Source organism: Mustela nivalis (genome assembly GCF_964662115.1).
Source record: "Mustela nivalis genome assembly, chromosome: 17".
Classification (NCBI taxonomy): domain Eukaryota; kingdom Metazoa; phylum Chordata; class Mammalia; order Carnivora; family Mustelidae; genus Mustela; species Mustela nivalis.
In genome coordinates, this window is record NC_139036.1 from 3,535,137 (window position 1) to 3,794,701 (window position 259,565).

General features: G+C 58.3%; 26 protein-coding genes and 3 long non-coding RNA genes across 71 annotated transcripts in view; 15 read left to right on the forward strand and 14 right to left on the reverse strand.

Annotated features, from left to right (window-relative positions):
- Nucleotides 1-1,554: 1,554 nt before the first annotated feature.
- On the reverse strand, nt 1,555-33,140 carry LOC309852212 (uncharacterized protein). Its single transcript, XM_082708514.1, has 21 exons — nt 32,886-33,140; nt 32,421-32,672; nt 28,274-28,390; nt 27,975-28,070; nt 27,335-27,406; nt 27,111-27,197; nt 26,879-27,024; nt 23,388-23,494; nt 23,061-23,172; nt 21,033-21,115; nt 20,341-20,500; nt 5,218-5,605; nt 4,461-4,610; nt 3,737-3,853; nt 3,334-3,429; nt 3,171-3,242; nt 3,015-3,086; nt 2,732-2,818; nt 2,474-2,628; nt 2,105-2,208; nt 1,555-1,954 (listed from the first exon to the last, which is right to left on the reverse strand). Exons 2-21 carry the CDS (start codon nt 32,527-32,529, stop codon nt 1,795-1,797), a joined length of 2,490 nt encoding a protein of 829 aa, XP_082564640.1. The 5' UTR covers nt 32,530-32,672; nt 32,886-33,140; the 3' UTR covers nt 1,555-1,794.
- A 25,093-nt stretch (nt 33,141-58,233) lies between these two features.
- Nucleotides 58,234-61,991, reverse strand: LOC309851958 (asialoglycoprotein receptor 1-like). 3 transcript variants are annotated; one of them, XM_082707923.1, is made up of 9 exons: nt 61,744-61,991; nt 61,100-61,183; nt 59,723-59,839; nt 59,514-59,609; nt 59,362-59,433; nt 59,171-59,257; nt 58,930-59,081; nt 58,743-58,849; nt 58,234-58,633 (listed from the first exon to the last, which is right to left on the reverse strand). In XM_082707923.1, exons 2-9 carry the CDS (start codon nt 61,164-61,166, stop codon nt 58,477-58,479), a joined length of 855 nt encoding a protein of 284 aa, XP_082564049.1. In that variant the 5' UTR covers nt 61,167-61,183; nt 61,744-61,991; the 3' UTR covers nt 58,234-58,476. The 3 variants fall into 3 exon arrangements, with proteins under 3 accessions (XP_082564049.1, XP_082564048.1, XP_082564047.1); XM_082707922.1 differs by having other exon boundaries at nt 61,396-61,749; XM_082707921.1 differs by lacking the exon at nt 61,744-61,991 and adding an exon at nt 60,669-60,748.
- Nucleotides 61,992-69,009: 7,018 nt separating this feature from the next.
- Nucleotides 69,010-90,433, reverse strand: DLG4 (discs large MAGUK scaffold protein 4). Of its 4 annotated transcripts, none has more exons than XM_082707930.1 (20): nt 89,763-90,433; nt 81,911-81,976; nt 78,421-78,474; nt 78,225-78,275; nt 77,890-78,014; nt 77,622-77,791; nt 77,373-77,509; nt 77,082-77,226; nt 74,484-74,779; nt 74,292-74,394; nt 74,052-74,166; nt 73,008-73,184; nt 72,759-72,795; nt 72,639-72,666; nt 72,466-72,513; nt 72,260-72,361; nt 71,740-71,912; nt 70,694-70,803; nt 70,083-70,174; nt 69,010-69,974 (listed from the first exon to the last, which is right to left on the reverse strand). In XM_082707930.1, the coding sequence occupies exons 1-20, from the start codon at nt 89,790-89,792 to the stop codon at nt 69,868-69,870; spliced, it is 2,166 nt and encodes a 721-aa protein (XP_082564056.1). In that variant the 5' UTR covers nt 89,793-90,433; the 3' UTR covers nt 69,010-69,867. The 4 variants fall into 4 exon arrangements, with proteins under 4 accessions (XP_082564056.1, XP_082564055.1, XP_082564054.1 ...); XM_082707929.1 differs by having other exon boundaries at nt 78,225-78,283; nt 78,420-78,474; nt 89,763-89,920; XM_082707928.1 differs by having other exon boundaries at nt 81,812-81,976; nt 89,763-89,920.
- Nucleotides 90,434-92,352: 1,919 nt separating this feature from the next.
- On the forward strand, nt 92,353-97,777 carry ACADVL (acyl-CoA dehydrogenase very long chain). The gene is made up of 20 exons (XM_082707931.1): nt 92,353-92,649; nt 92,736-92,811; nt 93,080-93,145; nt 93,233-93,305; nt 93,393-93,457; nt 93,567-93,701; nt 94,127-94,271; nt 94,525-94,654; nt 94,772-94,897; nt 95,243-95,441; nt 95,580-95,684; nt 96,111-96,197; nt 96,281-96,343; nt 96,440-96,541; nt 96,635-96,732; nt 96,809-96,881; nt 96,972-97,044; nt 97,143-97,215; nt 97,310-97,385; nt 97,483-97,777. Exons 1-20 carry the CDS (start codon nt 92,588-92,590, stop codon nt 97,621-97,623), a joined length of 1,968 nt encoding a protein of 655 aa, XP_082564057.1. The 5' UTR covers nt 92,353-92,587; the 3' UTR covers nt 97,624-97,777.
- A 72-nt stretch (nt 97,778-97,849) lies between these two features.
- DVL2 (dishevelled segment polarity protein 2) lies at nt 97,850-105,317 on the reverse strand. 3 transcript variants are annotated; one of them, XM_082707925.1, is made up of 15 exons: nt 104,818-105,317; nt 102,621-102,690; nt 102,187-102,332; nt 101,956-102,065; nt 101,696-101,831; nt 101,497-101,587; nt 101,286-101,355; nt 101,069-101,208; nt 100,904-100,980; nt 100,370-100,437; nt 100,098-100,226; nt 99,844-99,975; nt 99,551-99,730; nt 98,972-99,190; nt 97,850-98,830 (listed from the first exon to the last, which is right to left on the reverse strand). In XM_082707925.1, the coding sequence occupies exons 1-15, from the start codon at nt 105,303-105,305 to the stop codon at nt 98,385-98,387; spliced, it is 2,502 nt and encodes an 833-aa protein (XP_082564051.1). In that variant the 5' UTR covers nt 105,306-105,317; the 3' UTR covers nt 97,850-98,384. The 3 variants fall into 3 exon arrangements, with proteins under 3 accessions (XP_082564051.1, XP_082564052.1, XP_082564050.1); XM_082707926.1 differs by having other exon boundaries at nt 101,968-102,065; nt 104,818-105,307; XM_082707924.1 differs by having other exon boundaries at nt 101,696-101,849; nt 101,968-102,065; nt 104,818-105,307.
- A 468-nt stretch (nt 105,318-105,785) lies between these two features.
- On the reverse strand, nt 105,786-110,166 carry PHF23 (PHD finger protein 23). Of its 5 annotated transcripts, none has more exons than XM_082707938.1 (5): nt 109,880-110,166; nt 108,306-108,337; nt 108,047-108,139; nt 106,689-107,526; nt 105,786-106,588 (listed from the first exon to the last, which is right to left on the reverse strand). In XM_082707938.1, the coding sequence occupies exons 1-5, from the start codon at nt 109,911-109,913 to the stop codon at nt 106,374-106,376; spliced, it is 1,212 nt and encodes a 403-aa protein (XP_082564064.1). In that variant the 5' UTR covers nt 109,914-110,166; the 3' UTR covers nt 105,786-106,373. The 5 variants fall into 5 exon arrangements, with proteins under 5 accessions (XP_082564064.1, XP_082564065.1, XP_082564067.1 ...); XM_082707939.1 differs by having other exon boundaries at nt 109,968-110,095; XM_082707941.1 differs by lacking the exon at nt 109,880-110,166 and adding an exon at nt 109,092-109,208.
- Nucleotides 110,167-110,995: 829 nt separating this feature from the next.
- On the reverse strand, nt 110,996-113,634 carry GABARAP (GABA type A receptor-associated protein). Its single transcript, XM_082707943.1, has 4 exons — nt 112,858-113,634; nt 112,204-112,282; nt 111,945-112,063; nt 110,996-111,486 (listed from the first exon to the last, which is right to left on the reverse strand). The coding sequence occupies exons 1-4, from the start codon at nt 112,945-112,947 to the stop codon at nt 111,406-111,408; spliced, it is 369 nt and encodes a 122-aa protein (XP_082564069.1). The 5' UTR covers nt 112,948-113,634; the 3' UTR covers nt 110,996-111,405.
- A 565-nt stretch (nt 113,635-114,199) lies between these two features.
- CTDNEP1 (CTD nuclear envelope phosphatase 1) lies at nt 114,200-119,885 on the reverse strand. Its single transcript, XM_082707942.1, has 8 exons — nt 119,570-119,885; nt 116,919-116,985; nt 116,713-116,831; nt 116,429-116,500; nt 115,933-116,049; nt 115,646-115,757; nt 115,148-115,232; nt 114,200-114,846 (listed from the first exon to the last, which is right to left on the reverse strand). The coding sequence occupies exons 1-8, from the start codon at nt 119,669-119,671 to the stop codon at nt 114,786-114,788; spliced, it is 735 nt and encodes a 244-aa protein (XP_082564068.1). The 5' UTR covers nt 119,672-119,885; the 3' UTR covers nt 114,200-114,785.
- A 961-nt stretch (nt 119,886-120,846) lies between these two features.
- ELP5 (elongator acetyltransferase complex subunit 5) lies at nt 120,847-126,935 on the forward strand. Its single transcript, XM_082707944.1, is given in 9 exon segments — nt 120,847-120,886; nt 120,889-120,948; nt 121,104-121,164; nt 121,261-121,341; nt 123,287-123,507; nt 124,813-124,994; nt 125,678-125,773; nt 125,867-125,967; nt 126,572-126,935. Coding segments are annotated over 9 exon segments (948 nt in total). The 5' UTR covers nt 120,847-120,858; the 3' UTR covers nt 126,690-126,935.
- Nucleotides 126,936-127,209: 274 nt separating this feature from the next.
- On the reverse strand, nt 127,210-129,553 carry CLDN7 (claudin 7). The gene is made up of 4 exons (XM_082707945.1): nt 128,801-129,553; nt 127,878-128,042; nt 127,706-127,790; nt 127,210-127,609 (listed from the first exon to the last, which is right to left on the reverse strand). The coding sequence occupies exons 1-4, from the start codon at nt 129,021-129,023 to the stop codon at nt 127,447-127,449; spliced, it is 636 nt and encodes a 211-aa protein (XP_082564071.1). The 5' UTR covers nt 129,024-129,553; the 3' UTR covers nt 127,210-127,446.
- An 8,074-nt stretch (nt 129,554-137,627) lies between these two features.
- On the forward strand, nt 137,628-143,736 carry SLC2A4 (solute carrier family 2 member 4). The gene is made up of 11 exons (XM_082707690.1): nt 137,628-138,329; nt 139,657-139,773; nt 139,897-140,069; nt 140,159-140,283; nt 140,396-140,511; nt 140,614-140,776; nt 140,877-141,064; nt 141,244-141,348; nt 141,489-141,590; nt 142,070-142,273; nt 142,742-143,736. The coding sequence occupies exons 1-11, from the start codon at nt 138,297-138,299 to the stop codon at nt 142,943-142,945; spliced, it is 1,530 nt and encodes a 509-aa protein (XP_082563816.1). The 5' UTR covers nt 137,628-138,296; the 3' UTR covers nt 142,946-143,736.
- A 555-nt stretch (nt 143,737-144,291) lies between these two features.
- Nucleotides 144,292-152,658, reverse strand: YBX2 (Y-box binding protein 2). Of its 2 annotated transcripts, XM_082707947.1 has the most exons (10): nt 152,603-152,658; nt 152,379-152,461; nt 148,961-149,024; nt 147,485-147,518; nt 146,558-146,647; nt 145,832-146,116; nt 145,586-145,686; nt 145,146-145,323; nt 144,767-144,851; nt 144,292-144,669 (listed from the first exon to the last, which is right to left on the reverse strand). In XM_082707947.1, exons 2-9 carry the CDS (start codon nt 152,386-152,388, stop codon nt 144,801-144,803), a joined length of 813 nt encoding a protein of 270 aa, XP_082564073.1. In that variant the 5' UTR covers nt 152,389-152,461; nt 152,603-152,658; the 3' UTR covers nt 144,292-144,669; nt 144,767-144,800. The 2 variants fall into 2 exon arrangements, with proteins under 2 accessions (XP_082564073.1, XP_082564072.1); XM_082707946.1 differs by lacking the exons at nt 152,379-152,461; nt 152,603-152,658 and adding an exon at nt 149,618-149,978.
- LOC309851969 lies at nt 151,286-162,280 on the forward strand. Its single transcript, XR_014305017.1, has 3 exons — nt 151,286-151,478; nt 153,369-153,671; nt 162,034-162,280. It is a non-coding gene; the product is annotated as an uncharacterized lncRNA (long non-coding RNA).
- A 2,896-nt stretch (nt 162,281-165,176) lies between these two features.
- EIF5A (eukaryotic translation initiation factor 5A) lies at nt 165,177-170,541 on the forward strand. Of its 6 annotated transcripts, none has more exons than XM_082707969.1 (7): nt 165,350-165,444; nt 165,687-165,850; nt 167,724-167,909; nt 169,134-169,238; nt 169,427-169,558; nt 169,642-169,715; nt 169,874-170,541. In XM_082707969.1, exons 3-6 carry the CDS (start codon nt 167,745-167,747, stop codon nt 169,702-169,704), a joined length of 465 nt encoding a protein of 154 aa, XP_082564095.1. In that variant the 5' UTR covers nt 165,350-165,444; nt 165,687-165,850; nt 167,724-167,744; the 3' UTR covers nt 169,705-169,715; nt 169,874-170,541. The 6 variants fall into 6 exon arrangements, with proteins under 6 accessions (XP_082564100.1, XP_082564095.1, XP_082564096.1 ...); XM_082707970.1 differs by having other exon boundaries at nt 165,382-165,434; XM_082707971.1 differs by having other exon boundaries at nt 165,431-165,542.
- Nucleotides 170,542-170,740: 199 nt separating this feature from the next.
- Nucleotides 170,741-173,434, reverse strand: GPS2 (G protein pathway suppressor 2). Its single transcript, XM_082707959.1, has 11 exons — nt 173,335-173,434; nt 172,973-173,135; nt 172,518-172,627; nt 172,326-172,438; nt 172,112-172,191; nt 171,939-172,021; nt 171,585-171,738; nt 171,414-171,503; nt 171,237-171,316; nt 171,053-171,148; nt 170,741-170,910 (listed from the first exon to the last, which is right to left on the reverse strand). Exons 2-11 carry the CDS (start codon nt 173,064-173,066, stop codon nt 170,827-170,829), a joined length of 984 nt encoding a protein of 327 aa, XP_082564085.1. The 5' UTR covers nt 173,067-173,135; nt 173,335-173,434; the 3' UTR covers nt 170,741-170,826.
- A 150-nt stretch (nt 173,435-173,584) lies between these two features.
- On the reverse strand, nt 173,585-184,599 carry NEURL4 (neuralized E3 ubiquitin protein ligase 4). Of its 4 annotated transcripts, none has more exons than XM_082707949.1 (29): nt 184,252-184,599; nt 183,053-183,497; nt 182,748-182,813; nt 182,300-182,598; nt 182,024-182,135; nt 181,852-181,940; nt 181,276-181,348; nt 180,899-181,163; nt 180,448-180,629; nt 180,050-180,135; nt 179,764-179,926; nt 179,476-179,674; nt 179,306-179,382; nt 179,137-179,215; nt 178,674-178,843; nt 178,449-178,580; nt 177,935-178,080; nt 177,622-177,846; nt 177,431-177,529; nt 177,182-177,343; nt 176,843-177,007; nt 176,193-176,351; nt 175,700-175,879; nt 175,534-175,621; nt 175,344-175,451; nt 175,054-175,198; nt 174,809-174,921; nt 174,567-174,732; nt 173,585-174,230 (listed from the first exon to the last, which is right to left on the reverse strand). In XM_082707949.1, the coding sequence occupies exons 1-29, from the start codon at nt 184,531-184,533 to the stop codon at nt 174,026-174,028; spliced, it is 4,680 nt and encodes a 1,559-aa protein (XP_082564075.1). In that variant the 5' UTR covers nt 184,534-184,599; the 3' UTR covers nt 173,585-174,025. The 4 variants fall into 4 exon arrangements, with proteins under 4 accessions (XP_082564075.1, XP_082564074.1, XP_082564077.1 ...); XM_082707948.1 differs by having other exon boundaries at nt 178,668-178,843; XM_082707951.1 differs by lacking the exon at nt 182,748-182,813.
- A 304-nt stretch (nt 184,600-184,903) lies between these two features.
- On the forward strand, nt 184,904-189,095 carry LOC309851972 (uncharacterized protein). Of its 5 annotated transcripts, none has more exons than XM_082707956.1 (10): nt 184,904-185,095; nt 185,996-186,172; nt 186,536-186,643; nt 186,780-186,851; nt 187,077-187,165; nt 187,262-187,501; nt 187,936-188,181; nt 188,273-188,401; nt 188,670-188,813; nt 188,963-189,095. In XM_082707956.1, the coding sequence occupies exons 1-10, from the start codon at nt 185,028-185,030 to the stop codon at nt 189,010-189,012; spliced, it is 1,323 nt and encodes a 440-aa protein (XP_082564082.1). In that variant the 5' UTR covers nt 184,904-185,027; the 3' UTR covers nt 189,013-189,095. The 5 variants fall into 5 exon arrangements, with proteins under 5 accessions (XP_082564082.1, XP_082564083.1, XP_082564084.1 ...); XM_082707957.1 differs by lacking the exon at nt 184,904-185,095 and adding an exon at nt 185,233-185,468; XM_082707958.1 differs by lacking the exon at nt 184,904-185,095 and adding an exon at nt 185,476-185,594.
- Nucleotides 189,096-189,193: 98 nt separating this feature from the next.
- Nucleotides 189,194-200,914, forward strand: ACAP1 (ArfGAP with coiled-coil, ankyrin repeat and PH domains 1). Of its 2 annotated transcripts, XM_082707953.1 has the most exons (22): nt 189,194-189,841; nt 190,393-190,450; nt 194,088-194,207; nt 194,391-194,444; nt 194,541-194,599; nt 194,838-195,021; nt 195,161-195,205; nt 195,327-195,422; nt 195,571-195,645; nt 195,727-195,836; nt 196,782-196,833; nt 196,929-197,029; nt 197,318-197,441; nt 197,544-197,755; nt 198,212-198,281; nt 198,406-198,500; nt 198,600-198,769; nt 199,295-199,467; nt 199,869-199,978; nt 200,065-200,175; nt 200,490-200,539; nt 200,731-200,914. In XM_082707953.1, the coding sequence occupies exons 1-22, from the start codon at nt 189,789-189,791 to the stop codon at nt 200,829-200,831; spliced, it is 2,223 nt and encodes a 740-aa protein (XP_082564079.1). In that variant the 5' UTR covers nt 189,194-189,788; the 3' UTR covers nt 200,832-200,914. The 2 variants fall into 2 exon arrangements, with proteins under 2 accessions (XP_082564079.1, XP_082564078.1); XM_082707952.1 differs by having other exon boundaries at nt 189,237-189,841; nt 197,318-197,755.
- On the reverse strand, nt 196,506-199,978 carry LOC309851977. 2 transcript variants are annotated; one of them, XR_014305020.1, is made up of 5 exons: nt 199,839-199,978; nt 199,543-199,685; nt 198,089-198,294; nt 197,556-197,793; nt 196,506-197,131 (listed from the first exon to the last, which is right to left on the reverse strand). It is a non-coding gene; the product is annotated as an uncharacterized lncRNA (long non-coding RNA). The 2 variants fall into 2 exon arrangements; XR_014305019.1 differs by lacking the exon at nt 197,556-197,793.
- A 629-nt stretch (nt 200,915-201,543) lies between the features above and the next one.
- KCTD11 (potassium channel tetramerization domain containing 11) lies at nt 201,544-204,701 on the forward strand. 2 transcript variants are annotated; one of them, XR_014305018.1, is made up of 2 exons: nt 201,556-203,428; nt 204,612-204,701. XR_014305018.1 is itself a non-coding variant. In XM_082707968.1 (1 exon), exon 1 carries the CDS (start codon nt 202,345-202,347, stop codon nt 203,041-203,043), a length of 699 nt encoding a protein of 232 aa, XP_082564094.1. In that variant the 5' UTR covers nt 201,544-202,344; the 3' UTR covers nt 203,044-204,312. The 2 variants fall into 2 exon arrangements, 1 of the variants encoding a protein (XP_082564094.1); XM_082707968.1 differs by lacking the exon at nt 204,612-204,701 and having other exon boundaries at nt 201,544-204,312.
- On the forward strand, nt 204,529-206,534 carry TMEM95 (transmembrane protein 95). 8 transcript variants are annotated; one of them, XM_082707967.1, is made up of 7 exons: nt 204,529-204,761; nt 204,926-204,982; nt 205,168-205,248; nt 205,350-205,370; nt 205,528-205,608; nt 205,744-205,847; nt 205,966-206,042. In XM_082707967.1, the coding sequence occupies exons 1-6, from the start codon at nt 204,593-204,595 to the stop codon at nt 205,833-205,835; spliced, it is 501 nt and encodes a 166-aa protein (XP_082564093.1). In that variant the 5' UTR covers nt 204,529-204,592; the 3' UTR covers nt 205,836-205,847; nt 205,966-206,042. The 8 variants fall into 8 exon arrangements, with proteins under 8 accessions (XP_082564093.1, XP_082564086.1, XP_082564092.1 ...); XM_082707960.1 differs by having other exon boundaries at nt 204,578-204,761; nt 205,528-205,642; nt 205,966-206,534; XM_082707966.1 differs by having other exon boundaries at nt 204,578-204,761; nt 205,528-205,642; nt 205,744-205,831; nt 205,966-206,534.
- Nucleotides 206,535-214,944: 8,410 nt separating this feature from the next.
- On the forward strand, nt 214,945-222,040 carry TNK1 (tyrosine kinase non receptor 1). 3 transcript variants are annotated; one of them, XM_082707977.1, is made up of 13 exons: nt 214,945-215,006; nt 216,245-216,445; nt 216,584-216,654; nt 216,783-216,974; nt 217,259-217,414; nt 217,540-217,823; nt 218,010-218,283; nt 219,435-219,529; nt 219,834-219,998; nt 220,264-220,349; nt 220,671-220,969; nt 221,052-221,147; nt 221,283-222,040. In XM_082707977.1, the coding sequence occupies exons 2-13, from the start codon at nt 216,268-216,270 to the stop codon at nt 221,394-221,396; spliced, it is 2,010 nt and encodes a 669-aa protein (XP_082564103.1). In that variant the 5' UTR covers nt 214,945-215,006; nt 216,245-216,267; the 3' UTR covers nt 221,397-222,040. The 3 variants fall into 3 exon arrangements, with proteins under 3 accessions (XP_082564103.1, XP_082564104.1, XP_082564102.1); XM_082707978.1 differs by lacking the exon at nt 216,783-216,974 and having other exon boundaries at nt 214,949-215,006; XM_082707976.1 differs by having other exon boundaries at nt 214,949-215,006; nt 221,052-221,531.
- PLSCR3 (phospholipid scramblase 3) lies at nt 222,000-226,656 on the reverse strand. Of its 6 annotated transcripts, none has more exons than XM_082707984.1 (9): nt 226,272-226,638; nt 225,888-226,065; nt 225,390-225,625; nt 225,252-225,294; nt 224,921-225,141; nt 224,495-224,656; nt 222,792-222,953; nt 222,639-222,708; nt 222,000-222,350 (listed from the first exon to the last, which is right to left on the reverse strand). In XM_082707984.1, exons 2-8 carry the CDS (start codon nt 225,892-225,894, stop codon nt 222,652-222,654), a joined length of 888 nt encoding a protein of 295 aa, XP_082564110.1. In that variant the 5' UTR covers nt 225,895-226,065; nt 226,272-226,638; the 3' UTR covers nt 222,000-222,350; nt 222,639-222,651. The 6 variants fall into 6 exon arrangements, with proteins under 6 accessions (XP_082564110.1, XP_082564111.1, XP_082564113.1 ...); XM_082707985.1 differs by having other exon boundaries at nt 225,888-226,069; nt 226,272-226,625; XM_082707987.1 differs by lacking the exon at nt 225,888-226,065 and having other exon boundaries at nt 226,272-226,656.
- LOC309851985 lies at nt 226,418-229,498 on the forward strand. Its single transcript, XR_014305021.1, has 2 exons — nt 226,418-226,554; nt 228,929-229,498. It is a non-coding gene; the product is annotated as an uncharacterized lncRNA (long non-coding RNA).
- A 3,136-nt stretch (nt 229,499-232,634) lies between these two features.
- Nucleotides 232,635-235,222, reverse strand: TMEM256 (transmembrane protein 256). Its single transcript, XM_082707988.1, has 5 exons — nt 234,885-235,222; nt 233,606-233,945; nt 233,279-233,310; nt 232,954-233,034; nt 232,635-232,855 (listed from the first exon to the last, which is right to left on the reverse strand). The coding sequence occupies exons 2-5, from the start codon at nt 233,688-233,690 to the stop codon at nt 232,712-232,714; spliced, it is 342 nt and encodes a 113-aa protein (XP_082564114.1). The 5' UTR covers nt 233,691-233,945; nt 234,885-235,222; the 3' UTR covers nt 232,635-232,711.
- A 2,398-nt stretch (nt 235,223-237,620) lies between these two features.
- On the forward strand, nt 237,621-248,268 carry NLGN2 (neuroligin 2). The gene is made up of 7 exons (XM_082707975.1): nt 237,621-238,320; nt 241,762-241,812; nt 243,926-244,075; nt 244,248-244,433; nt 244,560-244,752; nt 245,087-245,683; nt 246,395-248,268. Exons 1-7 carry the CDS (start codon nt 237,864-237,866, stop codon nt 247,266-247,268), a joined length of 2,508 nt encoding a protein of 835 aa, XP_082564101.1. The 5' UTR covers nt 237,621-237,863; the 3' UTR covers nt 247,269-248,268.
- Nucleotides 248,269-249,657: 1,389 nt separating this feature from the next.
- On the forward strand, nt 249,658-251,211 carry SPEM1 (spermatid maturation 1). Of its 2 annotated transcripts, none has more exons than XM_082707981.1 (3): nt 249,658-250,071; nt 250,181-250,238; nt 250,444-251,211. In XM_082707981.1, the coding sequence occupies exons 1-3, from the start codon at nt 249,937-249,939 to the stop codon at nt 251,181-251,183; spliced, it is 933 nt and encodes a 310-aa protein (XP_082564107.1). In that variant the 5' UTR covers nt 249,658-249,936; the 3' UTR covers nt 251,184-251,211. The 2 variants fall into 2 exon arrangements, with proteins under 2 accessions (XP_082564107.1, XP_082564106.1); XM_082707980.1 differs by having other exon boundaries at nt 249,659-250,080.
- A 1,085-nt stretch (nt 251,212-252,296) lies between these two features.
- On the forward strand, nt 252,297-255,483 carry SPEM2 (SPEM family member 2). The gene is made up of 3 exons (XM_082707979.1): nt 252,297-253,270; nt 253,427-253,484; nt 253,605-255,483. Exons 1-3 carry the CDS (start codon nt 253,133-253,135, stop codon nt 254,951-254,953), a joined length of 1,545 nt encoding a protein of 514 aa, XP_082564105.1. The 5' UTR covers nt 252,297-253,132; the 3' UTR covers nt 254,954-255,483.
- Nucleotides 255,484-255,594: 111 nt separating this feature from the next.
- SPEM3 (SPEM family member 3) overlaps nt 255,595-259,565 on the forward strand; it is a 4,512-nt gene continuing 541 nt past the window's right edge. Inside the window, exons 1-3 of the mRNA XM_082707575.1 lie at nt 255,595-255,799; nt 255,942-255,999; nt 256,098-259,565. The exon at nt 256,098-259,565 is cut by the window's right edge and continues 541 nt beyond it. Of these exons, the coding sequence (XP_082563701.1) occupies nt 255,662-255,799; nt 255,942-255,999; nt 256,098-259,565 (3,664 nt within the window). The 5' untranslated portion in view covers nt 255,595-255,661. The remainder of the gene's footprint in view (nt 255,800-255,941; nt 256,000-256,097) is intronic.

Consider the following 259,565-nt stretch of genomic DNA (forward strand, 5'->3'; position numbering starts at 1 on the left):
CACCTGGGTGCCCTTGAAGTTAGACTTCTTTCAAATGTAACTTCTGCCTCTAGTTTTCCATCAGTTCCACGGTGGTTTTTGCCTCAAGCCCCTGCTAGTCAGAGTGGTTGGTTATGCAGTAATCGCTAACCAACACACCTTACCAGCTTTTCACGGCAGCTCTGGGCTCTGCCTTTCCTTATCACCCTAAGTGTACACAGCTCTTAACTGACAGAAAAGAATTGAACTCAAATGCTTGTAAAAAGGAAATGCTCCTTTCACAGTCACAGAGGACTGTCCAAGGCCTCACCCAGCCTTCTCCATTCTGCTGTGTTAAGATTGCTGAAAATCAGGCCATCTGAGCTACATAAGGTTTTGCAAAAGAGCATATAGTGTGAAAACCTAGAACAGGCAAAACCAATCAATAGCGAAAGAAAGCAGGTCATTCACTGGCTGCCTGGGGACAGGAAGCAGTAGACAACCAAGGTCGTAAGGCAACTTTGGGCAGATGGAAACGTTCTGTATCTAGATTGGGCGGGAGTTATTCACATTTGTCAAAAGTCATCTCTACTCTTTAAATGGGTATATTTGGGGCGCCTGGTGGCTCGGTTGGTTAAGCGGCTGCCTTTGGCTCGGGTCATGATCTTGGGGTCCTGGAATAGAGCCCCGCATCGGACTCTCTGCTCAGCATGAGCCTGCTTCTCCCTCTCCCTCTTCCTGCCTCTCTGCCTACTTGTACTCTCTATCTCAGTGTCAAATTAAAAAAAAAAAAAAACATTTTTTAAAAAATGGGTATATTTATATTTATATTACATATTAATTTCTGTAGGAATTACATTGCAATAAAATTGTTTTTAAGATTTAAAAAAAAAAAAAACTTACAATCCTCATGCACTGTTGGTGGGAACGCAAACTGGTGTAGCCACTCTGGAAAATAGTAAGAATGTTCCACAAAAAATGAAACAGAACTACCACGTGATCTGGCCACGCCATTTTCAGGGCATGCAGGCAAAGGAAATGAAAACAGAGTATCAAAGAGTATTTGCCCTTCCATATCCATTGTAAGCACTAATTCACAGCAACCAAGATGTGGAAACAGTTGATATGTCCCGCAGTGGACACCTGGATAAGGGTGTGTGCTGTGTACACAAAACAGCCGTGTCCAGCCACGAGAAGGAGGGGAATTCTACGCTTTGCAACAATAGGGAGGGACCTTGAGGGCATCGTGCCGAGCGGATGAGCCAGAGAAAGACAAATACTGCACTGTAGGATTTATATGTGAATCGGAAAAAAGAAATAAGTCAAATTCATAGAAAGAGAGAGTAGGTTGGTAGGGCCGGGGAGTGAGGAGATCGGGAGAGGCGGGTGAAGGGATGCCAGCTTGCGGCTGGTGGTTGAATAAGGTCTGATGATGTTACGGTGACGACAGGTGACATATCGTATAACTGGAATTTACCAAGGGAGCAGAACTTACATGTTCACATGCACACAAGAGACAAACATGTGAGGTTATTAACTGGATGGGGGACCCCTTCCCAGGGTGTATGTTTACCAAATCACAATGATGGACACCTCAAATGTCTTACAGTTTTATATGTCATGACACCTCGATGCACCAGGTTAAAAAGGCAAACCCTTGAAGAACTCTAGAGAGTCTTTTGAACGCCAAGGAGAAGAACATTGTGGTGGCAGCAGCCCAACCTCCACGGGCTTGGTCCTCTCCCCACCGCCTGGTAAGGGTCTCAGGGAAGGCCCCTCCCCCTCCCTGAGTCTGGACCCTGGACCGGGAGGTCTTCAGGAGGCACCCCCGTGGCGCTAGCTGGCCCTGCCCAGGCTGGTCTCGCACACCCAGCGGAAGACCCTCTGGCAGGTGTTGTCGTTCCACTTGCCGTCGTCGACTTCGAAGTGCGCGCAGTCCTCGCCCCCGCCCAGCCCGTGCCCATCCCAGTTGTCTGGCTGGTCTGGCTTCCAGTTCCTGCGGGGAGAGGACCGCAACCTGCTGGGACGGTCCGAGGGCACCCCGGGGAGGTGGGGGGGAACCCGGGAATGAGGGGCTGAGAGCCAGACCCTGCAGGAGCAAGAGCTCCAGGCGGGAGAAGGGCACGGGCAGCCAGGGCGTGCTTACTTGAAGTTGGTCTCGTAGTCCGTCCCGTCCACCCATTTCCAGGCTCCGTCAGCGTCAGTGAGGCCCATCCACGTTTGTGAGCTGATGTGCTCCTGCACAAAAGTCTGGGGCGACAGAAGGCCAAGGGTGAGGTCTCCCCAGCCCAGCCAGCTCCTTGCGCTTGACATGTCCCCTCCATCTGCTGAGGCTGGGGCTGTTTCCTCCAATAACCCGCGATGAATCCTCCGAGGGTGGCTCAGCCAACTGTGTGGGGGGGGGGGGCGGGGACGCGGATGTCAAGCCCCCCAGGTGATTCCGCCCTGCATCGAGGTTGAGAACCGCTTCCTTAAATGGGACACGTCCTGGGACCCTCGCCCCTGCGGCACTCACCTGCTCGGCTCTGGAGTTGACAACCACCAGGTGTGCGCTCTCCTGCCGGCAGTACAGGTTCGCATCTGCCCACGTCTTCTCGGAGGAGCCGGAGAACCAGTAGCAGCTGCCCTCGTGCTCCAGCCAGTTAGGGGGGCAGCAGGTATTTTGAGACCCTGCAGGGCCAGGGCAAGGGAGGGTCTGAGACACAGCGCCCGCGCCGGGAGGGAGGAGCAGGAGATGGGGCCCAGCCCACGCGCACCCCCTCACACCCCTCACCGTTGCTCTTGAGAGCGACGATCTGGCAAGTCAGGGATCTCAGGTCTCTGGCCAGCCGCTGCACCAGAAGGAGTGTATCGGAATGACCTGGGACACACACAGGTGCACGGTGGGGGCGGTGCCTGGGGCTCAGCTAGTCCCTGGTAGCCCGATGGCCCTGCCCCGGTCTGCCCCAGAATCCCCCCACCCCCCCCACCCCATGCCCTCCCAGCACAACACACCCCGCCCTGGTGGAGGGGAGCTGCCCCCCCCCCCAGAGGGGAGCGGTGTTGGGGTTGCTGACCTGCTTTGAGCTCCTGCTGATCCTTCTCGAGCTTGCTCTCCAGGGAAAACACCTTGTCATTCAAGCTACGGGCTGGAGGGGCAGGCACTCAGGACCCTGCAGCTGCCCCCACCCCAGTCTCCACCCCCGGAGCCCCAGGGTCCTGAAGGAGCTCACCTGCCTGCACCTCCTGCTTCTGATTTTCCACCTCGGCTTTCAGAGATGTTATCACTTCTTGCACTTTGCCTCCTGCAGGACAGGGGGACTTGGTGGGCCTCCAGATTCAGCGCCGCCTCCCCTACAGCCCCCCTGTCCCAAGCCACTTCTGTGCGGGGCTCACCCTGGGATCTTAGCGCCTGGACCTCGGCCTCAGTGTTTGCAGTGAAGTTGCTGAAAGTTGCTCTCAGGGTCGCCAGGTCCCTCCGAAACCTGGAATCTGAGCAGGGAGGGGACAAGCAGGGCTGAGATTTACGGCCCCTCTGAGAACTGGCGCTGAGCCCCCCACGTGACATGGCTTGACTCCCTGCGTCCTCACATGACCCAACTGGAGGGGACAGGTGGTATCCTTATCCAGAATCCCAGAGCAGGAAACAAAGTTCAGAGAGGCCAGGTCATTTGGCTAGGTTATCCAGCCCATAAGTGCAGAGCCAGCAGCCACCCGACAGGCCACTGTCCCTCCCTGCCACCCACCCGCCCCAGCGCCCCGTGCGTCCTCTCTTCCCTCCCCACCCTGCGACCCTCACTCTGGGATCCCAGCACACAGATGCCGACGAGCAGGAGGAGGCTGAGGCCCAGGGAGCACAGCAGAAGCCGAGGGCCAGGGCACAGCTGCTTCAGGAAGGGCCGAGGCAGAGGCAGCCCTGTGAGAGGAGAGGGCATCAGGGCAGGAGACTGGGGGGAGGAGAGAGCCCCAGGGACCTGTCAGAGAGGGGGGGTGGTACAGGCAAAGCTGGTGGGAGGCTGTCCCAGGGTGCTGTGGGGCAGAGGACACCCAGGCCTCTGGCCCTTCCTGGACCAGCACAAGTCCTCAGTCACACGGGCCCCTCATGCCCGCAGGGACACTCGTACACAAGGACCCACAGATGGGGGATGATGGTGACACTCAAGGTCCCATCACAGTTGGGGGAGGGGACAGAAGGACCCAGACCGAGCTGGGGCAGCCAGGCCTTCAAAGGCTTAACTCACCTGCACGGTCAGGGTCACAGGTGAGGTTTCCTTCCAAACCTGGATGCTCTTCCCCAGAGTATAAGAACCCAGGCCCCCTGTGGCTCTCCCTGTCCCTGTCCCTGTCTTTCTCAGGACCTTGAATCCTCTTCACCCTGGGGCTCCCTAGGCTGGGGCCGGGGCCCCCTCCAATAGGAGACCCTCCAACTGCGCACAGTAGGGGCACAGATGAGACATCACAGCAGGAATCCTCTGCACGATGGGGGGCAGTTTAAGGCGGGAACATTTTCCCCTTCCACTTACCATTTCCAGGCCCCTGGCTCTGCTTCTCGCACTCCGAGTGCTGAAATTTTTCATACTGCGTCGACATGCTGGGATTGAGACTGCGGCCTGCGGAGCCGAAAGGCAGGGCCAGGGACCAGGCAGAGGCAGAGGCCGGACCTGCGGGGGAGGCTGGGATTCGGAGTTGAGGTTCGGACGGAGCCAAAGAGGAGCCCAGGGTGGAGAGAGGCTTGGAGGTGGTTCTGGGTGTACCGGTGAGGTTGGGAGTGGGGTCAGAGCCAGGCACGGGGCAGGGGGGCGGGTCGAGCAGGGGATTGAAGGTGCAGGTAAAACCTCCGGTCCTGGCCTGGGGTGTGCCGGGGGCTCCTGTGGGAGCCGTGGGTGTGCTGGGCAAGGCCTAGCACCGAAACCAGAACCAGAGTCTAGGGTCAACTTCAGGTTTGGGCTGCTGCCAAGATTCAAGCTGACTCCGGGCTCATAGCTGTGGTTGGGCTTAAGGGGGAACTGCGTGAGTATCAGGGTCAGGGCTCCAGCCGAGGTGGGGCTGGAACGAGTCTGAGTCCACGTCCCGGCTTGTGAGCAAGGCTAGGCCACCCTGTTCCAAGCCCAGTGCAGGGAAAGGAGGGGAGGTTGACATCCGCACTTGGCCATTCAGTCCCCGAGCTGCCCCTTACCTCTCCTCTGATTCGGTCCCACCTGAGACCCACAGTCCCCGCTCTCGGCTCTCCCGACACCCTCCCTGTCCCCTGGGGGTCCCCTAAGCTCCCAGCCCCGTTACCTGTGGAATGTCTGAAGCCTGCGATTTGGGGGTTCCTCTTGCAGCAGTGACCCAAGTTGGAAAAACACAAAATCCTGGAGAGTGGAGGTGGTGGTGGAATGAGGGAGGAGTCCTCTAAGGGACCTGAGCCCAGCAGGCTGTAAGCCGTGTTCTGGAGTGTCCCAGTCTTCAGGCAGTGAGTGGAGGAGGGATTGGAGGGGAACTCAGGGAGATTGCGTGCGGTGAGAGGTAGATATGGGGCAGCTTTGGCTCTCCTCCTCCGGGGTGTATCTACTCCCTTTCCGCTCCTCTGGAGCCCCCTGACTTCCTCATTTTTACCATTCGGAAGAAGGGAGCCAGGCGAGAGAGACCAGAGGTGCAGTCGGCCTATCTCCCCTGCCCACACCCCCTTTCACTTCCTGCCCTCCAAGTTCCCAGAACTGTGTCCCCAGCACCACACAGCTGGGTCCGGAGGAGCCCATTTCTCAGCTCTGGCCCAGTCCCACTGAGTCCTGGCTCAGGATCTTCCCCGGGGGCCTCGGCTGCTGTGCTCTGAGCAGGAGGGAAGAGGAGAGGCCAGAGTGGGGTTTCCTGGCTGGGAAAGGGAAGGGGCACCCAGGAAAGGAAAAAGGTACTGATCAAAAACTGACTAACAGAGATGGGGCCAGACCGTGCTAGACATTCAGCATTCGGTTCCCAAAAGAATCTTGTGAGGCACAGCGGCCCGGGGTGAGGCTTGGACCCGGGGTGTGGGCTGCTCAAGGTCTTGCTGAGCACAAGGGCTGGAATTCAACCCCGGCACCTGACACCCTGACACCTGGGCTGCCGCTCTGTACAGGAACCATCTTCAAGAAAGGGGCTCAGTCCATTACCATGACCTGCAAATCTCATGAAGGGGGCTGCCCCGACTTCACACTCACAATCTTCTCCATAGGAAGGAGCTTTAGTGTCTTAAAAGGTAGAGAAGGGGGGTGCCTTGGTGGCTCGGTGGGTTGAGCCCCTGCCTTCGGCTCAGGTCATGATCTCAGGGTCCTGGGATGGAGCCCCGCATCGGGCTCTCTGCTCAGCGGGGAGCCTGCTTCCCCCTCTCTCTGCCTGCCTCTCTGCCTACTTGTGATCTCTCTCTCTCTCTCTCTCTGTCAAATAAATAAATAAAATCTTTTTAAAAAGAGAAAGGTAGAGAAGGGAAGCAAATGCACCTTACACTACATTTTCTATATAAGTGGGATTGTGCTCTACTTGCTTTTTTTTTTAAGATATTATTTATTTATTTGAGAAAGAGCAGGAGCAGGGGGAGGGGCAGGAGGAGAAGCAGACTCCCCGCCGAGCAGGGAGCCCAACCTAGGACTCCATCTGGGGGAGGCCCCAGGATCGTGAGCTGATGGCAGACGCTCCACCGACTGAGCTGCCCGGGTGCCCCTACTTGCTTTTTATTATCTGGTATTCAGGTCGGTATTTGTCACAGGCTGGGTTTTTGGAAGCTAAGGCTGAGACTGAATTTGGAGGACGAGCCATGTTTTTAGGGACCGACACCTGAGAGAGGAAGGGGGAAGAAGGAGGAGGGACAAAGGGAGAAGGTGCACAGCTCTGCAGCCAACACAGCAGGCACTCTGGGCAATCAATCTGGCCATCTGTCCCAGCTGTCGGCACCAGGCTGAGCCGGGACCTTCACACCCCACCTGGCTCAGGCACCAGGGGCCCAGGTCACCCCAGCAGGGGCCTGACCTCGGGGGAGGCGGTTGTCTGCACAGGTCGCACTCCCTGCAACTGGGCCCCCAGTCCTTCCTGGAAGGAAGCGGAGGCTGGTGGGCAGGAGGATGTAGGGAGCTCATATCTGTGTCTCCAACAGCGGTGCATTGTACCCGTGCACTCATCGGGACAGACTTCACATCCGCACATTGTTGGATCTGTCCCTCAGAGAACATTCGCTCCGGTCTTCACACGTGCGTTTACTCATCCATTCCAAAAGCACTTCCTGAGCGTCTCCAATATGCCAGGCGCCCTCCTTCCAAGATGCATACTTCAGAAGGGAACAGACTGACAGAAAAGGCCAGGCCCTCCCAGAATTTACATCCTGGCAGGTGACAGATAAAATAAATGAGTGCAATCTGTATAATGTCACACAGTAGACATTGGAAGTGTCACATGGTGACATATGGAAGAAAATACAGCTGGGAAGTGAGGTGGGATCTGTTTTTAACAAGGCCATCAAGAGTGAGGTATCAGGGTCAGCCTTACTGGGAAGGTGATGTCCGAGCAAAAGTCACAAGGAGGTGAGGGAGCGAGTCGTGAGGAGCTCCGGGAGGAAGATGATTCGAGACAGAAGGCACAGCCAGTGCAAAGGGCCTGGGGTGGTAGAATGTCTAGCGTGTATAAGGATCATCCCTTTGCCAGAGATGCCAGAGATTTTATTGGAGAAGTGAGCTAGAATGGCAAGGAGAGATGATCACGGGGAAAACACGGAGCAGCAGTTCTCCAGGGCCCTCAGACTATTGTTTAGGATCTGTTTTTACTCCGAGTTAGAGGGGCAGACTGTGGAGGGGATCGGGGCAGAGGAGGGAATGAACGAGATGAGGGTGGAAACTGAGAGTTCCAGTAAGGAGCTATTATATCCGGGTGACAGATATGCCCGGGGACGGACGGACACACACACACACACACACACACACAGAGTTCCCCTTCCAGTCCCCCCCAAAAAAGTAAACTTGGAGCATTTTCCATAAATTGCTGACTCCTGAGGAAATAAAACAGCTTTATCCCTGACTTTTGCAATGCCAACGCCTAAAGATAAGTCACAGCCTTTTGCGCACATGATCACTGTGAGGACAGTGCTGTTTTGCCATCAGCTGCTGGCGGATAAAACACTTGATCACCGCGCAGAGTTTTCCTCACAACACCTCCTGCGCCCCCCACCCCCACCCCGCTAAGTCTGTCCTCCCAAAGGCTGATTGCCTTACGGCTACCTTGCCAATAACCTTCTTTGCTCTCCTAAGTGCTTTTGCCTCTGAGACTTCTTTCTTGGTGGACGAGTACGGCTTCCCTGTGGAGCCTTAGCCCTCTCCCAGCCCCTCAGCTGGGCAGGATCCTTTTACCTGGTGCAGGGACTGCGATTTGCCACCCACCATTTCATGATCACGCCGGGGAGCTCTGCAGCTCCCCAGACAGCCTCCCGGGCTGCAGGCTCCGTCCTCTCCCCTCCCCATTGCCAAGCAGCACAACCATGTCCCTCCTTAGCCAGCATCCATCAGTCCCCTCCAAGGCTCACTTACCTCCACCCCCTACCTACTGGTGGTTTTGAGGAGCCCAAATCAGGCAGGCATCTTCAAATTGCCACAGGACCAAGGCTGCTTTCCCTGGTTGGGGGGGGGGGGTCCTTTCCTTGGGCACTAGGACTCCTAAAGTCCAATGATCCCATGGCACAGATGGAGGGCAAACACTCCCACAGTGGACTGTCGGGCATCGTGAGAGGAGATGCCACCCTCCCCAGTCCCTTGGCTGGGAGGTGGGGAAGACGGAGCCACACTGGCCACAGACTGAAGGGGTCTCGCCGCCGCCCCCACCCCCCGCGGCCCAGGCAGGAGAGGTCAGGGAAAGGTAAGTAAACCAATACACTTACCCCATTTCCAGCCCCCAGACCCAGAGATGTGATGAGTGGTCTTTTCAGACCAATTTCTCTGCGTATTTGTACACCTGTCGGGCTATGCCCACGGATGGGGCAGGTCGCCGTTTTCCTTTTACTGAAATTTTCCTCCACGGCGTGCGTCTGCCTAAAAACAGGTCTCGAGGGTTTTCCCACGCCACGGCTCATGGCCATCTGTCTAATGGGGCTCCGGAGCGTACAGGTGCCAGACCACCATGCATTTTGGGAACGTGGCGTCCCTGGCTTTTGTAAGTAATGTTGAAGCGGACAGGCTCCTATTTGCCTGTTTGCACTAAGAACACATAATTGCTCTTGGTTAGATATCCAGAAGCAAAATGAGCAGAAACATCGACCTTAAAATTTAAAAGTGGACAGACACTGCCAAGGCACACTCAAAAGACATTACCAATTCACCTTCTCTCCACCCGATTTCACTTATCCACACCTTTGCCGACCAACCTGTGCATTTTCGCCGACGTGATGTTCAAGAAGTTCCGTCTGTTTTATCTCAGTTAGTACCAACACAACGGCTGGTTTGAAAGGAAACAAAGTTTTGAATTGTATTTTAAGTTTAGAAACTGTCTGAGGCACTTTTATTTAATTAAAGTTCATTATGAGCACCCACACCTGGGAGACAAATGTGTTATAGCTCTTCTAAAGCAGGACCTGCGGGGCGCCTGGGGGCCTCAGTATATTGAGTGTCTGCCTTCGACTCAGGTCATGATCCCAGTGTCCTGGGATCGAGCCCCTCGTTGGGGTCCCCGCTCAGCAGACAGTCTGCTTCTCCCTCTCCCTCTGCCCTTTCTCCTGCTTGTGCATGCTTTCTCTCTCTCAAATAAAATCTCAAAAAAAAAAAAAAACCCCAAACAAACCAATAAGTACACGTCAAGAAAATGACGGTTTCCTACATTGTCAACGCACTATGACTTCCCTCCATTACTGAAATATTTCTCACAAACCTTGATGTTCACACAAACAGAAAGATGGACACCTTCTATAGGAGAAGGCGGCCTCTGACCACAATGATTTGACCAGAGGATCCTTATCTTCTCATCCCTTTATGTTAAATGACTAAAAAGCCACAGAAAAGAAGCCCATCACAATAAAATGCAAAGCAGGGCTGATTTTAATCTCACATGGAGACACTTGCTGTGACCTGCATGTCCCCAGATAATTGTTTCTTTAGCGCCATGCGTTGTAAGTACCCAGATTCTCAGAGCACAGCACTGATGACCCAGCACCACTGTTTTGGGTCTGAAGGGATGGGCTTTCTACCCGTCTCTCCCATCTTTGCTTCAAGTGGATTCCCTTTATAAAGGAAGGCTTCTCCTTTTCTCAAAGATGGGAGCTTGGCTTATTCTGTTTCCATAGAAGAGGTGAATTTCTCTTCAATGAATGGTGCTTTGTCAGTTTCCTTCCGTTTCCATAAGCTTTCCAGCCCCGCAGTTTGGATGTACTCCTTTAGCTACACAATCACCTATCACTTATTTCCCTGCATTTCACTATTTCTCCTAGGTGATACCCACTCCACATCCTTCGTGCTTTTTATCTGAAGGTCTCTTCTGTCATGTTTCACTTGCTCTATTTCTATTAGCATTTGTCCAGACTGTATTTCCCTGTCTTGGTTCAGCACGTTTGTGTTGCTTTGTTTTAAACACAGGATCATAAAAAAAAAATAATAATAAAAAAATAAAAATAAACACAGGATCATGAAAAAAAAATTATATATATATATATATACATATATATATATATATATAGTCGTGGCTTATAAACAGCATGTCACTGGATTTCTCTAACCCAATTTAAGAGTTTCCATCATTTGTTGGAATTAAACCCGTTCGTATTTATTGTGATGATTGATATGTTTGAATTCTATCCTGCCATTTGATATCACATTTTTCAGTCTACCATATTTTCTTTTTTTTTTTTAAGATTTTATTTATTTATTTGAGATACTGTGTGTGTGTGTGTGTGAGAGAACAAGCAGGGGGAGGAGCAGAGAGAGAGACGCATGCTTCCCACTGAGTAGGGAGCCCAGTATAGGACTCAATTCCAGGACTCCGGGATCATGACCTATGCTGAAGGCAGACGCCTAACCCACTAAGCAATCCAGGCGCCCCTACATTCGTTTTTGTTTTTTTTTTTTTAAGATTTTTATTTATTTATTTGACAGACAGAGATCACAAGTAGGCAGAGAGACAGGCAGAGAGAGAGGGGGAAGCAAGCTCCCTGCTGAGCAGAGAGCCCGACGTGGGGCTCGATCCCAGGACCCTGGGATCATGACCTGAGCCAAAGGCAGAGGCTTTAACCCACTGAGCCACCCAGGTGCCCCCCTACGTTCATTTTTAATAGACATGTTTAATCTCAAGCCTATCTTTTATTTTTTCCTGTCAATTTCTTTTTTTCTCACATTTGCTGTGTGAGATTTCAATTTTTTACATTCTCTTCAATTTTGTTCCAGTATTCTTTTTAAGATTTTATTTTTAAGTAATCTCTTCACCCAACATGGAGCACTAATTCACGAGGGTGAGATTAAGGGTCGTGTGCTCCCGAGACGGAGCCAGCAGGGCGCCTCTGTTCCAATATTTTTTAATGATTAATGTTTACACTTAAATAATTAATCCATCTGGAGTCTATCATTTCTGGGTAGTGTGAGATGGAACTCTGGCTTGGTTTCATGCCAAACGAAAAACTTATTTATAAACTATATTCTGTTTTGTGTTTTCTCCCAACAGATTGAAATAAGACTTCTGTTAAGTTCCTAACTCTATTCATATGTATTTCTGGGCTGGGAGTCTGTGCCACCAATGCAGTTTCTCTTCTTATGCTCATACCACACAGATTTGATTTCAGCAGATTTAGAATAAGTTATCTGAAAGGGATCTATCTGCAACCCCCACCCCAAACCACATTTTCACACAAAGCTCACAGGTGTCTGCTCTTGGCCCTAACTTAGTTTTTCCAGGTGCCAGCGCCCTACATTCTCGGAAAGGAGACCTCAGCTGCAAGAAATACCCTTCTCTAGCCTGACCATGGCCCACATCCTGGCCAAGCATAGACCCCTTTCCCACATCCCCCACCATGGGCACAGCTGCAACTCTCTCGATTCTTTAGAAACCCCTTAAAACGCCCAGCCAGACCAGATCTCAGAGCTGACATTTCTCTCGACATCTGGCCCCTCTCCTCCCTCGGAAACGGAGTCAACTCGTACTACTCCTTGGTCTAATCTTGATGCAATTCCTTGCTGTCCACATCATGGGCCAACCCAACATTATCTCTCACAATTTTTTTTAAAGATTTTATTTATTTATCAGAGAGAGAGGGGGGCAGAGAGAGCGAGCACAGGCAGACAGAATGGCAGGCAGAGGCAGAGGGAGAAGCAGGCTCCCCGCTGAGCAAGGAACCCGATGCGGGACTCGATCCCAGGACGCTGGGATCATGACCTGAGCCGAAGGCAGCTGCTTAACCAACTGAGCCACCCAGGCGTCCCTCTCTCACAATTTTTTAACCATAAAATTTTATACACAGTTAGGCTTGTATTCCTCTATGTGAATATTAATGTTATTTTCTTCTGCCCCCTCCATCGTTGGCATTCAGGTCAAAATTGTATTATGTTTATCTATCACTTCTCTAATAGACATTTCTAGACCACCCCACCCAGCCACAATGGGTTGGACAGAACACACGGTGTTTTCAATTGCATATGCAACTCCCACCAGATAGACCTGATCATGTAGCACAAAACAAACCTGACAGACTTAAGCAAGTTGAAATTTTACCACAAATGTCCTCAGATCGTAATGGAGTTAAGCCAGAAAACAATCAGATAGAAAACCAAAAGATCATTTAAAAATCTCCAACACCGGGGTGCCTGGGTGGCTCAGTGGGTTAAAGCCTCTGCCTTCGGCTCATGTCATGATCCCAGGGTCCTGGGATCGAGCCCCACGTCGGGCTCTCTGCTCCGCAGGGAGCCTGCTTCCTCCCCCCTCTCTCTCTCTGCCTGCCTCTCTGCCTACTTGTGATTTCTCTCTCTTTGTCAAATAAATAAAAATTTAAAAAAAAATCTCCATCACCGAAAAAAATGACACAATGCTTTCCTAAAGAATCCAAGGGTCAAAGACAAAGTCACCAGAGACATTAGAAACTATTTTAAACTGAATTATGACTAAAATACAACAAATCAGAATTTGTGGGACGCAGCTGAAGAAATGCTTGGAGAGAATTTTGTAACATAAAATGCTTATGTATGAAAAGAAAAACGGTCCTGGGGTGCCCAGCTGGCTCAGGAAATACAACTCGTGACTCCTGATCTCGGGTTTGTGAGTTCGAGCTCTGCATCGGATACAGAGATTACTTAAAAGTCGAATCTTTTTTTTGGGAGGGGGGCGCCTGGGTGGCTCAGTGGGTTAAGCCGCTGCCTTCGGCTCAGGTCATGATCTCAGGGTCCTGGGATCGAGTCCCGCATCGGTCTCTCTGCTCAGCCTGCTTCCCTATTTCTCTCTCTCTCTGGCTGCCTCTCCGTCTACTTGTGATTTCTCTCTGTCAAATTAATAAATAAAATCATTTATTTTTTTTTTAAGATTTTATTTATTTATTTGACAGAGAGAAATCACAAGTAGGTAGAGAGGCAGGCAGAGAGAGAGAGGAGGAAGCAGGCTCCCTGCTGAGCAGAGAGCCCGATGCGGGACTCGATCCCAGGACCCTGAGATCATGACCTGAGCCGAAGGCAGCGGCTTAACCACTGAGCCACCCAGGCGCCCAATAAATAAAATCATTTAAAAAAAAGTCAAATCTTTTTTAAAAAAGAAGAAAGGTTTCAAGTCAACAACTTAACATCCCACTTTAAGAAATTAGGAAAAGGAGAAAACAAACCGAAAGCAAGAAGAAAAGAAACACAGAGAAGAGCAAAAATCAATCAAAATTTTGTTCTGAAAACAGAAAAATAGAGAAAATCAATGAAACCAAAAGTCGGTTCTTTGAAAGGATCAGTATAATTGATAAGCCTCCAGCAGGCCTGACAAAGAAAAAAAAGAAAAAAAAAAAAAAAAAAACAGGGAAAAACCAGAAATTACTAACACCAGGAATGAAAGAGGGAAAGTCCCTTAGACTCTGAAGAGATTAAAACGATAATAAAGGAAACTTCTGGAAAAGTCTATGCACAAAATTTTAGCGACTTCAGTGAAATGGGCGATTCTCCTAAGACCACAAACTACCCAAACTTACCTAAGATAAAATAAATCAACTGAGAAGTTCTATAACCCTTAATAAAGACACCAGATTCATAGTTCAAAGTCTTCCCAAGAAGAAACCTCTGGCCTAGACAGCTTACCTAGAGGATCCTACCAAACGCTGCAAGAAGAAACAACCACCAATTCTACGAATCCCATCCAGAAAGTAGAAGTGGGGGAAACACTCCCTAATTCATTTTATCAGGCCCGCACATTTTCCCGGCTGCCGAAACCAAAGATAAGAAAAGCGAACCACAGGTCTGCATCTCTCGGGACCTCAGAGACTCAAAAGATCAGGACTCAGAAGAGTCATGAGTTGGGGCGCCTGGGTGGCTCAGTGGGTTAAGCCGCTGCCTTCAGCTCAGGTCATGATCTCAGGGTCCTGGGATCGAGCCCCGCATCGGGCTCTCTGCTCAGCGGGGAGCCTGCTTCCCCCCTCTCTCTCTCTGCCTGCCTCTCTGCCTACCTGTGATCTCCCTCTGTCAAATAAATAAAAAATCCTTAAAACAAACAACAACAACAAAAAAGTATCATGAGTTACAACCAAGGGAAGCTCTCCCCGGGATTCGAGGCTCAGAATTCAGAACTCGCTTGACGCCATCTGCCCTAGCAGTGATCTCAGAAGAAAGTCCACGGCACCGGCCCATCATCCAGAATAGGCACGAGACAAAAAGGAGACCCTTTCCCATTTTTTTGTTGTTGTTTTTAACTCTCTGCAAACAAGGAATAGAAGGGAATTTCCTCGCCCTGGTTAAGGATGACTGATGCGTCTTTCCACTGTTATAGGACAAGCTCTCCTGGATGTTTCTGCCCCATACATTTAGCTCTAAGATGGGGCTTAACTCTGGGTCTCCAAGTCCAGGCTGGACTCGAGCGAAGCTTTATGTACGGGCCTCGGGGTCTGCAAGATGGGGAGGGGGCAGACACCGCCTGGCCTGGGCTTGGATCCCGTCCAGGTCTGTACGCTTGTCCTTCTTGGCTGGCACCTGTGTCCCATGGGAGCCACAGGGACATGCTGCAACAGGACACACAGACAGCAGGAGCTCCTTGGGACTGCCTCACTCGCCCCCCAACGGCCGCCGGGTACAAGACTAGCCATACTCCAGATCCCTTGTTCCTGGCACGTTGTAGGGACTGGGCTCGTGACCCGACCACCCCCATGGGCGCAGGACCCTGCCCGACGTTACGTGGACACACTTCCTAATGGGTCCCTCTCACGACAGCCTCCCCTCGGGGCCAGCTTTGGCCGCACCCTTGGTGACTTCCTCCTCTTCCTCCTCCCGCTTCCCCATTCCCCAATCCTATGTTTTCCTAGGAACACTGTCTCAACACACCACATGTGGTCTCGGGGCCACCGCAGACGATCTAGGACAGGAGTCATAGGCGGCCCTGGTCCCCCTTCCTCTTTCTTTCCTCTTCTCCTCTCAGAGCTCAAGAGCTGGGGCAAAGGACAGAGGAGTTCAAGGACAGGGCAGTGATCTGGTGTCGAGGTAGCCGGTGGCCAAGACGCTCTTCACAGCAGCGTCTAACACGGCCTTCCGTGGGGTCTGAGGGTGGTGTCCCTGAGATTCTGCACCAGAGCTGTCCCTCACGAGGAAGACGGGTTATGTGGCTCCAACGGCTGCCATCGGCTCCTGCCCCAGGGAGCAGCTGCCTCCCCAGGGTCTCCTTCGGCCTCCCTCTGCCCCAGCTTCTCCCGGGCGGGGTCCTCCCTGCATGGCTGCTGGAGTCCACCAGGCTCTCAACCTTGTCCCCGCCAATAACCAAGGGCAGCCTGACCCAATCCCGCCCGGGGCAGCTCCAGCTGGTTCTTTGCCTGCAGAGAGCTCCTGGCAGGGGTGAGTCTCTTTCTCCATGGATCTCCCTCGAGACTCCTGAAGACACATCCACAGCCTCCCCGAGAGCTCCTCCCCTCGCAGACACCCCAGCTCTCCTGTGGTTCCCTTGGGACTCCGGCGTCTGGCTAATGGCATGTGCAGAAGCATTTCCCTGCTCCAGATGCAGGCAGAAAAGACCCCTGGTGCAAGCCCTGCCCAGAGGCATTGGGCTCGTCTCCGCTGGAAAGGCCTGACATGATCAACAATCCCTCTCAGCTTTGGGAATGCCGCCAAATTTCTATAAAAACAGGAAAAGTGTCGCTTAATCTCTCATGTGGCCGTGTCACTTTTCTCACTTCCTTAATCGGGCTTTGCCAAGATTTTATTCTTTTCACATGAATGTTTGGGTAAACAGATTTTTTTTTTTTTTTTTTTTTTTTTTGCTAAGAGGGTAGAAAAGACAAGCTACAGACTTGGAGAAAATATTTACAGGCCACACACCCAACAAAAGACCAGAATACGTAAAGAATTCTCCGAACCCCACTCAGTGAGGAGATGATGCGTGGAGGCTCTAACGTCCTGTCCCGTCGCATTCACTCACTGATTTGCTCCCAGAAGACGCTCAGATATAGGTATTGAAAGAAATTATTCAAATGGCCCAAAAATACTTTCTAAGCCTTTCAAATAAATTCATGCAACTACAATTATACAATGAGATATATTTTTAAAAAAAGAATTCTCAAAATCCGACAGTAGAAAACCCCAAGAATCCAATTAGAAAAATGGGCCAAAAAACCCACAAAGAGACATTTCCCCTAAAGAGGATATGCAGATGGGAAATGAGCAAGTGACAGGGCACCCTGTGCCATCAGCCATCCAGGAAACACAAGAAACCACAGCGATGAACCACCACACACTTACCAGAATTTTAAAAATGAATGGTAGCAGCCAAACGCAGGGGAGGCTCTGGACAAAGGGATCGTTCACGTGGTGGTGGTCGAGCGGGACAGAAAATGGGGTGACCACTCGGGAAAGCAGTTGGGCACTTTCTTCTGGAACTCAACATGCAACCCACCTTGTGACCTTGCATATTCATCCCAGAAAAATGAAAATTTGTGTAGACATAAAAATCTGTGCATGAGGGGCACCGCGAGGTGGGGAGGCTCAGTCGTTAGGCGTCTACCTTCAACTCAGGTCATGGTCCCAGGGTCCTGAGATCGAGCCCTGCATCGGGCTCCAGCTCAATGGGGAGCCTGCTGCCCTCTCTCCCTCTGCCTTCTGCTCTCTGTCTCTCTCTCTCTCTCTCTGCCAAATAGATAGATAAAATCTTTTTTAAAGAAGCTTAATTTTTAAAGTATTTATTTATTTTAGAGAGCAAGCTGGGGGAGGGGCAGAGAGATGGGAGAGAAGCAGACTCCCCACTGAGCAGGGAGCCCCACTTCCCAAGGCTCAATCCCAAGACCTCAAGATCATGACCAGAGGCAAAATCAAGAGCCAGACGCTTAACCAACTGAGCCACCCAGGCGCCCCAAAAGCTTAATTCTTAAAATGGGTTTTAGCTTTACCCATTCTGCCAGTCTGGGGAATCTTCTAATATTTTATATTAATTCCCTCCCCTTACTATATTTTGGGTTATATTGTAATTGACTTTTTCCGATTTTTTAAGTTGAATATTTGGTTTATTTTCAGTGTTTAGTTTTCAGCTATGAAAACATGAGGTTGGGCGCACCTGGGTGGCTCAGTCAGGAAAGCATCTGTCTTCAGCTCTGGTCATGATCCCAGGGTTCTAGGACCCTCGTTGGGTTCCCTGCTGAGCAGGGTGTCTGCTTCTCCCTCTCCCTCTGTCACTGCCCCTGACTCGCGCTCACTCACTAGCTCTCTCTCAAATAAATGAATAAGATATTTTTTAAAAATGAGGTTGTACATGTTCCTCTGGGCCAGGCTTTTGCTGTGTCCTATAGGTTTTGACATGTTTCTTTCTTTTCTAGAAAATTTTCACTTTGAATCATGGTGATAATAGGATAGCAGCTCTTCATTTACAAACAGCTAAGCTGTCGTGGTTCTCTTTTTGTTATTTATATGCAATTTTAATTTTAATAAGAGAATGCAAACTTAGAAAAAACATCTCTCCTGGGGTACCTGGGTGGCTCAGTGAGTTGGGCCTCTGCCTTCGGCTGAGGTCATGATCCAGGGTCCCGGAATCGAGCCTCATATCAGGCTCTCTGCTCGGCAGGGAGCCTGCTTCCCCCTCTCTGCCTGCCTCTGCCTACTTGTGATCTCTGTCGAATAAATAAATAAAATCTTTTTTTTTAATCTCTCCTTTTGGGGGGGTGCCTGGGGGCTCAGTCAGTGAAGCGTGTGACTCTTGATCTTGGAGTTGTGAGTCTGAGCACACTCTGTTGGGCACAGAGATTACTTTTTAAAAATTGACTTTAAAATAATTAACTTTAGGGGCGCCTGGGTGGCTCAGAGGGTTAAAGCCTCTGCCTTCGGCTCAGGTCATGATCCCAGGGTCCTGGGATCAAGCCCTACATCAGGCTCTCTCCTTGGCGGGGAGCCTGCATCCTCCTCTCTCTCTCTGCCTGCCTCTCTACCTACTTGTGATCTCTCTCTGTCGAATAAATAAATAAAATCTTAAAAAAAAATTAAATTTAAATTTAAAAAAATACTTTAAAAATTTAAAAAAATTGTATCTCTCCTTTTGGCATGTGTTCAGGTCTTTCTCTGATAGATTGCTGTGGCAAAATTGCCTCTAAAAGCACAGTATAAGCAAGTTTTGTTTTTGCTTATTATTATTCTAGGAAGCTGTTGGCGCCGCTACACTTTCATTCCCCACATCTCTCAGACACAGTTCTACTTATGAGAGTTCTGCTCACAACTGAAACACGCTCGGGTTTACTCTCTCCCCAATGAGTCATCCTAATAACTCAAAAGAACAGAAGATTCTGTGTGTGGCCATTTCTGTTTTATTTTTGTCTTTCTTTACTTTCCCGTCTTGCCTTTAATATAAAGGTGACTTTGATAACCCTGGTGAGCCAATATTGACTCTTTGTTTTTTATTTTTTGTTTTTTAGATTTTATTTATTTATTTGACAGACGGACATCACAGGCAGGCAGAGAGGCAGAGAGAGAGAGAGAGAGGAGGAAGCAGGCTCCCCACTGAGCAGAGAACCCGATGTGGGACTCGATCCCAGGACCCTGAGATCATGATCTGAGCCGAAGGCAGAGGCCTAACCCATTGAGCCACCCAGGCGCCCCTCTTTTTTTTGTTTTAAAGAAATCTTCACCGTCTCGAACTCAAGACCCCGAGATCAAGAGTCACATGCTCTACCGCGTGAGCCAGGGGCAGGCCCCTTGATAACTTGTTATTAACTAAAGTCTGTAGTTTGCTTTATGGGTCACTGTGAGAGAGAGCACAAGCAGGGGGAGCCGCAGAGGGAGAAGCAGGCTCCTGGCTGAGTGGGGAGCCCCATGTGAGACTCGACCCCAGGACCCCAAGATCATGACCTGAGCTGAAGGCAGATGCTTTACCAACTTAGCCCCCCTGGCACCCCAATCCTGTGGGTTTTGACTCATGTGTAATGACATGTATCCATTAGTAGAGTATCCTATAGGACAGTTTCACTCCCTAAAAATCCTCCGAGTGCCACATACTCATCCCTCCCTTTCTCGCTCGGAATGCCCTGGACCCACTCCTCTGTTTCCCGAGTTTCAACTTTTCCAGAATGTCATAGTGTCGTAATCCTAGAGAACGTAGTAGACTTTTCACATTGGCTTTCCTCACTCAGCAAGACTTAGCACTTACTTCTAATGTGATCATTTAAAAGTTATATTTTCAGGGCACCTGGGTGGCTCAGTTGGTGAAGGGTCTGGTCTGCCCTCTCCTCGGGTCATGATCCTGGGGTCCTGGGATCGAGCCCCGTATCGGGCTCCCGCTCAGTGGAAAGCCTGCTTTCTCCCTCTCTCCCCACTCCCCCTGCTTGTGTTCCCTCTCTCTCTCTCTCTCTGTCTCTGTCAAATAAATACATAAAATCTTTAAATAAATAAATAAATAAATGTTACATTTTCAATTCATAATATGAGGTAGGGCTTAACAAGATTTCAGTTTGAGCATAAAAGCCTAAAATCCAAGATCGGAGGGAAATACAAAACAGCAATGTGAGGTCCGCGGTGTGACTCAGTCACAGAGTTTTCGAAGGGGAAATTTTCCGGGGGGCGCGGGGGATCGGAGCGGCAGGGAAGGTGGCCCAGCCGGCGCATTTCCAGCAAGCGGGAGCACAACCCTCCCGGCAGCCCAAGGGACCAACCACGTGCCTCTCAGCCACAGTCCTGAACTTCGGTGAATTATGAAAACAAAAGTGATTTTGACTACACTCAGCTCTGGTGACCGGCGTCCCCTCTTCCACACCGCCCCCTCGGTCCGGTGGGCTGTTTGGGTCAGGCTAGCAAGTTAGGCGGGAAATCCGTTTGGTGTGAGTGCGAGGGACATGGGCTGTGGTCTGCAATCGTGCCGCGTCCTCTGGGCCCGTCCACCAGCAACGGCTTTCAAGGGACCTTCTCTCACCGGCCGTGCAGACTCCCTGGGCGGCGGGGGGACCCCAAGTGCTCTGAAACACCTGACAGCAGCAAGAAAGGGGAAGCCGCAATGACCCTTCTCTTTTCTCTCTAGAAGGTCCCCCGACATCTCCACCACATGCAGAAGCGAACAGAAAAAAGTGTAGGGAAAACGCATCTTTGAGGTATGTTGGATGATTGTTACAAACGTCCCATCATTTTTCAGGACTGTGATGTTCGTGGTAGCGTTTCTGAAGTTGGGGAGGTCTGACTTAAGTAAATATTAGCTGTGATGCTTTTGTATTCACAGTGGGTTTTTTTTTTTAAGATTTATTCATGTATTTGGGAGAGGGAGAGAAGGCAAGGGGGAGGGGCAGAAGGAGAGAGAATGTTAAAGCAGACTCCCCCACTGAGCACAGAGCCGACCCGGGGCTCGTTCCCACGACCTTGAGAGCATGACCTGAGCCAAAACCACATGTCACACACTTATCCGACTGCGTCACCCAGACATCTCCATAATGCTATTTTTCTAAGGCAGGCTCCTCAAAACTATGTATGCTTTGGGCCCCATAAACCTCCTGTTCATTCGCTCACAGGTTTTCTCCAGGAAAGAGGAGCAGCTCAGATCCTGGGTAGAGGACAGGGTCAAGCCAGCCAGAACAGATACAGATCCTAAACTAGGATTTAAATGAAAATTGTTGCAGACTGAATTAGAAGATCATGCTCATCAACAGGAAAGAAAGTTACTAAGTAATACAATGGCTCCATAAGAGATACCCATTGGCAGGCATTATTTAGAAATTCTGATGTCTACGCAGGGAGACACAACAAAATGACCAGAGCGGGCTTCTCTGAGCAGCAGGGGCGCAGCATCCAGCCCCCTGAGACTTCCAGCTCTACCTGTGCTCACCCGGACAAGTGTCTGAAGATGTCCTGGAGAACTTTGCAAGTAAATGCCAGGAAGTGTCCTCGCGAGGACAGAAGCAGCAATCGCTGGAAACAGGACGTGTGAAAACAAGCAAGTGGCAGCTCACCGTGGGCCCCGGCGGGTGTCTGAATTAAGTGTGGCCATGTCAGGTCCATACTTGGGAAGTCTCTAGCACTGGGACAAAACTTGCTGGGGACAGCGGAGGTTGGATGGATGCCCGCAGACCCAGGGGGAGTAGGAGGAAAACCCTTCCCAGGGAAATATGTTATGTTGCCTCCACACCAGGAACCCAGGAAATGTCCTGATGGGACACCTGGGAGGGGTGATTTTAATGGATCAACGGACCGGGACCACAGGGCACGTCGGTAGTTGGTCAGACAGGATTCTGGGGTGGGGGGTGTTCGGGGAGGAGATGAGCGTTGGAACTAGCAGAGCAGATTGGCCGGGCCAGCTCTGTTGGCTAAAGCCCAGACAGGAGCAAGAAGACTGACCCTCCCAGGAGTAAGAGAGAGTCCTTCCCACCTGACACCTTCACGCTGGGACATGGGCTGTCTTCCTGGCTTGGGCTGCCGCGGAAACACCGCTCTTCCTGGGTCTGGCTTGCTGCCTTCACAGGAGCTACACCTGTACTCTCCTGGGTCTCAGGCCTTGGACTCAGACTGGAACTGGGGTCACCAGCTCTCGGAGGTGTCCCGCTTGCCCGCGCCCCTTCAGAACCTGGGACTTGCCACCCTCCATAACCGCGGAGCCCACTCCTTGTTAAAGATCTCTTTAATAATCGCACATACACAGACAGATCGTGCTGGTTCTTTGGAGGGCCCTGACTAAGCCAATGGCCATGAAATAGTTAAGTCTGGGAGAAGCGGGAGGGTGAGGAGCATCCTGTGTGAGAGAGAAGCATTTTTTAACTAATAAGATCTATTACTTTTGCAGCAAAAATAAAACAACACTAATTGTTTAAAGAACCTCTTAGTATCGGCTTCAGAATGATTTTGGGAAGTGACGTTTAGAGGTGGAAGCGGCATGACAACCTGTGCTGGAGAAAGGTCTGGATCTCTTAGGGGTCCAGAAGAGGTGATCCCACCAGACAGGATACAGCATCTCACCAAACCCCGTTCCCTTAGTGAGCATCTTCTGCAGCCTCCTGTCAGCCAGGCCACAGCCCCTGGGGTTAGGGGGAGCCTCACTGTTCCCCAAGACTTCTGTGGGAGACCCCATGGGGCTGGGGGTAGCGGCTTCCCATGGCAGCCCCCACCTGCTGGCCCAGACGAGCATCTCTGCTCCAAACTCCCCTCCCCTCCCTGACCCATGTCCCTTGGCATGGGGTCTCGAGGAGCAGCTGTCTAGGACAGAATCTGTCCCCCCTCTTCTGTGCTCCCCACATCTCCCAGTTGCAAACGCCCAGTCCACAAAACCTTAAGTCTGAGCGCCTTCTTTCCCTACTCCATGGAGCTGAGGATTATAATGATGACGGTGACTTGGCCGAAGGAGGCAGGACCTCAGTGTCTCCAGGGGTCTGGGATGCTTACAGCCCCCCCTCCCATCCGTCTCGACCCCTCCCCTCTATTTTTCCTTTCTTCAAAATCCCCACTCTGGCTGCAGAGAGCTGGGGGCGGGGCAGGGGGCGGGGAAGGGGGTGGGGCGGACCCCTAGGCCGTAATGTTTCGCCTCATCTCGCACACCCAGCGCTGCACCTGCTTGCAGAAGTTGTCGTTCCAGCGGCCGTTGGCCCGGAGTTCTGCGCAGTCTTCGCCTCCACCCACCTCGTGCCCCTGCCAATCATCGGGCTGAGTGGCCGCCCAGTTCCTAGGAAGGCAGGACGGAGCTCAAGCTCCCAGCCCTACCCCTGCCACCCCCACCTCAGAAAAGCACAGAGGAGGAGGAGGGGTTCAGGGAGCAGACGCAGCAGCCTAGGAGGGAGAGGGTTGGGGAGCCTCATGGGGGGGGGGGCAGTGTCTTGGGGTGAAAGACCAGGGGGCTGGCCCCAGGCCAAACCAACAAGACAGAAGGAGGCCACTCACTTGTAGCTCTGCTCATAGTCGGTGCCGTCCACCCATTTCCAGGAGCCGTCGCTGTCCGTGAGACCTATCCAGGCATCGAAGGGGTTTGTGTGTTGCATGATGAACTTCTGCAAAACAGGCGGGGAGGAAGGTTCTGGAACACTGAATGTCCATGCAGGCAGCAGCTACGGCTGCCTCCGCCTTGTCGAGCTCCCTCTGCCCCTAGCCGAAGAGTCCGCTCCGGACACAACTATTCTTGCTTTTTCTCCTGGAACTGGAGCGACTGCTGAGTGGAACTGGGCGGGGCCACGCCTCGTGCTAAGTGCTTTCGGAAGGTTATCTTTTTCAATCCTTGGAGAGCTCTCTACATTGGGTGGTCTGGCGATTGGCACTTCACCGAAGCAGTTGGTCAAGCCCAGGAATCCCAGTACCGGGGTTCATGACCGCTGTCCCCTGACCTGGCACCCCACCTCATTCCCAGCGCAGAGCTGCTACACCGGACTCCCATCTTCTGGCATCTTCTGCCCATGACCTCAAACTCTTGGAGTCCTGACTCTGGCCCCTGCTGCTCCCACGGACTCCAGAACCCATTGTGGATCTCAGCTTCGCTCGCCTCTCAAGGGCAGGTGCCCCTGGTCTGGCTTCTCTGGGTAGCTGTGCTCTCTGGAGTTTTGCCGGGCGGGGGCTTCCAAGCTTGGACCCGCTGCCCAGAGCCCCATTATGACTTGGCTACATTGGGGTCCACAGTCTGCTGGCAATGTGCGAGGACAGTGTGGTGGTGGCGGAGGAGATCTCTGAGACAGCCCCCCAGGACTCATGCACACACCCCCAAGGACAACACACCCCCATGTGGCTTTCTCTTACAGAAGGGACTGAAGTCCCAGGGTGTGGGAGGGTATAGAGGAAACCATGCTTGGCTTGACTAACATACACGCCAAGCCCTTCCCTTGGACGGCGTGTACAGGGTCTGCAGTCCCATTTGGGGGGAAATTTCCCAATTCCATTCACTTCCTAGAGATCCGATCATGATCCCGGACAACCTCACCGGAGCACAGGTGTGGCAGCACCCTCGAATTCTAGAATCCTGCCAACAGGACAGTGTTCTGTGCCCAAAGAGTGACCCTCAGAGTCTGGCAGGCCTGGCTCACAAATTCAGAGGACTCAACAGAGCCGGAGGGAGAATGCCAGAGACCAGATATTCTATTTGCTGCCACCTGCTGCCCCCACCCCCTCTTCCCATCACCCCTGCAGCTGAAGAGCTGAACAGAGTACAAATCACCAAACTTCCGGGGGCTATCCAGCTCTCTGTGGTGAAGACAGAGGTGGGGGGAACAAATAGTGCCAGGTATTGGAGAAGATGGCCCTGGAGAATTCATCTTCCCCATTCCTGGGTAAGTAACAGGCAAGAAAGAATTGTGCCCATTTATAAAATGGTGGCATGGCGGGGGCAGGGATGATCAGGAAACTTACACAAAATCAAAGAGGAGACGGATGATAGAAAATATCAAAGAAGACATCCAAGAAGAAAGAGAACACAATGATAAGGGAAGGGAAGCAAAACCCAAGAGAAAGATTTGAGCCACACGAAAAAGCCCAGGGACTCAGCAGAAAGCAGAGTCTGGGGCGTGCACGACAGGCTGGAGGACAGGACTACAGCACAGAGGGACAGAGAAAGAAGCGCAGGCTGGTGGCTGTGGACAGGACATGGCAGAGCAACGTCTGGATGACCCATTCATCCAAGAGACCGCACAAGAGAAAAATGTTCAAGTATTTAAAATTATATTTGAGGGGCACCTGGGTGGCTCAGTGGGTTAAAGCCTCTGCCTTCGGCTCAGGTCATGATCCCAGGGTCCTGGGATCGAGCCCCGCATCGGGCTCTCTGCTCAGCGGGGAGCCTGCTTCCCTTCCTCTCTCTCTACCTGCCTCTCTGCCTGCTTGTGATCTCTCTCTCTCTGTCAAATAAATAAATAAATTCTTTAAAAAATAAAATAAATAAAATTATATTTGAGAATTTAGAAAACCTACATTTACGAATTTAGAGGATACTTCTGGCCCTGGAGGGAAACCGCAGAGAGAAGGTGCAACACGGAGATATATATCTGGGCGAGGCTAATGAGATTCAGAGACAGAAAAGACTCCAACTACTCGGGCAAAATGCTTGCGGAATCTCAGAGAAGAGAAGGAGGCATGATAAACTTCAAAGTTGCTAAGAGACTAGATCTTCATTGCTTTCTGCACTAAAAAAGTAAGAATTCTGAGATGGGCTAAGGGTGTTAGCGGATGGTGCTGGAGTGATTATGTTGCAACACGAGTATCAAACCAACACACTGTTCCCTTGAACTTCTGTGTTCTATGTCAGTCACATCTACATTTTTAAAAAAAGAACAAGGCTGGCGCCTGGCTGGCTCAGTCACTAAAGCGAGCCACTCTTGATCTCAGGGTCATGAGTTCCAGCCCAGACTGGGCCAGGAGCCACCTTACCAACAAACAAAAAGCAGGAGACCCGTGAAGAACACACGAGGACTGGTTTCCTCATCTTTCGTACGGAAATTTGTATGAACTGTTCAATTTTCGGAAGCCGATACATTTCAGCCCATCCTTTAAAATGATCGAAGTAATCGCTAGTATGGCCCAAAACAAGCTACATCTAGTTCAACATACCGTAGGGGAGAAAACAAAAAGAACACATCTCACACAGCAAAGGCGAGAAAAGAAAAGAATATCGACAGGGGAAAAAAAGAAGAAGAAAAAGACAGGCTGGAGATGAAACATGCCTGTTAAAAATGAATGCAAATGAGAGACACATCTATTAAAAGAGAAGAGGCTTCGGTTTTTAAAAAATCAGAAACCAAACGTATTCACAACCCGTAGGAGAAATCACACGCGCGTGCACACACATACACACACACAGTTTCCTTGGCCCCCTCATGTCTCCCTCCCTCGAAGGGGTAAGAGTGGCCGCCCCCGTGGGGCCATGAGGGTTACGGGTTATTTTACAAAAGTGCCTGGCACAGAGCAAAGCCTCAGCCACTGTTACCATCACATCCTCCTTTTCTGAAAAAATGCCCCCTGTTATCCTAACAGCTAGGCTGTCCCCTGTGAACTCTGCTGTTCAGGCTTGTGGCCGGTGGTGGCCGTGGGCAGGGGAGACCTGGAACGCTTTGGAGGGACCCAGTAATCCGAGGCAGGCGTGTCCCTGGGAATCCAGCCCACTGCGTCCCTTGCTTCCAGGGGCCACTCGCCCACATCCAGCACGAAGGGACTGAGCTCTCCACCCAAGCCCACGGCCCTGCAGCAAGTTGCTTCTGGAATTCTGACCCCCCCACCCCACCCCCACCTGCCTCAGGTCACCTGCTCACCTGGCTCCTGCCCCTTTGCCCTGAGCTCTTGGCCTTAACAATATCCCACATGCTAGAGTCAGCCGAGGCTTCACCATGAACTCCCCGGGGCTCTGCCTCCCGACTATCCCTTTGGTTAGAGACCGGGAAGAAAGCAGCTTGAGCCCGGCCCACCTGCTCCTCCCGGGAGTTGATGACCACCAGGTGCGCGCTCTCCAGCCGGCAGTACCGGTCCGCATCGGCCCACGTCTTCCCGGAGTGGGAGAACCAGTAGCAGCTGCCCTCGTACTCCAGCCAGTTGACGGGGCAGCACTGTGTGCCTGGCGGACAGGGGGCGGGGACAGGGAGGTGAGACGCAGTGGTGGCGGTGCAGGCGCGCAGCGGCGTGGGTCCCCTCCGTCCCTACCGTTGCTGCGCACGAAGGCCATCTGACAGGTGAGGATGCGGAGGTCCACCGGGAAGTGCTTCACGTGCAGCAGCAGGGCAGCGTGATCTAGGGCACAGCACGGTGGGGGGGCGGGATGCGGGTGCTGCGGATCCCACCTGCCGGGACCCCACCCCACAGGGCGAGCCGGCCTGGGACTGGGACACGCGGGGTGCACACACCGGTGGGGGGGGGGTGTCTCTGACCTGCTTTCAGATCCTTCTGCTGCTTCTCCAGCTTGGCCTCCAGAGAGGTCAGCTGCTGACCGGCACTGCCCCCTGAGGAGGAGGAGGAAGGCTCAGCCATTCTCCCGCCTCTGCCTCCTTCACTCCCCTGCATCCTGCCCACCCCAGCACCTGGTGAGGCCGCCCCTCCCTCCGCCCCCGGCCTCCCCACTCGCCCCTACCCCTTGGTGGCCTCTGCAGCAGGTCCCCGTGTTCTCGGTACAGAGCCTCGCTTCGTTGCTTAGCACAGTGCCCGCCTGGGAAACCTGCCCTCACCCGCCTCTCTGCCCAGCCCTCACCCCTTTGCCCCTGCCATGCCACAAGGGGTCACACTCCTGAAATGGAGGGTGGGCTTTCTCACCTCCTGGCTTTGCGGATTCTGTTCCCTTTACCTGGCACCAACCCCCATGGTTTTCACCCGCCTAGTCATCCTTCCAAATCTGTCCACCCAGGGGTCAGCATCCCTGGAAACCTTGCCCCGCTTCTCAGGCTGGGTTCCCAACGGCCCAGGCAGCCCGCACACACCCCTCCTGCAGACCCCACGCAGGCGCCCAGCATGCAGCGCTGCAAAACCACGCACGCGGATAAGCCGCAGCCGCTGCGGCACGGAAGCCCCACGCACCGTGGAAGAGAAGGGTGCTGATCTCCGACAGGACCCCGTTGGAGAAGTGGGTGAAGTTTTCTTTTAGGACCCGCAGCTCCTCTTGCAGCTGTGCTCCTGGCCAGGAGGCAGGGAACAGGACAAAGAGAGGAGGGCTAGTCCCACTGGACAGCTCCAGCCTGTCCATGGCCACCCCTCCCAGCGCCATCACCCCCAAGGTGTCCCAGCGCTGCCCCTTTCCGCTCCTCTCTGAGCTCTGCGAGCTGTTGGATTCCCCCCCACTCCGCTCCCCCCGCCCCGCTGGCCCCTGCGACCCTCACTTTGGGACCCAATCACACAGATGGCCACCAGCAGCAGGATGTTGAACCCGAGGACGAGCAGACTGAGTCGGAACGTGGAGCAGACGCGCTGCAGAAGGGCAGGGCTCCGAGGCCTCCCTGCAAGGCAAGGGGTGTCAGAAGAGGGCCCTGGGGAACTGGGAATCCCAAGAGGGGACATATGGGAGCACCCAGGGGCCAGAAGTCTGAGGAAGTACAGCCCGCATGGATAGCAGGAAAGTAGACTGGGGAGAGGTGCGACTTGTGGCAGAGTCCCAGGGCTTTGACCCCAAGGGTCAGGCATCGCACACACATGCATTTGCACACACATAGACATGCACACACACCAACACACCAACACAAAGTTCATGGCCCACAATACTCACATCATCTGTGTGCAAAGCCCGCGCCACACCTGGAGGCCCCAGAGGCCGGCACCATGTTCTTCTTGCGGTCCATGCCAGGGCCCCTCAGACACTCCCAAAGCACAACACACCCCTCATCCTTTCCGTGCGGTTCACTCCGCCGCAGCTGCACACCGCTCCCCAGGATCCGCCTTCCCACCCCTGCACTGTCTCCCCTCACTTCCCTCTGCCCTGGGGCCTCCAGAACCCCCAGCTCTGTGGCCAGCTCTTGCCTCTAGCCTCAGCCTCCTCACAGAAGCCTCTCCCTGCCCTCGGCCACTGGAACCTCGACCCCTACACACACGTGCACATGCTTCTCTCATCTCGCTGTCACACTCAGTGCTGTGCACACAGTCACTGAGTGGCCACACTCGTGGCCCCCCAAACGGCCTCTGCCACCTTCGCTTTGGGACCTGATCACACAGCCGGGCCCCGCGTTGACGCAGAGAGACCATGTCTCTGACACATGCACTGCCTGCTCCCCTCTCTGCGCAAAGCCTCCCCTGTGCACACCCTTCCCTTCACACCCTCTCCTCCCCGCGCATCTCTCCATGCAGAAGCCCTCCCTGACCACAGTCTTCCCCACCCAGCCAGGGCCCCGTGGCTGAGTCCGACCGTTCTCTCAGCCGTGTCCCGCTGCCGCTGCCCTGCTTCCCAACCTGACCTATGATCTATAAACCCCAATTCCAGGCCGCCCGCACCTCCACTCTGAAGCCAGACCTCCTTTGGTTGAGCCCAGCCGTGCCACCAACTGGCTCTGAGATCATGGGCAAGTCACTCGACCGTTTGGTGCCTCAAATCTTCTCATGTCCACTTCTAGTATCTAAAATAGCCAGACTCGGGACACCTGGCTGGCTCAGTGGGTTAAAGCCTGTGCTTTTGGCTCAGGTCATGATCCCAGGATCGGGCTCTCTGCTCAGCAGGGAGCCTGCTTCCTCCTCTCTCTCTGCCTGCCACTCTGCCTCCTTGTGATCGCTGTCTGTCAAATAAATAAATAAAATCTTTTAAAAAAATAAAAATTAAATAAAAGTTAAAAATAATAAAATAGCCAGACTCACAGACAGAGTCTGGGAAAACAGAAGTCGCTGTTCTATGGGTATGAAGTTTTGGTTATGCAAAATGAGGAAGGTCCAGACATCCACCGTTCCATCCTTAACACCCGCATTGTCTCTAACCAGGTTCTATGGCACACAGAGACGCTGGTGAAGGCGGCAGGACTCATGCTGGGTATTCTTACCACAGCTTTTCAAAATGGGGGTAAAAGAGTAGCGACCTGATTGGACTGTCCAGAGAACAAAATGAGGTCACACATAAAAAGCACTGGCCAGACAAGTTGGAAGGTGAAAGGTTCTGCCAGACATGGAAACATGGAGGCTAGATCACCCTCTCCACCAGAAACAACTGAGACCAAAACAAAAACAAAAACAAAACAAAACAAAAAAACAAGAACAACAAGAAACCCAGACAACTACGAGAAGCCATCTTTTTCAAGACACCTGAACTGCAGGCAACAAAGGGCACGGATCCCTGAGAGATGGGGGACAACCCAATAAGCCTGATGGTCCCCTGGCCACTGCTAGGGGAAAGTTTCCAGCTGGGCAGCGGGGAGGGAAATCCAAGCAGAGCCCCGCAGACTCCCCGAGCTGAGGAAATGGAGCTGAGAGTCTGGGGAGACCACAGTGGCAGAGGTCATGGGACAGTGTGTCAGAGAGGAGAGAGCTGCCCATAGAATTGTGGAGGTCTGCAGAGGGCTCCCCCCATCCCAAGGAACTGCTGAGTACTGACCAACACAAGCATGTCAGGAAAACTATCCCAAGCCAGGACAAAACCAACCCAGAAGGGCTGGGGAACAGAGCCTCGCACTCATACAGGTCAGGGAACGGTGCTATGGGGGAGCTTCGGACCACCTAACAAATCATAAAAACAGGGGCACCTGGTTCGCTCAGTCGGAAGAGCATGCAGCTCTTGATCTTGGGGTTATGAGTTCAAGCCCCAATTTGGGTGTATAGATTACTTAAAAAGTTAAATAAACTTTAAAAAAAAGTAACAGCTTTTCTTTAAAAAAAAAAAAAAAAGTCATAAAAGCAAAACAAAAAGGATCAACCTGATTCCATGTTGCTTGACGGCACCCCCAAACAAAGCTGGAGAGTATCTAGAGGGATACAAACATATCTAGCACACAGAGCGGTAAAATTCACAATGTCTAACCCACAGTCGAAGATTACCAGGCATGCAAAGAAACAGGAAAACCCAACTGGTACTGGGAAGGTTAATAAATGTATCAAAACACCCAGAATGGACACAGGTGTGAGAATTAGCAGACATGGGACTTTACAACAGACATTGTAACTGTATGTTGTTCAAAAACACATGTACAAGTCAAGGAAGATACTCAAAAGTCCCAGGTTGAACTTCTAGGCTTAAAAACTACAATGTCTAAAATGGAAAATACATGGAGTAGCATTAGTGGACGGTTAGACGTCAGCATAGACACAGCAATAGCAACTATCTAAAAAGAAACAATGAAAGAGAAAAGATTTTTAAAAACAACAGAGGGAGCATCTGTGAACTCTGGGGCCATGAATCCCAGCATAATTACATTTCTGGAAGGAGAAGGAGCGGGGGGGGGGGGGCAAAAAAAGGGGTTTTGAGGAAACAGTGGCTGAAACATTTCCACACTGGTGGAAAGCCCAGGCTTCTCAAGTGCTGGGAAAAGCAGAAGCCTGTCTTGGAAAATCAGGTGCCCTGGTCTCCTGCCTCGCGGCCCATCGGGTCTTTTGGGGTGAGCTCCTCCGCTCTGTGAAATCCAAAACCTCTTGACTCTGTCCAAGCCTCCTGCTTAAACTGTGAATCCTCTCGCCCTCAGAAGATCCGAGGCATATCCGACAGCATCCGACATCATTCCGAGAGCTAACCACATACCAGGCATCACGCGGGCACTGAGGACACATAGGGAGTGACTCATGTGGCCCCTGGCCACCCCAAGCTCACTCCCTGGGAAAGGAGAAGCTGTGGGTGAGAATGCCTGGCCCCTCTGCTTCCCTCACCCTAATAAGCACCCACCCGCCCCTACAGCAGTACCAACCCTCATGCTGTGTGCCAGCCTCGGGCATGAGGGCCCCCTTCCCAACCCAGGGTAACCAACCCCCCGCCCTGAGCTCGGAGCCCCAACCCCCTGGTCTCCATGGAGCCTCACTCCATCACCAGACGCCCTCCCAGGCTCCTGGCTCCTGCCCCTCAGCCCAGATCTCTCTTGCCGGAAAACATTTCCTAGATACTTGGAGCCTTCCTTCGGGACTTGGCTAGGGAAGGATCTAGGCAGGGTGCTTAGAGGAGTGGGGGTCTCCTGGGAACTCTCTGTGCCCCTCCCCCATCCACCAACCTTCCCACATACACACTGTCCTGCCTGCACGTGCTTTCCTTGCACACACAGACATGCACACACACGTGCACATATACGTGCGCACACACGGCACACACGTGCACACACGCTGCTCAGGCTGGGAGGAAGGAGGACAGAGTCATCATCATCTCCAGCCTCCAGTGTGCCCTGACCCTCAGGGCAAACACCTTTCCCTTGGATCTCCAAGGGAGAGGAAGGTGAGGTCAGGGGACCAGCAGAGAAGACAGGCCTCCTCTACCTAGAGAAGCCCTGTGCCTTGTCTCACCTGAATGTGACCTCAGAGGGACAGAGAGCGATCCACAGCCAGACGGAGGGGAGCAAAGTCCCAGAAACGGACACTTACCTACGTAGAACTGGTCTCCTCTCCTGGGGTTGTGCGCACGCGGGCCCGGGCCCTCCCCTCCAGGCAGCTGCTGGTCATTGTCCTCGGTGTCCGGCTGCCGGATGGCCATGCCGGGCCCAGGGCTGGAGCTGGTTCGGACTGAGGCTCTTGTTGCAGGGGCTGAGCTCGGGGCTGAGGCCTGTGCTAAAAGGCTGCTTCAGGGAGAGGCCGATGATGGGGCTGGAGGTGAGCAGGCCGAGGCCACCACCTGGGCTGGGTCAAAAGGGGGAGGTCAGTTTGGGGCGGAAATACAGCTGGGCCTGATCCTTCTCAGGAGACTGCTCAGCTTGACGTGGCCAGGAGCCTCCCTTCCATACTCTCACGGACCGAACCACCCCCTCCTCCATCCAGCCCCCGCCGTCCCCGAACTAGGGTCTCCTCATTACCTGATATCCCCAGCCCCGCCGGCCGCCCAACCCAGGTTACCTGTAAGAGGTGCGGAGGACTGACTCCTGAGGTCCCTCGTGTGGCCTGGGCCCCAGGGCGAGGAGGGGCTAGGGCGAGAAGTGGAGCAGGTGGCACCAGGAGGGGCCGTCCCGTGAGGTCCCTGAGCCCGTGTGTCCTGGCGTCCGAGTGGTTCTAACCTGGCGTTTCCTGCCCCCAGGACTTTGGACAGTAAACAGAAGTGGAAACAGGGTTGGAACTCGGGCAAAGCATGGCGGGGGCGGGGGACACGACAGTCTCTGTTCTTCCCAGAGAAAGGGGTCTCCTGGCCTGCCCCGCCCACACCCACGGCCACCTCGCTCCTCACCGCACAGTTCGGAGGGGTCCAGGCCAGAAGGGGCTGGGGTGCAGGTCACCTGTCCCCCCGACCCTCCCCCGCTCTCCCTCTCTGTGCCCGGATTTCCCATTATTGCTGGTGTCTCCAGATGTCCCCAGCAAGGATCCAAGGGGCCGGTTCTCTGCTCTTGCCCAACGTGAGGGATCTGCAGCCAGGCTCCCCAACTCTGGGCGGGGTCACTTTGCTCTCCCGGGAATAAAGCCCCTCGAGTGCCCGGAGCTTGCGGGGAAGAGGCAGGAGGCAGCCCTCCCTGGGCCTAGGGATCCGACCTCACCAAGCCCCTTCCGTGGCCCTGGCAACATAAACCTTTTGACCCTCGCCCAACGGCTGCTGGCCAAGGGCAGAGTTTCTCCTGTTCAACAAAGCCTTCATGCTGAAAAAGGAATGAGGGGCCTGTGTGTTCTGGTGGTAACTTTCTGACACACACAGTAACCCTCCGTGAGGGACACAGGCACACGCACTTGTGTGTTTCACTTTCTTCTGAATCCCGGGCTCCTAGTTCATGGTGGACACTCAACGAGTACTTACGGCAGGAATGAGGGAGAGAAGGGAGTCTCATGTTATTGACAGGAGGGTTTCCGTCCAGCAATGTTACCTTTGCTCCTTGCGTCCTAGTTCATGACCAGCTGAAGGGAGTTTCCCAGGCCACTACTCGAAGTCTGGAAAACACTGCTGGGAGTCCCCGGTCTTGGCAGGTTGTGGTTTTCGTTCCAAGATTTATTTTATTTTCTTTTAAGATTTTATTTATTTACTTGATCAGAGTATCAAGATCACAAGTAGGCAGAGAGGGAGACAGAGAGAGAGGAGGAAGCAGGCTCCCCACTGAGCAGGGAGCCCGATGTGAGACTCGATCCCAGGACTCCGGGATCAAGACCTGAGCCGAAGGCAGAGGCTTAATCCACCGAGCCACCCATGCGTCCCATGTTCCAAGATTTAGGTAAGAGCACACCAAGTGGATTTTCTGCTGTAGGCCAAGGTTGACTGACGGCCATGTGGACATGGAGGGTTCCTCACTGGCCACACACTTCAATGGAACTGATTCCGAGTTGCAGGGTTCGATCCCCATACCCCCTCCTGGGGAGAGAGAGCAAGGACCATGAGAGACATCCTCTGCCTCCTTCTCTTTCTCCCTGTTTGAAAGTCAGCATCTTAATTTACCAAAAGTCGACATAAACGTTCTGAAGGTTTCATATGGTCTTGTCCTTTTTTGGGTTGGTTTTTTCTAATTTGGGTTATGGAATCCTGTTTTATTACTCCTGAGTTCATGATACGCCATCTTCTCCCATCTCTTGTCCTACTTTCCTTCCTCCATCCAGTTTCCCAAACCAATTCTACTCTCCACAGGCAGCCAAAATGGCGCGCTTGCTTATGTGACAATGTCCAAAAAGGGTGGCCGTCAGCTTCCTCCCCTGCCGTACATGCAAGTCCCACCACCCATCCATAGCTAGAGTCTGCTTTCCCTCCCCTTGCATCTGAGCTAATGGCATGACTTGCCGTGACCAGTAGAAAGTGCTAGAAGGGACACTCTTGCCAGTTCTGGGCCAAGCCTTCAGACAACCAGAAGGCTCAGCTTTCAGTCTTGGACACCAGCCACAGGCTTTAAGAAAGTCCCGCTCTCCTGCTAGACAGAGACAGAGAGACAGAGAGAGACCACACAGAGGAGCCCTGAGGCCCAGGGACTTCTGGGAGCTCCCAGCCCAGCCCCGCCAACCGCTGAGTGCCCCCAAGCTTGTAACCCCAGGACAATACAATGTGGGCCACCAGGCCTTGCCCTGCCCAAATTTCTGGCCTCCGAGAATCTTAAGAAATGATGCATAATCTTTTATTTTAAGCCACTGACATTGGGGCTGGTGTGTTATGTATCCATAGGTAACACAAAGCGTTTCTATGTCTCAGTAAGAATCATTCTAAAACACGGAGTGGCTTTTGTGTGTCTCTGCTCTAGACGTAATCAGATCTCCCATAAACCTTTTGTTCCTAACCTTCTTCACCCAGCAACAAATGTCTAAGATCTGTCCATGTTGCTATTTGTACATCTGGCTTGTTGCCAGGAACCCATGCGTGGTAGGCGCTGGCACGGATCCGTCACGGTTTATTTCCGCGATGCCCCGGTCGTGAACCCTAAAATGTCTCCTACCCCTGGCCACCACTGCGGTCAAGGTTCTCATGATGCTCCCGTGAAGACCTACACGAGAAGTTCTCCTGGAACCATATCCAAGAATGAAATCACTGGGTCCCAGACAATTCCTCCGCCTCGTTCCAAGCACAGGCACTTTTTTGTATTTATGAGATTGTATCCACAGTATTATTTTTTTGTAGTAGTAGTCTTTGCTCCCTTTCTTTCTTTGCTTGCCTGGTCCTCTGCCTCCCTTACACACCCCCTCAGAGCACCGTCCATCCCTGCTCCTTCTATGAGAATATTAATAAGCCAGAAATTATCTTTCTGTCTTCTCTCTGCTATAAAGGCTTCATCATGTTCCTGGGTGGCTCTGGAGGAGACCTTCCCTGCAAAGTCCACCCAGGGTCAATTTAACGAATCACAACTTCCCAGCTGCTGCCAGTATTCTGCTGTCCTCCTGCTTTCTTCTTCCACATTTCTAGAGAAGAGGGGACTTGGACACTTCCTCCTCTCTGCGCTAATCACTTGGGTTTCCCCTTGTGTGTGTCACTTTCTCATATCTATTTTCCTCTTGGGTTCCTCTTGAACCCACATCATGGATTAACCAGAATTTCCGGTACCTTCTATTCCAGATACTTGTTCAGAGAGCAAGAAAGATCTTTCAAAAATAAAAAAAAAAAAAAAAATGATAATAATATTGCTACTAACTAAAAAGTTGTTAGTAGGAGCTTTGGGAGATACATTTTCAGAAAGTTCCAGAAAAAGAGAGAGAGAGAGAGGGAGCTAGAATGACCGAAAAGACAAAGTCAAAAAGAAAAAAATGAGGAAACAGCTAAACTGGGAGACTTTTCCCTGGCCTCATGTTTCTGTGGTTATTTCTCAGCAGGGAAAGTCTCTGCACCTCCCCCAGCCCCTCACTCCCACGCCAGGGAGAAAGCCTGCCTTGGGGAGCTGCTTTCCACCCACCGTGTAATCTGCCCTCTGCCCGGGGCAGCGGGGGTGGGGGCACCTGGCCACAGGGCCGACAGGGCTGCGTAGTTTTTGGATGAAATCTTAAATAGTCCTTTTGATTTAAGGTTTGCTTTGTTTTGTTTTGTTTTGTTGGTTCCTTGGTTTTGATGTTAGGTTTTAAGCCAAATCTACCTTTCACTGCTGAATAGCAATAAAGCGAACATTCTCCCCTGGTTTGAATCTTTGCAGGAGAACAGGGTCTTCTGTAATTAGCCCCATAGGACCTCCACAGGTAACATAAAGGACCAGCGTGGGGAGCCAACCTCCCCCTCATGGGAGTTCTAGTAGGAAAAGCAGGAAATCGAAGCAGGAAAGTTACCAAAGAAATAATGCAAGAAAGTTTGTTAGAATTAAAATGTTAAATTAAATGTTTTTTAATTTTTTAATTAACATTAAAAATGTCAAAATTAAAATGCTCCAAATTCAGATAAGCTATGAATGGCTCAACTTTCCACTGAAGAATGACCCAACACGTACCGTCGTGAAATTTCAGAATCCCGGGGACGGAGAGAAAGTTCCGGAAGCTTCTGGAGAGGGAGAAAAGTCACCTACAAAGAAACAAGGATGAGCAAGGATCGCACTCATCAGCTGTTACATTCAACCCTGAGGGACGCCACTCCAGTGGTGCACGCGCTCCAGCTTCCTGAAGAAATTGCCTTCATCCAAGAACAGCAGAGTCAAATGACCATTGGAGTAAGAGAGTAAAATCATCCACTTCCAGACTTGTCTTTGCCAGAGCATTTACCTCCTACCACCCCCATGTTGGGAAATGCCATGGAAAGTGAGGGAAGAACCCAAAAACAAGACATGCAGAGCATGTCCATTTCAGACTTTTCCATTATTCTCAGATAAAGTCTTCCACAACTCTTTCTGACTGTCTGCCTACAGGTGAACACAGACCAGTGAAATTCAAGGGTCTGTCCTTGAACATGCAAGTCGTCCTGAGGAACATGGGGTCAGCAGTGGCCGAGTCTATCAAGCACTGAGCGGGTTCCTGGCAGGGCTGGGTCTGAAATGAATGAATGGAAGGTAAAGGAATCCATCTTCAGCCCAGCAATCAAGCCCGAGAAGGTCTTCTCAACCCTTCCATTGCGCAGAATTCCATCTACTCAAATCTGACCGCATAAAATGTGCACTGGGTGACATGAGATTCAGGGCATGGGAGCTGGAACTCGAATCCTATTTTAGCAGCTAGAGCAGGGGCTCAGAACTTCTCCCTGCAGCTCCAGGCCCCTTCTCCCAGCCTCAGAGCTCCGACCAGTAAGATGCCTCCGCCCTGGGTGACACGGCATGGTGAGGCTCTCCTCCAGGGAAATACATCGGAAGCCCAGGAAGATTTGAAACTCAGGCATAAATGACAGAGTAAACCAAACACATGCTATTAACGGTTCTGTGTTAAATGTGAGAGCGGTCCGCGTTTGGTGTTATAGTGTGTGAGGAAATTTTGTACACCAAAGAATTTGAAGTGAGCCTTGGGATATCAAGATAAAATCTAGGGCGCCTGGGTGGCTCAGTGGGTTAAGCCGCTGCCTTCGGCTCAGGTCATGATCTCAGGATCCTGGGATAGAGTCCCGCATCGGGATCTCTGCTCAGCAGGGAGCCTGCTTCCCTCTCTCTCTCTCTCTCTGCCTGCCTATCTGTCTACTATGAACTCTCTCTGTCAAATAAATAAATAAAATCTTAAAAAAAAAAGATAAAATCTAAAACCAAATACTTGAGTTTAGATTTGTGGCTTCAGTCGGAAGGTGTAAAATAATCTGACGGCATCTGTCACAGTCTTGGAATTGTTTAAGAGACCTGGAGACTCATTATGAATATTTAATAATTTAACGTATTGGCTTAGGTCATGTTTGCTGGGTCAGGCACTTTTAAATACAATACATGAAGTTTGAAATATTTAAATTATTATTTAAATTATTTAATGTATTTAAATAAAATACATCGAGTGTTTAAAATGTTTCTGAGGGGGCACCTGGGTGGCTCAGTGGGTTAGATGTCTGCCTTTGGCTCATTTGGCTGAGGTCATGATCCCAGGGTCCTGAGATCAAGTCCCGCACTGGACTCTGCTCCGCACAGTCTGCTTCTCCCTCTGCCTGCTGCACTCTTATGCACACTCGAGCTCTCTCTCTCTCTCTCTTTCTGGCACATTAATAAATAAAATCTTAAAAAAAAATTCACCTTGATAAACACCCGGGTGGCTCCGTCGGCTGAGCATCCAGCTCTTGGTTTCAGCTCTAGTCGTGATCTCACGGTCATGAGATCGAGCCCTGTGTCAAGCTCCTTGCTAATCGCAGTCTGCTGCAGATTCTCTCCCTACCCCTGCTTGCACTCGCTCGCTCTCTCCCCACTCTCTGTCAAATTAATTAATTAAATATTTTTAAACCGATTCACGTCGACATTAGGGTGCACAAGCAATGTGATGGGGAAGAACTAGGAGGAGGCAGTGACAGTGGGGAGAAGTGGACCACAGGTAGGTCTCAGAGGAAGACCTTGACTGAGGGCAGAACAAGGGGACCTTGGGCGTGGCTGGAAAAGTGGGTAGGTTGAGTGAGGCAGGAAGACAGAAGAGGCATGGATTCATCAGCAAGGTGGAAGAAGGAACAGGAAAAAGCCCGAACTGGGACATGGTGTGAGGTGCCTTTTGGGCCCTGAGGTGTAGATGGGGTTCAGGGTGACTCACACTCATCCTGGTCCCCGAGAGCTCCTGCCAAGCCAGCCCCTCCCTGGACACTGGCCCTACCAGCCCAGGCTGGGTCTCCTTCCCAGGCCCCTGCATTTCAGGGGGTGGGGGCACTGTGACAGGGAGTTCAGATAGGAGTCCGCCCCTACAACCTCCAACAGAGCCCCTCCAATGCCAGAAACCCCCAGCGGTTTGGACCATCCCCCGGGATCAGGACACCCCTGTCTGACTCACCACCTTCACCTGAGGACAAGGAGGGGGGTAAGTGTTGCTAAGGGGACACAGGCGCTCCCGCGGGGTCACACGGACGCCAGGAGCCGCAATGGCTGGAATTGCCCACGCCCTTGGGGGTATTAAAGACGTAAGATGTCAAAGAAGCTGGGAGCATGACCATCCCTGGGAACCTTCCTGGAGTCTTCAAACCATGGTGCTTTCTGTCTTCTCAATGTGGCCACAAGATCCTGTGGGCCGAATGCACCGACAGGGTCCCGGTGATGACGCCGGATGCCCGAGGCGCGCAGCTCAGCGCCCGTGCAGGGAGTACAGGAACGAATGGGGACCGGCCTGTCAGAGACACACACGCTCCCTCGCAATGAAGGAGGACGTTCAGGGCGGGTTTTCTGGAGAAGCCAGTGGCTCAGCAGCTCGGCTGCCCTTGGGGACCCCAGTCTGAAACCTCAGCCTCCCGGCTTTCTGTGGACATCAGAGCCGAGCAGACTCTGGATCTCTTGCCACACCGTCTAGTGTCCATTGTCATGCATTTGCGTTTGTTTTAATATAAAAGTCACCGTAAATATTACTGAGTCAGATGGAATCTCCAGGAGGAAAAGAATGCACCTGACGCATTACTACGTAATAGCACAGTCGTAATAGCTCAACGTCTGTTGGGAGCTCGTCATGCGCCAGGCCTCGGAGGACATTCCCTGCGCCCATGACTTCAGTAGAGCCTAATAATGGCCTAGGGAGAAGAGCAGACTGAGGTTTAGAGAAGTCGAACGACTTCCCTATAGTCACTCACAAGCCGGTGGTAGAGTCAGGGTGCAGTAGGCGATGCCCTCGGCTTATGCACCCCTGGGGTGTGGGGCTGGGGCGTGGGATGCAGGGGTGCATCCATCCACCAGCGTCCCCATCCTTTGTTAGCTCGCTCTACCCCGCCCTGCAGGGACTTGGGCAGAAATCATGGGTGGAGAAGGGGAGGCTGAATTCCAGCCTGAGAGGCCCTGGGGAGACCACGCGAGCCACATCTCCCCGTCCCGGGCTCCCTTTGTCCCGGGCATCCGCCCTACATGCTGTGTGGACGGGACCCCACAGGACCCTTGAGATCCCAAACCACAGAGACGTAGGACCTTTGGCGGTCTTGCACTGTGCTGGGTTGCCACCACTTGGAGCAGCACCGGGTACACAGGAGGCTTTCAAGAAATGTTAGTTGAGGGCGCCTGGGTAGCTCAGTGTGTTAAGCCGCTGCCTTCGGCTCAGGTCATGATCTCAGGGTCCTGGGATCGAGTCCCGCATCGGGCTCTCTGCTCAGCAGGGAGCCTGCTTCCCTCTTTTTCTCTCTCTCTGCCTGCCTCTCTGTCTACTTGTAATCTCTCTGTGTCAAATAAATAAATAAAATCATTTAAAAAAAATAGAAATGTTAGTTGATCTGAGGACTTCGGTTAGAGGAGGCATTCTTGTGTGATCGTGGTAGGAAGAGCCCCTGAGCTCCCCCACCTGGCCGGGGGCACTGGAACTCAGCCGTCTGTTCGGCACCTTCTGCTGAATCTGGACACATGAGCCAGGAATGCCAGGCCAAGGGGTAAACCCAACAGAAATGCACCCCTGTTCTCACCAATCACATGTTCAGTGTCCGTGGCAGCACTCTTCCCGGCAGCCAAAAGCAAGAAACCCCCCACATGCCCTCGGGCAGCCCAAGGATAACTATCTGGGGTGTCTTCACATGGTGGGACACTGTGGGCAACACATTTGGGGGACTGTCTCCCTGGGCAAAGAACGGGAGAAGCCAGAGTCAAGGAGCACGAACAGGGGGTTCCGTTTACTCAGGGACAAAAAGGGGCAACACTAACCTATCCTGCTCGAAGTCCCAGATGGCAGCCCTGATTAAATGGGCCTCCCGGGGCTGGTAATAATCTTCCCAGATCGGGTTTCTTGTTGCACATGTGTTCAGTTTGTGCAATTGGATATGCATGTGTGAGATCATATATATATACACATATATATGTATATGTATGTGTGTGTATATATATATATATATATTCCCCCCTGTTCCCGTTTCCTGACACAGGGCTCCTGAAACCCTTGTAAACCCCTGAGTGGCCAGAACACAGGAAGCCTCGTTCGTCCTGTCAAGGTGACTCTGGGTGGACTCCTGGCCGGCTCCCGGCTGGGGCAGACCCACAGAAGGACGGACAGGACCGGAAGCTTGGAGTTTTCAGCCTTGACCCCCCTGTTCCCCAGGGAGGGGAGAGGAGCTGGAAACAGTTAAAATCGATCCTGCCCATGTGGGAACGCCTCCAAAAAACCATAATAGTCAGGGACTGGGGGCTTCCGGACCGGGGAACACATCCACCGGGGTGGGGGGCGGGTGACGCACCCCAGCTCCATGGGGACAGAAGCTCCCGTGCTCAGGACCCTGCCAGACCTCGCCCTGTGCACCTCCTCCTCCAGCTGCTCACCCGTGGCCTTCATTGCGTCCTTTAATAAGCCGGGAACTGTGAGCAAGTGTTTCCCTGAGTCCCGTGAGCCATAGTCACTCACCAGCCGAACCCAGGCAGGGGGTGGTGGGAACCTCAGATCTCAAGCCCGGGGTCAGAGGCATGGGTGGTCCTGGGCTTGGGCTGGATCTGGAGGAAGGAAGGGGCAGCCTCGAGGGACTGAGCCCCTGACCTGTAGGGTCTGATGCCACCTCCATGTAGACATCCAGCAGGTGTCACAGATTTGCTTGCTGTGGGGGGTGGGGGGAACAAGACACCTCCACCCACCTGGGGACCAGGAGTATCAGAAGAACTGGGGTTTCCCCTGCATTTCTGTAAAACTTCTTTCCAACCCCCTTAGAGGCATCTCAGTTCCTTTGCGGGGGAGGGCAAGACTCTCACCCGTGAAGAAACTGGGTCTGTCTTCCCGGTGTCTCTCAGCTCCCAAGACGTGGGATGACAGCGCCACCTCATGGTCACAGCCGCGGGAGGCTGTGGGAGGCTTCTGCGGGAACCCAGACTCTCCTGTCACACACCTACTCTTTTTTTTAAAAGATTTTATTTATTTGAGAGAGAGACAGTGAGAGAGAACATGAGCGAGGAGAAGGTCAGAGAGAGAAGCAGACTCCCCATGGAGCTGGGAGCCCGATGCGGGACTCGATCCCAGGACTCCGGGATCATGACCTGAGCCGAAGGCAGTCGTCCAACCAACTGAGCCACCCAGGCGTCCCCCACTCACCTACTCTTTAAGAGCATGTCTCCCTCCCAAGAAGAGAAGCCAGACTTCATAAACAGTCCGTGGTCATTCTTAGAGCTACAAGGTTTCAATCATTGGCAACTTTTTCCCTCTGATCATTTCTTCATTTGCGTTCACTTGCTCTAGCTGGAATCCTGCACTTTCCGGTTCCTCTGGGACAGATGGATCACCAATGTGTGAAAAGTTTGCAAAGACCCGAAGATGTCAGGCCACGTGATATCAAAAGGGTTAGGGTTAGGGTGATAGTTTCTCTCCCCCGTTCAATCCCGGGATCTGTGGGCCTTGGGGTCAGAAACCAGGACAGTGGGGTTTCTAAATTCTGAGCTTGTAAAACTTGGTAGAAAGAGGTCCCTTGGGCTTTCCTTCCCACGAAAGGACCCCAATGCACCCTGCAACTCCTGCCAGACTTTTGCTTCCTTTCTCTTAGGAAAAGTACTTTTTTTGTATTTGCCTTTCTCCATCTGGCTTCTTCCACTAAGCGTAATGCCTTCAAGGTCCAGCTGTGTTTTTACAAATGGCAAGACCAAAAGTCTTCATTGTGTGGAGGCTGAGAAAATTAAGGCCATCCCACCTCGAGTTTCGCATTAGCACGAGTAGAGCCTTCTCAGCTTTGGCAGCCATCTCAGGCCCAAGGGCTGAACTTTCCCCTACTTTACTTTAGCTCCAGGAACCCCCACCCTGCTTTAGTTCCAAGAAAGTACCCCACCCTGCAGCACCCCAGCAACAGCGAATCAGCTTACTGCAGAAAAGTCTGAAACTTCTCCTCTTCCCCCCCCAGGCCTCTTGTAATGACCCACAAAAACCCCTGCCTGAACTAGCCTCAGGGTCCAAGTCCCTACTCCGCTGTGTGGTTTATACTTGGGCCCAAGCTTAAGCTTGTCAAATAAACCCTCGTGTGACAGCATCGGTGTTGGCTCCTTGGTGGTCTCCCCGACATGAAAACTTGGCCATTACAATTGATTTGAGGAAATGACTTTCTTTTAAACACGCAGCTGCATAACTTACGAAAAATACAAATGTCTGGGACGCCTGGGTGGCTCAGTCGGTTAAGCGTCTGCCTTCAGCTCAGGTCATGGTCCCAGGGTTCTGGGATCGAGCCCCGCCTCGGGCTCTCTACTTGGCAGGAAGCCTGCTTCTCCCTCTGCTGATGCCCCTGCTTGTGCTCTCTCTCTCTCTCAAATAAATAAAATCTTAAAAAAAAAAAAAAAGAAAAGAAAAGAAAGAAAGAAAAAGAAAAATGCAAACATCCCCATTGGAAACGACAGTAGGTTTGTTATTCTGATGTGGAATTTGTTTTAAGTGATTCTAACGTGTTGTAATAAGCTAATTTAGGTTTAAACGTGTTCCTCGCGGCCCCTCCCCCAAACCAGAAAGTGCTGATAAGGAAGAGTTCGCCTGTTCTTAAAACAAACCTAAGGTTTTATTCTACCAGTGGGAACATGATCCTCCATTTTTTTGAGGTCCTTCGATGTTTGCAATCAAAATACAATTAATCAGGCGAACCAAATGGCCTGTTTGTTTAAGAATTTAGCACCTCCCTTGAACAACAGACCATATTGTTTCATCACAACTGTCCTCTTGTGAAGGACATTAGAATGTCTTCATTTCATTCCTGAACAGGATCCAAGACAAAGAATGCCAGTTGCAAGATCCAAAAAAAAAAAAAAAAAATCATTGTCAATTGGATTGAATTTGAAAGAACTCATTTGGCGTTTCATGTTTGTGAATTGTTCTCTCCCCCCACCCACCCCGCACAAAAGCAGAAATGGAGGTCCCTGCTGAGGACGCCAGTGGGAGCACCCAGCGGTCATGGTCACCCGTGGCAGGGAAGCCTTCGGCCCCAGCGGGCAGAAAAAGGCGTGGAAAAGAAGAAAGAGGTGACAAAATCCAAGCAAAAGTTAAAAGCCACTTCTGCTCCTTTCACCCAGGCCTTTCTGGGACAGAGAAACAAACCGCTAAAAATACAACAAAAGCTCTCGTTTGATGGGAAAGGCCCTCCTCCGCCTTCTGGCTGGGGCAGAGTGGTCCTTATGGGATGGGGTCTTCAGCAGCAAGAAAGAAGGAATTTCTCCACCCAGAAGCTGCAGGGGTGGTCCAGAGGGGTCCCGAGAGGGGCAAGTTCACGGCCATCACTCAATGCATGTCACAGTTCAAAACAGTGATCCCGTCACTCCCTGGCCTTGTCTGCCCAAACCGGAATTCGTTACTATGGCTCTTGCAGGAAGCGGTCCTCCCTTGTGGAGTTTTGCGAATTCGTCCTAATTTGGACACACAGGAATGTTTGTTGGTGGGTTTGGTTATTTCACAGTGTTGCGGTTTTTCCGGGTTGACGGCGTGTTTTATGGGCATCCACGTCCGAGGAGAACAATCTCTGTTTGCTAGGGCTGCCCTGAGCGAGTAGCACAGGCTGGGGGGCTTGAACAGCAGAAGCATAATTCCTGGGCATCTGGGGGCTCAGTCTGTGCAGCATCAGCCTTCGGCTCAGGTCATGATCTCGGGGTCCTGGGATCGAGCCCCGCATGGGGCTCCCTGCTCAGCAGCTCTCTCTGCTGCTTCCCCTGCTCGTGCATGCTCTCTCTCTAACTCAAATAAATAAATAAAATCTTTAAAAAAAAAAAAAAAAAGAAAGAAAGAAAGAAAGAAATGTAACTCTTCATAGTCCTAGAAGCTGGAAGTCCAAGGTCAAGGTGTCATGTCATCTGTGGGCCCGAGAAGGCGGTGAGGAAGGCTCTGTCCCAGGCCTGTCTCCCTGGCTCACAGGCGGTCGTCTCCCCTCGTGTCTTCACATCGTCTTTACTCCTGTGCGTCTGTGTCCAAACGTTCCCCCACCCAGCTACAGTTCAGCCAGGTGGGCAACAGACAGGCAATATTTGTGTGATTTTTATCAAGCATTGGAATTGTACTGACTTAATTAAAATAATTTAGAGATTTCTCTTCTTTTTCCATGCCCTGGACCACTATCCCAAAATCTCCTCTGTTAGAATTTTTTGTGAAATTGTCAGAATATGGATCCTTCAGGGGAAGTTAGTGACTTGTTGAAAACTTCTGTGTTTCTTTTATAAAAGCCCCTGTTTCTATTTTTCTCTCTTCTGGGATCTTTCTGACAAGTTTTCCCAGAAAATGATCCACCTTCTCAAAAAAAATTTTTTGATGAAGATGAATGAATTAGCTTATATCTTCACCTTCCCTCCTTCTGTCTCCTGACCCTACCACCAAACTTTCGTGTTAGTTGTGTGATAAATATATTCGCCACTACCTTCCTTATACTAAAATGCACTCAGTCATTCCATGGTTGACCCGAGTTCATCCTCTAGTGATTTCTTCAAGGAGAGCTCATGAGACTGTTCTCAAATTATGCATGTCCAAAAGTGTCTATGGCTTAGAGAATTAAAAGACAAGCTTCAGACTAGGGGAGAAAAATTGTAAAATATATATCTAATAAATGATTTCTATTCAAAATATACAGAGTTCGGGCACACAGCTGGATCAGTCAGTGGAGCTTGTGACTCTTGATCTTGGGGTTGTAAGTTTGAGCCCCACATTGGGTGTAGAGATTACTTAAAAATAAAATCTTCTAGGGGCGCCTGGGTGGCTCAGTGGGTTAAGCCGCTGCCTTCGGCTCGGGTCATGATCTCGGGGTCCTGGGATCGAGTCCCACGTCGGGCTCTCTGCTCAGCGGGGAGCCTGCTTCCTCCTCTCTCTCTCTGCCTGCCTCTCTGCCTACTTGTAATCTCTCTGTCAAATAAATTAAAAAAAAATAAAATCTTTTTAAAAAATTTCACAAAGAGCTCTTAAAATTCAACTTAAGAAAACAAACAACCGGGCGCCTGGGTGGCTCAGTGGTTAAGCCGCTGCCTTCGGCTCAGGTCATGATCTCAGGGTCCTGGGATCGAGTCCCACATCGGGCTCTCTGCTCAGCAGGGAGCCTGCTTCCTCCTCTCTCTCTCTCTGCCTGCCTCTCTGCCTACTTGTGATTTCTCTCTGTCAAATAAATAAATAAAATCTTTAAAAAAAAAAAAAAAGAAAACAAACAACCCATGGGGCGCCTGGGTAGCTCAGTGGGTTAAAGCCTCTGCCTTCAGCTCGGGCCATGATCTCAGAGTCCTGGGATCGAGCCCCACATCGGGCTCTCTGCTTAGTGGGGAGTCTGCTTCCTCCTCTCTCTCTGCCTGCCTCTCTGCCTGCTTGTGATCTCTGTCTGTCAAATAAATCAATAAAATCTAAAAAAAAAGAAAAAGAAAGAAAGAAAGAAAGGAAACAAACAACCCAATTGGGAAATGGGCGAAACATCTGAACAGTCACTTCCTGAAAGACAAGCAGATGGCAGGTAAGTGTATGAAAAGATGCTCACATCCTTTATCACTAGTGCACTTAAAATTAAAACTCCAGGGGCGCCTGGGTGGCTCAGTGAGTTAAAGCCTCTGCCTTCAGCCTAGGTCATGATCCCAGGGTCCTGGGATCGAGCCCCGCGTCAGGCTCTCTGCTCCACGGGGAGCCTGCTTCCTCCTCTCTCTCACTCTCTGCCTGCCTCTCTGCCTACTTGTGATCTCTGTCTGTCAAATAAATAAATAAAATATTTTTAAAAAAATTAAAACACCAGTGGGACACTGTGGCACACCTATTAGAATGCCTAAAATCCAGAACACTGACAACAGAAGTTCTCGTTCACTGTTGCTGGAAATGCAACATGGCTCCTCCACTTTGGAAGATAATTTGGCCATTTCTTACAAAACTAAACATAGATTTACCATACAATTCCGCAATCACACTCCTATGTATTTATCCAAATGAGCAGAGAACTGATGTCCACAAAAAAGCCTGCCCATGACTATCTATAGCAGCTTTATTCATAATTTCCCCAAATAGGAAGCAAGCAAAATATCCCTCAAGAGGTGAATGGATAAGCAAAGTGGGGAGTTTTCACACAATGGAATTTTAAAAAAAAGATATTAAGCAACCGAAGGCCATGGAGGAAATTTAAATACATATTGCTAAGAAAAAGAAGGCTCTCTGGAAAACCTACACATCTAGGGCTCCAACTATATGATATTTTGGAAAAAGCAGAACTATTCTAAGATGGTACAAACATCAGCATTTGCCAGAAGCAGGTGGGGTGAGGAGGACAGAAAACAGTGGCCTTTTTGTAAAATCCTGACTCCCCTTGCTTCCTTAAGAAACTTGTGACAGCTCTGCTAGCGTTGGCTGTGGGTCTGTGGATGGGCAGGTCTGGCGTGATCTTTATTCTCTGGTGAGGGGCTTGACCCTCTTTTCTTTCCTCTGGATGCTCAAACAGTTCTTTATTTTTGAAATTCAACAGTTTCGAATTTCAAAAAACAGTGATCAGTTTTCCCCAGCATATGGTTTTCTCTTTCGATATATAGCATCACCTGAGGAAGACTTTCTTGAATAATTTATTGAACTGTATATACGTTCTATCAGTCAGTTGGGGTTTCTTTCTCAGAGAGCCCAACTCTGTGTTTATGAGACCTCTTTACATGTCATGTATGGAGTATAGGACATGTGTGTATCATATAGAGATATAGTACACATATTCCATATCTGTGTAATTACATATATATAATTTCTCTCTCTTTCCTTTTAGCTCTACCATCATTTTCACCTCATTTGCTTACTTTTATCCTCTCTGTTTGTTACGTCCTGTGGTATATTCTGCAATGTCTGTCCCCCCTCATGCTTCCTCCACCTGCATTTTTATTCCTTTGCTGTTTGTGACGTTTGTCTCCCATATCTTTCAGCGACTCGGTAGCTCCCAAGGTCCCATAATCTCTGAGACCTTGCATTTCGGCCCAGTGACCTCCCCTCGTCAGCCGGCTTGCTTAACTCCTGTTCCTAAATCAGAGCAAAATATCTAGTCGTCGTCTTCAATGGCTCCAAGCCCGCATTTTCTCCGGAAAGCAGTCTCCATCTATTCGAGAGTCTTACGGTCGTTTTCCGCATCTGCCTATCCGGGCATCTCTTGGCAAGGCCATGCCAGCTACTTGCTTGTACCGAAAGGGTTGGATGGTCCTGGGCCAGCTCATGGCACAGTGGCCTCCAGTGTCACAGCCCAGGGGCGCTCACTCTCCTTGGCTATTTCCTTCGGATAAGACTCAACAGTGCGATTTTTTAAAATATTTTATTAATTTTGAGAGAGAGAGAAAGTGTGTGTGTGTATGTGTGTGTGTGTGTGTACAGGGAGAGGGGCAGAGGGAGAGGAAGAGAAGCCAACTCTGCTGGGTAGGGAGCCTAACCTAGGGCTTGAACTCACGACCCTGAGATCATGACCTGAGCCGGATTCTTAACCGACTGAGTCACCCAGGCACCCCTCAACTGTGGGATTTTTTCTGGGGCCCCAAATCCCTCCCCTTAGTGAGCTTGCTTCTGCAGCTCTGGCTTCTTGCTTTACCCCAGGGAGATGCCAGAATGACCTGCCACCCCCAACCCCCCGGAGGGGTTTCAGAAGTCCTTTTGTTTTTTGGGGTTTTTTTAAAGATTTTTATTTATTTACTTGACAGACAGAGATCACAAGTAGGCAGAGAGGCAGGCAGAGAGAGAGGAAAGGACCAGGACGGGTTTCAGACACCCCGAAAGCCACAGGCCCCACGCCCTCTTGCCATGCCCCCCTTTCTCTTCCTCCTGACCCCAGCTTCTGTCTTCTCCAATTTTGGAGTCTGTGCATATATCTAGTTTCCAGTTTCACTGAAAATGGAATCTCTTTTCTTTTCTTTTTTTTTTTCCCATGCTCTTTACTCCTTTTATATGCTTTTTGGGCATCAAGTTTAAAGCTGTCTTGTGCAGACGTGTTCCCGCTGGAGACATGCAGAGGTTCACAGGGCGCAGTGGCAACGGGCTCGTGGCCAGGCAGGCCTGGGGGACCGATGCCACCATGTGGAGGACAGGGAGGGTCCCAGCTGCCTGCCGTTCCTCCCAGGAGTGGCGAGGATCAGCTCCCACCCTGCCCTGCTGGGCTTTGGTTTTATAAGTCATTAAATTCTTGTTGCTTCTGTCACTCTCCTGCCTCCAGCTAGGAGTTCTGACGAACACAGGAAATAGCCACACTCTCTGATAACCTTGTCCTTGTGTGCCTGGCGTCTCCGGGTCCCACTGCCCCAGCCCAGCACCTCACACAAAGTGGCTCTTGTCCCACAACAGGGGCGGGAAAAGGCCTCTGCAAGGGGCTGGCAGCTCATAGGCAGGACATGAGGGCCGGCCGTCCGGCCAGCCGGTGAGCCTGTCTTCCCCACGGCGTCCCCTCTGCCCTGTGCTCCCTCCCTGTCCGCGACATCATTTCCAGGCCCATTTCCAAGCCGTGCCCAAGGCAGCCTCCATGCTCTCAGAGGGACACTGGGCCTGCAGAAAGGCATTCCAGGGAGGGAAGGGGATGGGGTGAGGCCCGACTCAAGGTTGCCTCCGGAGTGACCCACTGCAAAGAAGCATCCACTTCAAAGAGGGCTTTCCCGAATAAACACGTGGCTAGCCCCACCACGAGATAAAGAGCGGGCCACCTCCCCCCACGGAGGCTCCAGTTTTAGAGATCTTGGTCGATTTCCCGAAGCGACCATTGGGTCACTTGCGTTTTGTCCTCCCTGGGCTTTTAATTTCCACGCCGATGTTTCAAGTTCACCAGTAGGGGGCGCCTGGGGTTGCTTAGTCGGTGAAGCATCTGCCTTTGGCTCAGGTCATGACTCCAGGGTGTCAGAATCGAGTCGCATCCAGCTCCCTGCTCCATGGAAAATCTGCTTCTCTCTCTGACCTTCTCCCCTTTCGTGCTCCCTCTGGCTGTCTCCCTCAAATAAATAAATAAAATCTTTAAAAAAAAGAAAAAAAGCAAGAAATGTCTCATTTGATCCAGACTTTTTGAGAAGTATCATTCCAGCCATGCAGAATGGAGAAAAATAACATAAAAATAAATGCTGTCCATCATCCAATATTTTTTTAACTTGACGAGGTCAGCGGATGGGGTAATTCTTGTCCCACCAGCATTTGCGGCATCTTTTCTTCTCGGGTTTGAAACTCCTCCTTCATTATTAAAGGGAAACTCTCATTTCCTCTCCTCGCAGCACGTCTGACGCCAAATGTTGGGGAGCGGGAGGGGGGATCGCACGCCAACCGATTCTCCAACTCCGTAGACATCCTACGGTTCCATTATGACTGTAACCACCAGAGTCGGTGCAGACCCACAGGTGAGCACTGCATCCCTCCAGCTTAGAGGCCTCCTGCCCTTCCAAATTGTCACCTGCACGTGGGATTCGGTCAGCTGTAAATCAGGGGTGCCCATGCGCCCTCCCCAGATTTGACATTCGCTCTAATAGCTCACGACCCTCAGGGAAGCCCTTACACACACTGCTTTGTTATAACGGATATGGCTGAGGACACAGATGAGCAGCGAGAGGAAGAGGTACAGAAGGAAAAGTCCTGGAAGGTTCCAAGCACACGTGCATGCAGTGGTACCATTGTCCTGGCAGGTGAAGGCGTCCATGGGCCCAGAAGCTCTCCGAACCCCGTGGTGGAGGCTTCAGCACGTAGGCGTGGTCAGTTATGAACTTGGTCCCTGGCCCCTGGCCCCTCCACGGAGGATGGCAGTGAGTTGGAAGCCCCGAGCTTCCAAGGTCTTGGGGGTGACCAGCCCCCACCCTGAAACTCTCTGGGAGACCACCCAGGTCACCTCTCTGAGAACAAAAGATGCTCCTGTCACCCAGGAAATGCCAGAGGATTTAGCAGCCTGGCATCCGGAACTGGGGACGGAGACCAAAAACGTATTTTTGATTATGTCCCAACGAGCTATGACACTGAATCTGTATTTTGATGTAATAGCTATCTGTTGTATGGTTGGCCCAAGCCCACCTCCACCCACATTCTCCCGAGTCACCATTTCTCTGTGATCTCTCCCTCTCCTTTCCATGCGGTCCCTGTGGCAGCCACCAGGATGTGACCTGGTCCTTGGATCTCCCGTTTATTGGCCTAGCATTAGCTGAGCCAGAACGAGCCAATCGGTGTGGTGTCTTCCATCCATGAGTGTTTGGAGAAGGGGAGAGAGGGGGAAAGAGAGACAGGGAGAGAAGCTATGAGACCCAGGCAAGGGTTGTAGGACTGGGAACTGAAATACAGAGAAACCGTCTTCAAAGAGAGGGCAGTGAGGCTGGAGCCCCGGACGGAGTAAAGCTGATGCACACAGAGGCCCTCCAACTGGCCTGCAGCGCACCAGCCCCGCATGCGGACTCATGAGGCCCAGCTGATCTCTGCACCGTGCCCAAAGTGCCTGTGAGCTACTCCACCAGCCCGAGATGCTCCTCTCTTTGTTTGTGCTGGTTCCTCCTGGATTTCTGTGGCAAACAAAGCAGCCCCCAGATAACTGCATCCAGTTTCAGTCTGTTCCGTGTCTCTGATCCGTCCGCTCACTCCTGGGCCAGGAATGCTCTCATTACCTGCTTTATATATATTTTTAAGATTTTATTTATTTATTTGACAGAGAGAGACACCGTGAGAGAGGGAGCACAAGCAGGGGGAGTGGGAGAGGGAGAAGCAGGCCTGTCGCTGAGCAGGGACTGGATCCCAGGACCCCAGGATCATGACCTGAGCCCAAGGAAGTCGCTTAAGGATGAGCCCCCCCCAGGCACCCCTACTTTATATTTTAATCTGTGATAGGACAAGCACCTCTCCCCATCCCATTAATGTTCTCCTTAAAATTTTCGCTGGCTATTCCCACACATTCTGTCCTTCCAGATAAATTTGGAATCCAAGTGTCCAATTCCAGAAGAGAAAAGAAAAATTGCATAGGAATTTTGATTCCAATAACCTTGCATTTGTAGATTAACCTGGGGAGAAGGGCCATGACCACACGATTAGGACTCAGTCGCCAGGAATAAGTCGGCCCCATTCAAGTCCCTGCACAACCTTGAGAAGGTTTTCAGCTGTCTTCATCCACAGTCTCGAGCCTCTCCCAAGGTCGTTTCTCGGTGTCCGGTGTATCGGCCGCTACCGCGTGTTCCCAGCCTCCTTTCTGGAGGTCCGCGCGGGGCCTCCGGGTGGACCCCTCCGGTTGCTCCCCAACCCGTGCCCCTTCCTGCTCCTCGGGTGGGCGGTGTCCGGCCCCAGCCACCCGCTAGCCTTCTGCGCCTTCTGCCCGGACTCGTCCCCAGGGCCCGCGGGGGCCGGGGACCAGCACAGACCAGCCCGGAGCCGCTGCGGGGAAAGCGCGCCCCGTTCCCCTGCTCGCTCGCATCACTGCTTTCCCGCGCCAGGCGCCAGGAGAACCGTTTCCCTCCAGCCTTCTTCCCAGGCTCTGCTTTAGGGACCCTCAAGACAGGTCCCAGGGGGATTCTGACTCATTGCGACCAGTCGACGTTTAGGGGAGCGTCCCTGGGGCCGGCAGTCGCTTTCCCTGCTGCAGGGAGCCGCGCCTCCCGTCCTGCACGCGGCGCGGACCGCAGAGCTGGGCCCGGGGCGGGGGTGCACAGGGGTGCCCCGGCAGGCAGGCGGGAGTGAGCACCGCCCTGGGCCAAGGATGGCGAATGGCCCGAGAGCCTCGCTGGGGAGGTCAAAACTCCGGGAGGCCGTGGGCGCCGGTGTGCGCGCGCTGCAGCCCAGCCGCCCGGTTCTCCAGCCTCTGGCGCCTCGCCCCCTCGGAAATACGCTGATAAGCGCGTAACTCCCCCCTCCAGCACCGCAGCCCTCCCCCGCCCGCCTCCGGCCCCGCGATCCAGCCCCAGCTCCCCCACTTCCCGAAAACTGTTAGCTTGAGGCAGTAGCGAGCCTCGAGCAGAGGCTGGAGAAGGGCCAGGGGATCAAGCGGGGGTTTTCTGGATGGGAAAGTCTTCGAACACGGAGAAGCTGCAAGGAGGGGAGAGGAGAGGCAGAACACACTGGAGAAAGCAACCATCTCTGCGTGCGAGTTAAGGAAATATATAGCACTCGTGGGCGGTTTTGGGGGGGAAGCGCCATAGATGGGATTACATTGTATATATTATGTTGCGGTGAATGTTTTCAGCTTCGTTCCTTGAAGACCTTAAAAGCATGATGCTCGCCTCGGCGCTCCAGCTGTCATCCCCCACCCCTCTGCAGCCTCCACTCTGCTGTAAGGCTCAGGCCACACCCACCGCCAGCTACAAGGAGGGCGGTGGGGAGGGAGGATGCGGCCCCTCTTGCTACCTGCACCCCAAGTTTGCACGCGATGGACTCCCTAAAACAGAGAGGACAAATGTTTACTATAATATTCTCTTTCACTGTTGCATTGTTGGGTTTTTTTTCTTGTTATTTTGTGGAGTTCTTTATATTCTGGACCTTAATTACTTGTTATAAATGTTGCAAATATTGCATCCAAGTCTTCTGCTTGTTTCTAACTTTAATGAAGTCAAGCTCTTTCTTTTCTTAAGATTTATTTATTTGTTTTAGAGAGAGAGCAAGCGCCAGTGGGTGCAGCGGCAGAGGGAGAGAATCTCTAGCAGGAACCCCTCCCCCCCAAGCCCGGAGGCCAAAGGAGGCTCTGCCCAGCACCCTGAGATCACCACCTGAGCGGACCAACAGTCCCATTGTTCAACCGACTGAGCCACCCAGGGACCCCTGCCCTCTTTATTTTTTTTAATACTTAAATTTTTTTTAAGATTTTTATTTATTTACTTATTTCACAGAGAGATCACAAGTAGGCAGAGAGGCCAGCAGAGGGGGCGGGGGAAGCAGGCTCCCCATTGAGCAGAGAGCCTGATGCAGGGCTCTGATTCCAGGACCCTGAGATCCTGAGGTCATGACCTGAGAAGAAGGCAGAGGCTTAATCCACTGAGTCACCCAGGCACCCTCAAGACTTTACTTTAGGTCCTCTCTACACCCAACATGGGGCTTGAACTCCCAACCCCCAGATCAAGAGTCACATGCTCCACCCACTGAATGGAGCACCCCAAACCTGTCCCTCTTTTCTGTAGAAGCAAAACCTGATGCCCCCCATACGGCCTTTGTAACAAATCTATTATGTCCTCTTTTCCAGGTAAGTCCTATCTTTAGGCCCTGCCATTTTTGATCCCGCTGTAGTGAACAAAGTAGGTCCAAAAGTGGAGAGACTCGTATGACGAACACCCACGTAGGCACCGCTGGCCTCAGCAATCACCAGCGTGTAGCCAGACGTGTCTGCGGTCCTCTCCCCACCTCCCTGCCCGGAACTTGCTCATGTAGCTCAGAGCAAATCCCAGATGCACCATTTTACCTGGAAGGCTTTCGACATAGGGATTTCTAAAATAGAGCCTCCTGTTCTTAATTAACCCTGATATTATTATCAGATATTATTATCAGATATTATTTTCAGACCAGAAATCATTGACAATAATGCCTTATCTATTATTAGTAGTGCAAGTTCACCAGACTGTCCCAGAAAGTCTTTACAATTGGCTTGTTCAAATCAGGATTCAAAGTCCCCGCTTTGCATGTACAAAGTATGTCTCTTAAGGTCCTTTTAATCTAGAAAAGTTCTCCCCCATCCCACCTCGTTTGTCTGTTTTCCTGCTCATTTATTTGTTGAAGAAACCAGACATGCGTGTGATAAAATCTTCCACTTTCTGGATTTGAAGGAATGTACACCTGTGTGTGTGCGTTCCCTGCCCCGCTGAATGTCCCCTAAACCCATAGATGGTGCTAGAAGTTCAATACGCTTCAGGTTCAAGTTTCCCTGAGAAGAGCACTTCACAGATGATGCTGGGTGGCCCCCACAGCCTCACAATGGGAGATGCCTTGTATCTGCAAAATTTTTTTAAAAGCTGACCTTCTCCTTTCTAATACTTTTATTGTCATTACTCACTCTGGATCCACCTCCATAAGTAGCCCAAATGGTCTAGGTCCTAGCTCCAGGGGATTGTTCTCATCTGTCTGCGTTAAGGATCCTGGTGGCCTGGAGGGTGCGAGGGACTTACACACCTTTCCTTCTGGACCAGAGGCAAGGTTGCAGCTTCCGGCCCTCACCTAAGCGCCGCGCTCAGCTCCAATCTGTACACTGTCCCCACTGTCCCCTGTACACTTTCCTTCGCCCTGGTTGCACCTCCTTTTCTCCTCCCTTCCTCAAGCAAACACTCGAATGGGTTTCATATGTCCTTGAAAACGTAAGGATCCTTGAAAATCGTGTAGCCCTGTTGGGACAGTGGGCTGTTGCTTTTTATCCATGTGATTGTGTTCTAGACTGCATTCTGGCTTTTTGCTTTTTCCCATTCAGTGCTGATGTGAGGGCTCTCCACACTGCTGTGCATATGTGTAGTCACTGTTGGCTTTTTCCATGGAATACACTTTTGTGATTTTTTCCCAGCTTTATTGAGGTATGATCGACAAACAGAAATTACTTATGTTTTGGTGGTACAGTGTGCTTTTTAAGCACGCAGTGGGGTGATTTCATACACATATACATTGAGAAATGATTCCCACTTTCTCTGTGTCAAATTTTTAAAAACTTAATTTACAAAAACAGGTGAGGGCAAGGATTTGCAGACTTCTGCTCCACATCGATAAAATCTCCTTGCTTTTTTTAAAAGATTTTATTTATTGATTTGACAGAGATCACAAGTAGGCAGAGAAGCAGGCAAATAGAGAGGGGGAAGCAAGGCTCCCTGCTGAGCAGAAAGCCCCATGTGGGGTTTGATCACAAGACCCTAGGATCATGACCTGAGCTGAAGGCAGAGACCTAACCCACTGAGCCACCCAGGCGCCCCAATCCCCTTGCTTTTACCTGAAAGCAGACACCCTAGAAAGCAGAGCCCATTTGGGGCTGCTGCCCTGGGACCAGTCCCCGTCAAAGAGATATAAGTGGAAGTGCACACAGCTTCCAGAAGTGTCCTCACAGAGAGGTCTTTTTCTCTTTTCTCCCTTCTCTTGCCTAAAAGGCGTCATGGCTGGAGCGAGGCAGATATCTTGGAAGACTGATGGAAACTATATAGCGAGATTGTAGATCAACAGAAAGTCCTAAAAAAGATTGCCCAATGCTTTTTCCACATTATGCGACTTTCCCTTTTGTAATCCCTGGGTCTTCTGAACTCCCTAAGTCTATTTTATTAATAGGTTTTTCTGATGTTAAACCATCTTTGAATTCTTTTTTTGCCCCCGCAAGTTTTTATTTAAATTCCAACTGGTTAATATACAGTGCAGTATTGGTCTCAGGGGCAGAATTCCGTGATTTATCGCCTCCACACATCACAAGTGCCCTCCTTAATACCCATCACCTGTTTCACCCACCCCCGTCACCCCCCGTGGGCCTCCGTTTCTTCTCGGACATTCAGAGTCTGGTTCTCGGTTTGTCTCTCTCTCTTTTTCCCCCTTTGCTCATTTGTCCCATTTCTAAATTCTACATGGGAGTGAAATCATTTGGTATTTGTCTTTCTTTGAGAAACATGTTATCTTTTGTTTTAAGATTTATTTTTTTGAGATTTTATTTATTTATCTGACTAAGAGAGAGAGAGAGAGCAGAAGCAGGGAGAGCAGCAGTCAGAGAGAGAGGGAGAAGCAGGCTCTCTGCTGAGCAGGCAGCCTGATGTTGGGCTCGATCCCAGAACCCCGGGATGGAGACCTGAGCGGAAGGCACACACTTAACCAACGGATCCATGCAGGCGCTCCTAATTATTTATTTGAGAGGGGCAAGAGGGAAGGAGAGAGAATATCGAGCGGACTCCCCACTGAGCAAAGACCCTGATTCTGGGCTTGATCTCATGACCCCAAGTTCATGATCTGAGCTGAAATCCAGATCAGGATGCTTAACTGACTGAGCCACCCAGGCACCCCAGCATGTTATCTTTTTACCATATCATTTGTTAGGTTTGCTAGTGATATAGATAGGAATTTTACCTTTCTGGTCATTATAGTAGAAATTCTCTATGTGAAATGTGTAAAAGCTCCTTGATGGGCCAATATGGGCTCAATTTTTTTTTTTTTTTGAAATGTCCCAAGCTCTTGAGTAGAATACATACCCTATGGTTGATGATTTGTTAGTAAATCCCTGCCTTCCATTCTGAGGGGCTTTTCTTTTTCGAGTCCCTCTAGTGGAAACTGAGCTTATTTCCATTCAACCTTGTTTTTTTCAATAAACGTGCTTCTATCTGTACAGCTTTCCTCCTAAGAACAGCCTTACACCGTCCCATGTATGCAGTGCTCTCCTTGTTCATTTCTCAAGTGCCTGATGGTTTCATTTTTATCTTCTCTTATACACAATATGATCTGGAAAGATAGTGAACTGTCTATACACTGATAGATCTTCTTGTCCCTACTTTTGCATCTGTTTCATGTTTGCTGATCACCCGGCCTCTGCCCTTGTGGGTTTTCCAGGAACTCCCATCCTGGGCCGTGGATTCTGTTTATTTGGGGGACCTTTCAGCCACCCTCCTGGTTTTCTGGCTTTCTTCGAAGTTTTGGCGGTTCTTGGTGCTGGACTCATCTTTGCCTGCACTGTATTTGTCGCCTGTATGTGGAGCATGCCTCTGTCCACTGAAATGCATGCAGCAGACAACAATGAGTTTCATTCAAAGCCCTTGAAGCCACGGACACATGGGGTGGGGGGGGAGCATAGGATTCTGGTCCTGGGGACTGCTGCAAATGCAGCGGTCCCCAGCAATGGGTCACCTTTACAGGGGAGACTCCGAACAGGACCCTACCTCCCACACCCTTAAGCACCAAAGCCCAAGGGGTTCCCACCAGACCCCGCGGCCTGCCCCAGGCTTCCAACCCACCAGCCCACTCCCGATTCCCAACACCCAATAACCAAACAACGCAGGGCGCGTTTAGAATATTTCTGTTCTTTTTACTCTAAAAAAGGTTTGGCCATACCCAGCAGGCTGCCTCTGGTGACAGGGTTTCCATCTCCCCGCCCCTCCAAAGGTGACTGCACGCTCCTTGGACGTCTTTCCCCTTCCCTTGCAACCCTAGATCGCCTCCCCACCAGGCGGTGGAGGAGGCCCCCAGCACGGGAGGGTCACGCGGCCGGCGGAGGCATTGAGGAAATAAATTAGGGGAGGGGAGGCTCCTAGCTGGCCGGCTCCAGAGGCGTCTCGCACACCCAGCGGTAGGGCCTCTGGCACACGTCGTCGTTCCAGCGGCCGTCGTCGGTGAAGTGTGCGCAGTCCTCGCCTCCCCCGAGCCCGTGCCCGTACCAGTCGTCCGGCTGCTCCGGCCTCCAGTTCCTGCCGAGACGAGCTGCTGTGCGCCCCACCCCCTCGCTCCGCCCCCCAGCCCCGGCCCCCTCCAGCGAAGCCCCGGGGACGCGCGGCGCCCGGGGACGCGCACACTCACTTGAAGCCGGTCTCGTAGTCCGTCCCGTCCACCCACTTCCAGAGCCCGCTCTGGTCCGTGAGGCCCATCCAGGTGTTCACCGGCCCCATGTGGTGCTGGACAAACTTCTGCGGAGGGGGAGGGGCGGTGAGCGCTCCCCGGAGCCCCCCCCCCCCGCTCCCCCGCGCGCGAGCCCCGGGCCGCTCACCTGCTCCTCCCGGGAGTTGACGACCACCAGGTGCGCGCTTTCCAGCTGGCAGTACCGGTCCGCGTCCGGCCAGGGCTTCCCGGAGCGGGAGAACCAGTAGCAGCTGCCCTCGTACTCCAGCCAGTTGACTGGGCAGCAGGTCCTCGCCGAGCCTGAGGGGCAGGGGAGGGAGGAGGCGCTGAGGCGCGGCCCTCAGGGAGCCGGACGGCCGAGCGCGCCGGCGCCCCCGCGCGCTCCTCACCATTGCCCTGCAGGACGGCCATCTGACAGCTCAGGCTGCGCAGGTCCGACACGAACTGCTTCACGTGGAACAGGAGGCCCGAGTGATCTGGGGGGGGAGCGAGGGCGGGGGTCGCGACGTCGCTCACGCGCGCGCCACGAGACCCCAGCGTGGGCCCGAGGGACCCGGAGTCCCACATGCTCGTGTCTGACCTTCGCTCAGATCCTGCTGCTGCTTCTCCAGCTGGGACTCGAGCGATTTCATCTTCCTGCCCACATTTCCTCCTGGGGAGACACCTGCTCAGCGCCCCCCGCGTCCCTAGCGCCCAGCGCCCGCCCCCCAGCCCCAGCCCCCGACCCCTCACCCTGGCTGCTCAAGGCCTTGACCTCGACCTCGGTGGTCGCCGTGAAGTTGCTGAACGTCTCTCTCAGGGCCTGCAGCTCCCCCCGCAACTTGGAGTCTGGGCGGGAGAGGGTGTGCAGAGGCCCAAATGAGGGGCCCGCGCCCCCCAGCACAGAAGCCCGCCCTCTCCCACCCCTGCCCCCCCCCCCCGTCCCCTGCCCGGGTACCCACTCTGGGATCCGATGACACAGACGACCACCAGCAGCAGGAGGCCGAGGCCCAGGGAGAGCAGGAGGAGGCAGGGTCCCGAGCAGAACCTCCGGAACAGCGGCTGCGGGGGCCGTGGCACTAGCAAGAGAGGACAGCAGGGTCTCGGGGACACAGGGGCACCTGGGCCGCTCAGGGGTCCCGGGAGGAGAGCGGGCTAAGGCTCCTCTCCAGGGCTTGGAGGAAACATATGGATTAAGAAACCTGGGTCGGGGGTCCTGGGGGGCTCAGTGGGTTAAAGCCTCTGCCTTCAGCTCAGGTCATGATCTCGGGGTTCTGGAATCGAGCCCCACATCGGGCTCTCTGCTCAGCGGGGAGCCTGCTTCCCCCTCTCTCTCTGCCTGCCTCCCTGCCTACTTGTGATCTCTCTCTGTGTGTCAAATAAATAAAATCTTGAAAGAAAGAGAGAGAGAGAGAAAGAAAAGAAAAAGAAAGAAAGAAAGGAAAGGAAAAAAAGAAAAGAAAAGAACTAAATCTGGGTGGTCCGGACCCGAGGGGCCAGAGGCAGCGGGATGCGGGGGCACCCAGCCTGAGCCCTCCCCAGCCCGCCGGGGCCCTGAGCCTTTGCTGACACCTAGTGGCCGGACTGTGTCACTGACGCGAATGAACCCCGTCCCCGCCAACAGGTTCCAGCTGGAGTCGCAGGAGGAGCGCGTGACTGGCTGGGGTCCCTGGGCGCACCCCTGGCCCGAGAAGGCTGGGGATAGGGAGGAGGTTTATTCCTCTCCCCCACGAACCCAACTCCTCTAGCTGCGCGCAGAGAGAGAAGACCGGGTAACCAGAGCCCCCCAAGCGGAGGACCCCGGCAGCCTTTCCCCACACCCATCCCCAAGGACCCTCCTGCTCAGCCCAAAGGGCATCCCTGCTGGCAGGAGCAGGAAGGGGGTGTCTTTGTGGGCCGGGGCCTCACCATCCTTGGGTACTTGGTCTCGCAGCCTCCTCACAGAAGTCTGACCACTGGACCCAATGGTCCCAGGGACCCCGGCACTCCTGCTCACACACACTCTCCAGGTGTTAGAAGGAATAAGGGGGGACCTCAGGTCCCCCCCGTTACTCCTGGACCTCCGGATCTGCACACCCCGCCCCCACGCCCCTGGGCTGTGGGTGACACCGCGAGGCTCAGGAGGCCCCTGGAGGCCTGGGAGTCCCATCACTGAGAAAGGGATTCCAGCCCCACAGCTGACACCCCCACCCCAAGAGGGGCGGCTCAGACCAGCTTCTGGTAAGTGGGGCAGACCCAGAGACAGGGTCTGGGGTCCCTGAAGGAAGCAGGAGCCAAGGCAAAGGGGCCAAGGCCACCTGATGCTCACCTTTCAGAACTGGAAGGAGGTGTCCCCTTACCTTGTCGGAGCTGGTGGTCATTGTCCTCGCTGTCCAGATGCTGAAGATCTTGATAGTCATTTGTCATGGTAGGGCTGGCTGGACCTGGGCCCAGGACAAGGGGGTGGTTAGGGCTAGGGCAGGAGCCGAATGGAGCCGGCCTGGGGCATCCAGTCTGCTTCTAAATGATTGGTGGCTCTAGGAAAACTATCTCCCATCCCCTCCCAGGCCTGACATCCAAACTTGATCCTCTGAAGTCTTCCCACCCGGCACCCCCCGCCCCACTCTGAGGTCCCCTGGCTTTCTTCCCCTTTTACTTGCTGACAGTCTTGAGGTTGGCTCCTGGTCGTGCAGGTCCTAGGCTAAGAAGGGAGCTAGAGCCTGGAGCCTTGGGGTGCACGGACAGCCCTGGACGATGGGAGGGGACGGAGCAGGGTCCATACGAGGGCCCCAAGCACTGCGTGTCTGCGTGTCTGTGTGTCCCAACACTCAGAACCTGGCATCCCCAGTGCCCGGGACTTTGGACAGTAAACAGAGAGGGAAAGGGATTTGGAACTCTGGAGCTGTGTGGAGTGGGAGTGGGGGATGGGTCACCCCTGCCTTCCTCCCCAGGGAGGGGGACTCTCCTGATCTGTCCCCCTCCCCCTCACGCCCTTGCCAGTCACCTCACTAATTTCTGCAGGGTTTGGGATGGGGAGCCTGGCCAGGGGTGCACTCGGTCATTTCCTTCTGCCCCTCCCTCCTTTCATTTCCTGCTGCTACATTTCCCAGAATTGTCGGTGTTTCCAAATATCCCTGGCCAGGATCAGGGAGCCCCACTCTCTGCTTTTGCCCAATCCAGGCTCTGACCCTGGTATCTGAGCCTGGGCCCCAGCCTCCCGTGGAGGCCCAGCGGCCAGGCTCTCTGGTTTGGAACTCACTGGCTTCACTCTCCCAGGGAGCAAAGTCCTCCAGACAGTATGGGGGCTGTGGGGGGAGAGGCAGGAGAGCAGGTTTTCCCGCCCCAGCTGGGACTTGTGCCAACACGCTCCCATTGGCTCCCACTGTATGCCCAGGCTTCTCACCCGTGAACTCCTCCATGAACCCCAGAACGCAGTCCCGTTTGCTGATGAGGGAACAGGCCTAGCAGGTCAGAGCTTACCCAGGGTTATAAAGTGCCAGGAAGGATCAGAGGGAGGTCTGGAAGGTAAGCCTCCCGACTCCGGACCTGTGCTCTAGCCCCAAAGAACCCAGACCCCGTCCATCACCGCGGCTGGGCTCTGGGGTCCCCAGAAAGCTGAAGTACAGACCCTCACGGCCCCACGGGGCATTCAGGGATGAGCGTGCGGGTTCAAATTACGTTAGATTCGAAACTGGGCAATACTAAAGATGTTCATTAGTCTTGCTTTAGGCTAGCAAGGAAGAGGTGTGCAAACCCGATATTATAGTCACTTCGAGGACAGAACTAGACTTTATCACGAGAGTCTTACGTTACATGAGACCCTTGGGAACACGGTCCTTGCATGAAATATGAAAGGCCTGGGTGCACCCTCATCTATGTCCTGAAAAGCCCCCTGTGGTTTGCATGCCTGGGGCTGTCGCCAGTCCCCCTGGGGACTATGGGGCATTTGACATTCTCTGATATCATCACTCACAATCTGGCTTATTCAGGCCAACAGACCTCCGATGTTTCAGGCGCTATAGTGGCTTCTCTTGTGGAAGCAGTGACTGGGAGGCTGCTGGAGGGGACTTCTGCGTAACGGATATGTTCTGCTTCTCGGTCTGGACCCTGGTTGCACGGGTGGGTTCCATTGGTGAAACTGAGGAAAGCTATGCACTTAGGACTTGTGCATCCCTCTGCTTGCAAGTTACCCTGGAATACAATGTTTCCGAAATCTGGTTTTTACCTATATAACTACAATCCCCAAATCGACGGATCAGGGAGCCAGACGCACAGATCAGTGCTGGTAAATGCGTTCCAGAGAAATAGTGTTAGAACAGGAGTGCGAGGTGATAACACAGTGTGAAGAAAGCCAGACGAACCAAACCATGCGCTGACTGACCGGGCCCCTGATTTCCAAGCCAGCCTCCTGCAAGACATCAGAGATGTAGTCTGCACAAACTACAAAGCAACCAGAAAGGAAAACTCTGCCACGGTGGTGTTGTGTTTATGCCGAGACTTCACCACCCCTTACATTTATTCCTTTAATAATATCTATTTTGGGGGTTCCTGGCTGGCTCAGTCCGTAGAGCATGCGACTCTTGATCTCAGGGTTCAAGCCCCACGTTGGGTGCAGAGCCTGCTTTGAAAAAAAGAGAGTGGAACTTAAATTACGCAAGGTCTTCAGGGACATAGGGCCTCGCGTGTTAATTCTCTACTGCTCAGTAACTAAGGAGCACAGACTTGGGGGCTTAAAACAGCACTCGTCTATTAGCTCACAGTCCCTCTGTGTCCTCTGCTCCCGTCTCACACAGCTGAGATCAAGGTGCTGGCAGGACTGGTTTCGTTAATGGAGGCAAAGGAGAACATGCCTCTAGCGTGTTCAGGTGGCTGACGGAACCCGGTTCCTTGCAGCTGTAGGACTGAGGTCCCCCTTCCTTGCTGGCTGTGAGCCAGGGGCTGGCCTCCTCCCCTGCGGGCCACCCACGCTCCTTGTCACGTGGCCCCTCCATCTTCAAAGTCGCAAACAGCATGTGGAATTGTTCTCTTGCTTCAGGTCTGACTTCCTCTGTGCTTTTATTTATTTATTTATTTATTTTTGGTAAAGATTTTATTTATGTATTTCAGAAAGAGAGAGAGTGAGCACAGGCATGAGCGGGGAAGGGGCAGAAGGAGAAACAGACTCCAGGCTGAGCAGAGAACTCAACATGGGGCTCCATCCCAGGACCCTGGGTCATGACCTGAGCCGAAGGCGGTTGCTTAACCGACTGCGCCTCCAAACGCCCTCCTCTACGCCTAGGAAGCGGGTCAGATTTCATCAGCGGTTATGAGCAAGCGACCATGGGGAGAGGGTGACAGCAGCATGTAGGGGAGCAGGGGCCGCCCAGAGAGCCTTGGAGGTCGGGCTGCAGATCTGGGAACACCATTCGGGAGCACCGTGGTCTCCCCATGGGAAAGGTGAAGCCCAGGGAAGTCCCAAGATCCTCCGCTGGGAGTGTGGCAAGCAAACATTAGCACGACATTTATATGCCTTCGTACCCCTAGTCTTCAGACTTCCACTTGGCGATGACACACATCCCTGACTTGTCGCAGCAGGGGGATTTCTTCGCAGGCTAGCAACCGAAGCATCTGGCCCAGAGTCTGGATAGAGCGGAGCCACTGGCTTGACTCTGGGGCGGGTGACACAGGAGGCTGGAGGCCAGAGGTCATCCTTGCCGCGGGGCCCCTCTCCTTCTACAACTTCGACCAGGGCTGCGGAATCTGCTGCCAGATGACTCAGTGGCCACTTGGTGGAGGCTGTGGGCCAGGGCGGCTGAGCTTGCCATGCGGGCCTCCCCCCACGGGGCCTGGGCCTCCCGACAATGTGGCAGCTGCCCCCCACCCCCAGAGCAAGGGATTTGGGAGCCCACGTTGGAAGCCACAGTTCCTTGCCCTTGGAGTTGATGGTCCCTCTGTCATTCTGCTGTATCCCCATCCCAACCCAGGCCAGTGCGGGGTGGGAAAGCACTGCCCTAGGGCAGGAGTGATGAGAGCTGACAATACTTGGAGGCCATCCTGAAGGCTGGTGACGTGTCTGGAATTGGAAAGCGGGTGAATGTATCTTGGGGGACACGTGCTTGACATTTTACAAAGGGGCCCCTGAACAATCACGTTCCAGATGCTGGCTCTGGGCTCCGAGCCCCATGAAGTTGCAGGCATGGCAGATCCGTAAGTTCAATGGTGGCCTGGCCTTGGGGTTGGTGGCGGGTCTGAGGTGGGCTGCAGGGAGCTGGCCCCGGGAATCTGGGAGGCCGGAGGCCAGAGAGGGCAGATCCCAGGGGCAGGACTGAAGCAGAGGACGGGATTGGATCGCATGATTGCTACCATGTGTGAGGAAGGGAACTGGCATGGGGGGGCATCGGTGCAGGTAAGGGGGGTCCAGAAGCTTGCTGGAGACAGGTCTGGTGTCCACAGAGGTGTCTAGGCTGGAGACACCAACAGGAGAGCCTTGAAAGTGGCCCAGGTGTGGCCCAGTGATGAGGCGTGCCTGTGAGACGCGGTAGGAAGGAAGCAGCCGGGACAGTCCCTGCCATTGGACGAGGTGGAAGGAAGATCCCAGCACCGCTGGACAGACAGGCTGATGAGTAGGGCTGAGCCCAAGTGCCAAGCTCAGACCTCCAGGGAGATGGGGGGAACGGCCTCTGGGTGGCTGGGCTGAGTCAGGAGAAGCAAGTGCTTCTGGCAGGGGTGAGGCCCCAGAGAAGAGAAGGAAGGGCCCTGGAGGCTGGGGGAGCCCCAGGAATCAGGGCAGGGAAGCCGAGCAGCAGAATGCGGGCCGCTCTCCGATCTGAGCTCCATCGCCCTTATCTGGAGAGCGGGTTCAATGCCCGGCTCAGAGGGTTATTGCCAAGGTTAAGTGAGAGGCTGGGTGAAAAGCACTTAGCACGGGGCCTGGGACGCACTAGGTGCTTGGCACCTGCTAGCACAGCTAACAATCTGGATCCTTCTTCTCATCACTAGAGCACAGCCTACAGAGTTGGGTCAGCCCCCCACCCCCACCCCATCCCGGGGCCTGTGAATGCCAGGAAGGGGTCAGGACAGCAGAGCACGCCTCTCCCTATCTCCCGGAGGGTGGTCAGCATCTCCCCTGGGATAGAACTGGGGGCCTGGCGTGTTGGCTGTGTGAAGGCGGCCCCTCCACTTCTGTGTAGAAGACCTGAGGGGTGAGACCCGTCACCCTTCGCCCACCCTGGCTCAGAACACTTGCAAATTTGGGATCAGCCTGCCTGGCTCTTGCCCCAGGTCCCCTGGGGTCTGGACTGCCACTCACAGCGTCGGAATCCTGGGGGTAGGGCCCGGAGTAGGGGGTCAGCAAAGTCAGGCACCTGGAAAGCATCTTCAGGAGGTGACTGAGCTGGGGCGCCTGGGTGGCTCAGTGGGTTGAGCCTCTGTCTTTGACTCAGGTCGTGATCTCGGGGTCCTGGGATTGAGCCCTGCAAGGGGCTCTCTGCTTGGCAGGGAACCTGCTTCCTCCTCTCTCTGCCTGCCTCTCTGCCTACTTGTGATCGCTCTCTCTCTCTCTCTGTGAAATAAAATAAAATCTTAAAAAAAAAAAAAAAAAAGGCGATTGGGCTGATGAACAGAAGGTAGGGTGCGGACTTCTGAAGAGGGCGCCCTGTGGCTCCCCAAATCTAGAAGCTGAGCAGGGCCGGAGGGGAGGTGAAGCAGGAGAGGCTAAGGGAGTGCCTTGGGGTTGGGGGGCTCAGTGCTGGGAGCTCCCACAAGGGTGCCCCTCAGAGTCCCTGCTGCTGGGCTAGAGAGAACTTTCTCCGTCCTGGCTTCTCAGCATTGGACCAGGCAGGATTTGGGGACCCGGACCTGCACTCCTCTTTCCCACTTTTATCTAGAGGCGTCTGTTTAGAAAAAATTAAAACGCCCCGTTCCCCGGTTTTACTGAGCTGAGGAACAGACCAAGAGGCCAAGGGCAATCATGGGTAGCGCTTCATGGCAGGGGCGGGCTGTGCGCCGAGGACCTCACTGCGCCAGGGACCGGGATGCCTCGAGGCAGTTACTGCTCCCAATTGTGAGCTGAGAAGCAGAGCTCCCACAAGGTGCACTCTGACCTCCAGCCACGGGACCTACCACCACGCCGCCGGCCTGGCTCTCTAGCGCCTCCTGCCACGCCCTCGCCCGGGCGCCCACTTGCCCCACTCCCACGACTTTGCAAGGCTCTGTCCAACCACGAAGGGCTCACGTCTCTGACCCCCTCCTCTCTGCCTCCTTCCCCCCCCTGCCTGCTCCAGTCCATGACCTCCTTCTGTCCTCCGGCATCCCCTGCTTCCTCCCACCTCGCCCTTCCTCTCTCTCCAGCTGGCACACCAGTCGCCCTGGGCTTCCTCACCCTGCAGGCTGCAACTCAAGTGGTGTTCCAAGGAGACGCCTCTTTGAGCACCCCGTCTACACCCACAAAGAGGCGCACCGTGCTGCCACTGTCTTTGCTTGCTGCAACCATCGTCATCCTCGTGATCTGCATTCCTTCCCTTCCTGTGGTCCACGGTCCCCACTGCAAGGACCCCAGTGTCCCCGAGGGCCAGGACATCACACTCGCAGCCTTTCCAACGCTGCTTGGCACCCAGGGAGAGCCAGGTAAGTATTTGTTGGAAGAAATCGAGGGGGAGTGAAGAAGGAGTCGGGATTTGAACCTCGGTCCGCTCAGGAATCTAGTGCGCCTATCCACGCAAACATACGGCCTCCTTAGCTGGCCGGGGAAGAGCTCTTTATAGATTTGGAAGAACACAAAACTGCCAAAGTGCTCCCCTCTGAGGAGTATATGGAATGAGATGGGGAGGGAACTTCTTTTTTTTCACCATATGCATTTCTATATTTATTTGAATTTTTATAAGGTACATGTACTCCTTTCATAATCTAAAAAGTGATGCATGCAGAATTAGGAGATTCTACCCCTTCTCAGTGAACTCTCCTTAACCCCTTCGATCCAGATGCGTTACCTGGCACACACCTTCCTCAGCTGATTTCTCCCTCCGGCCAATGGCTGAGAACATCAGCACAGCCTCAAACCATCTGCTCCTACGCAGAACCAAGCTAAAAGAAGGGTTATTTGAGAAACATTCTTGGAAGCAGTGCTTCTGGGCCCAGCAAGACATCAGAGTCACCTGGGAGGTTTCCTGAAGTGCAGCCCCCACCCCTCCAAGGGCCTGCCCCTGGGACTCAGTGGGCTGGGTTCTTTCGTTTAGAGCCCTTCCCAGAAGTTCCTGTGGGGCGATCCCCCGAGAGAACCACCAGATTAAGTGACACCCCGCTAGAGATCTCTACCACACTCCTCGGATCAGCCCAGGCCCCGGGGTGGAATTTCGCATCCAACTCTTAACAGCTTCTGCACTGTTCCGGGCTTAACCATCTTGACTCTAGTACCTGCCACCTCCCCCTTCTCCTCACCCTTCCCCGTTGGGGGCCCTGAGTCAGAGGGAGCCAGCAATGGCTCATCAATACTGCAACTGAGGTCCTTCTGGCCAGCGGCCTCTTGAACATGTGAACATCGGCAGAAGCAAAGCCAAGAACAGATGCCCCACGCAGCTGCCTCTGAGAAGCATCAGTGAGGCTCAGGGTCAGGAAAATCTGACTTCCCCAAAGAACCAGAGCTTTTTGCTCCTTTATAAGAAAGAACTAGGTAGTGGACCATTTCCCCTTTTGCCCTGTCTACCAGGAAGTTCAGAGATGGTATGTATGTTCCCTCATACCTACTCCATCTGCTCTGGCTTTTTTTTTTTTTTTTTTTTTTTTAAATCTTTGGTCTCTTTCCATTCTCCTACCTGATTATTGGCAAAGCTGTTTTGAATCTTTCTACAGAGATGGGACATAAAGAAATCCAATAAATATTTACACTGCATTTCTCATCAACAAATCCGTTAACATCACTGCCAGAACCGAGCTCTGTCCACAACTCTATGAACCTGAACCAAGAAAGTTCCCTCCACATTTTCCTTTCAAGAACCTCACGCTGCCCCAGACGGCCCAGGGGAGTGATCAGGACTGGGCCAAGTTGCTTCAGGGACCCTGTGCCGGTCTTTCCAGGTCTGTCGGGGACTTTGGGCAGTGCCTGCAGCCCTTCCTAGGCCCATACTTCACTACTGACTCGGAGTCCCTGGTTTCGGGGTCCCTCCAAGGCCCCTTTCAGGGCGCTCTCCCCTCTCTGGGCTGACGTGAAGAATGGTCTGACTCCCAGACCTGTCCCTACACTCCCACCCTGACTCCCTCCTCACCCGCGTCCCAAATAACCAGGCCACACACCAGGTTTCAAGTATCTGTCTCTTCCTTTCACTCTCTCAAAAGAAAAAAATAAATAAATTGCAGAAGGCGGCAGCATCTCCAGTCTTCCCCTGGCTCCCAGGCGCCCGACCCCCAACCCTTGCCCCCCACCCTCCCTCCCACGCTCCCACTCCCTAGAACCATCCCTCCCCGTTCCCAAAAAAAAATAAAATAGAATAAAATAAAACAAAGTAAAATAAAAAGTAAATCCCAGGGAAAAAAAAAAGCCACAGTTAGACCTTCCACTCATGCAAACCGGCAAAGAAAAAAGGTGGGGGGCACGTGGAAGGCAGGGGGCCCACAGGAGCGTCCCCCCACTTATCCCCCCAAAAGACCACCTTTGAGAAGAAAAAAAATGGGAAAAAATAAATGCTAAACCAAGGGACCTGGGGAGTTCTGATGGGGGCAGGGGGGCCCCAGGCCTTGCCTCAGGAGGGAGAGGAGGCCTGTGGCCCTGCATCCCTGCGTCGGGCTGCTCCTCGAGGGGGCCCTGACTTCTGGAATGTGTGTGGGAGAAGGTGGGGAGGGCAGGCGGCCCCCGCTGGGCTGTGTGTGCGTTGGGGGAGGGCAGGGGCTCCGGTCCTCAGGAGCACAGGCTCGGGACCAGGAGCCTGGCTCCCCCCCCTCAGACCCCAGGTTCCCGGGGTTCCGGAGCCCAGTTCTGGGGTGCAGGGATACATGCAGGGGAGTGTCCCCCCTCCAGGGCTGGATCCAGTTAGAAAGGAAATAAATAAGAAGGGACGGGAGGGAGGCTAGGGGGCGTGAAGGGCTTGGGCAATTCAGTCCAGACCAAAGGGCCCGCGGGAGGGAGGCGGGGCGAGTCCAGGCCATGCCAGGGCCGGAGTCAGAGTCTCTCTCGGGCCGGGACCCAGATGTAGGGGCCTGAGAGGTCCTCGATGACACGCTTCACCTTGTGGTAGATCTCCTCAAAGCTGTCGCCCTCCACGATGGCTGGGGGCAGGGGAGGGGAGCAGGCAGTGAGGCTGGACACCGAGCAAGGGAGCAAGGGTCCCCGCCCACAGGGGTCCCCTTCCCAGTGCCGGGTGGCCACGGCCTAACCTGAGAAGCACTCTGTGAACTCCTGCTCCAGCTTGGTGGCTCTGTCGAAGGCTTTGCGGGCTTGCTCCTCCGTGATGCGCTTATTGATCTCCCTGCGGACAGCCAGAGGCGGTGCCTGAGCGGCCGCCACCGCCTCTTGCCACCGTCCAGGGCCCCACACGCACGGCTCTCTTCTCATCCGGAGCCCACTGCCAGAGATGCAGCTCCCGACGACCCCTGGGGCCACAACGGCCACCCCCGGGGCCCCCCACGACCCATCCCCGCCTGGTGGGGCCGCTCCCGGGACCTCTCAGAGCCTCTTCCCTCCTGCCTTCGGCCCCGGGGAAGGCTCTCAGACCCCTGCTCCCCGAAGACCCAAAGGCTGGCTCGGCCCACCAGGGGTCTGCCCTGGGGGATGCTGGGAGCTGTAGTCCTGGCCAGGCCCAGGTGGGAGAGGAAAGGAAAGGCCTGGGACTCCCTGCGTGCTCTGGGCTCCAGCTCCCGGGGCAGTCCCCCTGCAGGGCTGCCAGAGCTGCTGTCCCGGGTGCAGAGGGAAGAGCTCAGCAGAGGCCCTCTGAGGCCCAGGGCCTCGGGTTGGGGGCTGAGGGGAGGCCCCCTGGGACCATACTCACAGCACATTCTCCAGGGAGCGGGGGCGGATGAAGATGGCGATAGGGTGCAGGTGGGCCGCCTGCAGCCGCCGCACGGCATTGGCCGAGACGTCGAGGATGCAGTGCTTCCCCTGGGGGCGGGCAGGGTGGGCAGAGGGGGGCCGGCAGGGGGCGGGCAAGGACAGACAGAGGTGCCGGGACAGGACACAGGACACGGGACGTGGAAAGGTGGGGGATGGGAGGTTGGCCAAAGGGGCAGTGATGTGGATGTGAAAAGATAGGTGAGCAGGGAGTCAAGGTGGGAAGGGGTTACGGACAGACAGAGTGAAAGACAGAGAGAAAAAGGAAGGGACAGAGAGAGAGTGAGGGGAGAAGCCAGCACAGGAGGAGGGGGTTGGAGGGAACGAGAGAGGAGTGAGGGACAAGGCACAAATGGGGGGGGGGGCAGAAGATGGGGCAGAGCAAGGCCAGAGGGGTGGCCGGGAGCAGGGTGGCGTGTGGAGGGCAGGGACAGGAGAAAGCAAGGGGAAAGGAGAGAGGAAGTAGGATGGATGGGCAGACAGGACAGACAGATGGAAGAAACAAGGAGAGACAGGTGGGAGGGAGGAGAGGCAGATGGAGAAAGGAGCCATGGAGGGACAGAGGGCAGGGTGAGGGGCAGTGCGGGGGGAAAGGAGGAGGCAGAGGAGCAGGAGAAGGGGGTGCAGACCCCAGGAACAGGCCAGGGCAAAGGGCCACAGGGAAGCAGGACAGAAGGAGGGACCAAGTTGGGGAGGCCAAGCCACCAAGGGCAAGGCCGGAGGGAGAGAGGCAAAATGGGGCAAGGAGGAGGGAAGGGGAGGAGAGGGGACAGATGGTGGCAAGGAGTTTGGGGTCAGGAAGCAAGCGAGGGAGGGAGGCAGGGGGAGCAGGCAGTCAGACAGAGTTGCCCAAGAGGAGAAGGAGGTGGAGGAGGGAGTGGAGACCCAGTGGGGAAAGAGACAGAGAAAGAGAGTTAGAGAGAGCTGGGGGAGGCCATGGGGTAGGGAGAGGGGAGAAGGAAGAGGCTGGGTGCCCGCGGGTCCTACCTGCTCGGCCACCTCCCGCACGGACTGGACGCTCGTCCCGTAGAGATGGCTGTTGTACTGGCCGGCCTCGATGAATTTGTGCGCCTGGATGTCCTTCTCCATTTTCTCCCGGGAGGACACGAAGTGGTAGTCCCGGCCATCTATCTCATACTCCCGCTTGGGCCGCGTGGTATCTGCCAGGAAGTCACGCCACCCCCCAAAGATCTAACCATCCCTCCAGCCTCAAGCCTGCCAGCATCCACCACCACAGCGCCAGCTTGGGGGCTGCTGGGGAGACCATGACTGCGGGGTCAGGGAGGGTAGCACCACCGCCCCCAGCCCCCGCCGGCCCCCTGCCCGGGTCCCCGACCTGGAACGCGGCTGAGAAGCACCCCTGCTCTGAGAACCCTGCGTCCTCCTGCAGCCCAACCTGTCCTCCTGCACCCCAACCTCCGCTGACCGCTCTGTCAGAGGCCCCACCCCACAGCCCCTGGGCCCCGCCCTCACCACCCTGCCCCGCCCCAGGGCCCACCGCACTCACGGGGTACACAGGATCCAAACTTGTCGGGGAACTCCGAGAGCAGGTCATCATTGGCTCGGTCCTTGGTGGGCCCAAGGATGATGATGGGGCGAGCGTAGTGCACTGAGGACAGAGAGCCAGCTGAGGCGGACTGCGGGGCAGGGAGCAGCGGGGGGCCAGGGCCGGAGACCGGGGACCAGGGACCGGGGCCAGGGCTGGGGCCTTACCTTCCATCTGCGTCACCGTCTCGTAGCTCAGAACGGAGTCTTCTCGACCTAGTGGGAGGCAGGGCATCTGGGAGGGGCTCTCAGACAGCATACTCGGGGCCCTGTATCACCTTCCCGAGGATATGGAGAGCTCAGGGCTCCCTCACCCGGCCGGCCCAGCTGACCCTACCTACCCTGTGATCCAGAGCTGGAGCCCCAATCCTGTGAAGAGAGAGCAGGCCACGTGGTTGGTGGAATGCCCCCGGCCATGAGGCTCCCCCTCTCCTCCCTCCAAGCTTATTGCCCCCACCTACCTTGGCCTTTAACCTTGACCACTCCCGCCGTTCAACCCTGTGGGGGACATGGAGGATGGGAGGGTAGGGAGATGGCCAGCATGGGGCCCTGCTCCAAAGGCTCGCAGGAGGGACAGTGCCCAGCAGACGGACCTCCAAGGAGTCAGAGGGCAGGCCCAGGCCCTCCCCGCTGCCCCCCAAGCCCCACCCCAGGGGCCGCTGGGACCTGAGCTCCTGCAGCAGGAAGCCTACAGGCCCCAGGAGCCTCACCGCCGTTTGCTGGGGATGAAGCCGATGTCATCGGTCTCGCTGTCGGAGTGGACCCGCCGCGCCTGCCACCACTCCTCGTCGCTGGCGTCAATCACATGCAGCACGTCCCCGAAACGGAAGCTCAGGGCCTGGCTCAGGAAGCCACAGTCCTTGGTTTTGTCATAGTCAAACAGGGCCCTGGAGGGTGGGCAGCCAGTGGTCAGAGATGGGCGGAGGCCCCGGCGCCCCGAGACCCTGCCAGGGCCCCCAGACCAGGGCTCTGCATCAGAGCCCAGTGGCCAACAGCCCTCCCACCAGGGTCGCGGACTGCGGGGAACCCACGGTGTGTGGACCGCGGTCTGCAGCGCCCATGCAGAGTACAGCCACAGGGGTGAGAAAGAAAAAGACCAAATTCCGGCCAGAACAAGGAAAGGAAGGACCACCAAGGCAGCTGCGGGACTGAAGAGGAGACAGTCTGGCACCCCCGGGAGCCAGTGCGGACCGAGCCAGGGAGCCCCTGAAGTCCAGCAGGGAGAGAATGGCCAAGCCAGACCCGCCTGGAGGCAGGAGCCGAGTGCACAGTTAGCGGCACCCGTCAGCGAACGAGGAACACGGATTCAACAAGACCACGGGGAGTCCAGTTCGGGACGTGCTAAATGTGAAGTGCCCGTGGGACATCCCAGGGGACATGTCCAGAAAGCAGATGGCCAGAAATGCAGGTCTGAACCTGCGGGAGAAGGTCAGGCCAGAGTGGACCGTGCTGAGGACAGCTATAGCCTCGGCAGGGAGCGGGGAGGCCATGGGAGCCGTAGGACAGGAGCCGAGGGCAGGGAGGGCCGGGGGCGAGGAGCCACAGTGCCCATGGTAGTCCACACAGCCTCAAGGCCCCTCTCCGCCAGCCAGTGACCTCTGCATTGCTGGACTGCGGAGGTTCCAGGCAAAGGGCCAGGGTGACCGGGCCAGAAGGCATGAGGGGTACTCAGTATGGAGGGAGCCAGAGGCAAGCAGGGGTTGAGGGGGAAGAGCAGAGAACCAGGAGGGGCAGAGTCCAGGGAAACGTCCGACCTGATGTAGAAACCCCGTTTGGGGTTGCTCCGCAAGGAGGCGGTCCCCGAGCCCAGGCTGCTGTTCATGAGCTGCTCCCGAAGATCGTGGATCTTGGCCTCGAATCGACTGTACTCTGGGGAAGGACAAGAAGGTTCCTGAGCTCTGGCCCCGCCCCACTGCCACCGAAGCGGCCGGCTGAGGGGATGCTGTTCCCAGGACCATCCTTGCCCACACGGTGGGGAGCTGCATGCCTGGTACCTTCTGGTTTATACTGAGCGATGATGGTGACCGTCTGCCCCGCGTTCTTCAAGGCGATGGCCGCCTGCTCGTGGCTGGCACTGCGGAGGTCGACGCCGTTCACCTAGGGAGAGGGGAGCGGCTGAGCGGCCACAGCTGGGGGCTCGGCTCCGGCCCTAGGCGGGGAAGGGCACAGGGCCGGCCTTCCCTCACCGAGAGGATCTGGTCCCCCTTCCGCAGTTCCCCGCTGAGGTCTGCGGGACCGCCTGCCAGGATGAAGGAGATGAAGATGCCCTCGCCGTCCTCGCCGCCCACGATGTTGAAACCCAGGCCCGTGGAGCCCCGGTGGATGACGATCCGTCTCGGGTCCCGGGGCACGTCCTCCTCCCCAAGCAGGTCCTTGGCCACTGGGGAGTAGCGCCGAGGGGAAGTTGGGGTCATGGCCGTGGGGTAGTCGGTACCCAGGTAACTGCTGTGACTGATCTCGTTGTCCAGGTGCTGGGAATAGGCTAGAAGAAGACGTGGGAGGAGGCGTGGGACCGAGCTTCGGGATGGGCGGCGCCCACCAGCCCACCTTCTCCCTCAGGAACCAGGGGAGCAGACTCAGAGGGAGGAGATAGGATTTCGCCAGGGCCCAGGCGGGGGGAAGGGGGCGTCCCATCCCAGCAATGCTGGAGGACAGGAATTCACGGGGGCTGGTTCTCCCAGGGGGTCGTCTGTTTGAGGGTTACATGTCCTGGGTGTGCCCAGGGTGGTCAGGTCAAGGGGACCATGAATACCAGGCCTTGGGGGCTTTCTTTCAGGTTCTGTTTCTCAAATCTCTTAATCTATAAAATCCCTCTCTCTCTCTCTCTCTCTCTCCCTTTTTTTCCTTCTCTTGGCCATCATTGGTTGGGAAAACTAGGTCATTTGTCTAATAGAATTTCCCACTTTGTATTAGGCAGATTCTAATGGGGAAATCACGGCTGGCATCTTTGATGGTGTTAACATATGCCTGTTTCTCCTGTAAGCTGGTGATTTGTTCTAGAGACTTCGACAGACTCTAGTTCCATTTTTCCTGGCACAAACACTTCGTAGGCGACACGGTAGGAAAAAAACAGCTATGCGGCGGGAGGCAAAACTATCTGGTCGTCTTAGGTGAGACTAACTGGCAAGTTCAAGGTGTGGCCAGCTGACCCCCTCATTATTATCTCCCCGGCAGCCTTTCACCCAGGAGCTTGAGTGGCCACTGAGGGCCACTGCCTGGTTCTGTTTTTTTGCTGGGGACAGCAAAATAGGATATTCTATTTTTTTTTTTTTCGGAGGAAGGAGCACTTATCAGGAGGAATTATGCTACTAAAAAGAACCTTCCCTGGGCTGCCTGGCTGGCTCAGTCGGCAGAGCGTGCAACTCCTGATCTAGGGGTTGTCAGTTTGAGCCCCACATTGTGTGTAGAGCCTAGTAAAAAATAAATAAATAAAAATTTTAAAAATGGGACGTCTGGTGGCTCAGATGGTGAAGCATCTGCCTTCGGCTCATGTCACGATCTCCATGGTCCTGGGATGGAGCCCCACACTGGGCTCCCTGCTCAGCAGGGAGCCTGCTTTTCTCTCTCTCCAATAAATAAAAATCTAAAAAATGATAGTAATAAAAATAAAAAGCATTTTGCCATTATCAACTGTTTAGTAATTCTGAGATGTGGTTTGTCCAAGAAAGCGAGTAGACACGCTTCCCTCTCTCCCTGCATTTGCCAGGTGTCCTAATGGAGGGGCCCCCAGCACGCTCCAAGGGTGCCCAATTACTCTCAAGCAACATTATAATCTCACAGACTTTCATATAGTGAATGAGTTCTGACTGACTCACCAGAAGGAGCCCCTCCTGGGTCTTTAACCCAGCAATCTTGGCTCTCTCCATTGCTTTCTAGGCCAAGACTGAGAACTGGCCCCTTCTCCAAGGAGCCTGGGTCCCTCTTGGTAGGATAACTACCATTCATTGCGTTAAGGAAAACATCTGTGTTCCTAGTTTACTACACTTTCACGTGAAAACAGAAGCTGAATTTGCTCCGTCTTTTCCCAGCGTCTAGCTGAAACAATTTTATGATGTTAGTCCTTCGATTATTGAATACAACGAATCGTATTAAAAAGTTTCCCAATACATGGGGTGCCTAGGTGGCTCAGTGGGTTAAAACCTCTGCCTCCGGCTCGGGTCATGATCCCAGGGTCCTGGGATTGAGCCCTGCAGCATCAAGCTCTCTGCTCCGGGGGGAGCCTGCTTCCCTTCCTCTCTCTCTGCCTGCCTCTCTGCCTACTTGTGATCTCTGTCTGTCAAATAAATAAATAAAATCTTTTAAAAAAAAAGTTTCCCAATACAAAACCACCTTAAGTTTTTCTGGAACAAATCCCACTTTGAGACAATGTTATTCCCCCAACCTGCTGCTGTTTGGTCTATGACTGTGTCCCTAAAACTTCCACGTCTCTCTTCAGAAGGAACATGGGGCCTATGTTTTCCTTCTCTGATGTTACCTTTGTGACCATCTGAAATGCCCTCATATGATGAAACGTGAACTTTATCTTTTTTCTTGCTCAGAAGGAACATAAGAATTATCTATTTCCTGAAAATTTGAAAAAAATGAGCCACAAAACTGTCTGGGCCTTGTGCCTCCTGGGCAAGAGACCACGGACGATCTTTTCTAGGTCCTCTGAGGTGACTGGTCTTTCCATCTATGCTCCAACCACAGAACAAGAGAGAGAGTTTCTATCTGGTGGTCACCGGGATGTCCCGGGGGTCACTGGGATGGGCCATGGGGAGCTGTGAGGGGTGGAGGGTGCTCACAGGTCGTGATGTCTGGGGGAGCATAGCTGTCACTCAGGTAGGCGTTGCTGGGCTTGGCCACCTTCAGGTAGACCACATCATATGTGTTCTTCAGGGCTGCCACGGCATCCTCGTGCATGACATCCTCCAGCCCCACGCTGTTGACCTGGGGCCAAGGACAGAGAGCTCAGACAGAGCCGGAAACAGCCCCGAGATAGCCGCACCGTGGGAATGGTGGTACGGAAGGCGGGGCCTGCCCAGTCAGGGAGGCGAGCCCCAGGTGCCGGCTGGCAGAGGGATGGAGGTCCTCACCGCTAGAATCTTGTCCCCGATCTGCAACCTCCCGTCCTTGTGGGCGGCACCCCCTTCGATGATCTTCGTCACGTAGATGCTGTTATCTCCGGGGATATGCTGGTTCCCTACACCCCCTGCGATGCTGAAGCCAAGACCTGGGTGGCGGGCAGGGCAGAGGTGGGCGCTCTGGGCCGGGGGCCGGGGAGCAGGCCTGGGGGCGGGGGTTCCAGCTGGGGTGGGGGCGGGGAGATGAGCCTGGATTACTACCTTTAGGGCCTTTGATGAGCTTGATCTCCACGAGCTTCTCCGCCGGGGGCTTCCGGCGCATGACATAGAGGCGGACAATGGAGCCTGCCTCCTTGAGGGCCTCCACCGCAGCCGAGTGGGTCACCTCCCGCACATCCACTTCATTTACGAACAAGATGCTGTCGTTGACCCTGAGGGCGGCAAAGTGGGCCTGAGCCAGGGGCTTTGTGCTGCCCCAGCCCTCCCTTTCCAGGGAACCAGCACCCTAACCCCTGTATCCCCTCCCCACCTGAGGCGGCCATCCTGGGCCGCAGCCCCGCCAGGAATGATCTTGGTGATGAAGATGGATGGGTCGTCTCCAATGTGCGGGTTGTCAGTGCCACCTGCGATGCTGAAGCCCAGACCTGAGTTGCCCTGGGCAGGATGAGGGGAAGAGCGTCAGCCCTCCGCCCTGCCCGCTCCAGGCAGGGTGACTGGGGGCAGGGGCGCACACAGGGGTTGGGGAGCTGTGACCAGAGCAGGAAGGGACAAGGCTAAGACATGGCACCCACTACACACAGGCACAGAGTCAAGCACCGACAGGGAAGCGGGGGGAGGGGACCTCGGAGCGGGGAGCCTGCTCACCCTTTCCAATGTGATCTCCTCGTATTCCATCTCCCCCTCTGTCCCGTTCACCTGCAACTCCAGCACGGACCAGAAACACAACAACAGTGAGACAGACATCCCTGCCTGAGAGCCCGCCCCCACCCTGCGCTGGGACCCAGGCCTTCCCTCTCTCCCTCCTTCCTTCTGCAAGGGCCCCAAAATCTAAACAACTCACATATCCCGGGGCTTCTAGGGTGTCTGTGTTGACAATCACAGGAGGAGAATTGGCCTGTGAGGGGGAAGGAGATGACAAGCTGCCTGAGCCTTGGCTCAAGAGGAAGCCCTTCGTCCTCGGGGTGGGGGTGGGGGTGGGGGGTCCCCACCAGCCTGGCTACCCCTTCAGCCTCTTAACCAAGCCTGCTCTCAAACCCCTCAAGGACCCAGCTCAGTCTCTACCACAGACACACACGCACCTGGGCCAGGCGCTCGCTATGCCCAGCCCAGGCCCCCTGCACGTGGAAGGAGGTGTCTGAGAAAGCGGGAAGGGAGGGAGAGACAGCCAGATGGGGGAGCAGCAGATGGTAAAGAGTGGGGGGGGGGGGCAGGCAAAGGGGGGAGCTTCTCACCGGATGTAACACCTCAGGCTGCCACTGCCTTATGTGCTACACACACCCCAGTGCTTCCATGTCCACCGGGTCCTGCCCCCCCCACCCCCGCTCCAGCCCCCCACCCAGTCCCTGTCGGCCTAGATACACCCAGAAACCTTGAGAACCCTCCCTCGGATCTGCCCCTCACCTTCACACACATCTGCCCTAAATCCTGGGTGCCCAAAATCCGGGGTTCCCCTAGCTGCAGGCCCCTCCCTCCTTCTCCCCCATCCGCCAGCCAATCCGCCCCTTCCTCTGAGGACTCTGTTGCCTAGCAACGGTATCTAAGCCCAGCCAAGGCCTGGGGAGACCCACCTCCAGAAGGCCCTGTCACCAGGACAACGGGAGGGGGGAGATGGGCGTGGCCTAGGGGCAACCAGAGTCCCCAGGGCAGAAGGGATCCACTAGCCCCGCCTCTCCTGCCCTGGGCCCCGCCCCCCAGGAGCCCGGCCAGAGCAGTCCGGGCTGAGGAGGTTTGTGGGCGCAGCGCATCCTGAACAGCCCCTTCGGCCCTCCGGTACGCCCCTCACCCTACGCAGAGTGCACAGCACGTCAGGAAGGGGGAGTGGTGAGAGACATCCGGGTCCTATCTCTCAGCTACTCCCCTCCCTTCATTCAGGAAAGGGTTAAAGTGGGGCGTGCCCCAGTCCTGACGTCAGTCGCCTCCACAACGCAGCAGGGTCTCTAGGCTCTGGGGCGGGGCCAGCTTCGGCTGGTCCTAGGGGCTTCCCCAATTGCCAGGGCAACCGCAGCCCCGTCTCCATGGCAATGGGGGAGGCGGCCAAGCGCTTCCTTCCGGGGTCCCCAACCTGTCTCCTCCTTAAACCAATATTTATTTGGAGCCTACCAAGCCAAGGCGCTCGTCCCGGATTCCCCAGACTCTTCCATCCTCCCCTCCTCTCTCCCACCGCGATCACCACACACTGCTTCTCAAGCTCCGTCACAGATCTCAATTCGCACCCCTCCATCTACTAACGCCACCAACCTCCGACCCTTCCAATCTCAGCAAACACTGTTATCCAACCAATGGCCACTGACTGCCAAATCTCATTCCACACGGTCGTTCTCCATCCCACCGCCCATCCTCAATCCCCCGCCCATCACTAGCCTAGAGCCTCCTTCCCCAGAAGCCTCCTCCTCAGCTACCTTCATCTGCCTCCCACCCCTCTCTCTACAGCATCCCACACCCTCTCTCTGTATCCCTGTCCCACCCTGCAGTTTCCACCTTCCAAAGCAGCCCTTGTCCTCTGCCCACTTTCAGTCCCTATCTCTGCTCCAGCCCCATTCCCCCTCAGTGTCCATCCTAAGTTCTGACTCCCTGGAGAGATAAGCACCACTCTCCCTCATCCCAGCTTCAAACCCTCCAGATTGTCCCCAAATCACAGTCCTTCATTCTCAACTCCCTCTGCAAACCAAGGCTTCTCCTGTCCCCCAGCTCGGGCCTGGATCCCAAAAGATACCCAGCTGGCTCAGGGCCTCCAGTCGCTTCCCTTGCTTCCTGAGTCCTGATCCCAACACCCACTAGCCTGAGCCCACTACCACCTGGCACACCTCCCTCTCCTACGCCCCTCCCCAGGGACGTCATGGTCCCATCCCACAAAGAGCATGTCCGGTTGGCCTTCCTTGACTCCCTGGCTCACAGCACATTCCACGCTGTCTTCTCTCCTCCAGGGCCTTCCTTCTGGCCCCTTCCATCAGCTCTTTCTGGGCCCTGACTTCATAGCCTTGCCCTGTCCAACCCCTGCCCCCAAGGCCTCTGACCCTTTCATGGTCTCCCCATTCTGCTCCAGGCCACAGAATGGTTTCTCTTCCCTCAGAACTCCTCCTCACCCCAGAACCTTCAGCCGCCCCCTCCCTGCCTCCTCATTCCCAGGCTCAGAAAACCTCCTCTGGGTCTCCTCTGGTGAAATGTCAGCAGCCTCCCCCTCCCCCGGGCATCCCACAGGATTCTGGAATCCCACCTCTGCCCCCATAGCCCGCCTGATGTCTCCCTTCCTCCCCATCCTGTGCCCCCACGGGAGGAGACTGAAGGGGAAGCAGCAGCAGAGTGGGCTGGAGAAGGGAAGGTCCCAGAAACAGGGTCTCCCCAGGGACCAGAGAGGGAAAACATAATGTGAGTATAGGGGAGGAGGAGATGGGGAAGGAAACAGGTGGTGGCGAGCAATAACGGGGGACAGGAGGGACCCGAAAAGGGAAAGCGCGGTGGGGTAAGGATGAGAGAGAGGGGTGGCTGGGACAGGAAGAAGGACCAGGGAAGGGCAACTGGGAGAGGGAGAACTAGCAGCCTGAGCAGGAGGACTGAGCAGCGCGGAGGGCCTGAGCTGGGGCTCGGGGAGGGAGCAGGAGAGTGCGTGGGAGGAAGAGAGAGAAAGCATCCAGAGAAGCAGCAGCCAGCCAGCCAGTCAGCCAGCGGGAGGGAAAGGCAGGGAGGAGGGGAGCAGAGGCTGGGGCCAGACCAAAGCAGAAAGGCCCCACGACTGGGGGCCTCCGACCAGACAGATGGAAAGGGCTGTAGACTCGGGGACACGGAGAGCTAGGCCCAGAAGCCGGAAGTGGGGGGAGGAGGCGGACGAGGGACTAGAGCAAATGAGGGCAGCAGAAGCTGGGAACAGAGCTCAGGCCGCAGAAAACGGAAATGGAGATGAGAGTGTGAAGGAATGCAGAGGGCCTGGGGTGGGGGGCATCCTGGGGGTGCACCCATCTCGGCACACGCATGCGTGCACACACTCAGGCACACGTACCCTGGCTGTAAGCTCTACGCCCACTCCCACTGGTCTGGCCTGTTTTTCCTGGGTGGGAACAAGGTGTCTCCGGGGGGACCCCCCAAGGGCCCCCTCCCCAGGCCCCAGGAGCCCAAGCCTCAGGCGCCCCATCCCAGCCTCCTCCCAGCTACAGCTCTCGCCCTACCGGCCCTTGGGGGTGCTGGCGCTCCGAGGCTCCGAGGGCCGCACTGGGGAGGATGCCGCCTGAGTCTCCTACCTTGAGGGGAGTGAGGTGGGCGTGGCCCACGACCCCTTGGACGGCCTCGAGGTGGGACAAGTTCCTCTCCGCCACGTGCATCAGCTCGGGGGCGTTTACCTGGTTGGGGAGGTGGGCCGGGCTGTGCTCCAGAGGGGGCGTGTCTTCATCTTGGTAGCGGTATTTCTGGGGATGGGGATGGAGGCGTCACGGGGACGGCCCAGGACCTCCAGCTCCAGGCTGCCCGCCAGGCCGCCTCCTCTGCCCCCACCCCCGCCAGTGCAGTGTGGAAGGCCCCAGGGCCTGACCAGTTCCTCCCCCTCCCTCTCCTCCAGCCCCATTGGCTCCCCACTCGCCACCCTCCCCCAGCCCCTCTCCTGCTAGGACGCCACCGCTCTCCTCCGTGGGCCCCAAATCCCAGTCCCTCTCCCCAACGCCCCCCTGCACATCCCCCATGTCCCAGGCGCACCCCCACTGCCCGCCCCGCCTTCCACCTGGCACACCCCACTTCCGGCCTCCTTTTCTCCAGCCCCACCCAGGCCTTCAGGTTCAGCAGGGCCTCTGACACTCTGTACCCCCAATTACAACGCCCATCCCCAACTTCTCAGCTTCCCGAGACATCTTCACCCCACTCTTCCCATCTGTAAGCTCCCTCCTCCATACTCAAGCTCCAGCACCCTCCCCCCTACCCCATCTCACTCCCACCCCACCCTCCGGAGCCTCAGTCTCCCCACTGCAGCCTCTACCCCAGGAGTGACTGGCTCTCCAGCACTGGCAGGCCAGAGGCAGGGACTGCAGTCAGGCCCTTGGACTAGCAGGTACTTGGCATCAGCCCCTCAGGCAGGACAAAGCTAAACTCATCCAGCTCATCTTCCACTGGCCCCACTGGTTCCCAAGTAGTCCGCAAAGGGGCCCCCAGGCGTCTGGCCCCATCCCTACAAAGGCCCACAGTCCAGCCAGCTAATCGGATATACTAGAAGGGGATGGAGAAGGCAGGGGGAGGAACAGAGGTAGTAGGGCTCAGGAGGGGGGCAGGGATGGGTGTCGTTCCAGGTTGGCTGACTGGGGAATGGGGTAGAGCACTGAGTCTCAGAATCCATTCCTAGTCTCCCTGGCTTTTAGGGGTGCGAGACTCAACATGACCCCTGACTCCCTTCCCAACTAACCACCAGTCATCTCATCTGACTCCCACGCTAGCTTAACAAGGATGCCAGTAAATGAGATTAACTGGGGCCCAGAGAGAGAGGAAAAGGACAGCCAGATACAGCAGCTACAGCAGCGAAGGGCGGCAACCCTGCCTGGGTCTTCCCATACCGGCCTTGGTCCTCACACTATCCCCCTCCTCAAGAGCCAGCCCCCACAGAAGCAGACCCTCCCGAAACTCCAAGCTCAGGGAAGGAGGGGGAGGGTACCACAGGCAGGGTTCCCCCAGAGGCAGGAGAAGACAGAAGACACCCCCCATACACACACACACACACACCCCCCCCACCTGATACACAAGTAAAAGAAGGCAGAAATCCCCTCTCAAGAAAAACATCCGAAAAGCTGAGCACCCCAGCCCTGAGAGGACAACAGTTACAAGATCCAACTAGAGGAAGCTTATCAAGATCAATGCCTGATGCTCAAGCAAGATTCTGAAAATGAAAATTCGGAGGATGTAACCCAAGTTCAACCATAGCTTGGGTGGGGGGCGCAGCAGAACAGGTTTGGGACTTGCAGCCAGCCACAAGAAGGCTCTCCCACCCAGGACAGAGAGGTGAGAGACGAGAAGTTCCCCTAAGAAGGAAAACAGGGGCTCATCAGGATACACTCCGTTTTCTGGGCCACAGACTTGGAAAGAGAATCCTGAGCTCCAGATTTCAAGACCAGCCTTTGGGCGCAAAAAGTAGAGAAGGAGGAAAAGTGAAGGGTCAGGGAGAGTAAACTGAAAAGCGCTCCCCACCCACCCAGAGGCTGGGCCATCTTGGATAACAGAACCCCACGACCTGAAGGAGGGTGTTCACTGCACACCCTTAAATGGTGGTCTGCAGCCTGAATAGTGCCCCAGAACTGAGGGTCCAGGGGAAAGGGGAGGAAGCAGCTCCCCTCTGTACTTCCCAGGAGTCCCATAACCTTCCTGGTGGGGGTGTGGGGTGTGGGGGGGGGGGAGAGCGCAGCTTCTAGTTTCTCCAAGTCTGGGGAGGGTTCAAACCCCCTGCCCTTCCACTTTCAGCCCACCTCACAGAGAAAAATCCCTGAATCTGATGAAGAAATGTCAGGGTGCACATATAGCATATGGGATGGCAAAAATTCATTGTTTATTCTAGAGAAGAAAATGAAGGTAAAATTTTATCCCCATGAGACTGCAAACACCTCTCCCTGCCCCCAACCCAATGGGGGTGGGGGACTGTCTAGGACTGGGGAGGAGACTCCCCTGCATTAGAAGACAATGTGAGGGAAATGGGATACAGGTTCCAGAATGTGGCTGAAGGAGGTTAGGGCCCAAGTTCAGTCCTGGGAAATTTTCAGATAACTGTACATGTAGTAAGGGTTGGGAGGGCGGGGAGGAAACGTCTGGAGGGGTGGGGGGAGGGTAATTCCCAAACTGGGAACTGGGAGTGGGGGATCCGGGTCAGCACCCCTCCGTCCCAGATTACAGGACCACTGAAGCAGGACAGGCAGGAAAGGAGGGTCCCCTCTTTTACCCTACTGGGACTCAGCCGGAAGGGCTATAGCTCAGATGCCATTGGGACCAAGTCTGAACCCCCAATACGTTAGGGCATAGGCAAGTAAAAGGCCTGGGGATCGCTGTTGTTCCTTCCCCCTTGGTCCTCTTATCACTGGAGCCCCAGCTGTACAGAATGACCTGGAACCGGAGCTTGCGCCCCAAAATAGAGGGGTGTCAGTGAAAGCGGGGATGTGGATAAGAGGGGCAACCCGCTGCGCCTGTCCGCGAGACACTGCAACCCAGAGACCCCGCGCCAAGCAGAAGGAAGAGCGACAGCACTTGAAGCTTGCACCCTGAGATTTGGGGGGTCCGGGAAGAGGGGAGCAGGGCCGGAGCCCATACCGCGGCACGTACCACGCAGAGACACATGGAGGCGAATCTGTTCCGAGCCGACATGGAGAAGGGGAGGGGGACTTAGGGGAGGGGGCGGGTGGGAGAGCGAGGGTCCCAGGGCTGGGGGAGGGGGAGGGGCAGAGGGGCGGGGGCTGCAGCGGACGCGGCGACTGGAGGCTGCGGCCGGAGGGGGGGGGGGGACGGCGCCTGCGCAGTGCGGGAGAGCGTCACGATGGGAGCGAGGGGGTGAGGGGAGACCCTCTTAGCCATCAACTTCCCAGGTTCCAGCTGTTTCTCTGTGGACTTCGCCTTACACAGGACACGCCTATTCCGACCCCTCTACGGACTGACCAGTTTACAGATAACAGTTCTCACCTAATTCCTGCCCCGGAAATCACCAGGCCCCTAACGACTCCCAAACCTCCCCGGTCACTCCGTCTCCAGCCGACTCCGATGTGCGGGAAAGCAGCAGCACTTCTGCCTCACTGCAGAGGGACCCCCGGATGATCGAAAATGCCTCCCACAAGCCCCTCCCCGCTACTTCCCCAAACAGGGTTATTAATGTGGACAGCATCCCCCCGGATGCCGAGACATCTATTCTAACCTGCAGCCCAGCCCCACCTGCTAGCCAGGCGATGCTCTTCAAACGTTTACGGACCACCGGTGCTGGTCATCCTCTCGAATGTAACTGCCCTTTAAATCCTCCCTTTCAAAATCATATCCCCTAATCCGCCCACAGAGACCTTGAAATTAGTGCAAACATTACTCCTGCTCTAATGCAAACATCCAAATAAACAGTCTTCAGACGCGTTTGGGGTTCCTGTCCAAATAAATTCCTGCACATAATGAGATACTCCTGATTTTCCAGTATGCCCGCCCAGGGTACCACCAGAGGGGCCCCTGGCTGGCTCAGTGGAAAGAGCTTGTAACTTTTGATCTCACAGAGTCGTGAGTTCGAGCCCCATGATGGGAGTAGAGAGTACATAAATAAGTAAATAAACTTAAAATTATCTATATCTATATGTATCTCACCCACCATCAACTTCTGGGAGTCCTTAATGTATCTTAAAGCTTGACCCTCCACATTCAATTGCACTCTCTTCAATTTATTCCCAAACCTTTAAATTAGGAAATACTTCCCTATCCCTTTCCTTCACTTCCCAAGTTCATACAGTACTCCTCTTCCTTTCTGGCTGCCCTTCCCACATCTCAACATCACCTTTATGATTCTGAATTCCAACTTTGTTAGGAGATTGCTCCCAAATATATCTATCTCCCCCACCTCCAAGCCTCAAAAAACATTCACCCAAAGATTTGGCCTGCAATTGGCAGTGACCCACAAATCTTCCGGAAGACCTCAAACGACTGCCTCTGAGGTTTGCTTTTTCCCGCAAACGACTAACCCTGAAAGCAACTCTTCCAAATATTCTTCCATTAAACGCCCACCTTCCCGGCTTTTAGAGCCCAGCGAGCAGTCTCCTCAAATTTGTCCCTCGGGCTTCTTTATAATGCCCACACAGGACAGAGAGGATGGACTCAGAGGCCCCAGAACCTCGCCTATGTCCCTCCCTTCCCGTTGATCGGAATCTGCTGGGTGCGCCCCCCAAGATGACCCCCAGCGCCCTAGTTTCAGGTCTGGCTGGAATGCTCGCATCCCTCGGACGTTGCCCAAGCAGAAAGGAGCCAACTTGAAATTCCTTCTAGAATAGAAAATGCACAGGCCCCGGTTCTCCACCAGCGGGCGCTGTGGCCCCTGAGACCCTCCCCCTCCCCCCATTTCCTTTTTCCCTCCATTTTCCGTTTCCCTGTTGCCTGGCAACGCAGCAATCAAGGACTTTGCTGTCGCCTAGCAACCGTCTCCCTGGAACAGAGAGCTGAGGTAGGAGGTTGTGTTCTGATGAAATCTGAACAGGCCTCCATCTTAAGAAGACTGAGACGTCAGACGGCCCAGCCCTCGGATTCTCCTTCCCAAAGACCCCCCGCACCCCACAGTTCCTTAGACAACAGGCCCTCAAACCACGTCTCCAGTCGGCACATGGGACCACGCCACGCCCCTGCCGGGTCAGCCCCGCCCTCACTTCGGTCAGGTTACCCCGCACTCAGGCCCCGCCCCTTCCCAAGGGTTGCTGCCCGCCTCCCTCGACAGAGTAAGCCAGGCCCCGCCCACCTCCCCCCTTCCAGTCGACCACGCCTCCGTCCACTTCCCGCCCATTCGCTCCCCCGGCCTCGCCCACACTGCCCCTCCGCCACGCCCCTGTCCGCCAATGAATGAGGCCGTTGGCCACCCTGCCCCGCCCTCGGCATCCCGGCCGGGCCCAATGAGGACCACCCGGAGGGTTTAACCGCTTCGCCTCGGGGCTCGGGCCCAAAGCCCCCGGTCTTTCCCCGCTCTCCCCCCTCCCCCCCCTTTCTGCTCCGCCCTCCGACACCCGCGCCCGGCCCTCAAGTCCGCCACGCAACTTCAGTCGTCGCCGGTTGCCATGGCAACGGCGGCAGCAGCGCGGGGAGAAGGGGGAGGGACGGGGGCGGAGTGGGAGCGAGAGGTTCTCCGAGACCAACGCCTGCAAAGACCCCGGCGCGGAGTAAGACGAGGCGATCGCTAGGCAGGCGGGAGCACGACGCGCGGGACCTGGCGCGGGCCCTCCATAAATGTTCCCTAAATTACTGCGGCAGGAATCTAAATATAGGCGATGAAAGATGGAGGACTCCCAGACGGGGCTGGGAAGCCTGAGACCGCAAAGCCTGGGCACCCCCGACCCCACCCAGCACGTTGGGCGCGGGGGGCGCTGCGGGGCGGGGGCGATGGGGAAGCAAGTGCCTCGTGCCCCCTGCTGGCTCCTCCCGGGCTACCCTCCGCTGCCCTGGATACAGGGGGACCACAACTCCCAACAGCCCCACGGACAGCGGGCCCCTTACACCGAGGGCTCTTGTGCCTCAAGGCCTTATGGGAGTTGAAGTCCCCGTCATCCCGAGACTGACAAGTTTTCCGGCCAAGGAATGTGGCAAGCCTGGGTCTCCTCCACGCCTCTGTAAAACCCCAAAGGCATGATTGATCCTCTCTGTGCAAGGCTCCTTCCCTCGGGGATGCTCGCTGTGGGCTCCATCGAAGAAGTAGGAGTCTGGATGGGAGGCGAATAAGCTCCCCCTCCCAGAAGAGCCTGCCAGCCAAGCAAGCCCCTCACCCTCGCTCGCGATCGCGTGTGCGTTCACATGTTGGAAGCAGAGCCCACACATTCCAACTGGTTTTCTGGGTACACCTGAGCAGAGGGGGCCACAACCAGGGAACCTAAGGCTGAGGGGCAGGCTAAGGGCAGGAGACCGGAGAAGCAGAGGACCAGACAGACATTAAGGAAACCAGGCCCGAGTAAGGGAGGCACGAAAAATCCACTGACACTCCAGGGAACAGGGGAAGCAGGAGCCTGGGGAGAAAGCCTGGAGCCACAGAACTGGGGGGGTTGGGGACAAGCAAGTAGCCCGAGAGGGCATGGGGACTCGGGACCCAAAGGTCCTAGGGCTCCAGTCTCTTGCATCCATTGCTCACACGTGCACGATGCATGTGTACACACATGTGTGAGTTTGTGGCAGGGAACATGTGTGTCCTCAGCTCCCTCCCCTGAGAAGCTGCAGTTCCCACTAAATATAACCCCCTCCCCAGCCTGTGACTCACCCAGACCCCGCCTCCCCGGCCCCCACTTCCTGTCCCACCCCCCAACCCCCAGCTGCCTGCCACCCGCCCAGGCCTCCCTCCACACACCAGGCATCCAGCTTGCCAGTCCCAGAGTCTCACAGCCAAGACCTAGGTATTCTGCACCCCACCAGGAGCTCGCCTGTGCTCCCCATCCAAGATCTGCCCTTTCCAGGCTCCAGCCACAGGGACACCCTCGTCCAGTCCTCTGCTGCTTGCTGCCAGCTCTGCCCTCCTCCAACTTCTTTTCACCCTGGTAACCTGAAATCCAGGTGTCCTCCCCCACCTTGATCCCCTGTGTCAGGGGTAAGAGGAACATTCCCCTCCATCTTTTCCCTCTTCTCCTCTTCCCCTTCTCCTCTTCTCCTATTCCCCCTCTTCTCCCTCTTCCTCAACAAGGGGTAGATACAGTGTGGGAGGAGACGGGGACAGTGAGCACCTGCCTGGGCCACCCCCAAATTCTGCACCACCCACCTGCTCCCCCTCCTCAAATCCCCTGTCTCCCAAAAGCTCTCCTCCTCCTCAGAGTCTGGCAACAAGGGCTGCTTCAAGCTTCTCCCTCCCATGGGAGTATCCCAGACCCTTGCCTCACCTGGTCCATTCCCTCCCGAGGATCCTGTTTCAGGAGCTAGCCCTCTGACAACTCCCAACTAAACCCATTCTGTAAGATCAAACCCTAAATGACCAGTTCCCTATAATTGAGCGTACCCCAAAATGTATCTACCACAAGATGCTTGCTCTGTAGGTTGAAGGCCCACCCCTTCTCTGCCTGCCGACACCCCCAGACCATTCAGGCACAACCAATAACCGTCTACCCCCATGCCAAGAGCCCCCTGAAACTGGACGAGACACCTGGAAGCCAGTTTGTCGCCCAGGAGGGAAGAGGACCCCCTTCACACAGTCCACCTTCTAACGTACAAGAGCAGGGCTCCCTTGTGAGCCAGGCTTCTCCTTAGATAAGTCCCCTCCAACATCGTTGGTGAACCCCAAAACCCATTAGCCCCCCCAAACCACAAACAGCCCAAATTTTCCATTTCTCTACAGGTACAAAGGGATCACTCCAGGGGGCACCTGTGGCCAAACCCAGCATTATCTCAGATATGAACCCCAAAACTAAACCATGACCCCAAAATGCATCTTTTGATGCTGTCGCTCCAGGGCCCCCAGCCTGAAATGAGGCCTGCCTAACCCTTCCCCACAAACTCATACCCTCCTCCCAGGGCAAAGCCCCCCCCCATCATGCTTACCTTGGTTGTCACTATACAGAGACAGTCCATGTTGGGGGGGCTGGCCGCGGCGGCGGGTAAGGGGCTCTGACTTCATCGGAGTTTCGTGCCTCCCCTCCGTGGGTTCTCACCCCTCCCCCCTCCGCACCCCACTTTTGCAGGGGGGGCCAGGATGGGGGGAGGGGTGAGAGGGGAAAGAGGGGTTGGAGAAGGGGAGGGGAGGGGAGCGTGGGAGGGAGGGGAAGGGGGCCCTAAAAGGGGGTCCCCAATGGAGGGGAGGGGGCTTGGGGAGCACACCCCGATTCTCAGGAGGGGCGGGGGCACCGGGGGCTGGCAGCCCCGGAGTTCGGGGGCTGGGGCATGAGCTGGGGTGGGGGTGGGGAACTGGATTTCGGGGAGCCCCGGGGGAGGGGGGGGTCTTGCCTAACGGCCAGGGGCTAGGGGCCGTGGCGGGGGAGTGGGGTGGGGGGGCTGGAGGCGGCAGCGGCCGAGGGAGCCGTGGAGCCGAGGAGGGAAGGGGAGAGAGGAGGAGAGAGGAAGCAGGGGGAGGGAGGGAGGGAGCGAGGAGCGAGGATGGGGGGGTGCCTTGGCAGAGTTAACTGCTTCAGTGCCGGCAGGAACCCGGATAATGGGAGAGGAGAGGAGAGCAGCAGCAGAGAGGCCCTGAGGCAAAGATGGAGGCCTGGCCAGGCACCAGCGCAGACGACAGAGATCAGGAGGATGACTCCCGTTTCTCAGAGGCGGAAGCACCCCGCAGTGGGGCTGGGAGCACCCATGCTCCCTTCAGTCCTGGGGCCCGGCCCTGGCAGGGGGCAGGGCCTGAGGGACTGGCTGGCAGGAGGGACTCCCTGGGGGGTGGCGAGCCATCCCTCAGGAGGCCCGAGAAGTGACTGTCCTGGACTCTTCAGTGTCCTCAACTGGGGCCCAGGAAAGGGGGGAAGCAGAAGGCTAGGGAGGTGGGGAGTGGAAAGGGCATTCTCTACACCGCAGACTCAGGAGTTTGTCCTCAGGGCCCCCAAGTCGCCCAAGTGAGCTCAGCCATCCCCTGCTGCCCGCTCCCTGAGGACAGGGCCCCACCTCACCCCCTTACCTGGCTCTCCGAGATGCAGGCCTCATAATAGTCCAGGATGTCTGTCACCAGAACAGAGCTGAGTTACCCTCCCCCAGCCCTGCCTCTCAGGCCACCCCTGCCACCATCTCGCCTCCTGGTGTCTGTCCAGGGAGGAGCACCACCAGCCAGGACAGCTGGATCCCGAGGGAGGACAGTCTAGATGCCTGACCCCTGCATAGACCCCCGCTTGCCCCATACCACCTACTCGCTCCCAACCAGCCCCCAAGTTCAGTCACTGCCCTGGGAGGCCCAGGCCACCCTTTCCACCACTGCCCTTCAGAGAATTGGGGCTACTCACCCAGCAAGGCCTGGAAGAGGTCACTGTGCAGCACGGCGAGGAGAGGGGGTGCCCATCGCAACAGTGGGGGCGCCAGGAGCCAGAGGGCTGAGCGGGGGGCTGGCGAGATGCAAGCAAGGGACGAAGGAGTGGGACAAGGAAGAGACAGAGGGACCAGGACACTCACTCACCTTCCCCAGCCTGTGCTCTTTCGACCCACATTCTATGGGAAGGTTCAGGAGAAGGGTCCCCGAATCCCAGCCCCCACCCCACCCCACCCCACCCTGCTCAGCCCCCAGGCCTTTCCTCCACAGGACTCTGGAGTTTCACCTCTGGGTGTCTCGGACATCTCTCCCCTCTGACTTAATCTCCCTAATCCGCTGGGTTGGAGCTGAGCTGCCTCCCCACCCAGTTCTAGCTGTTAGCTCAAGTGGGCAGTCCCATCCTTCCCCTGGCGCCTCACAAGCCAGCCCCTCTCCCCAAAGCCCGGGGGGTGGGTGGGTGGGTGGGGGGTGAGTTTGCTACACTTCCCAGAGGGGCTGGTGGACCAGGTTCACCTCCAAGGAGTCTCCTGCAGCCCAAAAGGAAAGGCAGGTGAGCCCAGATCTCTCCTCCTGGGTGTGTCCCCAGTGGGTGGCAGAACTGAGGTATAAATCACCTGGGATGCCTTGGCCTAGGGCTAGAGAAGTAGGTGTGTATGTGAGGAGTGGAGGGGATGAGACCACCTACAGGTCCTCTAGGGCTGGGAAAAATCCAGTGTCAGAGATCTAGCCTGAACACAGGGTCTCGGGAAGGAACCATGGAAGAGAAAGACGCTGGGGAAGATCTCAGAGGCTCTCAAGGCGAGGCACTGAGTTTGCGGGGTGTGTGTGTGGGGGGGTCCTATTGTGAAAACTCAGCTGTTTCCAAAGTCAGTGACACCTCCCATGTCTCAGGACAATATACTTGGTTCCCCCCGTCCCACCATGTCCTCCTTTTCGTGTTGATGGTGATGGATTCCACAAGGGACCCCAAAGGATCGCCTTTCCCTCCTCCGCCTCTGGTATCTATCTTAATTTCTTCCTTCCCATCTCTTCCTGCCGACTCCACCTGGAAGTCCTCCTTCTGGTCTAGCCTCCATCCCTCAGGCTGCAGTCGCCCAAGCTCCTCCCTCTTCCGCCCCAGCCTATCCCATCACCCTCTCCGAGGGCTACACTTTGGTTCGGACCTGCGGGATGTAGGCGTTTGGGGGAGAGGGGACGTTTGGAGATCGCCCTAGGTCAACAAGAATGCAGGGGCTGGGGGGCGCTCCGGAACTACGCCTCCCAGCATGCCCCGGCGACCGGAAGCCCCGCCCACCCGCCTCCCGGTGCATTGTGGACGATGAGTCAAGACTGGAGGGAGACAGCCAGACTTTGGCAGACGGGACAACGGCGGTAGGTCAGCGGTTGTGTCAGCGGCGGCGGGAGCGGTTCGGAGATGCAGGCGACTCGGATGGCCCCAAGTGTGGGGCGGCTGCTGCGGAGGTTGGGGGCCGCAAGGTGCGTGTCGGACGGGAGGCACGGGGCAGGGGGTGGTGGCAGCGGGGCGGGGGACCGGGCCAGGACTGAGCCCCCTGTCCCCACAGCTCGCGGCCCAGTGTGCTCCTGGGGCAGCCCCCGCTCGGGCCGGCCCGCCGACCCTACGCCAGTGGGGCCGCTCAGGTGAGTGACGGCGGGCTGGGGCGCGCGGCGTGGAGTGGAGGCTCCGCCTCGGCTGCCCCTTCCCCACCGCCGGCAGGGGTCTCCCTCCGCGTCCCGGGCACCTGCCGCCCGGCCTGGCGCCGAAAGTAGGGGAAAGGGCAGGCCAGGGTGCCCTGATGATGGGACTAGGGGAAAGGTCGCCGCACCCTCTCTCCGCCGGCACCCAGCCTTTCCCCCTAGCTCTCCGGAAGCCCTTTCCCCGGCCTCACTAACTGCAACCTCTCCCCAGGCGGTTCTGGAGAAGTCAGATTCCCTCTCCCCGGAGGCCTCGACCAGGGAAAACCAGGCCAAGGCGGTACGTGGCCTCCAGGCCGGGAGGAGCTAGATCAGGGGCTCACCCGCCTCGAGGGCAGCTGCCTGAAACCCGCTTCTCCCTGCGCAGGAATCGAAGTCCTTCGCTGTGGGGATGTTCAAGGGACAGCTCACCACCGACCAGGTGTTCCCTTACCCCTCTGGTAAGGGCTCCGCAGAGCTGGGTGGGGCAGGGCAGCGTCCCTCCGTGACCTGGGTGACCTGACCAGCCTGTTCCCCATCCCCCACAGTGCTCAACGAGGAACAGACACAGTTTCTCAAAGAGCTGGTGGGGCCTGTGTCCCGTTTCTTTGAGGTGAGGAATGACTGCGGTGGGGGAAACAGGGCTTTGGTCCCTGATGGCATGGGAGAGGTGTGGAGCAGCTTAAAAAGAGTCTGGATGTAGCCTCCGGGGCCTTCTCCAGGAGGTGAACGATGCGGCCAAGAATGACATGATGGAGAAGGTGGAGGAGACCACCTTGCAGGGCCTCAAGGAGCTGGGGGCCTTTGGTCTGCAAGTGCCCAGTGAGCTGGGTGGTGTGGGCCTTTGCAACACCCAGGTGAGAAAGCTCCCCGCCCTCCGCCAGCACCTCCATCTCCAACTTCACGGATTAAAGCTCCTTTCTCACGTAACCCAGGGTTTAGGTTTGTGCGGTAACTGCCCCTGGTTATGGTGACTGTGCCAGTCCATACACACTGTTGCAAACAAAAAACAAATTTTCCAGCACGTACGCTTCCAAAGAAAACTGAACTATATGTAGTCCCTTGGGCTCACAGACCTCATCTAAGTTCACAAGTCCCAGCGCAGAGGGATAGTGGGCTAGAAAGCTTCCCAACTCGTGTCCCTCTCTGCCGTGGGGATATTTCCTCTCTGCAGTCACTGTAGGGGGATGTCCAGGTCAGGCCCTGTCCTGTTGTCCACGCTTTCCTGCTAAGGCCCCCACACAGCCAGCAGCAGCCCTGGATGCCTGCTTTACCTCTGCAGTACGCCCGCTTGGTGGAGATCGTTGGCACGCATGACCTTGGCGTGGGCATCACCCTGGGGGCCCATCAGAGCATTGGCTTCAAAGGCATCCTGCTCTTTGGCACAAAGGCCCAGAAAGAAAAGTACCTCCCCAAACTGGCATCTGGTAAGGCAGCCCCAGGAGACCAGGGACTGGGGGTGTCCTGAGCTTGGTACAAATTAGGCTGGTGGCATGGAGGTCACCACATAGCCTGCGTGTCACCTGGAGGGGATTCTGGGAAGACATCAGTGTGCTGGTTGGGAACAAGAAGGGGACCTTGGCCAGAAACACTGAGGAAGCTGCCTGTGGGCACAGTGGAGGCAGTGTGGGGCCTCCACTGCCTACAGGACCCAGGTTAAAGGCACGCTCTCTCCGACAGGAGAGACCATAGCGGCTTTCTGTCTAACCGAACCCTCCAGTGGGTCTGACGCAGCTTCCATCCGAACTTCCGCTGTGCCCAGCCCCTGTGGAAAATATTATACCCTCAATGGAAGCAAGATTTGGATCAGGCAATCTCCCCCTTCTCCGCCCACCCCCCCATTTGTCTCCTCCTCTCCACCTCTTCCCAGTCCCGGGCCCCACTGCTCCGTCCCCCCGCACCCTAACTGCCCCTCATCTTTCCACAGTAATGGGGGACTGGCAGATGTGTTCACGGTCTTTGCCAAGACCCCAGTCACAGATGCAGCCACGGGGGCCGTGAAGGAGAAGATCACAGCGTTTGTGGTGGAGCGGGGCTTTGGCGGCGTCACCCAGTGAGTGGGTGTGGGGTGGAGACAGAAGCAAAGCCCGGGGGCACAGCATTGCAGTCCAGGGTTACAGGTCACCCCAGGGACCCTGGGGACATGCGCGAGCCCCAAAGTGGCTGGGCTGGACAGCACGTTCCCTTTGGGATTAAGCTGCACACAACTAATGTAAGGCTTTGGCTCCTGCAACCAGTGAGCTTAACATCTGGGAGGCTAGAGAACCATGTGTCCTCCCCGTCGGGCCTGCAGGCACTACTGCCTACACCCGCTCCCCAACACCAAAGCCCCACCCCCTGCCCGTCCCCTAGCAACCTCTTGAGCCCATGTCTGCTTCTATACCCTGCCCTATCACAGTGGGCCCCCCGAGAAGAAGATGGGCATCAAGGCCTCAAACACGACAGAGGTGTACTTTGACGGCGTGCGGGTGCCAGCAGAGAACGTGCTGGGTGAGGTGGGGGGCGGCTTCAAGGTCGCCATGCACATCCTCAACAATGGAAGGTTCGGCATGGCAGCAGCCCTTGCGGGCACCATGAGGGGCATCATTGCTAAGGCGGTGAGTGCCCTCCCCGAGTCAGCCAGCCTGATGCAGAGTCACCCCATCCCCCAGGTCCTCCCTCCCCGCCCCACTGCGCCCCTCTCCCAGCAGAGGGACACTCCAGAGCCACACGGCCACACACGTGCCCTCTTCCAGGTGGACCATGCTACTAATCGTACCCAGTTTGGGGACAAGATTCACAACTTTGGGCTGATCCAGGAGAAGCTGGCCCGGATGGCTATGCTGCAGTATGTGACTGAGGTGAGGGCCTGTCCCCCTACAACCCCCCGAGCCCCTCAGCCTTCCTCCCAGTCGGGTCGGACTACAACCCCCAGCAGCACCTGGGGCAGTGGGTCTCCAACTTTACACCAATGCCCTAGGGGATGCGGGGAGGCATAGTCAGCTCAGCCGCTGCAGGAGGGGGAAAGCCGGGCCCTTCTGCCAGAGGTCCCTCAAGTGGACTCCCCCTGCACCCCACCCGTAACTCTGCACCCCTTCCAAAGAAGTCCAGTGCCTAGAGGCTTCGGTGGAGCCGGCTCGGGGGAACAAGTGCTTCCCTATGCCTCCCGGGGGGAGCTAGGAGGTGAAGGCAGGGGCCGCCGTGAGCTAGGGCAGACCTGGTCTGGGGGCCTTTGGTGAGCATGACGCTGCCCTTTTCCTTCCCACGTCCCAACCGTGCCACCTCAGTCCATGGCTTACATGGTGAGTGCCAACATGGATCAGGGAGCCACGGATTTCCAGATCGAGGCTGCCATCAGTAAAATCTTCGGCTCGGTGAGGTCCCCGGCCTACAGGGTGGGAGAGCCCAGGTGGGGAGCTCGGCTCCAAGACGATCTCAAGTGGCTCTCGGTCCCCAGGAGGCAGCCTGGAAGGTGACTGACGAGTGCATCCAGATCATGGGCGGTATGGGTTTCATGAAGGTACAGACGCGCGTTCTGCCTGGGGTGGCCATGGGGGACAGGAGGGGTGGATGGGGCCACTCAGTGAGGCTGCGGCTCTGGCTTCCCCTGCGGCAGGAACCTGGGGTGGAGCGCGTTCTCCGTGATCTGCGCGTTTTCCGGATCTTCGAGGGGACTAACGATATTCTCCGGCTGTTTGTGGCTCTGCAGGGCTGTATGGTAAAAGGAACTGAGCAGGGGGGTGGGGCGGGGTGGGAGGGTGGAGGTTGGAGGAGGGCATGTCTTGACTGTTGGGAGCCTCTTCCCACACAGGACAAAGGGAAGGAACTTTCTGGACTTGGCAACGCTCTAAAGAACCCCTTTGGGAACGCGGGCCTCCTGCTAGGAGAGGCGGGCAAACAGCTGAGGAGGTAAGCTTGGGCCAGTTGGGGCAGGGGCCAGGATTGGGCGTGGCGACTAACCTGTCACTCTCCCCATTCCTCGAAGGCGGGCGGGGCTGGGCAGTGGCCTGAGTCTCAGTGGCCTTGTCCACCCGGAGCTGAATCGGAGCGGAGAGCTGGTAAGCAGCTGGTGGTGGGATGGCAATTGGTGGGGGGAGGGCTGATGCAGCTGGGCCCCTTGAGCGCTGGCGCCATCCCTCTCTGTGCAGACAGTGCAGGCCCTGGAGCAGTTCGCCAGCGTGGTAGAGGCCAAGCTGATAAAACACAAGAAGGGGATCGTCAGTGAGTGAGCCCCACTCCCCCACCACCCCACCCCACCCCATGGTCCCTGCCCCCCACCCCAGCTTTCACCCGCCGACCCTGAGCCCCCTACCTGACAGATGAACAGCTGGTCCTGCAGCGCCTGGCAGACAGCGCAATCGACCTCTATGCCATGGTGGTAGTCCTGTCCAGGTGAGGCAGCGGCCCAGGCCGCGGGGGAGGTGCGGGGAGGCACCTGGGGTGGGCTCACAGCCCAGCGTCGTTTTCCCTTCCTGCTTTGCTCCAGGGCCTCAAGATCCCTGAGCGAGGGCCACTCTACAGCCCAGCACGAGAAGATGCTCTGTGACAGCTGGTGCATCGAGGTGAAATTCGGGTTACCAAGGGCTAGCGGCCAGGTAGGGGGGACGGGGGGGGCGGCGTGCAAGGCCTGGGCCTGAACCCCTCGTCACCTGTCCGCAGGCGGCAGCCCGCGTCCGGGAGAGCATGAGCGCCCTGCAATCTGACCCACAGCAGCAAGAGCTCTTCCGAAACTTCAAGAGCATCTCCAAGGCCTTGGTGGAGCGAGGTGGCATGGTCACCAGCAACCCCCTTGGCTTCTGACCGCTCCCCGCTGGGGCCTGGCCTGGCACGTGCCTTCTCTCACGCCCAGCTCCCCGCCCGGAGCACTGGGTCTGCCTTAAAGAGGGCCTGGCCCTGGGGCCCTGCGGCTCAGAGGCCCACACACAGCCTTTCAAGTAAAGCTTCTGACAAGCCACTCTCTGCTGCCGTGTCTCGTCTCTCCCTCGCTACCTGCCTCCCTCCCAAAGAAAGGAGCCAGAGGCAGCGAGAGTTTGCCCCTATTGCTTTATTTGGTTTTATACAAGTGATGACTAAATAAATAGAGTAACAAAAGCAGCTACGTGGGCCCCAGCACCAGCACCCCAGCTTCATCTGACTGCCAGCTGGGGTGCCCGCCCCGTCCTCCCAGGGTACCGCTGCCCAGCCCCCGCCCTGCACAGGACATAGCTGACGGGGTGGGCAGAGTAGGAGGTCACATTCTGGGGTTAGTAGGGGCCCGAGAGACAGGGGTTCTTCATATAAAAAGGGAAACGTCTACTAAAAAAATAGTCCAAAAATATGAAAGTCTATCTCAACCCCCCCCCCCAGGCTTATAAAAACAATAAAGCTAAAAATAACCAAAGGTCCCTTGTACACCCCCCAGAGCAGGGGAGGGACCAGGCACTGCCGGTGAAAGTCACAGTGGCAAACCCCGTGATGGGTAGGACACAGGAGTGATGGGCAGGGCACAGGACGGACAAAAGCACCAAATACAGACCAGATGGGCGGAGGGAGGAGACCTGACATGGCCCCCACTGTGCACTCTACATGACGTCCACAAAGAACTCACTGGGGTTGCCCATGGCCATGTGGAAGCTTTGGCGGCTCGCTGTCAGTTCAGGGGGCACAGAACCCAGGTCTCTAACCGGAGGGGCCCCCGGGGGCTGCACAGTTGGAGGGATGGGGGGTGGAAGTGGGGGCATCACGACCACCATCATGGGGTTGTAGGGGAGGGCTGTCCCTGGGGGCGGTGCATAAGGATGGAGCCCAGGCTGGGCTCGGAGATTAGGTGCACCCACGGATGAGCCTCTGGAAGGCGGAGGGCCCCCATCAGCCCCGCTAGGATCCCCGCCCCGCCGGAGGCTGCCCCCGCGGCTGGAGGGCTCGGACTCACTGCCACTGCCAGACTTGGACTCAGGGGCCCGCTCCTCTGGCCTTCCTGTACGTCCTGCCCCCCCGTCACTTCGCGTTGACCCACTGCTCCGGCTCCCTGTAGGGGTAGAGGGATGAGGCCACCTGAGCCTGGGCCTAGCATCCCTTGGCCATCCCAGCCCCTACCCCAGCCTCTCCTCCCTGGTCCCCCAGGGCTGTCTCCGGGCTCCAGCGGTGCTGGCATGGGACAGTGACTTACCCTCACTGTGTTGACTGCTGGCACTGCCGCCCCCATAGGTGTAGGAGGAGAGCTCGTGGTAGGGTGGTGGCTGGGGGCTGTATGGGTGCGGGGCCGGGTACTGGTAGGAGAAAGTAGGCAGCAGGGGCCAGGGGGTGGCCCCGGGCAGAGGAGCCAAAGTGTCCTGGTCCGATGCCCCACTGGAGCCATCGTTGTCATTCAGGGACAGGTTGACGAGATCTGAGAAGCAACGACAGAAGCTTGGGAGTCACTGCTTTGAGAGAAATGGTTTCCCCAGAACCATCCAATCCACGAGGGGAACAAAGACGAGGGCCACCGCGGTCAGGGCAGAGCTCGCCCAGGGCCACCAGTCCCACACGCTCTTGTGAGACTCAGGAAGACACGGCCTGCCCCCAGCCCCAGGCCCAGCGCAAGCTTATCCACAGAACACGGCTTGGTGTCATCAGCCAGGGCAGAGCCTCATGCAGGACACATGCTGCACAACTGTCCACGGCAGCCCTGGCTGGCTTCTTGGCTAGGGGTGCAGCCAGAGGAGCGGGACGAGGCAGGAGGAGCCCCACTCTGGGGGCCGGGACTCACAGCTCTCGCAGCCGCCGCTGAGGTCCCCAAAAACGTAATAGCACTGCTCAGAGAAGGTGATCTTGTTCACGGTGTGTCGGATAAGGCCAGCCTTGAGCAGCCCACTGGCGTACTTGCGGGCCTCCCGCCGCTCGGGGAAGCCTTCCACATGGTGGTAGAGCCAGTCGACCACGTCTGAGCCTGGGGGCACCCAGAGCAGAGAAGGTCAGGTTCTCCTCCCCGCCTCCCACCTCACCCCTGCCAGGCCCGTCCCCAGAGGGGCCCGCCCCAACCTGCCCAGGACCTAGCCATACCAAGAAAGGCATTAGGGATGGTGATCTTGAGCCACATGCGGTCCCGAACTTCCAGCCCAGATTCTGGGGCTGCCATGGCCTTGGTCACAGATGCCATGTCCGTGTGGACGGAGAGACCCCGGCCCTCGCAGCCTGTCCGAAAGAAGAAACGAGGGCTAAGAAGTAGGGCCCATGGCCGAGGCGTGGCAGGCCACAGCACCCGCAGGAAGCCTTTCAGGGCAGGGGGCGGGGGTTGAAGTGAGCTGGGGGCTCACCCTCAGGCAGGGAGGAGCCCGATGTCATGGTGCTCATGGACGAGGAGCCCGGATAGGCTGGGAAGGTGCCCGTCAGCGCAGCGGAGTGGGACACCCAAGCAGCGGGGTCGATGGGCTGGATGGGCTCATCTGCGACAGAGAAGCCCCTGTGATGACGGTTTCCCCGCTTCTCCCATGCCACCCCTGCCCCATCCCTCCCCACTCCTCCACCCCTTCCTGTTGCCTGGAGGCCCGAACCCAGCTCCCCCGTCTCCTACCCCTGCAGCACTCACTTCGAGGAAGAGTAAAGTAGGCCTGGGGAGAGGGATCCCAGCACTTGGCCACCGTCAGCACGATGGGGCTGTGGGGAAGGGAACAGCAGTCATGCAGGAGTGGTGCAGGGTGGCGGCCACAGAGGGGGCTGGGCTGCAGGGCTGAGGTGAGGAGGCCCCGGTGCAGGGGACCCACTGCCACGGACACCTCTGGAAACACTGCTGACCCACACGAGAAAGCACATACGGCCCAGGGCCCTCGGGAGCCTGTCCAGCAGGCAGCAGGCTGAACCCTGCCCCTTAAAGACGGGGACAGACACACACATACACGTGCAGGTGCACACAGAGGTGACACCACGCATGCACAGACCCAGAGCGGACAGACCAAGGCAGGGCAGCATACCCCGCAACAGGGAGAACCAGCGAGGGGCCCTTGGAGGGCTTTGCGGCCCCCGAGCTTCCAATCCGGGTGGGGGTCGCGTAGGCACCCCTTTGCCCCATGGGTGTTCCTCACGGTTCGCGGTGCTGCCCCCGCTCTGCGGGCCGGCGGCTCACCCTGGCTTGTGCACGATGTCCCGCAGCACCCGCACCGCGTCGTCATTGCTCATATTCTCGAAGTTCATGTCGTTCACCTGGAAGCCGGGCCGGCGGGCTCAGAAGTGCCCCCGGCAGCCACCCCACCGCCCACAGCTGACACCCTGCAGCTGCCGTGCGCCCCACCTGCAGCAGCATGTCGCCTGGCTCGATGCGCCCGTCAGCCGCCACGGCACCGCCCTTCATGATGGAGCCGATGTAGATGCCGCCGTCGCCCCGCTCGTTGCTCTGGCCCACGATAGAAATGCCCAAGAAGTTGTACTTCTCTGCAGAGGGGGCGGGTGTGATGAGGAGAAGCCCGCCCAGCACGCGCCCCAACCCCCGGCCCCGCGTCCCCGCGTACCCATGTTCAAGGTGACCGTGATGATGTTGAGAGACATGGTGGAGTCGGTGACGCTGCTGAAGGAGGAGGCCTGCGGGGGCCATGGGGAAGGAGTGGGACTGCGTTCAGTGGCCCACAGACCACTCCAGAGTCTCACTTCCTGTGCCCCGTGCCCCCTAAGCCAGGGCCCCAACTTCTCCAAGCTCCAGTGACCCCGGGAGCACCCCCTCACCCTCTCCAGGCGAGGTGGCCGCTGTTTCCTCCGCCGCCGGTGGCGCTTGAGGAGGCGGGAGGCACTGCTCTGCTCCGTGGAGCTGCTGAACCTGTCAGGAGGTCGGCAACGGGGGCTCATGGGCAGAGGTCGTCGTGGGGCAAGGCAGAGAGATGGGAGGTGCGGCGGGGACGCGGGAAGAGAGGGGGCGGGGGCATACCTGCTCATGGTGTCCTCCTCGTCCGAGTCCCCCAGGCTGGTGCTCTCCAGCTCGCTGGTCATCAGGGTCGAGGAGCTCTCGTACCCAGCCAGGTGGCGCTCCAGCCGTGAGGGGCCACTGGGCCTGTGGCCCCCCGCTGCGTGCGACCAGGAACCTCAGGAACACAGGTCTCATGCCACTTACCTTCATCACAGCTCTGGCCCAACCCCAGGCCTACCCAGCTCCCTGTGGATCCAACACTTGGGGCCAGCCCCCCTCACCGCCATGCTCACTGCTGTCTCTCCTGCGAGGCCGTTCCCGCCGCAGAGACACAACCGACTCTGTTTCCGTCTCAGGCTCCAGGTTTTCCCTGCTGCTGGACACATTGGGGCTGGGTGGGCAGAGATGCATCAGGGGGAGAGGCATTCACGTCTTCAACTTCTCCCCAGCGAGGGGCGCTTGAGGCACCCCCTCACCTCCTTCCCCCGGACTCAAGAATCCCAAAGACTCACTGGAAGGACGGAGGCCTGGAGTCCCCAATGCCACTGGTCCTCTCTGGGGGCACAGGGGGTAACGGTGCGGGGGGTGGTGCCAGTTCTATCCGGGGCTCGTGGGCCGGGGGAACCATCTCAGGTTGGGGGTTATCTGACGACACTAGCTGGAGAGATGCCGTGACAAAAACGGGCTCAACCAGGAAGGCAGGCAACCAAGACGAGAGAAAGGGAAGAGACTGGGGAATAGGACCAGGTCTGAGTGAGCACAGGGCCAGTGAAAGGCCCAGAAAAGGCAGGAGCAAGCAGTAGCTCCAAAAGGAGGTGAGGAGCTCCAGCTGGCTCGCCAAGCGGGTGAGGCAGCAAGGAGCCAGGGCCTCCAGCTCCGGGGCAGAGGGCAGGGGGCAGGCGAGGCTCAGAGGAGCCTGGCGATGTGGGAGGGACAGGATGCTCACCCAGGACACCACCCTTCCATTGAAGCAGGGAAGGCGGGCATTGTCATCCGAAATCTCCTCCTTCACCACTCTGCCAAGAGACAGCATAGAGGCCAGTGAGAACTGCCTAGGGCCCCCCACATGCACCCCCATTCAAGGCTCCTCCCGATACCTCATCCAGATCAAGGACATTGACTTTCCCGCAGCCTGACCAAGTCCTCATCCCTGACGCCAAAATGCTTCTTTGCTCTCACACCTAGGGAGTCTCTAGATTCACCCCCATCCTCCTCCCCCTCTCCCCAACCCAACTTCCAGTTTGACGCTGCTCCAAAGATTTCCTTGGGTCTAATTCAAACCTCTCACTTCAATGTCAAAGGCTGGCCCATCCCCTCCGGTGACCGCAGCTGCCCCAAATGTATGTTTAACCTCAGGAGCCGCATAGGCATGTCCCCCAGCCGCCAGCCTGCTCCTCACACACCGTCCGTGAAGCCTTGCGTCTGAGATCTGTAGTCTCCTACTTTCCTTAGTTTCCCCCACCTCACTCCCAGAAGGCCACCCAAACGTGCCTCTACCTTCCCCCACATAAAAATACTCGTTACAGGGAAGACTGGTACTTCCTCACCAGGCTGAGCCCTCCCAAAGACAGGGGAAGCCCGGCTTCTCATTCCCCTGCGACTCATCTGGCACAGAATTCTACACTAAGAAGCCCAGCCTTGGGGTCATCTCTCCCACAGGTTCCCTGGGATGGACAGCACTTGTCCCTTCTTCTCAGCCACCATGGGCAATGCTGGACGCCTGTTCTGTTCAGCACCATATCCCGGTCACACGGCAAGGAACCTGATGCTTGGTGAGCATGGCCAGCTATCTGTTGAGTCAACCTAAGAAAAACGCAACTCCCCACCCTAAACAGACTCACTCTCTCATACACCCGCATCCTTGCCTCCAAATTAGGACAGCCCGTCTGATTAACCCTTTAGCCTAATATGGATCCAGAAGCCTGAGCATGTGATGACTTAAACCCATTTGTTATCAATGGGGCAACTCAGCCCCATTCACCACCACCGCTCTGTGTCACTACAACCCAGTACTCTTTGCTACATAAACCAATCTTGGCATAACCTAGTCTGGCAAATTATTCCACTCTGGGTGACCTCATTTACAGACTGGTCAGCTCAATACTAGTCACAATTATAACTCACCAAAAAATCACTGCGCATCGCTTACCTGGACTGACCTTTATCTGCTACCTGTGTCCATTTCCCGGATTATGCCGCTAACAAACAGAAAAACCTCGATCTAACTCCCACGTAATTCCTAAGACCGTCTCACTTTCCCAATGTCCGGCAATCTTTTCAGTAGACGCCACTCTGTTCTGCTACCCTAGAACCCAGACTGTTCCGGTCTAACTCAGCCTGCCTTCAAGGGCTGAGGCAGGCTACCTGGAGGGGCTCAGCTCAAAAACTCTAAGTGCATTTATTACTTAAAGTCCTAATCTACCCCAAAATGACCCAAATTACCCTAGAACAGAGCAATATGTTTTAGCAACACCCTAGAGTGTCCCCTCATGCAGCTGTCTGCACCAATGCAGACCAGATTATCCCAATAGGGCTGTCTGCTTCTCTACAGACTGTCTCCATAGAAATTAGGCCCCAGCAGAAACTCAGATCAACCAATCCAACCCGGTAGAGATCAGAACGGCTGAAGTTTTTCCAGGAGAGCCCAGTCTACTCCAAAGCAGGCTAGACCATCCCATACACCATCCTCTGCGCTAGTAGGGACCAGAGCGTCCCCAGACAATCCCGCCTGCTGTAATAGATCCCAGAACATCCCAAGTTATCCCGACACGGTTCAATCTACATCAGCGGACTCAGTAACCCTCCCAGAGCCCGTGTGCTACAGCACTGCTCCGAAGACACGGAGCCATCCAGAATATCCCCAAATCAACCAGGGTGCCCCCACCCTATTCCGGTAACGTCTAACCTTCCCCAGTCTGGTTTGGCATAGCCCGGTGCGTAGTCCTACGGCTCCGTGCGCCCCAATCTGTCCACGCATAACCTTGCCCGTCCTGGGATACTCAATCTACCGCCAGCCTAATGTCCTCTGCTGCACTGGCGCCCCGCAAAACCCAGCAAGGCCCGGAGCAGACCTGGTCCCCACCACGGAGCCCCATCCACCCCAGCACAGCCCCCGTCGGTGCCAGCCTAGGCCTCGCGCTCACCCGAAATCCTGATCCATAGACTTGAAAAAGTACTTAGCGCCCGCGGGCCGCTGCAGGACGCTCTTGAAATCGCCGAGGGTGATGCGCTCGGCGGGCACGGGTATCTTCACCAGGTAAGGAGTCTCCTCCTCGTCCAGGTGGTAAATCACCTTCGTCTCCCCACCACCGCCCCCCGCGCCGCTGCCCGCCATGGTCTCGCCCGCGCGCTCCCGGGCTCCGCCGCCCACCCAGCGGGGCGAAGCGCCCCCGCCGCGCCTGCGCACACCCGCACCACGCCGCGCGAGCGCCCACAGCACCGGCCGGGCGCAGGAGAGCTGCAAAGGGGAAGGGGGCGGGGGCCCAGCGGGGTGGCGGCCGACGGAATGTGGGGGCGAGCCGTGAGGTTCGACCTGAAGCCGCGGACCGGGCCGCGCCGCCGCCGCCGCCAGCGCGCGCCACCGCCACCGACGTCGCGGGCGCCCTTCAGTACCCCGCCCACCTCTCCTCATGTCACGTGGCCCGAGTCGGCCCGCCCCAGTCACGTGACTCCCTCCCGGGTCACGTGATCAGCCAGGCTCCTCCCCGTACCCCCCGCCACGTGACCGTTGCTTTCAGCAACGGTCTCCTAACCCTCAACGGCCCCGCCCCCAAATGTGTCCCCACCCGCGTCCTCCCGCGAAGCTGGCCTGGTTCCTAAAGGGCTGGCCACCGGCTCCCACCCCAGCTCTGTCCCGCTCAGGCGGGGAGCTCCAAGCAACACGGATTCCCCTGGAGCGTGCGTGTTTGGGGGGTACAGGCTGGGGGAGACGGGGTTCCTGGGCCGGGGGGCGCGGTGGGAGCAAGGCAGCTGCAGCCGCGAGGCTGGGGGCGCTCCACGGGCAGCGCAGCCGGCCGTTTTCCGCTCGGACTCGAGGTGGGCTTTGCTCTTCCTGCCAGCCTGTCCACCGCCTCCCTCCTAAGCAGGACAGTCAGTGAGGGCTAGAAACACAAAGAGCCCACTCCGCTTTATTTACAACACGCAGGCTGTCTGTACAAACAGCTGGCCGCTATTATTAAAAACATGAGGTGAGCGAGTGGATCGTCACCTTTCTGTTTTCCTTCCTCCCTCGGCTAGACCCTGGTTGGTACTCCACCTCTGAGCTGCCCTGCCCGAAAGGGGAAGTCCAAAATTAAAAATACAACCGGTGTAGAATAAATGGGGAGATAAAAGAAAAGAGGAGGAAGGGGAGTGCTCTATTTACACTAGAGTTTTATAGACAACTGTCCCATTCCACCCCAGCTCCAACCCTGGCCCAGAAAGTGAGGGGCAGCAGGTCTAAGGGACAGAAATTAAGTGTCTAGGGACCCAGACAGCCTCCCACCCCCAGCTGTATATAATGGGTCCATGTTCAAGTCCACAAGGTGGGAAGGAAAGGTTAAGGTTGGAACGTGAGACACTCATTTCCAAACGAGCCTCCCTTGGGAATTCCTGCCTTGAAGTGGGACTACAGCCAAGCTCCAGGGGATAGGCCCAGGACTCTGAGGCTTAGTTCCCAAGTCATGTTGTCATTTGAAGTCCCAGCCTGGAGATGGCAATGTCAGGGCTCTCCGGATTTGGGAGGCCCCCCTACCCGCCGGGCCTCTGGCCGCAGTTCCTTGCATTTCTGGCAGTAAAAGAAGTCGGGGACATTGGTCTTCTTGATCTTAGCACAAGAGAGGTGGATCCAGGTCCCACACAGGCTGCACTCAATCATGGGCCGCCCTGCAAAGGGCTTTCGGCAGTAACATGTGATCAGGTCCCATGAGTCATCACCTGGGGAAAGAAGGTCTGGTTGGTGTTCTGCCCGAGCTCTTGGGTCCACAAGCCCAAGCCCATCCTCCCAGCCTACCCTGGGCCTCCGCAGACCTCTCACCTGATTCTACCATGATGTCCTCATCCATGACCCGCATCTCGCCCTCACTGGAGCTGGCATCTCCATCCTGGCTCGTCTCAGTGCTGCCCACTTCCTTGCTCTCACTGTCAGTGGGAGGGGCTCCTTCAGGGTGCACTATGGCGGGGGGCCTAGGAGCCTCGGGGGGTGTTGGCAGCACTGGGGCTGGGGCTTCACCCCCTACCACTGCTGCCATGTCTTCCTCCTCCTCCTCTTCCTCTTCCTCCTCCTCCTCTTCAGAGTCTGTATCACTGGGGGGGTTCCGGGGAGGCCCAGGAGGTGGGAGTCTGTCCCCCCGATCTGCCTTTTTCAACTTCCGTTTCTTGCTTTTCTTAATTCGAGACCTCTTTTCCCCATCCCCAGGAGCGGGCCGGGGCCTCCGAAGCACCCCAAAGCCAGCCCCGCCTCCCGGCCCCAGCTTTCGGTTCTTTCGGTCCTTCTTTCGAGGAGGTTGGGAGAGGTCCCCCTGAGAAAGGGGTACTGGGGTGAGAGCAGCAGGGGGCCGGGAGGCATGTGTCAGGGATGTGGGGGACAGTGGAGATGCCATTTTGGGCCCATCTAGATCAAAGAGAGAGTCCTTGAGCTTCATCTTCTCAAGCAGGGTTGCGCTGTCAGGGGACTGCAGGCGAGAGAAAGTGGACCTCGGGGGTCCTGGTTGAGTGGGACCTGATTGAGCCGCCCTTCTCTTGGATGATTTTGCTTTCTTAACAAAGGTCTGGATGGTTCGGAGGTCTGAGGGGGCCGAGTCCCAGCCGTCACTGTCTGCTGCACTCTCACCACGCAATGGAGAGCTGGAGCCAGAGGCTGGCCAGTCACTTTCCTTGAAAAAGGGGAGAGACCAGGGTCAGTAGTCGGCCCGGTGGCATCTCAGCCCCTCTATGAGCTCAGCTTAGAAGCCAGGGACAAGATCCACCCCAAAGTATCCTGCCCAGACCACCCAAAGTCACTACACTCAAAACTGCCCCTCTGCAATTCCCCTGATAATCTCCTCTTGAAAACCTCCCTGTTGTCTCTGCCCTCACCTTCTGGCCGTCTCCCCAGTCTCACCTGCCTTACAGCACCATCCCCCACCCCAGACCAGAACCCGATTTATCTGTTTCCTCAAATGCACTGAGAAGAATCTTCCACGAACACCCCCAGGCCATTCACTGCTGCTCAAGCCACCCCAAGAGCTCCCCCACGGTTTCCAATCTCCAGGCTCTTAGCCGTCCCATCTGATAGGCTTCTCCAGTAAAGTAGCGCAGTCCCCTCTGCCCCCCACCCCCCCCCCGCCCCGCGCCCTTCTAAGGTCTAGAACCGCCTCCCCCAAGCTAGTCGGCTGTCCTCCACTCACTCCCTACCTCTTTGCTAGGGGGGATATAACCAGCATAGGCCAAGACGAAACTGCAGAATTTGTTGAAATCCTCAATGGTTCTCCGGCGCTTCTCTGGTGGCTGAAAAGAAGGAAACCTGTATCGCAAGGAATTTAGGAGGGGCATTCCCGAAGGCACAGTCCCCACAATGAAGGATCTAGAAAAGGCAGGGAAGCAGGCCAAGGGAGAGGGCAGAGGGAGGGCATCGGGTAGTAACCCCAGGCTGCAAAGGGAAGGGAAGGCTCACCTGAGTTTCTGGCTTCAGGGTCGGAGGTGGATCTGTGGAAGCAGTAAAAGCTGAGTCAAGGCCCCACCTCTCAATCTCGGAGGTCCCAAGCGACCCCCCCCTTTCCTCAGGTCCCCCAGCCAGGCCAGCAGGTCCCCAGCTGTGCGGGACCCGCCCCTGCACCCCTTTCCGCCCTGCGAGGGGCGGAGCCAGGGCGCGGCGCCCTCTCAGGCCTCGCTATAGCGCTCCCCTTCCCCCCACCGGAGGCCTGGCGCCCCGCCCCCCCAACTCACGGTTTCTCTAGACTCCAGTCTACTCGATCTCTTGGCGCCCCACCCCGCCATACCGCTCCCCGGACCGAGCTCGGGCGGCCGCCTGCCCCTGTCCTTCACACGCGCCGAGTGCCCCGAGTTTCTCCCCAGTGGCGATTTACCGCCCGGGGCCCTCCGAGACCGCGCTCGCAGCCCGCCGGCCCCCGGGGTCCAGGATGACCACGCCGAACCGCTCCCCGCCCTCCGGCCCCTTCTACTCGAGCACGAGGCCCGGCGCGCCCCTCACCCCCACCCTGAACATACACGGGCACACACAGCCAACGCCACTCCGCGGCCGGGACGGACCAGAGAGCGCTAACCCGGACGCGGCCCCACCTGCCCCCCCCCCCATACCGCGCTCCCCACAATTTCGCCGTCCCTCCGCCCCCATCCGGGGCCTTGGCCCCTCCCCGTCTCGAGCTCTTCGGGCTCCCCGCCGGGGCCCCGGGCCCAGTTCCGAGCCCTCCGGCCGCCGCCCCCCCACCCCCGTACTCACCACCAAGTGACTAGGCTGCGGACCCCTAAACTCTAGCCCCCCCCCACCGGCTACTCTCTCCCTCTACGGCAGCCCACGCTGCTGCCGCCGCTATCCCCCTCACCCTCCACAACTCCCAGGTTCTAGCCCTCGCCGACCAACACCCCCCCCCCCGCAACTCGCCGGTCTCAACCCCCCCACACCCCGCCCCACCGCCCCTACAACTACCCGGCTCGCCTCGCTTCCCTGCGCTTTCTCCCCACAACTGCCCGCCTTGTACAGGTCTCTCCACCACAGACAATACCCAGACCCCCTCTTCTCCCCACAACTATCTGCCCACCCCTCCAACAATCACCGGGCCATCTCCGGCGGCAACTACCCGGAGCTCCGCCGCCACAAACTCCCCCACCCCGGCGAACTACCGGGCTCCTCACTCAGTCCTCTCCTACATCCTCCCTCCTCAACAACTCTCGGGCTTCCAGACTCCCCCAGCCTCCCAGCCTCAGGGCCCCAACGTGCTGGAGGCCCTTTCGGCCCCTAACCCCCCGAGCTCCGGGGCTCCAGCTCCCATTCCCCACCCCCCCCCCCAACACATTCACGACGTCTGATCTCCAACTACCCCCAGTCCAGTCTTCCACTCCTCTTTCACCAAGGTCCATCAACTCGTCGCTCTCCCACCTCCGGGGGCAGGCCCCCGACCCCCTCCCCGCGCTCCCCCGCTGGGCTGCGGGGCTCGACCTCCAAGTTTGCCAATTGATTGCTCGCCCGCCCCCCACCGGCTCAGCGCTCAGTGCCGGTCGAGAGCTCACCTTCGGGACTGGGCTCCGCCATGGCTTCCAGCATCGCCCCCTCCCCTCCTCCCGGTCCGGCGCCCCCCTCCCCTGAGCCGGGGGATACCGGTGCCGCCTCCGGTGCTCGGTGCTCCTACTGCCTCGCTCCACAGAGGTGTCTGCCTCGGCCCGGTTATGACTCCAGTCCGCTAGCCGCTGCCGCCACCTCCCTCTACCCCTGCCTCCCGCACTCCCGGACCGGGCCCCCTCCCCCCGCGCCGCCGGCCGCCTGCTCCCTCCTCCTCCTCTCCTCCCTCCTCTCTCCCTCCTCCTCTCTCCCCCCTCCCTTCGCGGGCGCTGGCGCGCAATGCATCAAGGGGCTTGTAGTCCGTCCGGCGACCGCGGAAAGAGGACCTTATAGGCCTCCGGAACTTCAGTTCCCAGCAAGCCGAGGAAAGGCGCAGGCGCACTAAACCGCTCCCCTCCCCCGGGGAGTGGCGGGGAGATTGGGAGCAGAGGGGAGAGCGGAAGAGCGCGCGCAGGCTCCTGGGAAATGTAGGCTGGGCGGGACTAAAACAGAGGAAAAGAAGGGATTAGAACTCTCGGCCACCATACTGCCTCATTCTGCGGCTTTTCTCCCCCCCCCCCCGGGGGACCGCCCCACTTCCGGCCAGATGAAGAAGTGGTTGCTGGGGGATGAAGTTCTCCGGATGATAATGGCTCCCTCCCCGTCTTCTCCCTCCCTCGAGTTCCACCCATCCGCGCGAAGTCTGGTCAAGTGAGATGCAACCGAGGACAGAGTCCTCTGACCAGTTCCCACGCATGATAACCTCTTCCTTAATCCAAGGGCTGTAACAAACTTGTATGCATTTCTCTGAAGCAGGTACTTTCAAACTTTCTCCCCAGGAACCCAAGGTAAAAAAACCAAACCATGTATTTTTTCACATGGGGACCCATCAGACACGTCTATAAAAATTTAACGTTGACGAAACGACACTCGGAGTATTCCATCGCAACAAAAACGCCCCCCCCCCAAGGAAAAACTCAACATCAACAGAGTAAACCAAATTATTCTCCCTCCAACCTCTACTTTCCACACCAAAGGACAACTAAAAAAGGAAAAGGGGGCGGGAAGCAACACAAAGCAAAATCCAGTTCAGCTTGGTGGTTTCCTCTTTATTGATGTGCCTCCTACCTTCCCCCCACAATTTCAGTCCCTTCCATCTACCCCCAAAAAAGAAGGTAGTGAAAGGAAGGGAATGTTGGGGTTCTGAGCCCCTTGGGCAGTTAGAAAGGGAACAGAAACCAAAACAATCACTGGGTGGGGGTGACAGAGATTGACAACTGAGAAGTCTAAAGCAGAGTGGGAAAGCTGGTAAGAGAAAGGGGAGAGAGGAGATGTCCGAGAGGCCACCTCCCCCGGAGCCCTCCGGCTAAGAAGGGCTGGAGGAGAGCCTCAAACATTAGGAAGTGCAGGTCCTGAAGAAGGGAGGTGGTGGTTGAGCCCAGGGGAGGAGGAGGTCAGGGAAGGGGGGCCACCTCTTTGTAGAACGAGACCCCCCACCTCAGGGGCAGCAGCTTGGCAGACCGTAGACACTTTCATCACTGTAGGCGATGTACAGAAAGAAGTCTTCTTCGTGGTGCTCCTGGGGCAGAGGAAGAAAAGGCTGGTACTGGGCTGTAGCTACTTGAACCACACACTGCCCAGACCCATTCTTCGCAAGCCCCTTCCTCTGAAAAGCCCCCAAACCCTCGGGCTCTGGCCCACTCCCTCACTTGCTCCAGGACTGAGCAGCCAAGCCTATTAGCCCTAGCAGCAGTCCTGGGCAAAAAGATCTCAACTGTTCTCTGATGCCCTGAGGGAGGGGGGCTGGAGAAGAGGGAGGGTCAGAACCACAGCTAGGGCTCACTGTTTCCTCCCTCCTCTCTACTCCTACTGCACTTGTCCAAACCTTCAACCCAGAACTACCCCCAAAATCTTGAAGTAAAAGATAAAACTGAGAGCTAAACAAGGTGCTCCTCTAAGAACTGCTGACCTGAAACTCTTTTCCCCTCAAGCTCTTCCCGTGCCTCTCCAAAGTCTCGACCCCTCCCGCCAACATACCTGGTATAGCTGACCCATTGTGGCACTGGTGGGTGGAATGACATTGTTGACAAAAAAAAACAAGGCATCCTCAGCTCGGAGATGAATTCGCTTCCGGATCAAGAAGTAGAACTGACCAACTGCCAAAGAAAGAAGGTATGACAAAGTCCCAGAGGTCCCAAATGGCCTCAAACAACAGTCACCGTGTGGAGCCTCTTCCCGCAGAGACTGCACTCCCACCCGCAGGAAAGCAAACCCAGACCTCGGGGCAGGACCGCACCTGTGAGATCAGAAGGCACCAGGTATTTCTTTTTGTCCAGGTCTCCTATCCGAGCTTTGGGAGCCTTTTCTACTATCACCTGATAGAGAGAAGATGAAAATTAGGAAACACTGGGAAGACACCCGCACAGTTACACCTGTCAGGAACTCAAGTTACAAAATTCCGAGCACCCAAGCCCACCCGACTCGTCTCTCTTTGTCTCGGAACACGCGGAGCAGCCTCGAGTCGAGATCGTGACCCCACTGCGTCGGATTCACCTAAACATCCAGGATCGCCCAGCAGGGCGTCCTAATAAACAACTCTCTTAACCAGGCAGGGAGGACTCGTCTGGGCGGACTACAGCGTCCACCCCAAGAACCCAGCTAGCTGGGGGGGGTGGGGGGGGTGGCCATGTGCAGCTCAGGCTGTCAACCTCCCTGCAGCCTACCACACCGCTCCCCGCGTCTCTCCCAGCTAGCCACGTCCCCTCACGCTCAGCTCGTCCGCTGCCCCGCTCCGTTCAACCTCGGGTCACAGCCACAGGAGCTTCGGGCCCGCTCCCAACCCAGCTACCGCCCGGCAGCCCGATGCCCGCGCTGTGCGGCCGGACCCCAACCCCGGGCTGTGGCGTCAGAGCCAGCGCCCCGCGCCCTCGGCCCTGGCTACAGTCCTCACCGGAACCCGGTCCGGGTATTTCTTTCGGATCTTCTCGCCCTCAGAGCGGCGTTTCTCGAACGGATGCTCCTCTTTATACACGAACTTCATCCTCCCGGGAACCGGGCTGGACCGGGCTGGGCTGCGGGAACCCGGGGGGGGGGGGCCGGGACAGGGGGCGGCGGCGACGGCGGCGACGCGCGGACGGACTCAGCGGAGCGATCCCGGGACTTGCGCCACTTCCCTATTCACCAACCCCGCCCCCGACCGTGAGGGGCCGCCCCGCCTGCTAGGTTACGCCACTAGCGCAGCAGCCCGGACGCCGCCGGCGTAGCACCGCCTACGGACGGCCCCCTTCACGCCGCCTGCGTAGTCGCTTTGGAACCAACTTGTGGGCTACGCAAGCGACGTAGCGAAGGTGGTTGGCTTGTGCTATGCTCGAAAATAACTGAAAACCCACACTCCGACCTTCCCCCACTGAGCTAGAGACCCAAAGGGTTAGGAGCTGCTAATTATAACCGGAGGCTTGGTTCTCCTGAAGTTCTTTTAGGAAACGAGATGAGGGGAGGAGGCATGGGGGAGACAGAGGTAATTATGAGGCTAGCTATTCACGAAACGCGCTGGTACGCCGAAGGCGGCCGCTGACACCAAAACAAAGTAGTGCCCAAAGCGGGGAGCTAGGTCTCCGGAAGGAAAGGAGGACAGAAACAAAACACCAGTCTGGGGAAGCGCACACAAAGCTTAGGTCCCAAGGAGAAGTTGCAGTAGGGGCCGAGAGGAGGTCCGAAAGGCAAGGACTACGTCGGCGCGGAGGAACACCGTCAAGGCCAGGCCGGCGAAAAATCATGTGATCTCGGAGAAGGGCGGAGCGTCACGTGGCGGCCGCGGGAAGTAGAGCCGGCCGCGGGAGGGAGGGGCGCCGAGACAGGGGAGGTGGAGGGGGCGGAGCCGGCGAGAAGCTGGCGCGGGCGGAGGGCTGGGGCACCCGCCGCCTGTGGGCAGCAGCCGCCAGCCGCTGGCCCTGTCCACGTCGGTTCCCCGGCGTCCCGCCTCTCCGGTTTCTGATCCAATTTTCTCCTCCCTTCGTACCGCTGTGTCCTCCTGCCCCGCCCCTCAAGTTCCCTCGGAACGGAGAGCTGTCCTTTCACTCCCCAGCAGGACACCCATCCTGTGGCCAAGTCCCTTCCCGCCAGACGGCCCGAGGTCAAGGTTCCCTACTCCTTCCCCCAAAGCCAACAGCACTTCTTCCCGAACCTCGTCCCTGCTGCAGTCTTTCTTCCCCCCCACCCCCAGGGGACAGGGTGGATGTGAACAAAGGCTCCTCCCCTCATTTCCCAACCCGGAGAGAAGGACCTAGGGCAGCTTCGGTTTCCAAAGTTATAATGCATGGTTTAAAAGAGAGGAAAGAAAAAAAGAGAGAGAGAGAAAGCGGGTTACAGGTCTGAGGGAATCTAGGAAGAAGGGAAAATAGAGGGAAAAGGTGGGGGGACACGTTGGGGGAAAATCCAGTGGCCCAAAAATCCCAGTTTCCCACCCACAGCCCAGCCCTTGGAGTGAAGAATTAGATCAGTTTTGTACAAGAGTTTTTAAAAAATCAAATCACAACAAAGCTGGCTTGGCTTTTCTTTGAGCCTCGAGGTTACCAAATGTCTGTCATTCAGGCCAGTCCTGTCTCTCCACCAGACATCGGCTCTCCTAGGCCTCCGCTTATGTCCCAGTCTGGGGTTTCCAGGGAGTGCGAACACGAAGTTAGAGTGAGGCTGCTTCAGAGTCTGGCCCACGTGTCCATCCAGACTCCATGCGGAGTGCAGGGCTCCCGGGGCAGGGAGGGGCGGGAATGGCAGACCCTGCCCACACAGTCCTCACCACTGGACAGGGCGGCAGACGGCATCCCGAGGGCTCACCCTCCCTTCCCCCCCACCCCGACTCAGGTGGAGGGGGAGCAGCTGTCACCAGAGCCTGTGTTGGTGAAGGTTTCGGCTTAGCACAGAACGAACATCCGCGGTGAACCTGGGACGACAATAACTTGAGTTGGCAGCGCCCTCAGAGTGGATACCCTCACAACACTGGTGTCAGGCGGCCTCATGGGAGATGGGGGCCAGAAATGATCACCATTTTCACATGAAACTGAGGTCCAGTTTGCCCAAAAACCCACTGGCTAAACCCGATGAGCTTTACTGTAAGGCCTGGGTTCAAATGCTAAGTTCTTAAGGGAAAAGAGGTAAATGAGTCAAACAGGACACATTTTTATTCCCTCTTGGGATTCCCCCACCTCCTTTCTTCAGAGATCTAAGTGTCTGACTTCCCTTACCTGAGCGCATCCAGCATTGGAAGCAAGTTGAGAAGGGCGGTGTCGCTGGGGTCACTGAACCACGATTTGATGGGGATGGCATTGTCTAGGGCGGGTCAGATGGATGCACGTGAGAATAAACAAAAGTTCAAGAGACAGGCTGATTTTTCCAGCTGGGGTGGGGATCGTTCCCTTAAAACATGTTCCTCTCCTGACCCACCCAAACCCAGCAACCTAAGTAAAACCCTACTCATTCAGCCTCCAAAAGAAAAATCAACTTTTAATCACCGTATCTCATGGGAGCATAAGGCTTCTAGACCACTGTGTTAGGGAAGCAAATGTGGGGGGGAACGGCCCGATCTATGAAATGGACGTGTGGGGGACAGGCACCCTCTCAGGAGCAAGGGAAACACCTTGCATCCTGACCCACAGTAAACCAGGAATCCTAGTTCCAGGCTTTCCGAATCCCTCCTCAGAGCCACTTCCCAGTCCTGCCAGCCCCGACGCCCTGTCCCTTACCTGGGTGGCTCCTGTAAGCCCCTGGGGAGTTATCCAGGATCACGATGCTGGAGAGGTCGCTGTGGACCACAGAGAGGTCCTTGATGTAGCTGCCCAGTTCCAAAGTGCAGTGCTGTAAGGTAGGGCGAGCTGGGCATCAAGGGGAGACTCCATCTCCCCCGTGACCGTGGCCTGGTCCCCACGACACCTGGGGTGGCCAACTCCCTCCAAGGGAGTTGGTGGTCTCCCCTGGCCCCCCAGAGGGTCCCACTCCAGGACAGAGCCCTGCGTGCGGGGCCACGCCTTACCTGTCTGTAGTATCTGCGCTTGAGAATGCTCCTGCTGTTGTCTAGTTTGTCGGCCACTGCAGAGCCATAGATCTCCATGCTGGCCGTGAACACCACCAGCTCATACCACTGACTCACCTGAAATTGAGTGGGGGAGAGGGAGGTGTCGGTTCTAGACACTTAGTTTTCTTTCACTAGGACTCCAGCCCAGTACCGCGAGCCTTTCTGAATTCTGAAGGCCCCCACGCTCTGAGTCTCGGGCACCACACGCCATTAAGACACCAAGTTGCATGAACAGACGATCAGGCAGCCACGGAAGGACAGAATGACATCCGCATAGCACGCGAACCCAAACTCCCAGAAGCCATCCAAGCTCTCACTGTCCCACAACCTCCCCTCTCCAAAACCGCCTACACCTCTTTCTCCTCGGCCCCTACTTCCTGTGAGCCATCTGAATCCCCAGAGCCCTAAAACCATTCCTTCCTCACAGAGCTCCCCTTAGTTTCTGCAAACTCACCACTTCTAAGAAAAAGTCCACATGGGGCCTCTTATGTACAAAAAACCGGACGGGATGTTTGTCTATGACCACCTGTGGAGCAACAGGGAAGGGCGGGGGTATCCTGAGCACCAGAGCACAGGCTGAAAGGACACTCACACCCTCTCACTGCCCACTCCCCTCCTTCAGGGTGCCACTGGTGCCGGAGGACGGCTGCAGGGACCAGACACTCTGGGACTGGGAAAGGAAGTCTGGGTCGGAGCGGAGCAACAGGACCATCCCATTGCTTCCCATCCCGCACACACCTTGAGGATGAAGTCAGGAGGTGTTCCAGGCCGGACAGTGGGCCTCAGCACCCCATCATGATGGGAGTGGATAAGCGTCTCATCCAGATCCAACACCAGGATCTTCCTCTTGACCTGACCTGAACCACAACGCAAGGGGTCAACCTCCAGCCCATACCTTGAACCCTACCGCACCTTACAGGGGTCTTCCCAGCCAGCGTACTCACCTAGCCGATTCCGGGACACAGGAGATAAGGGGAGGATATCATATCGAACAGTCTGATACTGAATAACCTAAAAATAGTGAAGGAGGGGATGGAACCCTTGTCAAGGAGATTATGCCAAGGAACACTTGCTGTGTGCTAGGCATCGTGGAAGTCAATGAGGGCTATTTCACTGAACCCTCCAAACCCTCGTAGGAGTAACACAAGACCAACAACATCATCATCTCTATTTAAACACGGAAGAGCCCAAGGCTTAGTCGGGACCACGTATCTTATTTGGTCGTCTGTCCCCCCCGCCCCCATTAGTGGAAACTCGGCCAGAGCAGGCATATCCTTTCCATCACGCCTGTCCTCCAAGAACTCCGTCACAGGACGGCCGGTTGGTATCAGGGTCAATATGGTGGTGGTATGAGGATGGCACCCATGCCACCGGACCCCAGCCCCCACTCTCTTGGCCAGGACACTGTCGTGCTGTGCCACAACAGAGCAATGCATGGCCCTTCGCATATCCACCCCAAGGCTCCTTTGTCACAACTCCCATCACGTCCCTTTGGGACCCGAGAGCGGCAGATTCCTTCGTGGGCTGAGAGGAAGAGTCAGGGGGGGAGGTCCTTGGGTACCTAAGGGGAAGGCAGGATGAGGGAATCCAGGGGTTGTCAGGTCAGCTAAGTTCCCCTGGCTGGCAGCCACCAGGCCTATTTTAACCAGCCACCTGTCCGCTTCTGTCTCTACCAGCCAAGTCACAAGTGGCACAGAACCTCAGGCCTCTGACCTGCCTCCTTATTCCGGTACCCAGGGCAGGGCGCACAGCACTGCAAAGCCCCATCTGCCAGCAGGACGGATGGGGTGTTGGGAAGGCCAGGGTTAAATAAGGGCTGTGAGGGAGGTGAGGAAGGGACAAGGACGTCACCACCTCAACCTTCCAGCTTCCCCAGGCCTCCTCTAGAGGCTCCTATTTCCAGCACCCAGATCTCCCTCACGCAAGCCTGGCCATCCCCTCCTCTGCTCTCCTCTGCTCAGCACAGACAGATGCTCTGCTGTCCATCCCCAGGCCCCAGCCTCAACTGAACGAGGCAACCCCCTTGCAAACCACAGGGCCCTCTCCCCCTAATGCCAAGGCATCTGCCCTTCTTTTCTCCCTGGGCCAGGATGAGGGCCGGGATGGGGGCCGCGACAGCTCGGGTGTCTTGCCCTGCTATCTCGGGTTGCACATGCTGGGCATGAAGGGAATGCTCTGAGCATCTGCCAGAAAGGGGGTAGGGTGGGGGGAGACACCAGATTGGAAGGGAAGACAAAAGGCTGCGGGGTGGGCTCTGCCCAGAGAAGAGCAATTTTGCAACTAACTAGCATCTGGATGAGAACCCAGAACAGAAATTTGGAGGGAAGGGGGTGGGCTCAGAGCAAGGCCAGGAAGAGAGCACAGCAGTGCTCAGAGAGGCAAGGCCAGCACAGAGAACACAGCCGAAGCTAGCCCCATACACATCGTAGCATTTCCGACCCCAAGTTCTTCTTGGCTGCTAAGGGGTTTCAGGGAAACAGCCCTGCCTACAACTATGACCACCCAGAAACAATCCTCACCCTCAATCAGGAAGTGGTAGAGGAGACACTGAATTCGAGGCCAGGCCCACTCCCCCAAGTCAGTAAGTCAACCACCACTGCCACCGCCACCACCCAGGGCTCTCTGGAAATTGTCTGGCCGAAGCAGGCGCTAGCTGCTTTTATTCTGCCAAGTTTTATCGAGGGACGCCAAAGAGGACAGAGCAGAGAACTTCTGCCCCTGCTGTACTGAACCCTCCCCAGACTCCTTTCAGAGAACTCTCCCCAGTGGCGAGGAGAACACAGCAGCACATTCACTACATGATAGTGGGCTCTGGCTGGAGCTTTGACCTTGGGGAAAAGCTCAGGGGGAGGAGACCTAGAGATACTGGGGTACTTCACTGCCCACAGTGTCCCTCACCATGCTGGGGTCTCCCGGGGAGGCAAGCGTGCCCTCGGGGGCACGTCCACCACTGACAGGCACCCGTCTTCCCAGAGAGACACCCGAACTTTCACGGGCTCCCTTCCCTCAAGCCCGAGGTGAAAGCATCTCTCTTGGTCCCAGGGTCTTGACAAATCCACACACCCACACGAGTTTCCAGGGCCTTTCTGAAGGAGTCCCCTTAATGCAACCCGCAGCGGTTTCTCCTCACACCCCAGGTTTCCCGAGTTCCCCGCCTTGTTGGTCACACACGCTCTCCCACCCACCCCTACCCTTGACACATAACCCGGGCTCTTCCCTGGCAGGAGACCTAACGCACGGAGGGTCTTCCAGAAGCCCACGTCGGCAGGGCTAGTGCCATCAAACAGGTGTTCCCTCCTTTCGGTTTCTCTAACAACAACTCCGGTTTCCTAAACGGCGCCCCACCCACCACCCTGGCCCCCAAGAGTTGCCAAATCCTGCCCCGACGAGCACCCCCATCTCCGTTCTACTACAAGGGTCTCCCCCCTTCCCATTCCGCCCCAGGCCCAGCGAAGGGTGCCTCAGGTCTCTAACGGGAAGATCCGCCCCCGGGACTCCGTTCCGAAGCCCAAACAGAGGCCCGACACTTTGCGAAAACCCGTTGAGCACCGCTGACAGGAGCTTCCCACCACCACCAGCGCCCACCGCAGCTCACCGTGCGGATCTGCCTCCGCAAAAGGTAAATGAAGAAGCTCCAGAGCTTGGCGGCGAAGGCCACGAACGTGCGCAGCCCCAGCAGACACTGCGTCCGCATCATTCCGATGACCCCGGCACCGCCGGCCCCGGGGCCCCCGCGGCCCAGCTCCGCCAGCCCCCCGGGGGCAGCCCCCCGCCGCCGGGAGGGGGAACGGGGGCCCCGAGTGACAGGAAAGGCTGCAGAGAGGGGCGCGGAGCGGGCGGCTCAGAAAGCCACCCCCGGCGAGGGGAAAGCCCAGCGGAACCGGGAGCTGGGGGACAGGCGTGGGCAGCCCGCGGGGGCCCACATGGGCGGGGAGTGGCACCGACGGCTTCGCGGAGGTTGCGGGCCCAGACGGGTCAGGCTAGGACGGGGTCCTCCGAGACCGGGAGGGAAGGGGATGGAGAATTGGGGGAGGGGGTAGTGGGGGAGGGGGCCGGGGAGATGGGAGGGAGGGAGAAGGGGGGGAGGGGAAGGGGGAAGCGGAGGGTGGCCCGCTGCGCAGGCGCGCTAGGGGGCTGCCCGCGGGAAAGGGCGGGCGGGGGCCGCGGCGCGCGGAGGGCCGCGGCGGCGGAGGACGGGCCGCTGAGCGAAGGAGCGGGGAAGGAGGGGGAGGGGGAGCCGAAGGGCGCGGACGGCTAGGCCGGAGCGGCCTCCCCCTCCCCGATGTCGGGGGTGCCTTAGCCGCTGGGGAGCGGGGCTGCAGCCTCTGCAGCTGGATTTCCCACTCTGACAGGCGCCATTTTACCGCCCTACGGGCTCCCTCCTCCTTTCTTCCCCCCTCCTCTTCCCCTCTGACACTGCTTCCGGTGGTGACGTGTATTCGCTTCACCGGGACTAAAGTTCCCCCTCCTCGGTCTAAGGGGGCGGGTGAGGAAAGCGGAGTGAGCGCCCCGCGAGGCCGCAGTACCGCGCAAGCGCGGAAGGCGGCGGCGGGGCGGGGCGGGGCCTGGGAGCGAACAGGCCCCGCCTGGAGCGGCGTGGGCGGGGCAGAGTGACGTCCCTCACGGCCGAGGTTGGGCGGTCAGACCGGCTCGTGCTGCCTTTTTCCCCCGCCCACGGACAACTGCCCCAACGGCTCTTCCGGCCCTAGTCGTGCAAAAAAATGTGAAATGTCTGCGCTCCGGGTCTCGGGAGGGGCCTTTCCGCGTGAGGGGACCCGCCGGGATGTTGAACATAATCGCCTCATTCCAGACGAGGCCGGGTGTCGGCGGTGGGAGCATTCATGGTGTCCCGCCCCTTTGCCCTGAGGGGCGGGTCAGCGGGCAATGACGCCATCAGAGGGCGCCGGAGGAGGGACCGACGCGGATTGGAGATGGAGTCGGTCGTGGCTCAGTGCGGGCTGGTGCTGCTGCGGGGTGAGGGCCAGAGGCGCAGGGGCTTCCGAGCCTGGCTCCCGGGGCGGAAACGGAGAGGAAGAGCCATGTGTCCCAGGCGAGGGGTGGCCTTCAGGGGCTCGTGAGGACGGAAACCTCCTCTTCTCACGCTGTTTATCGTCCCCCGCTCTCCCCAGACTCCGTGGAGTGGGAGGGGCGCAGTCTCTTGAAGGCGCTGATCAAGAAGTCTGCACTGTGGTGAGTGTCGCCCAGCTTGTCCCCGGGGTCCCCGGGGCGGGGAGCGGAGGGGGAGGCCCGGGCCCGACTCGGTGACACGCTCCATTTCTGCCTCAGTGGGGAGCGGGTCCACATCCTGGGCTGCGAAGTGAGCGAGGACGAGTTCCGTGAAGGTTTTGACGCCAGTGTCAACAGCCGGTACGTTTGGAGCGGGCGCATTCCGTGTTGGGGTCTCCTGGGGAGTCCGCGGGCAGCAGCAAGCGCAGAACCCGGTGTGTTTTGGCGGCCGCTCAGATGCGCATTGAGTGAACGGATGTGGGTCTTTCTGGAGGCACAGATTTGTAAGGGACGAGCAGTGTGAGTATCTAAAGAATCCAGAGCATAGACCGGAGAAGTGGAGAGGAATAGAGCGCGATAAGAGGATGATAAGGCACCCCTGACTTTGCGTCAGGGGATAAGAGTAAATAAATTCTGGGGCACCTGGCTGGCTTAGTGGGCAGAGCCTGCTACTGTGGACCTCAGGGTTGTGAGTTCCCGTGCCACGTTGGGTGTAGACGCTGCTTACAAATAAAATGTTTAAAAAAAAAAAAAAGGGTAAACATTCTGCTTTTTTGTCACTCACAATCTCATGGTGCTTTATCCAGATGTGGATTCCAGAGTTGTGCCAACCCTAGCTGCAAGCTACTGAGCAATTTGTCCTGGAGGCAGAGGGACGAGCCTGTGCACACTTGGTCACGTGGGTGAAAGCGTGCTGTTTGTGGGAGGTGGGAGAGCTGCTTGTGTGGAGACAGATAAAAAGGCACCTCATAGGGGCGCCTGGGTGGCTCAGTGGGTTAAGCTGCTGCCTTCGGCTCAGGTCATGATCTCAGTGTCCTGGGATCGAACCCCACATCGGGCTCTCTGCTCAGCGGGGAGTCAGCTTCCCTTCCTCTCTCTATGCCTGCCTCTCTGCCTACTTGTGATCTCTGTCTGTCAAATAAATAAATAAAATCTTTAAAAAAAAAAAAAAAAGGCACCTCATAGCACAAGGTCTTACAGAGCGGGAAGAGGGGTTTAGACGTTATCCTAAAAGTGGCAAGAGTCATTTCAGAATTTGGGAGAAGCGTCCGGAGTGGAGAAGGAGGTTAGAAAGGGGCAGCCTGGAGACGGACCCAGGAGGGCGAGCTGCTGGCAGTTTTCCAGGTGCGCTCAGGCACATATGTGCTCAGCTCCGGTTATGAAAGGGGTGCAGCAGTAGGCTTAGGGAATGAGACAGGAGTGGTGCCTGCCCTAATGAATCCCAGGGAGTGGTGTTAGGAGGTGACAGGGATCTGCTGCTTAAGATGGTAGCAATAAGGATAGAGAGTTTAGGACAAACGTGAAAGGACTCTAGCAGGTAGAATTCCCAGGACTTACAAACTGCCATGGGGGAAGAAGTCAGGAGGCTCCTGAACCCACCTGGGTTCCTGGTTAAAAAGACTCCTCTCTGGTCTGGATAGCTCAGTGGGATCACGCCTGTCTGTTTGGCGCTAAGTCTGTATCAGAGATTGTGACGGGTTATGTTAAGGCATTGATAAGAGAAGCAAAACATAGAAAGGAGGGGTCCAAAACAAGTTTGGCCACCATGAATCCTGCCCCAGGACTTCTAAGCCATGCCACGCTCCCTTGCCTGCACTTGCCGTTACTGTTTTATTGGCAGGTGGTGCCATGTCACTTACTTCTCGAGCTTTTCGAAGCTGTTCTGCTAGCAGGAACCACAGGTCCTGTCTTCTTTTCTCTGTTCTTCCAGGGAATGACACTTAAGAAATATTTGATAATGACGATATCTGACATTTACCGAGTATTTGCTGTGTGTCAAGCGTTATTCTAAAAATCAAGCAGTTGGTATCCCTGTTCCCCAGTTGAAGAAACTGGGCCTTAGCTTAAGTAATTTATGAGTCGGGTGACCTTGGGTCCATAGTAAAGCCAAGCTTGGAGCTCAGGGCTTTCTGACACCAAAGTCTGTGCTTTCAAACGCTATGTTGTATTTCTTGGTATCCTTTTCACTGATATTTAGAATATTAAGTCAGAATAGTAAAGCCCCAAAGATCACAGGGTGAAGTTCAAGATTGAGGGGAAGGGGCAGTGTTAAGTGTTAACGTTGTGTCCTGGTTTCCCTTTGCAGGCTGATTTACCATGATGTCTTCAGAGACCCTCTCAACTGGTCTCAGTCTGGGGAGGCCCTTCCGGGGGGACCCCTGGGAGCCTTGCAAGCCATGTGCAAGAGGACAGATCGTGGTCCCGTCACCATCGCTCTCGATTCCCTGAGCTGGCTGCTGCTACACCTTCCCTGTCCCGCACTCTGCCAGGCCCTCTGTGCCCTCAGCCAGCAGCACTCCCGCCCTGGTGAGACTCCTTCATTCTTCTCATATACCTCCCCCTGCCAAGGAGCATCCAGCCTAAGAAAAAACGAGAGATATCTGGTTGGGCCTTATAACATCAGTTTGTTGTCTGTCTGCCTTCCCGACTTTACCATGCCACTTACCAGTCACTTTATTATTTCTTTTCCAAGTTCTGTCTTACCTATTTCATTCATTTGCACAACAGATAAGAATTACGCAATGTGGTGGGTACAGTTCTAGATGATGGAAAGGTAAGGACTAGCTATAGTCAGATATTTGTTCAAAGTCCCATAGTGGATACAGACAGGTAAATAAGCAATTATGATAGTCTGATAACAGCCGTGATGATAAAGGAACAGGCACAGAGTGCCTTTGGGAAAGAGCTGCCTGGAAGAGCAGGCGAACTGGGGCAGACCAGGGGCCCTGGGAGTAGCCCTGAAGTATACTGTGGGTTCTCCAGTGGGCTCTCTGGAGTCAGAAGCCCAGCCTTGTGTTAAGGTGTCTAATCTCCCAGGTTTTCAGTTCACTCTAGAAGCGGGCAGGGGGTGGGGTGCGTGCTCAGTGGGCTAAAGCCTCTGCCTTCAACTTGGGTCATGATCTCAGGGTCCTGGGGTCGAGCCCCGCATTGGGCTCTCTGCTCAGCAGGGAGCCTGCTTCCCCCTGTCTGTCTCTGCCTGCCTCTCTGCTCACTTGTGGTTTCTGTCTGTCAAATAACTAAAATCTTAAAAATATTTAAAAAAAAAAAAAAAAAAAGGCAGGAGGGAGGGTGAACAGGTGGTATTAGGGTGAACCATTAGGAGTCGGTGTGGGTAGGTCAGATATGCACCGATGTCAAGTAATAGCAGTTTCATGTGGTTCAGCCTAAAAATGCTGGCCTCCGTAGGGACTGAAATGTGACAATATATGGCGTAGTGCCTAACACTTTGTCAGTGTGCCCAGAAAGGGAAGTTGACTCGGATCACAGCGTAAAGTTCCCAGACCTGCAAGGAGTTCAGTGTGTAAGAGACTGAAGCTGGGCGGTAGGCAGGGAACAGGTAAGGAAGGGGCTGACTCCATCCCAAGGAGCTCCCAAGCAAGGAGCTCCCGAGGACTGAAGTCCAAGGACTTCAGATTCGCAGTAACAAGGTGAGGGCAGGAGTCTCCAGGGCCGATAGGGAGGGAGCCAGCCTCCCACGGCCTCCAGCCAAGAGAGGTCAGCCCTGGCAGAGCCGTGCGGGATGGGGCCTCACCTCCCATGAGTTTCCATCCTATGCCTCCATCCCGAATGTTCCCTCCTGCCCTTCATGCCCCTCCCTCCTTGTCCTTCCAGGTGGCAGCTCCCCAGCAGAGCCCATGCGAGTGCTCGGCCTGCTGCATGAAGAGCTACATGGCCCAGGCCCGCTGGGAGCCCTGAGCAGCCTGGCCCAGGCTGAAGTGATCCTGAGTGGGACCATGGGCCAGGCTTCGGCCCACATCCTCTCTCGGAGGCCCCGACAGCACCCAGCCCGTCAGGTCAGGAGAACCCCAGGGAAACACGGGAGGTCAGGGTCACACAGAAGGGGAGAGAGCTGATGTGAGGGGCACTTCCCAGTGTGTCGTCGTTTCCTTCATTGAATCTTCACGGCTGCCCCGTGAGGTGGTTTTATTCTCCCCATTGAGTGGCTTGGGGAAGGTTCCCCACAGTTCCAGAGAGGACATGGTAGAGCCAGGATTTGAACTCAAGATGGCCTAACTCTAATCCCATGAGCTTAACCAGGGGAAACGGTCACCTTCTAAGAAAAGGCAAAGGACAGGGGGGCGGCTGGGTGGTTCAGTGGATTAAAGCCTCTGCCTTCGGCTCACCTTTGGCTCAGGTCATGATCCCAGGTTTCTGGGATTAAGCCCCACATCAGCAGGGAGCCTGCTTCCTCCTCTCTGCCTACCTCTGTCTACTTGTGATCTCCGTTTGTCAAATAAATTAAAAAATCTAAAAAAAAAAAAAAGAAAAAGAAATGGCAAAGGACAAAACCCTGGGAGTGGTCCCTGGGGGAGAAGGCACGAGTCCCGATGGGAGAGGTCTGAAGGAGGGCTAAGGAGGCACAAGCAGGAGCTGCGGGCCCCTCGTTACACAGATGCTGTTCCGTCTGAGTTCCTTTCCCTGCTTTGCTCCGTAAGATGGAAAACACCTTTCTTTGCCTACTCTTTCTTTTCCGCAGACCCAGTGGTTCTCCATCCTGCCTGACTTCAGCCTGGACCTCCAGGGGGGACCCCCACTAGAGTCCCAGCCCCACCCAGAGCCTCACACACCCCCGGTATCTAAGGCTGCTGGGGCCAGAATGAGGGAATGCGGGGTTGGGGTCAGGGATTCCAGCCATGAGCAGCGGAAGCATCCTCTGTACCTCCAGGTGGACCCCACAGCTCACGTGACCTTCAACCTGCACCTGTCCGAGAGCGAGCGAGCAGCCAAAGACAGCCTGACGTTGCCCTTCCAGTTCAGCTCTGAAAAGTAAGGCTAGGAGCTGGGCACCCTGTTCTTGGGTAGAGCCTGGCCAGGGATGGGATGGGAGGGCCAGCAGGTTATCGGTTAACCTCCCAGACTTTATAGGGGCTGAAGTCCACCTCCTCAGACGAGTCTGGGGAGTGGTTCTCTATCCACTCTTCCTCCCAACCAGGGAAGAAAGCCTTTGTGTGTCTCTTCTCTCCAGGAGAGCCTTGGGTCACTGACCAGCCCAGACCAGACCCTGGGGAAGTTTCCAGGCAACGGTGTTGCGAGGACAGGAAGCTGGATGGGTGTGGCGGGCAGGTTAATAACGGCCTCACTCTGCGCCTGTTCTCTGCCTGCTGTGTGGGTGGGTGAAGCAAGCCGGCCAGGATCCTTGCCCTCAAGCTCTGAGAACGGGAGGCGTCATTAGGAGAGCAGTCCAAGAATGTCTGTCCCAGTCCAGGTGGCGCTCCGGCACCAACCAAACAGGGAGGTCAGAGAAGGAGACTTGGACCAGGGAGCTATGGAGGGACAAAGAAGAGGGGGTTTGTCACCAGAAAGGGAGTGTGCAGACGTGAACTCCATCCCCTCCCTCACCAGCCCCCATTCTCCCCTTCTCCTTCCTCAGACAGCAGGCTCTGCTGCGCCCTGGGCCCAAGCAGTCCACCGGCCGCATCTTCTATGAGCCAGATGCATACGACGACGACCTGGACCAGGAAGACCCAGATGATGATCTGGATGTCTGACTGGCCTGGAACTGGAAGAAGGAGAAAGATCTTGGACCCGTAACCTTCCTCGCATTGTTTGCATTGGCCTTGCCCTGTCCCTGTCCCCACCTTTGTTCCCCCAGTCGGCAGAGGCCCTGCCCTGTGACCTGTGAGTCAGAGAGTAGCTTCCCCTCAAGACAAAAGGTGGGAAAGGGGCAGTTGGGGAAGGTGAAGAGAATGGGAACCCCTACCCTCCCTGCCTAATAAAATATTTTTCTATTGAAAGGAACTTGGGTAGTTATTTAAGCAAGAGTTGGGAGGAGACGGGACTGAGGAACAGAAGAGCAGAGGGAAAGCAAGCACCTGAGTCTTTCAGGGTTAACAGTGTTGGGGCCCAAATGACAAGGAATGGTGGCACAGGGAGAGCCGTGCACACCACTGGTGCTCAATATGGGGTCTATTTCAAGCCAAAGCAGGTACATTTAAAGGTTCTGGGTTCCATGCAAGGGTTTGGGCTGGAAGAAAGCAGAGGCCCTGAAGCGGAAAAAAAGAAGTCTACTTTCCAAAACATACTTTTTTATTACTGTACAAAAAGCACACCCAACACCCCCCCCCTTTATCTCCTCCCCCCTCCCCTTGCCCCCACCCTGAGGGGAACTGTATGTACACAGTGTGCTGGGCTGGGGTAACAAGGCTTCAGCTCTGCACCCTGCCCATGAGCTGAGATCTGCCCCAGGTTATTTCTGGTACCTGGGCATACCAGAGGCTGCCCAGTTGGGGCAGGGGTGGTCCCAGCTCACACGTACTCCTTGGCAGAGTTAGGCTTAGGGTAGGAGCGGGGTGCACGGTACCCAGTTTTGCCCTCACTCCCAGGACAGGAGCAGGAGAGGAGGGCACCTCCCAGGATGATCAGAGCAGACCCTGCCCAACCAATGAAGATGGCAGGACCAAACTCGTACCTAAGGAGAGAAGGGGCTGGGGTCAGAAAGCCCGCCTTTCCTGACCGGGGAGCCCAGGCCTGGTGTCCCCTTAGGAGGCAGGGCTCCCATACTTACTTAAGATTCATGGGAACCAGTGGGTTATAAAAGTCGGTGACAATCTGGTGGCCGTACCAGGAACACGCTACCAGGGCAGCAAGACCTGGAGAGAGGATGGTTCATATGTTTTAGCAGACCCCAAACCAGCGCCTTGCACGCCCTCGATCCCGGATGCAGGGGCCGAGCTCACCTGCCACGATGAAAATGATCCCTCCGGTCATGGCTATCCGGGCCTTCTTCACTTTGTCGTCTCCCCCGCAGTTGGTGCACTTCATGCCCATGGTGGCCACGAACATGGCCAGGAAGCCCAGCACCAAAGATACCACCATCAGGGCTCGGGTGGCCTGCAGGGCCGCTGCGGGGAAGGGGAAAGGACGCCCTCATTGCTGCACGTGCGGGCGGCTGCGGCCTTCGAGTCCCCGCGGGCCCCGCGGGCCGCGGCCCCTTAGGCGCCCGAGCCCTGGACGGAGCAGGTGGGTCCCGCCCCTCGCGGCTCCGCGGCCTTCCCGCCCCGCCCCGCCCTCTCCCGGCCCTGGGACGCGCCCGGGGCGCAAGGGTTTCGATGAAACTGCCCGGGGTTGGGGGGAGGGGGGACGAGGCCAGCGGAGGCCCGCGGAGGCAGCGAGCGGAGCACCCTCGCGGCGGAACGGTCCGGCCCGCGGCCCGGCCCGCGGCCCAGCGCTGACCCCGCTATCGTGGCCACGGGGTTTGTGGCTTCGGCTAATCGGCCGATTAGATTACAGGCCACAGGCAGCGGCCCACGTCTGTCCGACCCCGCGCCCTCCGCCGCGCGCCGCCTTTTGTCCGGGAGAAAAGGGCGGGAGACGGAGGCCGCCACCTGCGCCGGCCGGCGCGGGAGGAGAGAGCTGGAGGGGGGTTGGGCAGCCAGCCGCCGTGGGGGGGTCCGCTGGGGACGGAGGGGGCCCGGCCGGCGGGGGCGCAGGCGGACTTGCAGCCGCTGGAACCCGTGCCCGCGACCGCTTCCGCTTCTTCCTTCCAGCCCGCTCCCCGGCAACCCCGGGCGTCGGGCGGTGGGGCCTGGCGCCCCTTCCCTCTCCCAGCCCCGCGCCCACGGCCCCGGGCGCGTCCGCCCCGTCCGCCCCGCGGCCTTACCGGACAAGGCGAGCACCGAGTCGTACGATTTGCAGCTCATGAGGCCGGTGCTCTGCGTGATGCACTCCATCCACAGCCCCTTGTACATGGCCTGGGCCGTGATGATATTGTCGCCCGCGTACGAGCTCATCTGCCACTGAGGGATGGCGGTGCACGCCACCAGGGCCACCCAGCCCAGCAGGGCCATGGCGAAGCCCAGCAGCTGCAGGCCCGAATTGGCCATCTCTGCCCTCAGAAATACGGGGCGGGCGACCTGCGGTAGAACAGACAAAGCCTGGGGGTCGGCCCCCAAAAAGACCACTTGCGGTGGAGTCTCGAGTCACCCAAAGAGAAGGGTTTGGGTCCGGTGATTCCAAATCTTTTTGTCACCCGAAGAAAACACAAACCGATCCTTCTTCCGGCAGGCGAGGGTCTTCGAGCTCAAGGAACAGGTTCCGCCCGAGGACTGGTGGTCGAAAAAGCGATCGGCGAGGGCCAGGCGGTCCCCCCCTCCCCGGCGCTCTCGTAGACCCTACCCAAACAAATGGCGGAGGGCCAGTATGAGCGTGTCCCAGGGGCCGGCGGTCCCCAAAGTACCCTGCGCTGTTGGCCCAAGGCTGCCGTGCGAGGGAGAAGTCGCTCAGCCGAGAGCGGGCAGGTGCGGGCTCAGGTGCACCTGAGTATTTGTAGGGCGTCAGGGGCGCGCCCCCGCAGGTACCGGGAGCGCGGGGCGGGCCGGACCACAGGGGCAGCCGAGAGTGACCTGACGTCACCGAAGGGACACTCACCTGAGCCGGAAGTCCTGGCCCCCACCTCTCCTGGCCCAGGTGAAGAGGAAGAAACCTGAGCGCCAGGGTCACGCCCCTTCTCTTGCCGGGCTGGGACTGCCGGTCGTGGGGAGGTGGAGGCTTCTCCGGAGTTCCGAGCTCGGAGTCAGCCCCTCGGGGCTGGACTTCCCTCGGGCACCAGGACGCCTACTCACCTCTCCCCAGCAGTTGCGCCTGGGATACTGCAGAGCTGGGGGGATGCCCCGGGGCCCTGGTCTCCGCCTCCCCACCCCACCCCCCCACCGGCAGGGACTCTTGGTTTCTACTCCCCGCGCTCTCTGTCCCGCCCTACTTTCTCCCCCACCCTCTGCTCTTTTTTTTTTTTTTTTTTTTTTCCTTTCCCTCTCTCTAGGTCGCTACCCTAACCGTCCCCAGCTTTCGGAACCCTGGTCCGAACCCTCAGAACTCCCGAGCATCGAGATTCGGCTGCCTCCCTGAAGTCCCTATTCCCAGAGCCACCACCCTGCCGCCCCCTTCCCTTCCCCTCCAACTGACACCTGGCTTCCAGGCACCGTGCCCCAGCACCCCATCTTGGCTCTCCATTCCAATCCCTATCCCTGACATAATGCAATGCTCGGGCCCCTTGGGCTCCATCTCCCGCCATCACTATATCTGCACCCCCAGCCTCCTTCCTAGCAAAGCGACAAAAACACTGAGGCCAGAAGTCAGCAGAGGGTGGGGAGGGGGGTAAGGCCTCTGTCAGATGCTTGGCCACACCCGCCATTCCCCTCCCTTGGAATCTTTCCAGATATGTCCTCCACTTTTTCGCTTCCCTGTTCTTCTAGCCACACGTTTCCCTTTCCGTCCTTCTGAGCCCGGACCTGACTCTGCACACTGGCCTCCCTAAAGTCCAGCTCCCCGGTGGCCTTGGCCTCAGCCTTCAAACTCCCACATGGCCTTCGGGCTTCTGTTCACGCTCCCCAGACTTGTCCTGGCCTCCCTGCGGGCATCTCTTCCAAGTGTCTCCATTCACTCACCCTTCCTCTGAGTCTGCCTTTCAGTCCCTTCTCTGCCCGGGAGCCCAGCCACGCCACATCCCTGTCCCCTCACCCAGAGCCCTCCTGAGCCACTGCTCCTTCACTCTCTGACTCAGGTCTCCCATCTTCTTCCTTTCTCTCTCCTTTTGCCCTCAGCTCTCTCCCATTTCCCGTTTTTCTTACCCCTCTCAACCATTTCTCAATAAGGCTCTCCTTTTCTGCAGTAAAAATATTAAAAGGGACACGGCACTATGCGAATTACCCTGCTCTTCTAATGAGAACTTTAATGAATTATCTGTCATTTGCTTTTAGTTTTCTATTTTTTTGATTAATGGTGAGTTGTGTTTTTGGGGGGTTTTTTAATTTTTTTTTATTTAAAGTTTTTTTTTAAAGATTTTTATTTATTTATTTGACAGAGATCACAAGTAGGCAGAGAGGCAGGCAGAGAGAGAGGAAGGGAAGAAGGCTCCCTGCCGAGTAGAGAGCCCGATGTGGGGCTCAATTCCAGGACTCTGGGATCATGACCTGAGCTGAAGGCAGAGGCTTTAACCCACTGAGCCACCCAGGCGCCCCTGTTGTTGTTGTTTTAAGGTGCTGTCTGGCTCCAGAATTTCATGCTTCTCGTCCCCGCACTATACCCAGCTCGCGGCTGCCCCCCAGGCCGGCTCACCGTCTCCGCCCGTGCCTGCACACCGTAGCTGCCTCCACAACCACATTCCTGCTTGCTTCCCTGCTTGTCCTTCTAACACCCATTCTCCAGAAGCGAACATTTGTTTGTTTGTTTCAAACTTAGGTCTTGTCATTTTCCGTTTAAAATCCTTAAAATCTGGGGCGCCTGGGTGGCTCAGTGGGTTAAGCCTCTGTGTTCGGCTCGGGTCGTGGTCCCAGGGTCCTGGGATCAAGCCCCGCATTGGCTCTCTGCCAGCGGGGGGCCTGCTTCCCCCCCCCCCCCCCCGCCTGTCGCTCCCCCTGCTTGTGCTCTCTTACTCTCTCTGGGTCTCAAATAAATAAAATCTCTGTGCCTCTGCCACCCTGGCCTTCTCTCTGCTCCTGACGTGTACGACTTCCCTTCCCACCAAGTACACTTCACACACTCTGTTCCCTGTGTCTGGATGCTGTCCTGCGTGCACCTCCACGAGCCTCCCTCTACCTGGCCAACTGACCAGTCGCCTGGTGGCAGTGGCAGTGGTGATCAGCTCAAATATCACCTCTGCAGGGAAGCCTGGCCTGACCACCCCGCCCCACACTGAGTCACAGCACCCGCTGAATGCTCTCCCTCGCTGCTATTTAAGCTTTAACTTGCAAAATTCTTATCACAGTTCCAAACTATTTACTCTGCGTGATTATTTATTCAATGTCAGGCTCCCACTGTAGATGCGTCTGGGTTTATCGCCAATAAATATTTGATGAGTGCATGAAAAAACTACATATGAACAGTATTTTCAACCACTCGTTCAACAGATATTTCCTGCGTGCCTGTGCAATGACCCAGGCCCCACGCTCAGCTCTGGACACAGCTCTGGACACAGTGGTAACAGGACCAACGAGGGCACTGCACTTAGATTCTAGAGGGAGGGGGTGCCTGGGGGGCTCAGTGAGTCAAGCCTCTGCCTTCGACTCTGGTCATGATCCCGGGGTCCTGGGATCGAGTCCTACATCAGGCTCTGCTCAGCAGGGAGTCTGCTTCCCCCTCTCTCTCGGCCTGCCTCTCTGCCTACTTGTGATCTCTCTCTGTGTGTGTCAAATAAATAAATAAAATCTTAAAAATTAAAAAAAAAAAAAAAGGTAGGTTCTAGAGAGAGGAAGCAGACCAAAATGGTGCATGTTGAAAAGGCAATAAAATGGGGTGATGGGATGAACCACCTCTGATGGTTGGGGCCAGATAATCCCTTTTGTAGGTGATTGTCACGGGCATCATAGGACATTTAGGAATATCGATGAGATGCCAGTAGAACCCTCTTCTGAGTGCCGACTGACCATTCAAAATGTCTCCAGACGCCGCCAAATGTCTGGTGAGGGGAGGGGCAAAATGGGTCCTAGTTAAGAGCTACTGATTTCAAGTGTAACCAGTCAACATCACTGTGACGTTTTGCTCTAGTAGCTTGCAAGTCAACGGTTCGGTACAAGGAGCAAGAGGACGGCTGCTTGGACTTAACCAGGGTTGGTTAAAATCTCTTGTACTCCATTCCAGATTTCGCCTTATTTCTTCATTTTATTAATTTCATTTTGAGAGAAAGAGAGCACGTGATGGTGGTGCTGAGTGTGGAGCCCGACACAGGGTTTGATCTCATGACCCTGAGATTATGACCTGAGCCAAAATCAAGAGTCAGACACCTAACTGACAGAATCATCCAGGTGCCCCCATTCCAGAGTTTAAAGGGTCGACCATCTGGGGCACCTGGGTAGCTCTGGGTTAAAGCCTCTGCCTTCAGCTCAGGTCATGATCTCAGGGTCATGATCTCAGGGTCCTAGGATCGAGCCCCACATCAGGCTCTCTGCTCAGCGGGGAGCCTGCTTCCTCCTCTCTCTCTGCCTGCCTCTCTGCCCACTTGTGATCTTTGTCTGTCAAATAAATAAAATCTTCTTTAAAAATTTTTTTGAAAAGGGTCGACCATCCTCAGTGTTAGGAGGGTATGGAGAAACTAAGCTCTCATACATTGCTGATGAGATGTCAAATGCTACAACCACCTGGGAAAACAGCTGCGAGCCAAGTTACAGACCCAGCTGTAATATAGTCCAGCTGTTCCACTCCTAGGTATTTTCCAAGAGAAGTGAAAGCACAGCGTCCAATCAAAGATTTGTGTGTGAGTGCCCCCAGCAGTGTTATTCATAATAGCCCAGGACTGGAAGTAATCCAAGGGCTCATCAGAAGGTGAAGGGATAATCAAACTGATCGCCATTGATAATCAATTCAATAATTTTCAACAGTAAAAAGGAATGAACTCTTGATACACACAATGTAGATGATTGCTGTAAAGTGAAAGAAGACAGACAAAAAGAGCCCACGTGGGGGCTCCTGGGTGGCTCAGTGGGTTGAGCGTCCGACTCTTGGTTCCGACTTGGGTCATGATCTCAGTGTTGCGGGATTGAGTCCCACATTGGGCTCTACCCTTGGCAGGGAATTGGCTTGGGTTTCTCTCTTTTCCTCTGCCCTGCCCCCACTTAGACTCACAGGTGCTCTCTCTCTCTCTAAAATAAATCAAGAAATCTTAAAAAAAAAAAAAAAAAGAGTACATTCTGTATGTTTCCTTTTGCATAAAATTCCAGAAAATGGAAAGTGCTCTAGGATAACAGATGGCACTGGTTGCCTAGGGCGTGGGTGGAAGGGCAGTAGGAGGGTTATAAAGAGGTAGAAGGAAACTTTTAGGGATGGTGGATGTGTCCATTCTCCTGATGACAGGGACGGTTTCGTGGATGTATACTTCCCAAATAGGACCTTTGAAATATGCCCAGTTTATTGTTTCTCAATTACACCTCAGGAAAGCTGTTGAAAAAAGCAAAAAATTAAAAATTCAGTTCAATCTCCTCTGAGCCCTGTGTCAGTGTTAATATCATTCACCTTCTCCTTTTACCAAAGAGGCAAAGAAGACGCAGAGGATTTGGGTAACTCTCCCAAGGGCATGGCGTTGGTAAGCGTCAGAGCTGGGCTCAGACTTGCGGTGTGAGCCCAGAGTCCGTACCCTTCACCATTGCTGGGAGTCCCGAATGGCAGGACACAGTGTCACACTGCTGCTGGACGTGGAGACAGGGACAGTCATTCTTCAGAGCAAGCTGGGAGTAGGGACTCAAATTGGGTTTTAACATGCCCCGGGACTCAGAAATCTCACTGTGGGCATAGTTAGAAATAAGTAATAGACGTTCACAGAGGCAGAGACTATCTCCCGAACGAGTCCTCCGAGGGGCCCATAACACAGCTCGTTGGAAATGTGCACCAGTGCATTCTGCATCGCCGCGGGGACTGTGGGTGACGGGGGTCCTCACCCAGCGGGACTGTGAGCAAGTAAAATGTGGTGTGAGTGACACTGTGGGGTACTGTGCAATGAACCTGATCATGACAAAGCATGAATGAGGTTAAAACACAGTGCTTACTGACAATAAGTAGGACCAGCATGAAATGTGACACTATTGGGGCGCCTGGGGGCTCAGTGGGTGGAGCATCTGCCTTCTGCTCGGGTCATGATCTCGGGACCTGGGATCCAGTCCTGCGTTAGGCTCCCAAGCTTCTCCCTCTCCCTCTGCCCCTCCCTCTGCTAGTGTTTTCTCTCTGTCACATAAATAAATAAAATCTTACTAAAAAAATAAAAATAAGATATAGATTAACAAACACATGCACAACAGACGGTGTCATTGACTCAATCCTCTGCACCCAAGTCCCTGATCTATAGATAAGATGCGGAGAAGGCACAGAGAGGGGTCCCGGCATTGCCAGAGCTCAGGAAGCAAGGCTGCCTTCCAGAAACTGGAGGTGGAGTGGGCCTGTGGAATAGGAGCTGGAGGCAGTGTATCTGCGGGGGTCCCCGGGCTTTCTCAGGCCCCCCCCAAGCCAATCTCTTACCTATCACGGGTTGAACACAGCCAGAAGGCAATGATCACAGGAGCTTGGAAAACAAGCCTGCAGGGATTAACGACCCGTGCTAGAAGGCAGAGCAGAGGAAGGGCTACAACCAGTTCTATCGAATGGGTCATGATCACTCAGCAAGGTATACATACACCCTTAGATCTCCCACGCAAGGTCCCTTCCTCCCCTCATCCCCTCATGTCATGTGCCTCTCCTTCCTTTTCCATCTTCTTCTTATTATTTTTTTTAAGGTTTTATTTATTTATTTGACACAGAGGGACAGGCATGGAGAGAGGGAATCCAAGCAGGGGGAAGTGGGAGAGGGAGAAGCAGGCTCCCTGCTGAGCAGGGACCCCCCCCCAACACTCCCTCGCCCCGACTCGGGGCTCAATCCCAGGACCCTAGGATCTTGACCTTAACGGAAGGCAGATGCTTAACCCGCTGAGCCACCCAGGTGCCGCCCTTTTCCATCTTCTATCAGCAACCTTGTTCCCACTTCCAGGCGGGTTATCCTATTCTCTTCCAGCTCTCCTGATTTCTCTTGTCTCCTCTCCCACTTCCCCATCCCTCTCTCCAGGCTCTTCTCTACCTAGTTCTGACTTGGTTTCTTTGAGTGAGCTTTCCCCAGGGGCTTAAAGCCATAGAAGCATCACTGAGAAGCCCATCAGAAACAAAACATCTGAATGAGCGCAAGCACGCCCGTGGAGAGAACCCAACAGTGAACTTCACCAGCTACACTGACTTTTCATCTGCCCCCCTCCCCTCACCCCTTCACTCCTGCCTGTGCCTCCTGTACCCCCTCCTTGCTCTGAGGCACGCCCGTGGAGAGAACCCAACAGTGAACTTCACCAGCTACACTGACTTTTCATCTGCCCCCCTCCCCTCACCCCTTCACTCCTGCCTGTGCCTCCTGTACCCCCTCCTTGCTCTGAGGCACCTTGCTTGGCTTTTCCCTTCTCCCTGCCCTTCCCCCACCCCTTGTAGGAGTCCAGCAGTTGGTTCTTCCTTTATCTTTAGATTGGTCTTTCCCTGCCTCAGTCCATGGCTTCTGCTCCTTTGGGACTCCACTATGCTCAGCTCTTAGCTCTTCATAACACCCTCTTAGTGAGACAGATATAGCCATTCAGCCAATAGTTTCCTCCTTGGTGACTGTTCCCCAAGCTGTGTTCTTGGCCGGAAGGACCAGACCGTCATGCATTCATACTCAACAAGTGATGAGTGCCCGCCACCAGGCTGGGCGCTAGGCACAAAGAGCTGGGGACACAAGGTGACGTTCTCTCAAGGTTGAAGTACAGCGAAGAAATGATGCCAGTCGGCTACATCAGGGACACAAGGCTTTCTTTGTTTCCAGCAGAAGCCAGCAAAGGTTTTGGAGAGAGGGTGAGCACTTTTTCTGAAGGTCACCCAGGGGAGAAACGGCAAGGCGTGCCCTGGTACAAGGAGTTAGGGATTGACTAGCACGTGAGGATAGAGTCTAGAAGGTGGGGCAGAAATGGGGCAAGAAAGGCAGGAGGTCTTTTCCGCTCTCAAAAGGGGTTTGAACTTGAGAGTGGGGACAATAAAGAACCACTGGCTTTTGTGGAGGGAGTGATGAACTTGAGCTTTTTTTATATTGAGCTCTGTCCTCTGCATAAAGGAAAGTAAGGAGCGAGAGGTAACGGTGGCGGGACGATGCCTCAGCAGTCCAGGTGGAGAAGAGCAGACGAATGTCTGCTAGTTACCAGCTAGTTACCTGGACAGGGCATGGGGGTGGGGGAGGGGTTGTGGCAGGGAGGAAGGGAACATGACCTCCAGGATGCTCACCCACTGGGAAGAGGAGGTCAGGAGGCAGGGCAGGTGGGGACATGCGGATCATGGGAGCTGCTCCGTGCTGGCCGCAGCTGAATCCCCACATCCTGAGGTGCAGAACGGGGCCTGCGCTGCACGTAAGGAAGCCTTGGAGAGGTGGCCCGGCGACGGCCAGGGGCCCCCCAGACGGCTCCGCCCGGACGCGCTGCGGATCCTCGCTCTTCCTCCAGGTGGCACCACAGTCCCGCGCGTCCGAGGCCGGTGCGCCGCGCCGGCCACGCGCCAGCTCTCAGGTCGCGCCCTCCTCGCGGGGGGTTCACACCCTGAGCGGCCTCCGGAGAGCGTGTCCAAGTAGTCCACGCGGCGGGCACATTCGCGGCAGCTCAGGGACCTCAGGCCGGTGTCGTGGTTGGTGTGACCAGCTGTCCCTCGGGCCGCCTCCGGGAGCTAGTGCGGGGAACCGGGGTAGGGGAAGGACCGGACAGGCAGTGGCCAGAGCGCGGATGCGCGGAACGAGGACCGCCAAGCCCCAACACCCGACGCGCTGGGGACGGAACTTCCTGTGCCCCAGGGCCATCCCCACGTGGGAAGCACGTCTCGGACCCTTTAAGCCTCCGTCTCCCTGCCCTCCCCCGCCGGGGACCGGCCGGGACACCGGGGACCTGACATTTGGCGTCTCCCAACGCGGGAGCTAAAAATAGCCGCGGTGGGTTACTCCAGGCCATTGCTCCCCAGCCACCCCGCGCGCCCGCTCGCGCGCGGTCCCGGGCCGCCCGAGCTCTCTCCGGGGCCAAGCGTGCCTGCCGCATCCCCTCCTCCCCGACCCCGCGGTCCCCACCCGCCGCGTCCACTTTCCGGCGCTACCCCAGCCCCATGCCCGGCTGCTGGGCCGAGTCCCCACGCGAGGTGGGGAGTGACCTCCTCTGTCCCGGGACCCTTTCCCCTCCAAACTTCACCGCGGGAGGCCGGCAGGCACCCACCCCGCGCGTGTTGCCGGGCACGCTGGGGAGGCGGGGCCTCGTCGGCCAACCCGCGCCGCCGGGCCAGACTCTGAGCTGCGGGCCTAGGGAGGGGCGTGGGCTTCTGGGCGGGCTCCTGGCCAATGGGTGATGCGAAGGGCGTGGCCCGTGGAGGGTTGCGGGGGCTCTTCGGGCCTCTCCCCCCAGCCCCGCTCCGCCAGATCCCCGGGAGCCCTGCCGCTCTCTGGGTCCGTGGCTCGCGGCGGTGGGTCCTGCCGGTCTCGCCCTCCGCACGCCGCTCCGTGACGCCCGTCGCCCCCGCGCCCTCTGCCCGCCGGGCCGGGGCCGCCGACCCCCAGTCGCCTCCCTGTTAACTGAAGCTGCTGCGCCCCGGGTTCCTGAGACAAGATGCCGTCGGGCTTCCAACAGATCGGCTCGGAAGTAGGGTTCAGCATGCGGCATGGGCGGGACGGGGGCGCAGAGCCCGCTTTTCTCGGGCTGGGGTCGCGGTTGGGGTCAGCTAGGGGGCGGTCCCTGCGCAGGCGCAGGGGGTGGGGGAAGTGGGGGCCTGGCTATTTATACCCGAGCGGGACAACCCGTGACTGTGGGATTCCAGTCCTTCCAAGAGGCTGAGTGGGTCTGGGGGGACTGTCCGGGGGCATGGGCCACCCCGCGGTTTCCCAAGCCCAGGGTTCTCCCCCTTCTCCTGGGCGCGGCGGGGCGCGCGGGGATTGGGGGACACCCTACCATAGATCCAGCCCGAGAAAGCAGATCCGGGCTGGTCTTGCCCTCCTGGAGCTGTCCGTGTGTCCCGGCTCGCGGGAAGTTTTTCGAGGAGCAGAGGTTCTCGTGGGCCCCCACCCCCACTCCTGGCCGTCCTCCAGGACGCTGAACTTTCCCTTGGCCCCATGGCTGGTGGAGGGGCTGAGGGGAGTGTCAGCCCCCCCTCCCCCAGCTCAGGTTTCCGCTTGGAGACAGTGTGTGCCGCCAGCGAGCGGCCACCGCCGCCACCGCCCCTCGCACCACCTTCCCGCCCCCATCCCCTGGGCGCGGCTCTCCCAGGCAGAAGCCGGGCACAGCCCCCCGCCCCCTGCGGCGGAGCCTAGAGGGGGAGGGGAGCCTGGGGCGGAGACAGAGACGGCCACCCCCAAGGGCCATATGAGGGAAGGAATGACCGCGATGTCCTTTTTGGAATTGTCCTTCTTGGGCGTGTTGGGGGCCTCCAGGAGCCCTGTGAGAGCACCCCCAGAGGGGACAGAAGAGGACAGAGGCCGGTGATAAGGCCCTTGTGGGTTTATAAATCCTGCGCCATCAGGAATCCCCTTAGCATTTGATTTTGATTTTCTCGTTTTCAGGGACAGGTAGGCAGAGCAGGCAACATCACTCCTAGGGCCCCTGACCCAGAGGAGACCTTAGCTTCAGAGTGGGAAAGTGACTTGCACAAGGTCACACAAATCTGAACTCCAGTCTTAAGGCCCAAAGCCTGCCCCAAGGTCACCGAGAAACAGTGAGGCCAAGATCTTCAAACATTTCTCAGCTCGCTGGACTCAGACATCCCGTTTCTCCTTCATGCACCGTGACATGCCCGGTGACTGCTGCTGTTTACACTGAGTTCCTCTTCCGATTCCTAATATGGCCCAGTTTCCCTCAGCCAACATGTTGGATGGAGCCCAGCATCCTCAGGCTCCAACAGGACCCAGGCCCCTGGGCGAAGGGAAGAAATCATGATTCTGTGTGACCCGCCTCCTCTCTGCTTCTGCCCACCCAGGACGGGGAACCCCCCCAGCAGCGAGTCACTGGGACCCTGGTCCTTGCTGTCTTCTCTGCTGTGCTCGGTTCCCTGCAGTTCGGCTACAATATTGGGGTCATCAATGCCCCACAGAAGGTGAGGGGCCTGTGGCAGGCAGAGTGGGCTGTCCGAACATGGGGGCGGGGGACAGCATGGGAAGCCGAGGGGGAGGTCTCCGCAGGCCATCACTTCTCCGTTGTCTCCCCCCACACACACCAGGTGATTGAGCAGAGCTACAATGAGACGTGGCTGGGGAGGCAGGGGCCTGAGGGACCCGGCTCCATCCCGCCGGGCACCCTCACTACCCTCTGGGCTCTCTCTGTGGCCATTTTCTCCGTGGGCGGCATGATCTCCTCCTTCCTTATTGGCATCATCTCTCAGTGGCTGGGAAGGTATGGGGCTGGTGGGCGAGGGTTGGGGCAGGCAGGAAGGGGGCCTCCGCCTGGCACCCCAACTCTCGGCCCCACTCCTTGCCTGTCAGGAAGAGGGCGATGCTGGTCAACAACATCCTGGCGGTGCTGGGGGGCGCCCTCATGGGTCTGGCTAAAGCCGCAGCCTCATACGAGATGCTCATTCTGGGACGTTTCCTCATTGGCGCCTACTCAGGTACCCGCCGCGCCCCGCACCGCACCCAGAGTCCTGCTCTCCTCCGCTGGCTCTGAGCTTGGGGGTGGGAGCAGCCAGGTGCCCTCACCCCTGTCTTCTTCCCTGTGCCCAGGGCTCACATCCGGGCTGGTGCCCATGTACGTGGGAGAGATCGCACCCACTCACCTGCGCGGTGCCTTGGGGACGCTCAACCAGCTGGCTATCGTCATTGGCATTCTGATCGCCCAGGTGACTGGGCCTGGCCTTACTGGGTAGCTGGGGGACTGGGGTTGAGTGGGGGCTCTGGGCTGAACAGCCTGCCCCCTTTCCTTCCCATGCGCGGTCCCCCAGGTGCTGGGCTTGGAGTCCATGCTGGGCACCGCCGCCCTCTGGCCCCTGCTCCTGGGCATCACGGTGCTGCCTGCCCTCCTGCAGCTGGTCCTCCTGCCCTTCTGCCCGGAAAGCCCACGCTACCTTTACATCATCCGGAACCTGGAGGGGCCCGCCAGGAAGAGTGAGCTTCCCTCCACTACCCCCACCTTTCTAGCACCTGTCCTGCGGGGGGCAGAGCTCCCCCACCCCATCCACTCATGCCCAACCCTCATCACCTGTAGGTCTGAAGCGCCTGACAGGCTGGGCCGACGTGTCGGGCGCGCTGGCTGAGCTGAAGGAGGAGAAGCGGAAGCTGGAGCGGGAGCGCCCGCTGTCCCTGCTCCAGCTGCTAGCCAGCCGCACCCACCGGCAGCCTCTGGTCATCGCGGTGGTTTTGCAGCTGAGCCAGCAGCTGTCGGGCATCAATGCCGTAGGTGGTGGGCAGCCTCGGGTGGGGCGGGGGTGGAGGCGCAGCCTGGGAGAAGGGGAGCCCGCAGCCCTCCCCCACCCTGGAGATCCAGTGATCCAGCGCAGGGCCATCCCAGCATGGCATGGCTAAGAGGGATGGAGGGACGCACTGCCAGCCCTCTTCCTTCTCCTCCCTCGCAGGTCTTCTATTATTCAACCAGCATCTTTGAGTCGGCGGGGGTGGGGCAGCCGGCCTACGCCACCATAGGGGCCGGGGTGGTCAACACGGTCTTCACCTTGGTCTCGGTAATGGACAGTGCCGCCTCCCTGTTGGCTTCGCGTCCCCCAGATGCCCCAGCCTTCCTTCCCCCGGGTCCTGCCCACACTTCTTGTGCTCCAGAGACCCCCCACCGAGGCCCCCCACCGAGCCCTGATGCTCTCGGCAGGTATTCCTGGTGGAGCGGGCTGGTCGCCGGACCCTGCACCTCCTGGGCCTGGCAGGAATGTGCGGCTGTGCCATCCTGATGACTTTGGCGCTGCTTCTGCTGGTGAGGCCGGGGGCAACTGGGGCAGGGGTGGGGTGGAGGTGGGGAGCCTCGGTCCAGCCCCTGGGAATGGCCCTGAGAGGCTCTGCGCTCAGCCAGGGCCAGTCCTCAACACCTCCCTGTGATCCCTGGGGCAATTGGGTGCTCCTGAGGCACGCAGGCTGCCCTGCCGCCTGCTCTGGGAGGAAGAGGAAGCTCCAGTGCAAGGCTGGAGACCGGGTCGGAGAGCCCCTGTCCAGTCCCAGGAACTGTCACTCCCCAGGGGCTGCTGCAGAACGAGAAGAGGACGGACCACCTTGACCGAGAGGGCGTCCGCATCCCCTGCGTTGGGCAGCAGTGCGACTCCCGGCTGGGTGTGGACGCTCGGCAGGGCTCAGAGGCCTGCGCCCACCTGGGGTGGCGGGCTCGTCCATCAGCGGCCTGGAGGGCGGACCTCAGGTCTCCGCGCAGCCTGAATTCCTTTTCCTCCCCGCCTGCCCCAGGAGCGTGTTCCTGCCATGAGCTATGTCTCCATAGTGGCCATCTTTGGCTTTGTGGCATTCTTTGAGATCGGCCCTGGCCCCATCCCCTGGTTCATCGTGGCCGAACTGTTCAGCCAGGGCCCCCGGCCAGCGGCCATGGCCGTGGCCGGCTTCTCCAACTGGACGTGCAACTTCATCATTGGCATGGGTTTCCAGTACGTGGCGGTAGGTGCCCTAAACCTCGTCTCTATGTCCAGCTCCTTAGGTCAGGGGGGGCACATCACAACCAGCCCGCTTGCTTTCCCCCCTCCTGGCTGGGAATTACTCGTGTGGACCACGTGGTCCCTGAGAAGCACCCACAGTCCCAGGAAAGATGGGAACTGAGGGGCATGGGCTAACAGCGAAGGGTCTTCAAAACCAAGTACGGCCCAACTTAGAGTAAAGCCAATGGCTTCGGGCTCCTACTGCCGGCAATCGGGAATCCGCTCCCCGAAGCGCTTCTGTGCTCCGGGCGGGAAACGGGGACAGGTGTTAGGAGGCAGGAGATCCTTTCCTTCACTCATTCCCGGGTTTCCCTGGGCCCGCAAGGGAGCCACCTGCGTGTCCATCACGCCCCCACCAGCCGGGGCCCTGGGCGCTGCCGAGAGCGCGCCCACCCTCCCCTCCACCAACCCTTTTCTCCACCCATCCCAGGAGGCTATGGGGCCCTACGTCTTCCTTCTTTTCGCCGTCCTCCTGCTTGGCTTCTTCATCTTCACCTTCTTAAAAGTGCCTGAAACCCGAGGCCGGACGTTTGACCAGATCTCCGCCACCTTCCGCCGGACGCCGTCCCTCTTAGAGCAGGAGGTGAAACCCAGCACAGAGCTCGAGTACTTGGGGCCCGACGAGAACGACTGAGGGGCCATGCTCTCGCCCCTCCGGGACCCCTCCTCTCCTGTGCAGCCCTGCGGCCCGCTCTCCCTCTTTGCTCCCAGGGCGACACCCCTGCAGCCTGGTAGAAGTGGGAAACTGGCAGGGACCGCGGTCTGAGCACCCCCTCGTTCCCCTCGCGTGACTCTTGGATTATTTATGTCGTGGTTAGGCTGTGGCCATTAGGGTGGGCCATTCTCTGGGCTCCCCCGCCTCCTCCGTAGCCCACCCCACCCCCACCTGGCCACCCTTCCAGAATATTCTTGTCCTTTGCTAGAGAAGGGGGTTGTGGGGAGGAGAGCCCCCGGGTTGGACGGAAGCAGGAGCAGGACTGGAGCAGATAAGGTAGCTTTCTGCTACCTCGGACTCCTCCTCCTCATGGGCACCTTCTCTGAATTCCTGCCTCATAGACTCTGGGTGAAGGGGGTCCCGCCTTGACCCCTCCCAGACGAGGAAGCGCCCTCCCAAGCTCATCTCTCCTGGCAGGCTCGGCTCTCTCGCTCAACCTTCCAGGGCAAGAGGGCCGTGTGCCCATGTGTGGTGAGAGGGACTGCCCCCCACTCCCTTCTCCTTGGCCTTCAAGGATGTTCTCCCCGCAAGCTTCTGACCAACTAAGGGCAAGAGAAGTTTGAAAGGCTGCCTGTAAACACGGGGGGGGGGGAGGAGCCCTCAGATATTTTTGTATATGTTTGCAGAAGGGGTAGAAAGAAGAAACCAAAGGTCTGTTGTACTAAATGTATATATATACATATATATATATATATAGATCTGTACATAAAGTCACTGTTTGCGACGTGCGTCCTGTCGTGGAGGCACCCGGGACGGGCTGGACAGGGACTGCAGCTCCCTGGTCCCCCTCTGCATCCTGCTGTCCCTCTCCACCCTGCCTTAGCTCGAGGCCCAAGAATCCTGTGGCTGTGCTCACTCTGCCCCTACTTCTGCTTCTAGTCATTGCCTTTTTTTTCCCCCCTTAAAGTAAGCTCTACACCCAACATGGGGCATGAATGCACGACCCCAAGATCAAGAGTGGCCCGTGCTACTGATTGAGCCAGCCGGGCGCCCCTGGTCATTGCTTTTACGAACAGTAAATGCTCAGTAAGTTGCAGTCCCGGGTGGCAGCCGCTGCCTTTGGCACTTTCCAGAACATTCCTGCAGGGGAGAGGTCAGCCCCAGGGTAGGGACAGGACAAGTGAATCTCCCGGGATGGGGGGAGGCACCCTCAGACCTGCACCAGGGAGGAGGGCTCACGCCCGCCTGGCCAACCCCCCACCCTCTGCCGCCCCCATTGGCAGGGAGGTACCGGCGAGTCCACAGAAAAGAGGCAGACACCAAGACCACGGGGAAAGCCTGGTTTTGTTTTTACTGGAGGCTCGGGTGGCACATGACAGTTCATTAAATGGCTTCAGAGGTAGGGGCTAGAGGAGAGACCAAAAATAAACTGGGGTGGGAGAGAAAAGCAACCAGGAGGAGGTAGAAGCTGGCTGGTTCCTTCACAGCCTGATTTAGGGGAGGGACGTGGTGCCTCTTAACAGTAGGATGGCTCCCTTCCTTCAGCCCTTGGTAGGGACAGAGAAAAAGCAAAAGGCTGTTGCTTCAGCCCTCCTGAGTCTCAAGGAAAAGGGGAAAGCTGGTGTTTTGATGTCATGGATTCTGGGAAGGGGGCAGGGGGTGCTGGGTGGGGTACAGGACGGTTGGAAAAACTGGCAGATAACCTGCATGAGAGAGAGACAGCGACAAGTTGTGACCGGGGACTCCTCCTCAGGCCCAGCGTCCCATCTCCGGGCCTGCCCCCCAGGTGCAGCCGCTCACCAGATGGTAGCTCTGGGGGTCCTTCGTGTTGGAGTCACTCCAGTATGGTAGGTGGGGGGTCCCCACTGTTGATGGGGGCTGAGGTCTGGAGAGAACAGGCTGGTCATTTGAGACCCTCTTACTCTTGAGAGCCCCCAACTTGAACCTTCTTCCACGTTTGTTCTTCCCATTCCTCCCACAAGCAGGGGGGCTGGGGCTCCAAGCAGAGTGAGAGGGGGGTCTGGGGGGACACCTGCCTGAAGGTAGAGGACCCAGCACCAGCAGTCTGGGCTCCCTGGTGTGTGTGGGGGTTTTTGCCGGGGCAGAGAAGGGAAGGGAAAAGGGCTGGGGCTGTTTCTCTTACCCCCTTTGCCCCCCACCAAGCAGCCCAGGTCCTCACCTCCGGGGCTGTAGGCTGCCTGGATCCGGGGGGCTGCTGCCGCCGCCGCTGGAAATAGGGGCGGTTTCGTGGGCGCTGGGGCTCAGGCCGGGAACCATCAGTGGGGCCTTGGTTGGGCTTGGTCTCTCCATCCCCACCTTCTGTGGTAGGCTGCTGGGGTGGCCTGGGGCGGAAAGGCCTGGGGAGACAAGTAGGAGACCCTGGAGCAGGCAGAGAGAGCCAGTGGGTTCCGTCTCCCTCCCTCCCAGGGCTCCCCCAGAAGAGGGGAACCAGCCGGCTTCCCCCTCCCCCTCCCCCACCCCGGGCACCTAAGCAGCCATCTCTCAGCTGCCCTGGCCCCTTGCTGCCAGCCTCAGGCTCCTCTTAGCCTCGCTCGCCACCCCCCACACCCACCAATGCCCGACGGCAAGGGGAAGACAGCCTGGGAAAGGGAGTCTTACCTGCGGTACCGAGGCCGGAATCTGGGAGGGGGCACACGATCATCTCCTTGCTGGTCCCCCTCCAATGGGGCTGTCTCTTTGGACTCTACCCCGTCGGTGCCCTAGGAGCACGCAAAGGCCCGGGGGAGTGGGGGAGGGGCGACAGCATCCAGGGCCCCAAGCATCGGGACCGGTCCCTGGAGACCCAGAGGTCTGTGTCCACCCCTCCCCCGGGGTGGACAGCCTCCACATGCCCGGGACCCCCACCTCTATAGGCTGCTGCTGGCTGGGGGGCCGAGGGCCTCGCACAAAGCGCCGTCGGTAGAAGAAGGGAGGTGGGCGCCGCCGCCTGGGCCTCTGCCCTGAGTCCTCAACTCGTTCGCCTTCACTGCCCGGTTCCGCCCCACCAGACGGAGCCTCTGCCACCATGGGTGGGGGGGCGGCCGGGCGAGGCCGGGGGATGAACCTGCGGAACCTGCGCCGATTGGGGGCGTAGCGGCTGCCCTTCACGGGCACGCCCCCGGGCCCAGTCACATTGGCAGCTTCGGCACCCTGGGGGAGAGGCGGGGAGCACCGCAAAGCTCACCCCAGCTGCACACCCAATGCCCCCAAACCCACTTCCCCTCCTCCCAGGTAAACCCCCCCATCTGCCCTGCAGCACCCCCAGGCTGCGGTTTCCTGCCCTCCTCCAATGGCCTGGGTCTGCCTGTGGACGCTTCAAGGAAGGGCCCCTCTCTAACTCGCCCTTCCCAGGTAGCTGCTATTGGACCCTGCAGTCTGGGGTTGGGGAGGAAGAGGGCAGGCTCCAGACTCCTGTAGAAGCCACTAGAAGTGCTTGGTGTGTGACAAAGAAGCCTGGAAGTCATGAAGGGCTCTAGGACGTCTGGCGAAGGCCCCAGCCATCCTGGGGACAGCACTGTCCCACTCCACTCCACAGCCTGGGCTAACTGGCCCGAGGAAGGGGGCCCTTGGGAGGGTCGCCCCAGCCCGAACCTTCTCTCCCTCCACGACATCGAACTCCACGGTCTCCCCGTCTCCAACGCTGCGTAGGAACTTCCTGGGGTTGTTCCTTTTAATGGCCGTCTGGCAGAGGAAAGGCCATGAGAAAGGTGAGGGCAGCAGGCCCGGAGTCTCCCTCACCCCTGCTGGGTCCGCCACCCCATTTCCTTCTGTTCACCATCCATCACGGGTGCAGCTGGGCCGGAGGGCGGAGCGCGGAGGCAGGCCAAGTTCAGTGGGGGAGAAGCCGCAAACCAGAGGCAAACCAGACGCCTCCCAGCGCCCGCTCCCTCAGCACTGTCCCTGGGACACGCTCCCCCCTCCCTTCAGCCTTCAGGGATTTCCCAAAGGGAGGCCAGAAGCAGGAACTCAAAGCATAACCAGAGGCAGACACCGTCCTAAGTTGCAGAGCAGGCAAAGTGCCCTGTGCTTCTTACCCGAGAGCTCCTGCCCCCAGAGAGGTGGTTCTCAAGCTGTGGCCGCACCAGCATCACCTGGAGACCCCTTCAGACGGGTGGTGGCCCCTCCCCCAAGCTTGACCGCTGCAGCAGCCCTGGGTTGGGCGAGGGTTCCCAGGGCCCATGATGCTGCTGCCTTGGGGACCACACTTTGAGAACCACCGCAAGTAGCTCCAGCCTGTGTCCTTTCCCTCAGAACACGGCCTAGGGTTCATTCTTGAGTAACAGGTCCCAACGTGGGGAGTGAGCATGCCACAGCCAGAGGGCAACAAGCACATTTCTCACGCAGACCGCGTGACACACGTGGGGCCAATGGCGGTTAATACAGGCACCTGAGGTGAGGGGGAGGAGGGGACCACTTCCTGGCGGGCATGCTGTTTCGAGGGGAAAGCAGGCAGATGATGGCAAAGGCCTTCCGGGAGGGGGTGCGTTCTTCCCCACTCCCCGCCCCCCCAGCTCTTACCTGGTGAACAAAGACATCCTCCTTGGTGTCATTCCTGCAGAACGGGAGGGGTTGTTGGAAGGGGCCTCAGGGAGGCCTCCCCAGGTGGCCAGACCCCAAAGGAGCAGGCCCACCCTCGCCCACCACCCTGGGCTCCCTGAGAGGGGGGAGGGTAGACGGGCCCAGGGAGTGATAAGAGCCAGGAGTTGGTATGAAGGGAAGGATAGCAAAAACCTCAGTGAAAACCCTGAACTTCCTAAGGGTGGAGGGGGAGGCAAAGTCACCTTGAAGACGCTGGGCCAGCTCTTTACCTGTGGAGGACTCACTTCTCTGCCCCAGGGGCACCTTAGAACCTGGCAGTGCCGAGCAACTACCTCAGGCCAACACCCCCGCCCCAGCCCCTATCACAGCTGGAAAATTCCTCTCCAGGTCTTCCCTTCCACAGTCTAGAAGGAGGGAGAAAGTGTGGATGGGGGTGGGGGGTCGAGGTGCAGAACGAGTCTGAAAAAAGGACAGTGTTCCCAGGGACTGCTCTAAACATCCCCGATACTTTATTCTCGCCCTCAGCCCAGGGGTGAACCCCAGATTAGCCACCGCCACCCCAAAATACCGAGGACCAAGGGTGGGAAAGAAGAGTGTTTTTGACCATTCTCGATCACGACTTGCCTAATACCCCAGCTTATCCTAGCACCCCATGGTGGGGCAGAGGGGAATGGAGAGATTTTTCTCCAGAACTTCCCAGGAGCCCTCGGTTTCCAGAATTAGAGAGGAATCCTTCCCTAGATCAAATGTGCTGGCTTTAAGGCACTTGGATCTGCACAAAGGTCAGCCTGCTAAGAGGGAACTAGGGCCTCCTGGGAGGGCTGGGCTGGGCAGGGTGCCCAGGCTAGGGAAGGGCCCACTGGGGGAGACCTGGCTCAGCTCAGAATCTGCCACTGTAGCCCCTCCCCCAGACGGGAGGGTTAGAGATGCCCAAATGAAGGAAAGCAGCAGCCTGTACCGAGGCTGGCTTCCTTCCCCAGCCAGCCGCCTGCAAGGCCCTCCCCAGCCTCAGCCCGGTCAGGGTCAGGTGGGGGGATGCAGATGAGCCAGCAGCCCTCTATGGGACATGAGTCAGGGGAGGGCTCCTCCAGCGCCCGAAACAGGAAATGAGTGAGAATTCCAGCCTGGAGCCCCGAGGCGAAGACAGCAGGTATATTCTGCCCCAAAGGTGAAGCAAACTAAACCGCAAGGTGAGCCAGACGCGAGCCAGCCGGCAGCGCAGAGCCAGGTTTGCTAGGTTCCTAAGTCATTAACTCTCCACTGCCCTTGGAGGTGCGCAGGCGCCTTCATCTCACCCACGTCTGCACCGTGGCTTAAAGACTTTCAATCAGCGTCAGCTGGACTCGGCAACCATGTGCCTCAGCAGCCGGGAGAGAGGAGTCGGGAGGGTGTCCAGTCCCACCGGCCGGTTCAGAAAAACGCCCCTTTCTCCCCCTTCCCGCGTTTCTCAGATACCTGTTGATGAATCCGTAGCCATTCCGGACGTTGAACCATTTCACAGTGCCCAGGACTTGGATTGCTGGCAGGCAGAGATGCAGCGGGACAGGAAGGAAGAGACGAGCTGGGCTCAGTTTGGAGATTCCGCAAATCCTGCCTCCCCTTTACCGATTACGGGTAACTTCAAGCCACCGGTTTCTCTCAGGAGCTCCAAGGCTTGCTTTCTGATCCCACATCCACGAAATGGACGTGCCCACACAGCGGGGCCCGGGCTCCCAAGACCCTTCCAACTGGAAGTCAGGCTCCTCGTGGGCTACAAATCCACGCCCCGCACCCAGAACCAGGTACCTGCAGGGCCCACCAAGTCGGGCCCTCCCAGTGAAAGGGCTCCCAGAACACCTGCTTCCCTGGCTGAAATTCGGCTAGGACTAGGCCCAGGGTCCGGCCAAGGGGCCCCAGCGGGACCCGCCCACCACGCCCCCACCAGCGGGGAAGGCACAGCGGGATTTGGCGCCAGCGGGACTCACTCAGCTCAGCTGCCCTCAGCCCAGCGAGTCCTTGGAGCCGCCGGGCCAGGCCGGCCTTGGGCTCTGGGGACCGCGCGTGGGCTCCGCAATGCCCCTCCCCCAGCCCGTCGACCCCGCAGAGCGGCTCTGGCACGCGCCCGCCCCTCACCCAGCACCGGCTTGTCCGCCTGACTCCGGGCCGGGGGCGCGGGGGTCCCCGACGCTGCCGTCGTCGGGTTGCCAGGGGTGCGGGGACCCGGCGCCGAGGGGGTCCCGGTGGCGGGGCCCGAGGCGGCTCCGACTCCGCCGCCGCCCGCCCCGCCGCCTGCTTTCTGTGGCTCCCCCGCGGGCACCGGTACCACCACCGCTACCACCCCTGCCGCCGTCGCGGGCACCGTCGCCGCGGGGGCCGCTGTCGCCACCGCTGCCGCCTCCGCCTCACTCATCCCGCCGGGTCCGGTACCGGCCCCCGCCGCCGCCACCTCCTCCGCCGCCGCCACCGCCCCGGCCCCTCCCCCCGGCTCGCGAACCCGCCGCCCCGCTCGGTCCTCGCGCCCCGAGCCTCGCCCGCACGCCGGCAGCGGGCCCCGGGCCGAGGCCAATCGCAGCCCGCAGCCGCGGCGCGCGCAGGCCCCGCCTCCCGGCCACAGGCCAATCGGAGAGGAGCAGCGCTCCCCCGGCCCGCACCCCGGCCACGCCTCCCGGACTTCGCGCGGCGGCCGAGGCCCGGGCTCGCAGCCCCGTAAGTACACCTGGGTCCCACCCCGCACCCGTCACATGACCGCCGCCAGCCCAGCCGATTGGCCGTCGGCCCCTTTCCCCTCCCCCTCCGCCCCTCTCCACCGGCCGCGGGAAATCAAACGGGCTCGTCGCGCCCCAACGGCCACCTGGCCTCTGCGCGCAGGGCGGGGCGGGGGGCGCTGCTCCGGGGTTGCCCCTGACGACCCGGGTGGGGGGCTGGGCCCGGCGCCGGCAGCCTCCGCACGGGCTGGGGGCGGCACCGCTCCCCTCCGCCCTCGAGACAGCGGGTGTCTGCACTCCGCCCGTCCCCGGGGGACGCCCCGCACGCCCGGGGCCGGTGCCTGCCCGCGCCATAGAGCGACGACTTTCCGCTCGCAGTCGCGCTCAGTCTCGCTGTCGTGGTAGAAGCCGCAGAGCAGACCGCGGCGCTCCGTTTCCGTGCGGCTCTCACCCTGGCCACTGCTGTGCGACCTCGCCCGAGGGAGCCGGTTCCCGCAAGCCGCCCCTGGGCACCCGCAAATTCCCCGCCGATTTGGGGTCCCGCGCGCCGCGGCCGCCCAACCAGCTCCCGGGCCGCTCCGTCCGCCTTCTTCCTTTCCCTGCGGCCTCGAGGCCTTCGCGCGGGCTCCTCCACCTGCGCGCGTCGGGGACCTTCGGCGCGACCTCACGGGCACACCCTCATGCTTCCCCGGGCGCGCCTGTCTCGGCCCCGGTCCGGCCAGCTGGCCGTGAACCGCACGGCGCAAGAACTCGGAGTGCTGGAGCCGGCAGCGCCGCTCGCTGCTTCTTGAAAGCTGCGCGGTCCCCGCCCCGCATGTGAAAAGACGGGGGTCCCCGCGCGACGCCCGCCCGGGTTTCAAGGGGGCCCTGGCGCTCGCCGCCAGCTGCAGTGTCGCTCCCGGCCTGGTCCGGCTCCAGAAGTCGCTCCCTCCGGGGCCGCCCCACCTCGCGACCTGGGCGCAGCGTATTTTTAGCCGGGACGTTGCTCCCGGGCGGGCCTCGTGCCGGCAGGCGCGGCGGGCCCCACGTGCACGTCCCCTGTCCCCGGGTCCGCGCTCCAGCCGCGGCCAATCCCGGTGCCGGCGCGCCCTCTGCCGGCCGCTCCCGGAGGCGCCGGCTTCCTCGCAGTCCCGGGCACCTGCTCCCCGGTCCGCCCCACCCTGCGGCCCTTCCCGAGGCGACGGTTCTGTCTCAACGCAGACAGAAAAGGGGGGGAAAGTGAGAATCACGAGGCAAGGCCGGGAAGGATGCAGAAATGACCGCCCTCCCACGGGCTGTTTAGGACCGAGGTACCTGTGTTCAGCCCCTGCCTGGAAGAATGCAGAAGCAGGAGGGCCAGGGCTGGGGCAAGGGAAGCAAGAGACCGCACAGGGTGGCCCCGGGAGCAGAGGGAGCGCAGGGAAGGTGCCTAGGGAGTTCTGGTGTGGGCTGGTTCGCTGCACTATGAGAGGAGGGGAAGCTCGGAGGAAGGGGGAGCCCTGCCTGCGGTAAGGTTAAGAAAGTGTTAGGGGTTCCCCGAGTGAGGGCAGTTAAGAACTCTTGTTCATAAACACTGACACTTTTTATCTCTGCAGACAGGAATTAGCAGATGCAACAGAGATAAGCAGTTAATTTCCCTGTTCTGTTGAAGGGTTTCCCCGTGCGATTTCTTCCGGTGATTTAAGTATGTTTACCAACCAGAGCTAGGAAGGACTCCAGACATTATAGCCCAAAGCCTTCCTCCTCTGCCACTCTCTCTCCATTCACTTCTGTCTACCTCAAGTTCAACATCTTGCCTTGTCTTGTTCACTGTGTTATCAAAATGAAAGCAACTCCCCCCACCCCCACACCCATCTCCTTAGCTGTGCTCACCCTTCGCAGCCCCATCAAAGAAACACCAGGCGAAGCAGTCTTCATGGCCTCTGCTTCCTTGTATTTCCTTCCCTCCCTACCAAATCTGGTTTCTCCCTGCCCTCCCCGAGATGTCTTCAGCAACGGTCCCCAAGCCCTTCCTAATCGGTTTTGGCGACCACCTGTCACCTCTGCAGCCTGCGTGTCCATCCCTGAGCCCCTCCCGCCTCCCAGCAGACCCAGCCGGCTCTCTCCAGCCAGTTGCCCCCAGGAACCCGAAACCCGAAGAACCTGCATATAAGCCCCCTTTTTCCTCCCCCTCCACCCGCTGCTCCTTGCTGACATGACCACGTACCCACAAACAGTCATTCTGCGGTGTCCACCTCTCACCTGGAGAAGTTTCCTTCAGCCGCCCCGGTGTAGCACGGTGGAGGTGAAGATGCTGGTATCAAACCAAGACACTGAATGAATGAGGAGAAGATGCTGGTATCAAACCAAGACACTGAATGAATGATCGAGAAGCTGGTGCTGGCTGTGCCCCTCGTCCCAGATGCTCCCAGCGACTCCCTGCCCCAACACACACAACTTCTCGGGGCCCGCACCTCCTCTCACTTTTCTCAGCTGCTCCAGACCTACAACCTCAAGTGCCTCTGCTCCCAGTCCCCTCTTCCACGCTCAGCAAGCACTGCCAGATCCTTGACCTTTCCTCTGCCCCTGACTTTGCTTACCTCCTCCTTCTGGAAACCTCCTCCTTGTCTTGTTCTGTTCGTAATATGAGTTAGTATTGATTCAGTATTTCCTGTGCACCACACCCCGAGCTAAGGATTTTAGATACCCTCAATTGTTAATTCTTTATGACAATCTTGGGAAGGGAGTGCCATCCATATCCCCATTCTCCAGATAAGGAAACAGGCTTAGTGGGGTTAAGCAACCAGCCCAAGACCACACAGCCGCAGAACAAGCCAGTGGGGCTTCAAAGGCAGGGCATAACTTCTGAGTCGCCAGCTTCCTTCTGCTGTGCTATGACCATACTTTTCCATCCTTTCTAGTTCTTTCCATATGTCACACTTTTCCTTCCAAACCAAATTTCTTGAAAACCTGTCTGCATTACCCGGGCTCTGCTTCTTCCCTTGACCTGGCATCCGGGAAAGACATTGACACCTGCCATCCCACCTAGTTCAACAGACACCTTTTTGCCCTTGTTTCTCTACCTCGGTCTATGGGGCAGGTGCACCTGGAGACCATTTCATTCTCAGATTTCTCAACGGGCTCACCAGCCTTCCTAAAGGTCAGAGCCCCCAGTTCTTCTCTTGCTCTGATGCTATGACCTTTCTTTTGTGTCCCCTTAGGAACCTACGTTGCAGTCTTAATCCCCACACCTGTGAATTGCGACCGTGTTTGGAAATAGGGTCGGCAGGCGTGATCAAGTTCAGGGGGTGTCACTAGGGTGGCCCCTCACCCAGCGTGACTGGAAACTTCCATGTAGAGGCAGCCGCGGAGGGAGGGTGCACCATGAGGACGAGCCGACGCCCCGGTGCCACAAGCTGCAAGGAGCACCTGGGGCCATCAGCAGCTGGAAGACGGAAGTGGCTTCTTCGGAGAGAGGACAGCCTTGCCGACATCTGGATTTCAGACTTCCCTCCTATAGAACCGTAAGCACAAATTTCTGTCTCTTAAATTTAAAAAATTTAAGATTTTATTTACTTGACACACACACACACAGAGAGAGAGAGAGAGAGAGAGAGAGAGCAAGCACAAGCAGGGGAGAGTGGCAGGCAGAGGGAGAAGCAGGCTTCCCACAGAGCAGGGAGCCTGACGCAGGGCTCGATCCCAGAACCCTGGCATCATGACCTGAGCGGAAGGCAGTCACTTAACCAACTGAGCCACCCAGGTGCCCAGAAATTTCTCTTTTTATTTTTTATTTTTTTTTAAAGATTTTATTTATTTACCAGAGAGAGAGAGGGGGAGAGAGCGAACACAGGCAGACAGAATGGCAGGCAGAGGCAGAGGGAGAAGCAGGCTCCCCGCCGAGCAAGGAGCCCGATGCGGGACTCGATCCCAGGACTCCGGGATCATGACCCGAGCCGAAGGCAGCTGCTTAACCAACTGAGCCACCCAGGCGTCCCAAATTTCTCTTTTTAAACACCAAGCTTGTGGTTCTTCAATACGGCAGCCCCAGAACCCAGAGCCAGCTCAAACCCAGATGACTGCCCAGTCTGTGCCTCCATCCTGGGCCACCTGAGCTCCAGACCTGGGATGGCCAGCTGCCAGCCGCAAATCCCCAGGGTCCCCTGTCCTGATAAAGGGCTCCACTATATCCAGACCCAGAGATATGGGTCCCACCGTCCCCACTCAGTCCACACCTTCAGCAGCTCCTGCCGACTTGCCCTCCCCTCTTGGGACTGCCCCCTTCCAGTCCATTTTGCAAGAGGTACCCCAGGATTTCACCCACCAAGTAGCCTACCAGACACCCTGTCCTACCGTCCTGCTTGATTTCTTCTGTAGTAATCACCCGTACCTGCTATTTCCCTATTCATATTTTCTTGGTTTTTTTTGTTGTTGCTTTTTAGAAAAGATTTTGTTTTATTTATTTGACAAAAAAAGAGACAGCTAGAGAGGGAACACAAGTAGGGGAAGTGGGAGAGGGAGAAGCAGGCTTCCCACAGAGCAGGGAGCCTGACGCAGGGCTCGATCCCAGAACCCTGGCATCATGACCTGAGCTGAAGGGAGACACCTAATGACTGAGCCCCCGGGCTCCCTTATTTTCTTGTTTATGATGTACGAGCTTGAAATCTTATCTGTCTCAGTGCTGAAAACTGTACCCAAGCTCTAGCAGGGGACCAGTGAAGGTTTGTAAATGAAGTAATGAAGACAGACAGAAACATTTTCTGAAATGCAGTTTTTTTCCCTCCCAATACTTAGGCACCTTCAAGGATTAATCTATTTATTTGAGAGAGAGAGCGAGCAAGTGAGCACGGATGGGAGAGGCAGACGCAGAGGGAGAGGGAATCTCAAGTAGACTCTGCACCCAGCGCAGAGCCCGGCACAGGGCTCGATCTCATGACCCTGAGGACAGGATCTGGCTGAAACCCAGAGTCAGACACCTCACGGACTGTGCCACCAGGCGCCACGCCCAGCTCATTCCCTATGGCCTGTGGTCCATCCACTGGGCACATGACCCAGAGAGGCTCTTTTATAAAAGGCTTGCAAGGAGCCGGTCATGGGAATGGGGAGGTGGGCAGTTAGAGGCAGTGTCCTGCCTGGGGGTGTGCTGAGGACAGTGGAAGGTGTCCATGTGGCTGGCTCAGCCCATGAACCATCTGGCTTCAGCTCAGGTCACAATCTCAGCATCTCAGGATGGAGCCCCGCATCGGGCTCCCTGCTCAGTGGGTGCCTGCTCCCCCCTCTGCCTCGTCCCCTCCCTGCTGGCTCATCCTCTGTCTCTCTCAAAGAAATAACTGACAGGTTCGATGCTCTATGGCCACACAGCACTTAGAGAAAAAGAATAGGAAACCGAAAGAGATGTACCACAGTCTCGCTCACTTAGGAGACCCCGTCCCACAGACAACAAATCACTGCCTGCCCTGAGTGTTCGTCCTGAGTCCCTCCTGCCTCCCAGCACACCCAGCACACCCAGCATTCCAAGCTCGTCAGAATCCATAAAGATGGAAAGATATACAATAGCACAATTGCCTGTACGAGGGAAGGGATAGAAATGGGGTGAGAGATCAACAAACAAGATGAACCAATTAAGCAAATTTAGGATTGAATGAATGAAAAACTCTGTTCTGCTTGAAATGTTTCTGTGACTTCCCAGGAAACACTGGTAGGTAAAAGTCAAAGACTCAAGACTGAATTAGCTCTAAAGACCTGAGATCCGGCCGGCCCTGTCTCTTGTCCTGGCTGCCAAGGCCCTGCCCATCCAGCCCCCAAGCACTCCCTCTCGACGGGTCTTCGGACCCTGGTCCAAATTGCCTGGTAGAGCAGCCACTAGCTACTGAAGTTCAATTAAAATGAAATACAAAACCCAGCCGTGGATTGTGGTTGAGGTTCGAACACAGACATGGGACATTTTTGTCCTCATGGAGAGTTCTAGAAGACGCTGTTGCTGCACAACCATCTCTTGAAAGCTCAGCCTCCATCATGCCCCACCTGCCCTCCAGGTGCAGGGAATCCCCCTTTGAAGTAGTTTCCCTGACATTTGCTGGAACCTTCCTCTGGCCATGGAGGGACAAAGACGAGGGCACCTGGAGCTGTGATGACGACCACAGTCCCTGTTGGCACCTCTGCAAGTCTTATAAGAATATTCCAGGGGCACCTGGGGGGCTCAATCAGTGAAGCGTCTGCCTTCAGTTCAGGTCGTGATCTCAGGGTCCCGGGGTCAAGCCCCAAATCGGGCTCCCTGCTCAGCGGGGAGTCTGCTGACCCCTCTGCTGCTTGCCTTGCTTGTGTGCTCTCTCTCTTTCTCAAATAAATAAATCTTAAAAAAGAATAAGAATATTTCAGGTTGGGGTGCCTGGATGGCAGAATTGGTTTAGCATCGGACTCCCAGTTTTCAGCTCAGATCCTAATCTCAGGGTCTTGAGATCAAGCTCCTAGTCAGGCTCTGTGTTCAGCACAGAGTCGGTTGGGGAATCCCTCTCCCTCTCCTTCTCCCTCTGCCTCTGCCCCTGCCTCTCCCTCTGCCCCTCCCACTAGTACTCAGGAAGACAGGGCTCGGAGGGATGTCACAGTTTATGCTTTGACCTGAAGGAGGAAAAGAGGCACTTGAAGTAGCTGCTTGAAGTAGCTGGTGCAAAGGGCCTGAGGCAGAAAAGCCTTGAGCCTATGGGAGAAAAAAAGTTCAATGAACCTGGAGGACGGTGGGGAAGGCAAAGCCCAAGGAACCAATGCCGTGGAGTCTGGATTTTGTTCCGGTAGCGACAGGGATGCTCTGAGAGTTTTAAAAGGAGGCGTGAATCCGATGACCTGTTCCATTTATTCATTTTTTTAAGGTTTTATTTATTTATGTGATAGATCACAAGTGGGCAGAGAGGCAGGCAGAGTGGAGGAAGCAGGCTCCGCACTGAGCAGAGAGCCTGATATGGGACTCGACCCCAGGACCCTGAGATCACGACCTGAGCCAAAGGCCAGAGGCTTAACCCAATGAGCCACCCAGGCGCCCCGACCATTTATTCATTTTAAAGAAGCTTCATTTTTTAAGGATTAGATTTCTGCATAATCTTGACATCCAATGTGGGGCCCAAACTCCTGGGCCCGAGATCACCCATCACATGCTCCACTGACCAGGTGAACTGGGCGCCCAGTCATACAAACTTGACTTATCAAAGCACTTGGGTTCACAGCAACACTGAGTGGAGAATGTAGAGATTCTCCTACACCCCTCCCTCCCCCCCACACAACTTCCCCAGCTCCATCTGCTAGTAACACCTCCCTGGGCGGTCCTGCGGGAGAGAAACCCAAGGCAGGCAGCACGGATTCGGGTGGGGGCAGTGGGGATGGAGAAAACGGACTGCTTTGGAATATGCTTCGGAAATCACATCTGCGGGGCTTGGTGGTGGGCTGGACGGGGCCGAGGGGTCTGGGGCTGGGCGGGTGGTAATGCCCCTTCTTTTTCTGACAAACCCTAGATGAGGGATCTCGTCGGGTGCTTGGCGTGGGTCTTGCTTGAAACATGGGCGAGGAGAGCTCACGCTGGGGGCTGGAGATGTGTCTGCCTCTGGGGACAAAGCCAGCGCCCGTGCCCCAGAGGGTGGGGTGAGGGCTCTAGGAAGCAGGGAGTAACTCTCTCTATTCTCCCAGTTCGGGAAGCAGAACCAGAGAGGCTGAGTGATGGGGCCAAAGTCAGGCAGTGAGGGACTCAGGCCTGGGAAAGGCCTGACAGGGTTTTGCAAGTGCTGGAGGCCCGCAGGGGCTCTGGAGACCAACAGGGGGTGGGGAGGCCACGAATCCAGGGGGAAACTTGTCCTGAGCTGAGTTGGCCCCTGAGTGATTGTCCAAATCCCTTTCCTGGGTTCCTCGGTGGCATCGGATGGCCCCACAGCCCTGACACCAGGGGTGGAACAAGGCTTCCCAGGCAGGCTCCAGGAGGCAGTGAGGGTGGAGAGATGTTTTTCTGGGCGGACTGGCCTTTGGGGCCTTCAGGTCAAACTCTGAGATCACAGCTCAGTCAGAGCCACCAAGGTAGCCCCTGAGACGGCCGGGCCGGCTCACCTGTGCAGAAGGGCGACCTGGGGGATGTCCTCTTCCTCCGGAGAAGGGGGTAGGAGGGACCTCCCCTCCCCTCCAAACGGGTAGGAGGCTTGGGCCCAAACAGGGCAACCTTCTTTCTTGTCAAAGTCCCACCTTTGCGGCTGTTTTCCCCTTTGGAAAGTTTAGGATTTGGGGGATCCCGCTCATCTCTGAGCTGCTTACCACCCCCTTCCTTCTGGATTCCCTCCGGGCTTCGGGACGTTTCTCCTACTTGGCACCCTCTCCCCACCCACCCCATCTGCTCCTTCTGCGAACATCCAGAGCCGGGCACATGCCCCAGCCCCGTGGTGGGCGCTGGGGGGGTGGAGACCCAGGTAGAGGTAGAGGGCCACGTGGTCTAGAGCTGGGGAGGGAGGGGTGAGTCTGGAGGGGACGAAGCACAGACGATGCCATCTAAGGCGGCCTGGGCAAGACCAGGAGGCCAAGCCAGACCCCTGCCCTGGCCATGGCAGGGTCTACTGGAATGGGGTTAGGATTGGGATCGAGCACCGGTGAGTGGCCCGGGGACTGGAGATGCCGGACCAGAGGCCCTGTCTGCCCTTTACAGACGCCGTCTTCTCCTTACTTCCTCTCTTCCATCTGAGATGCTCTTTTCCTGGGTCTGGACCAGCTCCAAAGGGTTGGCACTGGCTGACATTTCTTCATGCCCCGTACACAGTATTCCTGGACCCTCCCTCGTCCTATGGAGGGTCCGAGCTTCTGCAGGGCCCTCTGCTCTGAGGTCTCCCGCGGCCAGAGAACTGCCAGGCTGCCCGGCTGTGTTGGGCCCTGTCCTGGCACTCACTGAGCCACCGCTGTCCCTGCACGGGGCCGTATCTCTCTGCTCTGCTGTCACCTGGCCCCTTTGAATTCCCTGGCCTGTCCACAGGGCCCAGCACGGAGCAAGACTTCCGCTGCCACCCAGAGAAAGAATGAATGAGAACTGGGAAAACTCTGCAGTCATTTGCCTCTGGTTCCTTGAGCTTCCTTTCTCTGCAGCCAGGGTCTATGTTCTGTCCCCAGCCCCAGACCCTACATTCTTGGTCTGGTTTCTACAAACCTTGCTGACTCCGTTCTTGAGCACCAGACTCAGCAAGGCCAGGACTTTTATGTAGGGCTTTTGCTCTAGGCCCAGAACCAAACCTACCTCATTCTCCGGCCCTCCCTCCACCTTCTTTTTCTTAGCCTCCAAGGAGTCCAGGTGTTGTCACAAAGATCCCCCAGGCATCTTCCCAGAGCTCCTCCTACTCTCACACCAGCTCCCATTCACTAACCCATCACTCACCAGGGCTGGACACTAGGTACTCAGCACCCAGGGCCAGGCTGTATGTTTGTTGATTATCTGATAGTGTCCCCCTCCCTGCTGTGCGGAAAGGGCCCATGCCGGGAAGTATGGATGCCACCGTGTCTCAAGTAGCTGATATCCCTAGCAGACTCAGTAGATGTTCATCGCAAGAAGGGGTGAGTAAGTCTGTTCAGAGTTTCGGCTGGGACCGCAGCAGCTGGCTGTGACTGCAGCAGCTGGCTGTGACTGCAGCAGCTGGAGGCTGTGAGAGTCCCTGGCCCAAAGGGTTTCCCATTCACCCATTCTCAAGGTTCATTTGGAGTGTTTGACTTTTATGCAAGCCCTTGAGGGTAGACAGAAGAATTCAATAGTCCTTGCCCAGATCTGCTGACAGGAATAAATTCTCATTGTGATATATTTATACCCCCAGGGGACCCCACCCCTACCCTCTCCTGTTTTCTTTCTGTCCGGGGATTACTTCTGTTCATTGACTTAATTTACCCTCTCCTGCAACAGGGAATCTGCTCACGGTGATCTCAGATGTATCTTTTAAAAGGCACAGCAAAAAGTTTGTAGGAAAATGTGGTAAAACGTTAATAGCAGTCGCCTCCGGGCATTGGGTTTATGGCTTATCTGTTTCTTATTTCCAAAATGTTTTAACAAAAGAGTTCTGTTTTCCATAATAAAATTTGACATAATCCTTTGCATCATTCTCCTGACACACCTGGAGCTCCTTCCCTTTCTGTGAGGGACAAGTCCCACTGAAAACAGAGGGTTTGTCCTCATCCCCAGCCCTGCCCACTTTCCCAAGCTCAACTTGGCTTGAGACTAACATGCACATCCCATCAGAGCTGGCTTCCGAGAACCTCGGGATCCCAGAATCTTTTTTTCTTAAGATTTTATTTATTTGAGAGGGAGAGAGCGTGCATATGAGCAGGGGGAGCAGTGGAGAGAGAGAGAGAGAGAGAGAGAGAGAGAAAAGCAGACTCCCTGCTAAGCAGGAAGCCTGAGGCAGGACTCAATCCCAGGACCCCGTGATCATGACTGAAAGCAGACACTTAACGACTGAGCCCCCCCCCCACCCCTGCCGCCAGGCACTCTAGGATCCCAGAATTGTAACAGTATTTCCCAATCCCTGCATTTCCCTGCAGGAATGACTGTGTCGATATGGTCTGTCCCCAGACACATCGACTGAAGGCACCGTTGACCTACATCTTGATCTCACCTTCTTCATTCAGTTAACCACTAAATTCTATCAATTAGCTCTCCAAGACGTCTCTGGCGCTCCACTCCTCCTCCCGACCTCACCTCCAGGGTCTTGATTTAGGTCTTCATTCTTGCTTACCTGGTTGAGGATTTCCACTGGTCTCTTGCCCCCAGCCCAGCTCCATTCTCCCCCTCCCCTATAGAAGAAGTTGATTTTTCAGAACAGTTTTGGATGCGCAGCCGAATGGAGCAGGGACCTCGATGTTTCCCGTACACCTCCTGTCCCCACTCACGCACAGCTCCAGCCTCTATCAACATCCTCCACCAGAGTGGGACATTTGTTGCAGCTGATGGATCTACCTTGACATTGACATGTCGTGATCACCCAGAGCCCACGGTTTACCTTATGGCTCCTCTGACCTGAGCTGAAGGCAGATGAGATGCTTAACCACCTGAGCCACCCAGGCACCCCAGGAATCCTCTTGACTCTTATTTCTGCCTCCCCCCTCCCCCAGATTTCACCCATGCTTTAAGGTCCAGTTACTAAAACGCTGCTTTCTGAGGGAACTCCTAGACCAAACCCTGAACCACATGACAGCTTCGTGAGCTCCTTATCTCTCGTCCCTCACTCCTTCAACCCATCTCTCTATATCCTGGTCTATCTTGACCTAACACTACTCTGTGTACATCAGAACCACCTTCCCTATCCGTCACTGCTGTGCTGTGGAGTCGTTAACAACCAGCTCTGGACAGAGGGACCCCTGGGTCAGCACACAGCACCTGCCAGTTTCTGTGGTTGGAAATACTTGCAACATGGCCAATTTCAAACTACCAGCAAGACAGTATTGAACATGTAGTTAGGAAGAGATATTAGTCAGGAAGAGCTATGCACGGGGCACTTAGGTGGCTCAGCTGGTTCAGCGTCTGTCTTCCGGGGTCCTGGGATTGAGCCCCAAGTTGGGCTCTCTACTCAGCAGGGTGCTGCTTCTCCCTCTCCCTCCGCCTCCTGCCCTGCCTGCTTGTGCACGTGCTCTCTTTCTCTCTGTAAAATAAATATATTAAATCTTTTTTTTTTTTAAAAGGGAGAGATGCATACAATTGGTTCTTAAACCTATACAAGCAGCCTCCCCCACACCATGGGCTCCCATTCAAGACTTCCCCAGTGTTCCTTAAAGTGTTCCTCATACAACTGTTGTGACCCTCCTGTAGATTTAAAATTACTTGGAAATAGAAGGTTTACAAAGTCTCCCAGAGTAGATATAAACTCATCTGGCAAACTTCTTTCTCAGCAGAACATTGGTGCCCTCCGAATGATGACCCTCTGAGAAAGAAATGAGAAAACAATGAGCTGAATCACAGGACAGCCTCCAAAGCCATGGAAAGTCTACAGCAGGGTTTCTGGAGAGTTCTACCCGAATGTCTGAATTTTAATCTTGGGGAGTGGGTGTAATCCCAGAAGGTGGGAAAGAAATGTGACTTGCCATTAAGGTACGATCTGATCAATTGTATTCAAATCAGTTCTCGAGAGACACTTTTTTTTTAAAAGATGTTATTTATTTATTCGACAGAGAGACACACAGCGAGAGAGAGATCGCCAGCATGGGGGGGGGGGGGACACAGACTCCCCTCTGAGCAAGGATCCCGAGGTGGGACACTATCCCAGGACTCTGGGATCAAGACGGGAGCCAAACGCAGTCGCTTAACCAACTGAGCCATCCAGGTACCCCTGCCAGGTACAATTTTAGGAGCTGCGAACACAGTAATGAACAGAACAGACAGATTCCCAGCCTTATTATACAGGCTCTATTCTAATGGGGACGGCCATCACACAAATAAATGGATGTGAACAGTGTGTGGAAGAGGCTGTCATGTTTGTTATGAGAACACAGAATGTGATAAGCTGACCAAGTCTTGTAGGTCAGGAAAGGTTTCCCTCTAGAAAGGACTCAGACTGGCCGCAGAAAATGTGAGGGCTCACAGAGCAGAGGACCGTGCCCTGGATGGTGGGGACTCCACACATGGAAGGCAAGGAAGGTCTTCCAGGTACGAATCGTCTCATCTCTCTATAATACTGTACGGTATTTTGCCTTTTTCTTTCTCTGAATGTGTAGAACTCAGTCTTCTATTAAGATGATTTGTGCCTTTTTAATTTGAATGGAAATTTTTAAAAAATTTATTTATTTGACAGATAGAAATCACAAGTAGGCAGAGAGGCAGGCAGAGACAGAGAGAGGAGGAAGCAGGCTCCCCGATGAGCAGAGAGCCTGATGCAGGGATCGATCCCAGGACCTCAGGATCATGACCTGAGCTGAAGGCAAAGGCTTTAACCCACTGAGCTACCCAGGCGCCCCTTGAATGGAAATTCTTAAGGGTTGTCGTCACCCGGTGTCCACGAAATATTGTAGAACTTGTGCCTTGGGTCAGCTAGGACGCTTCGCCAATGCCTCCCGGAAACGAACCGATGAAGACGGTGCCATTAAGCACACGAGATGTTCCTGTACGAACCTGACAGTACTTTAAGTAAGAGCTTTATTGAGATATAATTAACATCCCATACAATTCCACTATTTAAGGCATATAATTCACTGTTTTAACATCTGAAGAATGCAGCCATCACTGCAATCGACATTGGAACATTTTCATCAACCTTAGTCACCCTTTGCCTGTAGCCATCAGCAGCCACTCGGTCTCCCCATTTCCCTCCAACCTCTCAACACTAGGCAACTGCTGATCTATGTTGTCTCCACAGATTTGCCTATCCTGGACTTTTCTTTTTCTTTTTTTTTTTTTTTAAGATTTTATTTATTTATTTGATAGGTAGAGATCTCAAGTAGACAGAGAGAGAGAGGAGGAAGCAGGCTCCCCACCAAGCAGAGAGCCCGATGCTGGGCTCGATCCCAGGACCCTGAGATCATGACCTGAGCCGAAGGCAGAGGCTTTAACCCACTGAGCCACTCACAGGTGCCCCCTGGACTTTTCATATAAATGGAATTATATACTGTGGTCTTTTGTGACTTTCACTGAGCATAGTGTTTCGAAGTTTATCCTTTATGTTGCCAAATAATATTTCATTGTGTGGATACCCCCTATTTTATTTATCCTTTCCTCAGGTGGTGGACATTGGGGTAGCTTCTGTTCTTGGGCTACTATGTATAAGGCTGTTTGAAGACTCCTGAAGTTTTTTAAATTGAGGGGAAAAATCACATAATGTAAAACCTTTTACACCAACAATTCAGTGCCATTTGGCGCATTCACGACGTTCTGCAGCCATCTTTATTGAATTCCCAAACATCTCATCACTCTAAAGTAAAACCCCATGTCCGTTAACCCCATTGGCCATTCCCCTCATCCATCCCACACCCGGCAGCTCCCATCTACTGCCTGCTTCGACGGATTCACCGATTCTGGTCATTTCGTGTCCTTCAGATCGTGGGCTATGACCTTTAGAGTCTGCTGTCTTTCCCTGAGCGAGCTGTTTCTGAAGGTCACTCACTGGAAGGGAAGATGACGTCCCTTTTTCGTGGTTGAATAATATTCCGCGGCGGGCACACTCCGCGGCGGGCACACACCGCGCCGGATGCCCCCGCGGACGGGTGTTCGGCGGCCGCGCACAGCGTCGCGGCCCGTGCTCGCCTGCGGAGGTCGGAGCCCCGGTCTGTGACGCGGGGCACGTGCCCAGGACGGGAACTGCTGGGTCGCCGGGACAATAGCGTCTGGGAGAAGAGCGCGCGTGGGTTTCCGCGATGCGCCCAGGCAGCTGGGGGGTCTCGAGTTCAAGTAAAGAGGAGGTGCTTTGGACCGTGGCGAGGAGGGACTCGGGAGTGACGGCAGCTCCGTGGCCCGCCCTTCACTCAAGCGGGTGTCGCAGACACCGACCGGGTCGCGAGCGGCTGGCGGCTCGGGTTCACCGCGCCGCCGGAAGCCTGGAACCGGGCGGGGGAGAATACAAAGTGCCGGGCCAGCGGGCAGCTTCCTTCCCCACGAGGAGGGCCGGGGAGGGCGGGGGGAGTACAGTCCGAGGGACAGGCTGCCTCCCGCTTCACGGTCCTCCGCCGCGACTCCGGAGAGGGCAGTGGAACGGAACGCGCCGCCTTCGGTTTTCTAAGGGCGCTCGCAGACGACGGTTTCGGACACGGCAGGGAGCACCTGGGGCAGAGAAGGGGAGAAAGGCCCCGGGAACTTCCCCGGGGCCCAGGCGCACGCCGCCCCTCCGGCCGCCCACGGCGGCCAGCCGGACTCCGCGCTCCCACAAGATGGTGGCCGCCAGGCGGCCGCTCTAGCCCGCGGCTGGAACTCTATGGCCGAGCCGAGACCAGCCGTGCAGGGCGGTGAAGCTGAGCTGGGCGGTAACCCGACCACACCAGAGTGTTAGGAAGTGTGTGCGGAAAGAGCCCTCCCGCGCATGTGCGGGAAGGGGGGATGGGCTTCGAGACGAGGGGCCCACCCCGCAGTGCAAGTTTTCTGAAACGTGTGAGTCGTTTAACTCCAGCGAAAGCCGAGGTGGGGCGTTCCCCAGACGCATGCGTCCTCGCCGAGACCAGCAATACAGTGGCGTGGTCATTTCAACGCCCGGCGTACAGACGACGTCTGAGGTGGAAGGGGCGGTCCGGATTCCCAATACGCATGCGCCTGGAGGCCGAGGCGTTCCCTTCAGAGGGTGTGGAGTGCAGGGCTCCTCTTTGCGCAGGCGCAGGTCCTGTCCGGTAGGGCTAGTGGTCTATCACGGGAAGGGAAGAGGAGGTTGAAGGGCTTGAAAAACCGGGTGCGCCTGCGCACTGCCTACTTGTGGGAAGAGTTCGGGGTTTGTGAGGGGCGGGGTCACGCAAACGCGTCATTGGACGGGTAGGTGGGAGGGAGGGTGGAGCTCGGGGAGGGTCTTTGCGCTTGCGCAGTGCGGGGGTGGAGGGCGGAGGGGATAGATAGCACGCTTGCGCGGCTGTCACAGGGCTGCTTGGTTGGTCAGTGGGGAGTCGGCGCCTGCGTACTAAGACCCGTGTGCAGCAGCGGCGGCGGCGGTAGAGGCGGCGGCGGCGGCGGCGGCAGCGGGCTCGGAGGCAGCGGTTGGGCTCGCGGCGAGCGGACGGGGTCGAGTCAGTGCGTTCGCGCGAGGTGAGAGCGGGCAGGCCGCGCGTGCGCGGAACCCTGGCTTGGGCCTGGGAGTGGAGATGGAACTGCGCGAGGGTCGGGGAGGGGGCAGAGGGGAGCGGCGGCGACCGCCGCGGCACAGGGTTCGGCCCGCGAGCCGCGCGAGGTGCGGAGAGGCGCGGGCGCGCGCCCCGGTTGGCGCGCGGGGTGACGGTTGGGGCCGGCTGGGTGACGTTGGAGCGACGCAGGGCGGGGGACGGCTAGCCGCGAGGCCGCCACGCGGGAGAGGCCGCCGGGCGGCCACGCCGGGGCGAGGGTCGGAAACCAGATCGGCCCGCCGGGGCAAGGGGACCTGGGCCGTTGATAACCGGGCGCCGCGCGGCCACGTGAGGTGGGGGAGGGGGCTATTCGGTGAGAGGGCATGTGGGGGGGGGGTTGGCGGCCGGCCGGGGGGAGGGGAGGCGGCGTGGCTCCGGCCTGGCGCGGCCTTTGAGGAGGGGGTGCCGGCGGCACCGGAAGTGTCCCCTACCGGAGGCTGCCCTCGGGGTCGGAGGCCGCATGGCCGAATGTGGACGGGGGCCGCATGGCAGCGCGGGGACCCCTCCCCCCCAGATCCCGGCCACCGGAAGCCCCGGGAGGCCACATGGTGGGCGGGAGCCGGCAACCTCCAGCGCGAGGAGAACGAGTCCTCGCGAGCGCCCAAGGGAGCCTGGAATTTTGGAGAGGGGGGAAGCCCGAGGCCCGGATCATGATCACCCGGGAGAGCCCGCTGCGGGCATATGTTAGCGCTTCCCCGCCCCATGGGCCCCCGGAGCTCTCCCCCCAACTCCGCTGTGAAGTGAGGCGGTCCGCAGGTGTAAGTAGCGCGCTCCCGTTCCGGGCGGCCGGAGAACCGGGGAGACCCCGGCGATTGGACGGCAGCCCAACTCCTGCGGGCCGAGCCGACAGCGCCGTCGGGTCCCGGGCGCAGAGCTCCGCGCCGCGCCCGGTGCGCTTCACCTTGTCACTGCCCGCGCCGCTGCGTCGGGCCGGGGAGCGCCGGCGCCGTCTGCCCGGCAGAACTTCCACTACTCACTAGCAGCAGCCTTTTGCTTTCATTTTATTGTCATTCACCACTCCCCACTCCTCCGCTGCTCCGCGCGGAGCCCGCAGGCCCGGCCCGAAAGCCGACAGCGCCAGTGCATCCTGGGAAAAGTGGGAGGGCCCTCGCGGAGAGGCCGGGTTCCTGGGTTCCCTTTGGGAAACGAGATGGAGGTGTTTGGCAGGGGGAGAAGTTCGAAAACAACTCTGCTTTCCCCCCCTCGGCTGTGTGTGCAAATGTGTGCTGGAGAGGCGGGAATCCCCCAAAGAGGCCTTGTGGTTTCCTGTGCCAGTGACTGGCCTGTGTGGGGATAGGGTGGGGGGTGTAACAGAGCCGGGTGGGGCCCTGTCCTCCGGTCTCCACCCTCCCCTCTCCCCCCGCCCCACGATAGCCCCGCCCTTCTGCTGGCTCATGGCTGCTCACCTAATTATAGCCCTGGTTGTGTGTGGGGAAGAGGGGTGGTTGGTTTCAGTGGCAAGTAACACCTGAGTCTTCCCCCTCCCCGGAGTCAGCCTTTGCCCATCTCCGGGATTGCACATCCTGACTCCCTGGGGCCTGCTTTTCCCCAGCCTCCCCTTTAGTGTACATTTGGGCTTCGGGTCCAGCCTCAGTCCCCCACCATTCCCAGACACGCAGCAGGTCTTAGGTACTTGAGGTTTCAGTCAGTATTTAATCTGGGCCTGGTGACTCTCCTTTAGGTGGTGGTGGAAGGAAAGGGCTTGGGGGGGGGCGGTGAAGCCATGTGTCCAGAGAGGAGTGCGGTAGAGCTCTGTTGGCCTCCACCCTGACTGACTTGGGTTCTCTTTCTGACTCTAGTTGGAATCGAAGCCTCTTAAAATGGCAGATGATTTGGACTTCGAGACAGGAGATGCGGGGGCCTCAGCCACCTTTCCGATGCAGTGCTCAGCATTACGTAAGAACGGCTTCGTGGTGCTCAAAGGCCGGCCATGTAAGATCGTGGAGATGTCTACCTCCAAGACGGGCAAGCATGGCCATGCCAAGGTTAGAACTTGACCTCTCCGCATCTTGCTTTCCCCACACTTGCCCGTATCCGTGGGGCTCCCAGCAGCAAGCCGTCCTCAGTCCCAGCCCTCTCCATTCCTTCAGTGCTGGTTTACCGTCCTGTTCTTGCGCTCAGCACTCTGCCCTGGATACTTTCCACCTTTACCTTTCTCCACTCTTCGTGGAGTCTCTGGCTTCTGGGTGCTCTGTTCAGCTGCTTGCTTCTTCCTCCAGGCTTTCACTTTCTGCCTCTTTTCCCCTGAGTCTTTGTTCCCAGGGTTTCTCTAGGCCTAATGTTGGAAGCAGCCTTTCCTGGAGAGCACCAGGATACCTCCGAATCTCCAAGTCATCTTGCTGTACCACAGTCCACACCAGCTTTCCCTTTGGATCTCTGATGTCCTGTCTGCGAAGTCTCTGCCTGCCCCCTCCCCTTGAGTCCCCTGAGCCGCCCCCTCGAGTTCTTGGATCCTGGCATTCTGGCTAGTGCTTCCATGTCAGTTAACTTTTCTACCCTGGGAAACTTTTTTTTTTTTTTTTTTTTTTTTTTTGACAGATCACAAGTAGGTAGAGAAGCAGGCTCCCCGCTGAGCAGAGAGCCCGATGCGAGTATCGATCCCAGGACCTTAAGATCATGACCCGAGCCGAAGGCATAGGCTCAGCCTACTGTGCCCTCCCCTCGAAAACTTCACTTGGTCCATCCTTGTTGGATTTCTTAGGATTTTTTTCCCTAGTTGGTCTGTCTTGGCTTGGCCTGGCGTTCATCCTGGGTTTCCTCGTTCATGTCTAGATCCTTGTCTGCGTTTTCTTACTCTCTGGGGCAGTTTGTTCTCCCTGAATTCATCCTCTCTGCTTTCTTCCTTTCTCATTCCTTTTTGTCGTCCCTAGTTCTGTGCATTTTATTCCAGTGTCTGGATGCTCTTTCAAAGGTTTTACCTAGTCTCCCATTCCTGGGGCTCCTCAATCAGTGTTCTTGTAGCTCATGGTAACTGGTGGCCCCAAGTGTGCCCTACGGTTTCCCTTGTCAGTCACCCCCAACCTGAATGGGGTCTGTCTGCCTCTGGTTCTTGCTGGACACCTTATTTCTTGAGTCAGTTTGCTTGGTTCCGCCTCCCCCGATCTTGCCCCAACAGCCTAGTCTGACTTCCTGCCTGTCGGGGCACCGTGCCTTCCTCTTTCCACCCTGGACCCGGCTGGGTTTCTCTTTCATGTGATGCGTACATGCAGGTCCACCTGGTCGGTATTGACATCTTTACTGGCAAGAAATACGAAGATATCTGCCCGTCCACTCATAATATGGATGTCCCCAACATCAAAAGGAATGACTTCCAGGTACACGGGTGGGTTCGTGGTTTGCGGGGGGTAACATTGGCTAGAGGAGCTCTGTGCTGTGGCGGGGCGGGGGGCAGCACGACAGCGGGGAGTTGGCTGTCAGCAGTTTACAGGCCTTGTTTGTATTCAGACCCTTTATCCTCTGCCTGTTCAGGCTGAGTTCAGCTTGCTCCCCTCTCTGCCCCCAGCTGATCGGCATCCAGGACGGGTATCTATCACTGCTCCAGGACAGCGGGGAGGTGCGAGAGGACCTTCGCCTGCCTGAGGGAGACCTCGGCAAGGAGATTGAGCAGAAGTACGACTGTGGAGAAGAGATCCTGGTAGGGTGCCCCCCCGCTGTCTGCCTCACTGCATTTTGCCTCTTCCTCTGAGCTCCTTCTGACTCTCCCCTTTGCACCCCCAGATCACGGTGCTGTCTGCCATGACAGAGGAGGCAGCTGTTGCAATCAAGGCCATGGCAAAATAACCGGCTCCCAGGTGAATGTGACGCACTCCCCCCAGCCCATGTCTTGTCCCCACCGAAAACCTGCGCTCTTGTCCCTCATCGTTCCAGACTTCCTTCCCGGCCCCCTGAGGGATCCTCACCCTTCCTGGATGTGGTGATCTCCTGCCTCACCTGTCTCTCTCCTCCCCAGGGTGGCAGTGGTGGCAGCAGTGATCCTCAAGCCTGCAGAGGCCCCCTCCCCCAGCCTGGCCCAGCTCTGGCCTGGCCCTTGGCTGGACGATTCCTCCTACACAATTTATTTGACGTTTTATTTTGGTTTCCCCCACACCCCTCTCAATCTGTCGGGGAGCCCCTGCCCTTCATCCTGCTCCCTCGGCCAGGAGTGAGTGATCCTTGGCCTTGGTGAAGCTGCCCTCCTCTTCTCCCCTCGCACTACAGCCCTGGTCAGGGAGAGGGGGCGGGTGCTGCTTGTGGTTTAGTGGGATTTTTGTTTTGTTTTTTGTTTCCTTTTTTTTTTTTTTTTTTTTAAATTCAATCTGGAATCAGAAAGCTGTGGATTCTGGCAAAAATGATCCTTGTGCCCTCCCCCCACTCAGCCCTGCTCTAGTCCCTTGTTTCCCCATGGCCCTTTACCCCAAGCACCACCCCACAGATGGGGGACCAGCCCCCTTCCCTGCCTTTGTCTCTCCCCAAATCCCGTTAGCTGGGGAGGGAAGAAGAGGAAAGGGGAGGGGACCTGCCCCCTCCTCAGGCATCTGGGAGGGCCCTGCCCCCATGGGCTTCACCCTTTCCTGTGGGCTCTCTCCCCGACACATTTGTTAAAATCAAACCTGAATAAAACTACAAGTTTAATATGAAGGCCCCAACTCGGTTGCTTTTTTGAATTAAATGGGTGTTTACTGATCAGAACATAAGAGTTAGAAACTACAGGCACTGTACACTGAACTTGGCAGCTGAGTTCATTACCCGCCCCCTGTCCTCCTGTGACCTGCCTGCCACCCCTCCCCATCTGTACAGCCCTGGCCTGGGCAGGGAGGCAATACAGACGGCAGCCAGGGGTGGTGAGGTGGATTTTATTGGGCTGGGACACACCAGGGACCCTCACCCATAGCGGGGGTGGTTAGCGAGAAGACAGTCTGAAGATCACTTGTGGTAGAATCTCGGGTTCTGGCTGTGCTGGATGAAGGGGAGCCGAGGGCCAGGCTGGCTGGTAGCTGCAAAGCCCGACTGGTGGTGGGGGAAGGGGGGCTCTGTCGGTGTGCGCCCCCCTCCCCAGGGAGAGGGAAAAGGAGGGGTGGGGGCCGCTCTTCCTACCCAGTCCTTTCCCCGGAAGCACAGGGCTTCGCTCGAGTGGGATTCCCGTCCTTACCTTCCCTGCCGGTTGCATCTGCACAGGAAGCTGGGGAGAGGCAAGGAGTCCCGGGGCTGGATGCAGAGCTTGGGGATGCATGGGGCGCAGGGAGGACTGTGGAGAAGAGAGTCAGGACCTGAGGCAGCCTGGGGGCGCCCCTTGGCAGAGTGCTGCCCCTGACCTCCCAAGACGCCATACTCACAGAGTCTGAGAAACCGGTCTGCTGGTTGGCGTGTTCCATCTGCTTCTGTAAGGACAGGGCACCGCCAGGCTGGAGGAAGCCTAGGAGGGGAAGGGGACATGTGCAGCCTGAGTAGAGCACGGGAAAGGGAAGCGTGGTGGATGCTCGGGGCCAGGACGGGGGCGGGGGCGGCCTCACCTGTCTGGGTGGGCTGGAAGTGGCCGTGTACCGCGTAGGGCTGGGGCTGCGGCTGAGACAGGTACTGCACTGCCGGGAACGCCGAAGGCGCTGAGGGAGGCAGGGGCACTGGCTGTTGGGCCTCCTTCCCGCAGCTGGGGAAGCCAGCTCCTCCCTCTTCCCACTACTCACCTCTGAGCTGCTGACTGGGGCTGTACGCTGGCTGTGTGGGTCCATAGTGCGGTGGGGCCTGAGCGGTCCCATAAGCCCCACCAGGGCTGCCCTGGAACTGACCGTGCTCTGGGGTCCCCGCGAAAGCTGCTGCCGAGCCCACGTAGTGCCGGGTCTGCGGAGGGAGGAGGAGTGCTGACTCCTGCGCGAAACTGCCCCAGAGCAGCGCCCCGAGCGCCCTGCATGTGCCCCGCGTCCGCTATGTGGTAAAGTGCCACCCAACGCTCACGACTGGGATGCAAGTTGCACGAAGGCTCCTGGGTCTGCGTGCAAGTAGCCGGGAAACCAGTGCGCGCCACACCCAGTCCTCCTTACTGTCAGCACTTGGGGTCCGAACATCTGTTTGGCCCTGTCGGCTGCCATAAGGGTGCCTGGGCGGCTGTGTCCTCCAGGGCTCCCTAGACAGGGAGAAGGACTTCGTGAGGCTGAAGTGGGTGGCTGCAACCCCCAGGAGGGCGCGTTCTAACACAGGGGTCTTCATTCCTCACCCTGCATGCTGAGAAGGTGCGTGCCTGTGTGAACTGTCAGGCTCTGCGGGTACGCGGCTGACGTCAGAGTAGTCAGGTCGCTGCGGTGAAAGGCGGGCAGGTCAAAATCAAGGAAAAGGACGAGTGCCCCCTCTTCTGCCATTAGACACGGATCTGGTGTTACCCGATCTAGTTACACTCTGCTCTGATTTTATTTTTAGCTCTCCAGTCCCACCTCTGCTCCTTTCGCCTCCTTTTCTCCTCCTCATGTAAAACTTTCTTGAGCTGCAGGAAGAGCTGGTGCTTTTCTTCCTGTAGGGCCAACAGCTTCTCCTGCAACTTCAGGATCTGCGGAGGGAGGGGAGAGAGGCTGGAGACAGGAGGACCAGAGGAGGAAAGAGCTGGGACAGATTGAGGGGTCGCTTACTTGTTCCTTGGTCTCCTCTAGTGACATTCGTTCCTCCATCTCTTTCTTCTTCCTTCTCTCCTGCTCTTCCTTCATCTTCTGTTCCATCATCTTGTCCACTTCTTCCTCCTCTGAAGAAGAGGCAGAACGGGAGGACGACAGGGTGGTTAGAGTACCCGCACGTCAGAGACGGAGCTCCTGCAAACGCGGTTATCACAGTGCCCCCTCTGCCCCCTCGGCAATGGCTCCTTCCGTCGGGAGGGGAAGGGGAGGGAGGCTTTGTTCGGTGCTCTCCAAGGTCCTTCCCAACCCAAGGGTTCTGGACCTCAGACCCGGCCTTCAGCTCCCACCACCGGAGGGGCCGTCCCGTCCCATCTCTCCTCCGCGCGGCCCCAGCGCACTGCTCCGCCCGTAGTTGGGGCCGGCCCCGGCGGAGCGCTGCCGCCCTGGGCCGTGTGTCCTCCCGCTCGGCTCACCCTGCCGCTTGCGCTCCCGCTCCATCATGATGTGCCGGTGCAACGCCCGGGCCATGGCGTTGGAAAGCTTGGGGCGCTCCAGGAGCGCCGGCATGGTGCTGCCGGGGGCGCTCGGGCCGTGGGCGCCCGGCTCTGTCACGGACTGCCAGACCTCGGACGGGGCCTGCCGGGACGCTGGCGCTCAGGAGGGTCGCGCCGGGCGGGCCGAGGCGGAAGCCCGCCGCCGCCGCCGCCCCGGGGGATCACGCGCCCGGCGCCCGCTCCCTCTCCCCCGGCCGACCCCGGGTGTCCCGCGTGCGCCGGCGGGCAGGGGTCTCCGGCCTCGGCGCTACCCGCCCCCCGCCCCACCGGCCCCTCCCTACCCGCCTTCGCTGCGCTTTCCCCGCGGCTCCTGCGCGCTTGGGCCGCGCGTCACTTCCGGCCGTCGGGCCGACTCCTTCCGGAGCAGGGCCGGCCAGCGGCCTCGCGGCTCTGGCGCAGGGAAGGGCGGAAACGGCCGCGACGGGTGCCGGGGGAGGCCAAACCCCGTCGGTGCGTCCGGCGCCCCCAGCTGGGCGGACCCAGGGCTCGGCTGGGGGGGGGGGCGGCGCGAGAGAGAGGCCGAGGCACGCGCACCGGGACGGCGTTTATTGGCTCCTTGGAACTCCGCGTCCGTAACAACTGTACAGAGGCCCACCTTCCCCGCGCCCGCCCTCCCCTCTCCGCCCGGCGGCCTGGGAAGCGGCGGCGGCTCCGGGGCGGGGCGCGGGGTCCGGGGGTGGGGTGCTCCTCGGGATTCACAGTAACAGGAACGAAAACGGAAATAAATTAAGTGACACGGGGGAGGGAGTCCGGGGAGTCGTGTTCCCCAAGACAGTGCATGAGGGGCGCTGCCGGGCCCCCAGCCCCGCGGGGGGCGTGCGCCCTGCACGCGGAGACGCGCTCCCCTTCCAGCGCGCGGCGGCCAGGCTCCGGGCGCGTCCGCCGGGAAGTCGGGCCGGGGTGTGGAGTCGGGCCAGCGGCACTCAGAGTCCGCGGGCCGGGGCCCCACTGTGCTTGTCGAGAGGCCGGCCCTCACTCCACCCGCACCAGCAGGGCATACAGGAGCGTGGCCCCCTTCTCCTTGGTCACCCACTCGAGTTCGGCGGGGCTGAAGTGCGGGTCGGGAGGTTCTCGGAGGGCGGCCGAAGGGGGCCCGGGAGTGTAGGAGCCGGGGCGCACGCACACCTGGAACGCCACCTGGGCCTGGTGCGTCCGCTGGGACTTGGGGTCCCGGAATCTGTTGGGCAAGGAGCAGAAAGCTGGCCGTGAGGAACTCGGGCTTCCTCCTCCCCCTGCGACCTGCACTGTGCCTCGGGGTCACACCCGCCTCCCACCGGTGGCCGGGCTCTGGCCGCCGTCTCCCCACCCGCCCGCCCGCTGGCCCCCTTCTCCAGGCCTCTGCTCAAAGCTTCTTCCTGAGGTGGCCCTGACCGTGCTCCAACAGCTGAGGGGGGCCCACTGCATTCACTGTTTTACTCCCGTAGTGCTAGTCACCTTCAAAGCTAACCATTCTAGAGTGTCCCGGTGGGAAGGCAGAGGGCAAGCCGTGGAGACCCCGCCCCCCTGTACTCACTGCACTTTGGATGCCAGGGTCTCGGCCCCAGCATACTGGAGGGAGGGGGAAAGCAGCACCGGAGGGGGCTGCTCCTCCCGTGGGGGCGCGCAGTTCTCCCCAGGCTCCTCAAACCCTACCCCGGGCTCGCCTTTCAAGGGCCGGCAGCTCAGGATGGAGGCGGTGCCTGTAGGGGAGCCAGGTCAGGAACATGCCTGGGGACCTGGGCCCGGCCCGCCCTGCCTCTGCTGGTCCCCGGATACCTGCTCCCAGCTCCCCTCGGTCCAGCACCCTCCTGACCGCTGCCACGTTGCTCCCATGATACGCCATGTGCCACTTCTTGGTCAGCGTCCCAGCTTCCAAGCGCGGATTCACCCTAGGAAGGTACCCAGGGGACACTGGACACAAGCAGCTGGCTCACGGACACCATCCTCTGTCCCATGGGAGCCTCCCTCGTCACTGGTGGAGCGAGTGCTAAGGGAGACACGCAATCCTGGCCCCAGAGTACCTGAGGTTGAACCTGCACCAGCCAAAGGGCAGCGCATACTCCCGGGGGGGCTCCCCACGGCGCCTGTGGGCCTCGTCCCCTCGAAGCTTCCGGCAAGACTCACAGTAGCACAGGCTCCGCTTCGGAGGAGGGATGAAATAATCCTCTGCAGGAAAGGGAGAGGCAGTCGGCTGTGGCTCCCATCCCGGGTCTTCAGCACACAGCATCCCCTCCTCTCCCGCCGGTTCCTTGGGCTCCTGGCACGGCCCCACCCTGGGAATGCGGCAGGTTCTGGGGGACCGGGGACTCACCTGGAAGCAATAGCAGTTCTTGGAAGCGGGAGCAAAGGGCATGGTACTCGCAGCTCTTCAGAGGGCCGGTGGCAGGCAGAGGGCCCCAGCACACACTCTCCTTGATGCCTGAGAGGGCGGAAGGGGGCAGGGTTGCAGGGGTAGTGGGGGCAGCGGGGCCACGCACCTGGGGATCTGGGGGCTGCCTCACCGTCCACCATGTCTGCCTTCTCCATGTCTCCCTGGGTACCAGCACTCTTCCCACTGGTAGCTCCCGGCTCGGGACTCACGATTGTCACCTGCAGGGGAGGCGTGATGAGGGAGACCCACACCTGTGCAACCTGGCGCCGCCTCCACCCTGCCGGCAGCCTGCTCACCTGCTCACACTGCCCGTAGAGGTCCACAAGCGCGTGGCAGGGCTGGGGCACGTCTGGCACAGCCACACCCTGGTCTATCCCGTTCACATGCAGGTGCAGCCCTCCAGAGCCATCCAGCCGCAGGCCCAGGATGGTGCCCTCAGGACACGTGTCCAGATTGGGCCCGAACTTCTCACAGATCTGGGGGGCGGGGAGGGAGACCTACTGTCTTCCCAGAGCTCAGACCACAGGTGGTGGCCACCCCTAGGTTCCGCTCCACTTCCGGCTGCCGGTGCCTGGGCCTTGCCTCCACGCTCACCCCTTGCCCAGGCTCTACCCGCCAACCGCCGGCCCCCCACAGCCACGCTCCCAACGGCAAGGACACAGGTGGCCCTGACAAGCCTGAGTCTAGATGATGACATGCTCTTGCTTACCCACTAGAGGGTTTCCCCACACAGCACTCCCGATAACTGTGACCCCGCCCACCAGGGCCCTCCTGCCACCCCCCAGCCACCTTGAGACCGTTGTGGAAGATGCCACGGCCCCGCAGCAGCCAGGCCGCCCGCTTGAGGCCACAGGCTGACGCGGGGAAGTTGAGCCTCTCCGGCGGGCACGTGATGACGCCCAGGACCAGCGAAGATGTCCACTGTCGGTTCAGGGAGTCTATCCGCACCTGGGGGACAAGGTGACTACTACTCCCCAGTCACGGCCCCCTGCAAAGAAGCCACCCAGCGGCCCCGGGCAGGGAGGGGTGCTGTCCCTTCTGAGGCCGGAGGAACTGCGAACTGAAGATTCACTGGTTTCCTTCTCTGTGTCAGCCTTGATGCTGTTGCCTGGGCAAGGGTGCCTGTCCCCAGGAGCTGCCTTCAGCGTACTAAATCTTTTCATCTGTAGCAGAAAAGCCCCCTCCCTAGGCAAAGCCCTCCCGGCATGCACGTGCAGGGCCGTGCGTCTTTCTCGGGACTCTCCCAGTCCCTCACTACTGCTCCCCTCACCAGTCACAGGGAGGGGGACTTCCTGAGAATCGCTCTACAGATCCCACTGCGGGGTTCGGACCAAAGCCCCGGAAGCTCCTCTGGGGGGCTTGCCTCCACTCTGTCCTCAAATGGGGGGGCTTTCTCCAGGAGGGCTGGACCCCAGGGACCCTGGGCAAGAGGAGCCCACCTGGACCAACAGCTGGGGCACCAGGGGCTGGCCGATGACAACAACGCCCTGGTTGTAGCTGGCCACCCGCGTGGCCGTGCGGTTCCCATTGGACAAGAGGATGTTCTTCCCGTGGTTTTCCAAGAACTCGAGGGCCATGGGCATAACGACCACTTGATTCTGGCCCTGGTGCAGAGGAGAGATGGCGCTGCCAGGGCCACCCATGCCAGGCCCGAGCCACCCCGCCACAGGCATTTACACAGGGCTGGTGTCTATGCCTCTGCCCACCAGGGTGGAATCAGAGAACCCCAGAGCACCCTCGTGTCTCCCGGCTCCCTACGCCCCGCCGCGGTCTCTCACCTGCAGGCCGAGCTCCTCCCCGTCGCCATCCTCCTCGCCCTCGCTGCCAGTGTCCGAACTGGGAGAAGGCGGCTGAGTGCCCTCTGGCTCCTCCAGCCGCGTGGAGCTCACGACAGACACGCTCCGTACCGGCCCGTAGAGATCCAGCACGGCCCACACGTTCTGGGAACACACACATGACAGGGGAGTCAGACCCCCGTGGGGGGCCTCAAGCCTGCTCTGCAAAACCAAGAAACAGCTCAGACTGACCTTAGCGATGCCAGTGGCCGCAGGCCCCATGTCCTCTCCGTCCACCAGGATGTGCATTGTGTCGTCGGCACCCCGACGGATGCCCACACGGCTCCCCACCTGGGACCCAGAGCAGATGAGCCCAGAGGCTCGGCCCACAGCCCCCTCCGACACCCCCGCCCCTGCCCCCGCCCGGGAGCCGGCTGCCTCACCCCCAGCCTCTCGAGGTTCCGGCCATAGTTCATCCTCTGGAGCTGCCCGTCGCGCCTCACTTCACAGCTGGTCACCATCCAGGTGGTCTTTGACCGCAGCTCAGGCAGAGAGGGGGGCAGCCCCGGGCCGCCGGCTGCGCCAGGCCCTGTCTCCCCCGGCGCTAGTGTGGTCAGCCCCAGGCGGAGGGAGCCCGCCCACTTCTCGTCCAGCTCCTCCACCTTCACCTGATGGACAGAGAGCACGGGGCTGCCACAGGTGCAGTGACAGGCAGCAGCAGCAGCCTGGCCCTGCGGCAGCAAGCCCACCACCCACCTCGAAAACCTCCTCCGTCTTGAGCTCCTTGGTGCTGAAGACGAGGCCGTGAGCGTAGCCGGCCGCGCGCACCGCCCTCGTGCCGTCCTCCTCCAGAGTGACATTCTTGCCACAAGAGCTGTGGAAGCGGTGAGCCACACCGGCCACTGTGGAAAGACGGGATCCCCGGAAGGGGCAGCATGGGGGCTGCAGGCTCCAGAAAGGACCGGGCACAGGGCTTTCAGGTGAAACAGGAAGTTGCCCTAAAGGCCCCCTTGGCTGTCGCTTCTTGGACGCCTCTCCCTGAAGGGAGACCCGTTTCCAAAGCAGACGGGTCCCATTGTTGGGTGCAGGGTGGGGGGCGGGGGAGGTGCCCAGTCCACGCTCCAGCCCCTCTCTACTTCCTGGGGGCGTCCCGCCCTGGCTCCCTCCCTCCCTGCCCTTGTTCCCTGCCCAGTCTGCTGCTGCTGGCCGCCCCCCTCCACCCCCACCGGGGAAGCAGAGCCCACCCGTCTGCCCTCCCCGCCAGCTGAACCTGGGGAGTGCAGGGGGAAGGACTTCTCGGTGGCGGTGTTGCTGGTCGCCAGGCTGTTGTCCATGGGGCCGGTGGCGTTGGTGATGGACACCTGGACACACTGGCCATAGAGATCCACCACTGCGTACACGTCTGGGTGGAGGAGGAAAGGGTCAGGGGCCAGCTGGCCCGGGCGGGGCCGGCAGGAGGCTGGCAGGCCAAGCGCCACCGAGCAGTCACCTTTACCCGGGGGCAAGCCTGAGCAGGCGGCGCCCTGGTCCTGGCCGTTGATGAAGTAGTGCAGGTCACCCTTGGCCGTGCGCATCATGCCGATGCGCGCGCCCGTGCCCAGCGCGTCCAAGTCACAGCCGTAGTTGTTGCGCATGGTGTTCCCGTCCTGCATGATGGCCGTGCCGCTGCAGGGTGAAACGCACAGGCCGCTGAGCGCCCCACTCCGGGCCTCGGACTGGGATCTCAGCTTGGGGTTGGAGACCCAGTCCTGGGTCCCAGCCCTCTGGGATTCCCCCGCAGGGGTGCCGCGGGAGCACACGTGCGGAGGCGGGAGGGCTGGCCAGCGGCAAGGGGCGGGGGCAGCCACCCCCACAGGCGTGTCCTCGTCTGCGGCCACCGCAGGCCCCACACCTGGCCCCCTGTGCCCTCGCCGGCGCCACCCAGCTTGCCCGGCCGCCCCCGAGCCCAGGAGCCGAACCTCAGCATCCAGGTGTCGTAGTCGATGTCTGTCATGGTGTTGGGAAACTCGAGGTCCTCCGGCCGAATAGCAGTCACCCCTAGGAGGAGGCCAGCGGGGGTCAGAGCCAAGCCCCCGGCAACAGGCAGCCCGCACCATTCTGGCACACACACATGCCCGTGCCTCTCACCAGCCTCAATGGAGCCTGACCAGCGGTCCACCATCTTCTGAATGACAATCTCGAACAGCTCTCCGTCCCGCAGGGCCCTGCCAGGGACACGGTGGCCATCAGACGGGCCCCGCGCGGGTGGCCTAGGCCAGGCAGCGGGAGGCAGGGACCGAGCCAGCACCGACACTGACCGGTTGGAGATGACAATGGCATCGTTGAACTCGCTGCGGCAGTTGTGGCGGAGCGCTGTGCGGCCCCCATTGGTGATGACGGCGTTACTGCCGTGCAGCTGGTGGAAGCGCAGGTCGGAGCCCCCGGCGCCTGACGATGGGGAGCTGGGGGACACCTGGTTGTTCCCTTCAGGGAGCGGCTCAGGCACGGGGGGCACCTCTGGGAGAGGAGATGGAGCACGTGAGGCTGCAGTGGTCTCTGAGGCCCCCCGAGGCCGCCCCCCGCCCGGCCCCGGCCCTGGCCCTCACCCACGTCGTCCACAATGGTGGCCTGGGCTGCCTGGCCATACAGGTCCACAACAGCATAGACGCCCGGGGGCACGTTCCAGGCTGCAGGGCCCTGAGTCATCCCGTTGACAAAGAAGTGCAGAGTCCCATCCTCCCGCCGCACCACGCCCACCGTGTCCCCTGCCTTGGAAGAAGGGGGGCTGGAGTGAGGAGTCAGGCAGAGTTCCCGGGGGGGGCTGGTCTGACGGCAGCCCCGCCTGCCCCACTCCCTGCGCGCCGCACCCCGGCGGTGCCCCCACTCTCCCACCTTGAGGCGGTCCAGGTTGTGCCCATATTCGTCTAAGATGGTCGTCCCGTTGTGCATCACCCCGTTCCCGGTCATCATCCACGTCCCTAGGGCAACAAGGAGTGGTAGAGGACATGAGCGGGAACCAGGGCTCCACTCTGCTGCACAGCAGTCCTCATGTCTCTCAAGGCTGCTGGCCCAGCCTGTCCTGTGTGAGGTCAGCTCTCTTCCCAGGGCCAGGCAAGAAAACTGCACATCCCCGTACCCCACAGGCCCAGTCCACATGGCAGCGCTCCGCCCCTAAAACAGTAGTCACCAGTAGGATCAGGAACGACCCAGCTGGGGACCCAGTGTCAGGGCTCTGGGGACAGCTCCCTCCCTGGGACCCTCTCCTGGCCCTGCCCTGCCTGGGAGCTCACCAGAGCGCAGGTTGGTCATGGTGGAGGGCAGCTGGAGGTAGGCGGGGTTGTGGGTGGTGACCCCAATCTCAATGGAGCCAGCCCACTTGTCCACCATCTTGTCTATGCGCACCTGGAACACCTCTCCGTCCCGCAGGGCCCGACTGCTCAGCACCACGCCGTGGTTGAAGTCATCGGTGGCACTGAGGACAGCGAACAGGGACTCAGGTATGAACCCGCTCTCTGAGCATGCCCAACTTAGCCAGCGATGCCTGCCTGATGCTCACTGCTTGAAGTCAACCAGAGAAACTCCACTCTCCGCAAGGCTCCCTGCCTGCTGGTGCGAGGCTCCCAGCTCGCCCGCCCCGAGCTCCCCAGATCAGAATCCCTCCGCCTCTTGTTTCTCCACTCCCCGCCCCCCAATCCCAACAGAGCCCCTTCTGCAGGCTTCTCCCCACCCCATGGGCCATACTGGGGCCTCAGGGCAGTGCGTCCCTCGTGGGTGATAGCTGCCTTCTGCCCACAGTTGGGGTGGAAAAGCAGGCGCTCGGGCTCAGCCTGGGCGGTGGGGGCGGCGCGGCGGAGGGCACCCTCTGGAGACAGTGCCCGCAGAATGGCATTGTTCCGGCGCAGGCGGTCACTGTGATTGTTGTTATGGACAATGGTCACCTTCACGGCCATCCCATACAAGTCCACCACACCGTACACCACTGGGGGCGTCAGTGGGGTAGCCACGCCTGGGTGGGGGGAAAGAGGGGGGAACAACATCAAAGAGAGGCAGAATGAGGAGGTCTGGAGTCCCCGCCCCCAAAATCCAGGGCCGGTGGCCGGCTCTGGGCGTCCCCTCACCCTGGTCAATGCCGTTAATGAAGAAGTGTAGGGCAGAGTTGGACTTCCTTGTGAGGCCAATGTGGTCACCTTCCTAGCCAAAGGAGAAAAACAAAGGTTTCGTATGCATTCCCCCTTCAGGCTCCAGGCTTGTCCTGCCCCCCAGGCCGCAGGGGAACGGCTGCAAAGATGCCGCAGTCCCGAGCCCCCAGAACGCTCCCGACTCCCGGCGAAGCCACCTTATAAATAAACGTCACCTCGTCCACCTCTCCAAACAGTTCACAAAACGCTAACGGGCTCAGCTGAGACATTAGAAGAATATAGGAAAAAAAAATACACGGTACCAGCGACAACCCTCGAGCTTCTCACCTCGGGTCACTGCCCCACAGCCACACGGTGAGAGAGTGTGACCCCCCAACTCCCCAGATCTGCAAACCTAACCATCGGACAACCCCACCTTCTCAAAAAGAAACTTCAGGTGAGAGGGGAGAGGCCTTGCTCTAGGCCACAGCAGAGACCATGCAGCCTGGGCAGGGAAGTGGGGGATGAGGCGGCCCCAGAGAGGGGGCCCCCACGCTGCACCCTGCCCCCCCTCACCTGCAGCTCATCCAGACTGAACTCACAGTACTCCCGGCGAGTGCCCTTGCCGTTGGTCAAGATCCCGCAGCCGCTCATCATGATGGTGCCTAGAGGAAGGGGGGACAGCCCAGCTAGAGCCCCGGCGGCCCTCACCCGAGGAAGGGGCCTCCGCCCTTTGGGGGGCTGGTACCTGACTGCAGGTTGGTCATGGTAGCTGGGTACTCAAGGTTGTTGGGGTTGTGGGTGGTGACACCGATCTCAATGGAGCCCGACCACTTGTCTACGAGCTTGTCGATGCGAATCTTGGGGGGAGTGACAGCAGGAAGGGGGAGATGCGGAGGGTAAATGCCGAGAAGAGACCCTCAGACTGTTCTCTGCCCGCCCCCACCCCGCCCCCATCAAGGATCAAGCCCGTCTTTGGGTCCCAGAGGGCGGGGTGCTAGCCAGCACCCAGCAGCTCGCACACCTCGAACATCTCATTGTCCCGCAGGGGACGGTTGGTCATGACCACCCCGTTGTTGAACTCATCCAGGGGCCGGCGGCGCTCGGCGGTCTTATTGTTGTTGCTTAGTTTGATGAGCGTCCCGCACTTCTCGTGAAAGAGCAGGGCATCGTTGGAAGTGAGGACGGGCGAGGTGGCGGCACCGCCAGACCCCAGTCCTTCCCCTGCCGGCGGGGAGCTCAGGTTCACATTTAGGAGCCCCCCGTTGTAGGCAGACAGGATGGCGTTGCCCACCACCTCGGAGAGCTCCATGCTGGCAAAGTCTGCGGCAGTGGGATGGGGGGGAAGCTGGAATGAGGCGCTACCTCCTCAGGCTCGCCACTCTCCCACTAGCCTTCTCCTGAGGCCCCTCCCCTCGCCTCGTCCACCTCACTTCCCGCTCCCCTGCCCGAAGCCTCCCAGAAGCCCTCACCATTATGCGACTCAAGGCTGTTAGGAAACGTCTCCGGCCGGGCCTGCGCTGGGGACACCATGAAGGCTGGGGACCAGGAGGGATGGGAGGGGAATAAGGGTTCAGCCCCTGCTGCAGGTCCCACAGCCAGGAGACCCCTCTCCTCTCTCTAGCCCCTGCTTTCCCCTTCAACAGACTGGGGCGGGGGGGTGGGTTGGATGTCTGAGTGACCCTGCTCACACCCAGCCTCATTTGCCACCATGTCTCTCCCGTTCCTTCAGCCATTCCCTCTGCCCCACCCCTCCACCACTGCCCTGTGTTCTCACCTTCATCCCCGGAGGTCCCCTGTTCCGTCAAGGCGGAATCTTCGGGGGGTGTGGAAGGCTCGAGGGGAGGTGCGGGGATGGGAGTAGGGGGGCTGAAACCTGGCTCAGGGGGCAGCACGGTAATCTGGGTGCACTTGCCATAAAGGTCCACGACGGCCCAGACACGAGCGGGAAGGCCCGTGGCGGCCACTCCGCAATCCCGCCCGTTCACCCAGAGCCGCAGCTCCCCAGCAGCTGTGCGCTCCACGCCCACACGGTCCCCTTCCCCAAGCTGGTCCAGGTCCTGCCCATACTCCTCCAGCACAGAACGTCCGTCCCTCAACACCGAGCAGCCTGACACCACCCATGAGCCCCCCTTCAGCCCTGTGGCGCTGCTGGGGAAGTCCAGCACGCTGGGGTCCAGTGCCGTCACCCCGATCTCGATGGAGCCACTCCAGGAGTTGACCTGTGATAAGGGCGGTGGACAGAGGCTCAGGATGGGCCCCCATAGGTCTCCCACCACTAGGAACCCACATGTCCCAGACCACTGTGTCCCCCTCTTCCCACATCTCTGGGCAACTAACTGGCTTTTCTCTCTGGAGACGGTTAAGCAGTGATCTCCGTGACTCCTCAGCCACCGGATTCCCAGCTCTCCACGCCCACACTCCCTGCTCTGGGGTCCCACTCCCCTCAGCCCGCCGAGTCTCTCCTAGGCTCGGGCTGCATTCACAGTCCACCTCTTCCCCATCGCACCTCTGCGCACCTGGCCTCTTCACCAAGGCACACACAGCGCACGCACACCTCCCTCTCCCCGTGTCTCTCTTCACCCATCCTTCCGCGGGAGCGTATCCGCCAGTGGTTGGTCCTTCCCTGATTCTCTCCTCCCTTCCCATCACATCCCTGACATCCCTCCATCCTCCACCTCCTGGGACGATCCGGGAGATCTGGTCCCTAACCGTTCCTGGGGACGAAGCCCGGCGTCCCTGCCCTGGCCCTGGGTCTTGAGGAAACGCCAGCTGTCCTCGTCCCTTTTCCCGTGAGAGCGAACGTTTCTTCTCCGTGCTCCCCTCCCGCCCGTCGCCTGGTGCCCAGTGCCCCGCAGGTCGGTGCCCTCTCGGCAGCCGTCGATGCGAGCCAGCCTGACTGTCCGGCCCCGTGTCTGCCGCTCTCCCCTCCCACCAGCCTCCCCCTATCTCGGTTCCGCCGGCCCCGCTCCGCACCTTGCGGTCGATGCGGACGGTGAAGACGCGTCCATCGCGCAAGGGCTCCCGGCTCAACACCAGCCCGTGGTTAAACTCCTGGCCCGGCTGCTGCCGCCGCGCTGTACGCCCACAGGCCGACAGGCTCACCAGGCGCCCAGTGCGCGGGTGCAGCTCCCCGCCGCTGCCCAGACCCCCGCCAGACCCGGGCCCTGCGCCGCTCCCGCCGGGGCCCCCACCCCCACCCGGCCCCGGCCCGGGGCCTCCCCCAGAGCCCCCACTCCCACCCGACCCCGCCGCCATTGCCGCTGACACCGGGGCCGCGCGACAGCCGCGCTTGGCGGCACCGTGGCAACCGCGGTGCACAGACACCCGGAGGGAACAGGACTCGGGGCTGGGGCCGGGAATGCTTTACGGCACTGCCGGGCGACGGCGCATCCCCGGCTGGGGAATTAATGACCGCCGCGGTGGGAACGGAAGGACGACGGGGTCGGGCGGGCTTGCTTTACGGCACAACGAGGTGACGGAGTGGGCCCGACAGCCGTGCAGACGGGGCAGGGAGCTTTTGCGACAGCGGTAGAAACGACGGCCGCAGGCGTCTTTACGACGCAGGGGATGCTGCCCCCCCCTTCAGCTTTGCGACAGCGGCCCCGCCGGCCCCGCCCTCGCCGAGGCAGGCGATTCCTAGAGATGGTCGTTTTCCGGCGAGGGGGGAGCAAGTGTCCCCTCCGCTGCGCCTACTGCGGGCGGGAGCGTGGCGTCCGTGGGATTCGGAGAAGAGACCCTGTAGTTAACGCATGAAAACCTCGGCCCCCTGCACCTCGAGAGCGCACGTTTCGCGACAGTGTTGCCACGCCTCCACTTGGTATCTCCCCTCCCGTGAGAGGCAAAGCGGGCTGGTTTAGGGGGGATACAAGGGCCCGCGGCATTTCTAAGGAAGCCCACCTTGAACTCCCATCCGGCCAAACCCTTAAGTCCTAAGGCCGCGGACAGAGTCCAGCAAAACCCTGGCCGCGGCGGTCTCCTGCGACGGCTGATGGTCTGCCCCCAAACCCCAGCTCTCGAGCTAGCTCCCGCCCGACCCCGAGCTCGCGCGGAGGTGGGAGGGCTGTGACGTCACAACCAGGCTTCTCGGCCCCGAACAAGGACCCTGATTGTGATTGGATAATGCGGATGAAGGCGGTGATGGGGAAGAAGGGCGGGAACAAATCCCAGAGACAAAGAAAGAAGGCCTTTGGGTGGGACACAAAGGGAGGGGCCCCGGCCCGAGGTCCCTCTATAAAGCTTGATTCCGGGGCCGCGGCTTTAGGGAGCATAGCGGACGGATACCCGGGCTTCGGCTGGATGGTCCCCAGCCCGGGGCGGTGGGGGCGGGGCCTCGGGGCGGGGCCAAGTTGAACCGGGAGGCGGGGCGGGGCCGCTGACAGCGGTCCCCGGGTGGGGCCATGGAGAGGCGGGAGGCTCCGGGGGCTGCTGGCGGCCTCCGCGGGGAATCCCCGGGAGCGGCACCCAAGGGTGTGCCAGAAAGAGTCGGAGCGGAGGCGGCCGACGCCGGGCCGCCGTCCGGGGTGGTCCCGTCTCAGGGTTCTGGGCCCTCCCCGCACTCCGGGGAAATCGTAACTTGCGCTCCTGGTTCTAGCCGGCCCACCGGGGGGGTAGCTGTCCTTGGTTCGGGGCCCCACCGGCCCCCGGGGGAGGTTGCGAGCCTCAGCGCCGGGTCCGGGGCACACCCTGACGGATTACCTGCCCCCTTCCCTGAAGCCAGTGTGTGCGGGACCTGCAGCCCCGGGTCGGGGGGCTCTGGGGTGTGCAGCTGGGAATGCAGTCCATCGCGCTCCGGGTCAACCTGCTTGAACCTCCACAAACCTTGTGAGGACTGGCCCCGCAGCATCCTAAAGACCAGCACCACCATCCTGATGCAGAAATCCCTTAGCGCTGACAAGTACGGAATCCAGCTCGGCCGGCTCCCGGCGCCGAGCCCCGAGGGAGGGGTGCCGGACACTGGCGGGGGCGGAGCTCGGGGAGAGGGTGGAGTCCCGACAACCTGGAAGCCGGGACGGCACAGGGCCACTGGGTGGGAAACCCGAGGTCCCGGGCCTTGCGGAGAGCAGCGGGTGCCCAGTCCACGCTGGCTACACAGTGCGTGCAGATCATTGGGTGTAATCCCGATCCCCAGGCTCCTCTGCCTCGGACACGACGAGAGGGTACAAGGAAAAGGTTTTGAATGAAGGAATGAGGGAGGGCTGTAAGGAGGAGGCCGCCGGGAAGTCTCCTCCCCATTTCTTGTGTCTTTCCCCTACTCCAGGAAAAAGGCCCAGCGGTGGGATGAAATGAACATCCTGGCCACCTACCACCCCGCTGACAAGGATTATGGGTTTATGAAGGTGGATGAGCCCAGCACCCCCTACCACAGGTGCGGAGCCCGCAGCCCTAGCCTTCAGCCCAGACCCTTCACTATTCAAAGGGGGTTTGGGGAGGCAGAGAGGTCTCAGGGACTGGATACTGCCTGGTGCCCCCCCTCTCAGCCCTGCTCCCTCCCTCTGCCGCAGGCTGCAGGACAGCGATGAGGACATGCCTGGGGCGGTCTCTCACACAGTGACTCCCCAGGCGCTGGCTGAAAGGTGAGAGGCCCACCAGAGATCAGTAGGGATGTGGGGCCTCTTCCTTCCTCCACCCCTGGGGTCAGAGCCCCCTCTGCTTTTTGGCCACCAGAATGGGAAGAACTTCAATTCCTATCAGGACTGACCAAGGCCAAGGTGGGAGAGAGCAAGGCAGTGAGTCCTCATCTACCACCTGCCCCCCTTGTCCTCTCCCCTTGGGTGCCAACTAGTCTCCTTCCCCTTCAGGTTTGCAACAATGGACAATTTCTACCCCAAGGTCCTGCGGTACCGTAATAAGAGAACCTCAGAGTCTTCAGACATCTTTTCCAAGACACGTGAGATGAGGGATCGGGGCTGAGTGGAAAGGGGAGGCAGAGTGAACCCTCGGCAGGAGCCTGGCAGGAAAGCCCAGCTCTTACCATGGCCCACAGACTCCAGTGATTTTGACAAGCACCGAAAGTCGCACTATGATGAGGGAAAGTTCCTCAAGGCTCAGAAAAGCCTTCCCTTCAGTAAAAACAAGCCCTGCCATGGGGCTCACTCCAGTCTGGGCAGCGGTAGTCGGGTCATGGAGCCCAGGCCTGTGGAGAGAGGCCGGATGGGAGGACTGACCGGAGAAGTCCAAGATGAGATTTGTCTGGTGACCAGGAACCACGTCCCAGAAGTCAAGGGTTAGCCCTGGGTCTTGAGAGGGAGGTGATGGGAGGCAAGCCCAGGGAAGACAGAAAGCAGCTGGGGGCGTCTGGGTGACTCAGTGGGTTAAAACCTCTGCCTGTGGCTCAGGTCATGGTCTCGGGGTTCTGGGATCAAGCCCTACATCGGGCTCTCTGCTCGGCAAGGAGCCTGCTTTCCTTCCTCTCTCTCTGCCTGCCTCTCTGCCTACTTGTGATCTCTGTCCAATAAATAAATAAAATCCTTTTTTTTAATAAATAAAATCTTTAAATTAAAAAAAAGAAAGAAAGCAACTGGGGTGGGGTCCTCAGCACGACCCTCAGGAAGCCCGAGAAAGGTGTGGGGGATGGAGAGCTCGCTGGGGTTTCCTAACGTGGGAGAAGGGCATAGAATGGAGATGAGAACCCAGGGCCTGAGCTTCTCCCCTGTGCAGGGGGGGCTCTTATGGACACCTGTGGATCCCTGGATGCCCCAGGCAGCTGGAAGACTCAGCGTGATTGGGATGACTCCTCAGATCCCCCTACCTTCAGAAACCCATCCCTGCCTTCAGCCACCGTCGTGTGGGACCAGGACGTTGATCAGCAGCGCAAGGAGTATTATAGCAAGGGAAGGTACCTCAGATGCTCTCCCCACCCAGAGCTTGAGGAGGACACAGAAGACGAGCCCGAGCAGTGGGACAGTGAGAGCCGGCGGGGTCAGCCCGGGGCAGGGGGTGCCGACAACCAACAGACTTGAGGGGTGCCCCAACCTTGACCCCCTGATCCTGCCAGGCTCTGCAGATTTTACCTGGGTGATTGAGAGTCCCACAGGCACTGAGGTCCGTCTACTGGAGCACACAGAAAGCCCCGTTCAGGATCCCCGGGCCTCCGAGGAGTCCCTGGCAGGGACATCGCAGCCTGGTGAGGGCACTGGGCCACAAGGCTTGGCACTGGGCCACAAGGCTTGGCTCTTGGCCAGCTCCCATCCCCCCAACCGCCCTTCTTTGCATATCAGGGTAGATCGCAACAGATGCCAAGAGCGGCCTCAAGCATCCTGGTGTGCAAGGCCCAAGTTGTACAGAGAGGAACCGGGGAGGCTCAGAAGGGACGGGAACCCCCTCTACCTTGGGACTACCTGCTGGCCCCATGCCTCCTCCCTGACTCCTCTCTGCCACTCACCACATTGCAGGGTCTGCCCTATCCTCCAAAGACAGAGCAGAGTCAGGCTGGTGTCAGTGGGTGATATCCAAGGGGCTCGACTGGCGAAGCCCAGAAAGCTTGGAGAAGGAACTTGGAAGCAGCCCACACTCTCCACACCAAAACCAGTGCAGATGTGAGCCTGGGCAGGGGTGAGGGGCTGCCTGCGCTGGCCAGGGAGGGTGAGGGCCTGAGTGGGTAGCTTCTACAGAGTTTCAGGGAGGCAGGGGCCAGATCTCCCACCTGTTACAAGACAGCCAGTGACCCATTCCTTTCTCCATCCAGATGAAACCCTGCAGATTCGATGGACACAGGAGGAGGAAAGCAGACAATAAAAACTGTAGCCAGCCTGGGGTGAGATGGGGGCCAGCGTCTCCCAGGCCTCACCCCTTCCAGGTGGACAATAAAGAGAAGTGCAGGAGCCTGGGTGCTGTGACTTGTTCACGGAGGATGGGCCTGCTCAGTCACCGAGGACAGGGGAGGAGGGAGGGACCTCCACACACAGGAAACCACAGTGAGCAGAGCAGAGAAGAAAGCTGGGAGCAGCCTGGCGGACTGAACTCAGCAAGGGCTTTCGAGGCCCAGAAGCAGGGCTGCAGCAGGGGGCCGGCGCTTGGTGTGGCTCGATCAACCTTATATGTACCATGTTAGCATCTTTAGTTCTTCCAACAAGCCTGGGGCCTGGGGAGGGCCATCATCCCCACTTTCCAGATGAGCTAACCTGAGGAATCCATGAGCTTGCCCAGGGTCCCTCCGAGAAACAGAATCAGGACTTGAGCCTACATCTGCCAGCCCCCCAATCGCTGTGTCCCCAAGGAGAAAGTCAGAGGGCCCAGGGCTCCCAGGAGGAAGGGGACAGCCAAGTCTCAGTGGGCGGGGCTACGGCTTCTCCGCCTGGCCCCGCCTCTGCCCCTCCCTTGCGCAGCCAGCAAGTGTGAAGTGAGAGGTCCTCCTTGGACACCCCTTACCCTTGGAGAAGGAATTGGGCACCCCCCCACAGGCTCTTCCCCAGGAGAGGACCCCCTCCTCCTTCCTCATCAACCCCTCCGGGGGCAGGGAGCATCTCCACTGTGTACCCCTGCCCATCAGTCCCAAGACAAGACAAGCTGAGATGACTGTCAAGCTGGATTTCGAGGAGTGTCTCAAGGACTCACCCCGTTTCCGGTAAGTGTGCACAGGTCTGGGGGACACGGGGGTGAGGTCCAACCCCCCTAAAACACACACACACAGCCACCACGCACATAGCACACAGCCTTCCCCAGGCCAGATGTCCTTCTAGGGGACAAGTTCATAAAGGAACAAGATCAAACTCGAGGGCCAGAGTAGCACCTCCACTAGGCGACCCCGGGCTCTGATACTCTGCACCCCCTTTCTGGGCAGAGGGGGCCGCTCCAGCCCGTCTTCCCCCCAGAGCTGACACACTCTCCTCCCGTCTTGGGGACCCCTGCCCCTCCCCCAGCACCTGCTGGGGCGGTTAGCAACTTCCTGCCTGGGCCACATCCACCCTCCCATTACCCTTCCTGCTCAGCCTGGGCCCCACGAGCTCCCACACTACACAGAGGAAGGGAGCCCAAGAGGGCGGGTGGTCAAGCCCCTTCACCGATCAGTTTTTCTGTCTGTCCCATTACACACTAATCCCAATGCCAACCTTCCTGGGGGGCCCGGACCCAATGCACCCAGACTCTGTACCGGTGACCCTGTGCCTCTCTTCCCAGAGCCTCCATCGAGCTGGTGGAAGCCGAGGTGTCAGAACTGGAGACCCGGCTGGAAAAGGTGATGGGGCAGAGGCAACCCAGGATGGCATTAAGATGAGAGGGGCGGGCTGGGGAGAAAAGTGGAGAACCTCAAATAGTTCCGAGCATTGTTGAATGCTAACCATGTGGGCTAAATACTATGGGGGTCACAGAGAAGGAGGTGGGGGCTATGTACCCCCAAGGAGCACAGGGTTTTGGAAGACCAGACTCCCTGTGGGCTTCCTGGGTCAGCTGCAAGCCCAGCCTCCCCCTGGGCCCTGGGCCTCCAGACACAGGGACGGCAAGATGTTTGCCCCCGGGCAGCCCACAGATGGCCTTGGGGAGATAAACCAGTTGAGTGAGACATTTAAACCTCAGACAGGAAGGCCATCCCGGGCCACTTTTCATAAAATGGGCACATGTGTGCTGACAAGGTGACATCAATTTGGATGGAAATGCAGCCACAGGAGCCGCGGGTGGCTGTCCCCTCCCTCTGCCACATGGCATGACTGGATCATGGGAGCGCTGTCTTGTGCCCTTGGCCATATTCCGTTGGGGCAGGATCAAGTCGTGTGTCTCACGCTGGTGGGGGGGTGATGCGATGGAGGGGACCATCCAGGGTCACCTGAGAGCATGTCTGTCACACTTGCCAATTTGCTTTTTTTTTAAGATTTTTTGTATTTATTTGTGTGAGAGAAAGAGCCAGAGTGAGCGAGCATGAAAAGAAGAAGGGTCAGAGGGAGAAGCCGACTCCCCGCCAAGCAGGGAGCCTGATACGGGAGTCAGTCACAGGACCCCAGGATCACGACCTGAGCCAAAGGCAGTTGCTTAACCCACTGACCTACTCAGGCACCTGCCAATATGTGTTCTTGTTTGTTTTTCCCCACTAGAACGTAAATGCCATGAAGGACTTTTATGTTCTGTGTTTGCTCAGTCCTCAGTGCCTATCCCACAGTCTGAAAGTTAGCCAACCATCAATTAATAGATAACATATTTTTATATATAATTTTTAAATTTTTTTTTTACAGATTTATTTATTTTAGCAATAGAGTGCCTATGAGCAGGGGAGTGGGAGAGACTCTCAGGCCGACTCCCCGCTGAATGTGGACCCTCTCCCCTCCCCCTCCCCACCTACATGGGACTCCATCTCTCAACCCTGAGATCATGACCTGAGCCGAAATCAAGAATCACAGGCTTAAGTGACTGAGCCACCCAGGAGCCGCTAAGCCTTTCTCAGTTAATTACAGACTTGCAAGAAGTTGCAAAGATAGCACGGGGAGGTCCCACTTACCCATCACCCAGCTTCCCCCAGTGCTGGCCTCTTGTATAAGGCTAGTATGTTACCAAACCAGGAAAGTGATGAGGGCATGACACAAGGAACAGCCTAGAGAACTTACTTGGATTCTACCCATTTTGCATGTACAGTTGACTTTTGAACAACCTGAGGGTTAGAGGCGCTGACCCTCCATACTGTCAAAAATTTAAAATATAATTCCTTTAAAATATCCAAAAACTTTACTGATAGCCCACATTGATCAATAATGGAAACAGTCTATGAACATGTATTTCGTGTGAATCATATGTAACGTATACTGTTTTTACAATAAAGGGAGCTAGAGGAAAGCGTTAGAAAGTCAGAAGGAAGAGGGGTACCTGGTGGGGTCAGTCCAGAGAGCGTGCAACCCTGGATCTCCGGGTCATGAATTCAAGCCACATGTTGGGTGGGGTGCCTGGGTGGCTCAGTCAGTGAAGTGTCAGGTCATGATCCCAGGTCCCCGGATCGAGTCCCGCATAGGGCACCCTGCTCAGAGGAGAATTTGCTTCTCCCTCTGCCTCTCCTCTCAGCCCCGCTCGTGTTCCTTCCCTCTCTCAAATAAATAAATAAATAAAATCTTTAAAAATAAAAAAAAAAACACATGTTGGATGTAGAGCTTACTTAAAAAAATAATAAACAAAATTTTCAAAACAATGAGTCATAAGGAAGAAAAATACATGTGCAGGACTGTACTGTGTTTATCCAAAAAAGTTCACTTAGAAGTGGACCAGTGCAGTTCAAACCCATGTTCAAGATCGATTGTGCTCTTTCTTTCAAAAAGTCTTTGTAATTCAATGGCATTTAATCACATGCATATGTTCTTATAACCAGAATCACATTCAAAACACAGAAATCGGAGCGCCTGGGTAGCTCGGTAGGTTAAGCGTCTGCTTTCAGCTCAGGTCATGATCTTAGGATCCTGGGATTGAGCCTCACATCTACCTCTGGGCAGAGTGTGGTGTCTGCTTAGGATCCTCTCCCTCCCTCTGCCTCTGCCCCTCCACCCCTCATGTGCTCTCTCTCTGTCTTTCTCTCTCTCTCAAGGAAGGAAGGAAGGCAGGAAGGGAAGGAGGGGAAAAGGGCACAAAACTCTACCACCAGAAGGAACCATTCGGTGCAGCCCTTTGTCCAGCTTCCCTCCCCTGCCTTCTGTCACCCGCAGCAAGCTCTCAACTGTTCTTCTCCAGACTTTTGCCATTTCTAGAATGTTCCATAAGCGCAACCGTCCATTATGTGGCTTCTCTCTTTTTCTTCTCTCAGAGTATGCCCTTGAAGTCCACTCAGGTTGTTACGTTTCAGCACAAGGAGTTCCTGTGTGGATAGTCCGTGCCTTTGTGTTGCTGAGCACTCTTTCGTTGGCACGGATGGACAAGTTTATCCCCAGTTCTGTCTCAGGAAGTCTCATTTTTGGGGAAAGGGTGGTGGGTAGGGAAGAAACAGCCACTCAGGATCCCAGCTGCAGCCAGTGACACTGTGAGCATCTGGGTCCTTGCGCCTGACCACAGACAGCTGGCGGTGGTACCTGATTAGGTCGGGTCGTAGCTGGTCGGATCGTGGCTGGTCTCCTGACCATGACTCACCCTGTCGGCCACTTTCAGGTCCATTCTATTTCACTGCAGCCTTTGTCAGCCCTCGAAAGTGTCTATCAGTTCAACCAAATTTCACTGATGACCCAGGGCCCCAACTCTCCGAGACCCCGCTGCCCCGGGATTTCCCCACACAACTTCCCTGGTGGTCTCCTGCCCCCTGGGCTGAGCTGAAGGGCTCCTTAGACACTCACTCTATCCCAGCTGTGTTGACTCAGGTCAGAGCCAAGCGGTGTCCCCTCAGGGACCGTGGTTCCCAAGCCAGGGCTCGAGATCAGGAGACCTCACTCCAGCGCCTGGCTCTTCCAGAGGGACCCTCCTCGGGCCAGATGCAATGGGCCCCTGGAGCACCCTAAGGTGCCATGTTTGCTTTAGCCTGGTGGCCGGATGGCTAATTCATCTTAATAAGGGGGATGCTCAGTGAGCACGGGGTGGGATGACTCCAGACAGGGAAGGGCTGACGAACCTACCCCCAGCCGGGTGGCCATTTATCCCGCAAGCCGGACACTGACCGAGGCTGGGGTTTCCGGGGAGTGCTGCACCCAGGCAATTGGGGGCAGGATGGGAGACAGGGCAGGGGACAGAGGAAGACGTTTGGGGGTGGAGAGGAGGCGACACTAGCTTTGGTGAGAGGCTGGGAGAGGTTTGTAGCTGGGCACAGAGCCGTGGGAGCCAAGACGCAGATTGAGAAATCTCCCTTCCTGCCAAAGGGAGAGGAGGGGCGCCCAGTAAGGGGGCACATGGCATAACCCCCCCTTAACCCCGTTGCTTCTTAGCTCCTCAAGCTGGGGAATGGCCTTCTGGAAAGTGGGCGCCATTACCTTGCCGCTGGCCGTACCTTCGTCGCGGGCATTTGTGACCTCGCCCGCCTGGGTCCCCCAGAGCCCATGATGGCGGTATGTCGAGCAGGCTGGGGTCTGCAGTGCAGAGATTCTCTGGAGGGGGAGGGAGGGCCTGGGGTGTCGGGGTGCCAGGCCGGAGCAGGGCTGGGGCTGTGGCCTGAGACAGCCCTGGCAGGCTGGGTGCAGACAGCCTGCCGGCCCACGCCTGGTACTCTGTCTCTGCCTCTCCATGCCCAGGAGTGTCTGGACAAATTCACCGAGAGCCTTAACCACAAGCTGGACAGCCACGCGGTAAGGGGGGGGGCACAGGAGGGACTGGTGGTGGGGAGCAGTGCTCTCTGTGGCCTGACCCTCCCCTGCCCATTTCTGTTCCCCGCACCCCCACAGGAGCTTCTAGATGCCACCCAGCACACACTGCAGCAGCAAATCCAGACCCTGGTCAAGGAGTGAGTTGGGAGGGGAAACCAGTCTTCTGTCCCTCTTCCCGCCACCTTAAGGGCCCCCCTGAATGGAGGAGCTGTGAGGTTGGGGGTTTCTGATGGCCCGACTGCTGTCCCCCATCCCCACACCCCCTTGGAGTCCGGACTGGAAGGCCATACATGGGCCACCCACCTGGGACTTCTCTGCGGGGGCTGGTGGGGGTGGGTACCTTGTTCTGCACGTTACCCCTTCCCTCCACCACAGGGGTCTCCGGGGGTTCCGAGAGGCTCGCCGGGATTTCTGGAGGGGGGCCGAGAGCCTGGAGGCTGCTCTCATCCACAACGCTGAGGTCCCCAGGCGCCGGGCCCAGGAGGCAGAAGAGGCGGGAGCTGCCTTGAAGACCGCCAGGGCCGGGTACCAGGGGCGAGCACTGGATTATGCCCTCCAGGTACCTGCCGCCACCTGTCTCCCTCCCCGTCCCCCGGGATCCCAGGGCCTCTGGCCCCTCAAGGCTGTCAAGGCCCCCGTGCATTGGGAAAGGGCACTGTGTTTTCAAGACTGACCTGAGGTTTTTGGGGGACCCTCAGATCAACGTGATTGAGGACAAGAGGAAGTTTGACATCATGGAGTTTGTGAGTTTCGGTGTCCATGAGGGCAGGGTGGGGAGGAGCCTGCTGATGGGGGCCGGGAGGGGAGAGGGAAAGCCAGAAGGTTCCCCTGTCAGCTCTGCACCCTGCCCACCTTGTCGCCCAGGTGCTGCGTCTGGTGGAGGCCCAGGCTACCCATTTCCAGCAGGGCCACGAGGAGCTGGGCCGGCTGGCCGGGTATCGCAGGGAGCTGGGCGCTCAGGTGAGGCCCTGGTGGGCGGTGGGACGGGCGGTGGTGGGCACCAGGGTGGGCAGGCTGGTGGTGTAGGGAGGAAGGGGGCTCTGAGAGGCTGTCCGGTCCTGGTTGGGGGAGGTCGGAGGATACCTGAAATGTCCCTCCTTCCGCCCAGTTGCACCAGCTGGTCCTGAATTCGGCACGCGAGAGGAGGGACATGGAGCAGAGGCACGTGCTGCTGAAGCAGAAGGTGAGGCCTCCGGGTGCGGTGGGGCCTGGCTCAGGCCCCTCTGCCCACTTCAGCTGCCTTTTGAGCCCCTTGTTCCCCCAGGAGCTCGGAGGGGAGGAGCCAGAGCCAAGCCTCAAGGAAGGGCCCAGTGGGCTCCTCATGGAGGGCCACCTCTTCAAGCGCGCCAGCAACGCCTTCAAGACCTGGAGCAGGTGAGGGGCGGGGGGACCCCAATTGCCCAAACCAGCTCCATTCAGCGTTTTTTGAATGGTGACAGGGTACTAAGTGGTGAGAAAACGGGCATCAGACCATCCATCCCCAGCAGCAAAGCTGTCCAGTCAATCCTGTTAGGTTGGAAATGTGAGAAAGTAGGGGTGCAGAGAGCTGGTGAGGGGCTGCCATTCTAGAGAATGTGGTCGGGCCGGCTTCCGGCTTCATAGGAAGGTGATGGCTTCCCAGGGAAGACCTGAAGGACACCTGGGGGGAGAAGGTTCTAGGCAGGGGGAGGAGCCAGCACTGAACCCGGGAGGGTCAGAGGGACAGAGAGGGGCACAAGGGTGTGGACAGAGAGAGGGAGGAGGGCGCAGGGAGGGGGAGATGTAGCCGGAGCCAACGAGAGGGCTTTGCGGGCTTCCCTGGGGACTTAGGAACCACTGCAGGGGTGTGCGGGGTCACCTGCTCTGACTTGGCTCCTTCCCATAGAGGATATTTGCGCAAATTGGAAAACCGAACCCCTTCCCTAAGATACTTCCATCTGCCAAAGAAACTGGCAAGCGACTCAGGGCCTCTGGCGGGCTCAGTCGGTGGAGGCTGGGACTCTAGATTTTGGGGCAGTGGGTTCGGGCCCCACGTAGGTGTGGTGAATACTTCAAAAAAAAGTATTATAGCATGAGCCTAATTTTATTGGGAAAAAGCATTTTACTGCCATCTACTGGAACGTTGTCTTCACAATTGCTCAAACCTCGGTTGTCTGGGGTGTGAGCAGCTTCTGTGCACACTGGCACAGCCCTGTGTCCTCCCAACGGGATGGGAGGGTCTGCCCGGCTCTCACCGCCACCCTTATGGGGCAGAGGGCACAGCCTGTCCAGTGTCCCTGTCCCGAGCTCGTCCCGTCCCGATGCCCCCCACGCCCACGACTCTCTTTCTGCCTCCTCCAGACGCTGGTTCACTATCCAGAGCAACCAACTGGTTTACCAGAAGAAGTACAAGGTAGGCAGGTGGCGTCCCGGACGCCGAGGCCCAGGGGCCCTCAGCCCTCGATACAGCTGGCTGGCTGGCTGCCCCTGGTCACCTTCCCCTTCCAGGACCCCGTGACTGTGGTGGTGGACGACCTTCGCCTCTGCACGGTGAAGCTCTGCCCAGACTCGGAGAGGCGGTTCTGCTTTGAGGTCGTGTCCCCCAGCAAGTGAGTGTAGGGCCCATGGCAGAGACATCTTGGAGGTCCCCATCCAGCAGCAGGCATTAACCCTTCGGTGGCTGGATTGGGGGGAGGCCATCTGGGGGTGTCCTGGAGGGAGGGATGGGGCGATGAGGTATATTTAGAAAGAATGGACCATGTAGTCCCAAATCTCTGTTTGGCTGGTGTTTTGCATCTTGGGACGACTGGGCCCCATCGAGTAGCATGTCAGCCAGCTGACCCTGGCACGTGGCTCCCCGGGCCTCAGACTGCCCCCTCTGCTCCCCACTCCTGCAGGTCCTGCCTCCTGCAGGCAGACTCCGAGCGCCTCTTGCACCGGTGGGTCAGCGCCGTGCAGAGCAGCATCGCCTCGGCCTTCAGCCAGGCCCGCCTGGATGACAGCCCCCGGGGGCCTGGCCAGGTGCCTTCCCATGGACGGTGCAGGGAACGGGGGTCCCCGGGGAGGGGAGGTCCACCCCTTCCCCAGGCCCAGGGCCAGTCTCTCTTCCTTTGTCTCCCCCAGGGCTCGGGATACCTGGCTTCAGGCTCCTCAGCTACCCTGGGCTGTGGCGCGATGGCCCGGGGCAGGGAGCCCGGTGGAGGGGGGCATGTGGCCGCCCAGGTGCAGGGCGTGGACGGCAATGCCCAGTGCTGCGACTGCCGTGAGCCAGCCCCAGAGTGGGCCAGCATCAACCTGGGCGTCACCCTCTGCATCGAGTGCTCTGGCATCCACAGGTCACTCCCCGTCACCCCCGTGGGGGCCCCACTCCTTCCTGCTGGGGGGGGGGGAGAGGGCCAGCTGAAGCCCAGCATGCAGGCTCCACCCTCCCTCCCACCCTGCCCTGGCTCACACAGGGCACCGTGTCCTGGTCCTGCCCGAGGAGTTTATTGGCTTGACTGGGGTGTGGGGTCAGGGCTCTTGAGGGCTGGGGAACCCACGAAGAGCAGAGAGAGAGGAGAGGCCTCAAGGCCTCTGTGAGTCTGGCCGAAGCGGGGGTCGGGGGTGCAGGGGGATCCACAGGGTGAGAGAAGGGAGGTGGCTGGAAATGATGAGGCCTGAAAACTGACCTGGAGGAGAAGGGAGAAGAGGAAGCAGTAGGCAGAGCCAGGCCAGGCGGCCCCCAGCCCTGTGGCCTCCTGGTTAGCGCCTACGGCCCCACAGCAGGCCTGACCTCCACTCTGGCCTTCCAGGAGCCTCGGGGTTCATTTCTCCAAAGTCCGGTCTCTGACCCTTGACTCGTGGGAGCCAGAGCTGGTGAAGGTGACTTGGGGCGCTGCGATGAGAAAGGGGGGGCGGGGTGAGTTGCAAGCTGCATGCCCCCAGGGCTCAGACACTCACCTCCCTCCCACCTGTCTGTCTCTGCCTCTGCCTGCACCTCGGGAAGCTCATGTGTGAGCTGGGGAATGTCGTCATCAACCAGATCTATGAGGCCCGCGTGGAGGCCTTGGCCGTGAAGAAGCCAGGGCCTAGCTGCTCCCGGTGAGGATGGGGGTGGGGTGGAGCTGCTTACGGGGAGGAAGAGGGTCTGGGACTGGAGGAGGGGAGACGGGCCCCCTCTTCCCCACCATGCTCTGCCAGGCAGGAGAAGGAGGCCTGGATTCATGCCAAGTACGTGGAGAAGAAGTTCCTGACCAAGCTTCCTGAGATTCGGGGGCGAAGAGGTGGCCGGGGGCCCCCCAAGGGGCAGCCTCCTCTGCCCCCCAAGCCTTCCGTCAGGCCCCGGCCAGGGAGCCTCAGATCCAGGCCAGGTATAGCCTTGCTCAGACATTTATGGAGCCCGGCTGTGTGCCCAGCACTCTGCCAGGAGGCACAGAGCATGAGGCCCTGGCCTTCCCCTTGCCAGGGCTGGGGGTTGGGGGGTGGCCCACACCAGCATGGGTTCTTTTTTCAAAAGGCAAGAGTTTCAGGGGTTAAGTGAAGGACGGGAGGGAGTGTAGGGCTAGACACAGGTAGCGAGGGTCTCAACTGCATGAAAAAAATCAGGAGTGAGAAGGAGCCCGCTGGGGGTCCCAGAGGTGGGTGGAGGGCGTGTGCTTGGCCAGAGTGCAGGGAACGGGGCGTGGAGGCTGAGTGCTCACTGGAGAGGTCTGGGCTGCCCAGTAGTTGAACAGGAAGAGGTTAAGGAATGATGCTGTCCCTGCCCCATGCCTGGCACACACCCCAACCCTCCCCCTCCCACTGCAGTCCTGGGAGTTCCGAAGGCCTCCCTGTAGAGCATCTGGGGACTGTGCTGAGAATTTTGTACCAGACTCACAGCCGATTCCCTCCACCAGAGCCCCCGTCCGAGGACCTGGGCAGCCTCCACCCTGGGGCCCTGCTGTTTCGAGCTGCTGGGCACCCTCCCTCCCTCCCCACCATGGCTGACGCCCTGGCCCATGGAGCTGATGTGAACTGGGTGAACGCTGGCCAAGAGAATGCCACTCCCTTGATCCAGGCCACAGCTGCTGTGAGTCTCACTGACCTCCCCGTCCCTTAGGCTCCTTCCCTCTGATCCCTCTCTGATTTGGGGCCCACCTCTCACCCTTCCTCCGACCCCATAAGGAATGATGACCGAGAGACACTGGTTGCTAGGGGTGTGTGTGGTCTGGGAGCAGATCACCTGGGTTTGAATCTGAGCTCCTACCGCTCACAGTTGTGAAGCTCTGTGTGCCTCAGTTCGCTCATCTGTAAAATAAGGTCACACACCTCATGAGATTGTACTGTGGACTTCACGGGTCAGTACAGCTAAAGAGGTAGAGCAGAGCCGGACACACCATATCCCAGCTCCTGGACAGACCCCATCCTAAAACATCTTGGGTCAGCTTATAAAGATGCTACCTTCTCTTCCTTCTCAACCCTTCTGTGCAGAATTCTCTTCTGGCCTGTGAATTTCTCCTCCAGAACGGGGCGAACGTGAACCAAGTGGACAACCACGGCCGGGGGCCGCTGCACCATGCAACCATTCTGGGCCACACGGGGTAGGGGCGGGCAGGGACCCCGGCTGCGGGAAGGAAGGGCGCGCGGATGGGGTGAGTGGCCGGCTGAACCTCGCTATCCTTTCCAGGCTGGCCTGTCTGTTCCTGAAACGGGGGGCCGATCTGGGAGCTCGGGACTCAGAAGGCAAAGACCCTCTGACCATCGCCATGGAAACGGCCAACGCTGACATTGTCACCTTGTAAAGAGATCCAGGGGCGGGGCTAGAGCTTGCCCCACCCATCTGGGGCGGAGCTAACGCCGGGAGCGGGCGGGATCCCGGACCCGGCCTGGGAGAGGCTGTAGCGAGTGTAGACTGGGGCGTGGAGCAGTAAGGGGGGCGGGCAGGGTCCACGGATGGTGAGGTCCGCCCGCGAGAGGGGCTTCGTGGCCCCAAGCGTCTGCAAGCACTGGCCTTGGGGGAGCAGGTGACTTTACCACCGGAGCTCCGAGGGTGGGCACCTGGGAGTGGGGCCGCCACGAGAGAGTCCCTGGGCCGTAATTCCTCCCCTCCAGGCTCCGCTTGGCGAAGATGAGAGAGGTGGAAGCGGCCCAGGGCCAGGCAGGTAAAGAACCTCCCGCCCCGCCCCACACTGCAGTTCTGGGCTTCTGGGCCCTGAAGGCCCGCCGGGCCGCCCTCGTTACTTCCACGGCCGAGTCCACAGACTCACACCCGGCGCGCGGGAGGGCGCACGGGAGGGCGCACGTCCCCGCGACGCCGCCTAGCGCCCGCCCAGCCCGGCCTCCCTCCCTTCAGGGGATGAGACGTATCTGGACATCTTCCGCGACTTCTCCCTCATGGCGTCGGACGACCCGGAGAAGCTGAGCCGCCGCAGTCACGACCTCCACACGCTTTGATCCCCGGCCCTCGCGCGCCCGCGCCTCCGACCCTGTCTCCCCCTACCCCGCCGCCCCTGGGCCATTAAAGCCTCCGTGCTGTGCGCCTCGCGTCTTGCTTCCCCTGCAGGGCGCCTCCCTCGGGCCAGGCCGGGCGGCGGGCGCGCAAGGGGTCTGCGAGCTCTAGCCGGCGATGTGGACGCGGCCTGGCGCCGGGCGGGTCTGGGGCGGGGCTCTCGGCCTCTGGCGACATGGCCAGACGCATCCGGCCGGGGAGAGGCCGCCCGCGTGGGCTGGGGGGCCGGCCTCCCGGAGGGGGCAGCTGGCGTCGGGCCGGGACTAAGAGGCGGGGTGCGGCCACCCCGGCCGACAGGCATCCCCGGAATGCGGCGGCTCAGCACCCGCCCCTTCGGGAATTCCCGATGGGAGCGACCGGGCGGACACCGCCCCCAGACCCGGGACGGCCGGGCCTCTGGCCACTCGCTGGGCCGCAGACGTGAGGTCGGGCACATCTGGGGGCCCGCGGGGCGGTCGCGGCCACATCCGGAGCGACGTGCCTGAATCACTATGGGGATCCCACCCCCGCCCGCGTGCGCCCGCCCTGCTCGTCCGCCCAGTCTCTCCGGTTCCTGACTCTCGGCTCCCACCTCCACCCCGGCCGCGCGCGAGCCCCGCGGGGGCGGGGGGCGGGGCGCCAGGGAGGCGGGGCTGTCTCTTAAAGGGCCCCAGTCGCTGCCCTTAGGCCACTTCCTGGGGGCGGAGAGGACTGCGGCGGCTGCGGCGACAGCCGGGGAGGCGACGGAGCCCGGGTCCCGAGACTCCCGGCTGCTCCCATCAGAGTCCTTCGGTGGTCCCGGCTCGCGCTGAACGCGCATCCCCGACCCCCGGCCGCTAGGGAGGCACCTCCGCGCCCGCCCCCGTCAGCCCCGCCTCTGCCTCCGGAGACCCGCGCCGGAGCCGGGCCAGGCCAGGCCTGCGACGGGCTCCCGGGCCCCTGCGTGCACTCGCCCGCGGAGACGGCGATCTGCCCGAGAACTCGGAAGCTGGGTACTTCCGAGGGTCGGCCTGTGCTCGCCACCGTCACCTGCTGGTTGGATTCCGGAAACTCGCTGTCTGAAGCCCTCAGAGCCCAGCTGCTGACTCTCCGCCCAGAGTCGAATGCGTCTGGACCGAAGTCTCCCTTCCCTCTCTGGCTTCCGCGCTTTTCAAGCGTTCTCGCAAGCTTTCCGCCGTGTCTGTGCCCGGAAACCGTCTCCCCCACTACCAAGGTAGCTGGGGTGAACCCCAGATCTTACCGCCTTGTGCTCCAACCTGTGCATCCAACCCTGAGACAGTCTGAACTTTATGACCCAGTTTTGCCCACACCCAGGGAGTTCCGCCTTTTCTTCTCTTTCGGTGTCTCCTGTACTCCCCCAAAATTTCGCCGCCTCCTGTGCCCTCTTCGCCCCCCTCTTTTGGGGGCCCTGTGACCCTGAATGTGGGGGGCACACTCTATTCCACCACTTTGGAGACCCTGACTCGCTTCCCAGACTCCATGCTGGGGGCCATGTTTAGGGCGGGCACCCCCATACCCCCCAACCTCAACCCCCAGGGAGGCGGCCACTACTTCATTGACAGAGATGGCAAGGCCTTCCGGCACATCCTCAATTTCCTGCGGCTGGGCCGCCTGGACCTGCCCCACGGGTATGGGGAGACAGCCCTTCTAAGGGCAGAGGCTGACTTCTACCAGATCCAGCCCCTCCTGGATGCCCTGCGGGAACTGGAGGCCTCTCGGGGGGCCCCTGTACCCACAGCTGCCCTGCTCCACGCAGATGTAGATGCCAGCCCCCGCCTGGTGCATTTCTCCGCGCGCCGGGGCCCGCACCACTACGAGCTGAGCTCCGCACAGGTGGATACCTTCCGAGCCAACATTTTCTGCACAGACTCCGAGTGCCTGGGGGCCATGCGGGCCAGATTTGGGGTGGCCAGTGAGGGCAGGGCAGAGGGAGGCCCGCACTTTCGTCTGGAGTGGGCCCCCTGTCCCGCAGAACTCCCCGAGGCAGAGTATAGGAGACTGGGTCTGCAGCCTCTGTGGACTGGGGGGCCAGGAGAGCTACGGGAGGTGGTGGGCACACCCGGCTTCCTGGAGGAGGTGCTGCGGGTGGCTCTGGAGCACGGTTTCCGTCTAGACTCCGTCTTCCCTGACCCCGAAGACCTGCTCAACTCGCGATCTCTGCGCTTTGTGCGGCACTGAACCCGCCGCCTTCCCATCTGGGCTGGGTGGGGGAGAGGGTGGACAGCAAAGGGAACGAAGCCCCCCCTGAAGCCTCTTAGCTCTGCCTCTGGAGCCATGAGAGTCAGGGCTCCCGCTGCACCTGACTGGAGCCCAGGCATGGGCAGCAGCTCCCAAGTCTAAGCGCGCTGAAGGCTCACAGCCACGGGAAGGATCTGGACTGGTGCTCAATCTGGGATGGGTGGGGAAGGTTCCCAGGCTTGTCCCTGCCGGAGACTGGCGGCCTCTAGCGTCTCCTTGGTGGAGCTCAGTATTCAAGGTTCTAGAAAAGTCGGGACACCTCTCTGCCCAGGCTCAGCCTAGCAGGACTCTGGAGGGACACTGGAGTGTGGGAGAAGGACTTCGGGTAGGTGTGATGTGGTCTCCTGGACCGTGGATTCTCCTGCTGCTGAATGGGCCTGCTCTGGCCTGACCAAAGAGAGGCCGAAACACTCTAGAATATGGGAAGGAGGATTCTTTGCCATGTCCCAGGTCACCTACTAAGGGAGACAGAAAGGCTACACCCTACCCTAGGTCGGCTTAGGGAACTGGAGAGAATGCCCATACTCTAGATACCCAAGTGTTTTCTAGGGCCCCATATTGCTGGAGCTGGCCACAGGGACGAGGGTGGCATCTGCTTGGGTCCTGGGCTTGCTTTGTTCACGTGCTCACATGTGCCAGCCAGTGTGTCTGATCGATGTGTGGATCTCTGCCGTCCCGGCTCCTGTCTGCATTGCCGGAGACGGTATCCGTGGGCTCTGCGTGCCTAGGCCGGTTTGGGGTTGCCCGGTGACTCTTTCAAGTAAATCGAGAGTGAGGAGTTTCATCAGAAAGGGGGGGGGGGCTGTGCACATGCATATAGGACATGTAGGACGCATGTAGACTGTGCACATGTAGGCAGGACAGGCCGGTGGAGGTCTCAGCCACCAGGATCTTCCGGGTGGAAGATAAGAGAAGTCCCTGGGCCCAGCCAGGCCTAGGAGGCCCGTGCAGAACTCTCCGTTGCTAAGGCAACTATGGGCACGTTGCTAGGAGATGGCTGGGAAGGCCCAGGCTGCCCAGGGCAGAGGGGAGATGAACAGAAGAGGTGGGGAGAGTGGGGGGAGGACAGGGAAAGGGGTGGGATTTCTGGTTCCCCCATGAATGGGAGACTCATGCACAGCTTCTTCACTGGGGGAAGCACTCGCTCATTATTTATCGCTGGTCATGATTTACAAGAAGAAAAATAAAATTGCTTTGTGGAACCTCAAACTTGTCAAGAGTGCTGAGGACCAGGTTGGGGGGCACTGTCCCCTTCGTAGCAGAAGCCCTGCTTTCTCTGCCCTGGTCTTCAGGTCCTGAGTTCCTTGGGCCCCACCTTTGCCCCAGCCAGAGATGGAACTTGGGTGCCATTCCATAATGTTCTAGAATCCCCAGCTGTTCTGGAACATGCTCCAATCTCCAGGCAGAGTTGGAACTAGGATTATAGGATTCAGAGGCCTTCTCGGCCTCAGTGGGGCGGGCACCCGTCTGCCACCCACCAGCAGGCCTCATGTGGATGCTGGCCTTAGGTGGAGTTTTCCTGGCGACCGCCCAGGCCTGTGTCCTCTGCCACCTCCCAGACCGTGACTTGGCGGGCCGCCTGGCTAAACTCTGCAGCCGAGTAGAGGCTCGGTGGAAGGACTGTAGGGCCTCCTGGAGCTTCCCTGCCTTTGCCTTAGGTAAGCTCAGACATCCAGGGACCGGGACCACCACACCCCCAGTGGCGCAGTCTGTGGCTTCCCAGCTGGGCCCCTCAGCTGCCCCCTCAGACCACAGCCCTCTCTAGACACTCTGGCCTCTTCCCCCCGCGGAGAGAATCACAGGTTCCCGCCTGTCTCCACAGATGAGACGTCCATGAACAATGTCATAGAGAAGACTCACAGAGTCCTGAGGGTCATGGGTGAGGCCAAGGGGCAACGCACGACCCAGGGCCCTGGAGGGGCAGCTGCGAGGGGGCGGGGAGGCAGGGGCAGGGCGGCCAGGTGGAGCCGGGAAGGTGTGATCCGCGAAGGTGCTGCTTGGGAAGGGTGGAGGTGAGCCCGCCCTGGCAAGGCACGGGGAGACACTGCTGCCCTCTCTCCCCAGAGATCAAAGGGTCTCTCTCCTCTCTCCCTTTGTATCGGCATTGGCTGCAAAACACCAAGCTCCCCGCCTACAGCAGGGAAGGTACTGATGCCGCCAGGGATGGGGGCGCCCGGGCGCTGGGAAAAGGGGGGGCGTGGCCGAGCGGCTCCCCTCCCCCCACCCCTCCTTGTCTTTGCTTTCAGCTCTCTGCGCGCCTGCCTGCCGTGAGTAGAAAAGGAAAGAGTAGTGAGGACGCGGGCATCTGGGGTGCTCCAGGAGAGCCTGGCTGTTGTGGCGGAGACCGGGGCGGGGGCGGGGGGAACTCTGGGAGGCAGAGCCGGGGCTTCCCCCGCCCCAGCTCGTTCCCGCTGTGTCCTGCAGGGGGCAGCACCGTCGTGTACAACTGCTCCACCTGCCAGGAACTTGACGTCTGCTGCTGGCCCCGAAAGCGCTGCCTCCCAGGTTCTACCCCTCCGCCCGGCCTCCCCTGGCTCAGGTCTCCGAGCTCTCGGCCACCAACCCTCCCCCCCACCCCGCCCACACTGCGACGGCTGGAGAGGTCGCCGGGTCCCTTACTGCTTCCTGGGTTCCCTGCAGGAAGTCACGATCTCTGGGAAGCCAGGGTTCTGCTCCTCGCTCTCCTGGTGGCTGCCTTCCTGCTGGGTGTTCTGAGCCTCATGGTGGAGTGAGTCGGGGGCGGGGTAAGGGCGGCAGGGGCCTCATCACTTCTGAGCCCCCCAGTACCTTCCCCCACCGTCCCTCCCCCAGCTCCACCCTGCCCTGCCCATCCCAGGCCTCCCACTCTCTGTCTGCCCTCAGGTCCAGTTACTTGGAAGAAAAAAGGACGAGTGAAGGTTTCCACAGCCTCCCAGCCTCCAGTTCTAAAGACCATGAACCCACAACTTCCACTTCCCTCCAAGGGGATCAGCCAGCCCCTGAGTTCCACTCCCAGAGGTTCAGTCTTCCAGACCTGGAAACCCAGACGTCCCCTTGATCCCAGTGTCAGAGGGCCTCCTGGGACCCAGGCACCCCACTGGAAATCTCCTCCCCTCCAGCCCTCAACTAATCAGACAGGAGCAGCCAGCTGCTGGTTCCAGGAAATTATCTACAGAAGGAAAGAATCCCCTCCTCGCCACCCCTCCCACGCCCCCTCCCGCCTGTTCTGGGAAAGCAGGGGCCGCCTGCCCCAGAAGCTCCTCCTGGCCCTCTTGTGACTGATTGGGAATCCGGGAATGAGTATTTTGGAAAACTCCCTCCCTTTAGAGCTGAGACCACATCAGTCATCCTGCTGACAGGCTCTCCCTCCATTTAACATTGTGAAGCCGTGGCCTCCCGCAGAGGCGTCCCTCCTGCCAAGGCCAAGTAAACCTGTTGTCAGATGGCCTCCACCCCTGCCTGGCCTCTGTCTGCATCTGGGGAGGGCAGAGGGGGACGGGAGACTCAGGGTGGCACAGTGGTTCTCGTCTGAAGGACGGTGGCAGTGGGGGTGGGGGGTGGGTTCTGCCCCAAGAGACCTTTGACAACATCTGGGGACGTTTTCAATCGGGGGATGTGCTCCTGGCATCCAGTGGGTGCAAGCCGGGGGTGCAAGCGGGGGGTGCTGGGCTCCACAACGCACAGGGGAGTCTCCAACGATTCTCCTGTCCCAGGACCTCAGTTGTATGTGCTGGAGAAACCCTGGCATTGCCCCCCAGCTGTCAGAAGGTTTCGGTTGGTGGGTGGAAGATGAAACGTAGAAAGAGTTAGCCCGTTCCCAGCCACAAGTCTCAGTCTGAGGGCCTGGGCCTGGAAGGGATCCCAGTCTGCACCTAGACCCGTGGTTTTCAAACTGGGTACCTGGAGGCTCCAGGGTAAAAGCCATCATCCAGCCACCCATTGTAGTCATCTGGGCAGCTTCAAAAACTACCCGTCCTGGGGTGCCTGGGGGGATCAGTCATTTGGGCATGACTCCAGCTCAGGTCATGATCTCTGAGTCCTGGGATGGAGCCCCATGTCCGGCTCCCTGCTCAGGGGAAGGCGGCTTCTCCCTCTCCCTCTGCCCCTCCCCATGGTTCATGCTCTCTCTCACTCTCTATCTCTCAAATAAATAAAATAAAATTAAAAAAAAAAAAACAACAAAAACAACCCACCACTCAGTGGGTTAAAGCCTCTGCCTTCGGCTCAGGTCATGATCCCAGGGTTCTGGGATTGAGCCCATCGGGCTGTCTGCTCAGCAGGGAGCCTGCTTCCTCCTCTCTCTCTGCCTGCCACTCTGCCTACTTGTGAGCTCTCTGTCAAATAAAATCTAAAAAAAAAAAAAAATTAAAAAAACAACCCACCAATTATCCATCCCTGGGCTTTATATCCAGGAATATTGGATTTAGTGGTGTTGAATGGGACCTCGGTTCATCTTACAGCTAGCCAAGACTAGAACCCCTGTTTCGGGGTGCCCATGTAGCACACCGCATGGAGAGAGGAATGCCTACCTCTTCTAGGAAAGTACCTTCCATTTTATTTCACACATTCTAGTCCAATCTGTTATTTTGCACCCAAAAAAAGAGAGACCCAGAGATCATATATAAAATTCCTACAACTTGCCCAAGATCATATAGCTCGTTCATCCATTCCTTTGACAGACGCCTAGTGAGCGCAGCCAGGATGAGAAGCCGAGGCTGCTGGCCACCCTGGCCCCACGGCTTCCTGCTGGTCTGCGCCAGCTGCCTCGTACCCCCCGACACTGTACCCATTTTCCAGGCTCCACATGTGGGAGTTGTCCTTGTTTTCACACTCAGCACCCAGTGGGTCAACCGATTCTGCCCCTTCTTGAAGGACCTCTACCCTGTCTGTGCCCTCCTCCTGTCCTGTGGCCCCACTCTAGACCCCTCTGACTGCAGACTCCATTCTCCCAAGGGTGCCATCTGACAGCCCACTCCGCTCTCTGCCGCCGCACCCTCCATGGCCACATGGGTCTTCTCAAAGTGCCACACTGTGGATGGCCTCCTGTCCAGCGTCAAAAGATGGTTCAGAACTCGGGCTTCAAAGTCGGGCTGCCACGGTTTCGGATCCTGGCTCTGTGTCTCACCGGACCTCGGGCAAGCTATTGTAACTTCTCCATTCCTTGAAAGGCAAATCACGCAGTTCATTGATTCGATGGCTTTTTTTGTTTTTATTCTGTTTACATTTTATCAGCTCAGCCCTCGAAGACACGACACGTAGTGCCATGATGTTCTATATCACCAGCGGTGATCTCTTCACTACGGGGAACTCTGCCAGCATTTGACCCTCACAGGATTACTGCGAGGTTCAGATAAGTTCAGGGACAATGCTTGGGACAGTGCCCACATGTGCTGGGCCCTCGCTAAGCATTAGCTGTTGCGATCTCTTACTGAAGTCCTTCCCTAGCTCTTTTCTGCCTATGGAATACAGACCTGGACCTTGACCCTGACATTCAAGGTTCCCCATGTCTTAAGGGGTCCTCATCCCGGAGCTGACCAAACCCAGGTTGAAGTGGGATCTCTACCTGAATGCCCCAAAGGCCTTTCGGAGTCTCCCGGTCCAAAACCATTTCCCTCCCAGACCCGCCCCCTCCTCTTTGGCATCTCCCTCAAGGTTAACGGCAGCGCTAAGCGTCTGATGGACTGTCCCTGGCTCTCATGCATGTGTGTACTACTCAGCAGTGAGTGTCCTCTGCAGTCTGGTCCCCTGGGGTTCTGCATCTCCGCAGCTCTGCCCACCCCAGAGCCACACTGCATCACTGGTAGTTGCCCAAACCCTTTGTTTGCGCCCGGCTTCTTGCCGTTGCCTGGGCTCGTCTGCATACCCAAATGCCCTTGCCTCCAACATCACCTCTTCCGAGAAGTCTGCTCGGAGCTCCTCAAGCAGAGCGGAGTGTCCCTTCCCTAGACGTGTCTCTCCTGTGGCACCTGTTACATCAGATTGGTGGTGTTTCCTTAGAAACCTTCCCTCTAGGGGTGCCTGGGTGGCTCAGTTGGTGAAGCGTCTGCCGTCCGGTCAGGGTCACGATCTCAGGGCCCAGGGGTCAAATCCTGCATTGGGCTCCTTGCTGGTCGGGGAGCCTGCTGCTCCTTCTCCCTCTGCCTGCCACTCCCCCTGCTTGTGCTCTCTTTCTGTGTCAAATAAATAAATAAAATATTTTTTTTTAAAAAAATCTTCCCTGAGCCTCTCTCCTAAGAACAGAGACTGGCCATTTCAAACAATGGCCCCTAAATTCTTTGACACATCTCCTGTGGACAGGCAGGGTCTGTGCATGCCTTCCTCTATCGCTGGCCAGCTGAATGTGCCAGGAGTGACACTGGGCCACTTCCTGGGCCATGTCCTAAAGAAACTGGCGACCTCTGCTTTCTGTCTCCTGGGATATCCGCTCAGAAACCCAGTCACTATGCGGTGAGGAGCCCCGTGGAGGGTCCACACTGAGGAGTTGGGTCAAAAGGCAGCATCTACTATCCCCGTGGGAGGATAAGACAGGCCCCAGCTGTCACCGGCCAGACCCAGTCGAGCAGAGAAAACCCATCCCCACCCTGTCCTGGTGGAACTCCAAATTCTCAGACCCCAGGAGCATGATCAGAGAGTTGACCCGTGCCTCCAGGCCTTACGGCTCAGCAGCAGATCGCTGCAAACATGGGGGCAGATAAAGGAGCCGAGGACCTGGCACCGATGGGCCCTGTGTTCACGACATAACTTGCCACGCCCTTCCAGCTATGAGTCACTCGCCAGCCCCAGACTCCATCTGGTCCCTGTAAAATGAACGTGAACGCGGGCCACCCCGGAGGGCGACGATGCGTCCGACGTGATTCCAAGCATTTCATGCTCTGTATTAGTCACCTACAGCCGCGTAACAAATTGTTCCAAAGCTTAATGGCCTAAAACAATAAACCCGATCTCAGAGTTTCTGAGGATCATAAATTCAGGAGCAGCTTTGCTATGTGGTTCTGGCTTGCAGCTTCCCAGGACGGCGCTGTCCAGATGTCAGTCAGGGTCACGGAAATCCGAGGTTTGACCAGGGCAAGAGGATCATGTTGAAGCTGGCTCACTCGCATGCCTGACAGGTTGGTGTTGGCTGTGGGCAAGAGGCCTCTGTCTCCTGGCGTGGGGAGCCTCTCCCTGGGACCGCTCATGCCTCTTCATGACCCAGTGACCAGACCTCCCCAGAGGGAGAGGCTTGAGAGAGGAGGGTGGAAGGCACACTGTCTTGGACGGGCCCATCCTTTCTGCACTATCCCTCTGATGCCCCAGATCGGCCCTGCTCCCCCGGGAGGGCGCTGTGTACAACATTAATGCGGATGGGGGGGTGACTGGCCTCCACTCTGGCTGCCGTACACGTGGACACAGGAGCACAGAAACAGGAAGTAACTTGCTCAGAGTCACCGATGGCAAGCGACAGGGTGGGGACTCCAACGCTGGTGATTAGACCCGGGGGGGGGGTGCTCTATGCTGTGCTCCTTGGTGACCTTGGAGGAATAGGGTGGATTTAGGGCACTTCCCACTTAGGAAAGCAAACCAGCAGGGACATACAGCGTGGTGGGCTGCCTGGAAACTCTAGCGAGGCAAATCCAAACTGGGAAGCGACGGGCCTCCAGGAGCCGGGGGATGGAGATGGGGTGATGGAATGGAAGGGTTTCACCCCAGGGTATAGGAAGAGCCAAGTACGGGGGGTGGGTGGCAAATGGGGAGAGGGGCAGGGACAAGTTCACCAGGGAATGCTAATGGAGGCGGTTCGGGCTCTCCCATCAGCATCACTCCCAGCAAAGGAGCTCCTGATGTCAAAAAGTCTCCTTGGCTTCTCTCGACCCAGATGACGTCATCTCACCCATTTGTTCATAAAAGTTTACTGAGCACCTACCCTGTGAGCCAGACCCTGGACTGGGCAGGAGGGACACAGCAAAACTCAGACAAGATCGAGTCTTTTTCTGCCTGGAGCTTGGAATCGAGCAGCGGGAGACAGACAAGTTACTGGCAAGGTCGGAACAGCAATGAGTGCAATAACGGGAAGCAGGGATGTTGTTGGGGTTCAGGCCTCCTGCCCTTAGCCAGATGGGAACAGCCCCACAACGGCCCAAAAGAGAGAGAGGGATTTTCCCCTGTTGAGAGGTTGGCATAGGTAAGGTGGCAAGGGACAGGCCCGTGATCTCAGGGAGCAGAGCAGGAAGGGAGGGGCTATGGGGGCGCTGATGCGGCTCCCAGTAGGAGAGGAGAGTTTTCCGCAGAAGGATGGGCCCTACCCTCCACCCAAACCCAAGGCAGTAGGTGGGGAAGATACCAGAGGGCCTCTCTGCTTACCCTTCTGGTTCCCTGTCTTCTGGGCAAAGACTTGGCCGGGGGTGTGCGTGTGCTCATCTTTCTCGGATGCAGAGCCTGTGGGGCAGGGCCAGGGTTGGGGAAAGGCAGACTGAGTGGGACTGGTGCCCGACCCAGGCCTCCAAGCTTAGCAGGACGCCCCATCTCAGCTTAGAAGGGGTGCCACCCGAGAGTGGTCAGGCAGTACTTCCCACGCAGGTAGGGACAAGAGAAGCTTAACTCCAGAAGTCAGATGGGAAGAGGGAGAAGGGGAGGAAAAAAGAGGCTTCTCATTCCCTGGGTTTTTTCCAAGCTAAAGGCAAAGGTGGGGCTGAGCCTCCGTGTCCGGTTTCCTGCTGGAAAAATGGTTTGGTTTCCTGCTGGAGCACAGGACTTAGGCCCAGAGTCCAGTCGTGGAGGCCCCTACCTTCACCTCCTCTCCATCCCATTGCCAAGGTCTCAGCAGGGCCAACCTCTCTCCCTTGAACCGGCGAGAACCTCTTCCCAGAGCTCCCTGTCCTTCCTCTCTCTCTTTTTCCCAGTTGCTTACGCAGCCGCCTGGTTCTCTCATTCCTCTCCTAAAAACGTCCAGCCGTTATCAGAGCCCTCAGGTAAGGCCCAAGCTCCTGACTGTGTTCTCCAAGGCCCTGTAGAGTGAACCCCACCAGGCCAGGGATCGTGTCTGCTTGTTCCCTAGAACCTGACACAGTGAGAGCTTGCTGAAGGATGACATAGTGCCTGACTTGGCTCCTGCCGGCCTCTCTGGCAGCAGCTGCTTCCTGTATCCCCATGTCCTCCACATGTATGTGTTCAACTCCTAGAAGACCTCTGGTGCTCCCAGATCTGTGAAGATGCTGGACATTTGGAGGAAAATCAGTTGTTATGCATTCTTCTCCCCAAAAGCTCAGGGAACCACGTGATCCCCATCAAGAACTCGGACAACATCAAGATAAGTCTCAAAAAACGTGTTGAGTCCAAGAAGCCGAATGCAATTACAGCCTATGACTCCATCGATAAGAAGGTCGGGAGCAAGAAAAAGTGATCTATGGGGGCGCCTGGGTGGCTCAGTGGGTTAAGCCTCTGCCTTCAGAGGGTCATGATCTCAGGGTCCTGGGATCGAGCCCCACAAGGGGCTCTCTGCTCGACAGGAGCCTGCTTCCCTCTCTCTCTGCCTGCCTCTCTGCCTACTTGTGATCCTCTCTGTCAAATAAATAAATAAAATCTTTGGGGGAAAAAGTGATCTATGGGTTTTAGACATGAGAATGGTCACTGGAATTGACTAACAATGGACACAAGGCAAGTTTCCAAGATCACTGGAATGTTGTGGGTCTTTATCAGCATCAATACACATGTACATTGGTTGAAATGTATTGAGCTGGGGAGCCTGGAGGGCTCAGTTAGTTAGATACCTGACTTCAGCTGAGGTCATGGTCTTGGGTCTTGAGACTTGGCCTTGCTTCAGGGTTACCTCCTCAGCAAAGAGTCTGCTTGTCCCTCTGCTTCTCCCCCTCCCCCTGCTCATGCCCTATCTCTCTCTCTTAAATAAATAAAAATCTTTTTTTAAAAAAAGAAGAAATGCATTGAGCTACACAGTTAAATCTGGGCATGTTCCTAAATGTGTTATACCTCAATAAAGTACTGTCAGCATACAAAGTTGCCAGTGTTCGTATCAATGACAAAAATCCTTCAGACTATGGATTAAACAGCACATCAGACATAACCAAAGAGAGAATTGGTGAACTGGAAGACAGACCTGGATGGCATCACAGTGACCCAAAGATTGAAAGATATAGAAGAGAGTTTAAACAACATGAGGGATGGAATAAAAAGATCTAGCATAATACTAATCAGAGTCCCCAAAGGGGAGAGCCAAAGAATGGAGGAAAAATAATGTTTGAGGAAATACTAGCTGAGAATTTTCCAAAACCAATGAAAGATATGAATTCATAGATACAGGAAATAGAACACACTGATCAGAATGAGTAAAAAATAATCCATACCTAGATATTTTTTAATAGAACTACAAAATACCAATGATGTCTTAAAAGCAGGGAGAAAGGACAGAGGAATGACAGACTGAGCAGACTTCTTCGCAAACAATATGCACTGTACCTGTTACATGCCTACACTGTCCCAGATACTAAGAGTAGGAACAGAGGATGAGGGGAGCCTGGGTGGCTCAGTGGCTGGGCATCTGCCTTTGGCTCAAGTCATGATCCTGTGGCCCTTGGATCAAGCCCTGCGTCAGGCTTCCTGCTGGTGGAGATCCTGCTTCTCTCTCTCCCACCCCCTGCTTGTGCGTTCTCTAATAAATAAATAAAATATAAACAAAACAAAACAAAACACAAGGATAGACAAGACAGATCCAGCCCCTACCATGCGGATCCCACAGTATAGCCGGGACATCAGATGCAGAGGGAGCTATTACAGTGTGATAAGCTGGCCTCGCTGGAGGTCAAGAGAAGGCAAGGAAACCAAGCAGGTTGAACTGTAAACTATAAAAATTTTCCCATCAGTGTTGGAATATGTCCCATCAGTGCTTACCAGGATGGGGGGGGGGTGTTCCCCCCAAGGGACTTTGGGGACAGCTTGCACATCCTTCCTTGGGACAGAAGGAGACACACCAGATGTCCTGAGACTGGTGACTTCCTCCCTGGGACCCCTGAGGAAAAAGGAGAGGAATGCTCCTCCTCAGAGCCTTTTTGGAGGTTCTGGACTTTGACCTGTGGCCCCCATCCCCACAGCCAGTGTACGGAGACTATGTGGGGGAAGGAGGGTTGAGCCAGAACGTGGCCGGTTAAGTGCCAGTTATGGGAAGGGGTGCCCTAAAGCATGGGGTGCTGCCCTTGGCCACCTAGACCAGGTACTAAGCCGGGATGGGGGGCAGGAGACCACTCACACACAAGACCTCCCGCGTGTTCTGTCCTGGGGTGCTCCCAAAAGGTTCCTTTTCGGGGCAGCACATTGGACCAATATTCAGAGCTGGGCCAGGGACAACGGTCCCAACCTTACTTAGACCACGTGGGCTGAGGGCTGACTTCCTGCACCAGCAACACCTGTCCGCCCTGGTTCCATTTCAGAGCACCCTGCCTCCCCCCATATGGGGGCTAGGAAGCCCTCTCCCCTGCTAGGGGGCAGGGACAAGGTCCTGTTTAGCCTCACATTCCCAGGGCCTGGGCAGCATTTCTCCATCTGGTGCTGATCCGCGTAAGGGGTGGGGCTCTGGCCGGGATAGGTGAAAGATTTGGGGAGAGGGGACACGGGGGACAGGACCCCACGGTCCCAGGAAGCCTGGGAGGGATGAAAAGTTCTTTGGAAGAGGCGGGAAAGAGGATGTAGAGGATGAGAGAGGGAAAAGACGGGAGAATGGTTTCTCCGGGTCTGGCCGGGAGGAGGAGGCGCCCCCCCCGCCCCCGCCTCAGGCCTTCCCGGGTTGGGGGCGAGGGGCGTGGTAGGGCTCCCCAGCGCGACGCCGGGCCCCGCCCCTACGGCCTGCGGCCCCGCCCCCGCGGCTGTGGTCCCGCCCCCCCGGGATTTAGTGCTGGTGGCCAGGGTGGTTCCGCCGCCGCCGCTTCCGCCTTCGCCAGGTGAGGGTCCCGCGGGGTGGGGACGCGGGGCACAGGGGCCGCAGGAGCGGCCGTCGCTTGGGGTGCGTCCGCGGATGCCCTGTTCGCCTCCCCTCCCTTCCGCGGCCGCCTTTCCTCCCGTCCCCCTTCGGGTACTGTCCCCACCTCACCTTGCTGGCGGTCTCCCTGGGTCCCGGCCTCCTCCCTCCTCGCCTCTCCGTGCGCCCGGTCCCTAGTTCAGCCCTTCGTCAGGGTTTAACTAAAGGTGGAGGGGGGCGTCCAGGTGCGTGTAAGGGAGAGCGCGGTGCAGGCAGCGCCCACAGCTCCCGGCCTTGGTTAGCTCAGACTGGGGGAGTTGCCTGGAAGCCCGGTCGGATTGAGTGACTCAGGTGTGCGGGCAGGGCTCCTGCAGCCGAGCGCAGGTGGGTGTGGAAGGGACTGTGCACCCGGCAGCACCTGGCTCCGTGGGCAGTGCCCGAGCTTAGCTCAGCCTGCACCTGACCGCCGGTCACAAATACCCAGTGATTTCAGGCGTGGCTGTCTCGGGTGCCGACCAGGCGGTGAGCCTGGGCATCTCGGAGCTGAGGGGCCGTATGCCCGCGTAGTTGAGGAATGTGTGCGCACGGGCCCTGGTTGTCTCGTGTGCTGTGTGTTTCTGTGGACCTTGATGTCTCCGACACGTGGGGCGGTGTATCTCAGAGGCCGTGAACCTCAGTGTCACCGGTAGGCGTGCAGGCATGGTTCACGGCAGCGTTACTGGAACGTCTCGGACTTGAAAGGCCATGTGTCTGGGTGGCTCAGCCCTCTTTTGCAGCATGTCTGTAGGTCTCCGTGTGTGTGTGTGTGTGTGTGTGTGTGTGTGTAGCAGTGTTTCGAGTGTGGAGGCAGGTTCCTATGTGTCTGGGAACGCGCATCGGCAGGGCGGAGGCACTGTGTAGTTAGCATATCTGGGCATCCCTGGCAGGGATGTGGTACCTGGGTGTCCTAGGGGTCCAGGAGTACGGTGCCGTCCTATCTCAAGAGTGGGAAGAGGAACATATGTCAGGTCTGCAGAGCTCTGGGATCTCAAGTGTGAGGTGGGGACCCTAGGTAGGCCACACCTAGGGTTTTTCCTGGGGTTTGTGGGAGTGGCCCGATTCCTGCCATTCTTTGATGCATCCCTCCCTCTGCACCTGAGTGTGTCTGATGGGGTCGGGGGTGGGGGTGGATCTCGAGGCCCCATTTCTGCTGTCTGGGAGTCCCATTGGCTTTGTGTCTAGAGCTGGATGCATGGACCTCCGGGATGCCTTCTCCAGACATGGTCCCCGAGGCGAGTTCAATGTGGCTGCTGAGGCTGCTCCGGGACATCCAGCTGGCCCAGTTCTACCGACCCATCCTCGAGGAGCTTACTGTGACCCGGCCGGAGCACTTTGACTTTGTCAGGCCCGAGGACCTGGATGGCATTGGAATGGGCCGGCCTGGTAAGGGGCCCCTGGTCTCTTCTTTCTCAGCCTGCCCCCCACCAGCCCTCCTCTGCCCTGTAAATCCTCCTGCGTCCTGACCTAACCCCCACAGCCCATCACGTAACACCCACGTGCCCTGATTCTGACCTTCCCCAGCCCAGCGCAGACTCACTGAGGCTCTGAAGAAGCACCGTTCGGGGCTCAAGTCAAAGAACTGGGTCTACAAGGTGTGTGTTGTGGGGTGGGGGGGGGCAACAGGCTTAAAGGGTCAGCATAGGCCCGGAACTGGGGCGGGCCGAGTGTCAGGGAGGAGTGGTACAGGGTTCCACACACTTAATTCCCACCCCTGCTTCAGATCCTTGGGGGCTTAGCACCTGAGCAGAAGGACACCACCTCAGTTCCTGACAGCCCCCTGTCCCTCCCTGAGCCCGAGCGGGGACTCAAGTGTCTGATCCCGGATGGTGCTGTGTGCAGAGGGGAGCTGCTGGGCTCTGGCTGCTTTGGCGTGGTGCACCGAGGGCTGTGGACACTGCCTGGTGGCCAGAGTGTGAGTCCGGGGAGCCTCCTTCATTCTGGGTGCTGGGGCCAGCCGCCGGTCTGGTCTTTGCTTCTTTCTTTCTTTCTTTCTTTCTTTCTTTCTTTCTTTCTTTCTTTCTTTCTTTTTTCTCTCCTCTCCTCTCCTCTCTCTCCTCTCCCCTCCCCTCCCCTCCCCTCTCCTCCCCTCCCCTCTCCTCTCCTCTCCTTTCATTCCTTTTTAAATTTTGGCTTCCCCTCTGCCCTGCATGCCCTCTCTGCTCTGGGTGCCAATGTCCTTTCCCTGTGACGCCCCAGGTCCCAGTAGCTGTCAAGTCCCTCCGGGTGGGTCCTGAAGGCCCCGTGGGCACAGAGCTGGGGGACTTCCTTCGAGAGGTGTCCGTCATGATGAACTTGGAGCACCCACACGTGCTGCGTCTGCACGGCCTCGTACTGGGCCAGCCTCTGCAGATGGTGAGCTGGCCGGACAGCAGCTCCCAGGGCAGGGGCGCGATGGGAGGGAGGGAGGGGGCCAGAGGCCGGGGTGGGCGGCGGGGAGGGGGGCAGACCTCTGCTCACGCGGCGCCGCGCTCCGGCAGGTGATGGAGCTGGCGCCGCTGGGCTCCCTGCACGCGCGCCTGACCGCCCCGGCCCCGACACCCCCGCTGCCCGTGGCCCTGCTGTGCCTCTTTCTTCGGCAGCTGGCAGGGGCCATGGCGTACCTGGGGGCCCGCGGGCTGGTGCACCGAGACCTCGCCACGCGCAACCTGCTGCTGGCTTCCCCGCGCACGGTCAAGGTGGCGGACTTCGGGCTGGTGCGGCCGCTGCGCGGCGCCCGGGGCCGCTACGTCATGGGCGGGCCCCGCCCCATCCCCTACGCCTGGTGAGGGGCCGAGGGGGCGCTGATCCGGGCGGCGTGGGCGCGCCAGGCCCCCAGAGTAGGCCGGGACGAGGATTCGGAAGGGTTTGGGAAGGAGATCACAGAGGGTGGTGGTGGCGCCGTGTAGGTCGCTCGTGGGGGAAACGCGCCCCGCCCCCTCGGCGGCCTGGTTCAGCAGAGTTTCCGCAGGTGCGCGCCGGAGAGCCTGCGCCAGGGGGCCTTCTCTTCTGCGTCCGACGTGTGGATGTTTGGGGTGACATTGTGGGAGATGTTCTCCCGGGGCAAGGAGCCCTGGGCCGGGGTCCCGCCGTACCTCATCCTGCAGCGGCTGGAGCAGGACCGGGCCCGGCTGCCTCGGCCTCCCCTCTGCTCCAGGGCGCTCTACTCCGTCGCCTTGCGCTGCTGGGCCCCCCACCCCGCCGACCGGCCTAGCTTTTCTTACCTGGAGGGGCTGCTCCAAGAGGTGGGAGCCCCTACCTCCCCCCACACACCCCATCTCACCTCCCCGTTTTCTCCCAGAGTTGCACGCACAAGACTAACATAATTCCCGGGCTGGGGTCTGGGACAGACCAGCAGATTCGGGCTCTACCTGCAGTGTGCTCGGAGCCCTGGGGAGGCAGTTTGGCCTACACAGATGCGGGCTCAAGGGCTGGGGGCTGGGCCAGAAAAGGGGGCGCTCAGAGCAGCGGGCTGCTGTGGGTGTCTCCAGGCAGAGGTTAAAGCAGTTCAGCCGGCAACCCAGGGAAGACAGCAAGGTGACCTCAGGGGCGCCGTGCAGGGATGAGGAAGGAGCCATAGATAACCAGAGCTAATGCAGGGCACTTGATCTGTGGAAGGTACCACACTAAGACACTTAGACTATCTTCCTGCACCACTACTTCATTCTCACCATCCAGGAAGGCCACTGTTTCATGGCCTTTACGAATGGGGCAGTTATGGCATTGACATTGAAGGGCTTTGCCTAAATTCACAGAGTAAGCAGAGGAGCAGTCTTAGGTCAGTTAAACCAGTGAAATGACCCAAATCACTGAACTCTGTTGTTGAAGTTCAGTCATTACTCCGATGGCACCTGGGAGCCATGGAAGGGTTTTGAGCAGGAGTGGGTCACAAGCCCACGTTATGTGCTCTGTCGCTCTGGCTTGGTGCAAGAAGGGATAGGAGGCAGAACACTGAACATGGGAAGAGCAGGTAGGTGACGGGCTCCGAAGCAGGAATGAAATGATGCCGATGTCTGGTTCACAGTCAAGGCAGTGGGGCCGGAAAAAAATGGAAAATTTCTGGAGGCCCCAGGAGGCAGAACTGTGTGTGGAGTAAAAGCAGGGTAGGGGACATTCGCCTTGGTTCCCCTAGGTAGAGACAGGGCCCCCCTTTTTTGCTCGCTGACTCCTGGGCTGTGCCCAGCTTGGCATGGACTCCAGGCCTGCCTCCCCTCCTGGATGACAACCGGGGGACGGGGACAGTCCCACCCTGGGTCCAGGACCGAGGACATAGCTGGAACGGGTTTCATTGTTGGGGGCAAGAACAGAGAGGAGTCTCCTTTCTTCCCTGCTCCCAGGAAATTACCCTTTGGACTCAGGCCACACCCCCTGATACCCTCTCCTCCTGTCTCTGCAGGCCTGGCCTCCTGAGGGACGTTGTGTCCAGGATGTTATGGAGCCAGGCGCCCTAAGGATGCAGACTGGTGACCTCATCACCATCATCGAGGGCAGGTGAGAGCCTCATGCCACCCACATGTCCCCAGGAGGAGGACTCACAGCCCACCTTCCTGATGCGGGTCCGACCTGCTGCTCCTCAGCTCCTTGAACCCTGCTCCTCTGCCTCCCCTCTACCCCACTGGGCCCCGAGAGCTGCACTACCATCGTGGTGGCCTCCGGCTGGAGCCACCAAGCCCATAGAGCCCTTTTGTGTTCCAGAGAAAAAAAGCTTCCCTTCCTCCAGGCAGATGCTTGCGAGCTGAATGTGGGCTCGGGCCCAGCCCCCGCCCGGCGCCTTCACCAGTGCCTCTTCCCACAGCCCCGACTCTGCGACCTGGAAGGGCCAGAATGGCCGGACACTCAAAGTGGGCAGCTTCCCGGCCTCAGCGGTGACGCTGGCAGACGGGGGGGGGCCGCCAGCCACCCGTCTGGTCCAGAGGGTCTCCCCTGCCCAGGGAGAGCGACAGCAGGGAAGCGGAAATGGGTAGGCACCTGAAACAGTGGGGTGGGGTGTGTGGGGGGACACAGCTGGGCTGGGGGAACCACGTCCTGCAACTTCTCTGGAAAGGAAGCTTGGGGAGGGGGCCTGGGTGAGGCTGGAGGGAAGGCTGGGCTCGGCTCCCAGCTGGAGGGTCCCCTCTGAGTCTCCACCTGCCTGGGAGAGCCCCCCAACATTTCTGGGGAAGGGGACACGGCTAGGTGGGTCAGGGGTGGGGGTGTGGAGTGAATGGGATCCCTGTCTCTCACAGGGACAGAGGGAAGGCAAAGCTTCAGGATTTACCTCCTGCACGGGCCCAGAGAAGGAACAGGAATGTGCCCCTGCAGAGGATGAAAGGTAGGCATGGCTGATGGGGACCTGGCCTCTGGGGTCTCGAGATCAAGAGCGAGTCTCTGAGTATCCTCCTGCCTGGAGTACCGAACTTGGCGCACTTGACTGGACAGCCCGGCTGGACTTGAGGAACTGCCCACCCCACTTTCAGCTCCTGCCACCTCGGCCTTTTGGGGCCTCCCCTGCCTCAACTTGGGTGTCTGCTGGGCATACCCTACTGCACCCCTAGCCGAGGGTCACCCCAAGAGCAGGGCACAGAGTGGGGAGAAGGCAGGGCCCTGCGCCTGTGCTCCCTCTCAAGCTTTATTTTTTTTTCTCAACGTACAGTCCTTTCCAAGAGTCTGGAGTCTGTTCTGTCCCTGGGCCCCCGCCCCACAGGGGGTGGTTCGAGCCCCCCTGAACTTCGTCATGCCAGAGCTGTGCCCCAGGGACCCCCAGGCCTGCCATCCTGGACTCCCTTTGCCTCTAGCCCTTCTCAGCCCAGCCAGCCCCCCAGGGAGCGGCCTCCCTGGCCCAAAAGGGAACCCCCCCACAGCCAGCCCTCAGGAGCACCTGCCACTGGCAAAGCCACCATCCCCTCTGGAGGCCTCTTGCCAGACCCCGAGCTACAGAGGAGGGTCATGGAGGTGAGCTCTCCCTGATGTGGCTGGTGTCCGGAGGGGGCTCTAGGCTGGGGCAGCGGCCTGAGCGAGGCTTTGTGCCCCACAGGTGGAGCTGAGCGTGCATGGAGTCACCCACCAGGAGTGCCAGGAGGCACTGAGGGCCACTGGGGGAGACGTGGTTTCTGCCATCCGGAACCTCAAGGTAAAGCCGGATGCTGCTCTCTGGTTCTTACAGCTCCTGCGGCCCCCACCAATCGCCCAACACTCACTGTCTCCCCTGCCCAGCACTCACTATCCCCCCCACCTGGCACTCACTGTCCCCCCTGCCACCCCGCAGGTGGAGCAGCTCTACCATCTGAGCAGTCGGTCCAGAGCCGACTGCCGACGCATCCTGGAGCATTACCAGTGGGATCTCTCCGCGGCCAGTCGCTATGTCCTGGCTCGGCCCTGAGCGCTGCCCCCTTGGGCATGGATACTGGCCTGGATGGACGGCCTGGCCGTGTGGGACCAAGCGGAACCAGAACGGATCCCACCAGGGCAGAACTTCCTCCATGGGGAGACTGTGCCAGAGGCAGCTGCAGCAGGAGCTGGGGCCGGGCATGGGGCCGGCCCGTACCCGTTGGCCTCCGAAGGCTCCAGCCTCCTTGGCTGGTTCATAGAAGGATCTAGTCTGGTCTGCCTACCGTATTCCCAACTAAAAGAACTTGGAGAGACAGAGCTGTCCCCCATCACACGCTTGCTCAGGAGGACCTTGGGAACAGCCATCCGGAGTGGCCGGGCCCCACCACGCCAGACTCTAGGTGCGCAGCCATCCCAGATGGCAGACGCCTCCCTCTGGATTCGGGGTATGTGGCCCAGACAGCTTGGCTCGGTCCGGGGCCATGATGGAGGATGGCGTTGCCTTCTTGAACTCAAGGACACTGGACCTGGGCAGCCTGGATGGCGAAACGGGCCAGCCCCCACCACCCCCCCCGCCCACCAAAGGCCCACCTATTTCCCTGGGTTTCTTCCCACACCCATGCTTCTATTGTCCCATGACATACATCTCCCAGTATCCAAAAAGTTACAAACTTTATATGAATATAACATACAAAGAAGCAGCCTCCTTCCCTGGGTGAGGAAAGGACGGGATGCTTGTGTAAGGCACGGGAGCTGCTAAGCGCCGACTGCGGGCAGGGCCCAAGGGGGAAGGACGTTGGCACCGGAGGGCAGGCCCTACAGCTGTTGACGGGGAGGCGGGGATCCCCCCTCAGAGGCCCACAGTCTCAGGCTGGACTTGCTGACCACGCCGGTGCGGGGGGAGAGCGGCCTTTGCCGCTGTCTTTGGTGCTGCAGGGCCCCAGCCCCAGCTCTGTCAGAAAACCCCAGGGCTCTGGATTCCACAGACCACACATGGAGCAGAGGCCTGGTAGGGGGTGAGGGAGAGTCTGAAAGCGAATATGCCTGCGCGCTGGGGGCTCGCCAGAGACAGTGGTGGGAGGTCGCAGGGGCAGGGCTCTCCTATATACTCTTCCCTGGGGGCCGAGGCGAAGGAGGCCGGGGAATGAGGGTAGGGGTAGGGCCGCGTGGCCCCTAGACTCTCAGGCATCCCTGTCTGTTCCCTGTCATGTGCTTTAAGGGAAGGGGCTGTCTCTGAGGAGGGGCTGGGGCAGGCCACCATCTTGGATCCCCGTTGAGGTGATGGTCTCCTCACCCTGACGTGGCCTCTAACTGGTGATGGCCGAAGGCCCAGTGCCTCCTCGCTTCTCGAAGAACATGTAGTCCTGAGGGGAGGGCACTGTCACCAGAGCTCAAAGCCTGGCGTGAGAGCAGAGGGACAGGAGGGGAGGCGGGGTGGCCAACTCACGATGAGGAATGTGGCTCCCAGCAGCACAGCCTTCACCCTCACATCCAGATCCAGCGGGAACTGCAGGCCAAAGTCATCTGCATCCGTGAGGGCCTCTCGGAGCAGCCCTCCCCACTGCTTACTGATGCGGCCCACACTGCGGGACTCATCTGGGGTCTTCACCTGGGGGTGGGGGGTGGGGGGCAGAACCCAACTGGGAAGGATGCGACTGACCTCCCACCATCACCCCGCGCGAACCATGCAGGCCCTCCACTCTGGGAATCCTTCCGACAGCCCCAGGTTTCCACGTGACATCGGGGGAAACTGAGTCAGCCTAGGTCATGCTGCGTGTGTATAGCAAAAATCAGAATTCGGGCTCTGATGTGTGGCTCTTAAAAGGCCTCATGTGAGAACAGAACATCAGTGGTGGGACACGTGTAAGTGTGATGGGCTCATCTCAGCACAGGGCTGCCCGCTGGGTTTGTTCTGTTACCAAAGTACCTGGCACCCATGGTGGGTGCCCTGGATGCCCTGAACACAGTAGCCTGGTCAAGTGGGGCTGGGCAGGCTGAGCTCTAGGAGCCCCCCAGGCTCCTGGAAGGCTGTGGCTGTCTGAAGGTGTGGTTTTCCTCGAATCTGCAAAGTAGGACAGATCCTGTCCACCATCAGCAGCTTCGTCCACCTGCTTCTATGGGGGCAGCAGTATGTGGCCTGTGAGGACCCAGATTTTCACGGGCCTCCCTGGGCCCAGCAGCAAGAGCCCCTGCCGCTGTGGGTGGGAACTCACAGTGATCCCCCGGTCCTTTTCCTAGGCTTAGTCTTCATGACTGGAACAATGCCCATCCCGTCACCTTCCCCCACTGCCTCCCAGAGCTGGGGCACTCCTGCAGACCAGTCTCAAGATGAGGAAGGGCTTCTCCCTGCCAGCCCTGGGGTCCCAACTGCAGCCCCAAATAGGGATCCTTCACAATTAGGTAAAAGGGAGACTGGCCCTGTGAGGGCCCTGAGGTCTCCCTGTTCCCATCCAGAGCTCACCAGTGATCCTCCCATCATGGAACCTACACCCACACACCAAGGTGACTCGATTTTAAAAGCAGGCTTAGGCCAGACACCTCAACAGCCTTGGGAAGTCTGTGGGCTTCTACCTGTTATCCCTTCCTTATCTGTACGGGTGATTATCCCTGAGGGAATTCAAGTGTCTGTGAGATACCTGTCTTCTAGAAACCTTCCCCTGAGAGTATCAGCACTTGGGCTCTCCCGGCGGATGACAGAAATGCATGATGACAGGGATATAGATCACCCAGATTCCCAGTTGGAGGGGCTGTTTGGACTTCTAGGTTGGCGGGGCAAGCAGCAGGATCTTAGCAAGTCTGGTGCTTGCTCCTGGGTCAGGGCTCACAGACTCCTGCAAAGGAGCCACATGGGTCCAGCCCACAGCAGACTTGCCCTAAATCGGGCCTGGCTTTAGACTCTCCCCTTCCACATAGGGCTGCCAGTGACCATCAGCACTGGTCCCTAAGAAGACACTTCTTTGCCAAGCATTCATTTCTCAGGACCACAGGGACATCCCTTCCTGAGTGGAGGAACCCTGGAAGTGTGGTACGAGTCACAGTGGGTTTGGATGTTAGAGCTCAGGGTCTTGACCTTCGTGTTGGCCAACCCACCTCACAGAAGCTGCCATCTGGCTTTACGGAGGTCCCAGGACTCTCCCCTTACTCCCGTACCTCAAAGTTGGTGTCTGTGCCGCAGCCACAGGTCCAGCAGGGCCCCACCACACGCAGGATGGTGCGGCGATCGGCATCCTGGATGGAGAACTTGGGGAGGAAGGGGTGCCAGGTCTGTAGCACGTGGCCAATGGTGGTGCCGGGGGGAGCCTGGACTTCCATCTGGAGTGGGAGGCAGACAGGATCAGCCGAGCCAGGGCACCCCGGCCCAAGCTCTCACAGGTCGGGCTCCGTCATCCATCTCCCCGCACAAGACCTCCCGCCCCCTTCGGTAGACCACTTGTCACCACCCTCACCGCCGGCCGCCCATCTCACCGGCCCGAGCCCATGCCTCGTTGCGAGTAGACCGTGCTCAGTCAGTGGTCCTCCCCACGATGGCCTGGCCCCCCGCCCGAACCCCTCCTCGGCCCGGCCCTCCGGGCCCACCTCCTGGAGGCCGCACGGGCAGCAGCCACAGCCACAGTGGAGGGGGCGGAGCAGGCGGAGCACCTCGCGGTCACCGGGGTCCACCACGCGGACACGCAGGGGCCGGCGGGCGCCACAGCACAGACGCCCGCAGCAGTTGCTCTCCTCAGCCGCCTGACCCAGGGGCTGGCCGGCCCCCGAGCGCAGTTCATACCGGTTACAGGTCTCCCAGCCTAGGAAAGCTGCCACGGGGGACAGGCCGAGGCTCAGGCACTGGCACCCCTGAGAGCGCACCCTCTCCGCGCCCCCCCCTCCGCGCCATGAGGCCCAACCTACTCCCCCTTCCACTCACCTTCCACGCGCTCAGCCTTCTGGTGAATCAAGATCTGATCGATCTGGAAAGAGAGTGGGGTGGGCGGCGATGTCAGCGGGTTGGCCTGGACGCCAGGCTCCCCGCCTCATCCCGCCACTCCTCCTCCCTCCCACTCACCTGCACCAGGAATTCGAGGCCGGAAGGCACCCCCGGCAGTGGCAAGAAGGGGGCGGCAGGCCCTGGGGCTCCAGGGCCGGGCGAGGGGAAGACAGAGAAGCCGGGCGCAGGGGCAGGTACGTGGGCGGGCACTGGCGCCGGCCCGGGCCCAGGGTGCAGGGCCGGCTCCGGGTACCCCGCGGTCACAGGGTAGGGTGGTGGGGGTGAAGGGGCGTGCGCTTTGTGGGGCAAGTAGCCTGTCGAGGGGGACAGGGGTGGATTAGAAGGGGACCCGCGGCCTCACCCACTTCCCCCAGGAGCCGGGCCGCGAGGCTGCGGAGGGGGGAGTGTGATGGGAAGAGGCGGAGAAAGATGCGGCGGGGGAGCAGGGCGGTGGCTCCCGGAGGAAGGGAGGGGCCCACGCAGCCAGTCGGAGCACATTCCGGGAGGATGGGTTCGACGCCCGGCTCCCGAGTCCGTGGGGGGATAACGGAGACCCTCCACTCGGCGCCCACTTACCTGCCATGGGAGAGGGGGTAGTTGGCGGGATACCGGGGTGTCCGGGAGGCTCAGTCTGAGCGGCGGAGGCAAGTTCGGGCACAGCCAAACAGACCCAGAGACAGACACAAAGACGGACAGGCAAACGCGGACAGGCTGCTGCGCCCGCCGCCAGCCCAGGGTCTCTAGGGCGGCGCCTCTGACTCAGGGAGAAATCGAAACTGTCAGCGGGCAGGGCGGGGTACCTGCGACCCTTCATTCCCTCGGGGGCCCCAGAACCGCCCCCTCCTTTGTTCTCCCATTCTCCGCGGAGACCGCTGTTGGCAGACGGCAGGACAGATGGACCTGCTGCCCGACCAACGCCCGACCTGGAGGCGTCCTGACCCTTCGGTGCCCCCTGCTCACCTGAAGCCCCTGGAAGAGCTGGGTTGCCCAGCTCCGGGTCGCTCGCAGGAGCTCGGAGAGGCGGGCCCGAGATCTGACCCCGCCCCTCGACCCGTCCAGGCCCCGCCCCTCCCGGCCTGGGCGGCGCGCCTGCGCACAAAGGAGGCCGGCTCTCCGCTGGCTGTGGACCACCGGCTGCGCGGGGCGGTCGGCGTCCCCTCCTCCTCCGCTCCGGAGCCCCAAGCCAGAGGACGCTCGCCTGGGGAGGGCTGCCGGCGGAGACCTAGCCCTGCGACCCCGCCAGGTCTGCGGGCGCGGAGGGCTCCGTGTCCCTGGGTGGGAAGCGAGGGCAGCTTGCGCGGCGCTGGACCCCAGGCTCCTCCTCCCAAGGGCGGTTCGGGCCCCGCTGACGCAGCGGAACACCCTCACACTCCCTCATTGGCTTCCAGGGCTGGTCCCCCGCTCCCTTTCGGCCTCCCGGGGGCTGCCTCGCGGGCTCCTCTCCGTGACGCTGCAGTCACCCACTCAGACACCTTGCAACTACAGTAGTGCCTGCAGGAACCCTAGACCACGTGGTGACAGGCCGCCCAGCGCTGTCAGCGGTGACCGTGCGGCGCAGGGAGGGGGGCGGAGGCAGCGCGGTTGGCAGGAAAGCCTCCGGAGAAGAGTGGCCTCTCCTGCGTCCTGAGTAGAGGCGCGCAGTTGCGAGGAAGCCCTGGGCCTGGGGCCCCACGGGCCGAGCGGTAAGACAGGAGCTTACACAGCGAGGCCAGCGCACGTGTATGGGCCTGCTGGGACTGGGACTTGGCCCCGGGGACCGCACGGAGCCCACCGCAACACTTTCAGACCCAAGGAGAAGGTCAATTCTGTGTTTTAGAGAAACCACTTACACCGGAAGGTGGACCGTGCAGGCACCCGGGACAGTCGCTGGGGGAGAGGATGCTGTGTTAGTGCGGACAGATAGATGTGGCAGACTTGGAGGACACTTAGATGGTAACATAGAACTTGTTGGAGGGGTGAGATGTGGAGGTGAGGAGTTCAGTCCCTGTTTGGTGACCAGGTCACCCCTTGGGGTCACCCCTCAAGAGGGACACAGGGAGAAGCAGGTTTGTGGGTGACGGTGGGGCTCCTTTGCCCCTATGTCCATGTTTCTCTGGACTGGTCAGCTGCTGCCACAGCTTTCCTCATGGTGAACTTCAGACCCAAGTGCCTGACCTCTCCTTTGGTATCCCTTAGTACCTCAGATTCTACTTGGCGGGAACCATATAAACATACGGAAATTCAGTTACTCAACAAAGACTCTGAGCATCTACTCTATGTCAGACAGCATTGATAGGAACACACAGAGGGTTTTTGTTTGTTTTCTTAAGCTTTTTATTTATTAGAGAGCACGAGCAGGGGGAGGAACAGAGGGAGAGGGGAGAAGCAGGCTCCCCACTGAGCAGGGAGAGCCCATGCGGGGCTCGATCCCAGGACCCTGGGATCCTGACCTGAGCCCAAGGCAGACGCTTCACTGACTGAGCCGCCTGGGCGCCCAGGAATCTACAGCAGTTAAAAGAGACATTAAAAATTGCTGATGTCCTGTGGCTTGCATTCTAGCAGAGAAGAGACAAAAAATGTAAAATATTCTAGAGGGCAGATGTGACCAGTGCTCTGAAGAAAAACGGGCCAAGGTAAGGAGGATACAGGGTGGTGGGCAGGAGTGGCGCTACCAAAGGGGATGGGCAAGGAAGGTGCCACTAGAGGTCAAGGATCAAGCTAGGCCGACTTCTGCCGAAGAACGTTTCCGGCGAAGGGAACGCCGAAGGCAAAAGCTCTAAGGGAGAAGCCTTACCTGTTCAACGGACAGAAAGGAGGCCAGTGCGGCCGGAGTGGAAGGAACTAGGGAGAAGTAAGAGAGGTCACAGAAGCCCGAACCACATACAGCCCTGCAGACCACTGGATTGGACTGAATGAGATGGGAAGGGTTGCAGGGTTTGGACAGAGACCGGAAACTGACACTCAATCAGGGGTCCTCAACTCTGGCCACAAGAGAGAATCTTCTGGGAGCTTCACAAAATACCTCTTCGTGGGCCCCGGGTCCTATCAACTCAATTAGAATATCTGGGGTCAATGTAGACAGGAGACCTTTTTGAGAATTTCTTAAGATTTTAATGTGCAGCTAAAGGCGGAGGACCCCGATATCACAGGGTGTCTCTCTCTCAGGCTGTTCTGTCTGGAATAGGCAGGCAAGGGAACTAGAACTAGAAGTTCTTGGAAGAACTAGGTGGGATGTGATGGGGGCTTGGACCAAGGGCCGGAGTGGTAGGTGAGGAGCAGGTGGTGAGATTCCGGGTTTGCATTTAAGCCAACTAGACTTGATGGCTTGCTTGGGTACAGAATGTGAGAAAACGGGCAATCAAAGTCGACTGGGGCTGGGCCCAGGAGGCTCTTCCTCACGGGGCTGTGCTCCTCCTGCTTGGTCATTTCCTGCCTGCCTACTCCATCCTGCGCTCCAGAAACACCAGCTCTCCCTCCTGACTTGTCCCCAGTGTGGTTTGTCCCTTTTCTTCTGGTGAACTATTCATGCTGCTGCCCCGCAGGTGGGCAGAAGCCTTACCAGTCCCCCAAAGCAAAAGGAGCCCACCTCTGTACCTACATGTAACACCGATCACGCTGGAACAAATTGCTTTTGCTAGGTTCTGTCTACACTGCTGAAGTCTGAATGTCTTGGCATGTATAAGAAGGAAAGGACTTATCACGGGGAGCTGGACAGAAGGGAGTTTGGATCCTGGCTTACACCCGGCTGTGATATGGACAACCTGCTTCCCCTCCGCTAGCTTCACTTCCCGCTGCCTTGTATGACCCGCAAGAACTGGAAACCGACCCGACCCACAAGAACTGGAAACCGCAGTGCTCTGATAACAGGGACCAATTACTAAGCCGGCTTTATTTATCTTGGTTCCTCAAGGGCCCCCCTCCCACACTGGCAGGGTCAAAGCTCAGGTGTTAAAGATCACAGTACAGGGAAGCTTGCCATTCCTGATGTTGGGGGTCTCCTCCACGTGGAAGTCCCCCACGGCCCCCGTGCTGCCTGGGGTGAAGGATGGAAATGCAGCAGGAGCCCTGGACTGGATGCTTGGAGCCTGGGGATCCTGGGATGGCTCTGCCACTGGCACTCTGGGCCTCTCTGGGGGGTCCCTCTGAGGCTGCATTTTCGTCCTCACTAAAATAAAGAAATATTGTGATCTTGTACTAATACACCTCAACTCATGCCTCCTCCCTGGATATAAATGCTTCTGTGGCTCCCCACTGCCCTCAGAAGAGCCTGACTTCTCAGCCTGAGGCTCCCCACCCTTTGGCCCCCAGTATCCACATTTTTCACTACGACCCTCTCCTGGTCTTCAAGCCATTCACCAAAAATTATTTTTTTTTCTTTTTTAAAGATTTTATTTATTTGACAGAGAGAGAGCACAAGCAGGAGGGATTGCAGTCATATAGAGAGGGAGAGGCAGACTCTCCGCTGAGTGGGGAGCCTGACACAGGGCTCAAACCCAGGACCCAGGGATCATTGATCAGAACTGAAGGCAGAGGCTTAACCAACTGAGCCACCCGGGCACACCTGGTCACCAGGAATTCTTTCAGGTCACAAGTCCACTGGGCTCTTGTCTGCTTCAGGGCTGCCTCAAAAACTCCTACCCCGGTCTGGAACACACCCCCAACCCCTCACTGTGTTCTTCAGGTCCCTACGGAACGTTTTTGCACACTGCAGCTGCTACAGGAGTCCGGAGCTCAGAAGGGACTAGGGCGGAAGACAGAAATCCTAGGTTTAAAAGTATTCCGATTGGGGCGCCTGGGTGGGTCAAAGCCTCTGACTTCGGCTCAGGTTATGATCTCAGGGTCCTGGAATTGAGGCCCACATCGGGCTCTCCACTCGGCAGGGAGCCTGCTTCCCCCTCTTTCTCTGTCTGCCTCTCTGCCTACTTGTGATCTCTCTCTGTCAAATAAATAAATAAAATCTTTAAAAAAAAAGTATTCCGATTATAACTGAAGATGGGGGCTCACGGAGGTTACCCCAAAATCCTCCATTTAGAGAAACGGCCTGTACTTTTTCTGAATGCATACCTTTGGAAAAACTAAGCACATGCCTCCAACACACCACACAGATATGCACTCGATGAAACACACAAACATGGAAAGTAACAAAGCTGATGTTAAAATACATACACACAGGTGTTCTAACTCTCCATTGAAATTTGAAAACCATGGATCTAAACTGGGTGGCGAAGGGGAAGCTGGTAGGTCAGCCACAGCGAGAGGGAAAAGCGGGAATAGTGACAGAGAAGCAACAGGTTGTCGGGGCGCCTGAGGGGCTCAGTCGTTAACGTCTGCCTTCAGCTCAGGGCATGATCCCAGGGTCCTGGGATCGAGCCCCGCATTGGGCTCCCTGCTCGGCGGGAAGCCTGCTTCCCCCTCTCTCCCTCACCTGCTTGTGTTCCCTCTCTTGCTGTGTCTCTCTTTGCCAAATAAATAAATAAAATCTTTAAAAAAAAAAAAAAAGGTCATGTTCCGAGGACCGTGTGGCTAACTGTGTCCCATGCTACAGAGGCCGAAGATGACAAGATTGAAAGCCATCCGCTGGATCGCGCAACCAGAGGTCCTAACGAGTCACAGGATCCTTCCAAGGGCATTTATGGGCAAGAGATGGGACGGGAGACCAGCCGGGGTCAGCAGGTGATGCATAAGCCTGAGTCCAGAACTTCCCTGAGCTCCCCAACTACCTGCTTGGATGTGAACCAGGCATTTCAGAAGAAGCCCATCCAACACATGCCAACCTGCCTCCTGCGATCTGCCTGTTTTTCTCATCCGAGTAACAGCACCTCCAGCAGGTGTATAACCCAGAAGGCTCCCACTCATTCAGCCCTTATATCCAGTCCATCAGCGGGTCCCATCGGCACCACCTTCGAAATGCATCTGACCCGGGCCCTTCTGACCATCTCTTCCACCCTAAGACAAGCCATCACCATCATCTCATACCTGGGCCTCCTCTCCCGCCTTCCTCCAATGGGTTCTCCAGGTCTTCTAAATGTAGACATCAGATCCTAGCATTCTCTGACTTCAAACCTTTCAACCATTTACTGCTGCATTACAAATGAATTCCAAGTGCCTTACCACTCCCGGCAAGGCCCGCATGGGCATCTGGGATCTGGGGCCCTCGCCACTACCCATCAGCCACACTGGTTTTGCCCCTTCTCAGTGCACCTGATTTTCTTATGCCTCAAGGATTTTGAACGGCTTCTTTGCAGTCAGTTCTGAAGGTTACTCTTCCTGTCTAGAATATGCTTCCCCTAGGGGCACCTGGGTGGCTCAGTTGTTGAACAGTTGCCTTGGGCTCAGGCCATGACCCCAGGGTCCTGGGACTGAGCCCCGCAGCACTGTGCTCTCTGCTTAGCGGGAAGCCAACTTCTCCTTCTCCCACTCCCCCTGCTTGTGTTCCCTCTGTCAAATAAATAAATAAAATCTTAAAAAAAATACATATATATATGCTTCCCATCCAACTTTGTACTTGATTAGCTCCCGCTTCAGTGGACTTCCTGTGTGACAGTTTCCCAGCCCCCTACTCCCCTTCCCTACTCCACTACCCCACCGTCCCCCAGCCTCCCTGTTCTTTTCCTTCAAGCACACAGCACAACTCAAATGACCCATTTCTACTCTTAGCCAGGCAACTCCATGGGGAAACGATGGCATCTATCTTGTTCAGACTTAAATTTCCTTGTAATGTGTGTCTGACACATGATGACTAATTCACAGGCCCTGGCTGCCCCCTACATCTCTTCCGGTTCCCTACCTACCGTGGGTGCCGCGACAGCCTGCCTGGCCACCTTTTCTCACTCTCCTGTCTCAGAAATTCTGCCCACCCACAATGAGAGCGGAGAAGCTCGTTACTCTTCCCTTCCCCACCTCTGCTTGGGCACCGTGAAGCATTTCCCGACCGCCCCCCAGACATGATGATCTGCCCCTGTGGTGAACCCCAAAGTATTTTATAACTAATGGCCGTCCACCTGTGTGTCCTGACTGCTAGAGTGAGGGCTCCATAAATCTGTGGGCTGCCAGGGCTGAAAACCACCACCCTAAAGTCATCTTCAAGTTCCCGTGAGCATCGATACCACAGGATGAGCTTATCGGAACACAGAATCCCAGGTGCCAGAGAACACTCCAGTAAGACTCTGCATAGCTTCTAGCACTTTACAGCTCCGATGCCCTCGGGTCTAAGAACCTTGTAACAAGTCAACTTGAATTGAACAGAAGCCCCAGACCCAAGACTCAGTCTTAGGAAAGGGAGGGAGTCCAGAGGCCAACAATCCCTACCCTTCTTCCTCCAAGATGAACCAAGACGCAAGTGACTTTATTTGCCTTTCTCTTTTAATCCCCTCCCTACTCCAACTCTCAGAGAAGGACCCAGAAAGCAAGCACACGGAAGCTCAAAGAGCCAAGGCAAGCCAGCCCAAGATAAGCAGGCTCCCTCCCACCGGGGCCAAAGTCTGGATGCCGGGGTCTCCACTCAGGGCCTGGTAGTAAAAGCTGGTGCAGAATAAGGCGGTTCCCGAGGCCAGCAGTAACCCGGCCTGAAGGAGATAAAAGAAGAACACAGGCCAGTAAGAGATGGTCAGACCGAGCGGGAGCGGGTGGGGTTTGGTCGAGGTTAGGCGCGGCGTCAGATTACCCAGAGGGGTTTTCTGCAGTGGGGCACCCCTAACAGGGCCAGGCTGTGTATGAAGTGGTGTTTGTTGGCCTTGTCAAACAGCTGTAAGGAAAAGAGAAAGGTGGTTGGGGGTGGGTGCCATTTCCCCAGCAACGCGGGAGCCTGGATCCCATTCGGCCCCCAACTCGAGTCGGGCCGGCCTCCCGCGCAGGCACCCACGGCTCAGGCCGGCCGCCCTCTGCGCTCCGGGACCCCGCGCCCCGCCCCTCCGCGGCCCCCCGCGGCGACCCCCGACTCTGGGCGCCCGGAGACCCGGAGGCGGGGAGTCCTAGCGCGGGTGCTTCACCTCCTTTCCGTAGGCATCCGGAAACTGGGCGCCTGTAGAGAGAGAGGCAGAGGTTACCCGTCGGAGCGCCGGCCTCGCCCGCCCCAGCTCCCGGCAGGACCCAGGGGTACCCTGGCGACAAGGAGTGTCTCCAGGACGCCTCTGATTGGTGGAAGCACGCACGGGCACTGCTGGGAACCAAACCGGACCCGGCTGGAGGGGCTGTAAAAGGGTCGGGGCACCGAGGGCTGTCTGGCAATTCCCCCAGGCCCCTCCCCTGCACTAGACGCCTCCACACCCCCCCCCGCAACGGGCGTCACAGTGTGTGCTGCGTCCCCAGCCCCTGACCGTGCGCCCCGTAGGAGGCCAAGCCCAAGGCCCCGGCTCCGGACAAGGCGCCCAAGCGGCGGAAAGCAACACCCGGCCAGGCCATGGCAGTGGACGGTCACGCGCCGGACGAACACCGCCCAGGCCACCCGAGATGCCAGCCAATCCCGGTCTCCCATGCAAATGAGGTCCATAAGTGCCCAATCCAGGCCGTGTTCATTTCAGCGCCCGGGTCCTCACCCGGGTACTTGCGCCTTTGTAAAACCTCTGCTGAGTGGCGAAGCCGTCTGGCGGGCGGAGAAACGGGAACCAATTAGCGGCGGAGGAGCCGAGCGCTGAGGGGCGGGGCTGGAAGGCGGGACTAGAGGATTTGCGTCACGGATTGGCCCACTTTCAAAGTTGATCGCTTCTTCTAACATCTACCCCCCAACCTCCGGCCAATTTCCAAAGATCCCGGTCCCCACGCAAAGTTCTGCCCCTTTCCCCACTGGCTCCTCCTTTCCAGCTTTAAACCAGACCCACTCCCAAAAAGAGGCGGCGGCTCGGATAGCCAAGCCCCACCCATCGCCGTCAAACCCCGCCCACTGTCGAGTTGGTTCCTCCCACAGATGCAAGGCTCCGCCTTCTTCACATGATGCTCCGCCCCCTATAGTCTACCTCCCCACCCCCGCGTCCCCAACCCACCAACCCCCAGAGCCCCGAGGGTGGGAGACCTAGGGAGGGGGGATGTCTCCACCCTGCCCTGGCCCGTTTCGTCCATCCGTCGGTCTGTCCGCTCCCGCCCCCTTCCACCGTCTCCAATCCCCCCACACTCTGGAAGGCGGGCGGGCGGGCAGGCGGGTGCGAGCGAGGGGTGTGCGCCGCTCTCTCCGCAGGGGGCGGGGGAGGCGGCCGCGCGGTGACGCGCGGGGCTGCTGCGGCTGCTCCGCCGGCGGATCATCACTCTCGGGCTGGGATGGACGCGGGGCGGGTGGGCCCTGGCGCGCGGAGCCAGGAGTCCGGGCCTCCTGGCTGCTGAGCGTCCCCCGAAGCCTCCCCCTTACCCCCGCTTCCCTTCCTAGGAGCCCTGTCGACCCCCACCCTGGGGCTTCAGACTCGACTCCCGCCTTCCTCTGACTCCCTGGACCTCCCCCTCCCGCCCGCCCTCGGGATCGACTAGATCCCTCCCCCTCCCCGAGGATTCCGGCTGGATCCCGGCCCCTGCACCGCAGATCCTGAGCTCCCGGGTTCCGGGCCCCTAGGGATTGCCGTGGACACCTCCTCCCGCACCCGATCCCTTAGGATCTTCCGCCTGTACCACCTTCTGGTCCCTCGAAGACGGCCCACGGAGCCAGTGGATCCCCAATCCAGTCCTTTCTTGTTGCCCCTTCTTCGCTCCTCCGGCCCCACTGCGGGGTTCCCTGTTCTCAGGTTCCTCCTGACCCCATCCCCTACCTCTCCTTTCCCCGGGGATCGACTGGATCCCGGCCCCGCCCCCCGGGGCTGGGGCGATCCCCCTCCCCCGCCCGGTGAGGCGCTGCGGGCGGGGGCTGGGCCTGCGGGGCCGCGGGGGCTCAGAGGCCGCCGCCCCCCTCCCGAAGCCCGTCCGCCCCCTACTCGGAGCCCTGGATGGAGGCACCACGGCCCCAGGGCTGAGCCAGGTAGGAGCTAAGCCGGGCCGGGAGGAGGGGGATGCGTGGCGGTCCACTGGGGTCTCCTTTTCCCCATCTCTCTCCCTGCGCCTGGTTTCCCCCCAGCCTGCTCTGTCTGCGTGTCTCCGCCTAGGGATGCTCTCGCCGTGTCTCTGCGTCTCGGTCTCTTTGTCTCTGCCTCTCTCCAGCCCATGAATGATCCTTTGAATGGGCCCACAGACCCCGTGTGTTCCCATCTCCCCCTCCCCCTCCTTCTCCCTCCTTCTCCCCTTCCCGGCCAAGCCATTTTCCCCACTGCAGGAGGGGGGGGGGCTGCGGCCTGAGCACCCCCTCCCTCAATTCTGCCTGGCTGGGGGAGTCAGGCCCGGGCAGGAATGGAGAGAGCAAGGCAGAGAGGGATAGGGAGAAGGAGGGGGAGTAAGATGTGGCAGACAGAGATGGAGAGAGAAAATGGGGGAGACAGAGGTAGGAAAGAGGGGAGAGGGAGAGAGAGAAGGGGCTTCAGGGAGAAACGTGGGGAAGAGGTTTGAAGGAGAGAGATGAGAAACGGGCGAGGAGGGAGATGTAGAGGAGAGAGATGGAAAAAGACTGAAGGGAGAAGCCAGAGCAAGCTGGAAGAGGCCGGGAAAGATGCTCTCAGGGAGCGCTATGGAGGGGAGAGCGATGGGGGGAGGGCTCCAGTGGGAGGGAAGAAGGGAAAGAAGCTGGAAGCCAAGAGGCCCGGGGCCCAAAGTACCTGAAGTGGTGGGGGGGACACAGAGTCAGATCGTATTAGTAGGAGGGGGTGGGAGGGTAGGGCTATGGAAGCAGAACCCAGCCCTGCACGGACAGAGGAGATCCTGAGGGAGCCAGCCCAAGCCCCCTCCTGCTGATGGGAGACAGGAGCTTAAGAGGACCTGGAGAGGGGGAGGGCATGACTGGGTGTGTGTGGTAAGGATTCCTGTGTCCTCATCCCTGGAATAAATTGACACCTGCAGAGAGCCTGGCTCCGAAAAGCCCGCGTCAGCAAACAGCTCTGGCGGCTGCGGGGGGGGGGGGGGGGCTTGCTGAAATGACCTGGGAGTCTGCCCCTTCGGTGGGATCTTGTCTCTCTTCCTGCCCCTGCTGTCCTGAGCATCCAGGCATCAGAACAGCAACTGTGGGGGGGCCGGCAAGGGGAAGGGGAGGTAAAGAGCTGGGATGGGACGAGAAGAAAGCCGAGGTTTGCCCCCAGGACGTGGGTCAGAATGCCATGCGTGGAAGAGGCATCTGGGCTCCAGAGCTGTTCGAGACTGTGGCCGGGGGGGAGGGGGGTCGGTGGCTGCATCTGATGCCCTCCAAACCCACCTCAGCACCCCTTCTCCCCAGCCAGAGGCCTGGTCACTAGGGCTAGGCTCTGATTGGCCGACAAGGGGCAAGAGGCGGGTCTTTAGCGTTCTCTATGCCCCAATCTCCCGCTCCCCTGAACATATACACTTCTTTCTCTCTGCTAAGGTTGGGGAAAACTCTAGCATTCTTACTCACGCCTCTGCCCTCCTGCCCTGAACGGACCCCATAACCAAGCCAGCCCCTTCCCCTCTTCCTCCAGACCCCCCTCCAGGGTTAAAGCTGCAGCCGGTTGCCGAGGTAACATTGCGGGGCAGCATCCCGTCGCCCAGCAACCGGCTGCAGGATCACGCATCTGTCCCTGGATTTGCCCCTCCAGCAGCATCCCCTCCCTGCTCCAGCCCCTGCCTCCAGGCACCTTAACTTCTGATGGAAGAAATGAGGAAGACCTGGGGGGAAAGGGATCCGTCCCCTCCTCTGGTGCACAGATCCTTAGGGAACGGGGCTGTTGAAGGGAGGAGAAGGTTCTGGGACTGTGTGGCCCCAAGAATGGCCTGGAGTGGGAGTTCAGTGCCCTGAAATTACAGCTCAGGAGTAATTAACACATATAAACAAACCCGCTACTTCCTGCTAATTAATGACTTGGTATTTTTATTTTCTCTTCCTTGTCTATCTAATCCCTCCCAGGGAGGTGGGAACTGGGACTCCTGAGTCCCCGAGGAGAGCCTGCCTGGGAGGGATAAAGCAGCTGGAAAGGGGGGGGGCGTGCGGGGTCCAGGGAGCTGGCCCTCCTCCTCCTCTGGTTCTGTCCTGGGCATCTATCACATCCTGACCCCATCCCCAGCCTTAGACTTTTCTATCTGGGTCCCTGCTTTGGGGATGGGGGTTGCTGGGGTTGGTGGGTGCGGCAGGGGACCTGAGGGTGGCAGAAGGGGGGCAACTTGGTCTGAATTCCAAGTCACTAACCACTTGTCTCTTGTTTCCCTGTTCCCTTCTGTCTGCCCTGTCTGATTTCCCTTCCCTTCTTCCACTTCTCTGTATTTTTCTGTCTGTCTGTCTGTCTGTCTGTCTCTTGCACACCCCGTCCCTCCGCCCTGCAGTCGGGGCCTGCCTTCACCTTCTCCCACTTCCTTCCCCTTCCCCACCCCTTGCCCCCTCCATGGAGAGGAACAGACCCTTTCTCTGTCCAGTCTAACCCAGGTCCCTCCCCACCCCCCTCCTCCCTCCTTTCCCCCGCCCCTCCTCCCTACTGGGGCGAGGGGGGGCCTCCCTCCCTCTCCCCCCCTTCTCTCTCTCTCCGAGGGGGGGGGGTCCCGGGGAGGGAGGGGGGGTCCCCCATCAGCATGTGGCTCCTGGCGCTGTGTCTGGTGGGGCTGGCAGGGGCTCAACGGGGGGGAGGGGGTCCCAGCAGCGGCTCCCCAGGCAGCCCAGGCCTGGGCCTCAGCAGCCTCGGGGAGGAGCGCTTCCCAGTGGTGAACACGGCCTATGGGCGAGTGCGCGGTGTGCGGCGCGAGCTCAACAACGAGATCCTGGGCCCCGTCGTGCAGTTTTTGGGCGTGCCCTACGCCACACCACCCCTGGGTGCCCGCCGCTTCCAGCCGCCCGAGGCCCCCGCCTCGTGGCCCGGCGTGCGCAACGCCACCACCCTGCCGCCCGCCTGCCCGCAGAACCTGCACGGGGCGCTGCCCGCCATCATGCTGCCCGTGTGGTTCACCGACAACTTGGAGGCGGCTGCCACCTACGTGCAGAACCAGAGCGAAGACTGCCTGTACCTCAACCTCTACGTGCCCACCGAGGACGGTAAGGGCGCAGGCACCAGGCTGGGAACCCCGCGGACGCAGCCCACACGCATGCACGCAGACCCCCCAGCCTCGCGCCACTGGCCGAGCCCCTGCGAGAGGCCTCAGGTCCCTGCAGGCTGCGCGGGCCCTCCCAGGGTGGGACGGGAGCCTGCCAGGCAGTCGCAGGAACTCTCCCGCAGACAGCCACCCTGGAAGGTCCTGGTGCCTGCAGGGCGATCCGCAGGTACCAAGTTGGGCTTAAAGACCCCATCCCCACCAAGGCACACACACACTGTCTCTCCACGGAAGCGGGCATTGGAAGCATCTCGCCCTGCCTAGTCGCCCACTTTGGCCACTGCCCCACCTCCCACCCCAGGTCTGGGCTTGTCCCTGAGCAGTACCCCCTTTGGTTCCTTCTACAGCTCAGAGAGTCTCCTTTTTCCTCCCCAGGTGCACAGGCACCCTTCAGTATGTTGCACCATTGCACGCCCAGCGCCACACGGAGCTTAGTCCCCTTTCCTTCCAAAGCTCTGTCCCCTGATCCCTACGCACCCCCCTCATTCACAGCACAGCCCACTCATCCTCATGAGAACATCTTTCCCTCCGGGCGCCCCCCCACTCCAACTGACCAGCTCTCCTGGGGAAGGAGCTGTCCCGTTCACCCCCTGCCCCCTCAGTGCTCCCAGCCCCCAGCACAACGTCCTGGAAGGTCGTCCACCAGCCAACCTTCAGCCCCGGGACTGTATCTCACAGTACCTGCCTGTCTCCTGCCAAGGTGCTCAGCCCGACTTCAGCTGGCCCCAAGCCGAGCCTCATGAACAGTCCCATGTTATCCTTCCGACTCTCTGTATCACTAGTCCAGAACACCCCAGCACCACCACAGGGACCCCCCATTCCTACAGCATCCCCCGCAGGCTGTTTTCTGCCAACTATATGTACACACAGGCCTGGTACCCAGGAACCCCTGTACGGACACCGTAGGCCCCCACTATCCGCATGTCAGGTGCACACATACCACAATACCCTGGGAACCGCAACTCGTCAGCACATGGGATCAGGAACCCCACCAGCCTGCACACTTACCACATGCTCCAACGCCCACGTAGCCAGATGCCCAGTGCCCGCACGCAGCACACACCCCAGCGCCTCTCGGAAGCTGTGGACCCTATTGCCCGCTTAGACCCGTGCTCACCAGTATCCCCTGATACAGGTCATGTGTCCTAGTAACACCCCTACAGAGACCTTGGCCCTAGTAACCTTCCATGTGGCCACTCACACCACAGCCCCCAAAGCCCTCAACACTTCCTAAGCATCGTTTACCCCAGCTCTGCCTAGAGACCCCCTGTGTCCCAGCTCGGGCTGGGACAGCACGCCCAGCAAGCTTACACCCTTCCCGCAGATCGAGCACTCAAACACCTCACTCCCAGCTCCTGGGGTATCGCCATCCACCCCCTGTTCCCCCTATCAACCGTGCACCCTAACCCAATCCCACCCCTCCCGTTGTAACCATGCCTCCACAACCCAGGCCCGCAATACACAGAAGGAACCCCCTGCTCCAACCCCGTCCCCATTCCAGGCACCCTGATCCACTCTTCATCCCAATACACTCCAGACGCCCTCTCCAACACCATCATGCCCTCCATGGGAGAGCCATCCACTCCACATCCCCCTGCCCTCTCGTGGGCCCTCTGCCCCAGCAGCCTGCCCTCCACAATGGCCTCTGAATCATTTGCCCCAGGACCTCCGCACAGCCATCTCCGTGCTCTCCACTCGAGGGCTCTCCCCACCCCGCTCCTGCCTCCTCATAGGCTGTCCATGCTTGTGTCCCCCTCCGTGGGCTATCCCCTCGCCCCTCACACGGACCATCCAGCCCAGACTTCCCACCAATGGGCTGTCCAGCCCAGCACCTCCAGACAAAATGTCCACCCTGCCCCCACACCACCTATGCCCACACCTTCTGTATTTTTAACCATCGCTTATCACAGACCTGCCTGGGTCCTGACACATGCAGGTGATCTCACTGAATCTTCACACCAGCTCTGCAAGGAAGAGGTTGACTCAGGCATGAGTGCGCGCGCGCGCACACACACACACACACACTCACACATTAATCTCATGCTCACACATGCCCTGCTGACTTCATCCCCATCCTGTTGTAGAGAACAGACCCCAACCCTAATGGGTCCCTATGGGGCCCTCATCACCAGTTGAGAGAAGCCTTCCAGAGGCTGGCCTGGACCTCACTGACCCATCCCTCCCCATGTCAATGAGGAGAAGCCAATCAGCGAGGGGAACCCCCTCTGCTTTCTGGCTCCCAGCTTTTTGCCCCAACCGATTCCCCCTCCTGCAAGGAGCCTGGAACCAAACTCTGAGCCCCGCCTAGGGTCTTTCCGTGACCAGGGGCATACTTCATACCTCCCAGCACCTCCTGGCCCCTATGTGTCAGGGTGGCTCAGGGTGCTGTGTTTCCTGTTCCCTATTTGTGGACTGAACCCCGAATTGGGGAGGGGGGCTTTCTGGCATTAGAGCAGTGATGGGCCGGGGGCTGGGTGGGCCGGGGGGGGGGCAGGAGGTGCTCTTGTCCCCGGTGGGGAGTTGACTGTTCTCGGTGGGGGGAGAATAGGCCTGGGTGAGGGGTGCGGTTGTGGGGTGCAGAGGGTAGAGGTGGAGAGGAGGGCAAGACCTGATGACCCCTTTCCCTGCTTTGCCACACATCGGGGAGGTGGGGTGAGAAACCAGATCCCCGAGTGCGGATGGGAGAGGAATGCTGGCCAGGTGAGAGGCTGCGCAGGCAGACAGGCAGCCCTTGCTGACCTGGCCCCAGCACTCCAGTGGGAAGCTGAGGGCTTGAAGGGCTGTGAGCTGCAGGGGCAGGCGGCCCCCAGTCCCACCCTACGCTCTGCCTTCCAGATCTTCCAGATGGGCCCTTTCTGCTGCCGCCCCTCCCTCGCAGCCTGGGGGAGCAGGCAGGTGCTGGGCTGGCCCTGGAGAGGGCCCAGCGTGAGTGGAGGCGCTGGTGGCAAAGCTGGCCATGGCCTCCCCTGCTTGGGGCTTGGGGCTTGGGGCTTGGGGCGGGCCTCCCCTCCCCATCCCACCCCCACCTCTAACACCATTTCGTTTCCAGCAATTAGCAAACACGTCTCCAAGCCAAGTCGCTATGTCTTAAAACAGGCCTCAGCCCACTCAGGCAGCCCACCCCACCCCCCAAACCCAGCCTTTTCTTTGGGGCATGACTTTTTCCGGGGAGGGGAAACAAATTTGGGTTGTAGAAAACGTTTTTCTCTTTTCTTGGTTTCTTTTTCTTGCAAACGAATTTTGCTTTTTTTGGCTTATTTTTTCTGCCCTCCACCCTCCCCTTTTCTGCTTTCTGTCCTCCCCTCCCCATCCACCACCTCCCCCCGACCCCCATCTTTCCCCACAAAATTGTCCTTTTTTCTCTGTTTTGTGTTCCCGGTCTTAGGTCCGCTCACAAAAAAACGTGACGAGGCGACGCTCAATCCGCCAGACACAGGTAGATTTAAAAACCCCGCTGCTGCATGTGGTTGCTGATTAGAGGACGCTCAAGGCCCCGCCCCTAACTAAATGCCCCTCCCACCCCCGCGGCCCTCAAGGCCCCCCCAAGTCGTTTCTCCCAACTAAAAACGAAAAAGAAAAGAAAAGAAAAATTTGTAATAATTGGAAAAAAGAATTACGAAAACTTCAAACGAAATTTGAACAATGTTGGACCCACTAGTGAACCTGCAAGCAAAGCCAAACACGGCCAAAATTTAAGTGAAAAAAGAAATGTCAGAGGGGGAAAAAAAAACCACCAAAGAATTGGATAAAACGTTTAGAGTTCGGCAGCAATTCGGACTGTTTGGAAATTTGCGACATGTAACATTTGAAAAAACAAAACAAAACCAACTTTAATTTGGAGTAAAACTACATTTGAAAAAAAAAATTAAGTTGGCAAATTGATGGCACAACTGAAACGTAAGAAACAAACCTAAAATTTTCAAAAGCCTGTCAGATGCAGAAAACGCAAACATTTGAAGCGCATTAAAGAATCTGGAAATTTTTGAAAACAGGGCCCAATATCTTGAAGTTTCACCACAAAATTTTGAAAAAAAAATGCAAAGAACTTTTTTCTTTTTTTCTTTTTTTCCAAAAAAAAAAAAAAGTGGATCTTTTTGTTTTTTTGGTTTTGGTTTTTTGGTTTTGGTTTTTTTTTCTTTTCTTGTTGAATCTGCCCCCCCGAGAGCTTCTCGCTTTTTGGTTCTTGTTGTTTTTTTCTTTCTTTCTTCTTTCTTGATCCTGTTTTTTTGTTGTTGGTTTTGAATTTCTTGTTGCCCCGGCCCCCCTCCCTGCTCCTTCCCTTTCCGACCCCCTCCTCCCCCCACACTGGGAGTGGAGGTGCAGGGTGGGGAGGATGGGGGGAACTGAGGACTTGAAGAGAAAGGGCCTTTCAGGGAGGAGGCTCCCGCCTGAGTCTGGCTGGAAAGTCACTGAAGGTTCCAGAAGGAGGGCAAGAGCAGGGTTTGGGGAGGACACGGAGAGGGCAGAGCCCACCAGGTAGAGGGAGGTGGCAGAGAAGGTCTTAAGAGACTGGAGGCCACAAGCTGTCTGCAGGGGTGGGGGAAACCTCTCAGTGTCCTGTGGGCTCACCTTCTGGCAGGAGAAAGTTTCTATCAGGAGGACAGAGGCGAGCAGAGCTGCTGGGGACTTGGAGGCCCGGGCTAGTCAGGGATTGAGAGTGTCACGAGGGAAGAGGGCCTGTGGGCCATGGGGGACCCCAGCCGGGCGCTGTGGTGGAATCATGGGGGGCTGCTGAGAAGGGTACTTGGTATTGCCTTGGGGGCCATGGCAAGCCCTCCCAGACTCCCCCCTCTTCTGGAATCCGTCATGCCTCAGCCCAGTGATTCATGGGATCCTTTAGGGACAGGGCAAGAGGGGCGTCCAGTGCAGAAGCCAGGGTCAGGCCAGTGTTGGGGGGGGGACTAAAGAGCTGTACCCTGGCTTTATCAAGCAGGCTTTTTCCCACCCTGCCTCCTCCTGCCACGGTAATTAGGCTGGGGGTTGCCATGGTAACTGGGGAGGTGACCTAGAAAGGAATTAGGGCAGGGAGGAGACCAGGCCCCCAGGGACCCTAGGCTGGCACCCCTCACCCACAGACCGGGCTGCCACGTGGACCTGAGACCCAAGGCCTGAGTCAGAGGAACCGCCGGGACCCTCCCAGCATCTCTAGCGCTAGAGTCAGTCTCGGGAGTTTTTGCTCTTCCTCAGAGCAGGAAGGAGATTTGCTGTGTGTGTGTGGGGAGGGGGTCCCCTGCATCCAGCAGATGCCCTGGGGAGGGTCCCCCCCCCCCACCTCTTAGGCTTCTTGGAAGGTCTGTCTGGCATTCGGAGAAGTGCCATGGGGCAGGCCTGCAGGAGGTGGGGTGGGACCTTAGGCCAGGGCTCCTGGGGAGGGAGGGAGGGGAATCCGGTCTTGCCCCCCCCCCCCCCCGCAGGGACTGGAGAGACATGTCCCCTGAGCTCAGGGCTGGTCCTCTGCAGGCCCAGGAGCTGGGTAGTGCTGGGGCCGGTCTGACTGTATTCTTGTCCCCCAACCCTGGCCCACCACTGCCCGCCCCCTCCCCACGCAGATATCCGGGACTCCGGGAAGAAGCCAGTGATGCTGTTTCTGCATGGTGGCTCCTACATGGAGGGGACCGGGAACATGTTCGATGGCTCCGTCCTGGCCGCCTACGGCAACGTCATTGTAGCCACACTCAACTACCGGCTTGGGGTGCTCGGTGAGGGCGGGCAGCCCACTCGAGGGCCTGGAGTCTGGGTGGGGCGGGGGTGGGCGGTGTTCCTCTAGACCTGGTGGAAGCAGAATGGCTTCTGGGCTGGACCGAGCTGCCCAGAAAGGGGGCGAGGGTGCTCTGACACCCCCAGGAAGCCCCTTTCCTCCTGTGCTTCCAGGCTTTCTCAGCACCGGGGACCAGGCGGCCAAAGGCAACTACGGACTCCTGGACCAGATCCAGGCCCTGCGCTGGCTCAGTGAGAACATCGCCCACTTTGGGGGTGACCCTGAGCGCATCACCATCTTCGGATCAGGGGCAGGGGCCTCCTGTGTTAACCTTCTGATCCTGTCTCACCATTCAGAAGGTACGCAGCCCCCCACTACTGTGGCCCGCCCCTCCCATCGCCATTCCCACACACCCACCCCACCAGGTTCCCCCTTCCCACCCTCGGCAGAGGCAGCCCAGCCTGAAGCCTGCCCTGTCCTGCCAGGGTTGTTCCAGAAGGCCATCGCCCAGAGCGGCACGGCCATCTCCAGCTGGTCGGTCAACTACCAGCCGCTCAAGTACACGCGGCTGCTGGCGGCCAAAGTGGGCTGTGACCGGGAGGACAGCGCGGAGGCTGTGGAGTGCCTGCGCCGGAAGCCCTCAAGGGAGCTGGTGGACCAGGACGTGCAGCCCGCCCGGTATGGGGGTGGGAGCGGGCAGGGCTGGGCCTCCATTTTCCTTGCTGGTTCCCAGGACCTTGTGGGTGAGAGGTGCCCGCGGGCGTTCGGATCGGCTTCAGGCCCCTCTGCCAGCCCAGCCTACTTCCCTCGGGAGCCCGCCCTGAATGCAGGCGCCCAAACAGAGAGAGGGTGCATGAGGGCCCATGAGGCGCATCAGGGAAGACTCCCTGACAGGCCACGTGCCCGGAAGGACTCAGGAGATTTCACCCGAGGCAGAAAGAAAGGCTCGGCAGGCTAGGAGCTGAGAGGAGGCCAGGGAGCAGGTGATGAGACCCTGACCGCTTCTCCCCAGCTACCACATCGCCTTTGGGCCCGTGGTGGACGGTGACGTCGTCCCCGATGACCCTGAGATCCTCATGCAGCAGGGGGAGTTCCTCAACTACGACATGCTCATTGGCGTCAACCAAGGAGAGGGTCTCAAGTTCGTAGAGGACTCCGCAGAGAGCGAGGACGGCGTGTCTGCCAGCGCCTTTGACTTCACCGTCTCCAACTTTGTGGACAACCTGTACGGCTACCCGGAGGGCAAGGACGTGCTTCGGGAGACCATCAAGTTCATGTACACGGACTGGGCCGACCGGGACAATGGCGAGATGCGGAGAAAGACCCTGCTGGCGCTCTTTACAGACCACCAGTGGGTGGCACCGGCTGTGGCCACCGCCAAGCTACATGCTGACTACCAGTCCCCTGTCTACTTTTATACCTTCTACCACCACTGCCAGGCCGAGGGCCGGCCCGAGTGGGCAGATGCAGCGCATGGGGACGAGCTGCCCTACGTCTTTGGCGTGCCAATGGTGGGTGCCACCGACCTCTTCCCCTGCAACTTCTCCAAGAATGACGTCATGCTCAGCGCTGTGGTCATGACCTACTGGACCAACTTCGCCAAGACTGGGTGAGGGCCAGTGGGGCTGGGGGGCCCCCCCTGCAGGCCAAGGCTCGCACACACCCCTGCCATCCTTAGCGTCCCGCCCCCCAACTCCATACACGGTCATTCCTCCATCATTGCCTGGGCTTCCTTGCTGGCTTCGGCTCCGGGTTTGTCTCTCTGGGCCTCTTCCTCCCTCTCCAGGCATTCTGCTCTCCTTCTGATGCCCGGGCTTGTGTCTCTGTGTGAGAGTTTGTGTCTGTCACTATCTACCTCTCTCTCTCTTTGAATCCACTGACTCAAGCTTTTTGCTTGCTGCTCTCATCCTGGCGGGCTGTCCCCTGCCTCTGTCTCTCCATTCTTGTGTCTCTCTCCCTCAGTCTCAGATTCTGCCTCTCTCGCCAGTTAACTCCCTGCCCGTCTCTGGCCCTCCGTTCTCATCTCTGCCCGCCTCTGCCCCTCCAACCTCATCTCTGTCTCTGCCCTTCCAACCTCATCTCTGCCTGTCTCTGCCCCTCCATCCTCATCTCTGTCTCTGCCCCTCCCACCTCACCTCTGCCTGTCTCTGGCAGTTTCTCTCTCTTCTGCCTCTGGCTTCTTGCTTCTTGGCCTTTCCTTCTGTCTCAGGGCCCTCTTGCCCCCCCTCGTCTCTGTGGGTCTCCCTGCCCACCCCTCCCCCATAGGTGCGCCCGGGCCTCCCCCTCACTCCTCCTTCGCCCTGCCCTCCTGTGCCCGCAGCGACCCCAACCAGCCTGTGCCGCAGGACACCAAGTTCATCCACACCAAGCCCAACCGCTTCGAGGAGGTGGTGTGGAGCAAGTTCAACAGCAAGGAGAAGCAGTACCTGCACATCGGCCTGAAGCCGCGCGTGCGCGACAACTACCGCGCCAACAAGGTGGCCTTCTGGCTGGAGCTCGTGCCGCACCTGCACAACCTGCACACGGAGCTCTTCACCACCACCACGCGCCTGCCCCCCTACGCCACGCGCTGGCCGCCGCGCCCGCCCCCCGGCGCCCCGGGCACGCGCCGCCCGCCACCGCCCGCCACGCTGCCGCCCGAGCCTGAGCCTGAGCCGGGCCCCCGCGCCTACGACCGCTTCCCTGGGGACTCCCGAGACTACTCCACCGAGCTCAGCGTCACTGTGGCCGTGGGCGCCTCGCTCCTCTTCCTCAACATCCTGGCCTTTGCCGCGCTCTACTACAAGCGGGACCGGCGGCAGGAGCTGCGGTGCCGGCGGCTCAGCCCCCCCGGCGGCTCGGGCTCCGGGGTACCGGGCGCGGGCCCCCTGCTCCCCACCGCCGGCCGCGAGCTGCCGCCCGAGGAGGAGCTGGTGTCCCTGCAGCTGAAGCGGGCCGGGGGCGTCGGGGCTGACCCCGCCGAGGCCCTGCGCCCCGCCTGCCCGCCCGACTACACCCTAGCCCTGCGACGGGCCCCGGACGACGTACCTCTGCTGGCCCCCGGGGCCCTGACCCTGCTGCCCAGCGGCCTGGGGCCCCCGCCGCCCCCGCCGCCCCCGTCCCTGCACCCCTTCGGGCCCTTCCCCCCGCCGCCCCCCACCGCTACCAGCCACAACAACACGCTACCGCACCCCCACTCCACCACTCGGGTATAGGGGGAGGCTGGCGGGGGAGGCCCCCCTCCCTAGCCCTCCCCGCCGCCGCCAGCGCCGTGGCCTTGGCCATGGCCGCCGCCGTCGGGGGCCAATGCGGCCAGAAGGCAGGGAAGAGGACTGGCCACAGGCTTCTCGCGCGCCGGAGATGCCCCGCGGCGGGAGCGCCAGGTGGACATGGGTTTCCGCACCGGGATGCGTGTCTTTCCCATGCCCAGAGGCCCGTCCTCTTCTCTGGACCAGGGCCTCGGAACAGCCGGGGAGTTCCGGCCCCTCCATTGGGACACCAGTCTTGGTTGTGTGGAAACGTGGACATGTTTTCCCACGTGGAGGCGTGCTTTCTCACGAGGGGGTGTGTTTTCCCATGTGCAGGGTGAGGTGTTTTTTTTTGCCGCCCTGGACACATGTTGGCCCCCTCAAAAGAATTTCTGCGGGGATTTGTACCCCAGAATCCCATTCCCTCCTGCCTTCTCCCCCCCACCCCACCTCCCTACCCAATGGAGACCCTGGAAGTGGTGTGTTCCCGGACAGTGACCCTTGGGAAGGAACCGAGGAAATCAAGTCGTCCCCCCCCCAACTCCCACTGTGTGCCCCCCCCACCCGCCCCAGCGAAGCATGTTTATCCCCCGTGGCCGATGTCAGATGAAGACCGTGCTCTGGTGGGATTCCCTGCGGGGGGAAGGGAGGAGATCCGTTCGTCCCTGGGCTGCCTGGGAACTTTTCCCACGGGTCCAGGACGCATCTCTCTGAGTGGAAACATGTTCTTGCATGTGGATGTGTGTTTTCCCATGCAGACAGCCCCTTTCCCGCCAGCTCCCCCCCCCCCCCCCCCCCCGCGGCCCCCCAGACCTGAGGCCTAGCACTTAGCTCCTCCCCCCCCCCAGTAGGTGGGAACAGACTTCAGACTGACGGAAGTGGAGTGTGGAGGCCGTACAAATCCTGGGGGCAGACCACGGCCTGTCTCCCCCACCCAAGAGCTGCCAAGACGGGGGGGGGGGGGGGGGGGGGGTGGGGGGGGGGTGGGGGGGGGTGGCATGCCACCCACGGAGGCCATGCATGTTTGACCAAAGCCCTCACTGGGGTCTGAGAACAGCCTTTCCCTCAGTTCTCAGACCACTGCTCATCCGTGCCAAACTGGATTAGGTGGGTTTGTGGCGGGGAGACCCCCAAAATGTTCCAAGGATTCCCCAGGCCTGGGCCAGGGCAGGTAAATTTGGGGACAAATGGGATATGGGGGACGGAAGTGGCAGCGAAAGGGGTCTTGCCTGTGTCTCTCCTCCTTTCCTGTGTCATCCCTCCCTCTCTGCTTCGGTGTCCCTCCTCCCTTCTTTGTCTCCCTCCTTGAAGCCACCCAGTGTCAGTGTCAGAACACCTTCTCCCCTCAGCCGCCCACCCCCTTCTTTGACGAGGCCCCCTTCCCTCAGCCGGGGCTGAAGGAAAGGAGCCGCGGGAAGAGGGCGCAGGGGGAAAGGCTTCATGGGACAGGCTGGGGAGAGAATGAGGTCAGCAGTGCTGAGAACAGATGGAGGGGGCCGTGGGGGACGGGGCTTGGGCAGATAGCAGCAGGGCGAATCTGAAAGGTCGTGTGCAGTGGCCGCCCAGGAGAGGAACTGCCTGGGGAGAAAGGGTTTGGGCCTCTGGGAGAGAAGAATGGTGTCAAGTAGGGTTTTAAGGGACACCAGTGGAGGAAAGTCCTTGTCTGCTGGGGGCGGGTTTGTTAGTGCCAAACTTGAATAGGAGGTGGGGGGCTGTCTTCCACTGACACTCAAATCCGGAATCCCTGGTCTTGGCTCCCCAGAACTCTGCCTCCTGACTGTCCCTTCTCCCACCTCCCGCCATGGAAACTTAGTTCTTTTCTGACCCCTCCCCTTGCCTGGTCTAGCTCCTCTCCAAATGGCCATGCCCTCTAAATGCTAGGGACCTGGGCCCTGAACCTTGTAGACAGATGCCCCCCCCAGACTGGGGCATGGGAGGGGGGCTGGGGGACCCCATGATTCAGCCACGGACTCCAATGCCCAGCCCCTCTCCCCAGAACCCCCCCCAGACAATCCCACATCCCTGCCCCAACCCTTTGCGGCTCTGTACACATTTTTAAACCTGGCAAAAGATGAAGAGAATATTGTAAATATAAAAATTTAACTGTTGGTTGTGCCTGCTGTGGTGGGGCGGGGGTGCACTTCGAGGAGCTAAGCCTCAGGGCTTCCACTTGCCGGTGAGGGAGAAGGAGGTGGTCTGAGCCCACAGCCCATTTCCGGGAGCAGCTCAGAGCGCAGAAAGGGGGGAGTGGGTGCTGGGGTATGGTTGCCATGGTAGTGGGGTTGTGCGGGGAGTTCCGATCCGGGCCCAGGTGTGTGCAGAGGCCTGAGGCAGGTATAGAGAAGAAAGGGTCTGGGCTCGTGGGGGCAGACCCAGACAGGCCAGGGGGCACACGGGCTGGTCCAGGCAACAGGCATGCCAGGTGAAGGGTTCGGCTTCTGCCAAGGCCTAGGCCCAGGCTGGAGGGCCACCCACGAGCCCAAGACTCTGCCTCTTGGCACATTGTGAGGGAGTGCCCCGGCATCATTGTGACCCGCTTGCCCCCAGGAGCCCCTGGGGCAGGCACGCAGGCTGGTGGCTACTGTGGGCACAGTGGGCTGGGGGCCTAGGGGCCCCGGTGGCCCTAGGGACCCCCATGGCCATGGCTGAGCGGCCACGGCCCGGGTGGGCGTCATATCACAGCTCCAACAGCAACAACTGTCAGGACCTGGGCAACTCCATCCTGTTGCTACTGGGTCTCGTCATCTGCATTAACATTAGCATCAACATGGTGACGCTGGTCAGGGTGGGGCCAGGCGGGTGGGCACTGGCAGGAGGGCGGAGGCGGGAGGCCTGGTGGCCAGGGCCCGCCCGGGGTCATTGTGTCCTCCCTCACCCAGCTCTGGCGAAGACTCCGTGGCTTCTTACACCAAGTGTTCCATATTGTTTATGAGAAAGGTAAGCGGGGGGGGGGGGGGGGGGGCGGGGGGGGGGACGGGGGAGGGGTGGGGGGCACAGGAGAGGCAGGAACCTGGTGAGCCAGCCCTGAGCTAGAGCCGGGCCCTTCCCCTCCCACTCTCCCCTCTCAGCGGTGGAGCCTCCCCCCTGCTCCAGCATACCCGCCAGCCTCTCCACCAGCCTCCCGCCTCTCCTTGATCTACAGAAGCTTCTAAGCCATCCTCCCCAGGGAAGCCGCCCCAGCCTCCGAAGCAGAGCGCCCCTGCAGTCCACCTCCGATGTACCATGGACCCTGTGAAAATGACCGTGACCCCCCCGCCCAGTCGCCGCCACCGCCACCGCCGCTCTTCAGGCCGCCGTACCCACCGCCCGGCAGCCTGGGTCCCCGACACGGACGACGAGGAGAAGCCCCCACACCAGCACCCAGCAGTCTGCTCCCACCACTGGGATCAGCCCGCAGACTGGCAGGGCTTTCAGTCCACGCAGGGGTTCTGGGCTCCCTGGCCCCAGGATGCCGCGGAGCCCCCTCCCCAGACCATTCGCTTCCAGCAGGCCGTGGAAGGCGGGCCGCTCAAAGCGGAGATGCGCTCAGAGCTAGGCCTTGAGGCGTACGTGTACCCGGTGAACCCCCCGCCCCCCAGCCCACAGGCCCTGAGCCACAGGAACAGCGGGGTGGGGCCAGGGGCCCAGGCTGAGCCGGAGCCCTGTGCCCCTGCCCCTGCGGCCCCACCGCCAGTCCTGGGCCCTGCCCACGTCCCCGACATCCCCCGGCGCCGCTCCTCGGGCCGCGTAGTATATGACGCCCGAGACGTGCGGCGGCGGCTCCGGGAGCTGACCCGTGAGGTGGAGGCCCTGTCCCACTGCTACCCCCTGGGCTCCCCGTCCAGCAACGCCGTGGAGGGGACAAACAAGGGCTGGGTATACCGTTCTGTGACAGAGGGGTGACTGGGACGAAAATAAAAGGAAAAGAGGAGGTGGTCCGCGGTGGTGTTGGGGAAGCCAGGGCCCCTGTGGTGACTCAGAGAAGGGTCTCCCTGGCCACAGAGGCCTCACGAGCCCCAAGGACCCTCATCAACCTCCTGGCTTCCCTGGGCCCTGCCCGCAGCTCTCTCCTAGCCCCTGATGAGGCAGGTTCCCACCTGCCACTCCCCTGTTTTCTTTCGTGCCCAGAGCAGCCCCCCAGGTCCCGGCCCAGATCCTTAAGCTGACCTGCACTAGAGGAGAGACCCCCATCCCTGTGGCCCTAGCCCCTCAGCGGCCTGGTTTTGGCCGGAGCCAGGGCTGGGCTGTAGCCCCCAGGTGTGATGTGTGCCCCCACCCCAAGCCCTAGTTTCTTTGAGCGGGGCTGCTGGGAAGGAGGGCATCCAGGCCTCCCCATGCCCCAGTCAGGACTGGAAGCTTCTGTAGCCACGAGCAGGCTTGGAGCCGAGGACCACACACGGGGGACATTCTTGAGGGCTGCCCTCTGAGACCTCACTGCTGCGGTTAGCACCTGCCTGTCACCAAAGAGGAGACCGAGCCTCAGGGAGGAAAAGTGACTTATTCACGGTCACACAGAGTCAGCCTGGCCCCTCAGGCTCCCACCTGCCTCAGTCGACCACAGGAACTCGTCAGAGCATCTCAACCACACGCAGCAGGGAAACGCAGGCCCTGCCCTGCTCCTAGATGGCCCGCGTTGCACACACACATGCACACGCATGCACAGACATGCGGACACGCACATGGCCACCGGTGCGCCTGGGAACCGAAGCCATGTGAGTGCTCCCCTGCCAAAGGCCGCAGACCCCACCTTCCGTAGCAGATGTGTGCGCGGAATGTGGACAGACAGGCCTTCTGAGCAACAGAGCAACAGAGCAACGGGCCTGTTGCTCTGTTCGCTTTCAGCTGACATCATTGATCACTTTGATCCCGTTCAGTGAGTGAGTATCGAGCACCCACTACGTGTTTAGGGGCTCGAAGGGGAACGCCCACTGGGTGTTGCCTTATTCCGGTAGAGTTATTCACCCATCGTACAGACAAATGACTCAAGGACCCCAGGGCGCCACTTCCAGGGGCCCCAGTCATGAACCTGCTTCTGAACAAGTCTCCTTTGTCAACAATGACATCTCTTTGTGCTTTGTGAATTTCGGGAGGTTTTCTTAAGGGGGCATCTAACAGTTCTCCGGCTGGGAGGTCTAGGTCAGTCGGAGGGCAATTGGTTAGGAAGCAAAAAGAGCATGGTCGGGGGGTGGTCCCTGGCAGATGAAAGCAACCGGGGCGTGTGGGAAGTCAGTCTTGCTCCGAAGCAAGGGGACCAGTGGGCTTGGTGACCACACTGTGTCGGCTACAATCCTTGGCCAGAAGGGGTGGGGGAGGGTAGGTGCTAGATGAATCATCGCAGTGAAACAGGAAGGATGGGGAGGGAACAGCACAGTGGGGTGACCCCAGGGGGACCCTTGCTGTCACCCTAGCTGCTAGCGCCAAGTAGGCATGGGTCGAGGGGACAAACTCCACAAGCTGCCATGATGTCTCATGAGGACAACGACTTGGAGGAAATTCTTTATGGACCGTTCGAGCCCTGTGAAAACCGTCTTACAACTATAGCGACCCTATTTTCAACTCACGAATCCGGTGGTGACTTAAGTAGGCCCCTGTGGGAGACAGAGACAGACTGAGCTCTGGGATATCCGGGAACGGGGGCCCCATCAAATGGCAACCAAGGGCGGCCATGGCCATCTAAGGGCGAGCCACGTGGATAAGAGTGGCCACCTCTGCATTGTGACTCCCCACAATGTGCCTCATTATGACCCAGACCCCTCACCAGCTGGTAGCTGTCCCCAGGTCCCAGCATGAGTACAGTGTGGTTGGGGCCTGGGGGGGGGCGGTGGCCCAGGTGGCCCTAGGGCCCCCCCACCATGGAAAACCAGCTCTGGTATGACAACGTGGGGTGCTGTAATCAGTATCAGGAACATCCGCAGGATCCCGAAGATGTGCTGCTTCTGCTGGTGGGCCTTGTCATCCTGGTGAACATTGCGATCAACGTGGTGACCATGGTCAGTGCTGGCGGCGGGCCGCCCCCACAGGCAAAGGGGGGGGCACCTGCACCTGCAGGAGTGTGCTCTTGGCTGGGAGCCAGGTAGGAGTGTGGCGGGGCAGGGTGCGGGTAGAGAGACGCTCGGTCCTCACTCCCGCCCTCTCCCCACCCCCAGATGTGGCATGGACTCCAGAACGCCTTAGACAAGATGATCTCTTGGACTAATCAGAAAAGTAAGTATGGCAGTAAGAGAGGTCGGGGACATGGCCCCCTTCCTCCCACCCCATCATCACCAGCACAACCCGAGAAACCTATGCCGTCCTCCCGACCTCACGGACTCTTGTCACCCCCAGATGAAACCTCCCAGCCTTGTGAAAGTCCCACCAAGGATCCCCCTGCCAAGCCCCAAGACGTCCACGTCCACTGCACCCTGGAGCCCATGGAAGTGAAGCTGGCCCGGCCGGGGTGCTACCCGTCCTCCTCTTACCACCATCTCCGCAGCTCCCGTTCCTGCCGCCGCAGCCGCCCCCGCCGCCACCGCCACCGTCCCCACAGCCGTGGCCCTCGCCAACGCCACGGCCACGGTCACCGCCACCACCACCACCACCACCACCACCACGACTCTTGCAGCCACCAGTGGGGGCTGAAGAACCAGAAGCATTTATGCCACAACCGCGCAGCCTTCCGCAGCCACCGTCAAGGCCGCAAGATGTCCCAGCTGCGGGTGGTGCCCTCCTTCGGGGGCGACCTGGACTCCTACCTGGAGGAGGAGGACCTGGCCTTCCCACACCCCAAGTACCCACGGGGCGGCTGGGGAGGGCTTTACCCGCAGAGGGGCCTGCCCTCCAACGTGGGGCTGTGGGGCCGCCGGGGCGGGATCCTGGCCAGTCTGCCCCCGCCCTCCCTCTACCTCTCGCCCGAGCTGCGCCGCATGCCTAAGCGTGTGGAGGCCAAGTCGGAGCTGCGGCTGCAGTCCTGCGGGCCCCAGTGCTCCCAGTCCCGAGTCTGGGGCAGCATGGAGGTAGAGCAGTGGGCCTCACCTCCACCGCCCCTCCGCCGGCTGCCCCCCAATCCCTCCTGGGTCCCCGCGGGGTTCAGCCCTTACCCCTCGAGCGGCCAGCTCCTCTATGACTCCTGGGACCAGCGGCGGCGGGGTCTGGAGGGCTCTGAGCCCCCGCCCGCCCTGGTGCCCCGGGGCTCCCGGCCCGAGGCCCGCGAGCACTGCTCCCCCCAGGCGCACGGGCGGAGCGTCCCTGGCCACACTTACAGCCAGCCCAGCCGCAGCCCGCACCCGTCCACGGGCCACCTGAGCTACAATGCCCGCGAGCCCCACGAGGTCCGGCGCCGGGCGGCCGAGTGGGCTGAGGCACTGCCGGCTCGGCACCCTCTGACGACTTCCACCTCCCTCACCATGCTGGGCGAGACCACCTACCAAAGGGCCCCAGCCCCGTGCTCAGCCCTGCTCCCCCATTCCTCCCAGCCCCTGCCTGAAGCCCAGGTCCCCGAGCCCCCCCAGCCCCAGCCCACCTTCCTGCCGCTCAGCAGGAACCCGGGGGGCACTGCCAGCTGCCAGGTCTACGATAGCCTGGAGCTAAAGCGGCAGGTGCAGGAGAGCCGAGCGCGGGCCAACTCGCTGCCCCCGCCCTCCGCCTCGGCCTCGAGGCCATCGCTGCACCGGAGCCGAATCGGGAAGCTTCACTGACCCGCGGCAACAGGGGGGGTGCCACACAGAGAGGCAGGAATAAAGAGCAACAGAGTTCGGAAAGCACTGTGGTGTGTTCTGCGGCTGGGAAGGGTCCCTCCTCCTGTCAGCCTGTGTCCCCGTGGCTGTGGCCTCCGTCCCCTCTGGCAGGACCCTGGTTCCACCCCGTGCTGCCCTACGGGGCCCTTGCAGCCAGGAGACTGGGAGACCTCCACCAGCTCTGGGCGGCTGCTCTCCCTGGTCCGTAAGTGGGCTCTGCGGCTCAGCCCCACACGACACGGTGAAGGTCAGATTCCAGGCCCGTGCGTCCTACATCCGCTTAGATCCAGGGCCACTGCCCCATGGAGGGCAGGGAGAAGGCCAAGGCTCTGAGGCCAAGGTCTTCCCAGCCTCAGGAGTGGCCGAGGGAACGGACTGCGTGAGTGTTTGAGGGAGCAAGGTAGGGCAGTGAGGGAACAGAGGAGGAATGAGGGCCCCAGGGCAGGGTGATGGCTTTCAGTCCCGCTGGACTTTGGGGACTCAGGTGAGGAGAACCTGGTACCAGAGCAGGCCGTCCTAGGCCCTCCATTTCCTCCCCTCCCTCATTGTGACCCAACACCTGCCCCATTGTGACCCAGTCCCTCACCCCCTCCCCCAAGACAGGAGTCTGGCTCCTAGTGAGTATGTGGGGGCCACGGGGGGGCCCAGGTAGTCCTGGGACCCCCGGCCATGGGTGAGCGAGCCCACCACGGAGCTCAAGTGTGCTCTGGCACCAACCCCAGGAAGTGCCAGGACCTCGGAGACTCTATTCTTCTGATTCTGGGCAGTGTCATTTTGCTCAACGTGGGGATCAACGTGGTGACTCTGGTCAGGGCGGGGGCAACAGGGTTGGGGGAGCCCCGTGGTGGGAAGGGGCCGAGGTGGGTGGGCTGCCGGGATGGGGCTGAGCACGGGCTGGGCGGCAGGGCTCACTGCACGTCCGGGCTCCCCCCTCCCCTGCTCCCCTCAGCTCTGGAGGCATCTGAAGAGCTCCCTGCGGATCCTTTTCCATCATTTTTTCCCCAAAGGTGAGTGGACCTCAGCAGGGCCTCAAGGAATGTGGGCCCGTCCCCTCTCTCAGCCCCTCAGGAGCCCTGGCCTTGCCCCCTCCCCACTGTGCCCGCAGACAAGCATCCCAGCTGTGACGGCGGCCATCCCATGTGTACCCGCTGCTCCATGGACCCCAAGAACCTGTGCTCGAGAGTCTCCTCCCGCTTCCACCGTCGCCCCGGCTTCCTGGCCGGGCACCCTAACCATCTCAACTCCTGGATTCCAGACATGAACGACGAGAAAGCTTCTGGGTGCTGCTGGGTGCCGCCTCCATGTGGACACACCGGGGCTCCTGTGGACGCTCCCTGGGGACCGTGGAAGGAGGGGGTGATGGGAGCTGGGGAAGCCTCCCAGGTCACAGCCTTAAAGGCCCAGGCCCCCTTTATCTCCAGGCACCAGACACCTTCCCAGTTCCCCAGGATGAGCACGGTGGACGTGGTTCCCCTCCTCTTGCCCCATGAGAGCAAGACCAACACCCCAGACTATGACCCACCCCGTGTCCCCGCCCAGACCCACACCCACTCCCCACCTCATACCCCTGAGCACACCACAGCCCAGACCCAGACCTCCTTCCCAGCCCATGGACCTGAGCACACCACCCCCAGGGCCCAGGCCTCCTTCCCAGCCCATGGACCTGAGCACACCACCCCCAGGGCCCAGGCCTCCTTCCCAGCCCATGGACCTGAGCACACCACCCCCAGGGCCCAGGCCTCCTTCCCAGCCCACAGACCTGAGCACACCACCCCCAGGGCCCAGACCTCCTTCCCAGCCCACACCCTGGAGCACACCACCCCCAAGGCCCGTGCTTCCTCCTTAGCCCATGCCCCCGAGCACACCACCCCCCAGGCCCAGACCCTCCAAACCCATGGACCTGAGCACACCACCCCCAGGGCCCGTGCCTCCTCCTTAGCCCATGCCCCCGAGCACACCACCCCCCAGGCCCAGACCCTCCAAGCCCATGGACCTGAGCACACCACCCCCAGGGCCCGTGCCTCCTCCTTAGCCCATGCCCCCGAGCACACCACCCCCCAGGCCCAGACCCTCCAAGCCCATGGACCTGAGCACACCACCCCCAGGGCCCGTGCCTCCTCCTTAGCCCATGCCCCTGAGCACACCACCCCTGGGGCCCACTCCTCCTCCCTAGCCCACGCCCCTGACCACACCCCCCAGGCACAGACCTCCTTCCCAACTCACACCCCTGAGCACACCACCCCCCAGGCCGACCCAGCTCACACCCTTGAGTATAATCTGCCGCAGGCCCAGATCCATTCCCCAGCCCAAGCCCCTGAATACCACTCCCTTCAGGCCCATACCTACTCCGTAGCCCTCACCCCAGAGCACATCACCCCCCAAGCCCATGCCGCTGAACACACCCCAGCCCCAGTCCATGGCCCCGAGCACACCGCAGTCCAGGCCCATACCTACTCCCCAGGCTTTACCCCTGAGCACACTCAGCCCACCCCTGCCCAGGCCCAGAACCCTGAGCACCCCTCAGCCCATCCCCTGGGTCACACCCCTGAGCATGTAATAGCCCACAGCCCAGCCTGCACTCCAGCCCATGCTCATCTAACCCACACCCATGCACCTCACCCCCTGGTGCCCTCTCCCGCCTCTGCCTCAGCCCCTCCCCCAACAACCCTTGTCGCAGCCCCTCTCCCAGCCCCTGGCCCAATCTCTGTCCCAGCGCCTGGCCCAACTCTGGTCATGACCCTGACGACCACTCCTGTTCCCACTCCAGTCTCTGTCACCACCCGTACCCCCATCCTAACTCCTATTCCGTCTACCCTGACTGCCTTTGGCCAAGACCTCTCCACTGGCCACGTGGTCTATGATGCCCGCAGGGTGAAGCAGAGCGTACACCATATGTGCCCCCCTCCGCCCTCTGGGTATTCCAGAAAGGACATGGGCACCCTCCGCAGGCCCCAAGAGGGGCAGGGTCTGGACAGCTCTGGTACAGCAGAGCCAACAACGAAGCAACCCAACAGGGACAGTGCCAAGCACTCCACAGGCTCCGTCCTGGGCTACCTGGAGTTGGGAAATGTGGAATGGAAGATCTCGAATGATGCCAAAGACAAGTTCTTGCAGCCCAAGATCTTCCCTTATCTTAGCTTCCATCCCTGCAGTTCAGAGAGGAGACGCACAGACTCTCAGACTCCGGTCTACCCCAAATTCCTCGTCTACTCCAAGGAGTCCACACCTTCTCAGCGTTGCTTTCATTCTCCGACCACTACCCAGAGCTCAGTGAGCACCATCTCTCCCCCGTGCACTCTTTCTCTGCCCCTTATGTCCCCCAGATCCTTTGTCCCTCATCAAGCCTCCAACCACCAGCAGCTCTCCGACTCAGTGCGACCCCCCACCTTTCCCCCGACCTCCAAATCTTCTCAGTCCGTCTCCTCTTCCCAGTTCCCCATCCCTCCGCACTTCTCCAAGACTTTCCAACCCCCAATTCCACCCCAGCCCCCTAAACTTCAGGGGAGTCTGGGCCTCAACCAAGATTCTGGCCTCCAAAGGACTTCAAGCCTTTCAAAGGACTTGAGAGTTCCAAGGAACCCAGGCCTTGCTGAAGATCCAGGCCTAAACAAGCCCCCAGGCCCTACTCTAGACTCATCTCTCTGCAAGAGTCCGAGCCCTTCTCAAGATTCTGGACTTCACAAGAATCTGGTCATTACCCAAGATTCTGGCCCCCAAAAGAGCCTAGGTCCTACTCAAAATGCAGGTATCTTTAGAAGCCCATGTCTCACCCAACCTTGTAACCTCCACAAGGACATACCATTTCCCCAAACTTCCGACACTCAGAGGAGTTCAGGCTTTATGCAAAACTCTGGCGTCTACAGGAATCTAGAACAAAACCAAGAGACTATACACCATAAAAGGCAAGATCTCTCCCAGACAACAGGCCTCCATAATAGTGCGGGACCCTCTCAAGATTCTGGAATTTACAAGAGCACAGGTCATGCTCATGAGCTGGGAGTCTCCAGGAGCCTAGGCCTTCCCCAAGATCCTTGCCCACAGAAGAGCCTATACCAAGAATCTGAAGTCAACAGGTGCTCGGGCTTGATCCAAACCTCTGGTCTCCTTAAGGGCTCAGGCCTTACCCAAGACTCCGGAGACTACAAGAGTCCAGGCCTGACACAAGCCATTGAAGTCGAAAGGAGATGTGGCCGGACACAAGACGTTGGAATTTACAGGAGCCCAGAATATACCCAAGACCCTAACTTCCACCAGTACCCAGGAATTAATCAAGATCCTGGCCCCCATAGGGGCCCAGCCTTTACGCAAGACCATATTCTCCCCAAGACTCAAAGTCTTATTAGGGAATCCAGCCTCCACAAGGATTCACCCCTTATCTCACATCCCAACCACCCCAAGAACCCAGGCCTTGCTCTAAGTACCGACTCAGAACAAGTCTTGGGCCTCCCTCAGACCCCAAAGTCCTCACTGTGCCCGAAGTCATGTGCATCCGAGCAGGCTCCCCAGAAGGAAGACCCACAACAGCGCCTTCCATGGCCGCCTGTCCCACCTAGTCAGAACTCCAGCTCACCCA

Bases quoted from the DNA above. Each gene is read 5' to 3' on its own strand.
- LOC309852212 (XM_082708514.1), bottom strand. From the start codon at position 32,529: ATGGCCATCCGGCAGCCGGACACCGAGGACAATGACCAGCAGCTGCCT. The intron at 20,501-21,032 runs GTGAGCGAATGA...TGCTGCTGTCAG, and splicing joins CTCTTTCCTGGAGAAAACCT to GTGTTTCAGAGCACTTGGGG. The intron at 3,430-3,736 runs GTGAGGGTCGCA...CTCCCTGCTCAG, and splicing joins CTGTGTGCTGGGATCCCAGA to ATTCCAGGTTTCGGAGGGAC.
- LOC309851958 (XM_082707921.1), bottom strand. From the start codon at position 61,159: ATGACTATCAAGATCTTCAGCATCTGGACAGCGAGGACAATGACCACC. The intron at 59,840-60,668 runs GTGAGGCCCCGG...CTCTCTTGCTAG, and splicing joins AGACCAAGTACCCAAGGATG to TGCCACGGCCCCCGCAGCCG. The intron at 58,634-58,742 runs GTGAGTGTGCGC...TCGTCTCGGCAG, and splicing joins GACTACGAGACCGGCTTCAA to GAACTGGAGGCCGGAGCAGC.
- DLG4 (XM_082707927.1), bottom strand. From the start codon at position 89,792: ATGGACTGTCTCTGTATAGTGACAACCAAG. The intron at 73,185-74,051 runs GTCGGACGTTTC...CCCACCCTCCAG, and splicing joins AAACGGGGTTTCTACATCAG to GGCCCTGTTTGACTATGACA. The intron at 72,796-73,007 runs GTGAGGCTCCTG...TGTCCCCCACAG, and splicing joins TTCATCCCCAGCAAACGGCG to GGTTGAACGGCGGGAGTGGT.
- ACADVL (XM_082707931.1), top strand. From the start codon at position 92,588: ATGCAGGCGACTCGGATGGCCCCAAGTGTGGGGCGGCTGCTGCGGAGG. The intron at 96,344-96,439 runs GTACAGACGCGC...CCCCTGCGGCAG, and splicing joins GCGGTATGGGTTTCATGAAG to GAACCTGGGGTGGAGCGCGT. The intron at 96,542-96,634 runs GTAAAAGGAACT...CTTCCCACACAG, and splicing joins TGGCTCTGCAGGGCTGTATG to GACAAAGGGAAGGAACTTTC.
- DVL2 (XM_082707924.1), bottom strand. From the start codon at position 105,305: ATGAGGAGAGGTGGGCGGGGTACTGAAGGGCGCCCGCGACGTCGGTGG. The intron at 99,976-100,097 runs GTGAGCCCCCAG...TCTTTCGGACAG, and splicing joins GGGCTCCTCCCTGCCTGAGG to GCTGCGAGGGCCGGGGTCTC. The intron at 99,731-99,843 runs GTATGGCTAGGT...GGGTGCCCCCAG, and splicing joins CATCCCTAATGCCTTTCTTG to GCTCAGACGTGGTCGACTGG.
- PHF23 (XM_082707937.1), bottom strand. From the start codon at position 108,947: ATGGGGGGGGGGGCAGGTGGGGCCGCGTCCGGGTTAGCGCTCTCTGGT. The intron at 108,140-108,305 runs GTGAGCCTTCCC...CCTTCTTTTCAG, and splicing joins CCCTGAAGCCAGAAACTCAG to CCACCAGAGAAGCGCCGGAG. The intron at 107,527-108,046 runs GTAGGGAGTGAG...CCCTTTTTCAAG, and splicing joins ATATCCCCCCTAGCAAAGAG to GAAAGTGACTGGCCAGCCTC.
- GABARAP (XM_082707943.1), bottom strand. From the start codon at position 112,947: ATGAAGTTCGTGTATAAAGAGGAGCATCCGTTCGAGAAACGCCGCTCT. The intron at 112,283-112,857 runs GTGAGGACTGTA...TCTCTCTATCAG, and splicing joins AATACCCGGACCGGGTTCCG to GTGATAGTAGAAAAGGCTCC. The intron at 112,064-112,203 runs GTGCGGTCCTGC...TTTCTTTGGCAG, and splicing joins GGTGCCTTCTGATCTCACAG to TTGGTCAGTTCTACTTCTTG.
- CTDNEP1 (XM_082707942.1), bottom strand. From the start codon at position 119,671: ATGATGCGGACGCAGTGTCTGCTGGGGCTGCGCACGTTCGTGGCCTTC. The intron at 116,050-116,428 runs GTGAGTTTGCAG...ACTCAATTTCAG, and splicing joins TGGACTTTTTCTTAGAAGTG to GTGAGTCAGTGGTATGAGCT. The intron at 114,847-115,147 runs GTAAGGGAAGTC...TTGTCGTCCCAG, and splicing joins CCAATGCTGGATGCGCTCAG to GTTCACCGCGGATGTTCGTT.
- CLDN7 (XM_082707945.1), bottom strand. From the start codon at position 129,023: ATGGCCAATTCGGGCCTGCAGCTGCTGGGCTTCGCCATGGCCCTGCTG. The intron at 128,043-128,800 runs GTAAGGCCGCGG...CCTTCCCCGCAG, and splicing joins CTCGGTGCTCGCCTTGTCCG to CGGCCCTGCAGGCCACCCGA. The intron at 127,791-127,877 runs GTGAGCTCGGCC...TCCTCTCTCCAG, and splicing joins GATCATTTTCATCGTGGCAG to GTCTTGCTGCCCTGGTAGCG.
- SLC2A4 (XM_082707690.1), top strand. From the start codon at position 138,297: ATGCCGTCGGGCTTCCAACAGATCGGCTCGGAA. The intron at 140,070-140,158 runs GTATGGGGCTGG...CTTGCCTGTCAG, and splicing joins ATCTCTCAGTGGCTGGGAAG to GAAGAGGGCGATGCTGGTCA. The intron at 141,065-141,243 runs GTAGGTGGTGGG...CCTCCCTCGCAG, and splicing joins AGCTGTCGGGCATCAATGCC to GTCTTCTATTATTCAACCAG.
- YBX2 (XM_082707946.1), bottom strand. From the start codon at position 149,894: ATGAGTGAGGCGGAGGCGGCAGCGGTGGCGACAGCGGCCCCCGCGGCG. The intron at 146,117-146,557 runs GTTCGGGCTGGG...CCTCTCCCCCAG, and splicing joins ATGTCGTGGAGGGAGAGAAG to GGTGCCGAAGCTGCCAATGT. The intron at 145,687-145,831 runs GTGGGGGTCCCG...GCGTGCTCCTAG, and splicing joins GCCAGCAGCAGCCTATAGAG to GGCACCGACGGGGTAGAGTC.
- EIF5A (XM_082707974.1), top strand. From the start codon at position 167,745: ATGGCAGATGATTTGGACTTCGAGACAGGAGATGCGGGGGCCTCAGCC. The intron at 167,910-169,133 runs GTTAGAACTTGA...GCGTACATGCAG, and splicing joins GCAAGCATGGCCATGCCAAG to GTCCACCTGGTCGGTATTGA. The intron at 169,239-169,426 runs GTACACGGGTGG...CTCTGCCCCCAG, and splicing joins TCAAAAGGAATGACTTCCAG to CTGATCGGCATCCAGGACGG.
- GPS2 (XM_082707959.1), bottom strand. From the start codon at position 173,066: ATGCCGGCGCTCCTGGAGCGCCCCAAGCTTTCCAACGCCATGGCCCGG. The intron at 171,149-171,236 runs GTGAGTATGGCG...TCTTCTCCACAG, and splicing joins AGACCGGTTTCTCAGACTCT to TCCTCCCTGCGCCCCATGCA. The intron at 170,911-171,052 runs GTAAGGACGGGA...CCCCACCACCAG, and splicing joins AGATGCAACCGGCAGGGAAG to TCGGGCTTTGCAGCTACCAG.
- NEURL4 (XM_082707948.1), bottom strand. From the start codon at position 184,533: ATGGCGGCGGGGTCGGGTGGGAGTGGGGGCTCTGGGGGAGGCCCCGGG. The intron at 177,530-177,621 runs GTGAGGCAGCCG...TCTGGGTCCCAG, and splicing joins GGAACCTCGAGAGGCTGGGG to GTGGGGAGCCGTGTGGGCAT. The intron at 174,922-175,053 runs GTACTCTGGGGC...GTACCTTCCTAG, and splicing joins TGGTGCAGGTTCAACCTCAG to GGTGAATCCGCGCTTGGAAG.
- LOC309851972 (XM_082707954.1), top strand. From the start codon at position 185,676: ATGGAGAGGCGGGAGGCTCCGGGGGCTGCTGGCGGCCTCCGCGGGGAA. The intron at 187,502-187,935 runs GTTAGCCCTGGG...TCCCCTGTGCAG, and splicing joins CCACGTCCCAGAAGTCAAGG to GGGGGGCTCTTATGGACACC. The intron at 188,182-188,272 runs GTGAGAGCCGGC...TGATCCTGCCAG, and splicing joins CGAGCCCGAGCAGTGGGACA to GCTCTGCAGATTTTACCTGG.
- ACAP1 (XM_082707952.1), top strand. From the start codon at position 189,789: ATGACTGTCAAGCTGGATTTCGAGGAGTGTCTCAAGGACTCACCCCGT. The intron at 194,600-194,837 runs GTGAGTTGGGAG...CCTCCACCACAG, and splicing joins ATCCAGACCCTGGTCAAGGA to GGGTCTCCGGGGGTTCCGAG. The intron at 200,540-200,730 runs GTAAAGAACCTC...CCCTCCCTTCAG, and splicing joins AGCGGCCCAGGGCCAGGCAG to GGGATGAGACGTATCTGGAC.
- KCTD11 (XM_082707968.1), top strand. From the start codon at position 202,345: ATGCTGGGGGCCATGTTTAGGGCGGGCACCCCCATACCCCCCAACCTC.
- TMEM95 (XM_082707960.1), top strand. From the start codon at position 204,593: ATGTGGATGCTGGCCTTAGGTGGAGTTTTCCTGGCGACCGCCCAGGCC. The intron at 205,249-205,349 runs GTACTGATGCCG...CTTTGCTTTCAG, and splicing joins CCCCGCCTACAGCAGGGAAG to CTCTCTGCGCGCCTGCCTGC. The intron at 205,848-205,965 runs GTAAGGGCGGCA...GTCTGCCCTCAG, and splicing joins TGGAGTGAGTCGGGGGCGGG to GTCCAGTTACTTGGAAGAAA.
- TNK1 (XM_082707976.1), top strand. From the start codon at position 216,268: ATGCCTTCTCCAGACATGGTCCCCGAGGCGAGTTCAATGTGGCTGCTG. The intron at 217,415-217,539 runs GTGAGCTGGCCG...GCGCTCCGGCAG, and splicing joins TGGGCCAGCCTCTGCAGATG to GTGATGGAGCTGGCGCCGCT. The intron at 218,284-219,434 runs GTGGGAGCCCCT...CTGTCTCTGCAG, and splicing joins TGGAGGGGCTGCTCCAAGAG to GCCTGGCCTCCTGAGGGACG.
- PLSCR3 (XM_082707983.1), bottom strand. From the start codon at position 226,125: ATGAAGGGTCGCAGGTACCCCGCCCTGCCCGCTGACAGTTTCGATTTC. The intron at 225,295-225,389 runs GTGAGTGGGAGG...CTCTCTTTCCAG, and splicing joins GCCTCGAATTCCTGGTGCAG to ATCGATCAGATCTTGATTCA. The intron at 222,954-224,494 runs GTACGGGAGTAA...CCCCACCCCCAG, and splicing joins GCACAGACACCAACTTTGAG to GTGAAGACCCCAGATGAGTC.
- TMEM256 (XM_082707988.1), bottom strand. From the start codon at position 233,690: ATGGCCTGGCCGGGTGTTGCTTTCCGCCGCTTGGGCGCCTTGTCCGGA. The intron at 233,311-233,605 runs GTCAGGGGCTGG...CTCTCTCTACAG, and splicing joins GGCCTCCTACGGGGCGCACG to GCGCCCAGTTTCCGGATGCC. The intron at 233,035-233,278 runs GTGAAGCACCCG...TTTTCCTTACAG, and splicing joins CGGATGCCTACGGAAAGGAG to CTGTTTGACAAGGCCAACAA.
- NLGN2 (XM_082707975.1), top strand. From the start codon at position 237,864: ATGTGGCTCCTGGCGCTGTGTCTGGTGGGGCTGGCAGGGGCTCAACGG. The intron at 238,321-241,761 runs GTAAGGGCGCAG...TCCCGGTCTTAG, and splicing joins CTACGTGCCCACCGAGGACG to GTCCGCTCACAAAAAAACGT. The intron at 245,684-246,394 runs GTGAGGGCCAGT...CTGTGCCCGCAG, and splicing joins ACCAACTTCGCCAAGACTGG to CGACCCCAACCAGCCTGTGC.
- SPEM1 (XM_082707980.1), top strand. From the start codon at position 249,937: ATGGCCATGGCTGAGCGGCCACGGCCCGGGTGGGCGTCATATCACAGC. The intron at 250,081-250,180 runs GTCAGGGTGGGG...TCCCTCACCCAG, and splicing joins GCATCAACATGGTGACGCTG to CTCTGGCGAAGACTCCGTGG. The intron at 250,239-250,443 runs GTAAGCGGGGGG...CTTGATCTACAG, and splicing joins CCATATTGTTTATGAGAAAG to AAGCTTCTAAGCCATCCTCC.
- SPEM2 (XM_082707979.1), top strand. From the start codon at position 253,133: ATGGAAAACCAGCTCTGGTATGACAACGTGGGGTGCTGTAATCAGTAT. The intron at 253,271-253,426 runs GTCAGTGCTGGC...CCCCACCCCCAG, and splicing joins CGATCAACGTGGTGACCATG to ATGTGGCATGGACTCCAGAA. The intron at 253,485-253,604 runs GTAAGTATGGCA...TGTCACCCCCAG, and splicing joins CTCTTGGACTAATCAGAAAA to ATGAAACCTCCCAGCCTTGT.